This window comes from Zalophus californianus, chromosome 15 (assembly GCF_009762305.2).
Source record: "Zalophus californianus isolate mZalCal1 chromosome 15, mZalCal1.pri.v2, whole genome shotgun sequence".
Classification (NCBI taxonomy): Eukaryota; Metazoa; Chordata; class Mammalia; order Carnivora; family Otariidae; genus Zalophus; species Zalophus californianus.
In genome coordinates, this window is record NC_045609.1 from 31,575,701 (window position 1) to 31,856,665 (window position 280,965).

At 53.2% G+C, this 280,965-nt stretch overlaps 4 protein-coding genes and 1 pseudogene across 21 annotated transcripts; 2 read left to right on the forward strand and 3 right to left on the reverse strand.

The window, feature by feature from the left end:
- The first annotated feature begins 57,821 nt into the window (after window positions 1–57,821).
- PALD1 (phosphatase domain containing paladin 1) lies at window positions 57,822–161,531 on the forward strand. 6 transcript variants are annotated; one of them, XM_027592567.2, is made up of 23 exons: window positions 57,822–58,366; window positions 59,628–59,757; window positions 60,507–60,646; window positions 67,767–67,980; window positions 70,796–70,898; window positions 72,118–72,297; window positions 73,642–73,806; window positions 74,673–74,833; window positions 75,056–75,131; window positions 75,907–76,058; window positions 76,410–76,509; window positions 76,703–76,807; window positions 79,142–79,237; window positions 79,667–79,795; window positions 80,292–80,408; window positions 80,500–80,655; window positions 80,981–81,163; window positions 82,241–82,381; window positions 82,597–82,668; window positions 84,654–84,794; window positions 96,893–97,048; window positions 159,237–159,409; window positions 159,906–161,531. In XM_027592567.2, the coding sequence occupies exons 4-23, from the start codon at window positions 67,796–67,798 to the stop codon at window positions 159,931–159,933; spliced, it is 2,619 nt and encodes an 872-aa protein (XP_027448368.1). In that variant the 5' UTR covers window positions 57,822–58,366; window positions 59,628–59,757; window positions 60,507–60,646; window positions 67,767–67,795; the 3' UTR covers window positions 159,934–161,531. The 6 variants fall into 6 exon arrangements, 5 of the variants coding, with proteins under 5 accessions (XP_027448368.1, XP_027448393.1, XP_027448376.1 ...); XR_003519759.1 differs by lacking the exons at window positions 96,893–97,048; window positions 159,237–159,409; window positions 159,906–161,531 and adding exons at window positions 86,297–86,547; window positions 87,927–91,045; XM_027592592.2 differs by lacking the exons at window positions 159,237–159,409; window positions 159,906–161,531 and adding an exon at window positions 115,856–116,266.
- Window positions 61,487–64,250, reverse strand: LOC113921684 (annotated as a pseudogene).
- On the reverse strand, window positions 126,314–131,371 carry PRF1 (perforin 1). The gene is made up of 3 exons (XM_027592618.2): window positions 131,239–131,371; window positions 129,278–129,853; window positions 126,314–128,406 (listed from the first exon to the last, which is right to left on the reverse strand). The coding sequence occupies exons 2-3, from the start codon at window positions 129,814–129,816 to the stop codon at window positions 127,278–127,280; spliced, it is 1,668 nt and encodes a 555-aa protein (XP_027448419.1). The 5' UTR covers window positions 129,817–129,853; window positions 131,239–131,371; the 3' UTR covers window positions 126,314–127,277.
- Window positions 161,532–162,004: 473 nt separating the features above from the next.
- On the forward strand, window positions 162,005–235,764 carry ADAMTS14 (ADAM metallopeptidase with thrombospondin type 1 motif 14). 2 transcript variants are annotated; one of them, XM_027596864.2, is made up of 22 exons: window positions 162,005–162,141; window positions 163,796–164,238; window positions 184,499–184,655; window positions 190,719–190,909; window positions 204,974–205,057; window positions 205,793–205,949; window positions 206,581–206,686; window positions 208,379–208,522; window positions 209,030–209,162; window positions 210,413–210,526; window positions 212,589–212,737; window positions 214,622–214,797; window positions 217,216–217,349; window positions 217,723–217,846; window positions 219,086–219,166; window positions 224,437–224,600; window positions 225,997–226,165; window positions 226,616–226,748; window positions 228,437–228,644; window positions 231,455–231,584; window positions 231,707–231,817; window positions 233,987–235,764. In XM_027596864.2, the coding sequence occupies exons 1-22, from the start codon at window positions 162,060–162,062 to the stop codon at window positions 234,478–234,480; spliced, it is 3,684 nt and encodes a 1,227-aa protein (XP_027452665.1). In that variant the 5' UTR covers window positions 162,005–162,059; the 3' UTR covers window positions 234,481–235,764. The 2 variants fall into 2 exon arrangements, with proteins under 2 accessions (XP_027452665.1, XP_027452666.1); XM_027596865.2 differs by having other exon boundaries at window positions 205,793–205,940.
- Window positions 235,765–256,308: 20,544 nt separating this feature from the next.
- On the reverse strand, window positions 256,309–270,501 carry TBATA (thymus, brain and testes associated). Of its 12 annotated transcripts, none has more exons than XM_027596372.1 (12): window positions 270,376–270,501; window positions 269,795–269,845; window positions 268,607–268,759; window positions 267,067–267,302; window positions 264,919–265,074; window positions 263,962–264,041; window positions 262,270–262,446; window positions 260,543–260,927; window positions 260,094–260,175; window positions 259,140–259,284; window positions 257,528–257,580; window positions 256,309–256,533 (listed from the first exon to the last, which is right to left on the reverse strand). In XM_027596372.1, the coding sequence occupies exons 3-12, from the start codon at window positions 268,651–268,653 to the stop codon at window positions 256,317–256,319; spliced, it is 1,578 nt and encodes a 525-aa protein (XP_027452173.1). In that variant the 5' UTR covers window positions 268,654–268,759; window positions 269,795–269,845; window positions 270,376–270,501; the 3' UTR covers window positions 256,309–256,316. The 12 variants fall into 12 exon arrangements, with proteins under 12 accessions (XP_027452173.1, XP_035580168.1, XP_027452172.1 ...); XM_035724275.1 differs by having other exon boundaries at window positions 268,607–268,877; XM_027596371.1 differs by having other exon boundaries at window positions 262,270–262,443; window positions 268,607–268,693; window positions 270,376–270,495.
- Window positions 270,502–280,965: the final 10,464 nt, after the last annotated feature.

Sequence of the window (280,965 nt, forward strand, 5' to 3'; positions counted from 1 at the left end):
GCTCCAAATAGATGTCTGGCTCAACAGGACCAGATAGGGAGCAGGGGTGGGCCCTGGAGGCTCGCCCCACACTGGCCTGCGAGGCCCCCACCCAGTCCGGCCAGGTGCAGCCTTCCAGGACACCGCCCCGATGGACTCCAGGAGCACTCCTGGCCGTATCCGGCAAGGCCTGTCCGGAGGGCTAGCTCTGGGGAACGACTGGGCACTGGGAGTTGCTGGCTCAAGGAAGATGAGCTCCAGAGGAAGGCCCACAGGGACCCGCTTCAGAGAGGGATGGAAGGGCTCTCCTGGAGAAGACAAAGGGCAGGAGCGACCAGGGCGAAGGACGGACTTCTCCATCAGAAAAGGGAGGTGTTTGGCAGAAGCTGGAGCCTGGGGCATAGCTAACGGGGGGACCCCGGCCTCACGTCAGTGAAGCACCTGTGGTGGCATCAGAAGCTTCCCTTCACAGGCACCCATCCACCCCCCCAGGGATTTCAGGAGAAAAGGGTCTCCTGTGGTGTCCGTGCCCGGCAGGAAAGCTGGGTTTCAGCTCAGCGCTCTCTCCTTTCCCTTTCTCAGAGCCCTGCACGGAATTGGCCCTTGTCTGGCTTCCCTGCGTGGTGCAGTCAGGTCAGAGCTGGAATTACCTTTAAAGAAATAGAAATCCCTGCCCCTTCTCAGGCCCCAACTGTTTTGCCTCGACCCAGAAGGGCTCCTCCATCCCGTTTCCTTTCTTGCTTTACCAGGCACGTGAGCTGCTGGTTGGCATTTACTGAAATGCTGTGTGCCCTGCCCGCCTCAGCAACTTCCACAGGGTGCTCCAGCTCCACAGGACCACAGACTCAGCCCAGAGCAGGTGGAGACAGTGGAAGGAGGCCCAACAGGCTCAGTCAGGAGCTCTGACTTGGTGGGGGTGGGGGGGAAGGTGGGGGTGGAGAAGGCCCACACCCAGGCCACACCCAGCAGGAAGGGGCCTCGCCTAGGAGAGACCTGGGCTGCAGTCGGCCAGGACACCTGGACAATCTGCTCAGCCGGCAGATGGTTAGTTCCTTAAAGTGGGGACTGCCTTGTTCATCGTGTTTTCCCCACAGTACACATTTGAGTTTGGACCCAAAAAATTTTCGCTAAGTGAATAAATCAGTGAATGGCACTGTGTCTGGACTTGCTGGGAGATAAGTATCACCTTGGGTGTTTGTTAAACTATTGATTCCTGAGTCCCAATCCAGACCTCTAGACTTAGAATTTGGAGAGAGGGCTTGGTTATCCACATATTTAACAAGCACCCCGTGGTCCTTACCAGACAACTTTGAGAACCTGGGAGGGGCTGGGGTTCTAGTCACAGTTTGGAACCCACTGCTCTGCATTCAGTTTCCTCATCGGAGGTCCCTCCTTCCATACAGAATAAATGAAGTGAATGGTAAAGTGCTTCGCAAGCTCTAAAACCTGGGGTATATGTAAAGCTTTCTGCGCATGAATATTGTGGGTGCTCCATAGTTGTCATTCAGCTTCCCCAGCCTGGGGGCTTGCTGGTTCGGGATGGTCAGCCCCAGCCCTCTGCAGCAGACCCTTCCCCAGAGGCAGAGGGCACCCTCACCCAGGTTATGAGTATATAAATAAAAAACTGACAGGTTGCGGTTAGTGCAGTGCGAGCCCTGACAAGGACATGGGAACCAAGAATGGCAACACGGGGGAGGGGCATATAGCTAGACAGAGGCACAGGAGTCAGTCTCCCCCAAACCCGATCTGCCCAAGTCCCACGTGACCTAGAATCCCGGTGGTCCCCGTGGAAACAGGGACATTCAGCACAGAACAGTCTTACCCACCAGGATGGGGAGAGGAACAACAAAGATATATCTACTTCTCCTAGTGGACCAGAATCTTCTTGAAATTAAGGATAAAATTTTATTCATCCTGTGTCCCTTGCACTATGGCACCTAGAAGGTGCTTAATCGATGTTTTAGCTAACATGAATGGTTATGACAATAGCTAACATTTCATGAGTCCTTCATGCAGTTGGCACTCTGCTAATCATTGCAGTGATTTTATCATCACGCCCACTTCAGAGATGAGAAAACAGAGGCTCAGAAGAAACAAGGTGATTTGCTCAAGGCCACAGATTTACAGGTGGGAACAGCCAGTATGTGATGGGCAGGTGTGCTTGTGACCCAAGGCGGTGCTTTGAGCCCTGTTGCTTCCCCACAGATGAAAGGGTGAACGTGTGCCTTGTACTAAGACTTAGAAACTCTCAAAGTCTTGCCTCTCCCAGGGTCTGGGAGCTGCAGACAGAGCTCATTTCTGATGTGTATTGGTCCAGAACCAAGTAGGGGCCTGGAAGTGCTCTCCGACCAGCAAGAGCGACCGTCAAAGCCCATCCATCACTGACCTTTCTGCAGCTCCGGCACCTAGAAGAAATCGAATCTCTGTCACCTCTGCAGGACAAAGGCTCATTGTCCTCCTGCTCTTTTTTTGAGGGTAGTTGTTCGCCCAGGATCTGTTTCCTGCAAGAAGGACCATAAGTTTCCTCTTCCCAGGTGGGGAATGACACCTTCTCGCTTCCCCTGCCCCAGACGGACTGACCAACAGATTACCTGACCTGGGAGATAACCTTTCAAGGCCATCCCCGCTGGCTGGAGGGTGGGGAGCAAAGTCCCTCAAAGTTCTTGAATGCTTCCCATCAGACCGTCCCAGACCCTCCCTTGACATGAGCAGCGGCATGTGGCCTGGTTAAATGCTGGAGCCATGAGGCCAGGCTGCCAGGAGGTAGGGTCAGGGTCCTTCTCTGTCACTACCTGGGCACATTACACCAGCCACCTAACCATCTTGAAACTTCTGCTTCCTCAGCCGTAAAATGAAGGTAAAGGATAGTATCTCTGTGACAGGAATGTCGTAAGTAGGAAGTATGTGTAAAGCGCACAGTGCACATAGCATCTGGCCAGTTGTGTATTCACTCATTGAACAGACCTGCCTTTCTAATGCATCTACAGCAGGTTAACAGCAAGAGCTAGATTCTCTGGGGGCAAGGCAGGAAGGCAGCTCAGTTTGGCACATATTTAATGAGCATCTCCTATATGCCAGTGTAACCTAGGCGGTCTTCACTTTTCCAGCGCGCCTCTGTGCTCCTTCTTCTGCGGGCATGTTTCCATTGTATCCGCCCCCCCCCGACCCGCCCCGGGAACTCCTACTCAACTATCGAGACACAGCTTAAAAGACCTATCACTAGCTCCCCAACAATTTGGAAGTACAGCATGATAGGGCCACTGTCCAAACCGTCTTCAGTGGCCACCACTGGACTGTGAGCTCCCAAGAAGCAGGGATGGCTCCTGATTCATTTTTCCTGAAGCCCCAGGAGTTCATAACTGCTGGTTATAACTGACTGGTTCATAACTGGTTCTTACTGACTATTGCTTCAATTTAGATGAATGAATCCAGTCCTAGAAATGGTAGAGGGGCGCCTGGGTGGCTCAGTCAGTGAAACAGCCACCTTTGGCTCAGGTCATGATCCCAGGGTCCTGGGATCGAGTCCCACATCAGGCTCCCTGCTCAGCGGGGAGTCTGCTTCTCTCTCCCCCTGGCTTGTGCTCTCTCATGCTCTCTCTCAAATGAATAAATAACATCATTAAAAAAAAAAAAGAAATGGCAGAGGTGGCTCTAAGCACAGGCTTCTGGCTTCTGCCTTCAGTATTTGTCCACCCTTTCTGTTACCAGACCCTGCTGATCTTGGAGGCCAACACCCAGAGCTGAGAGGTACCACCTAGGCACCTCTGCCAGGCCCATGTGGCTCCCTGTGATCTGGAGAGAGAGAGACCCAGCCCTCCCCGCTACAAAGCCCTTGTACTCCAAATGTCCTCCAGCCCCATGGAAACACCTGCACTTCCCCCAAAGTTCAAAGCCATTCTTCCTCTGTCCGGGACAATTTGGCCCCCTCTGCATTCACACAAGACACTCCTATTTATTCCTGTGTCCAGCTGGAGAGAGTTCCAAGCCCTCTGCTGAGCACTCTGAAGAATGCAGAGCAAGGCTGGCGGCAGGCTCGCTGGTGGAAACCTCCTAAGGGCTTGACGACCTGAACCCTCAACAAAGAGTGACTTGGTCTCTCTCCCCGTGTAGACTCTGAACCAAGCCGCTCTTTGTTGAGGGTTCAGGTCGTCAAGCCCTCAGGAGGTTTCCACCAGCGAGCCTGCCGCCAGCCTTGCTCTGCATTCTTCAGAGTGCTCAGCAGAGGGCTTGGAACTCGGTAAGTGGAGGTTGCAAACCATGCCTGCAGCCATGCTGGGCTTATAGCAGTGTTTTGTCTACCCCCAACAATGTTTTGAAAGGTTTTTATTTAAATCATCAACACTAAAAATGCTTTAGATTTTGAATAAAGTAGTTTTGCATTTTTTAAAAGTAATCTCTAACCCCAACGTGGGGCTCAAACTCATGACCCTGAGATCAGGAGTCACATGCTCTACCTACTGAGCCAGCCAAGCGCCCCCGAATAAAATGGTTTTATAAAGGTCTTGGCCCTCGTTTCAACATGGCAAATGTTCCCTAAAGCTGAATGGTAGCTGCTTTCTTTCTGGCAGGCTCTGTCATCTACAGTGCGCCACGGTCCCCGCCACTCCTTCACTTACTGTGCCCATTTGCCTGGCCCCCTGAGATAAGTGAGTTTGAGACGCATGCTGTATGTTGGATGAGAGAAAGACACTCTGGAATCAGTTAGGAAACAGACTCAGGAGTGTTCTACTCCACGGGGACCAACCCACAGATTGTGGATACCTGGCCCAGGCTGGATGAGCTATAAATAATCTATTATTTAATAAGTGTTTACCACAAGGTGTTTGCATTATCTAATTTACCCCTCTTATCCCTAGAAAGCAGACTGGAGATTTACTCGCATTTTACAGGTGAAGAAACTGTGGCTCAGAGCTTGCTCAAGGTGGAACCCCTAGCAAGTGGTCCAGCTGTGATGGACCCTAAGTTATTCTGACTTTTTAAAGTGAGACTGGGTACTACCATGTCCCAATCCAGTCGTTTATTCCCGCCCTTGCGCAGAGAAGCCCTTCTCCACTTACCCCACCTCAGTCGGCCTTCTGCACTCTATCACATCACCATGTTTGTTTCTTCCATGGTCAGAAATTAACTTGTGCTTGGTACTGCTCAGATTTTGTCTCTTCCCTCCCCCAGCACCGGGCTTTAAGCCAGATTTCCTGTCTGTTCAGTTCACCACCGAACCTCCAGGGTTTAGCACAGATCGGGACACAGACAAGTGCTCAGTACGTATTTATTGAATAAATACATCTAACCCAGTCCCTGGACTGGGGGACAGAGAGGTAAAAAGACAAGGACAGGGAGATCCAGTGGCCACCAAAAGGACGTAAGCCCCACAGGGTCACCAGCCTCCTCTGCTTTCAAGTTCTTCTACTTCACTGTCCTGAGCACATGGCGGGGGGGGGGGGGACACAGTAGATGCTCAATAAATGCTTAGTACACCTGTCTTAGCCTGCTGATGTCTTAACATCAGTAAGAGAGTGCCTCCTTAGTGCTCCTGGCCCCGTCGGACCATGATTCATGTTAGGGAGCCATCCGTGCCACCCTCTTGCCTCCATTCGCGCTCCACATCCTTGCAGGAGCTGTGTGACCTGAGCAGGGCTGGCATCACCCTTGGAGAGGGGGACTAGCCTGAGATGGTATAGCCGGTAGGGGCCAGGCCTGTCTGACTCGGAATCTGATGCTCCGTCCAGCCCAGGCTCTTCTTCCCAACCCCTCCTGAGTAGAGCCCAGGCTCGACTCGTGCTTCCCACAGGGTCAGGAGGTGAAGGCTCAGCCTGCCCTGGGAAACAAACAAAGAGACCACCAAGAGAATCCCTCTCCTCCCACTGGGAAGCTTCTCAGGGATTCCCACAGCCCCGCCAGCCACCTCCTGCTTCCCTCCTCCCCATTTCCTTCCCCTGAGACTCGCTGGTGCTGAAGGTGAGCTGGAGTTAGATGACACAAGCGAGGCTGGGGGTGGAGAGCCTCTGTGTGCGCGTCTGTGCGCGTGCGTGCGTGTGTGCGCGAGCGTGTGGGGGGAGCAGGGAAAAGAATCAGAACTAAGGGCAAACCTTCTAAGGGAGAATAAGGAGAGCTTAGGGAGTGTCACCCCTGTGCCAGGTACTGGCTCTGCTGAGAGATTTACGGGCACTATGACTTGCTGTCCCCCAAAACTGCTTGACCACAGTAATCCCCTGGGAGGACTTATTAAAGGGAGCCCCCCCAAAGTCAGGGTGCACTTTTCGTGCCCTTTGAAATGTTAACCATGTCAAAAGTCCCAAGGACAGAAACCACCCTTTGACAGTGCAATTATATACATTCCTTTTGTACTGATTTAGTTTGTGAATTCTTTTTTTAAAGATTTTATTTATTTATTTGACAGAGAGAGAGAGACAGCAAGAGCAGGAACACAAGCAGGGGGAGTGGGAGAGGGAGAAGCAGGCTTCCTGCTGAGCAAGGAGCCCGATGTGGGGCCCCAATCCCAGGACCCTGGGATCACGACCTGAGCTGAAGGCAGACGCTTAACCGACTGAGCCACCCAGGCGCCCCTAGTTTGTGAATTTTTAATAAGACATTTTTATTTACTTTTTTTTGGTTCCAGTCGACCTTTGCTGTCTTCCAAAAAACATTAAGTGAAAATTTCATTATTTGAAATTCAGAACAACCCGAGCGCCCATTCGTGGGTGACTGGACACACAAACTATAGTGTATCTGTACATTGGAATGCTGCTTGAAAATTAACTGTTGATACACGCAGCGAGGGTGAACCTCAAAATAATGATGCTGAGTTAAAGAAGCCAGACAAAAGATAGGATATACTATATGGTTCTATTTCTATCAAATTTTAGAAAATGCAAACTAATGATTGCAGATAAGCAGTGCAGAATGTGGCTAAGTGGTTGTCTGGGAGGAGAGGGGAGAGGGAGATATTACAAAAGGGAACAAGGAGAGTTTTGGGGGTGATAAGTACATTTATTGTCTTGATTGTAACAATGGCTGTATAGTATGTCAAGGCTTACCGAAACACACACTTTAGGTATTTGCAGCTGATGTGTGTCAGTTATACCTTACTAAAGCTGTAACAATGGGGGCACCTGGCTGGCTCAGTTGGAAGACTGTGGGATTCTTTTTTTTTTTTAATTAAAAAAATTTTTTTTTCAAAAGATGTTATTTATTTATTTGATAGAGAGAGAGCACAAGCAGGGGGAGTGGCAGGCAGAGGCAGAGGGAGAAGCAGGCTCCCCGCTGAGCAGGGAGCCTGACGCACGACTTGATCCCAGGACCCTGGGATCATGACCTGAGCAGAAGGCAGTTGCTTAACCAAATGAGCCACCCAGGTGCCCGAGTGTGGGATTCTTGATCTCAGGTAGTAAGTTCAAGCCCCACGCTGGGTATAGTGATTACTTAAATAAGATCTTTAAAAAAAAAAAAAAGAAAAGAAATTTGTCACAATGAGTGTAACTATAATAAACCTTCAAAATACAAAAATTATTATTCAAAATCCATAAAACTAAATAAGCATAAAGAAATTTAGAGGGGAACCTGGGTGGCTCAGATGGTTAAGCGTCTGACTCTTGATTTCAGCTCAGGTCATGATCTCAGGGTCATGAGATTGAGCCCCACATTGGGCTCCCAGCTCAGCAGGGAGTCTGTTTGAGATTCTCTCCCTCTCCCTCTACCCCTCCCTGCTCTCTCTCTAAAATAAATAAGTCAATCTTTATTATTTATTTATTTATTTATTTATTTTTACATATTTTATTTATTTATTTGACAGCGAGAGACACAGTGAGAGAGGGAACACAAGCAGAGGGAGTGGGAGAGGGAGAAGCAGGCTTCCCGCCGAGCAGGGAGCCCGATGCGGGACTCGATCCCAGAACCCTGGGATCATGCCCTGAGCTGAAGGCAGACGCTTAACGACTGAGCCACCCAGGTGCCCCAGTAAGTCAATCTTAAAAAAAAAAAAGAAATTTAGATAATTAAGCTTCAGTGTTCTTTGTAAATTTGTAGCTTTTATAGTTCTGAAATAGAAGTCCACTTAATAGACTATACTTCTGCTAAAGCTTCAAAGTGCACTAAAATTTGGAATACCAAAGCCTCCTAAGTCTGTAGACTCACTGAAGGAGTCTTACTAAGTACGATGGAAAACAGCATCATCTCTTTCTCTTTTTTCCTCTCTCTTCTGTCTTTCCACAAACCCACAAGGTAGGTGCTTCTGTCAGCTTCGTTCTATAGCTGAGGGGTTCAAGGCTCAGAGGGGCTGGGTGAATTGCCCCAGGTCACATAGGCAGTTAAGAGCAGTGCTAGAATCCGGGCCCCAGGCAGTCTGATGCAAAGCCTGCACTTGGGGTAACTCAGGCAGGGTGGGGGGACTTGTATTTCCAAACTCCACCAAACCCTGTGCCCTGTTAGCTACTGACTACAAGGCTGGCAGGATCCCAGGCTGATGCATACCCCACTCACATCAAAGGGCCCCAGGCTTCAAAGGCAGGTTAAAGGGAGATGCACATAGCTGGCTGGGTATGCAGGAAAGGCCCAGGAGGGCTAATATGATTAACCAGAGACCCAGTGGGGCAGGAAGAGTCTTCATGGAGCAGATAATTCAATGGAAGGAACTTGAAAACATTCTCACCGCCCCCCGCCCCCCAGCATCTTTCATTCTATTGCTACTAACAGACGCTGTAGACACGTGGGAATTAGGGGTGAGGTGGGGGCCGTTCCATAGATGGAAAAACACGTTGGAAACCAGTTGTTACCAATTTTATGCCAGGCATAGTGCTGAGTGCTTTGGACACAGGCCTCATGCACAATTCCCTTCACATTGTATTCTATAGGTATAATTATTCCCATTTTACTGATGAGAAAGCTGAGGCTTGGATTGCTTAAATACTTGCCCGAGGTCACATTGATACTAAGCTGCTGAGCTGGAATTGGAGCCTAGGTCCGTTTTGACTCTAACCCTCGTTCAACATCCTATCATTTGGAAGCGGACAATCAGCGAAGACCCCCGGGTGTTCTTCTGGTCTTTTCTTCACTCTGGTGTGAGTGTGGCAGGCACAGGAGGTGGTGGCCCTGGGCCTGGTTGCACACTTACCACATTTGCATCTTTGGGGGGCAGGGACTGGGTAATCCAGTGCTGAGATCAGGTCCCCAGGATTTGAGATATTATAGATCTACAAGACCCCCCACACCCCCACTTTATCCTGCGGCTCCCATATCCAACCCCCACACCCCAATCACTCCCTTGACAGCTGACACTCAGAGCCAGGGGACCAGGTTTATGAGGTGTGGGAAAGGCTACCCTGGCTTCCCTCCAAGGAGACCCTGGCCCAGTTCCTACTCCTGGCTCACAGCACCCCTGCCCTTGCCTCTCCCACCTCATCCCTCCGCTCCCCTTTTCTGTCCTTCCTGTGGGCTGCACCCCCAAAACGCTGTCCTTTCCCCACTGGTAAGATTTAAGATCACGCAACCCTTTATCTGCCTGTAACTGCCTCAGGTCCTGAGCTGCTCTAGCAGAGCTGGAGGGACTGGTAATAGAAACTGACAGGCCCTGCCCCGCTGGGGCATCCAGCCAAGAAAACCCTCCTCCAGGCCCAGGTCAGGGAAGCCAAGAGGGGGAGATGGTATTGGTTTAAATTAGTACCAATTAGACTTGCAGTATGTTGGGGGGAGGTGAAGGGAGTTGGGACACCTGGGATCTCCTCTCAGCTCAGTCCACACCAGCATGTGACCTTGGCCAGGGCACATGGCCCCAGGGCGCCTGTTTCCGCATTTGGCATGATTCCAGGGCCCTTACATCATGCCCCCTATGACCCACCTCCTCTTGGACTAGGAGCTTCCAGGGGGCAGAAGTCTCCTTTTGACCCCTGCACTCAGTGCCCTGTGTACAGTAGGTGCTAATAAATGAGGCGCAAAAGGGGCAGAGAGCCTGCGTTCCCCAGGAAGTTTGGTAGCTGTCACAGGGAGGTGGCCGAGGTGGAGGAAAGGAGCGTCGGCTGGCCCAGGAGTCCGACCTGTGCCCTTCAGCGTGTATGCCTGCCTCTGGTTCGCGTCCTTGTTTGTGGAGAAGGGTTGGAAAGGGATGTGAGCGGGCGGTGCCCAGTCCTCCTTGCGCACCCAGCACTGCGCTGGCCCAGCCCAGGCGCTCTGAGACTGCAGACCCGGCCGGACGGCAGCTGAGCGGCTGCAGAGCGTGAGGGGACAGGAAGCCCGAGGCGGTGGTGAGTGTCCCGGGGCCGGGAGGGCGGGGGCGCCCCCTCCCCAAGCCGTCCACCCCCCCCCCCCCCCCCCCCCCGGGCCTGAACGCACTGCGGAGTCGCCCCAGTCCTGTCTTCTGCGCCCGCGACTTGGCGCCGCCCCACGGGCATCTCCCCAGCCCTGCGGGTCTCGCCGCCACGGGGTCCTGGACGTGAGCCCCGCCAAACGGGGGCACTCCGAGGTGAGCCCCCGCCTGGGCAGCAGGGTGGTCAGGGCTCTGGGGGCGGCTGGATGCGTCCCTCTCCCACCTGCTCCATCCCCACTCTGGGCCTCTGTCCAATAGCCTAATTCTCCTGTCACTCCCTGGAGGGGTGGCATGTGCCTGCTCTGTAAACCGGGAGCCCGAGGATAAAGTCGTAATTCAGGGCCATCTGCAGAGCCTCCAGGAGGTGCCAGGCTAGCTCTGGGACGGGGCTGTGACAGGAGGGGCGGGTCACACACACACACACCACTACCCCCCCCTTTGTCCTTCTCAGTGTTTCCTGCCCCCAGGAGTTGCTGCTGGTCCTGGGCTCACTGAGAGCAGGGCTGTCCCCACACCCTCCAGCCCCCGGGGAGCCCAGGCTACACCAGCAGCTGCTGCAGTGTACCACGGTGCAACGCGCACCCGAGCCAGACCATGGGAAACGCTGCGCACACTTGTCTCCTTTGGTGCTCACAGCTCTACGGAGTGGGCACTGAGAGGTCCTGTCATGTGCTTGAGGTCATGGCAACCACAGGTGGAATTACCCTGAAGCTAATGAAGTGTAAGTTTCAGACCTTTCCAAGGCCCCCCACCCTATTTTGTATGTGTACTTTTGTATTTTCTTTTAACGACTCCCTCCCCCAACAGTGTGAGAGTCTCAGGCCCCACAACAAGTGATCTCTCTTGGGTACCTCCTCTCTCTGCAGTCCTCTGCCACACTGTCCAGGGGTGTGTGTGTGTGTGTGTGTGTGTGTGTGTGCGCGCGCAGGCCTGGCAGGGAGGGAAGGGCACCCAGACCTGGTCAAGGAGCTCCCATGACCACACCATGATTCTTGGCTTCCCAGGGCTCCAAACAGCCTGCTCCCTCCCCCATCACCCACCCCCTTTGTCTGCTGTGGAAAGAGCCAGCTTGAGTGGAGCCCTCCTGTGACCTGGGACCTCTCTGTGGGGCTCAGTTACGCTCATCAGTGGAAGGGGTGGTCATTGACTGCAGAAACCAGGGGGAAAGGGGATGGAGCAGAAGAGGCTCTGGAAAGCTGCTGGGTCCTACAGCCCGTCCAAAGTTCCTCTATTTGCCTCCCTGCCCCTAATCCCATCAGCACACACCACCACGGTGCCCTGACACCCCATCTTTACAGCTATGCACCCAAGTTCTCTTCCCGCTGCTGCATCTTCTCCTCACAGCCAGGTTGGTGGTGGGTTCTGCTTCCCCACAATCCCTGCCTTCACCCCCGAGAGCGCCTCCTGCTGTCCCAACCCACCGTGCTTGGGTTCTGGGACACTGCTGCCAAATTGGTTCTAGCCCTGCCTGACCTCACACCAGCCTTTGACACAGTTGAAACACTTCCCTGTCCCTTGGGTTTCGTGCCACGCAGCTTCCCTTCCACCTCCCTGGCTGTTCCTGCTCAGTCCCTATCCTCTGCCTCTTCTTCCTTCGCTTGCCTCCACCCCACCTCTGCTCCGCTCAGATGGCTCTCCTGACTGCCCACTACTCGCTTCTCCTGGAGGCTTTGAACCCCACCTGATACCCATGGTGCCCTGCCTTTCTCTACCCCAGACCACTCCTCGGAGCCCGGGACCCTTGATCCACCACCCACCTGGGCATCTCCCCTGGGCTCCCTTGGGACATCTTGAGCCCCCCCCCACCCCCAGCCCATCTAGGACTGAGCTCTGTCTGTGTTCCTTGCTCACTGTTCCCATTACACTCAAGCCCCTCCCTCGACCCAGTTACTCAACCCTGATTCCCTCAACACTCCAACATCCAATCCAATACCAGCCCGGTTGATTTTGCTTCCCAAATCATTCTCTAGAACCTGTCTGTTCCTCTCCATCTCCTCTGTCACCACCCTGGTACCAGCCACCACCATCTCTCGCCTGGACAACTGCAGTGGCCTTCTTGCTGGTCTTCCTCCGCCGCCCCCCATAAGCCACTCCTCTTGGGAGCTGCTATCATAGATGGGACTATAGTGCTTCCCTCATGAAGAGCCTTCAGAGCCTCCTACCACCTTTAGGATCAAATACAAGCTCCTGAAGCCCGCCTCCACCCCCCACCCCTCCGCAGGCCTTGGCACTCTCTGGCTACACGAGCCTTCTCTCAGTTCCTGGGCTTTGATGAGCTTCTTCCCACCTCAGGGTCTTTGTCCTTGCTGTACCGTCTGCCTGGAATGCCCTTTCTCCCACTCTGCCTGGCAGACACCTCTTCAGCCTTCAAGTCTTTGCTTAAATATGACTTCCCTAGGGAGGCCTCTCCCCACCACCTTGTCCAAAGATGACCTCCCCCCACACACACTCCTTCCAAATACCCCATATGTTTCCTTCAGAGGACTTATTGTCAGCTCTAGTTTCGTCTTTACCCGTGGGGGCTACTGGTTTATGTCAGCCTCCACCACCAGACTGTAAGCACCTCCAGGGCTGTTCACTCTACTGTCTGTGTTGTTCTGCATCTCTACGTTTGTTACAGGGCTAAGCACACAGTGGGCACCCAGGAGCTACCTGTTCTGGGGGAGAGGAGAGGCGAGGCTGTCCTGTTGCCATGTGGCCAGCAGGTGGCCTCCCAGGACAGAATTTCATGGGTCCTCCCATTCCAGACTGCTCCCCTGGTCTCCGGGCCCCTAGCTGCTGGAAATCCAAAAGGCAGGTATGGGAGCCAGCCTGCCCTCTGCACTTCTTTGAGACTTGTGGTTCCTCGTTGTGTGTGTGTGTGTGTGTGTGTGTGTGTGTGTGTTTAAGATTTATTTATTTGAGAGAGAGAGGGTGGGGGGAGAGGGGCAGAGGGGAGAGAGAGAGAATGTCAAGCCGACTCCCCGCTGAGTGAGGAGCCCTACATCAGCGCATCTCACGACCCTGAGATCGTGACCTGCACTGAAATCAAGAGCGGGGTGCCCAACTGACTGAGCCACCCATGCACCCAACCCCCTTTTTCTTTAAGTATTGGTTAAAGAGTATTGGTCAAAATATCATGGTTATTTTGGCCCACATCTCCTGCAGAGGTCTGGTGGCAGCTTAAGCCAGAGACTGGATCTAACCCAGTTTCCCCCTTGGTGACAGTGCAGAGCTCCGGAACCAATGACTAATGGGAAACAAGGTGACTCGGTCCTGTGGAAAGGCCGTCCTCCTGGTGGTCAGTGTGAAGGCTTTGGAGCCCAGTTGCCTGGGAAGCTCTGTTGCTTACTTGTTGTGAGATTTGGGGCAAGTCAGTTAACCAATCCATGGCTGCTTTTCTGTAAAGATGAGACTAGCCCTTGCCTCATAGGGTCATTGTGAGACCAGACTGAGGAAATACGTGGAAAGTATTTAGAATGGTGCCTGGTGTGGAGTGAATGCTCCGTGAAGGACAGCTCAGTGGAACAATTCTTTACCCCTTGCCGGAACCCCCAATCGCAGGTGCCGGAGAGATTGCCCACAGTGGCACCGGGCAGCCTCGCACGTGCACACAGGGATGAGCACAGGAACAGCACACGGTGCTCCCAGCCGCAGCTCAGGCGGGCCAAGGTGCCTCCTGTGCCAGGACGGGGGAGTCCAGCAGATGCCCTGTCACCTTCCTGGCACTGTGCTCAGTGCCACTGGCTTGACAGGACAGGTTGCCATGGCAGCCGGGGATGGGGCCGGGGGGGGGGGGCAGTGGCTGGCCTTGGCCGAGCTCTCTGGCTTTTTAGAAGGGACTGGCTTCCTGCCAAAGCCCAGGCCCTCCTGCTGCCCAGCTGCCCAGCTGGCTTGGGTAGCCATGGCCACACCCGGAGCGCACTCCAGCTTCCCTGCCCTGGGAACTGGGACGCTGAGCCAGCCCCGGGCACATGCCCCTTTTGCCCATTCCTCACACTCTACTAGAAAGGTCTGGCGTGGGCCTTTCTCCTCTGTTCCATGGTGAACCCCTCAGGAGTTCGGGTTGCGCCCAGCACATAGTGGCCTGTCTGGCATGTTTGTGGGATGGATGAAAACACAAAAAAATGAATTCCCTCTCACCACCTAGAAGAGAGTAACATTGCGAGACATAATCTGACCTGCTCTAGAGATGGCCTTTTCATCCCACAAAGACTTATTAAGTGGCTACTACTGTATACCAACCTTTGCTCTGGGTGGAGTCCAGATATGAACCCAGATGGACATGTCTCTGCTCTCATGGAGCTGACGGCCTTGGAGGTGGGGGAGACATAAACATCCGATGGTAATCCCCGTGCCGGGGATTATCCAGGGCTTGGCAACACTGAGGGAACGAGCGGTGGCTTCAGGTGGGGCAGCAGGGAAGACCACTCCAAGGAGGCCACACTTGAGCAAAGGTCTAAGCAGAAGGAAGGAAGGCCTGGAGGAAGAGCATTCTAGGAAGAGGGACCAGCCAGTGCAAAGGCCCTGAGGAGGTCCCACGGTTGGCCCGTTGGAAGAACTCAAGCAAGTTAGGCTGGAACTCGGTGGGTGAAGGGGCTGAGGAAGACAACACAGCCCCAAGCTGCTGGGCTTTCACATCAGGATGTGTGCGTCCCTGTAACCCCTACCTGGAGCAACACGTGGAACATGCTCAGCACCCCAGAAGGTTCCTTCCGGCCCCCCTACCCTAGTCAGTGTCGCCCCTCACCCAGAGGTGGCCACTCTCTGACCTCGACCGTCACAGGCTAATGTGGTCTGTCCTAGGACTTTAGTTTGGTGGAGGACATTTTCTGCCACCGTCTCATCTCTACCTGGCTTCTCTCACTCCTGGTGTCTGTGGGACTCGCCCAGGATATTGTACGGGTAGTTCATTCATTTTAGTTGCTGGGGGTATTCCATTATGAGAGGATACCACGATTTGTTTATCTCCTCTCCTCTCCGTGGGTGTTTGAGTTGCTCCCAGGATTTTCTCAGCTGGGGTTGGGCGTGGTGGTCTGCTGGCCTTCACTGGCCTGACAGGGACCCCTTGCTCCAGGGCTGCTACCAGGGAGAAGGGAGGGGAGAGGGGGCTTTGGGACTTTAGGGTCACCCCCTCCCCCGGGGGCCGTGCGGGGTCTTTGCCTCCCGCACCCTAGTCTTCCTTCCTCAGAGCTGGACCTTGAGACCTTGGGGAGGCACTGGGTGTGGGTGTGGCTGACTATTGTCTCCATTCCATGGGTTGTCCTTCTTAAAAAGTTGTGGTAAAATACACATGATCTAACATTGATCATTTTAACCACTTTTAAGTATACGGTACAGCGGCAGCAAATGCATCTTCATTGTGCAATCATCACGACCATCCATCTCCGGATTTCTCATTATCCCCCAGTGGAACTCTCTACCCATTAAACACTGACGCCGCGCAGAGGCTTTTGGAACAGCGGTTTTCCGAGGGGAGGCGGGAGGTGGCCTTCCCTGAGTGATCCGGGGGGAAGCCGAGAGGAAGTGAGAGAGGGTGGAACAAAGGGATTTGTGGGGCACCCAGGGCCCCTGAGGGGAACACTCAGCATGCTCAGCTTCAAGACCCTGCTGGGGTTTTCCTGACTCCCGCACTGGGCTCTTCATTTCCTTCCTGCCCGCATCCTAGCTGCTTCCTCTCTCCCCCTACAGGCATGGAGGGCGTTTTAACCCCTTCACCGCCTCGTGCCCGCAGCACTTCAGCCCTGCACCCGCACAGGCTGGGAGGTGGCTGGTGGCCCCACAAGGAGATTTGTCTAGAGGTTTCTAAATGTCAGATGCCAGCTAGGTGTGAGGTCAGAGCCAGGAGACCAGCTTCCTGGGGGGTAGGAGGCGTGCTGAGTGGTGAGAGAAAGAAGGGCTTCATTCTCTTCTTAACCCCCTTGGGAAGGAGCCTCCTGGGGGAGTCTGGAGGTACAATATAATTAAGGTTTCTCCTGGTTCTGGAGGTTCCCACCAGCTTTGAAAGCCCTGGGGGTGTTAACAGCTGAAGACATCTGGGGCTGGGGGTATGAGATGGGTATTTCTCAAATATTTGAAAGAAAGAGGTACTTAGTGAAATGTGATCTGGTGCTCCCATAGGGTGGGGGGAACATGACCCGCTGAGGACCGAGGGGAGTGTCTGGGAGGTGGGTGTCAGATTCATGTTAGGAAAAAGACGAAAGACGTCCTCATGCCAGTCACAGTTGGTCAGGGAAGGCTCCCTAGGGAGCTCACTCCCTGTCCCTGGGAGGATTACAGTCAGGTAGCAGTTTACTGGCTGGACACAGGGCTCTGGAGTCAGAGAGGGCTGGGGGCCATTGGGTGAGTTCCTCAACCTCTCTGTGCCTCTGTTTCTTCATAAAATAAGAATAGTAATGGGATATACTTTTCAAAAAGTGAGGAATGAGGTTGTGGATATGAAGTTTAACACAGTGCGGAGCACTTAGAAAGCACCCTGTGAAGGACGGGGTATTTGTGGGGAGCACTCTTGGGTGAGGTGCGGGGGTTCCATTAAATCCTCGCCAGGGATCCTTCAGCCCTGATGTTCCATGGAAGGGGAACCACGGGGGTTATTCTGACAGAGTTCAGAGTTGTCTGAGTTTGTCACCTGCCACCAGATGTCCCCCTACCCACCACAGATGGGATGTGAGGCGAGTACCTCGTGGTTCTGTGTAAGACAAGAGTTATTGATTCCATTTGACAGATGAGGCCAGAGAAGTCCCTTGACTTGCCCAGTGTGGACGTGGTGAGGCAGGAGCTGGGTTAGGGCCTTGGGTCTCCGGAAGTCCGGTCAGGGCCCTGAACACCTGACCTGTCTGGGCAGGGCCCCTTGGTTTTCCACTGAGCTAGAGGGGTTGCCTGACTGTCTTGCTGGGAATAAGGCTGGGTGAGGGGCACCAGGCACGGTTTTGAAGGAAGCTTCCTTCAGGTCTCAAGTGTGGAGTTCTCTGTCTTTGTCCCAGGAGGAGCCCCTGCCCAGGGCCTCTTGTGGACCCCCTGTAGTGGACAGAGCCCAGCAGGGTTTGGCCTCAGGAGAGCCATCCTCAGATGAGTGACGTCACCATCTGAGCCTCATTGCTTTGGGAGTGGGAGTGGTGGCTATGTCCCAATGTGGCTGAGAATAATCGACATGGTACATTCGAGAAATCCCTTCGTAACCCAAAAAAACCCATGGACCTTGGCCCCAAGCTTGGCATATGGTAACTACTCCCTGTTTTCTTCCTTGTTTTCGCTGCCGAAACCGCCTCTCACCGAGGAAGCCGCTGCCCTGCAGTGGTTGCTGGGGGTGGGGGGGGGGGGCTGGCCAGTTACTCATGAATTCAGGAAACTGCTCGTACATGCCATGGCCCGGGCTGGCATACAGACATGAACGCGGCACGTTCCCCGCCCTCCAGGAGCCCACTGCCTGGTGCTGGAAGGGACAGGCGAGCCACGACCCATGGGTCCCGCTGCGGGTGGCAGCCTTGCGAAGGGGTGCTCTGAGCTCCCTTCCAGAGAACTGGCTGCCCCCGGCGGCCCCACGCTTCAGGGTCCACTGCTGCCTTCACACGCAGGCCACCATCCGCCCGGGGCTGCTCCCGGACCATGGCCGAGCCCAGCTGAGGCACTAGCTGGGCCACGCTTGCCAGAAGCAGAAGCAGGACTGCTTTACTGGGTAGCCTTTGCTTTGGCCGCCCCCTTGGCCTGGCCGCGATGTATTCGGGCCTGTGCCAGGTCTTGGGCTCTTCCTTCCCACCCTCCTTCCTGCAGCACCGCCCCCCCCCCAACAGGTGTCAGGCCTGCAGGGCACTCTGAATGCTCTCCCTTCTACTCCTGCCTCTCTACCCAGTCTTTCACCTGCGTTCCCCCAGCAAGCCTCTGGCAGGGCTAACTTTGCCTCGCGGTCTGCTTTCCAGGGGGTCATTACTGACATCCAGTATAACGTGGCACCTTCACGCTGGGTGGCAGGCCAGAAGGGACCTCAGATGTCTCTCTCGGATTGCTGGAGCGTGGGGGCTGCCAAGTGTTATGGATGGAGAAGGGTGAGCTCTGAAGTCAGGCTGCCTGGTGAGAATCCCTGCTCTGCCCCTTACCAGCTCTGTGCCCTGGGCAGGTTAGTTCCCCTCCCCAAGCCTCAGTTTCCTCGTCTGCTAAAGGAGATCAGGATGATTCCTGCCTCATCGGGATGGAGGCAGCCTTCTGTGATTTAACGCACAGGGACTGTGACACAGAGGGAACGCTCGGTGTCTGTCCTTCCCTGTAGGAGGGAAGGCGGTGCAGAGGAGGGAGCAAGATGCCATCTCTGAGTCTGCTGCATCTAGCTCCAGAAAGCACTCCGGGTTTGGTGGAGGGGCTGCATGTACTTCTCTGAGCCTTGGCCAGCACATGTTTTTTTTTTTTAAGATTTTATTTATCTATTTGAGAGAGAGAACAAGAGCATGAGCACAGGCAGAGGGAGGAGCAGGCTCCCCACTGAGCAGGGAGCCCCATGTGGGACTCGATCCCAGGACCCTGGTGCCCTGGCCGGCACACTCTTAAGAGGAGTTGGCACCACCCGGCGCCCTATCAGCTGCAGGTGAGAGTGTGGCATTGGTGCTGATCGGAGGGGGAGGCCAGAATCTTAGCACAAGGGCAGGTGGCTGAGAGTTGGAATGGCCGGTTGCAGCTGGAAGAACGCTTCAAAATTATTGGCCCAGTGGTTCCCCAAACACCAGACGCGACTACAGCCTTAGAACCAGCCAGGGGGTTCTCCCAGGCTCCGGCCCTGGAGATCCTAGCTTAGGAGGACTGGAGTGGAGCCTAGGGGTCTGAGGCTGAACCTTTCTCGCTGGCAATTCAAATGGGCACACAGGCAGGCCGGGGAACAACTCTCCAGTCCTGGCCTGAGATTTACCCCTGACTGCCAGGACAGTGAATGCCTGTCTCAGATGGCCTGCGGGGGGTGCCTGGACAGGCCTCCCAAGCCAGCCGAGCTTCAGGGGCCTCCGGTTTCTGAGAATATGCATGGTGTGCCATTATGCTTCCGAGTTTGTTTTGGAGAGGAACAGCCTCTAATGAGCTGGCCTGTTTCCCTGTGGCTTTGAACTGCCCAGGCCCACTGCCGGGCACCTCCAAGACCGCAAAGGGAGAGTGGGGTGGTGTCTGTCCTTTCTGAGAGGCCTAGTTCTAGGCCATCAAAGACAAAGAAGGAGACTGGGTCAGGTAGTGAGTTGCTGGTCTCTGGGAACAGTCAAGTGGAGGCAGGGACCACTACCTTTGGCGATTTCATACAGGGAATCCTTCCATGTCCGGCAGGGAGCACTGACTCGCCCCTCAGCCTTTGTTCCTGTAAACTGCCTTTATTACATCCATTGCATCCTGATGCAGGTGGGGGTAAAATGGTGTGATGTCGAGGGGTTGCCTTAAAATCCTCCAGCAAGAAAAGCAAAAGAGAAAAAGACATAACAGGAGATGGAGCGGGGTTGGCAAAACTGTGATAGTTGTGCTATCTGGATGATGGGCACATAGAATCGAGTGTACTCGTCTCTGTTTTGGTGTGAATATACAATGTTCAAAATAAAAACTAAAAATGGCTCAGTTATCAGAACGTGTCCCAGATGCATGGGGTAAAAAATTCTACTGTACAAAAGGATAATGAGTGGAAGGCCAGTCGGTTGCCCTTCCTCAGGCCCCATTTCCCCTGCGAGGGCTGAGCCCCCTTCCCAGCATCTTCCGTAGCCTGTAGACCATGAGCATGGGCATACAAATCTATGAGCTCACTTTTAAAAGTTATTTTAAAATAGATAACATATCCATGTGGAACAAAATTCAAATGCACGGGAAGGTGTACAGCAAAAAGCATCCCTCCTGTCCGAGGCCCCAGCCACCTGAGTTCCTGGAGGCAACTAAAGTTACTGGTTTCTTACCTGTTGTTCAGAGACAGTCAGTGCGTGCGTGTGTGCGTGCGTGTGTGTGCGTGTGCGCAGCTTCTCGAGTGTTAGAATATTAGAGAGTCTGTCCTATACTTTCTTCCCCTGGTTCCCTCCCATTACCTCCTCTCCCTCCTTCGCCTCCAACTTCTGCAGAGTTGAGTGAATGATGTTCCTGAACCCACAGCACCTTCTCATCATTGATGTGTGTGAGGCTTTTCTCTTGTGTTCTCTTTATTTTCCCTTCATCTTATTCCTTTTTCTCATAAGCACCCATGGGAGTGTGTTTGACAAAAGTTTTCACATAATGTACATATCCTCACCCTGGTATTGTTCTGTGTGTAAGTACTGTTGCTTTCCATCTATGGCATTATGTGGCCAATCGAGCTCTGTTTCTTAGTGTATCCCAGAATACTGCATTTTTACGCTCGCTCCCCATTTCTGTGTGTACACCTGGACTGTTGAGTGTAACTCGCCCAGGATTCCATGGTTGGAATCCATGTGACTTACGCATTCCTCTGGAGACGGGCCCTGATGCTGACTCCAGCCCCGCATCGTCACGGACGACCCTGCCCTGACCGTCCGTGTCCATGTCCATGTGTGGATGTTCTCCCAGCTCTAGACATCCTTTCCCGTCAGCCCACATACATCTGCCTCGTGTTTTAAGACCTTGGCGTGGTATTTCCTGTTTCTGGATGCTGCAGTTTAGCTAGCCATCAGCTCTCTGTCCACAGACATTTTGCTTGATCCCAATCTTTCACCATGGCGAAGCGTGAGCACCCTTGCCAGTTGTCAATCTGTGCATGTGTACGAATGTAGGGGAAACTCCTGGAGGTGCAGCTGCTGAAGCAGAGTCTGTACAGTTGTCATTTGGACAGATGTTGTTGGAAAGTGTGACAGTGCCCCTTTCCTGCCGCACCCCCCCCCCAAAAAAAAAGCTGTCTTCTAGCCCTAAGGTTCTTTGAGGCTCAGACAGGGTGAGTGACTGGGCTGGGATGACACAGCTAGTGAGTGTTAATACTGAGACTAGAGCCCAGGAGGCTGAGCCTGGGCTAGTGATCTTTTCAAGGCATTTGGCTGGCTCCTGTGTGTCCCGGGCTGCTTGGAGCCTGGGACCTTCCCTGTAAATCTAGCGGGCTCAGTCTCTCCTGGAAAGGATCTGGTAAGCAAGCATTGCCCACTGGTCTGCTGAGGGGTCAGCCCAGGAGCTTGCCACTCGGAGGTCCTGGGAAGATGCTGTGTCAGGCCTCTGTAGCTCCCTTCACCCCCGCCCTGCACCCACCTCCCCTACAGCATCTTCATTAACGGCTCTGTCAGAGTGAGGCATCCTTGGGAGCCTGAGTGATGTTGCTTGGAGACAACTGGGCAACAGATCTGGGTTATGTAAAGGAGAGAGAGGGAGGGAGGGAAGGGGTGACAGCCTGTTTATTCAGGAGTGGATGATCTCCCTGCCACAGGGTTTGGCAGACCCCCTCTCAAGCTCCCCCCACCTCCTGCCTCATTATTCCCAGTGTCCAGGGCCTGGGATTCTGCAGTGAGACCCAGCAGAAGGCCACTGGGAGCTCCCTCTTGATAGCAGTGGGGCAGGGGATTCGCTGAGTGTTCTAGGGAGGCACTAAGCAAGTGCTGGCTAAGGAAGGCGGAGGAGGGAGGACAGGGAGGCAGAGGAACAGGGCCTTGGAGGGAACCTTCTGATGATGTTAGTAGCCACAACAACTGGTATGTATTGAGCTTCCTCTCCGACAACTCATTTTTAAGAGCTTTAAAAAGCCCTGTCCAGGTAGATGTGACTATTTCCATTTTATAAATGTGGAAACAGAGGCTCAGAGGGGCTCAGAGGTCACACAGCTAAGAAGTGGCAGAAACTGAATTTAAACTCAGGTGTGTCTGATGCCGAAACTGGAACGAATCTCTGTACATGGCTAGAGTTGGCAGGGCCCTGGCAGGGCACCCACTGCATCCTGACCTGGAAGGTCATGCTGAGTGCCCCCATCCCTGCTCCCCCAGCACCCGGGTCCCACCGCCCCTCTGCCGGAAACACCGCGCTGGGAAATGATCAATTTCCTTCTCTGCCTCTCCCACTGGTTGGTGAGCACCCAGGGCAGGGTGGGATCTTGCTTATCTCTGAGCCCGGGGTCAGGCATACTGTAGGTACTTAGAGAACACGGTCACACGGAGCTCAGATGCCTGAGACAGGGTCCCCGCTGTCACTCTGATGGCCCTGCAGAGCCCGAGGGACAGTGTCCTCCTCTGGGGTGTCCCTGCCCCAGCTGGACCGACCTGGGCCCTTCAGCATTTCGCTGGGGCTGGTTTCAGATCTGCACCCTCTTGCTGTCTTGCCGGGATCCAGCTCTCAGGTTCCTGGGCAGGCGTGGACTGATCAGCTGGGAGCCCTTCAAAGCACAGGGTAGAGTGGTGAAGGCCTCTGGGTGTGGGAGCAGGGGGTATCTGGCCCTGTGTGGTCTGGGACGCCCCACTAGAAGGAAGTTAACTCTTCAGCGCCCTAGCTTTTAGAGAGAGGACAGCTCAAACTGAGCTAGGCTGAATGCTGGTGAGTGGGGTGGGAGTAGGGAGGTGGGGGTGGATACATGCATGAGTCCTGGGCTTGTGCTGTAACAAAAATATCAGCCCCACAAAAGCAGGACCTTGTTTGCCTCATTCCCTGCTCAGAGCCTACAACAGGGCTTAGCATAGAGAAGGAGCTCTGGAAATGTTTGTTGACTGACTGACTGACCGCCTGACTGAAGGAATCAATGAAGGAAATATTTGTGGAATGAAAGAGCCAGGATTTCTTCTCCCTTTTCTCTCTTCTTCTGATGGAGCACTCTCTCTGTCGTTCCTGAGGAATGTCCTGGAGACAGAATGACCCCCCTCTCATATATCCTGGGCATTCTTCCGTTAGGCACTGAGTGGTACTGGGGGGAGGGAGGGGAGGTCCCTCTGCCCTTGCGGATAGCATTTTCACACTGTAGATTATAGGTAAAATCAGTTTTGTGTACTGCAATTGGCAAAAACAGAACGGACGGGATAGACTAGAAAGGATCAGAATGCATCACACACAGAAGGCTAAGCATTTTGTTGTGGCACACACATTTTCATGGCTCTGGGTAGCTGGTGGTCCCGATATAAAACGTATTTCTCACTTCGAGTCTCAGTCACAAAAGTTGGAATCCCGTGTGTGAATTTCAGTCATGGGAGATGTTATTCTTGAACCTAGACCCGAAAGGGTACAAGCAATAAAATTAGTGATCCTGCTGATAAGTATGATGCCAATTATTGAACATGTGTTCCATGCCAGGTAGGGGTGCTCAGGTCTAGGGCCCTTGCACAGAGGTGAGGGGGAAAGAATCCAGAGCAGACAGAGACCCTGTTAGCAGGGAAGACTGCCTGGAGGAGGTAGAACGTGACCTCAGCCTTGAAGAACCCCTCTGCCCTGGCAGGTTCAGGGCTGGGTCAGAGTGCAAGCTCGGGTGGCACTAATAGGAACACTAGAAAGAGGTGCCATCATTGAGCTCTGGCTGAGTGCCAGGCACCCCTTCACTCCTCCAGACACTCCTGGGAGGCAGGAACCACTCACATCATTTTACAAATGAGGAAAATGAGACTCGAAAAAGGTGGGGGCTTTTAGGGTGGGAACGTTACGGAGGCCAGATCCCAGGCAAGTCTGCCCTGCTCAGAGCCCGTGTCTGTATAAGGCCTGGGCCATACGTGGGAGGGGCTTGAACAGAAGAGGGGTGCTGGGTCCTGGAGATGGGGCAGTGGGCCTGGAAGGCCAGACAGGTACAGCAGGACCCCAGATAGCCAGGGCAGGTGGGAATTGGTCTGGGCTGGGACTCAGACAGCCGCTGTGATCACCCGAGGCTCAGAGGCTACCTGGCTCAGGGGAAAGACTGCAGACTCCAAGACACCCACGCAGCCTGGTGGGCCCACGTAGGTCCCAGGTCTCGACCAAAGCAGTGCCCCGGGGAGCAAGGCTAGGTCGGCTCCCTGCCCTGACTCTGTCCTTGCCTAGGACCCAGCCTCCTGCAGCCTGTGGTGGGCTTGGCAGGGAGCAAGAAGCAGAGAAGAGCAGGAGGGCCTGTTTCTCATCTTTCGTCAAGTCTCATCTTTGCTGGTTTGAACTCAGCTCCTCTGCCTTCCGGCGAGTCATTTGTGCCTGTCAAGGAAATAAATTCTTGGCTCGAGTGTTCCCATGAGGGAACTGGGGTTCCCACAGCTTATGTTTCTGGGCAAGGACTGGACGTGGGAGTTCTCTTCCAAGAGTACCAGCACCTGGCTTGCTTGGGCAGAGGGAGCTGTGGAGGCCACAGAAAATTCTGGAAGTGTGAGTAGTGGGGTTATTGGCTCTTCTGTGTAGCTTTGGGCTGCGATAGGTTGGTTTGTGTGTGCTACACATATTCACATATACACACATGCTCACTTCTATGTCCACCCTCACGCCCATTGGACACTTGGGCACACATGCCTACCCTTATTCACATCTCTTCAAACATGAGCTCACACATGAGAAACACAAGCCCCTATGTACGCACACACAAGTGCACACATTTGTACAGGGCCATCCGTGGGGCCCTGGCATTCTTTAGATGATGAAGTGATGTCTTGGGTGCCTGCATGTATGTGTCGAATGTGGGGTGGTCATAGTGCTGGTGGGGGTGCCGTAAGAGCGGGTGTAGGTCCTGAGCCTTCTAGTTTTTGAAGTCCTGTTCTGGGACCATTGATCCTTTCCCAGGGACTTTCGGGCTTCTGCTCTGAGCCTCCAGATTTCTCAGGAAGCTTCTGGGACAGTTTGGGCTGAAAGAGTTGGCACAAGGGATTCTTCTCTCCTGCTTCGGGCCAGGGAGAGAGCAGAGTGTCTTCTCTTGGTCATACTTAGGGCCGCTCTGTGTCCCTTCCTTCTTCTCTCCCTCAGTATTCAGCTCTCTCTCCCTCCCAGGCCCAGGGTGGGGCACATCTGGTCCCAAGGCTTTCTTGTGGCTGGGGGGAACCCCCAGCCCCAAGACCAGCAGGGACTTGGCAGAACTTCAGGAGCTGGGGGTGGGTTGGTGAGGCTGGGCACTGTGGTCTAGATGGAGTGTCTGGTGTGACCCTGCAACACCTTGAGGCCTCCAGTCCTTTACTTCTGGGGTCTACCAGCTGAGCCTTGGGGCTGTGTGTTGGAGCTAGAAGGGCTGCGATTACTGGCTTTCCTGGGGACACCTCTACCCTGGGCTTTTCTGCTTGATTCAACAAGAACACCTACTGTGTGCATGGTGACTACAAATGCGCCGGGGACCAAAAGACAGGTTCAGAGTCAGAATTTTGTCTTCCAGGAGCTCAGTCTAGAGGAATAGACACAGACACAGCCCCCGGCATCTGCTGGACAGTGAGGGAGGGGGAGCAGCATGTATGCACGCGTGTGTATTTGTGTGCATGTGCATGCATGTGTGTGCGCACGCTCATGCTAGCACGGGGGCATGCACGCTTACTTTAGCCCCTGGCCTCAAGGGGGGCAGTACCCAGGAATGTAGCACCCTCAGGGGCATCAGTGGGGCATCTGGCGGGGGATGGGGTGAATTACGGGGTTGTGGCAAGAGGAGGAAGGAAGGGAATGGCGCCCAAGGATGGAGCCTACCGTGGGTAGCGTTCTAGCCCCAGGCATTAGGCATCCCAGCTCTCTGGCTTCTCAGCACCTCCTTGAAGGCGGACAGGCCAGCTTATGGACGAGGAACTTGGGGATCAGAGAGCTTACGTCGCGTTTCCCACACCACACAGCCCGTAGACTGCGAGCCAATCTGAGCCTTGCTTTGCCGGACTCTGAAGGCGGTCAGGAGTACTTCCCCAGCGGCTCCTGGACTTCCTCTGCCCTTCTGGCCCATCTTGGGTGGGGCAGAGGCAGGCCTGGAGCAGAAGGCAAGTCTTCCCTGGGCCTCAGTTTCCCCACCCACTAAAGTAGGGGTAATAACAGTACTTATTTCATAAACTCATCTAGGTGAATGAAGCATTTGAAACCTAGGTGCTGGAGACCTGATAAGAGAACCACAAACGACAACCATTCCTTTTGTCCTCATTTATTCCCAGGGCTGACGGCGGTGGGGGGCTGGGTTGGGGGGAGTGGGGTGGGGTGGGGGGGCATGCGTGCCCTTCTTCCAGCCCGTCGACCTATGGCCAGCGCTGCCTCCTTCCTGGGGAGATCCGGCTCCCCCACCTCCCGCTCCAGCCCTGAGTGGGGGCGAGACAGGTAGTGACAGGTGAGGAAGAAGGATTTCCCGAGTGTGGGGAGAGGGAGGAAGTGACTCGCTAACCACAACAAAGCCGGGCCCAGGGAGAGGAAGCGGCTGCGAGAGAGCGAAGGCACGTGGGCGCCGGCGGAGGCGTGCGAGCCACGGACCCGCGTGGGCTGCCGGGGCGTGGGGACCGGGAGCCGGGCACCCAAGGGGCGGGGATTGTGCGTGTCACCGCCGGCACTCAGGGGATGGGGGCAGAGGGTCCCCTCCCCTTCCGAAGTTTCTGCCTCGCGCTTCCCTTTAAGCCTCAGGGCTGAGGGGCGTCCAGGGCTTGGGAGGAGCCCACGACTGAGCGGACAGTCGGCTCTGTGCCCGTGGACACTGGAGTGGCTGAGGCCCAGACAGGACAATCGCCCAGCTCAGGTTGCACAGCACACTGAGGCGTTTATTCGGGCTCCGACGCTCCTCAGGGTCCCGCCGAGGCACGGCCGGGCTTTTGAAAAGCAGAGACGAGCGAAGGAAGCCCTGGCCCGCGGATCTCCCGGGAAGCCGGAGTCTGGGAGGGGGTGTGGCGCCGAGAGCATTTGCTTCTTTCTCCAGCCAGGCTGGATGGAGGGTTTGGGCATCTTCCAGAAGGAGCCGAACTAATGACAAGGGAAGAGGAACTGGCTTCTCAGGCAGTCTCCCCCGCCCGAAACTTTTCCTCCCAGCGGAGGGTGGACGGGCAGAGGGAGGAAGCGGGGACGGAGAAGGTGGGGCCAGGCTTTCCCTCTCCGCCCCGGAGCCGCGGCTCTGGGATGCCAATCCGGACGGGGCTGGGGTGAGTGTGTCTTTAAATCCGAGCCCCCCGCCCCTCACCGGCTGGGGCGGGGGCTCAGGCTGGCCGGGGGCGGGCGCGGTGATTGGCGGCCCGGCCGGGTCCGCCCCTCGGCGTGGGGGGCGCGGGGCGCCGAGCTGCGCGCTGGGGTTGGGGCGCGCATCTTCCACCACCGGCGAGCGCGGGCTGCGCTTCTCCTGGCCTCGACTGGTTGCGCCTGGCCTGCCCGCCTCCGGAGTCGCCTCTGCCCACGGATGGGCTGGGGAAGTGGGGAGGAGCTAGCCGGAGCCCGCGCGGGGCGCGCCCAGCCGCTGCCTGACTCGGCGCTCGCAGTCCGGGCGCAGCGCGCCAGCCGCAGGAGCGTGGGTGCCCCCCGGAGCCGCGGGCTGGCAGGTATCGACGCGTCCGGACCCGGGGCTGGCGATGGGAGGGCAGCTCCGGAGTCCCCTGGGCACCCCCTTGCCCGGGGCGGCTCAGACCACCCACTCCCCATCCCCGGCTGTGCACGCCTCCTGGGCTCCGGGAGAGGAGAGGTTCTGGGCTCCCATCCAAACCCACACGGTATTGGTGCCTGGGAGAGAAGCGGGACCTCAATAAAGAGTGGGCGGTTATTGAGTCGTTTGCTGGGCGCTGGGCTATCTCCTCCCCCAAGGCTTCCCTCGCACTGGGGTAAACGTGGGCTGGCGGCACCTCCGCTCTTCGGGGCTAGGCCTGGGGCAGGGCCCCCAGAGCCAGGCGCACTGCGCATTTGGGAGGAGGGAAGCCCTCTCATGATCCACACATGGGGTCCCGGGGCTCATCTTTAACGGGCTTGAGGCCCATGGGACTGGTGGGAGTTATGAGGTCCCAGTGGACTCAAGCTTTGATTCTGAGCCCCTCTGGCCCTCTTCCTTTGCAGACTTGGGTCTCCCGGGATAGTCCCTTTTCATTTTCAGAGTTTTTTCCTGAAGAGTCAGTGATTTGTCAGAAAGCAGAGTGGGGTGTGGGAGAGCCGCTGCACCTGCCTCTAAAGTGTCCAGGATGTTTGGAACCTGTTCTTATCTCCTGGGGAGTCAGAGATGGAAGAAAGTGCCCTGGCTTCAGGAAGCTTCTGGGATTTTTTTACTCTCCCAACCAAAGGTCTAGGCACCAACTCCTTGGCTTCTGTGCAGAGCAGCTGGACCCAGTGACTGAGCACCTCTTAAATGTCAGGCCCCAGGCTCTGCTGGGGAGGATGGGACTGTGGGAGGACTCGGGGGTGCTGTCCTCAGGTGGCTCAGCCCTATGGGGAATGCAAGACAAACATACAGAAAGTTGGCTGATACAGGCTTTCCATACCAGTCCTGGACTAATAATAGTGGAAATGCCAAGAGGCTCCACGTGATTAATTGCTAAATGAGTGATGTAGGCTGCCATTGCCGGGGGGGGGGGGGGGGGGGGGGCTGGAATCCCATTCTCAGGGAATCATATGCATACGTTTAAATCTATTTAAAATGTTCCAGCTCCATACCCCTCCCTTTCCTGTTACCCTGCTCCTAGTGAGGACCTCTCCACCACCATGGGCCAGGAGCAGCAGGAGGACTCAGGAGATTCTCTTGCTTGTATGCGCCCCCAGCCCCACTCTCGGTTGTTTTCCTGCTGGTAGATTTCTGAAGAAGCCCATTTGGTTTTTGGAGTCAGGCCAAGCACGGGACTCCCCCAGCTTCCTCGGGGCCTCTGAGGTTTGAGGTCTAGATCCAACCTTATGGGAGGTTCAGGGGCCAGCAGGGACGAAGTCCTCATTTCATTTCTGAAGAGCCTCTATTGCGGGGGCTAGGGATGAGGTTGGAAGGCTGGAGACCCTGAGCCAGGGTTTCCTGTGAGCACAGACAGGCGGGCGCTGTCTCCTTTGCCAGCCACCAGGTATTGAAGGTGGGGTGATGGAGGTTGGGGGGAGAGTAGGGCAGGGCTGGCTTGATGTGGGTGGTCCCGGGGCAGCACTGACCTCACTCTGAGGCTCTGCCCCCTCCCCCACCGTCCCTGGCAGGTTTCTGCTTTTCCGGAACACTTTGTGGAGGCGGCGTTGTGCTCAAGGCCTTGGGCGCTGTTCTGGGAGAGGGTGTTGCTGAGCTCACCCCCTGGCCCATGGCTGACATTGTGAGCACTTGTGTGAATACACCCACCCGCCTCCAAGCAGTTGGCACACACAGGGTCACCCGGGCACAGGTGGGGGTACTGGTGTGCACAGGGATGTGTGCATGCTTGGGTCTGCAGCTGTGTGGGCAGAGACAGAGAGGAACTGGATGCAGATGTGAATGAAGACAGACACGGGAAGGTGACAGACAGAGGTGGGCAGGCAACCCAGGGTACAGATGTGTGAAGGGGCAGACCGCGTGGACACATAAATGTGGACCACACGTGGGCCACAGACTCTGCATAAGCAGATTACGCCTTCACGGGGACTCGAGCCTCCCCACACAAGAGGCAGATGTGTAAAGGGCAGGCATATGGATGACGAGCATGGATGTGAGCTGACATTCACAGACAGGAGGTGTGGAGTCACAAGGAAGTAGCTCGAGTACCAGGCAGATGTGGAGTTGGCTGTGGGCCTGCTGAGTCGCCTCACAGGAAGGCCAGGACATGGACAGAGGTGGGTTCCAAGATGGAGTCTGAGGTGTGCACTACTCAGTTATCCCTGTGACTCTGCGTGGCAGCAGGAAGTTGTCCCATTTAGGGTGGTGGTGGTGTAGGTGATCTGTGGTATGGCTTTGTTCCTAGGTCCCCACTGGGATTTGAAGCTCCCAAAAGGCTTAGTATTCTCTCTTTTACTCTGAGACTCATTTGACCTCCCTACTCCCTAAGTTACAGGGCTGGGTGCATGCCGTAAGCACCAGCAGGGGCTCCTTGAACCTTTAAGTCTCATCTTCCTTGGGCTTCCAGAAGTTTCCTGAAGTGAGGCTGTGTGGCCTGGGCAGGGAAGGAACCTGGCTGGAGACTCTCCTTTTGAGCCCAAGCCTGAGGGTCTCTGGCAGGGAAGGGACCATTCTTTTTTTTTTTTTTTTAAGTTTATTTTTTTTAATGGTAATCTCTACACCCAGCGTGGGGCTTGAACTCATGACCCTGAGATCAAGAGTCACAGGCTGTACCGACTGAGCCAGCCAGGTGCCTCAGGAAGAGCCAGGGGCCTCAGGAAGAGACCATTCTTAGGGAAGAGAAAAGGCAGACATGCGGGGGGTGGGTGGGGGTCTTTGATGAGACTGTTGCCCTCAGGTGCCCCCTCCCCTAAACCCTGGGCTTGGCCAGGGAAGGGGACCCCCAGCTTCTGGCTGTCATCACTTTGGTTCTGCCCAACCTGGAGATTGGGAGCCAGCCCAGAGTCTAGACACAGTTTGACACTAACCCACTGCATGACCCTGGGCAACTTACTTAACGTCTGAATTGATTTACCTTTAGTGTAAAACTCCTCATCTTTAAAATGGGGCCAGTCCCCCCCCCCAGCCCCTGAGGGTGTTTTGAGGGTTAAATGGGAGAAAATCAGCGGAAGGCATGTGGCCCAGGGTAGGGTACAGAGTGAGTACTCTTGGTGCGGCTTTGATGACGAGCCTTCCGCTGTGGCCAGGACCCCCGAGAGCTGCAGCCAGGGGCCTGGCCAGGCAAGCGGGGCGGGCAGGCACCTCTCACTGGAAAGCTGGGAGGACTTTGTCCTCAACCCTTGCCCACCAGCCACTCCATAATCCCGTGGGATCTCCACATGCAGGGTCAGGAAATGGCAGGCAGGGCGTATGGAGGCTTGGGCCTGCTGCCTGCCAGGACTCTGGGAGGGGAGCCAGTGGTTTGCTAAGAATAGCCCCAGATCATGGCTCTGCATCCCAGCGGGCAGCCGGGTGCCTCCCTGGTATGGGCCAAGGTGCTTGCCGGCCCTTTGACGTTTCTTAAAGCCAGCACTCAGCACAGGAGTGAGCCTGCAAGCAGCCTCAGTCTGGGAGGAGGCTCTGCTGCTCCTCTTGGGTCTTTGGCTGGGACCTGGGGAAAGAGAAGGCCTGGGAAGCACTGGCCATTCAAATCTCTGAGTTCCTCTTTTACGTAGAGCTTGTCAACTGCTCCCTGACCATCTTCCTACCCGCCAGTGGATCTGTAGTGGCTAAGAACACCGGTTCTGGAACCATACCACTAGGGTCTGAATTTCGGGTCCTATTCTCGTTAGCTGTGCGCCCCTGGGCAGCTCACTTCCCCTCTCTGTGCCTGATTTCCTTGTGTAGCAGGGTGAATGATAGTAAATCCCTTAGAGGGATGTCTCAATGATGAAAGGAGGTGGTGCCTGGAGAGCCCCTGGGGTCACCTGCGGCTCTTAGTAAGTACTCAGTAAACATCAGGTGCTTCTGTGATTACCATGGTGACTGCCTTCTCCACAGAGGGAGAGGTGCCTCATGGTCCAAAGGCACCACTATGCATGCCTCTCGATTGGGGTTCCTGGCCCTCGGTTCAGTATGAGGTGCAGGGGACCAAAGGTGAGTGAGACCGAGTCCCTGCTGGGTGACAGAGGCACGTGCATACATTGTACCATACCCGACTGGCACCTTCCCGGTGCCTGCGCTAGCTGTGATGGGAGTTGGAGGGAGGGAATGGCCTGCCTGGGGTAGGGTGATGCATCAGGTGGGCCTTGAAGGATGGACAAGAGTTTCCAAAGGTGAGGGAAGGCTTCCCAAGCAGAAAGAGCAGCCCGTGCAGAGGGGTGACAGCTTGCTGTGTTTAGGAACACGAGCAGATCCATGCACTTGGGGACGGGACCCACACTTAGCATCTTGCCCTGTCAGGAAAGCCCTTGCATGCTGGGACCTTCTGTCCTTCCCACTCTGGGCTCGGAGGCAGCCCTGGTTTCCCTCGGGACACAAGCTGGAGGGCCACCACAATTCTGCACCTCTCACTTCCCTTTTAGGAGTCACATTTGCTGTCTCCTCATTCTCCAGAGACCCTCCTGCCTCTTAGAAATGCCTGCCAGCCCTCCCTAGGGGCCCTTGTTTTTGAGAAGGGGCTCCAGACTGCTCCTGCCCCAGGAACATGCCTATTTTTGCTCTTAGTTAAGACACCCATGGGTTAATAGGTCCCCCATCTTGGGAATGAACCGAAGCCTTTGAAAGCTCCTTAGCTTTTCCTAAGGAGTGAACGTCTAATGGTGGAATTCTGGGACCTTGGGGAAGTGTTTTTATATATTTCCTATAACTGACGTGTGGACTGGCTTTAGCTCCGAAGGGTGTCCCTTCTTGGCCGGGGTACTCTGATGAGAGAGACACGGGGCATCTGGGGTAACCTACATGCCCAAGGCAGGCAGCAGGGAGCATCTGGGAACTGGGCGTGTCACGCTGACCCTGTGGGCTCCCAGGGAGCTAGGGCTTTTGGAAATTCCAGGAGGGAGGGTGTGGTGCTGGGAGCGCTGTGGGTCCACTGCTCGGCCTCCCGCCCTCTCCCATGAGAAACGGCCCCACTGCCAAGAGACTGGGTTGGCCCCATGCAGGAGGAGAGAGGTGGGTGCCCTCAGATGACCTTGGCCTTGCCAACCTCTGTTGCCTGCTGAGCCACAGGGCCTCCCTGCCTGCAGGCTGTGCGGCCTCTGTCCAGACCTTCCCCAGAGTGTAGGACAGGGATGCTTGGATGTTTTGAAGATTGTTGGATGTTTAGAAAGCGCAGAGGGGAGTTTCCCTCCTCTTTTCTTTTCCTTTTCCTTTTCCTTTTCCGGGAACTGTAGACCCCATGACGAAGTTAACCCTCTCCTGCTGGTCACAGAGTGACTGTTGGACATGTCCCCTTTGACTGCTGCCCTGTAGTTACTGAGTCCTTCCTCCTGGGGTCCCTGAAGTGGGTGCTGACCTCTTAATTTTCCAGGGCAGCCCTCCATCAGAGCCCCAGGGCCCTGGTTGGCAGGGCCGTGAAGACCTCCTCCAGGCTGGATCTGATGGCGGGCCCCTTCCCGTCTGCATCCTGGCCCAGCAGTTCTTCAGCTTCAGTTTGACCACCTGCTTGGTGGATGCACGCTCCCTGCCCCCGTGGCAGCCCTGCCTTTGGATCGAGTCTCATGGGCTTTGGAGGTCTCCTGCAGGGGCCGCTCTGCTGGCTCACTCCAAGGCCTGTTGGGAAGCTCTGGTTTCCAGATGCTTCAGAGAGAAGGCCCCCCCCCCCCGCCGGAGATCGGGTGCCCCAGGTGCAGAGCCCTTGAGGGAGGTGAAGTGCAGGTCTTTCTACTAGGCCCTGAGCCGGGCCTGAGGTGGATAAGCCCTGGACTGGCATTTCACTGCTGCCTTGGAGCCCAATTTCCCATCTGCAAAATGGGCATAATTTTTTCCCTCCCTCCCTCCCTAAAAAAAAAATCTTTTTTTTTTTTGTTGAGGTGATATTCACTTGACATAAAATTAATTATTTTCAAGTATACATTTCAGTGGCCTGTACATCCACAATATCGTTTGACCACTGCCTCTGTCAAGTTCCAAAACATTCATCACCCCAAAGGAAAACCCGAACCCACTGGGCAAATTCCTGTTCCCACCTCTGCCTTACTTTAAAAAAAGTTTTTTTAAAAGATTTTATTTATTTATTTGAGAGAAAGAGAGCATTTGGGGAGGGGCAGAGAGAGAGGGAGAAGCAGACTCCCCACAGAGCAGGGAGCCTGATGTGGACTCGATCCCAGAAGGCAGCCGAAGGCGGATGCTTAGGCGACTGAGCCACCAGGTGCCCCTAAAAAATTTTATGGAGGTATATGTACCATAAAATTCGTGCATTCTAAGTGCACAGCTGTGAGTGCTGGTAACTGCCAGGGACCACCTCCCTCAAGTCTGAGAGCACTTCACCATCTGGAAGGTTCCTCGAGCTCCGGTGTAGCCAGTCACCACTCCCACCCCTGGCATCTGGCCCACTTAGGTCCTTTCTGTCCCTCTGGGTTTGTTTTTCTTAGATTGTCACATAAATGGACTCACATCATAGGTAGTCTCCTGTCTGGCTTCTCTGCTCCACGTGGCATTGAGATGTGCCCACGTTGCTGGACGTTTCCCCGTGCCTTCCTTTTTGACTGCGGAGTAGTATTCCAGGGTGTGGGGGGACTGCTTCTCAGGTTCCCAGGGGATGCCTGCCCAATGCCGTCAATTAAAAAAAGAATATAAGGTAATTATCTTTATGAAAGAATCAAGTAGTAGCTTCCTACAGAGAGAGTAAGTGGAACCCCCCCATGCCCCAATTCCTGTCTCTGCCAGAGATAACGCCGTCCGCAGTTTGCTGAGTATCCCTTGGTTGTTCTGTGCCTCCGTGTGAATTTGTGTAGTTTTGATTTGGGGATGTAAGTCACACTGGGGCCGTGGCCCTAGGGCTGCTTTCTCACTTATTAGCCGTTGGTCTTGGGGAGGGTCCCAGCACTGCCTTTGGAGCTCTGTGTCCCTTCCCTGGGATCGGCGGGCCCAGAGATGGGGGCCTGGGCTACACGGGCAGGTGTCCCTCTCCCCCTGGCTCCGAGCTGGGGCCCGGCCAGGGTTTGGGGAGACAGAATGAAGGCTTCCTGGAGATGGGCCATTCAGATCAGGTTTCTGGAGGAGGGAGGCATTGGAACACAAGAGATCAGACTGTCCTCGGGGTGGGTGAGGGTAGCTGGGCATCTGGGTGGACGGGCATTCCTGCCTCTGTCACTACCGCCTCCCACTGGCAGCTGGCTGCAGGGGCTTCCTCTTCCGGGCTCCATGACTTGTTGCGGGAAGGGATAGGCCTAAGGAGAGAGTGATTTGTTGGATGACCAAAGGCGGACCCTGGAGGCCTCCCTTCCTGTTGCAGTCAAATTGCACCTTGTCGAGACAACAGAAACCCTGCCTTGGGTATGCGGGTGGAGGGTGGGGATGTCTGTGGCCTCCTGGGGAAGAGGGGCCTCCTGGGCTCAGGTTTGCATGGGCCTGGCTCTACCTGACCCCACCCGATGGGGTCATGGAGGCTCTGCGTCTGTATTGTCATGCTTTTTTCCTTGACCATTGCCATGCATGTCTAAATGATTCACATTGTGTGCATACTTACTAACATCGGTTGTTTTCATTGTTTTCAAGTTTTTCCTAGTTTAATAATTCAAAACAGTATCTTGCTGTTGTTGTATGAAGTGAGCTCTGTGAGATGGGGATCCTGAGTTGTGTTCCAGGATGGGCTTGTCTTGTGGACTGGGTTTCATGTCAGCCTCCTTCTCTGAGCCCTTGGGGCTGGTTTAGGGAGAGGGAGAGGGGCGTGAGCCTGGGAGGGAAGCTAACAATAGGTGGGCTTTCTGATTTCCCTGTGATTTCTCCAGTTTAGTGCTGCTCAGACCTGGGTAACATGTGGACCCTTCCCCTTTTAAAAATAGCTTAAATGCCTGCCTTCAGCTCAGGTCATGATCTCAGGGTCTTGGGATCCAGTCCTGCAACTGTCTCCCCACTCAGCAGGGAATTTCTCCCTTTCCCTCCACCCCTCCCCACCGTTTGTGCTCTCTTGCTTTCTCTCTCTCAAATAAATAAATAAAATCTTTAAAAAAATAAATACAAAATAAAAATAGCATTTTTGGGGCGCCCGGGTGGCTCAGTTGGTTAAACGTCTGCTTTTGGCTCAGGTCATGATCTCAGGGTCCTGGGATCGGGCCCCACGTCGGGCTCCCTGCTCAGCGGGGAGTCTGCTTCTCCCTTTCCCTCTGCCCCCCCAGCTCATGTGCTCTCTCTCTCTCTCACTCTCTCAAATAAATAAAATCTTTTAAAAAAATAGCATTTTGAGATAGAATTTATATGCCATACAATTCACCAATTTAAAGTATACAATTCAATAACTTTTAGTATATTTAGAGCCCTGCCTGTGTCACCAATATCTGATTACAACATTTTTATCAACCCCCGAAAAGATATTCTGTATCTATTAGTTGTCACTCCCCACCGCCAGCCCACTGTTCTACTTTCTGTGTCTCTAAAGTCGCTTATTCGGGACATTTTGCATGGAGTCATGGAGCGCGCGCGCGTGTGTGTGTGTGTGTGTGTGTTTTATGGACTCCCTTTTAAAGTTTTTACTATTTATTTATTTAAAGATTTTATCTATCCATTTGAGAGAGAGCGAGCATGAATTGGGGGGAGGGGCAGAGAGAGGGAGAAGCAGACTCCCTGCTGAGCAGAGAGACCAATGCCGGGTGCCCCTTGTGGACTCTCTTTTAAAAGAAGAAAATAGGGGGTGCCTTGGTGGCTTAGTCGGTTAAGCATCTGCCTTCAGCTCAGATCATGATCCCAGGGTCCTGGGATGGAGCCCTGCATTGGCTCTCTGCCCAGTGGGGAGCCTGCTTCTCACTTTCTCTCTCTCTCTCTCAAATAAATAAATAAAATCTTTAAAAAAAAGAGAGAGAAAAACCTCACTCCATTGGTTTAAGGTTTCTTATTAGAATAATAACTTAAACGTGCACAAATATAAAACTAGATGTAAATGCCTTACATTTACATAGTTTCTCCATAACCATGAAATAAACATGAAATACCAATAAAACCAGAAAGCCAACCCATTGCAAATGAACAATGTTAATGTATTGGAAGGATGTAAGCAGCACCTAAATTGCCAGTGTTGGATTGATAGTAGAAAGCTGGGTCTCTTCTGTTTCCCCTGCCTCTGTCACCTGAACTTGCTGTACAGAGTGGCATTAATGATGTTGGCTGGTTGGCTGGTTTGGGGGTAATTCTGATCATTCACATTAGAGCCCAGACTGCCAGTGAGTAATCCCCAAATGTCTGTCTCAGTAGTGCACCACTTGATATCTGGGAAGCTGGCTTGTTTGATTGACGATGAGGGTGGAATAGTGGTGTTATTGAAATCTGTATATATTGGCTCTTAAACCCACTTCCTGTGGGAATCAGGCATTTGGCATAAACAGAGGTGGATTTTGCTCAGTTCACACAGATGCTGTCAACACGAACATGGTCCCCACTCCTAAGAGGCAGGCCTTTGAACTGGGCATGTCCAGGCTGCCATGGGCTATGTATGGGGTGGCTCACTTCTCCAGCTCACCCCCTCCTCTGCTTGAACCACCACCTTTGTTTGTACCATGTGCAATGATGTGATTTGGCCTTCACAGAAAAGGACCTTGATTGTAAACACAGGGGCAGACTTCAGCCCCAAATTGCACGGCAGTGCTTGCTTATGAATAAGGTTATTCGGATGACCCAGGGGATGCGCTCATTACTTTTTTTTTTCTCCAAATTGAGGTGAAATTCACATGACACAAGATTAACTGTTTGAAAGTGCGCAGTTAGTTCAGTGTATTTAGTACATTTACAATGTTGTACAACCAACCGTCACTTCTGTGTAATTCCAAAACATTTCTTAAAATTTTATTTTATTGTGGCAAGAGCACTTAGCATGGGATTGCCTTCTTAAGAAAATTTTAAGTGTGCAATAATGATGACTATAGAGACAATGTTGTTCAGCAGATCTCTAGAATGTATTCATATTGTTTCACTGAAACTGCATGCCCGTTGATTACTAACCCCCATTTCCCCTCCCTCTGGCCCCTGGCAGCCACGGTTCCACTCTGTGAGTGCATGAATTTGACTACTTTAGATACCTCATATAAATGGAATCTACAGTATTTGTCTTTCTGGGACTGGCTTATTTTACTTAGCATAACGTTCTCAAGGCTCATCTATGTTGTGGCATATCGCAGAATTTCCTTCTTTCTTAAGACTGAGCACTATTCTATTGTACGGCTAGACCACATTTTCTTTATCCATTCATCCGTCAGTGGGCATTTCGGCTATTTTCGCCTCTTGGCTGTTGTGATTAGTGCCACAGCGAACACGAGTGTGCTAATAGTAATATCTCTTTGGGATCCTGATTTTAATTCTTTTGGGTGAATATCCACAGAAGCGTGATTGCTGGATCCCGTGGTAATTCTATTTTAAATTTTTTGAGGAACTTTGGTACTATTTCCCAGAGTGGCTGCACCATTTTACATTCCTGCCCACAGCATGCAAGGGTTCTCGTTTCTCTACATCCTTGCTAACACCTGTCTTTTTTTTTTTTTTTTAAATAGTAGCCCTCCTGATAGGCATGAGGTGATATCGCATCACGGTTTTGATTTGTATTTCCTTGATCAGTGTTGTTGAACATCCAAAACATATTCATCGCCCCAAAAGGAAACCCCATATCTCTTAAGCAGTCACTTGGGATCCACGCCAGCCCTGCCCCTCTTCCCAGCTCCTGGTAACCACTAAGCTGTGTGCTGTCTCTGTGGATTTACCTATTGGATTGTATAAGATGTGCCTTTTTGTGTCTGGCTTGGAATCCTGTTATCAAGGTTCGAGTGTGTTGTAGCATGTAGCATGCTTCATTTTTTTTTTTTAATAGCTGAATAATAAGACCATTGTATGGAGAGACCACATTGTGTTTATCCATGTATCAGTTCAGGGACATTTGGAGTGTTTCCACCTTTTGGCTATTGTGAATGGTGCTGCTATGAACGTGGGTGTACAAGCATTTGTTTGGATACCTAGTTCTCTTGGGTATCTACCTTAGGAATGGCATTTCTGGGTCAGATGGTAACCTTGCCTTTAACTTTTTGGGTTTGAAATTTTGCAGTTAGAGAGTGGTGATGGTTGCACAGCATTGGGAATGTCCCGAAATACTGCCGAATTGTACTTTAAAAGGGTGAATTTTATGGTATGTGAATTAAATCCCAATAAAAAAGAGAGCGAGAGAGCACTCATGGATCCCAGAGCAGCCATCCGTGGAGACTGGATTGAGCCATGTTGCCAGCGCTGGAAAAAGCCACCATCCTGCATTGCCTCGTGGGGTCCTGCAGACTTCCTGAGTGGTGGGGGCGCTGAGCCTCCACCCCATGGTCCTTGTTTGGGGTGGTGGGTGGGAGCCATAGGAACCAAATGGGCCAGCTTCCTGCCTGTCCACCTCCTTAGCTCATTCTGTGTCTCTCTGGCTTCTAAACGACAAGGTGTTCACTGTAGAACGCAGTTCCCTCAGTTTCCCCAGCTGTGAGCAGCCAGCCTTGGCTGTGGCCCAGACTCTGGGCAGTGAAGCCTGTAGATGCGCCATGCTGACCTCTCCTCTGTCCCGTTTGTCCTTCTTCACGGGTCTCCAGGTCCCTCCCCAGTCTGTCTCATCTCAGTTGTTTGGGCCAAACACCTGAGTCATCCATGCTTCCTCTGGTTCTCTCACGCTTCCGGAACCACATGTGAGCAGGCCCCGTGGGCCTCACTCACCCTCACAGCAGATCTGGGGTGAACCCTTTTCCCCTCACCTTCCCCACACCGCTTGGCCCAGCCCCCAGCAGCACTGGCACTCCCGTGGGATACCCCACACAGGTCTGTGGGCTTCCACCTTCGTTCCCCACCCCGTTCCCCAACACAGGGTGACCGCGTTAGAACGTGAACGTCAGATCAAGGCAGTTCTCTGCCCCAGGGCCCCAGCAGCGCCCCACTAACTCACAATGAGAGCCAGTGTCCTTACCGTAGTCTCCAGGACACCCCGTCTAATGCCCACCCCCTTGCTCACACTGAGCCATCCACACCGCCTCAGGGCACCTTCAGCACGCTGGGACCACCTCGCCTCAGGGCCTTTGCATGGGCTGTCACCTTGATCTGGGATGCTTTTCTTCAGAGAGCCACATAGCTTGCTGTGTTACTTCCTTCAGATCTTTACTCAAATGCCTCCCTTAGGTACTCTGTCTAAAATGTCATGCCTCACCTCCATATCACTCTCACCTCCCCATACCCTATATGTTTTACTAATTTATAGGGTGTATTTCTGTGCCTCCAGCCAGCATGTATGAGGTGGGATTTTTGTCCTGTGTTGTTAGCTCCTAGAACAATTCCTGCCACATAGTAGGTGCCCCAGGAACATTCGTAGAATGAAGAGGGAATGAATTGGCCCATTTAATAGATGAGGAAGCTGAGTCTCAGGTTGACCTGAACCTAGTCTCTTGACTCCCCGCCCAGTTCACTGCTCTTATCCTGAGCCATGATTTCTACCTCCTTCTTCCTCTGTCCCTGTTTCCAGGGAACACCATGCTCCACCGTGTGGGTTTGAGCCTTCAAAGCTCCCCTTAGGGAGTTCGCCTGGTCAGTACGGTGATTATGGAAGGGACAGGTGTACCTCCTGGCATTTGTGCAGAAATGATGGTAACAGGCTAGCCCCGTTTGTTCAGTGCTCTGTGCAAGGCACTGAGCTTAGCAGATTAGATGAATTTATTTCTCACTTAAATCTCACAGCAAACTGTCATTGACCCCACTTTACAGACAAGGAAGTTCAAAGATTTCATATGGGGCAGAAAGGACAAAGATCAACAACTTCTTGAACCAGTGAAGATGTGAGGAAACTGGCCCTCTTAAGCAATGCCAGTTGCTGGGCAAAATGCTATTGCCTTTTGGAAAAGTAAGATGGCAGAACCTATTATAGTTTTAAATGTACATGCTTTTTTATCTCAGCAGTGTGAATTTCGGTAGCCTGCTCTAAAGACGTAAACGATCAGCAAGCATGGAAGGCTGTGTGCACGGGGATTTTGTGGAAGTGCGTTGGAGACCAGTCTGTCTCCTTTCAGTTCTGTGTTCTTCTCCACCCCAGGGCATTTGCCCTCTGCCTGGCATGCTTTCTCACCTAGCCAAAGCCTTCCCTGTCTTCAGATATCAGCATAGAACTTCTGTGACCATGGTCCTTTCCCTATCGCCCTCATTTTCTGTCTGAGCTTCTCAGCCCCTTGGAGCCCACATCCCAATGTGTACAATGTGTCATTATTGTATTTCTTTGTTGACTCCCTTGTCACTCCGTCCCTCTCTCCTTCTCTTTGGTTTTTCTTGTTGGACTGTCTGTTCCATGAAGGGGCAGGTGTGTGCCCCTCTGGTTGATGTGGTTGATACTTAGTAGCTGTTAGTTGGATGAGTAGTACCTCAATGAAATGGCTTGCCACCAGTAAACAGACAGGGTTGGGAGTCTGTGTATAAATGGGAGGGGTGTTTGTGTTGTCTAGTTAAGGGAAAAAGCCTTGTTAGAGAGGGAAGTTTTTAGGAGGTGGGCTCAGGTATCTCTCATTCTCTCTCTCTCAAATAAATAAATAAAATCTTAAAAAAAAAAAGGGCGCCTGGGTAGCTCAGTTGGTTAAGCGACTGCCTTCGGCTCAGGTCATGATCCTGGAGTCCCGGGATCGAGTCCCGCATCGGGCTCCCTGCTCAGCGGGGAGTCTGCTTCTCCCTCTGACCCTCTTCCCTCTCGTGCTCTCTATCTCTCATTCTCTCTCTCTCAAATAAATAAACAAAATCTTAAAAAAAAAAAAGAGGTGGGCTCAGAGGAGGATGGGAAGGGCGTAAGCCTTTTCATTATACACCTTCATCTGATTTGGACAGTAGGTACACATACTTATGTAATAAAAAATCTGGCGAACAACAGCAACAGTAAATCAAAAAAGGGAAAAAAATGGACCCAGTTAGAGGGAGCATCAAGATTTGAACCCTGGTCCTTCTGCCTCGCAGCCCACGTTCTTCCCACCACCCAACCCTTCCCACGTGCAGACTCCCAGCAGACCCTCGCTGCCATCCTCAGAGGAAGACAGAGTAGGAGTTCTTAGCTGTTTGTGTTTTATTCCGTAAATCAAGGTCTCATTTACAGACAGTAAAGCAGGGCACAGTTTGATGGATGGTTGCAGAGGTATCACCTGACTGACCCCTACCCAGACCAAGATAGAGAAAATTTTCAGTGCCCCGGAAGGTTCCCTGGGGCCTCCTCCCGGTCAGTTACCTGACCCCCACTCTCAAGTGTCCATGCTTTGGAGTGCCTTCCCAAGGGGTTAGTTTTGCTTGCTCTTGAACTTTATGTAAATGGAAGCGTAGAATAGGAGCTGTTTTTAGCTGGATTCTTCTGGCTTCTTTCTCTCAGCATCAGTAGTAAGAGTCATCTGTGAGGCTGCAGGCCTCAGCGGGTTATCCCTTTTCATTGCTCTGTAGTCTTCCACTATAGAAGCGTACCACCATGTGTCCGTTTTTCCATACAGATGGACTTTCGGTTTGTTTCCAGCTTTTGGTGATCGTGAGAAAAGCTGCTGAACACTCCTGCTTGTCTTGTGGTGGACACACATACTTACTTCTGTAGGATGTAGAAGGCTCATTTTACCAAGAAGGAAGCTAAGGAGTCTTCAGAAGACCAGAAGGGGAAGTGACCTGCCCAAGGTCACACCGTGACTCATGGTGGAGCTCAGCCAATCTACCCCACCCCCAGGCCCTCTCACCCCTGTTCCTACCCACCTCCCACCTCTGAGATGCAGCCTGCTTCTCAGCCTAGCCCTGTGGGTAGGGTTGTCAGGCTGAGGCTAGGGGGTTTCCGGAGGGCTGTATTTCCAGGTCTCCTTACACTGGGCAGGCCCACTGAGCAGTTCTCGCTCACACACCTCCTTCCCCATCCCTGGCCCTGGACATGGTGGGCAGGCCACAGTTTGCTCTCCTTGTGGTAGGTGCTGGGATTGATGAGGAACTGCTGTTATTTTTTGGATGTTGGTGCCTGGGCTGGCCAGGCACAGGCTGGGATTGGCGTGTGAGGGCTGATCTGGTGTCTTTGGCCTGGTAGCGTGTGGGGGGGGGTGCGGGGGGGGGTGCACGTGTACACGTGCAGGCATGAGGTGTGAGTGGGGCCCTGCATCTCTCACACTCACTGTGCTCCTGGTAGGTGCAGGAGCATGGGGCTGCCTGGCTCAGATCCCATCTTGCACTAGAAGAAGCCTGGCAGAGTGGCTCGGTCTGAGTTGGTGCCCCGCCTGGCTCAAGGGCTGCCTCCTCCCAGCCCAGTTGGGCCCAGGAGGTAATGTGTGTGCCCCTTTCCTCAACACCCCCCGCCCAGGTCTCTGAGGGCGCCGGCTCCCCGGGAGGTGGTGCCTTCAGCAATTTCCATGCCTGCCCACCTCTTGACTCTGAACTGTCCAGAGGCAGGGATAGAAATTAATGTGGGCATCTAAAAACCTTTTTTTTTTTGAACGAGCCTTTTCTTTTAATTGAGATAAAATATACATACCATAAAAGGTACCCATTTTACCACTTTTAATTGTACAGGTCCGTAGCATTATGTACGTTCACACTGTGGTGTAGCTGTCACCACCATGTCCAGAGCTTTTTCCTCTTCTGAAACTGAAATTTTGTGCCCCTTAAACACTAACTCCCCATCACCCTCCCTCCCCCGACGCCTGGCAGCCATCCTTCTACTTCCTGTCTCTGTGAATTTGACTGCTCTAGGTCCCTCATGTAAGTGCACTCATACAGTATTTGTCCTTTCATGTCTGGCTTATTTAAACATTTAGCCTAATAGCTTCAGGGTTCATCTATGTTGTAGCATGTGTCAGAATTTCATTCCTTTTTTGAAGCTATAATTGTTCTCTTGAGCTTATTTTATTTATTTATTTGAGTGAGAGAGAGCAGGAGCCGCGGGGGAGGGGCCGAGGCAGAGGGAGAAGCCGGCTTCCTGCTGAGCAGGGAGCCCGATGCAGGGCTCGATCCCAGGACCCTGGGATCATGACCTGAGCTGAAGGCAGACAGTGACCCAACTGAGCCACCCAGGTGCCCCTGAGCTTATTTTAAAGGTACCTCAGATCTTCAGGATTGAGCAAGAGTGTTAGCTTGATGGTGGGTGTGGGAATAAATAACATTTATTCACATTTACGAGGGGCCAGCCCTTTCCCTGTGTTGTCTCATGTAATCCTCACCACATCCTTATGAAGTAGGTTCCAATATTATCCTCATTTTACTGATAAGGGGATTCGGCTCAGAGAAGCTCAGTGACTTGGCCAAGGTCACATAGCAAGTCATCGGTCGGTCAGCCAGGATTGGCTGCCAGGTCGGCCTGACCACACAGTCCATGCTCCACGGTCCCACGCCCATTGCAGTGCCCAGGCCAGGCTCAGAATCCTTTCCTTAAATCCTTGTCCGTCATCTCTCTGCAGCTCAGCGTGGAGCTGATCGGTGCCAGCAGGTGCCGAGGAGATAGCAGCAGCGGCCCCTCCTCCTTGGCCGGGTCCCTGTTCCCGGGCCCCAGCTTCTGTCGAAAGCCCCTTTATGAAGCAGCCTTCCTGGCCTTGGCAGCGGCTGGCAGGGATGTGGTTCTCAGTGCCCCCAGCCCAAGGCTGGCAGGGGCCGCTGGGTCCAGGGTAGCCGACGGCAGGATGTCACTCTTGGCAGAACTTTCCCTGCACAAACAGCTACCAGGAGCTGGATCAAGGGGATAGATAAACAGGAAGAGGGAGAAACTTCAAAATATTTTTCTTCCCCTGCTGTGCCCTGGTGTTTTCTCCCTGCCCTTCCCATGGTCACTGGAGGTTTGAGGTGGTGGATCTCTTCCCTGGCTGGAAGCCGCCCAGAGGCCTGGAGAGCCGCAGCAGGAGCGTTTTAGGTTTTAGGGTTTCAGGTTTTGTTTTGCCTGATGGGCCGGGATCAGCGTGGGTGTTAGGGAGCCTGACTTTGAATCCTGGCTCTGCTGTTTCTTTGCCATGTGATCTAGGCCACTCCACTCAGCCTGTCCATGGCTCAGCACGGCCACGAGACGTAGCCCATGGGGGAGTTTGGAAGGATAACGTGGCAGCGAATGTTGGCTGAACCCTGGCTGTGGATGCTCAGGTGGGCGTGCCCAGGAACTCTCTCAGTTAATCCTCAGAGCGCCACGGGCCTTGTCTTCATCTGACAGGTGTTGAAGCTGAGAGAGGTGAAGTGTTTCTGTCAAGATCACACAGCCGGTGGTCGTGGTGCTAAGGCTGGAACACAGTCTGTGTCCTCAGCGCCCTGCTACGCCATGGTCTGGCGTCTGATACATAGCTTGGCATGCACTATTATTGGTACTATGAATTTCTTTCCCTCTCCTTTGCAGAGAAACCCAGTGTAGTTGGGGATGCTGGGTGGTGGTGGTGGTGGTGGCGGTGAGGTCTGCCGAGCTTTGGGCCCCAGTGGTGCCAAGAGTAGTAGCTAGCCCTTGCCAAGATGGTTTCTCCATGTGTTGCCTCTTCCATGCAGTCCTCTTAGGTTGACACAGGGCACCATCATGCAACTCTACTATTGCCCCAGGGTGCGCAATAGTCACCCCACAGAGCAACATCCTGACTCTCTGGCACAGTCCGCAAGGCAACTGAGCTTCAGCCCAACCCCACCCTGTCCTGTATTCTGGCCTCACAAGTACCTCTGTACAGTGCCAAGCATTTCTTTCTCTGTGCTGTTTCCTCCATGTGGGATGCTTTTCTTGTCTGTCAAATGTTGCTCCTCTGTTAAGGCCCAGCTCAGTGGTCTCCTCTTCCAGGAAGCCTTCCCTGAGTTCCTGAGCCTGAATTAACATCTCCCTCCTCTGTGCAGCTCAGTGTAGAGAGAAAGGTCCTGGAGTTCCTGTCTTGTGGTCAGCCTCTCTGAGCCTCATTTTCCTTCTCTGTGGATTGGGGATCCCAGGAATGGGGGAGAGGAGAGAGCCTGGATTCTCTCCCCCCTGGCTTGTGTGGAGTTGGCTAGAGCCCAGGGGAGAATGGCCCTCTCAGGGTTAACTCCCTGCCATGTCAGGGACGGAAACAAGGGCGACAGAGTGTGAAATGAAGTCACTTCCCTGCCGGGGGGTCTGCCATGTGCCTGGCCTTCTGCAGTAAATCCTGTTTCCTCCTTGGCCTCCGTGTACCCACCCACTCCTGGCTCCCATGACCCCGAAGGTCCCCAGCAGGTGGGGCTCACGGTGGAATGTTGGCCTGTCATTCATCCGGCGAGGTCACTTCCTGTCTGGATCAGCCACCCACCTTTCCTGCCTTGGTCTTCCACGTGGAGGTTTCATGGGGATGATGGGTGTGAGTTCCAGGGGAGGCTACCTGAGGTCAAGTCCAGTGTCCAGCCAGCACTGTATTCTGGGGGTGTGGATGGCCAGGGGGGCTATACAGGTGCCCCCAGGGCTGTCATTCAGCCCCCTGGGCCCCCATTTCTTCTGTGGAACCTGGGGGAGGCTGTGGATCACATATGCTCTGGGCACTGACTGGGTCAGGCCTGGACATCGATGACCTCATTTAACCCTTTCTCCACCACAGGGAAACTGAGGCTCAGGAGGTAGCCTAGGCCTCTGGTTGGGGGGCAGGGCTGGGGTCTACCCAGGTCTTTCTGATTCCGAGATCCTAATGATTTCTATGGGAAGGTGTTTAGCTTTCTGTCAGTGGCAACTCAGGAACACCTAGTCCTCTGAGCTTTTCCGGTGGGGTCAGGGGCTCTTTGGGCTGTAAGGTTGATGATACAGAACCAGGGTTGTTGCTGTCAGTGGCCATACTGTGTAGTTCTGTGGTTTTTCTCTCTTTTTTCTATCAATAGTTTATGTTCATCATAGAAACGTTAGAGAGGGGTGCCTGGGTGGCGCCTTCGGTTAAGTGTCTGACTCTTGGTCTCAGGTCATGATCTCAGGGTCCTGGGATTGAGCCCCGTGGCAGATTCCCTGCAGAGAGTGGAGAGTCTGCTTGACACACTCTCTCTCTCTCTCTGTCCCTACACCCCCGCCGAGGGTGCGCCCCACTCTCTCTCTAAGAAATAAATCTTAAAAAAAAACAACAGAGAAAACAAAGATACGCAGGAAGATTAGAAAAACCATCTGTGACCCCACTTTCCAGTGATAACCATATCTCACCACGCATGTTTTGAGATTTATCCTTCCAGAAGTTTTTCCTGTGTGTATGTATGTGTGGGCGCACCTGTGTATACTGTGTCTTTTTCTGGTAACTAAACACACAATAGATATTTTCCTATGTGAGTAAATAAACTGTTACTTCTTGCTTTTGAAACTTTTAAGTTAGAGTTTAACCCATGGTCAGAAAAGTAGGCACATCACAAGTACCCACCCTGATGATTATACAAAATGAGCACAGCCTGGGGCGCCTGGGTGGCTCAGTTGGTTAAGCGACTGCCTTCCGCTCAGGTCATGATCCCGGAGTCCCGGGATCGAGTCCCGCATCGGGCTCCCTGCTCGGCAGGGAGTCTGCCTCTCCCTCTGACCCTCTCCCCCTCTCATGTGCTCTCTCTCTCTCTCTCATTCTCTCTCTTTCAAATAGATAAATAAAAACAAAACAAAACGAGCACAGCCTTCACAGCCTCCCCCAGGCCAAGGAACAGAAGCCCCCCAGCACCCCGGATCCCTGCACCTCATCATCATCCCCTCCTTCCTGCTCCAAATGGCACGTCTTGTCCGACTTCCAACACCACAGATTAGTTTGGCCTGTGTTTGAGTTTTAGACGAACAGAATCAGACAGTGTGTTGGCTTCTTTCCCTCCACATTCTGTTAAGTGATGGTCATCTGACACTGTGTCCATTTTAATGACTACACGATGACATACGCGATACAGCAGACTTTGACCACGATTGATGTGAAAGATGTTTTCAGGCTTTGACTAAACTAAGCAAGGCTATGACAAACATTTTTGTGGCCATATCTCTGATTATTTCTTTGGAAGCAGCTGATAGGGAAATTGCCGGATCAAAGGGTTGTGTGTTGTTAAGGTATTTTAGAATGAGTGCCAGATTGGCCTCTAGGGAGTAGCGCAAGGTGCATCCTGCCAGGTGTTTCGGAGGGAGCCCGTCCCTGGCACCCACCTGGACGCTGGGTGTTTTCATGCTGTTGTATCTGATACCATGAGAGGCAAGATGGGGCATTTCATGCTTTCAAGTTTTTTTTTTTTTTTAAATTTTATTTATTTGTTAGAGAGAGAGCACAAGAGAGAGAAGGAGAGGCAGAGGGAGAAGCAGACTCTGCACTGAGCGGGGAGCCCGCTCAATCCCAGGACCCGGGGATCATGACCTGAGCTGAAGGCAGATGCTTCACCGACTGAGCCACCCAGGTGCCCCTCATGCTTTCAAGTTTTTATTTATTTATTTTTAATTTTTTTTAAAGATTTTTTAAATTTATTTTTTAACAGAGAGAGAGAGAGACAGCGAGAGAGAGAACACAAGCAGGGGGAGTGGGAGAGGGAGAAGCAGGCCTCCCGCAGAGCAGGGAGCCCGATGCGGGGCTCGATCCCAGGACCCTGGGCTCATGACCTGAGCCGAAGGCAGACGCTTAACGACTGAGCCACCCACGCGCCCTCAAGTTTTTAAATTACAAGTGAGGTCGAACGTCTTTTTCTCACATTTATTGTCCATTTGTATTTCTTGGCTGGGTTTTTGGGGTTTTTTTGGGTCTATTATACTCTCAAGACATACTTGTTTTGCTGCTTGAAAAGAGCCATATCGAATATGATAAATGATAAAAAATATGTCAAAAATATCTTTATCCAGTTTATCATTTGCCTTTAAGCTTTGTGGTTTTTCTGTGTTGGTTAAAAGCTGACCATTTTTGTAAAAGATTTTTCTTTTTAAGGAATCTGTAAACCCAAATGGGGCTTGGACTCACAACCCTGAGGTCAAGGCTCCACCGACTTAGCCAGCTGGGCGGCCCAAAGCTGACCGTTTTTTATGTAGTTTGATCTACTGATGTTTAACTGTATGTCTTCCTAGCATTGTATAGCAAGTTCTTTTCTGCCCCCAAATTCTCTTCTTTCACTTATGTGGTTTCCTTTCTACTATGTCAGTGGTCATCCTTCTGCACTTCCTTCAGGGGCATGATGTTAGGGGAGGGGTAGTTTGGAGGGTGAGAGTGTGCCCTTGGAAGGTTACCCAGACTCTCTGAACCTCGGGGTCTGTACCTGCAAGATGGGACTGATGCTAGTACATGTTAACCAAAGGGTTTATGGGAGTTAAATCATAGCTATTTGCAAACTTTTTAGCTTCAGGCCTCCTTCCTTTACACTATTAAAAATTGAAGACTCCAAAGAACTTCTGTTTATGTGGGTTATATACGTAAACTGATATTTACCGTATTAGCAATTAAAACTGAATATATTTAAAAAATACATGTGTAAATTTATTGAAAAATAATAGCAAACCCATTATGTGTTAACATAGATAAGTTTTTTTTTTCCTGAAAACTGAACTATGTTTTCCAAAACAAAATACAATGGGAAGAGTGGCATTGTATTGCAAATACAGTGTGTTTGCAAATCACTTTAAAGATTAAAAAAAAAATTTTAAAGTAATCTCTACACTCAACGTGGGGCTCAAACTCATGACCCTGAGATCAAGAATCGCATGCTCTACGGACTGAGCCAGCCAGGAGCCCCTGCAGATCACTTTCATGTCTGGTTTAATAACAGACCCTTGGATTCTCATATCTGCTCCTGCATTCAACTGTTTGTGATACGTTGTTTTGATTGAAGTATATGAAACAAAATCCAGCTTCAAACAGATAAGTGGTTGGAAAAGGGAAGAATATTTTATTAGCCTCTGGATATTTTCTCTTGAGACTACATAACAATTCAACATGTTACAGTTTCTTAAAGGTCATTTGAAATGTAGAGTCTGCAATCATATTAATGAATTTTTCATAATTCGTTTCATTAAGAGCCATCAGACTCTCTTGCACCCTGAAAGGATCTTTGACACAGGTGTGGTTTTGTAACATCACATATCAGCCATTGGGAAAATATTGGTTCACGGAGTTATACGGATCTTCTAAATGTGGACACATTTAATTTCAGCAACATCCAGAAATTACGTATGTTAACATCATCACCCGTGTCATTGCAAAGTCTTTGTGTTTGGGGAAGCTGTCAGACTCACGATGTCTGATGCAAATTTTCCAAAATTCAATTGTTTCCCTTAAAACTCAAACTTGATCATTGGCAACCGTGATCCTTGAAAGGACAGGCTCACCTTGTTCACTTTTGAGATAATCTCTGCCAGATACCCAATTCTGAATAACCGGTGTTTGGCTGGCTGTCGGCTGTCCTTTCTGTGAACAGAGAGGCTAGTTCAGCTGACAGCTCAGACAGGCTCACAGGTGCCTTTCCCCCAGACATCTGTCGTACCCCGGACCAGCCCCGGTACACGCTGTCATCACACAGAATAGTAAACAGACGTGTACTCAAGGGCTGAGCTTCAGTGAAATTAGTTTTGCTGCTTGATTAAATACTTTTGTTTGTTTGTTTGTTTAAAGATTTTATGTATTTATTTGACAGAGACAAAGCGAGAGAGGGACCACGAGCAGGGGCAGTGGGAGAGGGAGAAGCAGGCTTCCCGCTGAGCAGGGAGCCTGATGTGGGCCTCGATCCCAGGATCTTGGGATCATGACCTGAGCCAAAGGCAGAGGCCTAACGACTGAGCCACCCAGGAGCCCCAAGACTTTTTTTTTAAGATTTTATTTTTAAGTAATCTCTACACCCAACATGGGGCTCAAACCCATAACACTTAGATCAAGAGTTGCATGCTCCATTGATTGAGCCAGCCAGGTGCCCCTCCTCAAAGACCTTCTGAAGTGACACTGGCATATTTTGTCACTGTGAGTGACGGGCAGCCTGGTTGGGGGCCCGTGCCATGCCTCCTGCTGAGTCTCACCTCCTGCTGAGTTTCACCCGTAACTTTTGCTCCATCAATGCCCTCACTCATGGTGAGAAGGCGATGATACTTGGTACTGTCCTGAGACTAGTCTTGACCTTGAAGACACCTGGAAGGCGTTGGGGACCCCAGCTCTGCGGAGCATATGGTGGGAGCTGTGGATCAGGTGGTAGGGGAATGGCTTCTGCACAGGGCCTGGGCCTCCCCTGGGCTCTGGGATGTCTTGCCCACTGCCACAATTATTCTCTCCCCCCTAACGAACCTGAAAGCGCACCCTGGGGTGGGAGGTGGAGGTGTAAGCCACTTGGGGGTTAGTTCATCATTTGTGATTTCAAATCCTGCTCAATCTGCTAATGTGTTCAGTCCTTAGGAGTGAATGAGGAGTCCAGGGGACTTTTGAGGTGCCCCTTTCTTCTTGTTCCTCTGGGAGGCAAGGGGAGAGAGAGAGAGAGGCTAAAGGGGAGAGACCCAGGGGTCTCAGCCAGGCAAGTCTCCTGCAGGGGTGGGGTCTGTTTCTCAGACGGGGGCCCTCAGAGTCACCCTCCCCCATGCCGGGCTTGAAGGGCTCTCCACAGCCTCTGGCCTTCATGTCCCTTCCTCATTAACCTTCTCTGCCATGTGGGACCCAGGGGTCAGCGTCCTTCCCCGGGCCCCATTTTCTTATGCTGGTTCAAACAGGGCTGCGTTTACAGAGCGCCTGCTGTGCCCTGGGCCCTGGGCTAAAGTGCTGTCTCATGTGTGCTCACAGCATGGACACCCACAGAGCTGGTCTTTTTTCGTTGTTCTTTAGACATCTGTCCAGTTTTGTTCATTCAAGGGGCTACTTTGTGCCAAGCACCGGGGTATGGTCGAAGGCCAGCCCCGGCCCCGGCCTGGTGGGCTTCATGGAGGCAATGGCCATGTGGGATGTGGCCTGGGGGACATGAAGGAGGCTCCCTGGTTGAGGGGATGGGGGTCTGCTAGGCAGAGGGAGCACGCGGGGCAGGAAGCTGTGGAGTGAATGAGCGTGAGGCCGTGTGTGGCTCTCAACCTCCTCTGCCGCTCAGCAGAACACACTGGCTTCTGTATCATCATCGCTAGAGGGAAAGCTGACTGCGTTGGACCCATGGAGAGCTGGCCCAGGCTTGTCCTTCATGGGTTATAGTAGGGATTTCCGAAGGCACGGTTCCTGCCTTACAGAGATTCTAGAACACCCCAACCTAATCCCCTGGCCTAGTAAGATGCACCTCCGCTTTATTATTATTTTTGTTATTGTGGCTAATTATTTGCAAAGGCCTGTTGAGATGTCTGTGCCTGGGACTGTAAGAGTTTCTTTGGCTAGAGTTGAGAGAACAAGGGTGGGGGCTGGGGAGCGGGAGGCTAGAAGGGGAGGCTGGGTCTGCTTGGCAGAAGTCATGGATCGCTCTGTAGTTCCTCCTTGAGTCTAAACTGAAGTCTTTTATGCTGATCTGTCTCCTCTGCTTGGCGTGCTTCATTCTGTGGGGCAGGAGAGCTCTTCCTCCCGGCCCTGCATGGACGTGCTAAGGGAGGCAGATGGGCCGGGACCTGCAGAGGCGAGGGTCAGAGACCCCCCGGTCCTCGCCCTGCTGTCCAGCTGCCTCTGGGCAGTTGTCTGGCCTGCTCTGGACCTCAGTGTCCTCTTCTGTAAAATGAGAGGAACAGACTGGGGACTCGAAGGTGCATCTGACTCCGACCACGAGATACGTGTTGGTGCACAAGGTGGATTTACACTGTGTGTGTGTGTGTGTGTGTGTGTGTGTGTGTGTGTGTGTGTGTGTGTGTGTGTGTGTGTGTGTGTGTGTGTGTGTGTGTGTGTGTGTGTGGAGCCACAAGGCCCCTGCCCTGGGTGCAGACCTGAGGGTTTTACCCTCCCCTCCCCCGCCCCCAGCTGTCCCCTGCCCCACAGTAGGGGACCCCTCAGTGGTGACTTCCCTCATGTTTGTTCTGCAGCTGAGGCAGATGTTTCCGGCAGCTGGCCACTCAGCCTCCTGCCCTATTTTTAGCTCCATTGTTACCCTCCCCAGGCATCTGGCTGCCTGGGGTGCACATGACAGGCTGTGGCCCTGGAAGGGGGTCCTCTTCTCGGGGTCCAGCTTGTTCTCTGCCTTCCACCGGGTCCCTGGTTTACGCTTCCCGTCGTCTCTTGGGAAAGTGAGGGTAGCGTCAGGGGAAGTGGGGGAGGGTGGGAGGCTGATGCGGTAGAACGAGCCCCGGCTGTGGAGCCAGAGGCCTGGTTCTGTTGTTCTGTCACGTAGTGAACTCTCTGAAGCCTCAGTGTTTCCATCTGCTGACTGGCACAGTGGCCGGTGCGTCTGCCTTTCTCAGAGGATTGTTCTGAAGCGGAAATGAGGTAGTGAACGTGAAATTTATTTAGGAAAAAGACATTTGGGACCTACAGCTATGGTGGGCTTGGCTCTGGGGGGGCCCTGGAGGAGCACTGGATCCAGAGCAGGGAGACGGAGCATGTGCTTACCAAACACCAGGCCAGGGAGCTCAGCCTGGGGTCGTGTGGGGCCCAGGCTGCCCGCTGGAAGGTTTGCAGGAAGAGGGGGCATTTCCACCGGGCGTTGGTGGAGGGCATGAGGGGGTGAGGGAATGGATGGTGTTCCTGGCTCTGGGACCAGGGATGACAGATGCACAGGGGCAGGGAACCGCTGGATGTGTCCTGGGAGGTCTGAGCAGGAAGAGGCTTTGAGCATCTCTGGCCAGTAGCTCTGGAGCTTTCCTCCCTGGGAGCAGCCCCGTGGTGGGGCTGGGGGCAGGAGGCTCTGCATCTCCCTTCCTGAGCTGGCCGCCGGCAGAGTAGCCCTGCTTCTGGCTGTATCACACACTGGGCTGTGTTGCACGCTGGACTTTCATCAAGGATTGAAAGGGCTCAGCTGCTAAAATGTTTGAAAGCCTCCCATCCTGTCCAGCCCCCTCACTTTCCAGATGGCAATGAAGTATGGTCCAGAGAGGGCTGTGCTGAACTTGAGACCTCTCAGAAAGCCCAAGCTGGAGAGGAACGTCTCCTGGGGCTTTTGCTGCTCTGTACCGTAGGGCATCTGGGACCAGGATTTGCCTGGAAGGTTGGGGATGTGGAGGGCAATAGGGGGTGCTGAGGGTGGGAAGGGGGTTATCTTGACTACCAGGCAAGACTGAAAGCCACAGAAGTGGAGGGCTGGGGACAGGCCCCAGCACTGGGTCATGGATTTGCACAGCCTCTTGAAAGGATGCCTCAGGCCCTTATGACATTACTGGAGGTCAGAAGTGGGGGTCCAGCCTAAGGTCTCACTGGCCCTTTGGGGCCCAGTCCCTGGAAGTGGCCAGGTGAGTATCAGCAGGCCCAGAGCTCTGGGTGGGGTCTCAGGAAACTCTAGATTTCTGCTGACACTGAAATGCCCAGATGGCCAACTTCTTGGAGCTGGGCAGGTGAGCATGTCCACGTCCTCTTAACTCTGTTCTCCCGGGGGTCTTCCCCACTGGCAGTTTTGGCTCCCCTTTCCCCCAATCCCAGGTGCATGGAACCTGGAGATGGACGGTGCCTCATACTCTTTCAGGAGAATGACTGCCCTCCCGGAGCCGACTGGGCCCTCCTTGGGCAGTTTTACATCCCCTCCTCTCGCTCCTCCGTGAAAAATCCAACAGGCAGGGCACCTCCCATTCAGATAACACCTTTTTGTTTTCCAGAACAGCCCAGGAGGGCCAAAGAGAGACTCCAGATGGGGACACACCTGTAGTTAGTCTCTCTCTGCCTTTTTGGAGCAATGGAGGCCAAGCCTCTCTCTATAGGATGGAACAAACATTTAGCTGCTTGGAACTTTCTAAATCTCCGCGGCTGACTTGGGGAGAGCTGCTGCACCACACCATCTAGCAATCTTTGGTGCTCTAGTGGTGTCCTGTGTGCATCTCCTCAGCCACCCTGTGGGCCCTGGTGGCTAGAGACGTGTCATCTGTACTCTGTGAACCCCCACACCCCAGCACGGGCTGGGCTCACAGGATCCTGGTGTCGCTCTGCCTGACTCTTACGAGCAGGGAAACTTGACATTCTCCTGCGAGAGGGGAAAGAAGCAAGTTCTGTCTTGTTGCCATGTGGTGTGCGGTCACTGAGGGTCAAACCTAAAAATAATGGAGTGCATTAGTCAGGATTAGATTTGGCTGTGAATAATAGGACAAGCCAAATAACAATGGTTTATACAAGATGGAAGTTGATTTCTATGTCCTGTCCAAATCCAGAGCTTTGCAGCCCACGCCTGGGGTGGTGGTTCCACTCCTCGGATTCCTTGGGGGAACTTGACCTCTCCCGTTCCGAGGGTGTGGCTTCACGCGCTCGTGGTTCAAGATGGCTGTGAAACTTCAGTCGTCACATCTGTGTTCCAGACAGCAGGATGGAGGAAGGGAGGAAAGGGGGGGCTCATAGGGAAGATTCTGGAACTTGCCACGTGACACTGCCCCTTATGTCCCATTAGCTGGGACTGGTCACTGGTACCCGAGGGGACGTAGGGAGGGGGCTCCTGCCCCTCATCTGGTTTGTTTACTACACATGGCAGGGAGGGAGGGGGTGGAGGCATGGTGGGCATTTTGGCCAAACCCGAGGACGGCCCCAGGCCGAGAAGTGGGGCCAGCACTTCCGGGACTGTGGAGTCTCCCCCAGGGAGATTCTCCCCCCCCCGGGGGAGGTCAGTCTTGACTTGGGACCAGAAAGCCCCATGCCCCAGGGCCAGCAAGAGGGAGCAGAGAAGCTCTCAGGGGGTTAGGAGGCAGCCCAGTGGCATCAGTCAGAACAAGGGAGGTGCACCAGCCTCTCCTGAGGGGGTCAGAGTCTGCCCGGCAAGTGTGGCCTGTGTCTGGGCTGCTGGGGCCACAGGGAGAAGACACGCTCCCCCCACCAGAGGGTGGCAGGGGGGCCAGGGGACTCACAGACTTGGGGGCTCGCAGAGGGGCTGCAGATGCTGTGACAGAGGTGGAGAGGATGCCGCGAATGCAGGGCCGCCCCAGGGAGTCCTTGCCCTCCCCCTCGAGGCCAGGGAGGGCCCCAGGACTGCCTCCCTGCCGCGGCGCCCTGGGCTTGCACACCACTTCAGGAGAACCCCGACATCTGCACTTGTATTCGAAACCCCTTGATTTTTAAGTACTGGCAGCTAATTAGAGTGGAAAATAAACCTGCAGGGGATCAAGCAACCTCTTTGGCCTGCGGACTACGAACCTCCTCCCTCTAGATGAGATGCTTCCTGCGTCTTCAAGGGGGAGAGCCTGGGGGAATGGGTGGAAGACTTGCTTCTTGTGAGGCAGCTTAACTTTTTAAACTTTCATTTAAAAAATGTCTTCATCCCCAGTTTTGTATTTGGAAAACTTTCAAGCCTCCAGAAGAGTTGAGAGGAGCGTACAGTTAGGGTCTGTCCTCGTTGGTGGCTGATGTTCGCTCCATTTGCTTGTGCTGTCTGTCTGTCCCTGTCTCTCAACCACCTAAAACTGACAGACATCAAGGTGCTTCATCTCTAGACGCTTCATCTTGGGTCTCCCAGGAGCACAGTATGCACAATATCATCACACCCAAGGCGTTAACTTATTTATCCAACATGCAAAATCCATATTCAAAATTTCCCACTTGTCTCCAGAATGTTCATTATAATCTTTCCTCCTTCCTTAATCCAGGCTCCCGGAGAGACAGAGCTTTCTGTCGGGCAGAGCTGACCTACAGGGGATTTCAGAGGTGGTGGTGGGGCTCCCCAGGCTTGGAGGCAGGCAGCTAGGGGTGCTGGAAAGGACCCTTTTCCTTCCTGAGGGTCCCAAATTCCAGGAGCCTCAGGGGCCATGCTGGGGCAGGCGGTGACAAGGGCCAAGGTGTTGGCTGGCCACAGAGCTGGCAGGAGCTGCTTCTCTGTCCTCCGCCTGTTAGGGGAGCCGGGAGGGAGGCTAGCCCCCACCCTGTGGCGTCTCCCAGCTCGGGCGCTCCATCTACAGTGGGACCTGCTGCCCCTTGCTGGCCCCCACTTGCCACAGCTCCTCAGTGGGCTGCCCAGACCCTCTGCCCACTCTGTCCACTCCTGGCTCCAAGCCCACCCCAGTGTCATCTCAGGGGGTGACAGGGATGACTTCTCCCTGGCCAGAACCTGGACCCTCAGAGGCTCCCTGCTGCTTGCAGGCTGAAGCCCAAAACTCCAGGCCCGTCCCGCAGTGACAGTTCACCTGCTGCATACGTGGTAATATTTCCAGACATTCCTCCACTTTCTGGTTTTAGCTTTTAGACCTTCGTGTTTTCAGTTTAGAAAAAAAGTGAAAACGTTTTGGAAACACGCAGTTTAGCAGATGAAGTTCTCCTGCGATCTCAGACCCTTGGTGGCTTTATTTTATATTCTGATCTCATAGTTTTCAAAAGAAGGAGGCTGAGGGATGGAGGTGGCGGAGGGATAGGTTTGGGTGACCCTCAGAGATGTGAGACGATGGGCCATGCGGCAGAAGCCACGTGACTCTGCCTCTACTGAGCTGTGGAGCCTGGGGAAATTCCTGTCGTTGGCCCTGCTTAGCTGCGTCCTCTGCTGTAAAGTTGGGGGGGCGGTCATAAGCCCTGTCTCACCTCCTTTTGAGGTTGTTGACATTAGCAAGGACAAAAACCCTGCAAAGACATGAAAAATCCCACCAGGCTGTATGAGTGGAGTGATTATCGTGGGCACGTGGATGGCAATGGGCGGCGGGACTCGGGCGGGGGACAAAGACACAGAGCTGGAGGAGCACAGTGGGGGGGGGCGAGGGGGCGCCCTAGGTGAGGGGCTGTGACAAATAACTAGGCTTTAAAACAACGTTCCCAAAGTAATCCTGTTCATCAGTGGAAATCGAGAAGCGATGGATAAGCAAAAGTAAAGTAAGTCAGTCACTCAGTGCCCCCACTCAGGAGTAAGTAAACATCCTTCCTGTCTTTTGTGCCTCCTTGTTGTGGGGTGCCGCCCTTGTTCCCATCACCGAGGAGCCAGGCGGGGTGGGGAGATAACGAGATGAAGCTGATTTGTTCCGTCATTATGTGTACAGCCCCTCCCCTGAGCCAGGCAGCTGACGGAGCCAGGAAGGACACAGGATGGCCCCTGCCAGGAAGAGCGTGCCATGGAAGGGAATGGAGTGTTCCATCTTGCGATGATCACAATGGGCTGTGGGTATTGGGGGGGGGGGTGTGTGGGTGTGTCGTCAGGGAGGGCTTCCTGGAGGCACTGGGCTTTAACCTGGAGGGGGTGGGTGGAATGTGGGAGGGCGGGGGTAGGGTGGGGGAGGAGGGCAGTTCAGGGGAGAGGAGTATTGGGTGGGAGTGACTTCCCCCTCACCGTCTTGTGAAGGACTGAGACCTGCTCCTCGGTGTCATTGCCCGCTCCTCTCGGAGGCCTAGAAGCTGCAGGTGCCTGAGGCTGGTCATATGCTCCTCTCATAAATATTTCCTGAGCATCTGCCAGCCGCTGTCCTGGTGCTAGGGCCGCTGTGTGGGCCAGGCAGGCACTGCCGGAGAGGGACGGGGGGTGGAGGCGGTGGGGAGACTGAGGTGACACGTATAACGCTGTCAGTGAGGCAACTGAGAAATAAAAGGCCTCGTGGATGGACAGGGACTGTGGTGTGGGGTGCTGTGGGCAGGGCGTCATCAGAGGCTCAGAGAGGCCTCCCTGAGCGGGGACATTTGAGCCAAGACCACAGGAGGGGGCAGCCGTGTGAACAAGTTGCAGAAGGTTCCAGGCAGAGGGGTGGTAGGTGCGCAGCCTTTTTGAGGAGGTGTGGGCCTGGGGCGCTGGAAGAAGAAGGGCCCTGGGGCCTGTGGCTGGAGCGTGGAGGCAAAGGAGGACACGGGGTGAGTGAGGGCGGAGGGGCGGGGCCTCCTCAGCAGGGGACAGGCCTGGATGTTGCAGTGTGACCTGATTCTGGGTTTTAAAGGATCCTCTGGGTGCCGCGTGGGGGATGGATTGTGGGGGGAACGAGGGGAAGAGGAGCGGGGGGATCTGGCCCGGGTGGTGGCAGAGGTGGGACGGAGCAGGAGGGGGCAGACCCGTTCTTCTGTGGGGAGAGTTCCAGAGTGGGCAGAGGACTTGCCCAAAGCCACACAGAGCAGGGCTCTCCAGGTTCACGGTGACAGCCAAGAGCGGATGGAAACCTCCCTAGCGGCCTACCGGACCGAGTGAAATGGGGACTTAGAACTGTGTGTTAACCCCGCTCTGCCCTGTTGCTTGCTCAGGATGGAAGCCAGCCGACCGCTGAGACAACTATTCCTCTTGACACTTCCATCTAATAGGCCTTGTCTGGGCGAGGCCCCCAGCCCCGTCAGGGAGGTTCACATCCAGTGGTGGCAGGGAGGGGACGTGGGAAGGAGGAGAGAGAAATGCATGAGGACGGGACGGGGGTGGGGGGGTGGGGGGGGTGGGGGGGTGATGAGTCGGAGCCCCTGCTGTGCATCAGGCTGGCCAGCTGTTGCTTTCTAGGCACTCACCGATTTCAGCCTCATACAGCCCAACTCAGGAGGCACAGGGACCCCCCTCCTAAACTGACACCCGGGGAAGGTAGCCACACACCCAGAGTCACTAAGGAGTGGTGAAGACATGAATCCTCCAGGCTTGGGCCCCAGAGCCCACGCTTCCTGGAATCGGAGGCTCTGTGTCCCCAACTAGGTGCCAGGCCATTAGAGAGTCACTTGCAGCTTCCGCGAGTCCCCACTTCTCTGTCTGATAAGTGAGAATGCTGGCACGGGCTTCCCGGGGAGTCCCTGTGCCTCCCGGGGAGTCCCTGTGCCTGGAACAGGGTCATTAAGTTCTTACCAGCAGCAGGTGTGGGGCTCTACCCTGACGGCCCCCCGCTGCCCGAGGGGTGCCCGCTGGACCGAGGAGCATGGAGACTCAGTAGCACTGTCCCGGAGAAATGTCCCGTGGGCCACCTGTGGCATTTTAGTCACATTAAGAATGTGAAAAGAAATAGATGAATGTAAATTTAATAACGTTGTTTAACCCAATATATCCACATAGAATCATTTTGACATGTATCAACATAAGAGATTGTTAATGGGATATTTTACTTTTTTTGGTACTAACTCCTTGAAATCTGTGTGCGTTTTAAACCTCTAGCACATCCCGGTGACATTGCTGGATCGTTAGAAATGGTAAAGCCGTCTTCTAGAGTGGCCGTATGATCTTACACTTCAGTGACCACATCTGAGACCCACTTTGCTGCACATCCTCACCAGAGCTTACTAGTGTTAGTCTTTTTTTTTTTTTTTTTTTTTAAGATTTTGTATTTATTTGCGAGAGAGAGAATGAGAGACAGAGAGCATGAGAGGGAGGAGGGTCAGAGGGAGAAGCAGACTCCCTGCTGAGCAGGGAGCCTGATGTGGGACTCGATCCCGGGACTCCAGGATCATGACCTGAGCCGAAGGCAGTCGCTTAACCAACTGAGCCACCCAGGCGCCCTGGTGTTAGTCTTTTAACATTTGTTAGTCTAGTGTGTTTCCCTGATGATGAATGCTGCCAGGTGTATATTTATATACTTATTTGGCATTTGCATATACCTTCAAATCTTTTGCTCATTTTTATTTTATTTATTTATTTATTTACTTACTTACTTTTAAAGATTTCATTTGCTTATTTGACAGAGAGAGACATAGCGAGAGAGGGAGCACAAGCAGTGGAAGTGGGAGAGGGAGAGGGGGGAGCCCGATGTAGGGCTTGATCCCAGGACCCTGGGATCATGAACTGAGCTGAAGGCAGATGCTTAACGACTGAGCCACCCAGGCGCCCCTTTTGCTCATTTTAAAAAAAGGGTTTTATTTTTAAGTAACCTTTACCCCCACCATGGGGCTCGAACCTACAACCCCGAGATTAAGAGTCGTACACTCCACTGGCCAAGCCAGCTAGGTGCCCCATCTTTTACTCATTTTTCATTGGATTTCTTGTTAATGTGGTACCAAGTTGTAAGAGTTGACACCTCTTTTTTTTTTTTTTTTTTAGGGTCAGGATTAAATGAGATACTATATGTCAAGTGCTTTGCCCCCGGAGACCCACCCATTGGCCTTCCTGGCATCCCGTCTCTGCAGTGAGGGCCACTGGCTCTCTCAGGCAGGGTGACCACGCACCCTGATTTGGCTAGCGTAATTACACACTCGTGCAATATCTGCTCCACACCATCTCCCTGTGCTCACAACAGAATCTTCCCCTTTGCTCAGGCTAGAGGGGGCGGGGCCCAGCCAGGGAGCCTCGGCGTGGGAGGCGGGAGCTCCGGGTTTCAATTCTGCCCCTGTGACTTGGAACACATTGTGTTCCCTCTCTGGGCCTCCGTTTCCTCATCTGTGGAAAGAGAGGGTTGGACTTGCTGGCCTCCAGGGGCGTAGCCCGCTCGGAAGCTGCTTTTGGGGGCCTGTGGTGACAGCTGGTTGTGGTGGTTCCTGGAGTCACATGCCCTGAGGTGGGACTTGGGATTTTGCAGGAGGGTCTGGGGTCCATCCCGGTGGGCAGGGAGGGAGGAGAAAGGAATGGGGCTGGGGTCAGTAGCTGATGTGCAGCTTTCCACTTCAGTCCCAAGAGCCAAACTCTGCTTTGGAAAAGCCCGCAGGGTTTGCCAAGCGTGGAGGTCACGGCTGCTGCTTCGGGACAGGGACAAAGAAGGTGGGGACTTGTGAGCTTTGGATTACAGATGCGGAAACTGAGACCGTAACGGGGATGATTCAGTTCTTCAGAAACAGACTTAGACGCACGAGGTGTTTTGGGCTGAGGCCTGAGGAGTCTGCTCTTGAACCTCCTCGGCTTGAATGCTGCCCTTGACCAGAAGCTCATCACTCTGTAGCCTGAGCATTTGTGCTGTAGCATCAGGCAGTCAGTTGATGAGCTGGAGCTCATGTTGAATTGTTCCTGGGGAAACAAGGTCACTTCCCTGCCACGGATTCCACAGGGCGGTTTCTTTTCTTTCAGGAATGACTGCGTGTGGAGGCAGGAGGACGCGTGTCCGTGTGGGGGGACTTCCTCAGACGTCATGATAGCTGTAGTCCAGATGATTCTGTGGCTCCTTAGCTGGTCGCTGAGGGCTTTTGTGGGTGAAATGGGGCCTGGAGTCCTCGATCCCTCTGTGGGAAACCGTGCACCTCTCTCCCTCTCTGGGAGGCTGTGTCTGGGGTGCTCTGGCAGAGAATGGAGTGGCTGAGTGGGGATCCAAGAGGGAGGGAGGGTGTGGGGCGTGCTCTGGTTCTCAGGGTCAGCTGTGAGGAGGCAGGAAGGCAAACTGATGAGGAACAGTTGTCAACCACTGCTGTCAGCCATCCCCCTCTGAAAATGGACATAGTGAGACCAGGACCTTATGGGTTTGTTGGGTGCCTACTGCTTTGTAGGGGCTTTGAAGTGTTAACAGGCAGACACAAAGGAGAAGGTGAAGGAGGACCTACGCTTGGTGGAGAATGTTCTTCCTTCAAATTAGCGTTTTCTTTTTCTTTCTTTCTTTTTTTTTTTTTTTTGTGCCAAGAGCCCCTCTTGCAATCTGGCAGAAACTCATGGACCCCCTTTCCAGAATGTTTTCAAGTGCACAGACTATGCAGGCTTACAGAGGAAGCAAGTTGTATTCAGAGAGGTATCAAAACACTAAAAAACAAGTTGGTGATGTAGTAATACATGTCGTCAGTTACTGTTTTGTGAACAAGATAACCTGTGCGGTAAACAAAGGCTAACTTTTTTTTATATACAATTATATATATTTTTTCATACATGCCTAGATTATTTACAGAAACATAGTTATATTAGCTTGCATATTATATGCTAATAGACAGATGCACATATAAAGTTAACTTTATTCACTTTAAGAACCAAGAAATATTTTATTTAACAGAAGTACATAGAGAAGAAAAGGATATAGCTAAGAGCTGTTTCCTTTTAAATTTAAGACAAAATTGATACTATTTTAATTATTAAAATAATCTAGCCTGAAAAATTACATTTGTAATTGAAATAATTTACCACCATTATTGAAATTAAGAAAATACATTAGGGAGAGTCTTTACTCTTCAGTGATTGCTTTAGAACCACGAAAAGGCATCACAGAGGAGGAACAGAGATGGGCTCCATAGTCCAAAAGAAATAAATTGTTGAGCCTATCAGTCTGATACTTCTTCCTAAAATAACTGCATTCTTTTGAAGTAACTGAGTTCAATAAAAAAGCTGCAAATAGGAGGTAGCCTCCCATACAGAACATTTTGGTAGACTTACAGGAGATTTATGAATATCTCTCCACAACTAAGTAGGCAATAAATCAGAAAGACACTTGATATAAACATAAAAAAATAAAACTGAAACGTCAGAAGGCACATTCTAAAAAATATAATCCAGTGAATAAAAGAGAATGGAGGTTCACCAATAAAGTAAAATTCTCAAGAAACTGTTGAGACTTAGAAAATTATTTTAAAAATTAAACATTTAAATTTTATGCAAAAACAAAAATACTTTCTTATAAGGGCTTTTTATCACTTAGCTCTAAAAAAAGTTTTAAAAATTCACAACAGAAATAAGAGGAAATAAAATTTTCTCCCAACTAGAATATTCTATGAAGCACCTCATTTTTTCTCCTTAAGTTTTCCTTAAGCTAAAAAAACAAAAAACAAAACAAAAAACAACAGATGACATTAGTGTGATACAGAGTTAACTCTAGATTCATTGCTATTTTCTTTATCCTGCTTTTCTTCTTCATGTGGTGATTCTAGTTATTTCTGCTATTTTCTTCCTCACTGGGATCACTGTCCAATCCATCTTCAACCCCGGCAGATTTCTTGTTATGCAAAGAACCTTCACAGGCTTTGTCTGTGGGAACAGCTCCTTTCTGTTGGGGTAAGACAGTAAAAAATGCTTCTTGCCTTTTTCTGGTTTCCAGATATTCCAGAATAATCTCAAACACATGATTAATTGCCAAAACCTTTCTACTATTCATCTTCACAAAATTTCTAAGGGGGAGCTGTGCACGATCAATTCCATGATCTGATGCTTGTTTATATGTGAGTCCCTTGTGATGGGACTCACCTAACCCTCCAATCACATAGGCCTTTGATTCATCTAATTATTTCAGTACATTAGGTAAGTCTGATGTTGGATAAATCAGGTCTTCTTTCTTTATGAATTCACTAAAAAACCTCTGGTTTGATGCGGACATCCTTCCAGTTGACCCATCCTTTGTCATTTTCATCCGTGTTCTTTTTCAACTGACCTACATGGCTTGTCAAGTAAAACTGCACGGGATGCCGTGCTCGTCGATTTTCTGCGTAACATTGCTGAATCTGCTTATGAAGTTTCTTTTTTTTTTTTTTTTTGCTTATGAAGTTTCTTAATGTCCTTTAATACCATCAAGCTGTCAAAACTGCAGTCGATAAGGCGGAGTGTACTGTGAACAACATCTCTTCGGATACATTTTCTGTCATTTCCATCTGAGTTGATTCCAGTTGACATTGTCGCTCTAATTGTTTTCTCTTGCGTTTATCCTTCCGCTTTTGTTTGCGGAGTTCTCGTTGTTCTTTCCATTGTTTCTGTTTAATTAGCTTCTTCATCTGTCCTTTAGATATTGGTTCAAACCCTTCACCTAATCTTGGCTTCTGGCTCTTCTCTTGATCTTCACTTAAGCTTTGCTTTCTTTCAACATTAGAAGACTCAATAAATGCTGGCAACATTTCAGAGGTCATTATTTGATGCCTCTGAAAATACTGAAAGGCGAACTCTTCATACACTAGGGACCGGATCCCGACCCCCAAACAAATGTTGACCGTAGGCCAAGGCTAACTTTTATTTTGTAAAGACACATCCATGACAAGGCTCTTGTCGCTCAGCTTGGATGGGGACGTTCAGCTGGAGTGTGCCTTTGATGGGCGCACGTCCGCATGGCAGACACCCAAGCGATTGTGATTGTCCTTTTGGTCTCTGGTGTTGAGAACCCCAGTTTGCAGATGGCACGGCAGCATCTTTATAGCTCGCTTGGCACAGTGAGGCTAGTCTTCATTCTGGAATCCTTGGGATTCGCCTGCTCATAAGGTCACTTGTGAGAACCTGGGGGCTCAGACCGCCAGGCGCACAGTTGCCCAAAGTTGGCCAGTCACAGCACCCCAGCGCCTGTGGGCAGGGCCCCGGGTCCCTGTGGCTTTAAAGGAGGGATGAGTGCAAGCCGTGTTTCCAGACAACAGCACGGCGGCAGTGGGGTGTAAACCGCCCGTAAGGCTCCATGGCGACCACGTCCCAGTCTCGGCGGCACAGTGGGGATGACAGCCTTCACTCATGATCTGACAAAGTTCTGGACTAGCATAGTTGTTTACAAACCATCCAGGCTCTACGGACCACGTCTTTCAGTCTGCCTACATTCCACCCTGCCCTCCCCATTCTCCCCCCAAGCAGAGGTTTGAGCACTAGGGACCCCACTAACACCCCGCCCCCCGCACCTTGCTGACCGCCTTCCCTGGTAGTGGGCAGTTGGGGCGTGACCTCCAATCTTAGGAGCCAGATCTGTTTGAATCTGGAAGAGGCTTTTGGACCACGCCATCCCTACTGCGTGATTTTAGGGCTGGGGACATGGGGAAGTTGCTCGGGGCCCTGCAGCACAGGGCCAGCAGGAGGAGGCCCCTGGGCTGGTGAGGCTCACTCCAGGCAGAGTGGAGAGAGGTTTCAGGAGGAGTTTTACAGAGTGGGAGGCCTGGAGATCTCGGGGCTTCACCCTCCTCTAGACAGTTCGGAAGCCAGTCAGCTTTCAAAGGATATTGTCCCTCCCCCAGCCCTCTGGCCTGCAGCTGTGCACATGTGTATGATGTCCCGGCTGCCCTGACAGGGCACCAGCTGGGGCCTGTTGTCGCCCGTGGAGCCCGTGAGACATGGGGCTGGCTGGAGCTGGAGCTGTGGGGGTGTCGGCTGCAGCTCAGCCCAAAGCGGGCAGGTCCTGGCCTGGCTAGGCAGCTGTGGGCAGCTGCTGCCTCCTGTAGGCCCTTCCCATTTCCTGTCCCTCATGCCCTCATTTGGGACAGTTACCCGTGCCCCTGTTCCTGGAGGAGACTGTTCCTATCCATGCCTCCTTGGCCCAGGCTGCTGGGAGGGGTCCGGGGAGCTTTGGTGAGCTGGGTTGGGGGCCTGCCAAAGCAGGGGAAGTGGAGAGAAGTTTCTGGCTCCGCTGTTGGCAGGCTGGGGCCCACTTTGGAGCCCCTCATGCTCTCTGAGCAGCCCGTGTTTCTGTTTAGGAACAGAGGCTCATTCCATCCACGTTTGACAGAGACAAAGAGAGAGGGAAAGTGGGAGAGAGGGATGGAGGGAGGGAGAAATTGGACAGTGTGCAGTGGGGCTCTTATAAACACAAGTGTGCATGTTGACAGAGCTGTCACATGGCTACTGGGAGTTGTCAGGGGTGACAAGGCAGGGCTGGAGGGAGAGAGGGAGCCCTTTCCAGACCGCAGAGGGACAGGGACAGGTGGTGGTTTGGGAAGGTTTGAGGAGGGGTGGATGAGTCCAGTCATTCTGTCTAGGCGGCTCTGGGGATGGGGAGCCCGAGTACTCAGGGCCTGGGGGAGAGAAGGCTCAGTGAGCTCAGCCTTCACACTGACCCGCTGACCCGCTGCCTCTGCCACCCTCTTCCCCGGGTGCCACTGCTGCTTTCCAGAGGGCGGGGTGGCTGGAGCAGATTGTTCCCACCATGTGGAGCAGTTCACCCCGGGCTGAGGGCGGCTGAGGGAGTTGTTGTGTCTAGGGACAGCTCCTCACACCCTCCAGCAACTCCTCACCCGTCTCTGGCCATTTCCCCAGACATTCTCTTATTTGTTAATTTGTATAACTTTATTACCCAGTGTTCAGAGGAGGAAAAGCAAAAGGAGAAGACACAAATGAACTCTCATCTCATCACTTGGTGATAACTCACATTAGCATCTTGATATGTATCTCCCAGGCTTTTCTCCTGATACACTTTCATGAACTAAAATGGGACTGTAGCCTGTTCTTGCCTTGCAACCTGCCCCTCTATCCCTGTGTCCTCCATGTCTTTCCAGATCCATCAGTATGATATTTTCAATGGCTATTTAACCTTTGACCTTAGAGATGCCCCTACTTTATTCAGCAGAGCCCCTGTTGTTGGCTGGAGGTGGTTCCCCGCGTTTTGCCGTTGTAAACAACACTTCCGGCAGCAACACATCCCAGAAGCCTGGTTTTTGCGAACATCCCTAAGTATTTCTCTGGGAGAGAGCCCCACCAGGGGAATTGCTGAGTCCACCAGGGCACCCAGCCTGCCTCGTGGGGGGCGGAATCTTTGGCTGTTGATGGGGACATTGATGATTGGTGATGTCAAGTTCAGGGGCCTGGTGCTTTCACTGAACCCTTGGATGTCCCCAGCCTCATTTCGTGATATTCATGGCTAGAGTGACCTCCTGTATCCTGTTTCCATCCACATTCTCTCTCTCTCTCTTTTTAAAGATATATTTATTTTAGCACGCATGTGTGCGAGAGAGAGAGCACGCAGTGAACAGGGGCAGAGGCAGAGGGAGAAGAGAGAGAATCTCAAGGAGACTCCCTGCTGAGCACGGAGCCTGATGCTGAGCTTGATCTCATGACCCTGAGATCATGACCTGTGCCGAAATCGAGTGGGATGCTTTTTTTTTTTTAAGATTTTATTTATTTATTTGAGAGAGAGAATGAGATAGAGCATGAGAGGGGGGAGGGTCAGAGAGAGAAGCAGACTCCCCGCTGAGCAGGGAGCCGGATGCGGGACTCGATCCTGGGACTCCACGATCATGACCTGAGCCGGAGGCAGTCGCTTAACCAACTGAGCCACCCAGATGTGCCCCCCAAAGCTTGACTTCCTTCTGCACCTGCTCCAGGTCTTCCCACTTCTGTCCGTCTGGGGGGGGGGGCCCTGCCTCTATGTGGCCTGACCCAGTCACTTAGAGCCCGAGGTCCTGACCTGGTGTGGAGGGCTAACCCCTTCCTAACAGTCATATTTTTGCCAGAGGAGTGTAACCGTAAGGGTTCAGGGGCTGTGTCTTTATGTCTCTTCATGTCCGTAACCCCCCAAAGCAGAAGCCAAGGGACAGGCGCAGGGTAGGCATTCAGGGAGCATTGGGAGGCGGCACACCTGCCCTCTGTCTCCCGCTGCAGGCTGAGCTGGCGCTTTCTGGGCCTCAGACTTGGCATCTGGGCGATGGGGGTGGAGGGGGAGCTGGGCTAGGTCCCTTCCTGCTGTGGATTTTCCCACCCCTTCCCCCCACTACATGCCTTCTCATCCCGCAGGTTTGGGGTCCTGAGGCTGCCAGCGGACTATGGGTACTACGGCCAGCACAGCCCAGCAGGCGGTTTCGGCGGGCGCCCCCTTCGAGGGCCTCCAGGGGGGCGGCACGATGGACAGTCAGCACTCACTCAGTGTCCACTCCTTCCAGACCACAGGCTTGCACAACAGTAAGGCCAAGTCCATCATCCCCAACAAAGTGGCCCCCGTCGTGATCACGTGAGTGGCGGGGTGGGTGCGTGCGTGTGTGCATGTGTGTGCGTGTGACCGTGTCCCTGGAAGACATGGTTGGGGCAGCTTCCCGGAGGAGTGGTGGCATAAAGCACTGAGTCTACAACCCGCTTTCATAGATGAAGATACTGAGGCCCAGAGAGGTTAAGCAGTTTGTCTGGAGTAACACAGCAAGCAAGTGCCTGAGTGGGTCTCTGTTGTGGGTCTCTTAGCTCATGTCCATAGGGCCGGAAGCATGGAGAAGGAGAAGTGGCTGGTGGGGGGAGACCCTTTTGAAAATCATTTTTGGCCAAACATTTTCAAACAGAGTTTATATACTAAGATGCATAAAATTTAGATTTATTTTTCACAACTAGTAATTATGGTTCGAAACTGAGGTTAATACCAGGTCGTAAAAGAGCTGGGGGCTGAAAAAGCTGGAAGCTTTTGGTCACCTCTCTTAATTAGGTCCTTGAGGGACTTTCCTGGAGGAGGCTGAGGGTGGGTTCTGGCACCATATTTTGAGACACATGGATACACTACATGCGTCCAGAAGAAGAGGGTCCGGAAGGGGGCTCTGCAACCCTGTCTGCCCTGTGGGGTCAGTGAAGGAGTGGGTGCTGGGAGCCAGAGGCCAGGAAGACAAGAGAGGCATTGGCTCTGTCTCCTGGTGAATCGGGAAGCCTCGGCTCACGTCGAATCTGCCTCTGGGCCCCTCCAGCACGCAGGAAATAGGACACAGTGAGCTAAGAATGGACTGTGTGCCACACATAGAAGTTTGGCAGAGACCTAGCAGATGGGACTTGCTGTGTCAGGAGACCTGAGGGGTGGGAATGATAAATCGGCCTGCTGGCTTTGGGGCCTGACAGGAAAATTAGAATCCTCATCCATTACTGTGCTCCTGATAAGGGGAAGAGAAGAGACTTGATATTGTCTCTCTACCAGAGATGACACATCTAGGTTTGGCCCTTGAGGGCAGTGTCGGAGACACACATCCTGGGCTTTGCTCTGTCTGTGACCTCAGGCAAATCCTTTCCCCTCTCTGGGTCTTGTTTTTCTTTCTTTCTTTTTTAAGATTTTATTTCTTTATTTGACAGAGAGAGACACAGCGAGAGAGGGAACACAAGCAGGGGGAGTGGGAGAGGGAGAAGCAGGCTTCCCGCTGAGCAGGGAGCCCGATGCGGGGCTCGATCCCAGGCCCCTGGGATCATGACCTGAGCTGAAGGCAGACGCTTAATGACTGAGCCACCCAGGCGCCCCCTGGGTCTTCTTTTTCTTATCAGATTACACGGTGATGATGTGCAGAATACTTAACCAAGTGGTGTGGCTCAGAACAGTCATGAGCCTGCTGTAAAGATCTGCCTCCTGGAGCGAGCGTGAGCGCGGCGACCCTGGGGCTGTAGCATGTTTGTGGGGAAGGGACCTTAGAGATCACCCAACACAGGGCTTGGCAAACTGTATCCTGTGGACCGAATCCCACCTAGCATCTGCTTTTGTAAATAAAGTTTTATTGGAACACCGCCACTCCTATTCCTTTGTATGCTGTCTGTGGACGCTTAACACTTCATTTGCAGAGTTGTGGTTGCAAGAGAAACTGTATGGCTCTCAAAGCCAAAATTATTTACTGTCCAGTTCTTGATATAAAAGGTTTGCTGACTCCTGATTGAATACGTTTTAGATCAGATGTGAAGACTGGATCTAAATACCAAGCTTCCTGCGGTAGATGGATTTGTCCACCATGTGGTGAGATAGAGACTGAGCTGGGAGCAGGAGCCCAAGTCTCTCAGCTCCTCGCTTCAGGCTCCCCTGCCTCACTCCTTCCACTGCCCTGCCTTTCCTGGACGCAGTTCTTTTGTAAAGAGGAGTGGACACCAGGGTGCAAGTGTCTTATTCACTGTTACAATCAGCATGGAAGCTTCTTGTGTCTTGAGCAGACAGACAGGCCCATCCTGGTTTAGCATCTGCAGAAATCTGTTTTTATACCTGTGGGTTTTGTTTGAAATGGCCCCGTGTGGAGGTAGCACTGTGACTAGTAAAAATAATTATATTAATAAACACGGTGCCCAAGGCCCTTGGCTGAGCGCTTCCATTCAGCTGTGCCTTGAAATCTCACAGCGGCCCTAGGAAGTGAGAATTACTGGAAAGGGAACCACAGAGAGAGTGAGTCACTCCAAAGCCCCAAAGTTGCTGTGTGGTGAAGTTGGGCTCATGCCCAGGTCATGCAAACCCAAAGCCTCTGTCCTGAGCCCCCTCACTGTGCCATGGTGTTGTTCTCAGAGACAATCTGATGGAAGGGTCCCCTGGGACCCAGGTAACCCTCGAATAGGAGGCCTTAAACAGGACCGAAGCTTCTCTCTACACAAGAGTCTGGGAGGTGCACCAAGCTGGAATGGCCGCCCTGTGATCCGCCAGGCCCCTCCTCTCTTGTTTCCCCCACCATCATCAGCTTCTGCTTCTTGCCATCACTTCTGGATGCTAGCCAGGGAGAAGGAGAGAAAGTAGAAGGCACCCACCTTCCCTTTAAGGGAATGGCCCAGAAGTTGTACACCTGTCACTTCTCCTCATATCCCATTGGCCAAAACTTAATCACGTGACCACCCTAGCTGCAAGGGAGCCTGGGAAATAACAGTCCTCCGGCAGATGGCCCAGTCGCGATTCCAGGGTTCTGTTGCTGAGGGAGGAGGGGAGGGTGGATATTGGGGAGAGCAGGCTGTCTCTGCCGTAGACGGGTAGCCGCGTGGGCGCAGGTGGGGTGGTCCTGTTGTGGAGTCTGGTGAGGGTGGAGGCTACCTTGATCATGAAAGTTTCCATTCTGCCCTGACAGGTACAACTGTAAGGAGGAGTTCCAGATCCATGAGGAGCTGCTCAAGGCCCATTACACGCTGGGCCGGCTCTCAGATGCCACCCCCGAGCACTACCTGGTGCAGGTGAGGGCAGCCCGGCCCCTCCTTCCCCCTTCGCCCCCCCCCCCCCCGCCCCCCTTCTGGTCCTCCTCCTTCACAGGGTTCCTCCCTCCTGCTTTCCCCACTGACCCCTTTTCGGAGTCACGTCCTCACCTCACCCTCTGGGCTCCTCCCCCACTTCCTGTCTCCCCCTGGTTTCCTGGGCCACGCCCCCTGCCCCGCGGAGCCCCCTGGTGGGCTCTTCTGGCACGTCCCTGCTGGCCCCAGTCTGCCCACACCCCGCCCTCGGGGCAGCCCGGAGAACAGAGTCAGGGCCCCAGCTGGGGGATCTCTCTCCCGTTCTCTACGCTCCAGAACTTCTCTGGCTTAGCTCTTTTCCCCTCACCTATCCCCTAGAAAGCCAGGTCCACACGCCCAGATGACTTTCATTTTTCTTGTTCACTGCAGTAGTCCCCGGCCCTGAACAGTGCTCCAGCACCATGTAGGTGCTCAGTAAATAGTTGGCGAAGGGATAATCATGCTGATGAAACTGTGTTTGTTGAAAGAGTAGCTGGGATTTTTCTGGTGTCTGGAAGAACTGGTTCCATTTCGAATCTGTCAGGCAATGTGTGGGTCCTGTTGGAGGGGCATGGCCAGATGATGTCCGAGCTCCTTTGTGCCCAGGAATGAACTCCCCTGGCGCCTCGTGTTCTCACCCTTTTACTCTGTCCCTCATTGCATCCATCACCCCAGCCGGGGAAGGGAGAGCCCCATCCGTCCTCAGAGCTTCAGGACCTCAGGAGGGGACTAGTGCAGGTTTCCTCTGGCTGATTCCTGGGGCCCCAGCTGTGACTCCTTGCTTGGGCCCCTGCTCCAAGCCCTTCCTCTGGCTGCGGGAGACATTTGACTTCTTCCTGGAGAGCTTCGGGCCCCACCCTAGAGCCAGCCTCAGTTTCCTGCCCCTGGAGTGCCTCTCCCTACTTTCTTTCCTCAAGGCCTGCCCCCAGTGCTGCCTCCTCCATGAAGCCTTCTCGGATTTCCCATCAGGAGGAGTTGTTTTTCCCTTTCCCATGCTAAATGACACTCTTCTTGGGATCACAGATGATCACATTTTTTTTTTTTTCCAAAAGCCTGCAGACAACTTGAAGACCATGTCCCCTGCCCCACCTCTTGCTCCCCATCCTCTGGTGCCTGGGACAGAGCTCCACTGATAGAAGATATCCCCGAGCATCTGAGTAACCCCTTGTGGCTCTTCCCCTGCCAGGGACGCTACTTCCTGGTGCGGGATGTTGCTGAGAAGATGGATGTACTGGGCACTGTGCGGAGCTGTGGGGCCCCCAACTTCCGGCAAGTGCGGGGTGGCCTCACCGTGTTTGGCATGGGACAGCCCAGCCTCTCTGGTTTCAGGCAGGTCCTCCAGAAACTCCAGAAAGATGGACACAGGGTAAGCAGGGCTGCTTCCGGGCAGGGTCTCGCAGCCCCCCAAATCTGGCAAAGGGGCTCCTCCTGGGAGTGGCCTGGCCACATGATGGGGAGGGTGCCTGGGGACCCAGACCAGGCTCTGCAGGCCTTAAATGCCACAATGATCATTGTGGTCGGCATGGTTGGGAAATTCTGGGTCAATTTTTATTTCCCTGTCGTGTGTGGACATGGGGGCCCAGGTCAGAAGCCCCTTATACAGCCCACTTTGAGAACCTTGGAGAAGTGAGAAGGGGGACAGGGTGACAAGAGGGTCCAGGTCATAGCAAGAAAGGCACAGCATGATGACCACAGCAGACACAGGTCCTTGTGTCAGCCCTATGAAGGCAGGGCAGTTCCTCCCATTGCACAGAGGAGGAAACCGAGGCCCAGAGAGGATGAGTGACACAGCTTTGGAGTGGTGTCCTAAGACCCAAACTAGGCATCTGAACTCTAAATCCCTGTTTTTGTTTTTTTTTTTTAAAGATTTTATTTATTCATTTGAGAGAGAGAGAGCACAAATGAGGAGTGGGAGAAGCAGACTCCCCACTTAGCTGGGAGCCCGACGTGGGGCTTGATCCCAGGACCTGGAGATCATGACCTGAGCTGAAGGCACATGCTTTATCATCTGAACCACCCAGGCGCCCCTAAATGCCTGTTTTTAATGACTCCTCTTTTTTGCCTGATGCTGAGGCGGGGTTTTGAGTGTCTGCAGGACAGAGGCTGAGGGTCCCATCTGATTGCAGCCTGCATCTGGTTTGACCTGGGGTTTAGCTGGAGAGTCCCTGAGTGAACCAGAGTGGGGTGGGTGTTAGTTCTGGGCGGATCCTCTCTTCCCAGCCTGACTTCAAGTTCCACGGGGAGGGGTCTGCCCACATCTTTCTGTGTGGTGCTCAGTGAATGCATGATTGCATGGTGGTGGCAGGCATTCATTTCTTCCCCCGGTGTTTATCAAGCACTTGATTTATCTGGCATTCCGTGCTTGCAATAATGGAGATGTGAAAATGACTCGGACATGGTTCGCCCTGTAAGGAACCTGTCGTCCACGAAGGGAGATGTAGTCACTGATCATGTTAGGATGAAGCAGGAATCAACACCATGAGCATCAGACAAAGGGCTGTTGGCCCCGAGAAGAGGGAGAGTCAGGAGCAGGTGGTATTTGGACCGAGCTTTGCTTATTGGGTAGGATTCATGTTGCAGGGACAGGGTGGGGGTGACAGGCGCTCAAAGAGCAGGGACCGGTCTGTGCAAAGGCACAGAGGTGAGGCAGAAGGTCGGGTCTCCGTGCTGGGTAGTGGGCACAGTTTCTTCCTCCTTTGGCTCCTGGCAGGAGTGCATCATCTTCTGTGTGAGGGAGGAGCCCGTGCTGTTTCTGCGTGCTGAGGAGGACTTCGTGCCCTACACACCTCGAGATAAGCAGAATCTTCATGAGAACCTCCAGGGCCTGGGACCTGGGATCCAGGCAGAGAGCTTAGAGCTGGCCATCCGGAAAGAGGTGAGGGTCACTGGCGTAAGTGGAGGCCCCCCCTCCCTGGCAAGCCGTGGGTGGCTGAGTTGGGACCCTAGCCCCCAGCCCAACTTTGCTCTCACCGGCCTGTACTCACCCACTCTTCTGCCCTGCTTGAGCGAGTAGCTGGATGTAAGGCCAGCTCACGGGAAGCTAGGGGAAGACCTTCCTGTTCCTGGCTCTGTTTGCTTCTGCCCCTTTCCCACCCTGCGCAGCTCCTCCGCACTCAGCATCCTTATTTAGCAGGTGCCTAGCGGAGTAAAAGGAGCGTTAGACTAGAAGCCCCGACACCGAGGGTCAGCCCTCTGTGAGCTGTGAGGCCCGGGTGAGGCACTTCTCTCGATGGGCCTCTGTCTGTCTCTGAGGTGCCTCTGTTCCCCTCCGCCGCCCGGGGGCCTGTCAAGGTTTCTGAGGCTGTTGACACACCATGGAGATGTGTGTGTGGAGGGTGCCGTCGCGGTGCCCCCAGAGACTCCCACGGGCAGGAGCCTGGTTGTCTCCCATCTCCCTTTGGGGCCTCGTCTCCTCTCGCACCCAGCTGACTGAGCTTCCCCCTGTCCCTGAGTCTGATGGCTTAGCTGACCCCTGCTGCCCACAGTGCAGGGTGCTTCCTCCCTGGCCCCAGTGTGGGCTGTGTCATCTTGTGCATAGGTGGCCGCCTCGGGCCGCTGGCCACCTCCATCCCATCAGGACTCCCAGGGCACAGAGCACCCCTGGCCAGATGGTTCCCCCCTGGAGGAAGAGCAGCCTGTCCGTGGCCTCTTTGTGGTCTCCTCCCTCTAGAGCTCGGCCAGGAAGGCCAGGAGGGGCCTACGGGTCAGTCATGGTCCTCTGGCCCCCACTCGTCCATGCAGATCCATGACTTTGCCCAGCTGAGCGAGAACACGTACCACGTCTACCACAACATCGAGGACCTGCTGGGGGAGCCCCACGCTGTGGCCATCCGGGGCGAGGACGATGTGCACGTGACCGAGGAGGTGTACAAGCGGCCCCTCTTCCTGCAGCCTGCCTACAGGTACCAAGCGCCAGTCCGACCCGGCGACAGCAGATGACTTGGGCCGTGTGGATGCCAGTGTGCTGGGCAGGGGTGCTCTCTGGCCCTGCTCCCCAGCTGTGTGTTTCACCGTCTGCAGGTTGGGCTGAGCTCCCCACACCCATCTTTCCCACAGGAATGCAGGGGTGGGGGATGCCCGGGCTGCGTGGCCTGCCTGATGGGTCTCTCTGCCTCACCTGGCAGGTACCACCGCCTGCCCCTGCCAGAGCAAGGGGCCCCGCTGGAAGCCCAGTTTGATGTCTTTGTGAGTGTCCTCCGGGTAAGTCAGGGCAGGAGGTGGTGGGTCGTGGTGGGAGCACAGAGTAGGGACAGGAGCCTGGAGAGCGGGTCTGGGTGTAGTAGGCCCTGTCTCCAGGGTGATGCTCAGGGCGAGTGTGGCCTCTGGCTTTCCTCAGAGGAAGGTTTCCTTCTGTGTTGTGTAAGAGGTGGAGTGTGTGTGTGTGTGTGTGTGTGTGTGTGTGTGTGTGTGTGTGTGTGTGTGTGTGTGTGTGTGTTGGCGGGTGTATATTTGTACGTTCTCTAATGACAGAGCCCAGCATTGACTGTCTGACGGCCTGGACTCTGGGCAGGCTCAGCTGCTAATTTGCTGTGTGATCTTGGACAAATCACCTGACCTCTCTAGACATCAAGTTTACTGGGGCTAAAAATTTCTTATCCGTAGCCTCTTGAGCTGCTGTTTCCTGAGGACTGGTGGTGTTTCTTTCTCAGCCCCTGTGGGAGGCCACCTTATTTAATTTGCATCTCACGGCGCTGTCAAATACAGGCCTGTCCCCTCAGAGCGGTCTCACTCCCAGGACCAGCTGGTTGGGCTCCCCCAGGGCCTGGGAAGGAGGCAGGGCCGTGCTCCTTGGGGCAGATGGAGCACATTTGGCTTTGAAGTTTGGCAAAAGCGGCTGAGCCACCTGTCTAGGCGCCCCCCCTTGCCAAAGACTGCGGGGTGCAGATGGGCCGATGTCATGACCCCCCTCCCCCGACTTGGTCCCGGCCGAGGGTTTCCAGGGCACGCTGTTGTTGACGGTCACGGTCTTTCCCAGGAAACCCCCAGCCTCCTGCAGCTCCGAGATGCCCACGGGCCTCCCCCTGCTCTCCTCTTCAGCTGCCAGACAGGCGTGGGCAGGACCAATCTGGGAATGACCCTGGGTACCCTCATCTTGTTTCACCACAGCGGGGCTGCCTCAAGGCCGGAGTGAGTGTCCCAAGGAACCGCAGGGATGAGGAGAGGAGAGGGTAGGGCTGCCAGAGTGCTGGGGACGTGTCAGGAGCCCAGGGCTAGAGCTGGAGGTGGAGCATGTGGGGTTCATTTCCTGGGTTGCCACAGATTTGCTGAGTAATGCGGAAAAAAGCCACTTGACCCTTCTGGGCCTCAGTTTTCCCACGGGGAAAATACCCATTGCTTCCCCCAACCTGAATGGGAAGGAAGACTTGGAGACTGTAGTCCAGTGCCCCTCAGCGGCCATGTGAATGGAAATGTCAACAGGGGGGTGGTGGTAGAGGCCTTTGGGCGTATTGCTTATGCTACTGACCCCTTCCTTGTCAGGGCTGTCCCCCTGCATACCAAGCCACTGCCCCTGGAGCAGCTCCAGCTGATCCAGAGTTTTCTCCACATGGTGCCTCAGGGGAGGAAGATGGTGGACGAGGTGAGCCAGGGGGCTGGGGGCAGGGGCCGTGGAGGGGCATGCACTCCTCCGCTGGTGGGGTCTCTTCCTCCCCTGCACTGCCCCCTTTTTGACAAACCATCCTTTCCCTTTCTCTTCCCTTCCGCCTCCGCCATCTTTGCTTGGCCTTGTGGCCCTCTTTCCCTCCCTTCCCTGCCCTGGTCGCGGGCACCAGGTGGACAGAGCCATCACCGCCTGTGCCGAGCTGCATGACCTGAAGGAGGTCATCTTGGAGCACCAGAGGAAGCTGGAAGGCCCCCGGCCGGAGAGCCCAGCCCAGGTGAGGCCTGCAGAGGGTCTGCTTTCTGAGTCCTGCGACCTCGTTTTATTAAAACCTCTTGACTGGCTTCTTTCTGACTGACTTTTCCTGGTTGCTGCTTCTCCCAGAGAACAGAGGCGTTCAGAGGAAGGGGAGCTAGAGGAGCTGGGCCTGCAGGAAAGATGGACAAGGAAGAGGGAAAGTTTACTTTCCCTGGCCAGGTCCCCTTGCTACAGAATAAACAGGATGGAGGAAGGGGCTGCTGGCCGGGGTGCCGGGGGCCTCTGGATCCAGAGCCTTCCCAGACTGCTCCTGGTTCCCCTCCGCGAGTCAGTCCCTTGCTGTTTCCTTGGGTAGGCCAGGGTCTGGTCCAGCCTGCTGCTTCTGGAAGAGTGATGGGCTCTGGGCTGTCTCAGCAGCCCTGTCCCTCAGCTCTGGGGAGAGGCCTTGTCTTGAGAGTGTGCACAGTGCATGGAAGGAATATAAGGCCTGCAGAGACTTTTTCTCCTGCGACACTTTATTTTCTATTTATTTATTTATTTATTTTAAGATTTTATTTATTTATCTGACAGAAAGAGACACAGCGAGAGAGGGAACACAAGCAGGGGGAGTGGGAGAGGGAGAAGCAGGCTCCCGGCTGAGCAGGGAGCCCGATGCGGGGCTCGATCCCAGGACCCTGGGACCATGACCTGAGCCGAAGGCAGACGCTTAACGACTGAGCCACCCAGGCGCCCCTCTTCTTCGACACTTTAAAAAAACATCTTTTGAAAGCAAGAGTATAGTATGGAAAATTGAGAAATTGGAGAAGGCAGAAAGTCAGCCATCATGCCAGCACAGCCGCTGGGAGCATTTGGGGCCAGCTTCCTTCCTCCCACGTGCTTCGTCTGTGATGTTCTTGTGTCGGGCGCCCCAGGGCACGTTTGCAGCCTGCATACAGCCCTTCCCCTCAGCATCCCTGTGCCAGCCTTGCTTTCCGCATCGCCGTTCTTGCCGGCTGTGTGACTTCAGCCATCGTTGGCCTCTTAGGTTAAGAGCGTGGCCTCTGCCCTGACCACGTGGGGTCCAGGCCTGGCTCTGCCACCTACAGGTGTGTGGACGGTGGGCCACCTGCTTCACTGCTCCGTGCCTCAGTTTCCCCGCTTGTAAAAAGGGAGCCACGAATAATAACCAACCCATAGAGTTGTGAGGATCGGCTGAGATAAGAGCCATGAAGCTCTTAGAAGGGAGTCTGCGTGGAGCAGATGTCCCTGGGATGTCACCTGTCATGGTTTACTAACCACGTCCCTCTGGTTGGACAGTTGAGTTGCTTCCAGTTCCTTATCAATGTAAATTCTTTTGCATCAAGATAACTTCATGAAAATGAAGTTGTTGTGTATTTAGGATTTTTTCCTCAGTCTAGATTAGAGATTGGCAAACCGTGACCCATGGGCCAAACCTAACCCACCACCTTGTTTTCGTGAGTAAGTTTTATCGGAACATGGTCTTGCCCATTCAGTCCAGCACCATCCGGCTCTCTCACGCTGCAGTGGCCGAGTTGGACAGGTACAGCAGAGACCCCGGAATATTTACTGCCTTTTATAGAAATAGACGTTTGCTGACCTCTGGCCTAGATTCCCAAAGATGGGGTTCAGTGTAATCAAAGGGTATGACCTTTCTTTCGGGCCTCTCTGAATCTCACTTGCCCTCCAGAAGGTGGTACTGACCCAGCAGGTGAACCCTGAGATCCGAAGGTGGAGAGAGGGAGCTTGGGATTCTCTCTGACAGCTCCTTACCCCCAGAGCATGCTGGGCTGGGGTTAGGGCATTTGTTTGGGGATCCAGCTCTCCCTGCCATCAGCGTCATGATTGAGCAAGTCAGTTCATTTCTCAGAACCTTGGTAAAGTAAGGGTAAAAATCATGGCCCCCTTGGAGCACTGTTATGATGGTCTTTTTGTTTTCTTGTGGGGTGGGTCACAGTTCTTAAGGGAGGGCCTCTGGCTTAGAGAAGGGTGTTTATGTACTTGCTTCCTCAACACGACTGTGCACGGCCCTGCATGTGTACGGCTTGGTGCAAAGAGGGGAGGTCCCAGCTTGTCTCTGGGCACAGGCCTGGAGGGCGAGGTGGTCCCTGGGTTGATAGCAGTGGCTCTGGGGTAGTCACCAACTGCTTCCCCTGGGCCACAGATTAATTGCAGCAATTCAGAGAGTGGTTAGACGCTCAGAAGAATATCCAGCCTGGCAGAAGTTACAAAGGGAGGGGATAGATGGTGTTCTGGGGATTTCTGAGGCTTAACTCCTGCCCTTCTGGGGATGAGGACAGGGTGGCCCCGAGCCCTGTCTTCACCACCCACCCCCTTCTGGGTCACCTCCTCTCAGGGAAGCTGCAGCCAGCACGGTGTCCGGCAGAGGGCGCTGCAGAGCCTGGAGCGATACTTCTACCTGATCCTGTTTAACTACTATCTCCACGAACAGGTGTGGCTGGGGGATGAGTGGACCCACAACCCCTCCTCCTGGAGTCCCTCCAGCCCTGTCTCCCACGGTGACTGGCAGGTGGAACTGGGGAGGAGAGGGGGCGGCGTGCGTGTTTGTTCCAGAGGAAGGTGGGTGTGGGGGACGTGGAGAGACCCCGATAGAGTGGTGGTCCTAGAGCAGGTCAGGCAGAGAGAGGGCCTACCTCTCTCTCTCTCCCCCCTGGGCCCCAGTCTCTGTACCCTTAGCTGGGGCATTGGGGCCTGGCAGGATCTTGCTTCGGACCTCCTGGTCCTGTCTCCTCACCCCCCTCCTCCCTGCCCTGGACCATGATGGATGTCTCTTGGGGCTCCCCCACCACAGGGCCAGCTGGGAGAGTTTGGGATGGCCTTGTGCCCCTGAACTCCCATCTCTCTCTGCCTCGGGCTGCAGTATCCGCTGGCCTTTGCCCTCAGTTTCAGCCGCTGGCTCTGTGCCCATCCTGAGCTGTACCGCCTGCCTGTGACTCTGAGCTCAGCGGGGCCTGTGGCCCCCGGGGACCTCGTCACTAAGGGCTCTCTGGTGAGTGTGGCCGGCTGGCTGGGGAAGTGGGAATGGGTGTGGGCTGGCCCCGGGGCTGGTGGGCCCTTGATTCCTGAGGGCTTGGGTTAGACATTGCCGCCCTTCCCAGAAGACAAAGGGACGATGGCCTTTGGGGCGGCAGACTCTTCCTGTGAGTGACATGGGGTTGATCTCCGGTCTCAAGAAGTGTTTGCAGCTTTGGCCACTGCTGTCATTCCCTCTCCTCGTTCTCAAACCCACGTGCTCCAGGCGAGGAGGCAGGAGGCCTGGTTCTGATGTCTGCCACCAGCCTCTCCCTGTTGAGCCTCAGGTTCCTCATCTGGAGGGTGGGCACTATCGCCTTTCTCCTTGCCAGGGCGGTGATGAAGTGCCAAGTGTGCAGAAGTGCTTGGTAAACTGTAAAGAGCTGGTCCCTGCCCTGCCCTGCCCCACCTTGGGCTGGGCTCTGAATCTCAGTCAGCTGCTGTGGGTCCCAGGCTTGCTGCTCTCCCCGCAGGGGGCGGACGACCTCATCTCTCCAGACGCACTCAGCACCGTCAGAGAGATGGATGTGGCCAACTTTCGACGGGTGCCCCGCATGCCCATCTATGGCACAGCCCAGCCCAGCGCCAAGGTGACCACCCCAGGGGCCCTATGTCCACTTGTGGGCTGAGTGGGGTTATGGTTGAGCCCTTTCACTGATGGCCCTCCTGTCCCCCCCCCAGGCCCTGGAGAGTATCCTGGCCTACCTAACTGATGCCAAGAGGAAGCTACGGCATGTCGTGTGGGTCAACCTGAGGGAGGAGGCCGTGCTGGAGTGTGATGGGCATACCCACAGCCTGCGGTGGCCTGGGCCCCCCATGGCCTCCGACCAGCTTGAGGTGAGGCCCTCCTGCCTTCCGCACACCCCTACCTTGGAGGCCTTCTGGGAAATTGGCTTGGGAGGGTCTTCAGAAGGTCCCATGCTCCTCTTGTAAGATGGAGAAACTGAGGCCCCGAGAGGAGCAGACTCAGGGGTGGCTGATTCAGGACTCCCACGGTGGCCATCTCCCTGGATCTGGGTCTGGCTCTGATCCCTGAGGCTCAGGAAGGGGCAGGGGTGCCCCCAAAAGCCAGGACTGGTCCTGGCCATGGAAGACTCTGGCCCTCGGGGCTGGCCTGGAGGCTGCCTCAGTGGCCTGAGCCCTCTGCCCCACCCTCCTCTAGAACCTGGAGTCTCAGCTGAAGGCCCACCTGAGTATGCCTCTCCCAGGCACGGGGGCTGCACCGACCCGCAGGTTCCAGACATGCCTCACCATGCAGGAGGTCTTCACCCAACACCGTGGGGCCTACCCCGGCCTCACTTACCACCGCGTCCCCCTGCCAGACTTCTGCGCCCCCTGCGAGCAGGTGAGGGGGCTGTGTAGGCCTGGCCTCTAGGCAGCCAGGGGAGGCCCTCTCCCATCCCCGCTCTGGCCTGGGCCTTGGCTGTGGGTGCAACTCCCCCGAGGGACTGGGAGCATGTTCCACGAGCCTTCACATATGACCAAGTGGTTTATTCGCTCGGCGCCTGTGTGCTTATTACGTGTCGTAGGTGTGTGTGTGGGAGCACACCCATGGTGTTTGTGGTGAATGTGCGTCTGTGAGGGAGACGTGTCTGGAGTGTGTGTGGGTATCACTGTGGAGTGTGTACATGCATGTGATGGGTGTGTGGGTCTGGCATCTGTGATGTACGTCTTGTCTTTACCAGGGTGTACGTGGCAGGCGTGTCTGGAGAACTGTGGGGTGTGGAATGTGTATGGGGGTTTGTGGGTGCTTGTGTGTGGCCAAGGCTGTTTGTGTGTTCTTTGTAGGTTTGTGTCTTTGTAAGTCTGTGTAGTTTGTGTGTCTTAAGGTCCATGGACACGTCCGTGGTGCGTGTGCCCAGCTCTAACTGCATGCGGGTCGCTGCGTGCCTGTGTGATGCATCGGTTGTTTGGGTGACGTGTCTATGCGGGGTGTGGTTCTGGGCCTGGGGTTTGTTGGGGGCCCCTGATGGGCAGCCTGTGAGAGGCAGCGACGGGAGCTTGTAGTTCCTGCCTCTGTGGGTCTGGTTGCCGGTTGTTTGTCGCCCCCTGGTGGACCCGTGCTGCAGTGATCTGTTGGGGTCGGACCCCTGCCCTCACGCTGGGACCTGGGTTGGGTCCCTCTCAGGCAAGCAGCCAGGCCAGGGGTCCCTGCGCAGCCCCCGGGGAACACAGCACGTGGGAGTGGCATACGCATGTTTCGAACCCTGCCTGGCGGAGGGTGTGTGTGTGTGTGTGTGTACGCGCACCTGGGGGAAGCGGGGGAAGGTAGCAGGGGCGTGGCTGTTTACAAGCATGTCGTCTTGTGCCGGCTGCCCCAGGACCGCTGCTTTGGGGTTGCCATTTGGAGGGGCGGGCCACGTCGGGAGTCTGCAGCCTGGAGCCCCGGCCGCCTGACTCAGACCCTGGTCTCCCCACCCAGGATTTTGACCGACTGCTCGAGGCTCTGCAGGGTGCCCTCGCCAAGGGCCCGGGCACTGGCTTCGTGTTCAGCTGCCTCAGTGGCCAGGGCCGGACCACGACCGCCATGGTGGTGGCCGTGCTGGCCTTCTGGCACATCCAGGTATGTGTGGCCAGGGCAGGGTGGTACTCGGCCCCGGGGACCCTGGCTGTGGCAGGAGCGTGTGGGACAGGGATGGTGCATGGTGTGGAGCATCTCGCATCAGTCCTGGGCAGAGGGCCTGGGGGCCGGCAGAGCCCCGGCAAGGGCTTCCTCACGGGGGGGGGGGCGCGGCCTGGGTGGACGTGCTCCCTGCCCCAGCAGCTGTCCTCCCCCAGGGCTTCCCCGAGGTGGGCGAGGAGGAGCTTGTGAGTGTGCCTGATGCCAAGTTCACCAAGGGCGAGTTTGAGGTGAGCGCACCCCACGGGGCCCCCCGGGGACACCTGGTGAGGGGAGAGGGCGAGTCTTGCTGGCAGGTCTGGGGGATCTTCAGAGCTCTTCTTAATTATATCACCTTCTGGCACCTCCTCATCTCAGTGCTCCCCTGCTCCCATTTCGCAGATGAGCAAACCAAAGCACAGGTCAGCTTGGCTCTGGGCCCTGACAGATGGCTGTTGGAGAAGAGGGGGCTAGACTGACCCCCGTCAGCCTGGCCCTGCTGCTGGGCTGCTCTGTGCCTTGGGGGAGCCCCTGGCCACATCTTGTCTGGGTGACACTGATGCCTGCTTCACCAGCTGGAGCTGGTGACCTTGCTGCTGGGCCATGGCCTGCCCCACCCCACCCCTATTTCAGTCCAGGGCACTGGGTGGATGGCCACTCACATTTCCGATTTAGTCACCCCTGTATTGTGCCCCTGCTACATGTCATCAGCCCAGACACCCTGTAAGTAGGCAGCAAAGTCCCTGTCTTACAGGGGGTGGGGAACGTGGCGCTCAGAGCTGGCGTGTGGCTCCCTGGTGTCGGCGCTGTGGTCGGCTCCTGCCTCGTCGACTGGCCTCATCACATTCCCCGCACCCCCCGCTGTCCCCGCTGTCTTGTCACCCTGGCCTCTGCGTGCTCCCTCAGCTTCTCGGCCTTTGCATGTGCTCTTCCCTCTCCTGAAACTCCTCTCTTCCTTCTTGCTGATTCGCTGATTCTTAGATTTTTATTTTTTTCATTGCGGTAAAATGTACCTACCATGTAATTTGCCATTTCAACCGTGTTTAAACGTACGGTTCTGTGGCAGTGAGTACATTCACTTTGTCGTGCAACCAGTACCACCATCCGTCTCCAGAACTTTCTCTTCATCGCAAACTGACCATATCCATAAAAACAGTAACTCCCCATTCCTCCCTCCCCAGCTGCTAGTGACTCCTGTTCTCCTTTCTGCCTCTATGGATTTGACTGTTCCATATACCTCATACAAGTAGAATCACCCAGTATTTGTCCTTTTGTGTCTGGTCTATTTCATTTAACATGATGTCCTCAAGATTCATCCATGTTGAGGGTCTATTAGCTTTCACTCCTTTTTCAGGCTGAGTATTATCCTATTGTACATATGGACCACATTTTGTTTATCCACTCATCTGTCGGTGGACACTTGGGTTATTGTCACCCTTTGGTGATTGTGAGTCATGCTGCTATGAACTACAGGAGTACAAATACCTGTTCAGATATCTGCTTGCACTTTCAGAAGTGGAATTGCTGGGTCATGTGGCAACCTGTTTAGTTTTTAAACAACGGCCATATCGTTGTCTGTGGCAACATATCCACCAGCAAAGAAAGCACAAGAGGTTTAGTTTCTCCACGTTTTTGCCAACACTTGTTGTTTTCTGTTCTGATAGTTTGCCATCCTGGGGGATGTGAGGTGGCATCTTATTGTGGTTTTGAGTCCCCTTTCCCTGATGATGAGTGATGCTGAGCATCTTTCCATGTGCTCGTTGGCCACCTGCATGTCTTCTATGAGGAAATGTCTGTTCAAGTTCTTTGCCCATTTTTGATTTGGTTTGCTTTGTTGTTGCGTGATGGGAATTTTTCAATATATTCTGGATATCAGTCCCTTAGCAGATTTGCGATTTGCAAATATTTCCTTTCATTCTGTTGGTTGCCTTTTCACGCTGTTGATGGTGTCCTTTCTTTTATCGCCTGTGCTTCTGATGTCCTATCCAAGAAGTCATTGCCACATGCAAGGTCATGATGTTTTCCTCTCTATTTTCTTCCCAGAGTTTTATGGTTTTAGCTCTGTGTTTCTGTCTTTGATCTGTTTTGAGTTACATTTGCAAGTGAATATCTGATTTTCCCAGCACCACTTGTTGAGATGGGCCTTGAGGTTGTCCTTCGTGTGGGGTGAGCCTGTTGCTGGGGCTGGCGGGCCCACCTACCCCCCTTGGTTTTCTCTGTGTTCCCCTGGCCCCAGGTGGTGATGAAGGTGGTGCAGCTGCTACCCGACGGGCACCGCGTGAAGAAGGAGGTAGATGCGGCCCTGGACACAGTCAGTGAGACCATGACGCCCATGCACTACCACCTGCGGGAGATCATCATCTGCACCTACCGCCAGGTGGGCCTCGCCCTGACCCAGGTGTCCCTCCCCCAGTGCACAGAGACGTTGTGGCTGACTGGATGTGACGTGGCTAGGGCTGCCGTGGGGCCCTCATCGGTTCTGTTACTTCCTCATCTTCTGGATGTGACCTGTGAAATGGAAACACGCTCAGCCCCAACTCACCCTGGCTTGATTCGGGGGTGCTTGACGAGGTGTGTGTGCCGGTGATGTTCAGAGTATTTGACAGCTGTTGGCAGCCCTGGGACCAGTCAAGGATGTGGCAGTCAGAACCAATGCCCTGTCCTGACCCCTGTGGTGTCAGATGTTAACCCTTCAGGTTCTGGGTCGTGGGAGGTGCCGAGGATCCCGGGCAGGAGTCAGGTTGGTAGATGGGGCCACTCCAGGGGCTTGGCAGGTGGCCATTTAATGACCAGCAGGGCAGCCGTTCAGTGTTTTAATGGCTGATGCCGCATGACTGCCCACTCAGGACCTATGTATGTCTGTGCTGCCCGCGGGCTGGGGCTGGCCCCCAGATTGACCTCCTCAGTTAAAAATTGTGTTTGGATGACTCATGAAATGATAAAAATGAAATGGTTTCCATAAAGGTACAAATTTTATGTAAAAATCCAGAATTTCAGCCTATTTAGAAAAAAAAATGGGCCTTTCCATTAGCTGTCTGTGGGGCTCTGTCCTACACAGCTCTTCTGGCCCAGTCAGATGACTGGACATTATCTTCTGATTACCACGTTCACCCACCCCCATTCCAGAGGCCAGGCTGCTGCTGACCTCAGCAGTGGGAGGGTAGGGATCCCTGAACCCCATCCCAGGGCTCCTTGCTGGCGGATTGGTGGGGTGGGGTGGGGGTGGAGCAGAAGCAAGATAGAGAGTCATTCCCCAGTGTGGCCACTAGGTGGTCTTAGTGAGCTGGGCCTGGGCCAGACTCTTCCAAGAGGCTGAAGAGCAGAAGGCCTTCACTCTCTAATCCAGTCCTTTTCACCCTGGCGGCGGCATACTAGTTTCACACGGGAGCTTTGAAACATTCCCATGCCTGAGTTCCATCCATAGAGAGTCTAATTTACTAGGTCTGTTTGGGGAGGGGGCCAGCATGTGAGTGTTTTTTTGTACAGTTCCCTGGGTGATTGCAATGCATAGTCAAGGTTGAGGACCACGTCGTCTAAGCGGGAGTCCCCAGCTGCAGTGAGTTTCAAGATCACCTGGAGAACCCGTCGCTGGGCTCCAGTTCTGAGTTTCTGATTCCGTAGGTCTGGAAAGCTCTTAGGTGATACTGATGCTCCTGGTGGGGTGGGGGGCACACTGGGGGATCTGCTGCAGTCGAGTCTCACCCTCTTGCTGTCTTCTTAATAACAGCTTTATGGAGATAGAATTCACATACCATACGATCCAGTTATTTAAAGTGTGCAATTCAATGGTTTTTAGTACTTTCACAGAGCTGTGTGGCCATCACCACAACCAGATACAGAACATTTTCATCACCCCATTTCGCCCTTCCCCAACCCTAGGCAACCGTGAATCTACTTTCTGCCTCTATGGATTTGCCTATTCTGGACATTTCATAAAAATGGAATCATACAGATGTGGTCCTTGTGACCAGCGTCTTTCACTCAGCATGATGTTTTCAAGTTTCATCCGTGTTCTAGCATGGATCATTACTTTGTTCCTTTTTGTGACCAATATTCTATTGTATGGATACATCACATTCTGTTTTTGGTGTCATGCCTCATCTAAGGTCATGAGAATTTACCTCGAAGAGGTAAGTAGATTTCTTCTAAGATTTTATAGTTGTAGCTCTTACATTTAGTCTTTGATGCATCTTAATTTTTATATATGGTGTGAGGTAGAGATCCAGCTTCATTCTCTTGCTTGGAGATATCCAGTTGTCCCAGCACATGTGTTGAAAAAACAATTCTTTCCCCATTGAATTGTTTTGACATCTCTAAAAAAAGCCAATGACTGTAAATGTGAGGGCTTATTTCTGAGATTTCAGTCCTGTTCCATTGATTGCCTGTTCTATGCCAGTACCATACTGCCTTAATTACCATAGTATTGTAGTGAATTTTGAAATTAGGAAATGAGTTCTCCAAGTATGACTTCTTTTTCAGAACTTATTTTGGCTATTCTGGGTCCCTTGTATTTCCATATGAATTTTAGGATTAGCTTGTTAATTTCTGAAAGAAAAAAAAGCCAACTGAGATTTTGATAGGAATTTTGATGCAGATCAATTTGGGAAGTATTGCTATCATAACAATAGTTACTCTTTTGATGCATAACGTGAGATGTCTTTCCACTTATGTAGGACTTCTTTGTTTTTTTACAAGATATTTTATGGTTTCTAGAGTGTGAGTTTTACACTTTTTATATTCAATTTATTCATAAGTAGCTTATTGCTTTTGTGTTATTGTAAATGGAGTTAATTTCTCAATTTCATTTTTTAGTTTGTTAATTGTTACTATGTAGAGAGACAATTGATATTTGATCTTCTATCTTGCAAACTTGCTAAACTAATTCATTAGTTTTGATACTTTCTTTAGTGAATTTCTTAGAATCTTCTGTTTACAAGATCATGTCGTATGCAGATAGAGATAGTTTTGCTTCTTCCTTTCTAATTTGGATGTCTTTTATTTAATTTTTTCCTTAATTGCCCTGGCTAGATCCTCCAGTAGAATGTTAAGTAAAAGTAGCTAGCACAGACACCCTCTCTTGTTCCTGATCTTAGGGGGAAAGCTTTCAGCCTTTCACATTAAATCTGATGTTAACTGTAGCTTTTTCATAGACACTCTTTGTCAGCTTGAGAAAGTTCCCTTCTGTTCTTAGTTTACTGAGTGTTTTTTTTTTTCATGAGGTGATGTTGAATATTGTTAAATGCTTTTTCCATGTCTGTTGAGATGATTATCTTGTTTTTTGCTCTTTATTCTATTGATACGGTATGATATTTTAATTGAAGGTATTAAACCAACCTTGTATTCTGGGATAAATCCTGCTCGGTCATGGTGTGTCTTTTATGTTGCTAGATTTGGTTTGTTGAGGATTTTTGCCTCAGATTCATGAGAGATCTTGGTCTCTTATGTCTTTGTTCGGTTTGGCGTTAGGATCCTGCTGGCCTCACAGAATGTGACTGTCTCACTTTTGCAGATGAGACCGGAACCTCAAGAAGGGAGAGGCCATCATATGTGCATTAGTCAGCTGGGGCCGCCACAACAAAATACCACAACCGCATGGCTTAAACAACAGAAATTTGTTTTTTCACATTGTGGAGGCTGGAAAGTCCAAGATGAAGGCTCTTACCAATTTGTTTCCACTGAGCACTCTCATCCTGCTTGCATATGGCTGCCTTCTCACCTTGTCTTCCCACGAAGAGCTCTCGGGTTCCTCCAGACTCAGATGAGCCTGGAGTCTGTGATGAGGGTCTGGGTGACCAGGGTGGGCTGGGAGAAGGAAGATGGAGGGGTTCCTGAGGGGAGGTTAGGAGTTGCTAGAGGCCAGTGCTGGAGGCCAGGGGACCAAGACCCCATACGTCCCGACTCAGAAACAGCATGGGGGGTACCCCCCCCCCCAACCCAAGGCTCACTGTGCATTTTCACATCTACGGTCTGGCTCAGTCCTTACTCTGTATCTGTGCCTGAGGAAGGGCAGGCTGTACCATCACATCCATGTTTGCATTTGAGGAAGGGAGGCACTGGGCTTGCCCAAGAACCTACAGCTGGTGGTTGGCAGGAGGAGAGCGAGACCCCAGACCCGGATTCCCAGGTCGGGCCCTCTCCGCCCTGCCATCCCGCCGCCCAAGTTGGAGGAGGCAGTTTCACCTTCCTCCCACCTCAAGCCCTGCTGCTGGGGGCAGTGGGGGAATCAGAACTAGAAGCCACGACCCGTGCCCTTGTGTCCCCAGCCTGAGAAGGCTAGAGGACAAGAGCACATTGCAGACTCAGGTCATAAGCACAGAGCAGGGATGGGACTAAAACTGTCCGCACATTTTCCACAGAGACAGGCCTTCCCTGGTCTGACAGCCTTGACTCCCTCTCTGCCTGGGCCTGTGCTAGGCTGCCTGGCCTCTGCAGGTTGCAGCCCAGCGATGTGTCCTCCACTCTCCAGAGGGTCAGTGAGCCTGGGCTGGGACCTGACCAACGCTATGTGTGTGAGGGGGCCAGAAGGCTAGGGCATTTTAAAAAAACCGCCTCAAAAGGAAAAAAGAAAGAGCTCTTTGAACTAAGCTACTCTGTGAGGTTGTGATAGAGGTGACAAAGCTGGGCCCCAGGCTGAGGAGGATCCAGGATGACCACCAGCCCGCGGTGGGAACACCATCTGGTGAATTAGTTGTTTCCTGCTGGGCCTGGAAAGGGAAAAATATCTGTGACAGAAACCAAGGTCAGTTCTCCTGGAGGAAGTCCTGCTAGAATCATTAATGCCAGGGGCCTCTTCCTTAGCCTTGGCTGGTGACGTTAATTCTTAGTGTTCTGTGTTTAAAATAGTCTAATGTGTCTCCCGTCTGTCCCTTCAGAAAGAGTTTGAAGAAGAACTGAGATAAAAGTAGCCACACAGAGAGAAATAAGATGTCCTTTGGTCTCGAATTGAGATTTCGTCTGTAAATCTCTAACTTTGAGCAGTGCTTTTTGTTTTCTAAGAACTTACTCTTTTGTCTCCTTTGGTCCTCAGAGTAGCTGGTAAGGAGGTGACGGCAGGTTTTACTAGACCATTTTACTGAGGAAGACAGTGAGGCCTAATGACACCGTGACCAGCTTGAGGCAGGACCAGAACCTATCTCCCAACTCCTCGGCCTGTGTTCCTTTCCTCCCCGATGGCCATGACACTTGGGGCAGTTTTGTTGTGGGGGGAAGAAGGAAGGGTCCGGTGAGGAAGCCACCAGGGCCTATTGAACGCGCTGCCCTGGGTTGGTGCAGAGTTGCCAAAAGGTCAGAGGTTCAGCTTGGTGCCCGCAAAGACAAAGGGTATTCGGAAAAATACAGAGTGAGACAGCTCTGGCTCTGAGCCCCAGGTGGGGTCCTTCTCAGTCTCTCCCCGACTCTGGCTTGGCCAGAGTTGTTCCCTGGAGACCTCATTCCAGTAGGTAATGTGTTTCCAGGGCCTGGGCTGTGCAACTAGCGCGGCCCTGGAACTGAGCTATCACATAAAATATGATGGAAGGAAAGGGTTGCTTCCCAAGGCTCTTTCACACCCAGCCCAAAATACAGCCAGTGGGTGGACGAGCGGCTGCTCGAAGTGCGTGTGGGTGTGTGCGCGCATGTGCATGCGTGTTGTGAGCATGGGTGTGTAGGGCACATGTTCTCCGAGCTGAGACCTCTCCTGCTTTCCCGTCCTTCCCATGGTGTGGCTGAGCCGGAACAATCTCCACCCTCCAGGGGGACTTCCTGCTTTATCCTACAGCAAACATGCCCTGAGCACCTGCTGTGAGCCAGGCTTGTTCCTACGTGTGCACCATCAGGCTTGGAGCTTTCAGGGGGTCGGGAGGGGTCTCAATCTCAGCCCGTAAGGAGACCCTGCCTCTGTGCTCACTGCTGCCATTGTTAGCCTTGTGGTTGTCACCAGGGGCACCTCTCTCTGCTGCTCATCTCTCTTCTGCTGGGCCAGGGCTTGTCTCTGACCCCCTGGCCCCCAGACTCTGCCTGGCACAAGTAGGGCTCCACAGATGTCTGTCTAGTGAGCAGACGAATGGGCGGAAGGTTGAATAGGTCACCGTGTGATTAAATAGGAAAACTGACTCCTACCCTTGTACCTTTTTGTTCTTTGTCCACATTGTTGGTCCACCAGGAGAGGGCGCTCTTCTCCAGCCACCCAAAAATGCCCTGAGTCTAGGTTGGAAGCCCAGAGTTCTAGCCTGGGCTCTGCTAGGAACTCCCTGCACTCCCCTGGGTGAATTGCTTTGGCCTGCCTGGGCCTCTCCTTTCCCATCTGTCACCTGGGGTCACCGTTGCTTTTCTACCTGCCTGGAAGGGTGGGGCGGTGAGCATAGCCTGGGTACAAGATGAAGTGGGGGTGGGGTATATAGGGTGCGGTGGGCAGGGAGGTTGGGACACCTGGCCAACTCACTAGCTTATGTGCAGAGCTGTGGGATCCTGAGGGCCATTTCTTGGCACCGCATCCCAGAGCCTGACCTAGGGGTAAATGACGTTTGTGGAATGAATGGCACACCGAGAAGCCCGTGGTGTCAGGTTTAGTCCCTTCCAGCTTTGGAAGTACTGAATGAAATGTGTTCTTTGGGGGCGCTTGGGTGGCTCAGTTGGTTAAGCATCTGCCTTCGGCTCAGGTCATGATCCCAGGGTCCTGGGATCGAGTCCCTACATCGGGCTCCCTGCTCCGCGGGAAGCCTGCTTCTCCCTCTCCCACTCCCCCTGCTCGTGCTCTCTCTCGCTCTCATCCTCTCTCTCAAATAAATGAATAAAATCTTAAAAAAAAAATGTTTTCTTTGGAAAACTGGTTGCTTATCTATGGGCCAAGGGCCATTTTCTCTCTTCTGGGGACTAGGTAGAAAAAGCTTCCTTGTGCTCGAGGCCCCAGGGGAGTTTGCAGGGACTCATAGAAAGCCCCTGGAAGCGGCCGACACTGCTTGGGGCCAGTGTCTGACAAGGAGTGGGTGGCACTGAGCTTTGAGAAGGATGGTGGGGTCGGCGCTCTGGGACCTCGCCCCTTAGAGACTAGCTGTCTTTGAGGGCTGTCAGCTGCCTGCCCAGCCGGATGGTAGAGGCCACCAGGCCTTCCATGCTCCTTCCTATTGAGTGGGTCAGGGAAAGGGCAGCAGGCAGACTCCAGTAATGGGGGTGTCATCTGGCTTGGATTGACTCAGGCCCTGAGCCTGGCCTCGCTTGTTGTTGTTCCTTTTTTTTTTTTTTTTTAAGATTTTATTCATTTATTTGCGAGAGAGAGAATGAGAGTACAAGCAAGGGGAGTGGCAGGCAGAGGGAGAAGCAGGCTCCCCGCTAAGCAAGGAGCCCGAAGCGGGACTCGATCCCAGGACCCTGAGATCATGACCTGAGCCAAAGGCAGACGCTCAACCATCTAAGCCACCCAGGCGCCCCTCGCTTGTTCTTCTTGTTTCTCTCCTTGGGCTCTGTTTTCCCATGGCCTGGGTTGCATCCAGCTCTCCATGTGACCCCGGTAGGTCAGTGCACCTCTTTGACCTCGGTCTCCGCTTCTGGAAAGCAGAAGGGTTGATCTCGGTAACCCAGGGCAGTCTGTGATGCAGAGCTTAATAAAAATGGGAGATAGAAGAAGTATTCGTTGATCCCCGATTCGGCAGACATTTCTCGTAGGATTCCTGAGTGCCAGGCACTGTGCTAGTTCTGGAGACGCCTCATGAACAGCACAGGGAAGTTCCTGCCCTCATGGAACCCACGCTCCGGGGAGGGAGACACACAAGGAACAAGACACAAGTCAAAGTCACATTGTATCAGGTCATGATACGTCTGTGGGGCTGGGGGGTTGCAGTTTTACATGGGGTCTGGGTCAGGAAGGGGCTTGATGAAAAGGTAGCGTTTGAACACAGACCTGAGGGGGTGAGTGGGGGAGCCATGCCAACACCCAGACAGAGGGGTACGGCAAGTGCAAAGGCCTTGAGGTGGGGGCTTCCTGGTATGTTTGAGGGGCAGGAAAGGAGGTCAGAGGTTACAGGGGCAGGTGGGATGGGGCCTGCTCTGGGATTGCACAGATGATTACACAGACGTTGGCCTCTACTCTTGAGTGCCAGTGGGGGCCTGTGCAGCGGGTTGAGCAGAGGTGCCCACTTAAGGTTCTAGCAGGCTCACTCTGGGGCTGTGTTGGGACTAGGCCGCAGGAGTGGGGGGGGGGGGGCCAGGGAGGCCAGTCAGCCGCTGTCACTGAGGTGAGGCGGCTTGGCCTGAGGTGGTAAGAGGCGAGCAGCAGCTGGGAGGTTGCTCTGACTGGTTGGATGTGGGGCTGAGAAAAGGCGAAGTTAGGGAGGAAGGCCAGGTTTTGGCCTGAGCGGCAGGAAGGATAGACATTAAGATGTGCAGACATGTGGACGGGCAGGTTTTGGGAGAGCTCAGAAGTTCGCGTGGGACGTGTTTTGTGAGTTGGAGAAGCTGGATCGATACCTACCTGGAGCCCTCAAGCATGGCAGAGTGCTTGGAGTCTCCATTCAGCATGGAATTTGGATCCCCGGGGGTGGAGGCGTGCATGTGGGGTCCCCAGTATCCCATCTGGACTCTAGATTCCAGAGGGCATTGGAAGCATGAGACTGGCTGAGAGGGCCTGGGGAGTCAGTGCTCATCCATCAGCTGGGTGCCTACTGCATGCCTAGTCTGTGTCCTGACACTGACATTCAGGGTGGTGGGGAGCAGGGAAGATGTAAACCTCGTTCTAATCTGGTGCTTGCCCCCAGGCTTGTTTCCCAGACTGATCATTCCTTGGGGAGGAGAGGAGGCCGAGAAGAGGCTGGAGGCTGTAGCACTCAGAGCAGGCTTCAGGAGAGCAGGGGCTCGGCCTGGGCCTGGAGAGATGAGTGGAACAGGGCCAGGCCTGGTGGAGGGGAAGGGCTTTCCAGGTAGGAGGAAGGCGGGGTGGGGGGTGGGGGGTGGTGTCAAGGTATAGAGGCAAACGTGAGGGAGGGTGTGGTTGAGCTTGACGATGGCGAAAGGACCCAGGGTGGTCAGACAGCTGGGCGTTTGGAATTTGTGTCCCAGCTGGGAACTCTGACATTGGGCAGTTACTTGGTCTTGCCCAGCCTCATCTGCAAAATGCGTGTCCCTCTAGGAGACATTTTAGGATCTAACACTCCACTCTGGATGTGACATGCTCAGCCTGGCATGTGGTGTGTGGTAGACCCTGGACATACCTGGGGAGGGGCATCAGCCCTGCCTCGGTGGGTCTCTTCCACGTGGCCCAGCAAAGGGCGGAGCTTCAAGAGGGCCACCGCTGGCGACGCCGGGCCCACGTGGGTGCCGGCTGACCGCTGGCCTGAGAGAGCTGAAGTGCCCAGCGCCCTGGCCACCTTTCTTAGCCCCTTCTATTTTAGGGCTCAGTCCCAATGGATGAGGAAGCCTTGTCCAGCTTCACCACAGCTAATGACAGCCTGGCCTGCCAGGCCATTTAAAAACAGCTCCACTATTTTTATCAACAGGAGGAGGCTGGCCTATCCTCCTCTCCAGACAGTGCCCACATAGGCTGATTTTAAGGAAACCAGGGCCTTGATAGGAAGATGGGTCATTGTCTCAAGTCACAGACTATGATCATGCAAGATGTGCCCACGGAACCTTCTGGGGGGGTGTCAGGTGTCACCTTTACTTGCGGTCCGAATTTAGGGATAATTCTACCCTACGTTGCCAGTAGGGCTCAGAAGGAATCACCCAACCTCTCCACCCTGAATATTGCTCGGACGCAGTCCTCTCTGGTGTCTCTGGGAGCAGCAGGCCCCTGTCCCCATGGGAGCGGGGGCTTGGAGAAGACAGGGCTGAGGTGGCTGTACTGTAGGGCCAGCCCCAGAGCCGTGGGCTTTTCATGCCCAAAGGATGTTTCCTGAGCACTCTCTAATTGAAAGTAATTTAAAATGGTTCTTGTCTGGTGGAACTGTGAGTGATTTTCTCTCCTTCAATAAGCTCCAGGGATGGAGACGGGGAAGGCAGTGGGAGGGATGGGGTGGGGAGTGCCCTGTGCCGGGCAGCATGGAATGATCCTCCTCAGGGGGAGCGGAGTGGTGGTGGTGGTGTATTGGCCATACTTTGTCTCTAGGTAAAATTGTTTTTTTTTTTTTTTGGTCTACTGCCTAATTTCTAAACAAAACTGCATTTTTTTTTTTTTTTTTTTTGAGCACCTGGTTGGTTGATCCTTAAAACAAGAGGCACCCTGCTCTCCCTTGCTCCAGTCAGCTCCTGCAGCAGCTGGGGCCATTTCCACCCTCACCTCCACCAGAAGCCGTCGGTGGCCCCTTTGTCTGTAGGATCAGGGCCTGGCTGACCTTCCATACCCTCTTCTGGGCCCCGGTCGTCCCCCATTGCCTCCTCCTCTGCGCCCCCTCCCCTGTCATCTACCTTGGATACACCTCACCCTCCGGCCCCTTTCCTCCCCTTCTCAGGGTACCTTTCTGCCCCCCCAACCCACCTCAGATACCGCCGCCTCTTTGACGCCCTGCGTGGTCCGGCCGCCCCCCTCCCTGTCTTGATCCCCTGGTGTGGCTGCTCTGCCGCCGTCCGCTGCCGCCGCCCCAGCCCACGAGGGTCGCTGCAGGCGGAGCCTGTGCACGCGTCACCCCCGTGTTGTAGCTTTGTCTTCTGTGCCACGACTTGCTGTGGCCCTTCATGGTTTACGGGCGCTTCCTCGCACCTTAGGTATCTGAGCAGTCCTACCTCCAGAAACCTGGGAGCCAAGAGTTTCAATGGCAGCACCGAGCCTAGAGCCGTGTCTCGCAGGGAGTCAGGGCAGTGGCTGTGGGCCCCTCGCCCGTCCAAGGCCCCACCCCTGCCCACCTCCCGCCCCTGCCCCATCCCCAGTGCCCCTGAACTCCTTCCTACTGAGCGCTCACTCGCCCCTGGGAAGGCTGTTAGCTGAGGCAGCAGTGAGGGGAGGGGGAACCACAGGCCCTGCAGATGGTCCCACTCCGGCTCCTGGTTCTTGGGGCTGTGGGTCATGTCGTGTCAGGGGCGGGGTCCCGCCCTGGAGCCTTCCAGAGGAGACCCACTGGGCTGAGGTGTGCCGAGCAGGAAGGCTTTCAGCTGCGGCCCAGCTGTGGGGAGGCCGCCCTTCCTGTTTCCCCGGGGGCCTGGGGCTGGCTGTGCCCTCCGAGGATGTTCCTGGTGCCTGAGGGGACAGCCCCTGGGCTCTGTCTTCCTCCTGGTGCACAGAGAGCTGCTGTGGGTCCGGATGGACGCCTGGAGGGGGGTGAGGTGTGGCGTTCCCTCTCCCAGGCTTCCCCTCCAGGGCGGGCTGCACGTCCGTGGTGGGTCACAGGAGCAACTCAGGCATGACGGCAAGGACACGGCGCCACAGGGAAGCTGACTCTGTGTGCCTTGGGGTGCCCACCGATGCCCACGCTGAGAAGGCCTCAAGAAGACCCCATTTAAGTCCCCTTCCTCCTGAGCATTAGCCTCCTGTGAGTCTTCCGTTCAGAGGTCACTCCTGCCCCTGCACCTTCAATGACTCCGCTGAGCTAAAGCCACGGGGCTCCACCCTGGCTGCAGAGTCCCCGGGGAGCTTCTCAGGATCGCGTAGGCCTGTGTCTCACAGGCTCTGCTCTGATGGGTCTGGGCTGGGGCTCCGGCGTCCGCCTGCCGGGGTGGGAAGCTGGACTAGAGTGGAGCGTGGGCTTCCACAGTTGCCTGCCAGCCCAGTTCCCCTTCTTGTCCCTTCACACCCTCGATCCAGTCAGGCCAGTGCCTTCTGGGTCCCGCCTGCTGGTCCCCGTCCACACCTCTGTGCTGCCCCATGGGCTGCTTGCTCTCTCCACCCCAGCCCTGCCGGCCCACACGGCCCAGCCACATCCCACGCTCTCTGGGAAACCTATCTCCGGTCACGTGGTGTGGCAGTTCCTTCTCCCCCCAGCACGTGGCCTGGTGCCGTTCTTGGAAGGTGCTCAGGATGGCTTGTTGAAAGCACTGATGCCCCCCGACCCAACACACGCACCACCTCTTTCTCTCCTCAGCCTTTGTCTCTCTCATTGCCCCCCAGCCCTGGTGGCCTTTCTAGGATCTGTTCCAGCCTTGGGGAGGGTGGGGCCGGGGCCGGAGGGCTGGATTCACCCCCTTCTGCCCCTGATCCGGAGCTATTTGAGAAGTGGGCAAGGAGGTCCGTTAAGGACCAGTCGGGGTCAGAGGCCAAGATGGGGGTCCCCCTCCCAGGCAGAGACGCACTCACCTGCCTGGGAGCCACTGGAGGCCGCAGAGCCCAGGCCACGGGGGCCGAGGGGAGGCCGTGCTGCGTCCACCGTCAGAGCCCCGATGGCCTCACCTTGCCATCCATTGGCCTCCCGTGGAACCTGAGCCGGGGCCATGCCGTGGGCCTCGCTGTGCAAAGCCCTCCCGTCCCGGCCCCAATGCTGTGTGTCTGTGTGTCTGTGTGTCTGTGTGTGTGGTGTGTCCGTGCCTGGGGGTGGGGGGCGAGGCCCCACTGGACTCTCACCCTCTGCCGTCATCCTCCAGGCAAAAGCGGCCAAATCAGAGCTGGAGGCTGGGAGGTTGCGGCTGCGGAGCCTGCAGTACCTGGAGCGCTACGTGTACCTGGTGCTTTTCAACGCTTACCTCCACCTGGAGAAGGCTGACTCCTGGCACAGGCCCTTCAGCTCGTGGATGCGGCAGGTGAGAGGCCGCCCCGCGCAGCCCCCGCGGCCCCAGCAGCAGGCTCCCCCATGGGCAGAGCTGTCATTTGGCTCTATGGGAAGCTTCCACGATCAGGATTGTGTCTCGTTCAGCGTTGGGTGTCTGGCCTGGTGTCTGCACGTGGCCGGCCGTTGGGCAAAGTCGGAGGCATGAATCAGTGAGAACTGTTCCCCAAGGAACAGCACAGGGCAGTGTGCTAGGCACGGCCCTGCTCTGGGCATGCCCAGGGCTGAGGTGACCTGGGTGCTTCGTGCCCATTCTTGTGTTTCCTCCTCCCCTGTGCCCCGCGAGGGGCAGGATGGCTTGGTGGCCTGGCCCCTGCCACCTTCCAGCCATGACCTTGGACAGGTGGGCCCTTCCTTCTGGCTGTCCTCAGCATGAAGGCAGAGATCGTCTTGATGCCGTCTCTGCCACCTGAGAACGTCGTGGTGGGGATGCCACGAGATACATCTGGTGCCATGTGCTAGGCCCTGTGTGAGGTCTGCCTTGCGTGATGACTGGTACTCTCCCGTTGTACAGAGGAGACCGAGCACAGCCCGGGAAGTACTTGCTCAGGGTCAGCCGCGGAGCCGGTTGGCTGGCTCCAGCGCCCACCATGTCTGGCCCTAGGCGCCGCCCTCTCATTCCGCCTCCACTGTCCCTCTCTCTGCTTGGCCTCCCAGTTCCTCTGGTTCTTCCTCCGGCTTGTCTGGTTTTAGGGGCAAGCTGTTGCCTCGGCACCTCTAGGTCAGGAGAGAGACCTTCTTCCCCTCTTGGCAAAGTGGCCTATAATTATCCCCGCTCCAGGAGACAGGCCTCTCCTGGCCTTGCCAGCCTGCCCTGACAGTTCTCATCTGGATGGAGGTGGGACCTAGCACCCATGGGGCAGGTGGGCGGGAGAGTGCTCGGTGACCCCAGCGCTGGGCTCAGGTAGGTGTGCGGGTGGGGTCAGAGCTGCCAGGGAATAGAGGCAGCGGGCCACTGCACAGCCTAGTGGCTGCTGGGGGCTTGTGCTGAAGACAGCCTTAAGGGTGGTCCTTTCGAGGATGAGCGTTGAGTCAGGGGACCCAAGTCCACATTGGGGCCATCCTCTTGAGCAGGCCTGGACTTGGCTTGCTCTTTGGACCCCTGGGTGGGATGGAGGTCGTGGGGGACCTAGGACACTTCTGCTTGGGTTCCGCTTGGAGAGGACATTGGGGGAACCAGGGGCTGGGCAGGAGATTGAACCAGCTGAAACTAGGTGGTGCGTGTTGGGGGTTGTCTAGGAAGGAGAGAGCTCTTCCAGTTAGGAGTGTGGGCTCCCGCCTCAGGGTCCCTCACTCCCTCCTGGGGATGCATGGAGGGTGGGGGTGAAGGTTGCCTCGGGACCTCTGGTCTGAGTGGAGCCTACATCCTCCCCATCTCCTAGGACGGCGGAGAGAGAGGGGGGCTGGTCACTGAATGGGTCGTGTCTCCCAGGCCCTGGGCCACAGGGTTGTATGGAGAATGTCCAGGGAGGCCCCCGCCTGCCCACCTGAGGGGAGGCCTGTGGTAGACCTGCCTGGTCTACGGCCGGAACACACAGCCACGGGGTTGCTTGCTGGCTCCCACACCCACACCGCTTTCTCTAGCGCCCCATGGGGGCCCCGGCTGTAATGCCCAGAGCCACTGGGCCCATGACCCCTAGTGTCTCAGCGGGAACAGCAGGGCCGCGCGGGCAGAGGGCACTTGGCTTCCTGCGCCGCTCTCCTCTTCCTTACTTATCTGCTGGGTGCTTTCCGTGTTTCTGGAGCCCTCCAGCATCGTCCTGGAAGGTAGAGACAGTTGTCCCCGTGATGAGGAAGCTGAAGCTCGTGGTAGTGAAAACACAAACTTGCTCAGGTTGCTGAGCTGGTGGAAGGCAGTGCTGGGCCCCAGGCTCAGCTGTGTGATCTAGAGCCCGTCGAGGGGAGGAGGGCGTGGTGATGTGGAGGGGGTGGTTGGACCTGGATGACAGCCTCTCTCCCTGGGACTACGGCCCCCAGTTCTGCTGTCTCCCCCAGGTGGCATCGAAGGCCGGAGTCTATGAGATCCTCAACCAGCTGGGCTTCCCCGAGCTCGAGAGCGGGCAGGACCAGCCCTTCTCCAGGCTGCGCTGCCGGTGGCAGGAGCAGAGCCGCAGGCCCGAGCCCTCCACCGCTGGGGACTTCCTGTAGGATGGGCTCCCCCCCACCCCTGCCCGCCCCCTCCCCGCCCGCCCCCCTCCTACGGGGCTCCATGCAGGCTGAGGATGCTCCAGGTGCTCTTCACGGGGAGTGGTCCCGAGGAACCCAGGCCCCAGGAGAGACTGGGGCGGGGTTGGGACCCTGTTTTAAAAAGAGGTTTTTATAGGACAAGTAGTGCACAGTTACACTTGTGAACAACAGGCGTGTGTGCTTTGCAGACCGCGGACAGCTTCCAGGGAGCTCGGTCCCCAAGTAGCCGAGCAAAGCTACTCACTGCGGCCACGCGCACCCTCCTCGGCCACCTCACAGCGGTCCTGACAGCCTGGGGTGCGGAGCCGGTTTCCCGCTTGCTTTCTCTTGCTGCCCTCCCTGCTTGGCCTCTCCCCTAGTGCTGCCTGAGCACTGCCCTGGGGAGTGGACAGGGCTCTGGTGGATTTGTCACCTCAACGGCAGCTTCACCCAGTTTCCTTGCCTCTCGTGCCCCATCTCCAACCTGGAGACCCCGAGAAGCACGACAGCAGGGCCTGCTGGACCTGGCAGAGGCTCTGCCTCTCCTTCCTTCCCCTCCCCCTCCCCTGGGGCTGGCGGGACTGTGGAGGTCCCTGAGGAGCTAGAAGGGAGGAGTCCCTCTCGGGAGGAAGGAACTTCTAGAAGATGGATGCAGCCCTATGGAAGAGGTCTGCCCCGTTTCCCAGGGAGCCAGGGCAGGCAGTGCTGAGGAAGCCCAGGCTCCCAGCAGCGGGTCCTACCACACTTTCCCTGCCTTGGCTGCCCAGGTGGCCCCAGGTCCCCCTCTGCTGCAGCAGGAGTCCTGAGGACTGCTGGGGGGTGGGCTGAGTGAACAGTGGAGCATGTGAGTGGGCTAAGGGGGGTTCCAGGCCATCCTGGCTGAGGACCCCTGAGCTTCCCTCCAGAGGGAGCAGAGGGGCCAAGGGTTGGGGAGCGGGAGGCCTCAGGAGCAGCTCTGTCCCCACCGTGGGAAGGCTGCTGGAAGGGCCGGCCCTGTGAAGGTGAGTTGTGCAGCTCTTCCTCTGGGGACCACTGTCCGCCGAAGCCCCGGGGGCTGACCGGTGTGGTGGCTGCCCCCCTGGGCCTGGCTCATGGCGGCCTGGGAGCCCTCCCTGGTTGGACGCATGCACTTCTGCAGAAAACCAGTGGACACGTCTCTGGTCTCAGGAGGAGAGGCTAGACTTGTTCACATCTACCTAGTAGTGGAAAATATTTGGCCGTCTTGGCTGAAATCTTCTGCAAAACTGCTGTATGTCTGTTCACTACCTTTTCGGATTTGTTTTTGTTTTTATTTTTGCATGAATTAAAAAGTTTTCATTTCTTTGCAGACAAGGTCTAGATGAGGGGTCACAGATCAGGCTGAACTGGGAGGGATCCTCTGTGTTCTCACGGTTGGCCCTGACTTTCAGCTGTGCTGGGACCATGGGCTGGTCACTTTGCCTCTCTGCCTCAGTTTCCCCATTTGTAAAATGGGAGAATAATACTTGCCTACCTACCTCACAGGGGTGTTGTGAGGACTCATTTGTGACTTTATTTTGTACAGAGCTTTTGAGCATTAAAAATGGCTAAATGTGAAGTGTGCCTGCCTGCTGATGTCTGTAGTATGTTCTAGAACTGATGTGAGCTGTGGTCCTGGCTCCTTCAGAGTAGTGGTGGGTGGGCAAGGTGAGTTGAAAGCACTGATTCTTAGAGAAGGTAGGTTTTTCCAGACATTCCTCTCCTTCCTTCACATCCTGCATGCATGACCATCTCACTTTGGATGCCTGGGGCTGTCATGCTGATCCCCTCCTTGAAGAAAGCCACACAATAGGCTAATTCATGCTTTAGTGTGAAGGACTGTTGTGTTCAGGGACATGGAGCAAAATGGAATTTCAGGGGTTATGACGGAGGACAGACTTCAGCCTCTACTTCTTTCTCTCACTCCCGCAGGCTTCGCTTGGCCCCTTCCGGCCCCCAAATACTTGGACACAATGGCATAGAGTGGTTGGCGTGTCAAGAGGCAGTGAGGAGAGTGAGGCAGAGGGCATAGACCCCAGGCTCCTCCCCATGCTCTCCCAGCGTTAGGGGAATGAGCCCCTCTGGGTTGTATTTCTGAGGTCAGCTTGAACCCAGAACCCCGTGGGCTAGGGGTGGTGGTCTTCTCAGCCTGGGAGGGAAGGCCTCCTGGGGTTATTTCCCAGCACGGCAGAGTCCAAGGATGCTCCCTGTGGCTTCTGAACGTGAATGTAGAGACATGCATAGTGGTGTGTGTGTGTGTGCACGCGCGCATGCGTGGGCAGTTCTCGGCCTGGGGGTATGCAGGAGAGGATGGTGTGTTCACGGGTGTGTCCCCTCAGGCTCCCTGGGCCTGTCCCGCCTGTGGGAGGGCATCTGGCAGTTGCATGGACGGTGCTGGCTCCCAGGTCAGCAGCTCCTCTGGTGCAGGGCATCTGAAGACTCTGTTCGCTGAGTGAAGACATGCGAAACCTTCGAACAGCCCCTAATGCATTGTAAGCATGAGGTCAGTTTTAGCCAACTTCGCAAAGTCTCTCCGCCAGCCCTTTTGGGGTGCTCAGGAGTAGTCCCCTCACTTATTCCATGTCTGGTCACCGCTGTGGGGGCATCCCTGCGCCTTCCAGAACTTCAGACATCATGGAGGCTCTCCCGCACTCAAGTGCCCGGGCTGGGAGGTGTCATTTGGGTTAGGACCTGGGGTCTGCGTTTACTTGCAGTCGAGGAGCCCGACGAGGTCACTTGGTTGAGCTGCCACCCTATTTTCCCACTGCCCGCTGGGGGCCTGTCACCTAGGCCAGTGGCCTCGATATGCCTGGCTCCCACTCCCGTACCCTGCGTTCTTTCCCAAAGGCTTCTGGTTCTTCTGGGGGTCCTGCCACGCCAGTTTGCCCCAGTGCCCAAGCCAGACGGGCCTTTGCTGGGACCCTGCCTGCCTTAAGGGTGTAAGCGTGGGTGCTAATGAGCACATGCGGGCTTCTGTATATAAGGGTGACTGTGGAAGGTGGAGATGCCTGTATGTGGGCTGTGGGCAGTGATTCAGCAGTCACACACAGGGCTGTGACAGGGACAGCCCACCTTCCAGAGCCCGTGGTATTTCGGGGAAGAGAATGAACAAGTCATTCGCACTGGGTATGGTGAGAACTGGGATGCCGCGGGCTGCCCGTAGACAGGAGCAGTGAGGTTGAATACCAGGTCCAGAGTTCAGACTGGGGCCCTAGCTTCCATTGCTCCCTTCTTCTTCTTTTTTTTTTTTAATTTTTTATTGTTATGTTAATCACCATACATTACATCATTAGTTTTTGATGTAGTGTTCCATGATTCATTGTTTGTGCATAACACCCAGTGCTCCACACAGTACGTGCCCTCTTTAATACCCATCACCGGGCTAACCCATCCCCCCACCCCCCTCCCCTCTAGAACCCTCAGTTTGTTTTTCAGAGTCCATTGTCTCTCATGGTTCGTCTCCCCCTCCAACTTACTCCCCTTCATTCTTCCCCTCCTGCTATCTTCTTCTTTTTCTTTTTTCTTAACATATGTTGCATTATTTGTTTCAGAAGTACAGATCTGTGATTCATCAGTCTTGCACAATTCACAGCGCTCACCATAGCACATACCCTCCCCAATGTCTATCACCCAGCCACCCCATCCCTCCCACCCCCCACCACTCAGCAACCCTCAGTTTGTTTCCTGAGATTAAGAAGTCCTCATATCAGTGAGGTCATAGGATACATGTCTTTCTCTGATTGACTTATTTCACTCAGCGTAACACCCTCCAGTTCCATCCACGTCGTTGCAAATGGCAAGATCTCATTCCTTTTGATGGCTGCATAATACTCCGTTGTGTATATATACCACATCTTCTTTATCCATTCATCTGTCGATGGGCATCTTGGCTCTTTCCACAGTTTGGCTATTGTGGACATTGCTGCTATAAACATAGGGGTGCACGTACCCCTTCGGATCCCTACATTTGTATCTTAGGGGTCAATACCCAGTAGTGCAATTGCTGGATCGTAGGGTAGCTCTATTTTCAACTGTTTGAGGAACCTCCAGACTGTTTTCCCCTAGGGGTTGCACCAGCTTGCATTCCCACCAACAGTGTGGGAGGGTTCCCCTTTCTCCGCATCCCCGCCAACATCTGTCGTTTCCTGACTTGTTAATTTTAGCCATTCTGACTGGTGTGAGGTGGTGTCTCATTGAGGTTTTGATTTGGATTTCCCTGATGCCGAGCGATGTTGAGCACTTTTTCATGTGTCTGTTGGCCATTTGGATGTCTTCTTTGGAAAAATGTCTGTTCAGGTCTTCTGCCCATTTCTTGATTGGATTATTTGTTCTTTGGGTGTTGAGTTTGATAAGTTCTTTATAGATTTTGGATACTAGCCCTTTATCTGATATGTCATTTGCAAATATTTTCTCCCATTCTGTCGGCTGTCTTTTGGTTTTGTGGACTGTTTCTTTTGCTGTGCAAAAGCTTTTTATCTTGATGAAATCCCAATAGTTCATTTTCCCCTTGCTTCCCTTGCCTTTGGCGATGTTTCTAGGAAGAAGTTGCTGCGGCTGAGGTCGAAGAGGTTGCTGCCTGTGTTCTCCTTTAGGATTTGGATGGACTCCTGTCTCACGTTTAGGTCTTTCAACCATTTGGAGTCTATTTTTGTGTGTGCTGCAAGGAAATGGTCCAGTTTCATTCTTCTGCATGTGGCTGTCCAATTTTCCCAACACCATTTGTTGAAGAGACTGTCTTTTTTCCATTGGACATTCTTTCCTGCTTTGTCAAAGATGAGTTGACCCTAAAGTTGAGGTTCCCTTTCTGGGCTCTCGATTCTGTTCCATTGATCTATGTTTCTGTTTTTGTGCCAGTTACCATACTGTCTTGATGATGACAGCTTTGTAATAGAGCTGGAAGTCCGGAATTGTGATGCCGCCAGCTTTGCTTTGCTTTTTCAACGTTCCTCTGGCTATTCGGGGTCTCTTCTGGTTCCATACAAATTTTAGGATTCTTTGTTCCATTTCTTTGAAAAAAGTGGATGGTATTTTGATGGGGATTGCATTGAATGTGTAGATTGCTCTAGGTAGCATTGACATCTTCACAATGTTTGTTCTTCCAATCCATGAGCATGGAACGTTTTTCCATTTCTTTGTGTCTTCTTCAATTTCTTTCATGAGTATTTTATAGTTTTCTGAGTGCAGATCCTTTGCCTCTTTGGTTAAATTTATTCCTAGGTATCTTATGGTTTTGGGTGCAATTGTAAATGGGATCGACTCCTTGATTTGTCTCTCTTCTGTCTTGTTGTTGGTGTATAGGAATGCCACTGATTTCTGTGCATTGATTTTATATCCTGCTACTTTACTGAATTCCTGTATGAGTTCTAGCAGTTTTGGGGTGGAGTCTTTTGGGTTTTCCACATACAGTATCATATCATCTGCAAAGAGTGAGAGTTTGACTTCTTCCTTGCTGATTTGGATGCCTTTGATTTCCTTTTGTTGTCTGATTGCTGTGGCTTGGACTTCTAATACTATGTTGAATAGCAGTGGTGAGAGTGGACATCCCTGCCGCGTTCTTGACCTTAGGGGAAAAGCTCTCAGCTTTTCCCCATTGAGAACGATATTCGCTGTAGGTTTTTCATAGACGGCTTTTATGATATTGAGGTATGTACCCTCTATCCCTATACTCTGAAGAGTTTTGATCAAGAAAGGATGCTGTACTTTGTCAAATGCTTTCTCTGCATCTACTGAGAGGATCATATGATTCTTGTTCTTTCTTTTGTTAATGTATTGTATCACGTTGATTGATTTGCGAATGTTGAACCAACCTTGCAGCCCAGGGACAAATCCCACTTGGTCATGGTGAATAATCCTTTTAATGTACTGTTGGATCCTGTTGGCTAGTATTTTGGTGAGAATTTTTGCATCCATGTTCATCAAGGATATTGGTCTGTAATTCTCCTTTTTGATGGGGTCTTTGTCTGGTTTGGGGATCAAGGTAATGGTGGCCTCCTAAAATGAGTTTGGAAGTTTTCCTTCCATTTCTATTTTTTTTGGAACAGTTTCAGGAGAATAGGTATTAATTCTTCTTTAAATGTCTGATAGAATTCCCCTGGGAAGCCATCTGGCCCTGGGCTTTTGTTTGTTGGGAGATTTTTGATGACTGCTTCAATTTCCTTAGTGGTTATAGGTCTGTTCAGGTTTTCTATTTCTTCCTGGTTCAATTTTGGTAGTTGATACATCTCTAGGAATGCACCCATTTCTTCCAGGTTATCTAATTTGCTGGCATAGAGTTGCTCATAATATGTTCTTATAATTGTTCTTATTTCTTTGGTGTTGGTTGTGATCTCTCCTCTTTCATTCATGATTTTGTGGATTTGGGTCATTTCTCTTTTCTTTTTGATAAGTCTGGTCAGGCGTTTATCCATCTTGTTAATTCTTTCAAAGAACCAGCTCCTAGTTTCGTTGACCTGTTCTACTGTTCTTTTGGTTTCTATTTCATTGATTTCTGCTCTGATCTTTATGATTTCTCTTCTCCTGCTGGGTTTAGGGTTTATTTGCTGTTCTTTCTCCAGCTCCTTTAGGTGTAGGGTTAGGTTGTGTATTTGAGACCTTTCTTGTTTCTTGAGAAAGGCTTGTATTGCTATATACTTTCCTCTCAGGACTGCCTTTGCTGTATCCCAAAGATTTTGAACAGTTGTGTTTTCATTTTCATTGGTTTCCATGAATTTGTTTAATTCTTCTTTAATTTCCTGGTTGACCCATTCATTCTTTAGTAGGATGCTCTTTAGCCTCCATGTATTTGAGTTCTTTCCGACTTTCCTCTTGTGATTGAGTTCTAGTTTCAAAGCACTGTGGTCTGAAAATATGCAGGGAATGATCCCAATCTTTTGGTACCGGCTGAGACCTGATTTGTGACCTAGGATGTGATCAATTCTGGAGAATATTCCATGGGCACTAGAGAAGAATGTGTATTCCGTTGCTTTGGGATGGAATGTTCTGAATATGTCTGTGAAGTCCATTTGGTCCAGTGTGTCATTTAAAGCCTTTATTTCCTTGTTGATCTTTTGCTTAGATGATCTGTCCATTTCAGTGAGGGGGGTGTTAAAGTCCCCCACTATTATTGTATTGTTGTCTATGTGTTTCTTCGCTTTTGTTATTAATTGCCTTATATAATTGGCTGCTCCCATGTTAGGGGCATAAATATTTACAATTGTTAGCTCTTCTTGTTGGATAGACCCTTTAAGTAGGATATAGTGTCCTTCTTCATCTCTTATTACAGTCTTTGTTTTAAAATCTAATTTGTCTGATATAAGGATTGTGACCCCAGCTTTCTTTTGGTGTCCATTAGCATGGTTAATCGTTTTCCACCCCCTCACTTTCAATCTGGGGGTGTCTTTGGGTCTAAAATGAGTCTCTTGCAGACAGCCTATTGATGGGTCTTGTTTTTTAATCCAATCTGATAGCCTGTGTCTTTTGATTGGGGCATTTCGCCCATTTACATTCAGGGTAACTATTGAAAGGTATGAATTTAGTGCCATTGTATTGCCTGTAAGGTGACTGTTACTGTATATTGTCTGTGTTCCTTTCTGATCTATGCTGCTTTTAGGCTGTCTCTTTGCTTAGAGGACCCCTTTCAATATTTCTTGTAGGGCTGGTTTTGTGTTTGCAAATTCCTTTAGTTTTTGTTTGTCCTGGAAGCTTTTTATCTCTCCTTCTATTTTCCATGACGGCCAGCTGGATATAGTATTCTTGGCTGCATATTTTTCTCGTTTAGTGCTCTCAAGATATCATGCCAGTCCTTTCTGGCCTGCCAGGTCTCTGTGGATAGGTCTGTTGCCAGTCTAATATTTCTACCATTGTAGGTTACAGATCTCTTCTCCCGAGCTGCTTTCAGGATTTTCTCTTTGTCTCTGAGACTCGTAAGTTTTACTATTAGATGTCAGGGTGTTGACCTATTTTTATTGATTTTGAGAGGGGTTCTCTGTGCCTCCTGGATTTTGATGCCTGTTTCCTTCCCCACATTAGGGAAGTTCTCTGCTATAATTTGCTCCAATATACCTTCTGCCCCTCTCTCTCTTTCTTCTTGTTCTGGGATCCCAATTATTCTAATGTTGTTTCGTCTTATCGTATCGCTTATCTCTCGAATTCTGCCCTCGTGATACTGTAGTTCTTTATCTCTCTTTTTCTCAGCTTCTTTATTTTCCATCATTTGGTCTTCTATATTGCTGATTCTCTCTTCTGCCTCATTTATCCTAGCAGTTAGTGCCCCCATTTTTGATTGCACCTCATTAATAGCCTTTTTGATTTCCACTTGGTTAGATTTTAGTTCTTTTATTTCTCCAGAAAGGGTTTCTCTAATAACTTCCACGCTTTTTTCAAGTCCAGCTAGTATCTTTAAAGTCATGATTCTGAACTTTAGGTCCGACATCGTACTAATGTCAGTATTGAGTAGGTCCCTGGCTGACGGTACTACCTCTTGTTCTTTTTGGTGAGGTGATTTTTTTCGTCTTGTCATTTTGTCCAGAGGAGAATAGATGAATGAGAGAACAAAATGCTAACAGGTTAACAACGTCCCCAGCAAATATACTCTATACAAATCAGAAAGGACCTGAAACCAGGGGAAAAGAAAGGAAAAGAAAGAAAAACGAAAGAAAAAAAAAGATAAAAACAAAAACAGAACAATACGAAAAAAAACAGAATATGATCAAACATGATCAGGCTAGTGCATAGATCAGTGCCACACACTAGATTTTGGGCGTATTTTGGTCTGTTAGAAAAAAGTGCCTCCTAAAATTTTAAAGGAAGAAGGACTTATATATGTACAAAATAAGGGTTGATACAATGAAGGGATGGAAGATGACTGTAAAGATGAAAATTATAAAAGATTTTATAAAAGGAATTGATAAGATAAGAAGTTGTTTGAAAAAAGAAAGAAGATTTAAAAAAAAAGAAAAAAAGGGAGAGAATGTGATCAGGCAGGAGACTAGAACAAAGCCATACACTAGTGATTTAGGGTATATTTTGATCTGTTAGAAGAAACTGTATCTCAAAATTTTAAAGAGAGAACAACTTATATATATATGCCAAAAATAAGTGTAACTACTATGAAGGGATAAAATATGACTCTAAAAATGAAAAATAAAAAATGTTTTTTTTAAAAAAAGGGATTGATAAGATGTTGGTTGAAAAAGGGAAAAAGAAAAATAAAAAAAAAACAGTTAAAAAAATTAACTTTGAAAAACTAATGAATCATGGTAAAAAAGCCATGAATTCTATGTGCAGTATTCCCCTAGCGCTGGAGTTCTCCCGTTCTCCTTGATAGGTAGACTTGGTCTTGGCTTGCTGGCTGTTCGTGCTGATCTTCTGGGGGAGGGGCCTGTTGCCGTGGTTCCAAAATGTCTTTGCGGGAGGCGGAATTGCCCCGCCCTTGTCGGTCCGGGCTAAGCAAGCTGGTCGGGTTTGCTCTCAGGAGCTTTTGTTCCCTGCAAGCTCTCGGTACAGCTTTGGAGGACCAGGGTGAAAATGGTGGCCTCCCAATCTCCGCCCAGAGGAGCCGAGAACTCGGGGCCCCGCTCCTCAGTGCGGCCCCCAGAGAAAAGCAGTCAATCACTCCCGTCTCCCCGGTCTCCGGCCGCACTCCGTGCTCACCTGGCCTGTGACCGAGCGTTTCTATCTCTGGCACCCGACCCAGTGTGGAGTCTCCAAACGCAGCAGATCCCTGCGGTGCGCTCCCGCGCCGCTCCTCCCCGGGGGAGGAAGGGGAGTCTCCCCGGCTCTGCTGCTTGTTGGGTCCCTGCTGGAGGAGCAGTGGCCCGACTGGGCCGTGGATCACAGTTTATGGCCACCCCGAGCTGAGAGCCTGTGCCTCGGCTCCGTCTCTGCAGCCGGCTTCCCCGCTCCGATGCCTGGGAGCTCTGCCGCACTCAGGCACCCCCGGTCTTTCTGTGACCCCGAGGATCCTGAGACCACACTGTCCCACGAGGGTTCCACCCCCAGCTTAGCCACTGGAGCGACGTCCCTCCGCGGAGCCGACTTCTAAAAGTTCCTATTTTGTGCTCCGCGGCTCCATCACTTGCCAGAAGAGGCTGATGGAGGCCCCCTACCCCGCCGTCTATCCTCCGGAATATCGCCTCGGATTCACTTCTCCGCACGTCCTACCTTCCAGTAAGTGGTCGCTTCTCTGTTCAGAGAGTTGTTGCTACTCTCCTCTTCGATCTCCTCTTGAGTTCATAGGTGTTCAGAATGGTTTGATCCCTATTCAGCTGAATTCCTGAGCCCAGACGAAATCCAGGTCTCCTACTCCTCCGCCATCTTGCTCCGCCCCCCCTCCATTGCTCCCTTCTGATGGAGCTTCTAGAACAAGGAAACACTGAGGGTATGGACCCTGGGGGCATGGAGCCCAGGGACATGTAGGCCTGGAGTCAGACCTCCTCACCCTTGGACCCCCAGGGCTCAAATGTTCTGAGTTCTTCTTGACCCCGCTTACCCTCCCAGCCTTGACCAGACTCCAGGAACTGGTCATATTCTGTGGAAGGGGGACCCCCAGAGGGCCTTTGTCATCTCTGCTTGTCCCAAGAACCAGTTTAGGATAAGCTGGAGCAATGGAGAGCCCACCCAGATGTTGCCTGACAGATCTTCCCACCGTGTCCTGTCTGGGGACCCCCAGCTTCTCCTGTAGAATCAGCACTGTTAGATCTTTACCTCGGCTTCTCCTTACAAAAGGCTGTTTATCTTTTATTCCCATAAGTAAGGCATGATCAGCAGCTCGTTATGAAAATTCAACCAGTATTGTCACTCCCCCCAGCTCCTACCCCCACTCCCACCCTCTGGCTAGAGAAGGCCCCCATGTCACTAGAGAAGCCCATGACGGCTGGGCCTTTCTCCTGGCAGTGCTGTCCCTGGCTGTGGCATTCCCTGCCCATTTGTCTGGCCACAGCTGAGACACACACCCCTCTCTGCTCCGGCGGCAAGAATGGTTTCAGCATGTGTCCCCTGGCCGTTGAGATCGTGGGTGACTCACCTTGTCTGAGTCTCCAGTTCCTCAACTGTAAAGGAGATTAAAATACTTATTTTGTAGAGAAAGATCAAAGTTAAGGTCGGGTGCCCAGTGCTGTGCCCTACTTTCGGCAGGAATTCCCGCAGGAATCGTCTTTGTTCTGATAAGCTTGTTATTCTAAGACCCGGAGCAAAGGAGTCCAGCGGAGGTGTCACCAAAGTAGTGACAGGGACCCACCGGAGGCTCCCTGAAAGTCAGGGAAGCTTGAGCCAGTAGGCGAGTAATGGCAGGGAGTTGGAGGCCAGAGTGTCCAGGAGGCAGAGCTCATCCACGTCTCTTCCCTCCTAGAGGAGCCAGTATGAGGGACGAAGGCACTCCTCAGTGTCTCACACAGCTGTTTTCTTAGGAAAGCCATGCTGACTTCTCTAACACCCAGAGCAGGTGCAGGGCAGCGCGGCATTGGGGGTGGTGGGTAGCAGGCCAGGGAGAGGCCTTGGGAAGGGCTGACTTGGTGGTGTCCCAGAGGAAGCCAGCAGCGGCGGAGCCCTGGGGAGCTGACTGGAGGGCGATTAAGTTTGTTGCAGTTGGATTAGGGCAGACAACCCTGCTTCCAGAAAATTTCCCTGCCTCTGGGTGGCCCAGGAGACAGCTGCGTTGGGTCAGGAAGCTTCAGGGGCCACTAGAGCTGGGCACTTCCTGCCCATTGCAGTGTCTCTCCCAACTGGCAGCTTACCGTGGGTCTTCCCCACCATGCTCGGCCCCAGAGCTCCTCAAGCCACACGGCCATGGGGGGCCCTTCCTTCCCTCTCTCTCTTTCCCCAACTATCAGCCTGCATCATGGTCTGAAGGCCCTCCCTGCCTTCTGCCGCCTCCCCCTTCCTCCTTCACGGTGGGTTCCCCAAATAAATCTCTCATACATCTAATCCCATCTTGGTGTCCGTCACTCTGAGGACCTGGATGACACCCCCTCACTCTTGTCTTGGCCTCTCTGAGCAGCTACTTTGTCCTGCTTCCTGGGGAAGGTCCACCTTCTCTGGCACTGCTCGGGGGAAAATGACCCCCTGTCTCCAGCTCCACCTGTTCTTCATTGCCCTGCCCTCCGTCTCAAGGGAGGGGCCGCTGGTCCTGTGGACTGTGGACCGCGGCCAGGACACCGTTGTTCACGCTTACCTGTGGATAGAGGGGTGGAAAAGACGGGGGGACAAAAGGAGTTGATACCCCCAGATGTGCATATGGCGGTGAGAACCTCTGATTGTTTTCTAAATAAAGGGAATCCCCACTTGCAAGGTCTTTGAACCGCACCTCCAGAGTGTGTGCTCTAGAAACGTCCCCCTTGCAGTCCTGAAGAGCAGTTCATGCCTGAGTGTGCTCTTCTCTCTAGCCAGCACTGCCTGTTACATTTTTAAAAAGTTCTTGCCATTTTGTGGCTCAAAATAGATCTCATACTTGGTTAATTTTGTATTTCTTTGAAATTGATAGTAAGGTTGAACTTTATTTCATGTTTATCGGCCATTTGTATTTTCTCTTTTATGAACTGTCTGTGTGTTCTTTGTTGACTTTCTTCTTGTCTTTTCCGTCTCGATTTGTAAAGATGGTAACGCTTGCTTTCCCACGTACGTTGCATTATTTTTAGCTGTAAAATGTCATCAGACACACACGTTCCCTTAGAGCCTGTCCTCTCCACCCTTCTATGCCCTCAGTCCACACTGTAGCCAAGCGGTTCTCAGATCAATAGCCTGTGCTTATTTTATTATGTTCTGTATGAGAGTGCTTACTTTGTCAGGGGCTGTATTTGGCTTTGTTTATTGTCCTCATCCCATTCAACAGCCCAACAATACCACGGGGCAGTATTATGGCCCCATTTTATAGATAGGGACACTGAGGCCTGGAGAGTGACTCCAAGCCCTTGCTCATTTCATTGCTGGAGCCAGCAATACTGGGATCCTCTTTGACATTTCCAAGGTTCAGAATCCTTCTGGAAGAGTGCCCTAGCTCTCTCTGCTTGGGTGGTGGTGGGGTTGAGGGGGACGGAATGATTTCTTTGAAAACCCTCCCTCAAGGTCTTGTGGTTCTCGGACTCGATGCTGTTCAAAACCCTACGTGCTTTCAAGAGGTTCCCCTCAACACCCACAAGAAATGCTTGTTTCCCATGAGTCATAGTGACATATTTTCTAAGACCTGGGCCTTTCAAATTTGACTTCATACCTCCTCTTAGTGGATTCTTTCCTTTTCCTACCGTCTCCTCACGTCACCCATGCACAAAGCCTATGGGACAGCGTGTCTACGCACTCCCAAAGTAACTGTCATTCTTGTCATTCTTTCTTTGAACTAGGTGAGGCCGTCTTCTGGGCTGAATTAAACACCAACGGTTTATAACAATACCCACTTCCCCCTTCTCACTCTGACATTTGAGGTCACCAGTCTTTTTACCTTTTTCCAATCTGATGAGGAAAAAAAATGTAGTCTTATTTTTATCTTAATATGACTTTTCCAATTACTACTGAGATGGAACATCTTTTCGTATGTTTATTGACCCTTTGGATTTATTCTCTTATGGGTTTATTTTTCTACCAGGTTGTCTTTCTTAAATTAATAGGCATAAATGTTTAATACAATCTGTTTAATTCTTAGGTAGCTAGATGTAGAGCCAATTCTTTCATCCAGTCTATCTGGTCTTATAACTATTTTATTTATTTATTTATTTAAAAAATATTTTATTTATTCATTTGAGAGAGAGCATGAGAGAGCACAAGCCAGGGGGAGGGAGAAGCAGACTCCCCGCTGAGCGGGGAGCCTGATGTGGGGCTCGATCCCGGGACCCTGAGATCATGACCTGGGCCGAAGGCAGGCACCCCTGGGCATAAACTTTCATTTCTTTTGCTAGATACCTAGGAGGAGAGTGACTTACACGTGAGGTGTATGTTGAACTGTTTAAGAAATTGCCAAGCTCTTTTCCAAACAGTGTGCGGGTTCCAGTGCCTCTACATCTTTACCAACACTTGGTATTGGCAGTCTCTTTAACTTTAGCCGTTCTGATAAGTATGTAGTGGATCTGTTCCAAACCCCACCCCCAGTCACATTTTATATGTTTCAGATTTCCATTTCATTCTTTTTTGGGTTGAATAAGCCTCAATCTCTTTGAAGATCTTCTTATTTGAGGGCCGACTCAGTTAGCCCTGTTTCCTTGGACGTTAGTTCTTTAGTGAGTGGGGGGCTTGTCTTTTGTGTTGTTGGTTTTCGTCCGTGGTTGGTGAGTTTGGGTTGTGCACTCATCTTTGTCTTGAGATTTCAGACTATCCTGTTTGTAAGGTCTGTGCCTACTCGGTGCAGCCTGAGCTGGCAGCTCCGGGGGAGGGATGGGACATGCTGATGCCCGTGTGGGCCAGTGGCTGACCTTCCGGCAGGGGTGCCCCCTTGTGCCAGGTGTATATCGGCCCCAGGGTGCTGCCCGAAGTGCCCCACTCCCTGCTGCTACTGAGGGAACCCTCTCCTGCTACCTTGACTTGACCCAGGCTCCTTAGGGGGCCCAGGGAGAGTCAGACTCTCCAGCTGCCTCTGCTGGAATGCTCCAAGCCATGCCACAATGGGGGCCCAGGCTTCCTCCTCCTCCCTGGGTTGGCATCTCTGAGCCAAAGCTTCCTGAAAACGGGTTCCGCCTCTCACAGAGGGCGTTTACCTACACGGCTTGTGGGCTGCCAAGCCCCCTGCCTGGCCCATCCCACTGGTCTTCTGTCTCTCAGGGACTCATCACAGTTTCCGACCTCTTTTTCAGAACTGGCATAGAATTTTAAAGCTATACACTTTTTATGATATTTGAGGGACTTTGGGTTGGAAAAGGGAAATCAGAGCATATCTTTAATCTTAATTTTTAAGATTTTTAAAGTTTATTTGAGAGAGAGCGAGTACAAGCAGGGGGAGGGGCAGAGGGAGAAGTAGAATCCCCGCTGAGCAGGGAGCCCGATGCGGGGCTCGATCCCGGGACCCTGGGATCATGACCTGAGCCGAAGGCGGATGCTCAACCGACTGAGCCACCCAGGTGCCCCTAATCTTAATTTTTACATACAAATAGTTTACACTGTGTGCTGGGCCCTGCGACAGTTAGGGTCCCGGCAGAGAATGAACGGCAGCCTTAGCTTGGATTGTGATGGGAACCGAATGTGAGGACCATTTGCAGAGGCGGGGGCCGGGTGAATGGGACCAGCTAGGACTGGTGGGGCGCCCCGGACCTAGTACAGGGGCGAGTGGTAACCGCCCATGGACCCGAAGGAGCAAGGGACAGCGTAGCCCTCCCTGAGCCCACTACACGTATCTTCAGGGGGTGTTGGGGACCATCTGCCAGGAACTGAGTTGTTGGAACAGCCATGACCCGAGCAACATCACGGAGCACAGGGCTGGTGGAGGTAGGGGAGAGGCCCGACCTCTCTCTCCTCTCATCCGCTGATCTGTCAGTGCCTCCCTTTGACTGGAGTAGGTCCCAGCACCATGGTCTAGGGGACCGGGGTCCAGAGATGGGGAGTGGGGGGAGAGAGGAGCAGAGAATAACCAGCACAGCCCTCTTCCAGGCCCTGCATGGACACCGTCCCTCCAGTAGCTCCAGGACAGCTCAAGGAGGACACCAGGCAACTTGGGTCTAGTGACTCTGTGCAAGTGCTATTGTGTGTGCCCTTGTCTCTGTCCCCCGCTAACACGTGAACTGCTTAAGGGAAGGGCCGTGTGAGATTGGGCTCCTGTCTCCTTCCAGACCCCGGGGTCTGGAAGGGCTCGGCACATGGGAGGTGACCAGCAGCGTCTGATGCTTCAGGACTTCGCAGGGCGATTGGTGTTTGTGAGGCCAGGTAGAAGGGGACGGTCACCGATGGGGAGCCTGTGGTGGCTTCCGCACCTCAGATCAGGGCGCTGTGCATATTCTTTCACCAAAGCCTCGCAGGTCAGGTTGAGGCAGGGGGTTCCGTTTTTAATTTGCAGACTAAGAGAGGTTTCACCATTTGCCCAAGGCTCCACGCGCATCCCCGAGGGAGCTGGGACTGACGTCATCAAGCTGCCCTCAGAGTGCCTGCTGGTAACAGTTGACTGCTGCTTCCTCCACAGACTGGAGGCTACCTGGGGCTGGGGACTGTGGCTGATGCATTTCCAATTATCCAAGACCTAGCAAGTTGCAGGTGTAGTAACTCTTCTTTTTGAAAGAAAGAATGAATGAAACTTCGGCGAATATTTTCTGACTATTGGAACTCACTACTGGAAATCCCTTCACTACTGGAATATGGTCTCTGAGGGAGCTTGTACTTCACAACGGACCTCTTCACGTAGCAGATGGGGGATCTGAGGCTGGAGGGCCATGCCTTAGCCAAGGTCGTGCAGGGAGCCAAGGCACAGCCAGCATGCTGACTCCCTGCCCAGGGTTCTTTCTTTTCCCTTCTTTTTTTTTTTTTTTAATTTTATTTATTTATTTGAGAGAGAGAATGAGAGAGAGAGAGAGCACATGAGAGGGGGGAGGGTCAGAGGGAGAAGCAGACTCCCCGCTGAGCAGGGAGCCCGATGCGGGACTCGATCCCGGGACTCCAGGATCATGACCTGAGCTGAAGGCAGTCGCTCAACCAACTGAGCCACCCAGGCGCCCCTTTCTTTTCCCTTCTTTTCCAGATCCACTGGAGCATCTAAATTGATACCAATCACTAACCCACAGCCTGAAGCCCCAAAGAAACCGCATTTCCTAAGAACCTCCTTGAGTCTGTGGGTGCCTAACCAGGCACGTGCTGATGGAACTTTCCTCCTTTCTCCTTCACTGAGAGTTTCAGGGCTTCCGAGGTTTGAGGTTGCATGTAAAAGTGTGTTTATACACTTTTCTCAGGAGAGGGTCCAGAGTTTACATCAGGCTCTCAAAGCAAACACAAAAACTGTGACCCCCCCCAAAGTGTAGGGGGCCTCCCTTTTGTGTTCTCTCCACTGGTTCCCCAACATTTTCAGTGCGGTGACAAGAGAACTTTCAAAAGAATATTAGGATGCAAAATTTTGCAAAGTAAGCCCATTAAAAAGAAATTCACCACTGTCACAACACTATCATATCATAAAAGGACATTTTAACCTCCCAAACCAAGGACAAATTCTTGGGGTGGGGCACAGTGACAGGTCCTCTAGTAGATAAAGGGGCGGCTGTAACACGCTGTCTCTGTTCTTATTTTGCTCCTTTGTCCTTGACGGAAAATGTCAGTGTGGACCTGCCTTTGGAAGCCTTGCTCTGCACCTTCCATGCAGAGAAGCATCTGCTTAGGGCTTGTGTCCTAGAAGCTGCAGACGGTTCTGAAAAGCACCTGCCGGAGCTGGCTGAACACGGGCTCTGCTGAGTTCCTGGGGGGTGTTTCCTGCATGGCGGGTGCCAGTGGTGCTTTCCTGGGCTTTCCAGATGGGCACGAAAACACAGGTGTGTTTATGACTTTCACAGAGGGAGGTTCTGACCTTGTCCCTGGGGCTCAATTTCCTCTCAAGGGTTTTGAGGGAGAATCTGAAGAATGCAGGCTCCAAGTGGCTAAAGAAACCTGCTGCCCCTAACCTTCTTGGAAGGGCAACCCTGGTGGGGGAGGGGGGCAGGAAAGTGCGGGGAGAGGAGGTGCTGGCCATACGTGATGAGCCCCCCTTCTGGTTGCCTGGGTCCCTCCCTCCCTCCTGCGCGAGGCTGCTGCAGTCTAGACAGGCCCTTGTCCCTCCTGCCTTGGATTCCCGGTCAGGCCAGCGTCAGCACACTGGCTGGCGGTCTCCCCCGCTGGGCCCCTTCTCTCCTTGGCTGAGGACAAGCAGGGGGACCTGGCTTTACACAGAGATTTTTCTAGGGAAGCTTTGCTGAGGAGGAAAGTTGCCCCCCCACCCCGCCCCAGGAATGGGTTTCTGGGAGGGGAGGTGAGAGCCGTGGGCTGCGGACGGGGGCCCTTATGTCCCCATAAGTGGGCAGAGTCTCCATGAGTGAGTCCTGAGCCAATGGGCACTGTTGGGCACCGAATATGTGCCTGATACATTGCCCCAGCCTCTCTTTCTGCATCTCTAAAATGGAGTGCATGATGCTCCCCTGCCCCAGAGACCCTCTTTGAGGTCCCCACCTGTCTGTGGGATCAGCAGCAGGACAGGCCCTCACCCATGAGCAGGGCCCCTTTCCGATGCTGCTGTACGTGGCTTGTTTGTAGCTGCTTCCAGGTGAGGTCCTTTCCAGCCGAAGCACACGTGTGATTTAGCTGTTAGTCTGGCCAGGTGATGCATGAGCGGCTGGGTACTTGCCGGAGAAGGCAGTTGCTCAAGGTCACTTAGCAAGTAAAGGCAGAGCCCACTACACACAACTGGTCCAGGAGGGCTTGGGGAATGCTCCTTGCTCCCGATGGCAAGCATAAAGGCCCTTTTGCCCAGTCTTGCTATACGACGAAGACAATAAATGTTTTTTAGAAATAGGTGGGGGACATAATTAGGGAAGGAAGAAACGACCAGATGGTCTATATCACTGAAGCTTTTCAAGGAAAGCCCTAGTATCATTTTTAGATATGCTACGGATGCTAGCCAAGAATAAGCTCCCGTGTGCCTGGGCTGGGTCCCTGTAGCACCTGCTTCTCCAGTAGGTACCAGATCGGAGTCACAAGGTGTTACTCAGAGTTTATAAGCCAATTTGCACGGTTTGCTTAATAAGCACATTTGCACAGTTTAAATGGTTTCCAAAGGACTTGAAAGCACTTTGGGTTCTTCACAAAGTTCTAGAATTCCCTGCCATCTCATTTGACATGTGAATTGGTTCTGCAAACCGTATTTTTGTTTTGTTTTTGAAATCACGAACAGATGTTTTTGTTTAGACTGCTGGCTCCAGTTAAACACAGGCTTTTCTACTTCTCTGCCCAGCTTTGCTCTTTCAGGGGTGGGAAGGGAGGTTCTGGCCAGGCTGGAGTCCCGTCCCCAGGGCCCTCCCCTGAGCTGCCTCCAGCGACTGGCTGCTTCCTTTCCAGTCCCCTGTGGGGGATCGGGCGGCCATCCGGAAGGAAGGGAGTGAGCTTCCCGGGCCAGTCTGCAAGGCCTCGAACCAGCGCTTGTCCTATCCTGCCTGCGGGGTCCTTGCCTACCGGCGGAGGAGGTCAAAGTGACAGAGAGAAGGAGGGTCCGCATGCCTAACACCGGGCCCCACCCAGAGAGATGCTCAGCAAATGCGTGCTCCCTGCTATTCCTTTAAGCTTCCTGGAATTCCCAATCCAGCCTTCCCTACCCTCTTCTGGTCCAGAGGGTATGGCTCAGGGAGTGCCCCTAGTTCTGGCGCCTGGAGAGCGCTCTGTAGCCTGTAGGAATCATTTACAAATGCCAAGGAGAGCAGAGGGGGTGGCCAGGGTCTTAGAGAACCTTGCAGTGCAGGATGGACCAGGGCAGAGGGAATGGGGAGCCAGAGGGAAAGCCAGAACCGATGGGAGCAAAGGAGAGATTTAGGGGGGTGGGCACCGCCTCAGGTCCGCGGCAGCCGAGGGGCTGATGCCCAGGGAAGGCAGACTGGGAGGGTAGGCCTGGGCGCAGGTACAGGACATGTACTCTGGACCACTGGCAGCACCGTCCCTGGTTCAAACCTCACCCTTCCCAGCATCGTGGACAAGTTACCACACCTTCCTTAGCTTCAGTTTCCTTATCTGTGAAGTGGGGCTCTTAGGAAAACAAAATAATATGATGCATATTTACACAGGGCCTGCCGCATAGCGGGCACTTGAGACATGGTACATAAAGGTAAAAACAGAAACCCCTAGAGTCCCATCCGCACCTTGGCATCTTACTAGGCGTTTGTACCTCTGTGCACCTATGCCTGAGGCCAGGGGCACCTTGGCTGGCTCTGGTGGGTCCCTTTCTCCAAATATATCAGCTCCACACGCCACCGTGGGGCAGTGGGGAGCCTGCTTCTCCCAGAAGGTAAGGATGGAGGACCTCACGGCGTTTCCGCTAGCCCAGCTCAGGTGCAGCATTCTGTGCCTGCCTTCTCAGGAGCTGGGCTCCATGCTCGCTGTCTCAGCCACCCCCCTGCTCATAGTCCTTTGGGGGCAGAGATGCACGTCAACATGGATTCACTCACCAGTGTTTATTGAGTACCTGCTATATGCCAGGCGCGTGCGAGGGGCTGTGGAACCAGTTATGATAATACAGAGCGACTTAGCATACTAGGCAAGAGAATCTCGCCACCCAGGAATAGGTGCCCACTCATTCAGCTTTCTCCCCCTGCCCCTGCCTGGTGGGCCCCGTGCTCTGTAGGGGATGGCAGAGTGGTGGGCAAGGCTGGGCCCTTGACCCCCAGGAAGGCTTGGAGTTGCCATGGTCCTGCCATGAGTGTGAGGATGGTTTCCCTGTGGCTGGACGGCTGAGCTGGATCTGGGTTCAAGTCCTGATTTGAACACAGGAAGGTGAGGGCAGAGAGTGACGAAGAAGCTAGTGGCAGGCTGTGGAAACAATTTGGTGGTTTCTTAAAAGGTTAAACCTAGAACAACCACGTGACCCAGCAATCCCACCGCTCGGTATATATCCAAAGAAGTGAAAACAGGGACTCAAACAGGTACTTGTACCCCAGTGTTCATAGCAGTATTGTTCACAATGGTTCAAAAAGTGGAAACAACCCAAGTGTCCGTGGACTGACGACTGGATAAACAAAATGATACATACATAGGAGGGAATATCATTCAGCTATAAAAGGAACAAAGTCCTGACACGTGCTGTAATGTGGATGGATCCTGGAAACACCGTGCTTAGCAAGAGAAGCCAGGCACAGAAGACAACTGTAGGATCCTGTTTGTACGAGGCACCTAGAACAGGCAAATTTGTAGAGACAGAAAGTAGAATAGGGGTTACGAGGCTGGGGGGAGGACGGAGAGGGAGTTACTGTTCACTGGGTACAGAGTTTTTGTTGGAGATGCTGGAAAATTTCCAAGCGTAGAGAGGGGTGAGGCTTACACAACATTGGGAATGTATTTAAAGCCACTGAACTATGTGCACTTACAAATGGTTAAAGTGATAAACATGCTAGGTATATTTTATGACATTTCTAAAAAGCGAGCGGTGGCATAGAGAGATTCCTCCCCCCTGCGAGCACCCCCCTAAAGTGGATCCCCTTCAGCTGCTCTGAGGCATGGAGATGGTTCTGAAGACTAGGAAGGGGAGTGCGAACTGGGCTCTCAACATCTGGGGAGTCCGACGGTGGCACGAGCGGAGAAGGTTCGGAATGAAGTGGGGGAAGGCCCTCCGCTTTCTGGGAGACGTCATTTCTAAAGTGGGGCTAAGTCTACCCCGCTCCTAGGCTGCTGGGCAGATTAAATGCATCAGCACAGGTCTGCTCCTTCGAACGCTACAGTCAGTGTTCCAGAAATGCTGTCTATTAGCGTTTCCTCTGTGGTGGTGGTGAGGGGGAAAGAATGGAAGGGAAGAGGCAAGGAAGGGCAGCAAGTCTCTCAATTCCTCCGGCTTGGAGAAATGCTTTACAGAATGAAATCACCCCAAGTGCCGCATTCCCGTGGGAGAGGGGCAGGAGCGGACGGCACCATGTCCCCACTGCATCGCGGCCTTGGCTGGCGGCAGTAGGACCTTGGGCAAAGGTCCCCGGTCCCAGAGGGGCCTATTCCTGTGAATACGGACAAAAGCGGGGGTGGGGGGGGGATGGTCAGCTTCATTCCAGGATGGTTGAGTCTCACAGGGAGTTTGGGTTTCCCCAGGAGAAAAGCCAGTGTCCTGCCAACGAGCTGACATCACTGCCCTTTTAAGAGGAAGCTGGGAACCAGCTGTTGTGCAGATGCATGGTGAGCCCAGATGTGCTGTGGGAGCCCCGCGGCACACAGATTCCAAGACAGCCCGCAAAACAACAGCAGCTGTTGGGGGTCTGGCAGGCTGGGTTGTGTGTCTGGGCCTTTGGAAAGAGGAAGGCAAGCGGGGCCGGGCTTCTTCCAAGCATGGGGGAGGTGGTGCTCAGGGGGTGCTCCCCGGGGACACTGCGGGTGTTGGGTCCATCCGGCCATGCCCACTGAGGGCCAAGGCCTAGCCGCTCCCAGCGGGAAAGCGGTGCAGAAATCAGGGTTCTAGCCCCTGTTTTATAGCTGGGAACCACGAGATCTGCAGGGGAGGGGGGTTGCGTGATTGCAGTGTACTAGAGAGAACTAATTGAGGTTGAGACTCAGTCTTGGATCAAAACCAAGGTTCATATGATATGTCTCTGGCTAGTCTGGGTGATTGTGTGGCCGGGATCATTTCATTTGTGGCCTGGCTTGGATGTCAGTCCTTGGCTGCTCTTGAGGGTCCTGTCTGTGATGGAGGTTGATCTCTTTCTGTGCGTGACACTAACCCTAACCACCTGGTGAGAATCTCAGCTGAGCCAGATGCACTCTCCCCCCCCCCCATCCTGCACTGTATGATGCCAGGCAGATGCTCAGTCTGGCCCTGCCTGTGTGTGTGGCCGCTCGGGCTACGGAAGCCTTAGCTGGAAAAGGCCTCATCAGGCAGCAGGGTGGGGGGCGTGGAGAGGGATCCCGTGAGCAGGTTAGGGGGGTGGGCCTGCCCTTCCGGGGTCACGATTTGCCCAGGTCAAGGGGGCACCTGCTGTGCCCGGAGAAAGAGCTACCCGCAGCTGGAACTGACTCAGTCGTGCCTGGGGCCATTGCAGGTGAGAGGTGGGTAAGAGTGAAGAGCCATCCATCCGGTCCCTGAGAGACTCTCGTTTCCATTGTCATTGACAGAGAGGCGGCGGCTGGCCCAGCCCCTGCACCGGGCCATGCGTGTTCCCTCTGTGGCAGCCTCCCGGAGGGAGGCGTGAGTGGCAGCCGGTGGTTGTCAGGTTGTCAGTCAGCCCGCAGACGGGACCAGAGATGTAGATAACACAGGGCGCCTGATCCGCTGGTAGGGCTGCATGCTCTGAGAAGACAGGTTTCTGTGTCCCCTGACAGCTCGTGGTTAGAGCCCATCACAGGCAGAACAGCTACCTCCTGAGGTAATGAGCCCCCTCCCTGTGGGAGAGTTCAAACACAGGGTGGAGGAGTCTTGGGTGTGTTCCATTCATTCATTTATGCATTTCCCATCTAATCGCCCATCCAGTAGTTTTCAAGCAGCAGACTTGGGCCAGGGGCTGGACTATTGGTTCCACGCTGACTAAGATAGAAGTGGCCCTTGGCCTGACAGTGGGCTGTGACTTTGACCTGGAAACCAGGGAAGGCTTCCTGGAGGAAACTGTCTTGGAAGCTGAAGCCTGAAGGCTGAGGAGGACTTAGGGTGGTGGAGATAATTTGCAGAAAGGGGAGGCAGCGTGTGGGAAGGGCAAGAGCGAACGTGGCCAGCGAGGAGCCGGTACGCTCGGTGAGGCAGGGTTTGGTGGGGGTCTGAGAGAGCTGAGAGCGAGGTCAGCACAGGGGGTCGCCTTAGGGGGTCTGAGCTTTGTCCCGCGAGCTACAAGGAACCAGTGAAGAGTTCTTAAGCAAGGCAATGACATAGTCAGATGTGTGTCTTAGCTGGTTTCTCCAGAAGCAAACCTTGAGCCAGGGGTTCACAAGCAGGTTGTTTCTGTGGGGGGCGGGGGGGGGCGGGTAATTCCAGAAAATACCCGTAGAGGAATGAGGGATTGAGACTGGGAAGGAGGCCAGCCAAGAGAGCATGTGTGCTCGAGCAAGTCGCCCCTGTGGGCACGGGAGCTTCACCCTGCTGGGGAACCCTGGGCATCAGGGTAGAACCTGTCCGTCAGAGTTATCCCCCGCGACGGGCAAGGAGCTGGAGTGCTGATGTGCCACCCACCTCCCATCGGCCATTGGGCGAAGGCTGTCTGGGATGGGTGGGGCGTGGACACTGTGCCCTGGCTCTTCTAGCTTCCCCGTGGGGCAGGCAGAGCAGGCCTAGCTCAGGCCCTCGGGCAGAGATGCGGGGGCCGGCTCGGAGTGGGCCGAGGGACGGTAGGCTGGAGGGACACTGAGAAGCAGACAGGAGCCCCGGGATGCGTGAGGAGCCCACAGGAAGACATGTCCGGGAGATGTTGCTGTCCCGGGGAAGGCTGTGGTTATGAGCAGAAGGGCACAAATGTCGGGATGTGGAAATGCCCGGGGTTGGGTGGGGGAATCAGGAACACTGACTGTGGAGAGGATGCACACCTCCCAAAGCTGCAAGGGCGCCTGTGCCTCCCAGAGGGCTCTCCCCAGCCCCACACTGCCTGTTCTCCAGCAGGTCCCCCTCTACCCCCTCCAGGGCAGCGGGGCCGCACCCCAGAGATCACTCAATGGGTTTGAAGGGAGATGAAGGTGCTGTGAGGGAACTGCTTTAAAAAAAACCCCAAACTGGGCTGTGCCAGTTGGCACCTTGGTGCCAACCCCAGGTCTGAGGAGAGATCACTTGGACCTAGGACGGGGGATGAAGAAAAAGCCATGCAGCCGAGACCCCCCGCCCCCCCCAGCCTGAATGCCACCCTGCCCCCGGACCTTCCTCCAAGTCCACATCTGTCTCCCGGTCAGACAGGCCGCCAGAGGGCAGGTGGGCTGCACGGCTAGTTTGCGGGTCTCGGTTTACAGAAGGTGCTCTGGAACCATCTGCTCAAGGATGGCACCTGTGAGTGGTCCCAGCCGTCCTGTGCTCTGGGCGCTTGGGAAGGGGGCGAGGGGGAGTGCTGGGGACACGCGAACAGCTTCTAAGGACAGATGGGGGTGGAAGGATGGTTGGGAAAGGGGACGGGAGTGTTGAAGTAGTGAAGGAGAAGATGGGACGGTGTCATCAAGCCAGGGTTTTTATTTGCCAGAAAGAGAAGCCAAGTCTGGATAAACTCAGTAGAAAAAGAATGTAGCTCTAACCAATGACCGATGGGAGGTGCTATACTGCAGCCCAACTCCCTCCACGCGGAGCTGGGATAACCCTGAGGTACGTGTTCTTCGTTGGCTCTGGGGGCCCACGGTGGTGACTTGCTGAATGGTGGGTCACCGTCCCTTCCCTGGCTCACTTGTCCTCTCCCCTGCTGGGCTTTCTGGGATTGCTTCTCCCATAAATCACCTATCCTCGAAACTTGGGCTCACCTCTGCTCCTGAAGGGACCCCATACCTGGGGCAGGTGCCTCCTGCGGACAGACCCCATCACATGTCCTTTCCTAGTGGCAGGGCAGGACGGGGAAGCCAAGGAGTGGGGCACTTCCAGCTGCTGGGCGGGGGGGGGTCTCTGCTTTCCACCAGGACTCATAGGTGGTGTGTCATCGGGGCCCCTATCGGCTCGTTGGGGCTGTTATAACAAAATACCACAGACCAGGTGGCTTACACACGGGAGAAATACATTCCTCTCAGCTCTGGAGTCTGGAAGTCCCAGGTCAAGGTTGGTGGATTCAGTGGGCCTGTTTTCTGTTTGTAGAGAGCAGCTTCCCATGGGTGCTCCAACGGTGGAAGGGGCCTGGAATCTCTCTGGGGCCTCTTTTACGACCGCACTAATCCTGCTCACGTGCCCTCCCACAGCACCCCCCTCCTGAGGCAGTCACCTTGGGGGCTACTATTTCAGCCTGTGACTTTGGAGGGGACACAAACATTCAGGCCATGGAGAAGCCAGTGGCAAATTCAAATTGTAATAATTTCAGGGAGGGTTGTTTCTAAAAGGCCTGTGTACAGAGGGGGGTTATAGAGAAACACATGGGATAGTGCAGTAACTCAGGATTAGTATAGCGGAGCTGCTACCATCCCCGGGTCTGAAGGGGTGACAGAGGGGGGCAGTCGCCCAGAGACAGGCAGAAGCCCCCTGGGAAGAGCAGTGACCCAGCTGGACACGGACACCTCGCTGAGAGACCGGAGGGGAGCAAAAGCTCTAGTCTCTGAAATTCCCACCAACCTCCCCAAGCCCCCGATCTCTTGCCCGCTAGAGATGGGTGCGGACAGATCAGCCTCCCGGGCCAGAGCAGGGTGGGGCCGGTGAGGACAGAACCTGAGGAGGGCCGATGGAAGCCATCTGGCCCAGCACGGAACTCCCCGAGCAAACGAGGGGCCTCAGGCTGACAGTCTTCCAGTCTGTGTGGGTTGGACGGGGAAATGTCACACCGGATCTCGAATTGGGGCTGAGGGCGAGCTGCCCCTCAACACGGTCGGCCCATTCCTCCTCCCTGCCCACCCCACACCTTTTCGCCCAAGGGCCCTTTTTTCTAGAGCCTTGTTGATCTCTCCCAAGACTGGGGCTCGGAGCGCCGTGCGCAGGACTCGGAGCCCTGGCTATGCCGGTAACTTTTGCAACCACAGCTACATCCTCCGGGTCCCAGCTACCCTAGATGGAACACCAGGAGGGGTAACGAGATGACCTTTCAGTACCCTTTATGGAACACTGACCTTCTAGAAAGGCTTGTGGCCCCCTTCTACTAAACAGTCCTGAGAAGGGAGAAAAATGAAGAGTAATCCTTCCGGGGAAACCAAGGCCCAGGGAACAAAGCGATTGCTGGAGGTCACTGATCCCATGGGCACTGAAACAAGGCTCCCCTCTTTGGTCAGAGCAGTCCCCTGAGCCAGGCCTGCTTTCCCAGAGGGCTACGGCCCACACCCATGTTTATTTTCAATTAGCACAGCAGCCTGCATGACCTTTCAAGATTTCTCTTGTGCTCTTGTTTGTGCGCATGGCTGTGAAGGGAAAGGTGTAAGATCATTGGCTTCAACCAGCCGTTTAGAGCCAGCCAGTCTCTCCTGCCCCCCGCCCCCCTTGGGGATTTGGGGTCAGTGTAACATGACTGCTGGGCTTTTGAGAGTATGGGTCCACACAAACCTCAGAGGCCTTAATTTGCAGGGAGTTTCGGAGAGAGTCAGGAAGCCAGGCCAGCAACCCGGGGCCCCTCTGACGGCAGCCCCTCCCGGCCCAATCCTGCTGGTTCTAGCAGGCTGCCCGAATCCCGCCACCCGGCGCCGTGGGCCTGTGTCCAAGCGTGTGAAACAAAGACCATTTCATTTGAGGGCAGACCCCGAGGCTCTGGGGTTCCCTACATGCCAAGGCCAGGAAGCCTCAGTCACCCCCTAGTTGGAGCCGCTGCCTTCTCCCCTCCAACTGTGGGGGACGGGGGAGAGCTCTTCAGCCCGTCACATGGGTTCTGGTGAAATGACAGCTTTCAAGCTGATGGCTCTGGATCGATTTTGGCCTGCACACACGTTCTCTGTGATTTGTACATAGCTTTATTTTTACAAAGGGAACTGCATTGCCAACAATTAGAGAAGTTAATTTGGGGTTTCTGGCTACTTTCAGAAATCCCCAGCCCTGCCAAGCCCTCCTGCCTGGGAATGCCTGGCGGGGCCAGAGCTGCTTAAATCAGCTCACCATAGTCCTTACCATTCCCTGTGGCCACCGGGCTAAGGGCTGAATGTCTGTTGCCTTTCTCCCCGGGTTTGTGCTGCTGGGTCTTGAATCAGGAGTTTTGAGGGAAGTGCAATATTTCGGGTGCCCATGTTTCTAGCGGAAGTGGAAAGCCAGTTGCTGGCCTGCTCCGGGGTGAGCCCCCCATCCTGCCGGGTAGGGTTGCTGATGTAGACGTCCGTCTCTCGGGCCACGTTTGGTCCCGGCTCTCTCCTCTGCCACAGGGATGGCCATGACGGCGGCCATCACAGCCCAGGTATCAGTCCTGCGTCAGGCTGTGCACACACGAGGCCGGTCCAGACGGTCCCGGATTTGGCTGAGGGGCACAGCTGGCTGGGCGAAGAAGAGAGAGCAAGCAGAGCAGCCGGGACGGGCAGGGTTAGGCCCAATGGGATGAAGAATTCCCCATGCTGGCAAGGGCTGCAAGGGAAGGTCTTCAGTGATAGCAAGCAGTCTGGGAGGAAGGGCCTCCTGGCCTTCTGCCCAGCTCCCGACCCAGGCTGTGGCACGGGTAGCAGGCGCTAGAGGGCGTGGCCTAGCCCCAGCTCATTCCAGGGCTCCAGAATATCAGAGAGCTAAGGCAGTTGGGACAGGAGACTTCAGGGCTGGCCTGGAAATTCAGCCACTTCATTGAAAAAAAAAAAAAAAAAGCCTCAGTTTTCCATCTGTCTACTGGGGATATGAAGAGAGGCCCTGGCTCCCTCCATGAGAACCCCATTCGGTGCAGGCAGAGGTCCCCTGGTCCTCTCAAGGCCTACTGCGCTCACCACACTGGCCCACTCCGGTTTCCAGGAGGCGCCCCCAGAAGACCGTGGGGGGCATACTGTAGGCAGGTTGCCCCCTCCAGGTGAGGCAAGCACTTGGCGTGGTAGAAGAATCTCAGGTGACCGTGGTTCAGGTTGCACTTCACCTCATGGGAGCCCGACTGAGCTTTCTGGTCACAGGTGCCGAGGAGGTCGTCGTCCCAGCCATTGTCTTTGTCCCAGACCTGCACCCGCAGGGGGCCCCCTGTGGACAGAAGCACGTCCCCGAAGTCCAGCTGCGTCGCCCACTTCGGGTGGTTATTGTTCCACACCGTGTTGGTTCTCAGCTCCTGGCCTCCAAAGAAGACTTTCAGATAGGCATCTGTAGCAGTAAAGTGGTCTCCCCACAGGCCTGTCGCCTGGAAGTTCATCACCTTCAAGTGGGCCAGGCCCCTCTGCCGGGGACAGCAGAACTGGTTGGTGGCCGCCGAGCTGGGGCACACACACTGGCATGGGTTGTGGGGGCTCTTCTGCTGCCCCGGGGGGCAGGGCCTGCTGCAGTCCTTCCACCGGGCCCTGTCCATCACGTACTTACTCACGGCCCGCCTCAGCGACTCCCGCCGTGGGTCCCAGCTCTCCACGAGCATGTGCAGAGGCTCCAGGGTGTAGTCCACCAGGCCGGGTCTGGCCAGCAGTGAGTTCATCCAGGCTGAGAACTGCTCCGGCCCGGCCTGGTTCCCAAAGAGCAGGTCGCCCACGGAGTTGTGGTGGCCCCCGACTATTTGGGAAAAGCGTTCCTGGTAGGACTGGTGGAAGGAGGTGTCCATCTTGTGCTGCTTCTTCTTCTCCTCACAGGCCTTGAGTTCTGATGAAGAGCTGGCGCGGCCACTGATGCTGACCTGGGCCTCGACGGCCAGGCAGTCCTCCACCTCGTTGGCTGTGAGCCCGTTCAGGGCCAACTCACAGGTGCGCAGGGCAGTGAGGGCCGAGACCCGGCCGCCCAGCTCCAGGGACCGGATGAAGTGGGTGCCGTAGTGGGAGATGAGCCTGATGTAGTCAGCCTCTGTGGAGGTGTTGAAGTTGGGGGGCAGGTCGCTGAGGGCCTTCTGGAAGTTGGGGTGGAGTGGGGGAGAGTGTACCAAGTGAAAACTGGAAGGGGAGAGAAACATCAGATGGGCCAGTAGTGGTTAGTTTTCCCCATTCAGCCGTCCCTCAGTGTTGCCCAAGGTCACAAGTGATAGAAAGACAACTTGAACCCGGGTGGCCTGACTCTAAGCCCAAGCTCTGAACCACTGAGCTGTCAGGGAAACCCAAGGTTGCTCCCTGGTGACCTAGATATGCTGAATTTCTGCTTTTCCTTTGCAAAGTAAAGTTTTTTCTTTCCTTTTTATTTTCTAGTTAGAAAACTGATGGTGACCCTCTAGCTTTGGAACCCGGTCCTGTGGCCCTGTCTGTCTGTCCCCTAGATCGGGCTCCTGACAGCTCTGGCCACTAGGCAGGAGGTGCCCCCTGTCTCACTGTGGGGGAAATCAGGGTGGGTGACTGGGGTGCTCCACGGAGACCAGGCATTTCTGGGGTTGTGGGACCCCGGTCCTTGAAGGGAGGGGTGTGATTGCTGCTGTCTAGCCCTATAGTCCTAATTCCCAGCACAGAGCCTGATACATGACAGGCATGATCGTGGTCGAGTGGGTGAATGAGGCCCAGTGATGGGAAGTCTCCTGCCCACAGGACAGAGGGGACTGGGCACTCCGTAGATCCGAATGGCACCATGTTGGGGATCTCAGCACAGCCTTGCTCGCCTCTCCTCCACCTGTTCTCTCCTGGGGCTCTTCCTGTTCAGGGGGCCCCGGGGAGGAGGCCCTGAGGGCACCGCAACACCCAGTGTGCGGGAACCAGGGTTGTGTATCCTCCTGGTGGACACAGCCTCCCAGTCGCCACCCTGCCATCCCAGGGCTCCCGGACCACGCCCAGTTTCCCAGCCCTTTCCCTGAGCTCCTCCACCCCCACCTGCAGCGCTCACCTGTAGAAGCGACACTCCACCAAGTCAGTGCTGAAGCTGTACTGGTCCTGGTGGGTCTTCTGGGCAGCAAAGTTGGCCACGCTGGAGTGCGAGCCGGCCACGGTCACCTGCACATTGGCGCTGGGTTTGGGAGACACATCCAGCCCCAGCCGCCAGTCATTGCGGATGTTGCTGGCCGCCTCCCTGGCCACGCCCTCGATGGAGTTGGCCTTGGCCCTGACCACTTGGCGCTGGCAGCCTGAGCCCTGGGAGCGCCAGTCGGTCAGTGCCAGGGGCAGGCGCTGGAGGGCATCCTCCTGCAGGGCGTTCTGGCAGAGGGTGCAGGTGCCATCGGGCCGCAGGAAGCTCTCCGTGTCCACGGGGAAGGAGCCCGAGCGCCTGAGGCTGGTCACGTCCACGCCCTCCCCGGCCAGTGCCGCGCCGGGCACAAACACTTGGTTGCGCCGGCACTCATTGCGGGTGGCTGTGTGGCAGGGGGCTGGGGTGGGCGTGGGCAGCAGCAGCAGGAGGAGGCACTGGAGGAACAGGCGGGCACCCATGGAGCTGCGGAGACGGGGGCCAGCGGGGCTCCGGAAGCTGTGGGCAGAGGTATGGAGGATGAACCATCATGGCATATGGAACGGAGAGGGAATGGGATACCTCGTAAGTCACTGAACGTCAGAGCTGCAATGACCTTTACAAACCTGGCCCATCCCCCACCTGTACAAATGGGCCCAAGGATGAGAAGGGACTTGCCTGAGGTCACACAGCCAGGAGGAGCCCCTGGCTAGGATTTCATTATTTAAGGCCTAATGGGGATCCAGACTGATGGCTTTGTCCCCAGGATCACAGCCGCTGCTGGTGGGGAAGGGGCTCTGCACACAGAAGAGGGGGCAGAGCGCAGATGGAGCGAGTTTGGGGAGGGATCTGGGACTCTAGAGAAGCCTGGATTCTGGGGGAGTATCATTTTGGGCCCCAGAACAAGCCATGCTTTTCCCACCCCACTTCTCTCGTTCTCTGTCTGTCTGCCCGTCTCCCATGAAGCCCTTAACAGAACTGGGAAAGAAAGAATGCATTGCCCTTATTGTCCCACCTTCCCGTTGGGGCCTGCTCTCTGAGCCTCATGGGAGAACAGCAGCCCGAATTCCAGCCTGGAGGCTGAGCACGTGCCTCTGCCCTTGCCTCCCGTGTGGGGAGGGCTTCACGCTCCCTCTCCAGATCTCTGGATGCCCACGCCTCCTCTGGCATTCTCTGCCATGCTGTGCAGAATTCCAGCAGCGCCGCGAGCTACCTGTGGCCTATTGTTGGGCAACCATTGGCTCGAAACTTCTTCCCAATTTTGAGGTGGCTCTGGAGCCTCACAGGGACCTGTTTATAATCTGGAGTCTCCACACTCTCCCCCTACCTAAACTGGACTCCTCGGAGGGCTGTCCCTTCCAGCGCCTGCCAGGGACCGCAGCTTCTCTGAGACCCGGGGCGGCGGCGGCGGGGGGGGCGGGGGTGCTGTGGAGAGCAGGAACACCTGCATTCTAGCCAGGGCCTTCTGCGCCTCACCCGAAGGAGTGACTGGGTGGTGGGATTCCAGGTGACATGCAGGCCCCAGGGGAAGTAAATAGGAGAAGGCCCTGTGGTCATCCCACTTGGGAGGCCAGCACAGTTTATGACCTTAATGCACAGAGCTCCATCTCTATCCTGGTCTCCATCATCTGATCTTCCAGGGAGCCTGTTTCCAGCTTTCTTAAAGGCTTTCCCTGTCAGCGTCTGAAGCGGCCTTACAGACGATGCCCTATAGCGTTTCCACTTTCTCTGTGAGGACGCTGAGGCCCGGAGCAGGCATGAGGCCACCCAGCAAGTCAGTGACAGAACACAGTCTCATGGGTCACAGCAACAGGCTCGTCTCCGGATGGAGCAGCCCCACTCCCGGGCCTCTCTGTCCCCACCCAAGGGCTCACAGCCTCCCCGACGCCCACCTTCCTCCCTACCTGGAGTCCTGGGCGGAGACGCTCTACGCAGACATTCTCTCCCCCCAGGAGATGCTCCTGAAATGGTGGTGTCAGCTCCCAGGCGGGCTCACCACACAGCTCATCACCCAGGCCGCCGTGCACATCACTTCTGCTTCCTGCCCCGCCCCTCCAGCTGTGGTCATGGGTCCCCTCCGCTCTCCCCCTCCCACCGGCACCCATCCTGTCTTCACCTCCCCATCCGGCCCTTCTGACAGCCCTCCAGGAAGCAAAGCTGTGAGGGCCAGAATCTCATCCCACAAGCAGAGCTGCCTGGGACACGGAGGCCCTGGGCTGATAGGTGAGGGTTTGTGTGGAGCACACACAGGGGCCTGGGGATTTTGAGGTTCAACTCTGGGGTTGACGAGTGGGCCAGCAAGGGCAGTCCCCCTGCTTCTATCTACAGCATCATGTGTGTGAGGCCTAGGAGGTGGCATAGCATAGGAGCTCACCATGAGGCTTAGAGCCCGCCGCCTGGGCTTGGGCTAGCTCAGTTAGGCTCTAGCTGTGTGACCTGGCAAGCTTCTCTAGCCTCTCTGGGCCTGAGTTCCCTCAGCTAAAAAGGGGGAGAATAATAGTGTAGACCCTACGTGTTGTGAAGAACGTGAGGGTTACTACGTGTGATGTGCTTAGAACAGTGTCTGGTTCTCGGGTGACCATTCCCCCCTCCCCAGGCAGCGGGGAGAAATTAACCTCCTGGCCCACTTCCTATGCACACCTGCTTCCCAGCCAGCCCCGGCTCTAGACCCCAAACAACGTACCCCAGGACACAGTTACCTGTTCCCCCTTTTGTGAGGAGAACCAGGGGCCACACTGGTTCCCCAGCCCCTCCCCAGCCCTGGCCTGAGGTTGCAGCCACAGAATGGGTGGGTGAACAAATGGGGAAAGAGATGTGGGTGGGGCCAGAGGCCGGGGGTCTTCATCCTTTGTCTTACCTGAGGTCAGGGTGGGGTGAGGTTTCCATGGGTTGAGTGACTCACAGGGCAACTTCTGGGGGCCAAAATCACACTGGTTTGAGGTGAAGACAGCTGGGTAAGTGGGGGGGCTGTTTCAACAGTTCACACTCCAACCGGTGTATATGACGGGAACAAATAGCCACAGGCCCCAGACCACGTGTGACACCATGGGGTAGCTCATCCCTTGAGTCTTTGTGCCCCCATGAGGGCCTTGCTCTTACGGGAACAGGGGCTTACGCTGCCTTCTGGGAACCTGGATGCCATCTCGTCCCCCAGGTTCCACCCCCCTCCAGAAATTGTGGCCTCCTGACCCCCTTCTGTCTGTGCCTAGTTTTGTCACACAGACGTAAACAGGAGTTGGGTTGTTGTTTGCATGGCAGCGTGAAAACATTTCTTAAGATCTTTGAAACTTTTCAGAGACTGCTGCCAGGTAAGTACTCTGGAGCGGCATTCAGAGAAATTAGTGTTGTTTTTACAAAGGTAGAAGGTAACCCGACTAAAATAGGTCGACACATCTCAACATCAGCTTTTCAGAATGAAATTCAATTTAAACAGGGAGGAAAGGGCCCTACATATCGAATAGTGTTGATACCACCGCGTGAATAAAATTACATCTCTGCGTTTAAGCAGTGGATAGGGGCATGCCATGTTTCTTTCAGGAACATAAAACATATTTAGAACCTAGTGTGATTCCAAACATATCTGTTGAATGTCCCTGTTACTGCTGATGTCATCTTTCAAAATAAAAATCACCTGTAAATAACTAAAAAAAGAAAAGAGAAAAAAAGAGGTCAGCCTTCCGAGGCTGTGAGTTTAGTTCTATAGGAAGAGACAGGTGAGGAAGAAGGAACAGGCTGTAGACTCAGCTTTGTTGGAGACTTGCTAAGTTTGAACCCCTTCCCAGGTTAGTTTGCTCATCCATAACATCAACCGGAGGACTTGGGGACTTCTCACAATCCTTGGATTCTTGATGAAATGTGCACTTGGCACTTTCCGAGTGCCATGTGAAGTCGCTACTGTCCAAGGGACCCTGGTGGGGGCGGTCCGTTAAAGAGCGAGGATGACATCGGGTCTAGGACGACCTTTCTTGGCCTCTGCGCCTGATGACAGCTGTCCTCCCCGGCTGACATTTAGTGCTTCACAAGAGATTTAATGCACACTTTTTTTTTGTCTGAGACGTAAGTTTTCACACAGTGTGTTCAATTGCCAGACACCCTCCATATGGTTTATGATTAGTCACTTTGTTGAAATAGAACTCACATACAATCACGCGTTTAAAGTGTACAATTCAGGGGCACCTGAGTGGTTCAGTCGGTTAAGTGTCTGCCTTTGGCTCAGGTCATGATCCCTGGGTCCTGGGTCCGAGCCCTGCATCGGGCTCCCTGCTCAGTGGGGAGTCTACTTCTTCCTCTGCCCCTCCCCCTGGCTTGTGCTCTCTCTCTCTCTCTCAAAAAAGAAAAAAATAAAGTGTACGATTCAGTGGTTTTTAGTATATTCACAGAGTTGCGCACCCACCACCACGATCAATTTTCAAACATGTTCATCACTCTGAAAAAAAAGAAACCCTGTATCCTTTAGTGGTCACTGCTCTTTTCATTAGACACTGGTCTACTTTCTGTCTCTATGGACGGAGGACAGAAAGTGTAGGACATTTCGTATTAATGGGCTCATGGAAGATGTGACATTTGTGTCTGGCTTATTTCACATAACATCATATTTTCAAGGTTCATCCAAGTTGTACCATGTATCAGTCCTTCATTCTTTTTTATGGCTGAATAATAGTCCCTGGTATGGAGTTACCACATTGTATTTACTCATTAATTGTGGCCACTTGGGTTGTTTCCACTTTGGGGCTGTTATGAATAATGCTGCTATGAACATTTGCATACAAGTTTTTGTGTGGACCTGGGTTTTCCTTTCTCTTGGATATGTACCTAATCATGGAATTGCTGGGTCATAGGGTAACTCTACATTTAACTTTTCGGGAGCTGTTTTCCTATGTGGCGGCACCATTTTACTTTCCCACCAGCATTGTGGGACGGTTCTACCTTCTCCACATCGTTGTTATTATTGGACTTTTTAATTACAACCATTCTCATAGATGTGAAGTGGTATCGCAGGGTGGTTTTGATTTGGATCTCCCCAATGGCTGATGATGGTGAGCTTCTTTTCATTTGCTTATAGGTCATTTGTATATGTTCTTTGGAGAAATGTCTATCCAAGTCCTTTGCCAATTTTTGAATTGCATTGTCTTTTTGTTGTTGATGTACAATAGTTCTTTATATATTTTGGATCCAAGACCCTTTTCAGATACATGATTTGCAAACATTTTATCCTGTTCTGGGTTATCTTTCCACTCTCTTAAGAGTGTCCTTTGAAGCACAAAACTTTTTTTTAACTTTACTGTAGTCCAAAGTGTCCGTTTGTCCTTTTGTTGCTTATATTTTTAATGTCATACCTGAGAGGTCGTTGCCTAACCCAAGGTCATGAAGATTTACTCCTATACTTTCTTCTAAGAGTCTCATAGTCCTCCCTCTCGCATTTAGGCGTGATTCACCTAAACACAAACACCTTTGTGTTTGAAAAGGGGTCCAACTTCATTCTTTTGTGTGTGGATACGGTTTTGATGTCTCTTTTCCTAAGGCTACTAAACATTTACCCTTGACAGAAAGGTTCCATGGATACTCTACACAGAATGCATGAGGAACCTGTTGATTCTGATTGCATCTACTTACATAAACTCTACTTACTTTAGGCACTACACACACGAACTATCGTCAGAGAGGTCCTTCAACAAAACGGGGGTGTAGATTGCAATTATTGTGCCTATTTTGAAAAAACCAAATGCAGTCACAGTGGCATTCCCTTCATCCTGTGATTATTCTTGGTTCCCTCTTCCTCTGGGGTTCTTCATGGAAAGACCCGGGGAGTCTTTCCTCTTTTTCCATTCTGTGGAACACTGGCACCCAATTTTTGTACTCAGCCCATATCTTCAGCAGTGATGGTTCTATTCGGATTTTCTGGCTTTTTTCCTGGTATCAGTTTTGGCAAGTTACATTTTTCTAGGAAAATTTCCAATCTGTCTGAAATTTCACTGTTGTGGCCATGAAGTTATTTATAGTAGTCTCTCTCTCTCTCTCTCTTGCTCTTAGAAAAAATATATTTCTGAATCTTTTTAGCGATGTTTTCTTTTTGATCACAGGTTTTTATCATTGTCTCTTTTTTTTAGATGAGTCTTGCTAACGATTTTTCTATCTTTTATCATTTTTTTCAAAGAACCTGCTCCTGGCTTTATTGATCCTCTCTATCGAATCATTATTTCCTATTGGATCAATTTCATTCTTACCTTTTAATTTCCTTCCTTTTTCCCATATTCTTTGAGCTCCTTCTATTGTTCTTTTACTAACTTTTTAAAAAAGATTTTATTTATTTATTTTAGAGAGAGAGAAAGCCTGAGCAGGGGAAGGGGCAGAGGGAGAGAGAATCTGAAGCAGACTCCGTGCTGAGCACAGAGCCCCACACAGGGCTCGATCCCACAACCGTGATATCATGACCTGAACCGAAACCAAGAACCACCCAGGCACCCCTTACAAACTTCTTAAGTCCTTAGCTCGTTAATTTTCATTTTTCTTCCTTTTTAATGTAAACACATAAGGCTCTACATTGCCCTAAAAATCTTTTAAACTGCTTCTCTATAGTTTTGGTAGGAAGTCTTTCTTCGTTCCTGCCTGGTTTCTTAACATTTTCCAAAAGTCCTGATTTTTCTTTAACCTGTGAGTTATTTCAAAGTATGCTTTTTACATTTTCAAGAAAATGGGGTTTTAAATACTATCCCTTGGCTAGTGATTTCTAATGTAGTCACACTGTAGCAGGACATGTCTGGATGAAAGCCATTCTTCGATGCTGGTTGAAATTTTCTCGGTGGTTAACTAAATGTTGTGGTAAATGTTCCTGTGTACGTGAGAAGAATATCTGTTGGTTGATTTTTTGATGCAGGGTACTGTGTTCAAAGCTACGGTCTCTCGATATTTTAATTACTAAGAAAATCATGTTAAACTCTCGCTCTGTGAAGACAGATTGTTCAAGACCTACAGATTTTCTCCTGCAACGAGAGTTCTGTCAACTTTGGCTTTATATGTTTGAGACGATTTTATTAAACAAGTTTAGTATTGCTTTGTCTTCCTGGTGAATTAAATTCTTTAAACCGCCCCAAATGATGCTTCTCCCCCCAAATATAAATTTAGTCAGGGGCGCCTGGGTGGCTCAGTTGGTTAAGCAACTGCCTTTGGCTCAGGTCATGATCCTGGAGTGCCGGGATCGAGTCCCACATCGGGCTCCCTGCTCGGCAGGGAGTCTGCTTCTCCCTCTGACCCTCTTCCCTCTCGTGCTCTCTATCTCCCATTCTCTCTCTCTCAAATAAATAAATAAAATCTTAAAAAAAATAAATTTAGTCAGATATTAATAGAGCTATTCCAATTTTCTTTTTTAATTTAATTATTTTTACGTGTGGTAAAATACACATAACATGAAGTTTACCATCTTCACCATTGTTCAGTGTGCCAACCTTCTTCCGATTAGCCCTCACAGGGAGATCTTTCATCTTACCTTTAAATTCCCTTTGTTTTTATGTTTCAGGTGGGTCTCGTTAACCACAAGTCATTGGATTTTGTGATGTCACCCAATCTGGGTAGTTGGCAGTATAACCCTGAACTAGGTTCATTTATATTTATTGTTCTGTGAGAGTTTATTTCTACCGTGACGTGTTTGATCAATGTCCTGCTTTCCATGCTTTCTCCCCTCTTTTCCTGCCTTTTTCTTCTAAGATTTTATGTATTTATTTGAGAGAGAGCACGCACAAGCAGGGGGGAGCGGCAGATGGAGAGGGAGAAGGAGGCTTCCGGTGGAGCAGGGAGCCCGATGAGGGGCTCGATCCCAGGACCCCGAGATCATGACCTGAGCCGAAGGCAGACGCTTCACCCAGCGAGCCACCCAGGAGCCCGTTCTCCTGCCTTCTTTTAGATTGATGGAACTTTTAAAAAGTCACATTCTTTTCTCTGTGCCGGTTGACTCTTAGAGCCTTTCTGATTCTTTAGTGGTTGCCCCTAAAAAGGCTAACATGCATTCTTAGCAAGGTCGAAAGTTTCTCGTTGTAAACTTTCTCGTGTAAAATCACCCTTTCTCATTCTCTGGGGTATTGCCATCCGGGACTTTTGTTCAGTCTTCCTCTTCCTCTTCCTGTACTAACTTAGTCATTGGTGCTATTACAGGATACTGTCAACGTTTGTTTATACTTATTCACACATTTGTCAATTTCTTTGCTCCTTAGTCTTTCATCTCTGAGCTTCCACAGATTGTTGTTTTTGTTGTTTTTTTCCTTAAAGTACTATGCACCGGAAGTGTCTCTGGCAGCACCTGCTCTCAGTTTCTGTTTGCCTGAAACGTCTTTATTTCACCCTTGGTTTTGGATCATCATTTTAGCAAGTTGACACTTTGAAGTCCCTGATGGTTGACACCTCTTGGCACTTTGAGGTCATTTCGCTGTTCTCGGCTTTCATCATGGCTGTTGCTTACCTATTATTCTGTGTAGAGTATTCATCTATTGGGGGGAGCAGGGACTGTTTCTAAGATCTTTTCATTTTTGATTTTTTGAAAGCTTACTACAAAGTATGTATCTAGATATGACTTTCTTCTTAATTTATCCTCTTTGGGGTTTGGTCTTCCTGAATCTGAGGATTCGCATCTTTCCGCATTCTGGAAAGCATCTTGGCCATCATCCCTTGACATATCCTATCTCCTCGGCTCTCTCTAGTTTTGCCTTGTGGGGTGCTCGGCAGAGATGCAACAAGGCCCCTCACCCTCTCCTCCTTGTCTGTCATGCTCTTTTTCTTGTTTCCTCCTTTTCGTGTGTCTGTCCTGTGTGCTCGTTGGTGTTTCTCCCCTTCTTTGTTCCAGTTCCCTAATGCTTGCTTTCTCTGTGTCTAGTCTGCAATTTAATCCATCCATTGAGGTTTTTTTTTAAAAGAAGTTTTTAATACATTCTTTTGTTTTAGTTACTTTTTTTTTAAGATTTTATTTATTTGACAGAGAGAGACACAGAGAGAGAGGGAACACAAGCAGGGGGAGTGGGAGAGGGAGAAGAAGCAGGCTTCCTGCTGAGCAGGGAGCCCGATGCGGGGCTCGATCCCAGGACCCTGAGATCACGACGCGAGCCGAAGGCAGATGCTCAATGACTGAGCCACCCGGGTGCCCCCATCCATTGAGTTTTTTAGATTAGCTCATACATTTACCAAGATGCAAACATCCAAACAATGTAAAAACATATTTAGTGAATAACCTCACTCCTGCGCCATTCCAACCTACCTCAATGGGTGCCACTTTTTTTCTTTTTCTTTTTTTGTTTCTTTGGTGTCTTCTTGGAGTTATCCCCCTGTACAAATATGAGTAAATAAAGTAAATACTAGTAAAAATGCTTTCTTATTTTCGTCCTTCCTTACATAAAAGGAAGCATGTTACACATCTTGCTTTGTGCTTTTATTTTGTTTTAAAATAGTATACCTTGGAGATCTTTCCTTTTCAATATTAGGGAGTTTCCTCATTCTCTTATTTTTTTAAATGGTTGCACAGTATTATTACATAGATGAAACATAATTTATTTGACCAGCCTCCTACTGATGGCCCTTTGAGTTATTTACAGTCTTTTGCTCTTAACAATGTTGCAGTTGAATAACCCATACTTAACTCATTTGCTGGATCAGAACATTATGAGTTTTCAATTTTGTTGTGTATAACACATATAAAAGTACATACACACAGGGGCACTTGAGTGGCTCTTTCAGTTAAGCTTCTGACTCTTGATCTCAGCTCAGACCTTGATCTCAGGGTCATGAGTTCAAGCCCCATGTTGGGCTCCATGCTGGGTGTGGAGCCTACATAAAATAAACACACACACACACACACACACACACACAATTACATATCTATACATACTTTACACATATACATATATAGTGTATATATACACGCATATAGAAGTTTGTCTCTATATATACACGCGCACAACAAACACTCTCCACAGGGTTGGCATTCGGTTTTCACTCTACCAACAATGCATGAGTGAGTTGATTTTCCCTCCATCTTACCTACAGAATGTGTGGTCCTCTAGATTTTTCTTCAGTTAATTTTTACTTTCAGTGACCTATTTTTTATTTATAAGATCTCTGTTTCACTCAGTTCCAAATTTGTGATTATGTTTTCATTCTGTTCTGAATTCTGTGATTATGCATTGTGATTATATTCTTTAAAAAGTTTTAAAACGGGGCGCCTAGGTGGCTCAGTCATTAAGTGTCTGCCTTCGGCTCGGGTCATGATGGGATCGAGCCTCACATCGGGCTCCCTGCTCCGCGGGAAGCCTGCTTCTCCCTCTGCCACTCCCCCTGCTTGTGTTCCCTCTCTCACTGTGTCTCTCTCTGTCAAATAAATAGATAAAATCTTTAAAAAAATAAAATAAAAAGTTTTAAAGCATTCAGACATACTTATTTAAAATTTCACATCTAGGCATGCCAATATCTGAAGACTTTGTGCATCTGATTCTTTATCTTGTTCTATCAATGGAATCTGCCCTCTTGGTGGCTTGTTATCCCGGGTGTTTTGCCTGTAGTTTAGACTGTGTTCTCATGCTTGGCCTCCCTTTATCTGTGGGCATCCTGCAAAGCCTGGGCTAAGAATATTCTTTTGCACTTGCTTTTGTGAGACACCTCCCAGCTTTACCCACCCACCTATTTATGTTCATTTGTTGGCTTGGCATAGTTTGCCCTATACCAGTAATGTAAATTTGAACCACAGATGTAGGGAAGGTAAGTCTGTGGTTATTAGGTTTTAGGAGAGACTGTCGTTTTACTCAGAATTGAGACTGACACAAACAAGTGTCTTCCTTGATTCCTTTTCCTAGTAAATAGATCCTTTCTCTAGTCTACACTTTCGTTGACATTATTAGCCCATGGAGAATTTATTTAAGCTTTATGTGGGATGATCTCAGCTTCCATTCCCCTCCTCCTCCCCCAAGACATTATTGCCTTTTACTTTTGTGATCATTATGACTTGGGATCTGGTTTCCCTGGATTGGCATGTGCCTCAGGGCATCCACGGCTGGTTGGCCTGCTTTTCTCTTTAGTTCTTACTTCTTCAGTTTTTGACTCCTTGGGATATTTCTTACTTATTTTCACCAATTTCATCTATGCTTTCGGATACATGTCATCGTATTTAACTCAGCCTTTCTAGGTGTTTTTTGCAGCAAGGTAGATTTTAAGAATAATTATTCTACAATATTTGATCTCGCAAATATTATTTATTCAATAAATATTTCATTCAATAGTATTGAATGAAATAAATGTTTATTGATTGCCTAATATGTGCGAGACTAATCTATTCTATTCTATTTCATTCCAAAAGATGCAAAAGACTGATAAGTATAGCAATCACCAGTTAATTCACACACCATTAAATGAAAGGGAAATTTTTTCCTGTTTTAACAAAGAAGTCTAAACCCATGGTGGTTGATGGCTATGACCCAGGTTTGTGGTGGTTACATACTGACAACATTTTTTTAAAAAGATTTATTTATTTATTTGAGAGAGAGAGAGAGTGAAAGAGCATGCCTGAACAATCTTATTTTATTTTATTATTTTTATTTAGAGAGGGGAAGGGCAGAGGGAGGGAATCTCAAGCATACTCCTCACTGAGCATGGAGCCCCATGCTGGACTCGATCTCACAACCATGAGATCATGACTTAAGCAGAAATTAAGAGTTGGTCGCTTAACCAACTGTGCCACCCAGGCGCCCCGACAACATTTTTATGTGAGATTGACCCAACTTAAGTGGCACTAAGAGGGCATCATACCATTGGTTTGCAGTTTATCCCGTCACATTAATCTCTATTGATTAATAAAATAAGACTCCAGGGGCGCCTGGGTGGCTCAGTCGTTAAACGTCTGCCTTCGGCTCAGGTCATGATCCCAGGGTCCTGGGATTTAGCCCCTCGTCGGGCTCCCTGCTTGGCGGGAGGCCTGCTTCTCCCTCTCCCACTCCCCCTGCTTGTGTTCCTGCTCTTGCTGTCTCTCTTTCTGTCAAATAAATAAATAAAATCTTTTAAAAAAATAAAAAAATAAGACTCCAGATTGCTAATGTACATATCATGGAAATGAGTTGTAGAAGTTGAATCTCTTGCAAATAATGAGGTTGCTATAAGGAGAGCCTACTGTGGAAATCACCCAGAATGCCTGTACTTGTAGAAACCATAAAGACATCAGGCTCCTCATTCTCGCCTTCTGTCTGTTCTGTATTTCTCTTTCAGATGACATAGCCTTCATCTCCTTTTCTTTCTCTGCTCCATTCTCCACTTTCACCAGGCTGCCTTCTTGGCTCACCCATCTGCTTCAGTGGTCCCATCATGGCTGTTGAAAAAATGGCAGCCCAGCCTTCCCAACTGGCTCCCATGGCTTACCCTCTTGATTTTATATGGCACAGACTTTCTAGCTTACAAAGACATTCCCATACATTATTTTTGTCTATGCCTAACAATGTTGTGACATAAGCAGAACGTTGTTATCCCTAATTGTTTTTTAAATGAGAAAAAACAAAAGAAAGAAACAAGAAGAGGTACTTGCCCAACATTACACAGCCAACAAGTGGCAGAGCAGGGACCAAACCCTGGTTTTCTGGCTCAAGGCCAGTGATTTCTCAGGAGTCCAGCTCACATACAGCTGCCTAGTAAATCCACATCCAAGTGAAATTCCAATGTCTGGAAAAACTGGATTTCTAACTCATCAGTGAGCTTTCAATTTTCTGATATTTCTATTAAAGAACAGTCGATCTGGGGTTTCTCTGTGAGAGTGGTGGCCTCAGATTATAGAGCTCAGAAAGTTGGTGTGGCTTTTCTGAATGTTCTCAGCACTGTGCCTAGCCATGTCTGGGAGTTTTGCGATGAGTTATTAGTGGCCAAGGGTTTGTGAAAACATAAACATCTCACTGAGCTCAAACCTGAATGGAAAAAAGAAAAAAAGAACTTCTGAGTAAGAGTCTGACTAATGACTCTTTGGAAGAAATTGAGCAAGTGTCTGAGACTTTTCCATCTGCCTTTCAGCTAGAAAAGTTTCTTCCTAAAACCTCACAGCCCTGTGCATTTAAGCAGCACAACGTACTGTGCACATTCATCTACTGTAGCTCATCGATTAAGTCTTTGCTGAACACCTACCGTGTGCTGCTAGGAACTGATGATTACAGAGAGAGTTACAAAGGCATATAAGCCAGGACTCCATCCTTAATGGAGACTACAATCCAGAGAGTTATAGCACCATGATCAAACTTATAGTCTTGGGAACCAGACCGCCTGGTCAAAATACCTGCTTTATTACAACCAACAATCAACCTTGGCATAAGCATCTAATCTCTTTCAACCTCATTGTCCATAAATGTAAAATAAGACCAATAATTATATCTACCCAGTTACACCTATAATCAGGGTTTTGCTATGGGGATTAAGAGGTAATATATGTAAAGGGCTTGGCATAGGACAAAAAATCTAAATAAAATTTAGGGCATTGGCATAAAATCTTAAAGGAGGTTTAGGATGTGTGGCTCAGAAATGAGGAGCTACAGTGGTCCAGAGTGGTGGTTGGGTTCAGTTAACTTACTCATATAATCAGAATAAGATGCTCTTGAAGGATTGGCAGGTGAACAGAGATTGTGCAGAAGTTTTTCAGGGAAAGGAATAGCAGGAGCAGAGGCATGGAGGCAAGAAAGGAGAGTGTTTAGGGGGTAGGACTAATATGTATGGTACAAGGCAGTAGGCATTAATAATTATAACTTTTATAAATATTCTATGTCTAATACTATCTGCCAGGAACCTTGGGGAATGCTTTACAATCATGATGTAAATTAATCCTCCCAAGAGCACATGCCATCTCCCCGTGAAATGTTGAAACTCATTAGCCAAATATCTCTTCTAGGACAAAGCCCTACACTGAGGGGAAATGGCTAGAAGAAACAAAAGGACAGTGCAGAGCCAAGTAGGGAGAAGATCCAGATAAAATAGGGGACCCTGGTTCCTGTGAACAGAATGCACAACACGTGCGCGCGCACACACACACACACACACACACACACACAGTAGGGGAGGGTAACAGAGGAAACAGTTCTCAAACTCCTCTGAAGCCAGTTTCAAAGACATTTTTCAGTACAACTGGAGATGGAGCCCTAGAGTCATGAATCTTGGCCAAGAAATCCTCTCCCATTCTCCCCACTTAGGAGTACGGGGAAGCCTATCTCACTTAAACATGGGCAACAGAATAGGATTGCAGAGAAGGAACCCAGCTCCATTCAGAGTTCTTATAAGAAAAGAGACTAATGAGCATAATAATAGGCCATCAGACCATGAAGACCCCTAGAAAGACTTGCCCACAAAACAAATGAAAATTTTAATTTAATATTTCAAAATGAGTTAAAAGAATTTTTTTTTTAAATGATGGAAACTATGGAATTGAAGCTTAACTCAGGATCATAAAAATTAATAAATGAGATGATTGGTCAAAAGGACGACTTGAAAAGAGCTCACATAGAGTTAAGAAAGACAATTTTTCTTTTCTAAAAAGAAAAACCATGTCAGAAATGAAAAAAAAAAACTGGAGTGCATACAAGAGTGAACAGATAACACAAATAATATGATTAGAGAAAAGGATGAAAAGGAGGAAAGTTAAAAAGGAATAAAAATAAACTGGGGAGTGAAAAAGAAAAGATATGTGAGAAAGAGATAGATGTGGAAGACAGAGAAGATCCAACCTCTGTGTGAAAGAGAACCTAAAGAAGAAAACTCAAGCAGTGGGACAGAGTAAATACACAATCACAGTGAAAGACTTTATCCTCCCTCTCTCTATAACTGACTAAGTAAGTAGACAACAATAAAATCGGTATTGAGATAGAAGATTTGAACAGCATGATTGATAAACTTGGCTCTGTTGATGTGTATAGAGCACTGCATCCATGTGCTAAAGAAATACATCTTCTTTTCCAGTGCACATTAAATATTTCTCTAAATTGGCCATATAATGGGCCATAAAATAAGTCTAGAAAATTAAGTCAATTTCAAAAGGTTGAAATTTTACAGACAGTATTCTATGACTCAATGGATTAAGTTAGAATCAATTCTATTAACAAAAAACAAAAGAAAATCCCCAAATGTTTGGGAATTAAATTCTTTCAAAATAACCCTAAGTCAAGGAATAAATTGAAAAATACTTTCAACTGGATGATAATAAAAACAGGACATACCAAAATATGTGGGATGTGACGAACATCATGCTTAGAAGAAAATTTATAGTCGTAAATGTACACATCAAAAAAAGAGAGAAGGATTTACTATCAATAATCAAAAAACCACTTCCAGGTGTTAAAAAGGACAACAGATTAAATCCAAACAGTGTGGGAAGGAAATAATGAGGAGAAGAAATTAATGAAACAGAAAGCAAATATACAATAAAGAAAACTAATAGCCATAGCTTGGTTTTTTAAATGATATAAAATTTATGAACCCTTAGCAAGGCTGATATAGACAAAGAGAGGGAAGAGGCACAAATTGACAGTATCAGCAATGAAAAAGCATTATCAGTACAGAGCCTGCATACATTAAAAAGATCATAAGAAGTTATCATGAATAATTTTATACCAATAAATTTGACAATTTAGATAAAATCAATATATTTCCTTAAACCAATAGCTTACCAAAATTTACATGGAATGAAATGTCTGAATAATCCCAAACCTAGAAAAAAAATGTTTTTCCTTTTTTTGTTGTTGTATAAAATATTGTCTTTATATAGAAATCAACTGATTTATTCAGGGTCATTGTCTCCAATGTTATGCCTTCGTGAGAGATTTTTAAGACTAATTTGGATTATAAGTCAATTTAATTTTATATACCAGCTGTAAAACTTTTTATTTTTTTTAATTAAGATATTCATACCATAAAACCCATTCTTTTAAAGTGTAAAATTTAGTAGTCTTAAGTACATGCAAATGTTGTGCAACCATCACCACTATCTAGTGTTAGAACATTTTCATTACCCCGAAAAGAAACCTCATATCCATTAGTAGTCACTCCCCATTCTCTCCTCCAGTCCCTGGCAACAACTAATCCACTTTTCCTCTCTATGGATTTGCCTGTTCCGGAAATTTCATGCAAATGGAATCATATGACAAGTATATGTGTTCTTGTGTGTCTGGGTACATTCAATTAGCATAAGGCTTTCAAAGTTTGTCCATGTTGTAGCACTTATTGGTACTTTATTCTTTTTATGTCTAAATAATATTCCATTGTATAGTTATACCACATTTTGTTTATTTAATTATTAGTTGATGGATTGTTTCCACTTTTTGACTATTATAAACAATGGAGCTATCAGCACTCATGTACAAGTTTTTGTGTGAATCTACATTTTCATTTCTCTTGGGTGTGGAATTCCTGGGTCATATGGTAACTCTAGGTTTAACTTTTTGAGGAACTGCCAAACCATTTTCCAAAGTAGCTGCACCATTTTACATACCCACCAACAGTGTATGAAGGTTCTAATTTCTCTACAACCTAGTTAACATTTGTAGTCATTTGTCATTTTTATTATACCATCCTAGTGCATGTGAAATGTCATCTCATTGTGGTTTTGATTTGCATTTTCCTAAAGACTAATGATGTTGAACATCTTTTCATGTGTTTATTGGTCATTGTGTATACTTGCTTTGGAGAAATGTCTATTCAAATACTTGGCCTATTTAAAAAGTAAGTTATTTTTCTTATTGTTGAGTTGTAAAAGTTGTTTATATATTCTGGATAGTAGACCCTTTTCAGGTATATGAAAAGCACTTGATACAATTTAATACCCATTCATGATAAAAAACTCTTAATAAAATCTAAAAATAGATGAGAACTACTGTTAACATCATACTTAATGGTGACATAGCAAAAGCTTTTCCTTGAAAAATGGGAAAAAGACAAGTGTGCTTCCTTTCACCAATTTTATTCAACATTATATTGAAGGTTGTAGTTAGTACAATAAGCAAGAAAAGGAAATAAAGGCATATGATTGGAAAGAAAGAAATGAAATCACCACTTTATGAAGATGGTGGATTGAGTACATAGAAAATTGAAAAGAATCGAATCATGAACTATTGAATTAACAGTAAATTAGCAATGTCCCTGGATTCCAAGTCAGTGTGCCAGCCATGATTATAAAATAAATTTTAAAGAATGATTCCGTTTAAGGGTTCTAGAGGGAAGGGGGGTGGGGGGATGGGTTAGCCTGGTGATGGGTATTAAAGAGGGCACATTCTGCGTGGAGCACTGGGTTTTATGCACAAACAATGAATCATGGAACACTACATCAAAAACTAATGATGTATGGTGATTAACATAACAATAAAAATAAAAAAAGAATGATTCCGTTTATCATAACATCGTAATACTTCAAATTCCTAGGAAAAAGTTTAATGAAGAATGTCTGCTATACAAAAATCTCCAAAACAGTACTGAGGTAAATAATGTAATCGAGGGATATACCATGTTCATGAATTAGAAGAGTTAGGTTGTAGCATAGTCATTTCTCCCCAATTTGATCTATAGATATAAGGCAATTCTACAAAATCCTGTTTTAATATGGAAATTTATAGGCCAATTCTAAAATCTATATGGAAATACAAAAGGCCAAGGATAGTCAAGGATATATAAAAGAAGAACAAAGCTGGGATGCAGAACTTTTACCACCAAATATAAAGTCTTATTGTAAAGCTATAGTAATTGAGTCAGTATGGTGCTGGCATACATATAGAAAAATAGGCCAATGGACAGAATAGGGTCCAGAGACAGACACATATATATGATCACCAAATTTCCAAGAAATGTGTCACTGAAATGCAATGAAAGAATGTTCTTTTTAATAAATGATATATGAGGGGCTCTCAAGTGGCTCAGTCATTAAGTGTCTGGCTTCGGCTCAGGTCATGGTCCCAGGGTCCTGGGATTGAGCCCCGCATTGGGCTCCCTGCTCCACGGGAAGCCTGCTTCTCCCTCTCCCACTCCCCCTGCTTGTGTTCCTGCTCTCGCTGTGTCTCTCTCTGTCAAATAAATAAAAATAAATAAAAATTTTAAAAAATGATATGTGAAATTTGAATACCCATATAGGAAAAACATACATGTTGAACCTTACTCTACCTCATGTAAAAATAAATTCTAGATGGATATAGATTCAAATGAAAAAAATAGTAAAGCCTCTAAAAGATAATGTAAGAGGTTATCTTTAAGACTTTGGTGAGGTAAAGATTTTTTAAGCAGGATTTAAAAAGGGCCTACTAGAGGAAGAATGGATAAATTAGACTTTATGAAAATGAAGAATTTCTGTTCATGAAAAGATATGAAGAGAATAAAGAGGATAAGCCACAGAGTAGGAGAAATCCTTTTTTTTTCTCTTTAAATTAGGCTCCAAGCCCAGCATGGAACCCAACATGGGGCTTGAACTCACAACCCTGAGATCAAGACCTGAGCTGAAATCAAGAGTCAGACACTTAAATGACTGAACCACCCAGGCGCCCCAGAGGAAATCACTTTTTAATAGACATGTCCAACAAAGGATTAAAATCCAGACTATAAATAAGCTTCTACAAATCCATAAGAAAAAGACAGACAACCCATGGTTAAACCATGGGTTTTAAAGATTTTTAAAGATTAACATACATATATCCTATGGTCTGGCAATCCCGATCCTGTGTCCATACCCCCCAGAAATGATTGCTATATCCAACCAAAACTGCGTACAAGAATGGTCATAGCAATGTTATTTATAACAGCCCAAATGGAAACCATTCAAATGTCTACTTACAACAGGATGGGTGAATGAACGGTAGTATCTTCATGCTGTACACAGCAACAAAATATAGCCAACAACCAATACAGGAAACAATGATGGATGAATCTTGCATGTAAAATGTTGAGTGAAGGAAACCAGACACAACAGAATATAAACTGTACGATTCCATGTATATGAAGTTCAAAATAGGGAAAACTAATCTTTGGTGGCAGAGGTCAGAATGGTGATCATTTTGTGAAGGGTTAGGGATGGGGAGACTACATGGAGGGGCATCTGGGGAGCTCACGATGCTTTATTGCTTGTTCTGGGAAGTACTTACATGAGTTAGGGGTGTAAATTTCTTATATTTCTTGAGCACGTGCTCTTTGTGCACTTTTCAGTATATATATTACCCTTCAAACAGAAATTTACTTTCTTTAAAGGGATCTTATATTTTAGAGATACATACTAAACTATTTATAATTTGCCTCCATATAATCCAGCGAGGATGGAGTGTGTGTGTGTGTGTGTGTGTGTGTGTGTGTGTGTGTGTGTGTGTGTGTGTAGGGCTGTGCGGAGTGTATAAATGAAGGAGATTAGCTACAAGTTAATTATTAAAGATGGTTTATGGGTACATGAAGGTTTATTATACTCTTTGCTTTTGTATATATTTGAAAATTTTCATCCCCAAAGTTAAAAGATAAAAGCAAAAAGCCCCAAACACCAGGGTTTGGCAAGGGAGATGATGGAGATGTAATCTGCATATCCATCTACCTTGGAGAGGAGGGGAAGTCACTGGAAGTGCCATTTACAGAAGGACCCAGAATCCTACTGGAGAACGTGTCTCAAGGATGGGAATTAAGTCCCTGGCACAGGGCCTGGAGAGTTATGTACAGAAGGGGTTGAAAATTAATCCTGTCCTGTAAGATGGTCAGCAAATTGCCCAGGAGTCAGAAAACTCAGAGGACGAGACCTTCAGCTGCTAGGAGTCAGTGTTGTTTTAATTCTACCGTCAAGCCTCTCTTCTGACTGCTTTGGCCCCAGAGTCAGCTCACCAATCCCTGTGGCTTCCGTTGCCACCCAGAGGCTGATGATTCTCAGATCTCTCGTCGCCCAGGAATGCCAGGCATGGGTGCTCACAGCATGCCGGGGGTGGGCCCCCTTGGTTGTTCCAGAAACTTCAAACTCACCTTGTTCCAAATGAGCTCTTCCCTCTCCCTCTTGATCTTTTCTTCTCCATTTCAGGGGATGTTTCCCACCCACCCGCAATCACCAAGGCAAGAACCAGGGGGTCATCTTTATGTGCTCCCCCCTCTCCTCCTAGCCTCTCCCCCGACTACTGCGAACTGTCTAGTATATTCACCCAGCTTCTTCTCAGAGAGTCTGCCCCTTCCTGAACCTGTGGGCAGTATCCTGGGCCAACCCCCAACCCCCATCTCTCCCATGGCCTGTCACACAGCCCCTCTCCAACCACCGTCCAGGCCTCCCTATCACCTAAGAGATAAATGTCCAATTTGGGAAGGGCGCCAGTTAGGAGCTATACATCTAGACGGTACCGAACCGTGGGGGCAAGGGAGCTGGCGGGGGGGGGGGGAGGTGCACACTGTAGCTATTGGGGGATGAAAGGTCAAATGAAAAACGACTGTTTTGAGCATCTACCGGGGGCAGACACTGCACTAAGCACTTAATCTGCCCCCGCCAGCCACCCAGCAGGCCTCCCCCCTGTGCTTGACAACCCGTAGAACTGATACGCCACCAAGTTTGTGGTCCTGGCACAGCTTCGGGGCCTTGGAGTTGGCTGCCTTGGAGTGGGGCCAGTCACGGCCACAGTCACATTGACCCCTGGCACCTGGGCCATGTCTAGCCAGACCTGCCAATCACTGTGGATACTAGCAGCCAAATCCTGGGCCACTTCTTCACGACAGCTGCATGTGGCCCTGGCCAGGTAATGCTGGCCGCTGGGGAGCGCCAGGGCAGGTGCTGAAGGGCACCCTGCTGCAGGGCGTTGTGGCAGAGGACGCAGGGGCCATCAGGCTGCTGGAAGCGCCATGTGTCCCCCAGGAAGGAGCCCAAGCACTGGTGGCTGGTCACATCCTTGCTGACCCCCACCAGCCAGGAGGCAGGTAGGAGGGGAGCCCCAAGAGGAGAAGCACAGAGCTGCAGAGATTGGGGGTGGCGGGGGGAGCGGAGCCTGCGAAGGGAGTGGAAGACAGATCTCTATAGCTTCTCGCCTCCTTCCTCCTCTCAACCTCTCCACTGCTGACTTGGCCACACCCGACCCTCTTTTTAGCACCTCCACCTCCTGCGCGGGGAGGTCTCCTAGGCGATGGTGCAGCTAGGGTGGGGTGCACGGCAGGAGCTGGGGATGGCTCCACTGAGGGCTCTCAGGGACGCACACCCATCCCAGTGTGCCCAGGACAGGGACTGTCAATGCCCAAACCGGAGAAGCCGGGCAAACCAGGACGAGCTGGTGACCCCAGCCATGCACCCCGCCCGCGCTTAACCCGACCTGTGAGCAGGGGGACAGAGGCCCTCGAGATGTTGCAGAGCCAGCTGGCTCTGGCCGCACTGGGGCCCCTGCCTCGGTGGGACCTTGGGCGCTCTGCTGGACGGGTTCCAGTTCCGGGCCCGTGGAACCGTGGCCCAGAGGCTTTTTCCACATCTGTAAACAGGAGTGTTGGTCCCCACCTGCCCGGCCGATTATATGGAGTCATCGTGAACATGAGAGAGCCCGGTGGGGACCTCCATCAGACGGCTGTGTGCATTGTGGTCATCTTCCCGCTCCGGTGAGGGACCCCAGAGGGACCGCAGAGAGCTGAGTCCAACTGGTGGTCGCCGGGTCCCTCCCCCGTTCCGGCACTATGTACTCGCTCTATTCCAGGCCTTTCTGACAGAAGCACGTGTGTGAGCCACTTAATCGTGGTCAGCACCCCGTCACCTGCTCTCATTTGGAGCAGAGAGTCCACAAATCCCCCAGATCTAGGTGTCTTCATTTAGGGTAATAATACTAAGTGGGGTCAGAGTAACAGCCGACACTGGCTGAGTCCTTATTACGTGCCGGGCGCTCTGCTAAGTACTCTGCATTTAGCAGTCCTCACCACAGTCCTATAAACCAGCTCTGTGAGTTTCCTATTTTACAGATAGGGAAACTGAGGCTCGAGGGGGTTAAGAAATGTTCCGAAAGTCACAAGCATTTTGGACTTTCCTGGAGCCCTTCTGGGGTGTGCATTTGCAGGACAAACCTGCGACAGTGGGTGGAATCCCCTTGGCCAGGCATTGACCACCCAAGGTGGAGGGTGCCGGGCTGCCGAGGTGGGAGAGAAGGGGTGGAAGGAAGTGGGGTTAGTGGATCGGGCAGCCCCAGTTGGCGGTGGGTGTCTTGGGAGAGACAGTGTACCTGGGAGAGTTGGTGTACCTGGGTTGGAATACAGAGCTTATGTTCTCTTGCTGTGGGACCTTGGCCAGTCCGCCTCCACTAAAGGCATTTAGTTTTCCCACCAGAACAATCTCTGGGAAACAAGAGGTCATCATTCATGGTGCAGCTGCTTCATGATAGCTTAGCACTTGCTATGGACTGGTGGATTAATCTTTAGAAGATCTCTCATGAGGAGGTACCTTTATTCTTTCAATTTTACGTAGAAGGAAAGCGAGGCACTTGAGAGGTGGGGTGGCTTGCTCCGGGCTTGAACCTAGCCCAGTCTGACGCCAGGGCCCAAGGCTTTAACCTCTGGGCTAAATTTGTGGAGCCCTCATGTTCCTGCCAGCTGGATGAGATCGGGATTCCCCTGGGGCCTTCCCTTTTGCTAGGATCGGGAAAGTCAGGTGGATCAAGCAGGGAAGGAAGTCCCATGGGTGGGGGTTCTTTGCAGGTGGACACAAACAGGTCACCTAAGTCACAGGCTGGGCTCCTGGAGCCCCCTTATCAGTTCGATGCCTGTTCTGCAGCCTCCCTCCCTCTCTTGGACCCCAGGTACCTACCTGGTTCCCCCAGCAGCCTTCCCCTGGGTGTCTCAGACCCTGCTTCTTGATGCTCTAGTCCGAGTCAGGGCTCAGCCAAGGGAAAAAACGATGTAGCTCCCCACTGCCCTTGCACTTAAGGAGACAGGTGGCCTCTTTCTGCTCGGCTCACAGACGTGCATCATTTCCACCGTATTTGTTGGGACATGATTGTAAGGAGACTCTGTCTCCTGAATAGCTTTTGTTCTGGACCACATTTTTGAGGACTTTTGCATAGCAGATGGCCCTGACATGTAATGATCTTGTCTCTTTCCAGGGCAGGGCCATTTGCTAGCAGCTCCCTTATAAGACGGGCATTTCCTAAACTCAGGGTTCCTCAACTGCAACACCAACCCACTAAGGGCCCAGCATCCACCAGGCCCCACCTCCAACTTGGCCCCATGGGACTCGGCGTGAGGGAAGGAGAAGCTCACTCAGCCCACCATGCCATGAACAACAATGTCCTTGGTCTCTGACCCAGGCGTTTGGTGTCTTCCTCCGGGAAAGAGGGTGAGCTCACAAGGAGGGTAACATCTCAGACCTTCACAGCTCTTTATAGTTCCGGTGATGAGGGTGGGTGCTGCAGAGACATGGCTTTCTGGAAGAGGGAAGAGCAAGAGCCCCATGGGGGCCATGATGAGGGATAGAAGACCCCATGGATGCTGTCAACCAGGTGGTGGCGGAGGGTTGAGGAGTAAGGGTCCCTCATTGTCCTTCCCGTCACTGAGGCTGTGGGGCTGGAGGTCGGAGGGAAGCAAGTGGCCTGAGCGTCACCTTGGCTGTCGCTCATGCTCCTGTAGCGAGGAGGAGGAAGGGCCAAGGAGTCCCCAGAGCTGACAGCTGACAGCTCTGGGCGGATCCAGTCTGAGCCCAGGCTGCCGTGGCTCGACACCCAAGCCCACGATGGGCAGCAGCTACTGACATGTCTGCAGGTGACCGATAAGCCCATGTAGCCTTGGAGCTAATCTGTGGCTTGTGTTTGGCTATCTGGGCCATTTGCCTTTTGATAGAGGTGCCCCTTCCAAAAGCCACTCCCCAGGGACTGATGGAGGGCCCAGCCTTCTGCCTCCCCCTGGTGCTCCCGGCTCAGTGGTGAGCCGTGAGGTCACTGGGTGTGGCTGCCTCCAGGGAGGGCTCCATCTCTCAGCTGCTCTGCTCTCTGGGCCACGGGACTGGAGACATATGTGGACCTATACGGAACATTCGGTGGAGGTCAGTGGCGGCGGGGTGGGAGGAAGCTTCCTCTTGGCCAGCTGGGTGGACCCGGGAGAGCACACAGCTTGTAACATGCAATCTACGGCCCTTTTTTTAGCCCGCTCCGGATTTGGGTCTTCACCCTGTGCTTTAAATGCCCTGTGCACTTTGCTCTCTCCGTGACCTGGTCTTCCCACAGCCCTTGGCACCCCTTCCGCCCAAGGCTCGGCTCCACTGGCCCGAAGTAGCTCTTTGCTGGCTGTGAGGGGTTTCTGACCCGGTTCCCACCCCACAAACCTCCCAACTTCTCAGCACTGACTTGGCTAATTGATCTGGAGGCCTTGCCAAAAAGCACATCCTGGAGGCCTGTGGAGCATAAATGTGGGGGCAGGTGTAGGGCCCGCTGGCCTCAGCTGCCTGGAGTTATAAAAAGAACAGAAGTGCCTGTGGCGGGTGGGTGACTAATGGTGACCGGAAGGGTGTCATCATCAGCTGTTGGGGGAGATGATGTGTTTCAAGCCTCCCTTGGTTCCCAAGGCCTGAGACTCTCTGGAGGCCTCTGTCCTTTTTCACCTCACAGCCTTCACAGCGAGGGGTTCAAACCGTTAGAAGAATGACTTAGCCCTCTGGAGAGTGCTGCTCACCCAGCGTGGAGGTCTGAGGGAAGGGACCTCGATGCTAGTCAATACAGCACACTTTTATTGAGCACCTACTGTGTGCCAAGCCTCAGTGAGACGGCACCTGAGCCCTGCCCTTAAGAAAATTGATAAGAGGGGCCTCTATGGGGCTCAATCGGTTAAGCTACTGCCTTTGGCTCAGGTCATGATCCCGGGGTCCTGGAATCGAGCCCCACATCGGGCTCCCTGCTCAAGGGGAGCCTGCTTCTCCCTCTCCCTGCTGCTCCCCCTGCTTGTGCTCTCTCTCTCTCTCTGCCAAATATATAAATAAAATCTTTTTAAAAAATTGATAAGAAATGCTTCACTGAGAAGTATGTGTCATAATGGGTTCAGGGAGGAGGTGGTTGCTGACAAAGGATCTAAAGGAAGAGTCATAGCTTGCCAGGAGGAGGTGGGGGGAAGGCACTCCTGGCTCAGGAAAGAGCCTGTGTGCAAAGCCCTGGGGGCTGAGTCATGGGGGGCGCTCAGAGGCCCCCCGAGAGGTGATCTCATCTGTGCGCTCACAGCGCAGGGCCGGAAGGCACTGCCCAGAACTCCCCAGCCCGTTAAGCAGAGTCTTGACCAGAACCCCAGCCTTCCAACTTCCCAGCTGAGGTTTTTCCTCTCGCTGGGCAAATGCATACACAACATCATACACAATGTCACCTTCACCGCTGGACTCACAAGCAGGCATACATCCAGATCACCTGAACCGAGGTCAAAGTTTGTCCACGGAGAGCAGAGCTGGAGGAGCGGACGTTTCCTGGGTTTCTTGGGGCCTGGACGCTGCTTTCCAGAGCGCCCAGTACACAGTCGGCGCTCAATAAAGACCTCTCCCTCTTTTGGAGGACACAGAGGACAACTGTCAACTCATGACGATTTTGAAGCCAGGGCTTGTGAAAGCTCTGTGCCGAGGGAAGGCAGGAATTCCACAGGCAAAGTGTGGGTGCCTGTGTGTCTCCTCCACCTCGTCCCCGTTTGAAAGAGGGCAGGTCATCCTGGAAATGAGCAAATGTAGCCTCACCTCCAACCCGTCTGCTCTTTGAGTGGCAGACAGTGAGGCCTTTCAGGACTCAGGGCGTTCAGTTTTAAGAGCTAAGAAGGAAGCAAAATGCCAATAGTATTTTGCCTCCTCTGCCCCGGCTCTTAACGCACTTCCAGATATATGGCTGGTATTGTGTGTGTCCATCCCTGATGTGAGATAGGGATTTCTGTTCTCATTTTCCAGATTTAAAAACCAGCTCCAAGAGGGGCCATAGCGCAGAGCCACCTATTGGAGCAAAGGTGGCTTTGGGTGAAGAGAGAAAAGGTGCTACCTCCGTGGTGTCATTCCAGAGGCTCAGTTTCATCATTAGAATGCTACCCTGCGATGCACTGCATGACGCTGAAAATACAGACATACAAGGGTATTCTGTCTTTCTGAAATACGTCAGATAGATATTCAGATAGATATCTTTATATTGACATATAATTTAATAACTATATAATAATATACAAATAAACTTTTATATTAAATATATAATAAATTAGGCATTTTAGACATTGTGATATAATTACAAATTTTATAGTATATAATATATAATGTATAAATTGTATGTTATTTAAAAATTTTTTTAATTTAAATTCAATTAATTAATATATAGTGTATTATTAGTTTCAGAGATAGAGTTCAGTGATTCATCAGTTGTATATAGTACCCAGTGCTCAGTACGACCCGTGTCCTCTTTAATGCCCCAGTTACCCCATCCCGCCACCCACCTCCGCTCCAGCAACCCTCAGATTGTTCATAAATTGTACATTAAAATATAGATTATATAATATGAAATATAAAGATAAATGTATTAAAATGTACATATTTGACATATTTTGGAAAAGACAAAATACTATTAGAAGCACCCCTCATACTGTATCCTAATGCTTTCAGCCCCTGGGGTCTAATCACCCCAGTATACAACCACGGTTGACTCATGCCTCTGTGTGAGTGAGGAATCTGATAGCAGGTTTTCCATCTCACTAACTTTCTCAAGCCTAACGCTGCTCCTGGCCCCTCAAAGAAGCTTCCAGGGGCCGCTGAGAGCCTTCTGGATGGGCCAGACCCTTTCACAGGGCTTTTCAGCTCCTGAGAGGTAGGATCCTGCCCCATCTTCCCCACCAGCCCTTGGGCACCTCCTCTGGCTGTGCAAATGCGGGTTTGGCCTCCTTTCTCCATGCCCTCCCGGCATCTCCCGGGAACACCCTCAGTGGATGATGAGCTCAGAGGGGCGTGCCATAGTCCCCTCTGGATCTCTGGTGTAGGGCACAAACCTGGGAAAGGGGGCGTGCCAAGGGTTTCTTAGATGCTGATCGCAAGTTGGAAGATGGAGCAAGGAGAATCTGTGTCCTGGGGGCACAGGGGCACCCCGACTGGTTACAGCCAGCAGAGGGAGACACAACCCCCTCCCAGCATTTTGCCGAGTTGGTCCATTTTGGAAGGTTGGGATCATCAACTATTCACTCCCCTCCCTGCTTCCCGATAGAAATCCGATTTCATTCAGGTCCTGAGCAGCCACGTGCTTCCGAGGAGGGCCTCAGCTGGGCACACTGCTGTAGGTCGGCCTCTGGAAGCTTCTACCTGGCCCTTCAAACGGGACACCAGAAAATGCGGAATTCTGTGGGAGAAATGTCCTCCTTTCTTCAACCCAAAAAATGGAGAGGAAGAAAAAAGACGGGGGAAATTGTTTAGATGAGGGGTCATCAAACCTTTTCTGTAAAGGCCAAGTAATAAATATTTTAGTCTTGGCGGCTCATCCTGGCTCTGTAGAAAACAACTCCACTCTGCCTTGCAGCATGAAATGAAGCTGAGAAAGCATAAACAAGTGAAGGTGGTGGGGTGTGTGTACACAAACAGGCTGTGGGCTGGGTTTGGCCCCATGTGTCTGCCCACCCATGGTTTAGATTAAAGGAGTCTTCTGAGACACATCAGCCAAATACATTGTGTGGACTTTGTTTGGACACCGATTTGAACAAACCAAGTCTTCAAAACAAAACTAAAGAAAACAAAGATTTCTGTGACCGAGAAATGTAAACGATGAGCGGATATAAGATGATTTTAAGAAATTGTGATAATTTTGTTGGATGTGACAAAGAAATGTCTTTTTGTTGTTAATGTTGTTTTGGAGAGAGAGAGGAGAAAGGATAAAAGGAGAGAGTCTTTTATCTATTAGCTACTGATACGAAATGGGAGATGATGCCTGAGATTTGCTTTACAGTAACCCAGGATGTATGGAGGGAAGGGGTAACAGTGAAACAAGACCCATCTTGGGCTAACAATGATCGAAGCTGGGTTGTGGGTAAATGTAGTGGGCGTTGGGGGGTGGGTGGGTGGTGGCTTCATACTACTCTGTCTTCTTTTGTGTGTGTTTGAAAATTTGCATAATAAAATTTTTAAAATGAGGGCACAAGAAAGAACTCCCTTTTCCATTGCCTCTGGTCACCATTGCATTTGGTGAACATATGCATTAGGCCGGCGCTAATGCAGCCATTTTGTGACTAAGATGGGACAAGCCTGAGGATAAGACTAACCACAAACATGGCAGAGTAGAAAGAGGAAGGAAATGCGGTGCTGGATAATTCTGTTGGGCTGCCAAATTAACCAGGCAGGCACAGGCATGTTTCAGTATTCCATATTATGTGGAGTAATACGTTAAGCCATATTTATTTATTTGGTTACATGTAACCCAACTGATCTAGAGAAAGGACCAGAATGGAGGCCTGGCCCATCTTTGCTGCAGGATGCCACCATGACATCAAAGAGGACACCAGGATTCAAAGAAAGGCGTGTGTGCAATGAGTCCTTGCCAAATATTTCTGAGACCTTCTATCACAACCTAGGGGCTCCGGGAAATAGGAGAGGGTCTCTGCTTTCTGCCTGCTTCTCTTGAGCCCCAAGGGGTCAATGCCAAGGGCTGCACTGGACTTCGGTTTGCAATTATAAACCTACAGTTTCCGGAAAGGAAATGGTAGAAACAGATTTCCTGAAGGACAGCTGGCCTTTCTGGCATCCCTCCTTACAAGGACAAGGAGACCTCCTCTCCCTGAACCCCTCAACATGCAGTAACCACAACCATACAGTGTCTACACACAGGGCACAAACAGCATTGTTTCTAACTGATCTCATGGTTCAGCCGGTCTCGGGGGTGTCAGCTGTTCCGTAATGTATGACAAATCACTGTGGTTAACTTAACCCATCCGGGTCTCCTAGATACAGTCACTAAACACTTGCCAAGAAATGTGCAAAGGGAATGTGGGGGGTAAGCGGAGGAGAGGGGAGGGGAGGAGAAGGGAGGGGAGGGGGGCGGAGGAGGCTGATGTGGAGAAGGACCACAAGGCATGGTCTCTGGTTGCTCTGGATGCATCTGGATCTCTGTCCAGACCCAGACTTCAGATACAGCTTGAGGCCAGGCTTTAGAGACTGAGGATAGGCGGTGAGGGTGGCAGCCTTTAATGAGGAGCAGGTCACAGATCCTCTGAGTTTGTTCTCGTCCTAATTTGGCCCTCATTTGCAAGGCTTTGCTTAGAACAGTGATTCTTATATTTGAGCATGCACTAGAATCCCCGGGAAGGCTGGATAAAGCACGGGTTGCTGGGCCCCACCCCTGGAGATTCTGGTTGAACAGGTCTGGGGTGGGGCCTGAGAATTCAAACTGATAACAAACACCTAAATGATGCTGATTCTGCTGGCCTGCGGGACCCTGATTGGGGAACTACTGACCTGGAACTTCTTAGTTGGACTGTGGTTCTCAGATACCAGGAGGAAGAACTCCAAACCTTTCTTCTTCCCTTAGCAGTGAGGTTAGAACCAATGATGAGTAGCCAAAGGGACGAAGTCCTGGGTGGGAGGGACCAAAAGGGTGAAGCCCTAGGATCACCTGACCAGGAGCCAGGAGTCTTGGGGTGTCATCCTGCCCCTGAACAAGTCCACTGTGTGGCCTCGGAGAAGTCACCTCTGCTTTCTGGGCCTCAGTTTACCCTGTGTAGAAAACGAGCAGATAATACTCTTCTGTGCGCGTTCTAGTTTTCACAACAGAAAGGTTTTTAAAACGAAAAAAGGAAGACACTGACTCACATGACCTCTCAGGGGATGAGGACGGGAGAATCTCATGGGGGCACCACGGTGTACTCTGAAGCCTGTGGGCTTTGGCTTGGACCCAGGTCTTCCACGGAACCCGTCATGAGCCCCTTTCCTTTTGGAATCCCCATAGCACTCACTGGTGACTCTGCTCCTTTATCAGACTTGCTTCTCTTTCCCGGTTTTCAGGCTCTCTCATGCACCTGTTGTGTCTTCCAATTGGCTGTTGACTGCGCAGTGCCGACTGTTTGCATCTTCCCTCCTCTGCCAGGGCCTCGGACAGAAGGAGCGTGGGATAAATGTTGGAGGGCCGTCGGCAAGAGAAACACCCAAGCCATACTCCACTGTGCGAATGTCCCAAGGTGAGAGACGGGGAACCCAGAACTTGCCTTCCTAGGAGAGTCTCCAGCTGATGCCTGTAGATTTTTTTACTTTGGCCCTGTTCACCTCCAGAAGAGGGGCCTGCCCCCCGCCATTTCCTCTACCTTCTGCCCAGGCTCTGAGTTATGCTCCCCTGTCCCCTCTTCCTAACAAAGACTTCCTCAGTAGAAAAGAGCTTGGACATAACAATACCTGCCAACAAAAGCAACCGTTGTAGCCCCAGGGAAGGGGGTGGGGGTAAGAATCGGGTTGAAGTTTTGCTCTCTGCTTGCCAGGACTGGCTCTGGGGAAGGCCCCAGCCCATTGCTCATGAGTCAGGCTGCTGGGGTCCCAGCGGCAATCAGTCCCTCTTGACTTCCCAAGTTTAAGGCAGGAAGAATGGGGTGGGGCTCAGGGAGGGGGCTAGGCAAGCTTTTGGGATGGCAAGGGAGAAAACCAGCGATCACATGCCGTGACTTTTCGTTTCTGTCTTCACAGGGCCCCCACTCTGCAGTGGGAAAACTGAGATCCCAAGAAGGGAGGTCATTTTATCCTGAGCTCATTTAGTGGATTTGTGGAGGGCCAGATGGAGACAGTTCCAGCCCGGTTATCTCAGAGCCTCGCCTCCAAGTTCCCACCGACACAAGCTCTCACACACACACATACACATCCCTCACATTCTTGCTCCATCTGCCCTCACACACAAAACCACAGTCTGGCTCTTGACTTCACAGATCTTAAAGGACCAGAAAGAGGAGAAAAAGGAACTCTATTTTTCCTGAACTTAATATAGATCAGTTTGGTGGTTCCATTTTCAAATAACTGGATGGTCTTGGTGTTGCTTGGAATAGAATATGCTCTGTGTTTCCACAGGACCTCAGAGTTTGTCTGTGAGTCCTGTGAGCCTCATGGTTTCCCCTTTTGACAGATGAGGACCTGCAGCCCAAAAAGAAAGATGACTTGCCCTTGGTCATACAGATTGTACTTGGCAAAGTTCAGCCTAGAGTAGTCTACTGATCCCTAATCTTTTCTCTTTTTCCGGCTCAGCACTAGACTCTGGATTCAGATTCCAGCTCTGCTGCAAATGAGCTGTGTGACCTGGGACACGGCTTCAGCTCTCTGAAACTGCTTTCATAAATGCACTGCCCCTCCAAAAGCCTCCTCACTCCAGAAGTACTGCCTCTCAGGAGGTCCTGGGCCAGGGCCTGGGGCCATGGGGATGAGGAATCCAGCTCTCTACCCACAGGGCAGGAACATATTCAGAGCCCAGCAAGGGTGCAGACGGGGAGGCCTCATGTCATGGGTGGGGGTAGGGGAAGAGTGCAGGAAGCCAAGGCCTCTCTCAGGGGATCCAGAGATTCCCAAGAGAAGTCTGGTTAGGGAATTTCCACCCACAAGTTGGTCTCCTTTTAAGAAGGCCCCACAACAAAATGTCTGGCCTCAAAAGCAGAAAGATTAGGGGTCTTTATACACTTTATACAAAGATTCTTTATTCCACAGTTCCTTAAAAAAAAAAAAAAAGCACACACAAAAAACTCCTTTCTCCAGTTCCCACCTCTGGCTTGCTTGAAATACAGTTCATTTGCAAATTGTTAAGAACACATTTATACAGTCAAGCAGGAGCTGGGCTATTTGCCCTGACTACTGAACTGGTCTCAGCAACACTGCAAAACCAGCAATCCACTCTCATCTCTGACTCTTGGGTTTTTCCCACCTTGGGCTGTGGAGGGGTTACTGGTGCCAGAGGTGGAGGATATTTTATTTATTGAACACCTACTATGGGCTCTAGTTAGGAGGCGCAGTGCTGGGATGTCAGTCAGGGCCCTCTGGGCATAAAGCCAGGACACTCTCCTCACTTTGCTCAGTCCCGCACTTGACTAGGACATGGGCCGCTCACTGCAATTGGGGGCAGAGAGAACTGTAGTCTGCGAAATGGGTAGATCCAAGGGGCCAAAGGTTAGTGGAGGGCGTCAAGACCATTAGGAGAGAAAGAAGGAGACACACTCTCTCGGGGAGGAGAGGTGCTCACCGTCTCCCCACCCAAACGGAGTTGGACATCCCTTGGACATCCCTTCGGCCCAGTGGCTCTGGAGAGGGGGGCCCTGCGGCCAAGTAAGGGGAACCGAGGGCACAAGGAAAGCAGCTACGGCTACGGACCGTCACTCTGGGGGAGCCCGGGCCGCTGGCTCCGCGTGGCACTTCCGATCCGGCTGAGCCGCTGCGCTCCCCGGCCCCGCGCTCCGCCCCGGCCGCGCGGCGCCCACCGTCCGACCCGCGCCCGGCCCCGCCCCGCCAGCGTGCACCCCCCCCCCCCCCCACCAAGGCCCGGCCCGCCCCGCCGCCCCCTTGGCCGGCTCCCGCCGCGTCCCGGAGCGTCACAGCGCGGGCGGACCGACCGGCTCGCGGCAGTTGGCACCGGGGGCGCTGGCGCGTCGGCCGCTCCGCTCTCCCGCCGGCAGCCTCGGGCGCGCGGAGCCAGCGGTCCAGGCGGTGGCGCGGGCGGGGGGCCGGGAGCTGGCGGGCCGGCGGCGGCGGCGGAGCAGGCGGAGGCCGGCCGGCCCGCGCTCGGCAGTCCTGGGCGCGCTCCAACCTCGCCGGCAGCCCGGAGCTGGGGGCTCGGGCGCCCTCCGGCCCGCGTCCGCGCGCGGCCACATGGCTCGGCTCCGCGCGCTGCTGTCCTGCCTGCTGCCCCTGCACTGTGCGCTCTGCGCCGCCGCGGGCAGCCGGACCCCAGGTGCGTGCAGGCCGGGCGCGCGGGGGCGCGAGGGGTCCCGGGGGCCTGAGAGTCTGGCTGGCCCCAGGGGGCCCGAGGAGCCGGGCGGCATTGGAGCGAGTGGGAGGCGGTGCGCGCCCTGGGCTTGAACTTCTTTCTTCCCCTGTGTCCACAGCGCTGACCCGCGATTGCTACTCCTTTCTGGCACAAGAGGTGGAGAGACCCTGGAAGACGTTTGGGGAGTTTTGGGAATATGGAGTCTCTTCTTAGGGGGCTGTATATTGGTCTTTGTCTCTGTATTTCGCGCTCTCTCGTTTTCATTCTCCCTCTCGCTCTCTTACGCACACGCACACACACATTATTGGTCTGTCTCTGTCCTGTGTGCCTTTCACTTTTAGTAACTTCTCCGTCTCCAACTTGTGTGCATGTGTCTGTCTCATCCTCACAGAATCAGGCTGGCAGGTGGTTGCCCCACACCCCAGGGAGCACCTGGCACTTACACTCCGGCTGGAAACACACGCCCAGCCCTCTCCTCCGGCATTCTCGGGCTCTGTGCAGACACCGTCCCTCTCACACACAGACCAGGCACCCCGCACCCTCACCTGCTGTGGCTCTGAGCATGGGGAGGGCGCTCTGGTCATTTCCAGGCAGACTGCCTGCTTGTCTGTGAGCTCTGTTCATGTACTGAAGCGGGCTCTCTCTAGCAGAAATCTTGGGGGTCTTAATGGGTAAAACCAGAGGAGGGTCAGTACTCCCCCACTGGAACTGCCTTGGGCATGGGGGGTTTTCAGGAGACCTCATTTTCTAGGCTTCATCGGTAGCGTGAAGGGGCCCAGGGAGGCAAGAGATAGAGCCATGCGGAAATGAAAATCCCTCCAAACTCCAGTCCCTGAATCACCAAGCCTGGAAGCCAGCGAGCTGTCATTCCTGCTGGGCCTGGCTGGGCTCGGGGAGAGCTGTGCGAGGACCTGGCTGCTGGCATGCAGCCTGGAGCATGGGGCCATGACCTCACACTTGATTCAGTCCGGGTGGGCAGGTCACCCCGTGCGTCTCCTTTTATTTTTGAAGATCTATATTTACCGGGCTTGGTGCTGGGCCATGTAGAAATCGCTGCAGCCTCTGTTTACTTTAAAAGGTTTTCTTTCTAAACTTGGAAAAATATAGAACCTGTATTCCCTCCCTCCCCCATCCGGCTCCTCCTTTCTCCTTGACAGTGCCCCGGATCCCCTGGGTTTCTAGGTGTGTTTGTTTTGCCGGCCGTGTTCCGAGAGCTTGGCAAGAAGGAGGGTCTTACCCCAGGCTGGTGACTTCAGCCATCCCTCTCTTTGCTCTGGGGGCTTTCGGGGAATCTCAGCCTATTCCTCGGCAGCGCCCAAAGTTGGAAGACTCGTTGCTAGAGTGGCAGAGAGGACTCTGGCATCATTGTTTTCTTCTGTTAAGTTTAACAGGGCCTCAGGGACTACAGGGAGCAAGTTATGTCCATAGAGTTCTTGAACGCCGTTCATCCAAGGGCAGAGATCCTGAGGCTCAGGAAGCCCTGGATGAACTTGGGCTAAGGGGTCCCTCCAAGGCGACGCTCAGGGTTGCAGAGCCCCTCCCTGCCCCTGTGGGATTGCCGGTCTCCCCTTACCTTTGCACAGACTATGTTGATGTAACCCCTTGTTTATTCCAGCAGAACTGCGTCTCTCTGGAAAGCTCCGTGACTATGGTGTGACAGTGCCATGCAGCACGGATTTTCGGGGACGCTTCCTCTCCCACGTGCTCTCTGGGCCGGCAGCAGCCTCTGCAGGGAGTGCAGGAGCGGAGGGGGCGCCCGCACCACAGTCACACTCGGGTCACCTCCGGGTGGCCCGCAGCCTCCTGCGCCCAGAAGGAGCCACCCTGCAGCCTGGCCGGGTGGGGCGCCCCTCCCTCTACTTCAATGTCACAGTTTTTGGGGAGGAACTACATTTGCGCCTGCGGCCCAACCGACGGCTGGTGGTGCCTGGAGCCTCGGTGGAGTGGCAGGAGGATTTTCGGGAGCTGTTCCGACAGCCCCTGCAGCGGGAGTGTGTCTACACCGGGGACGTCACGGGCATGCCAGGGGCAGCTGTCGCCATCAGCAACTGCGACGGATTGGTAAGGGACAAGCCTTTCATCAAGCCGATTTTTGCCCCCCCCCCCCCCCCCGCCGCCCCCGCCCAGCTCCTGGGCCAGTCTGACATCGTTTTCTCCTTGGCTCCCCCGTGTTTGGGACTCCTGTGGGCCCAGTGTATGGTTTGGGCCAAGTCACGGGTTCCCTGCCTCCAGAGAGCTCTGCACGCCCCACTGGCCACCAGGTTCCCACTCTAGCGGGTGTGCAGGGCCTGGTGGGGATGGTGCCTTGTTCGCTCCCTCACCATCCGTGGACACACTGGGACTCCAGCTTGCCTAGCCCAGACACGTGTGGGGGTAAGGAAGGCGGGCTCTGCTGGGATTGAATCCTGGCTGTGCCACTCACTGGCTTTGAAGCTCAGAGAAGTGACTCACCTTCTCTGTGCTGCTTTCCCTTATGTGTGAAGTGAGGATTTATTCATAATGCACATATTTACTGTGCTCATCCCCTGTGCCCCACACTGTTCGGGCTCCAGAGATTATGGGAGGGCCAGGGGCGCACATGGTCCTTTGCCCTCACAGAGCTGACGTGGTAGTGATGATGATGGGACCTACCTTACCGGGTAGCATGGTCAATGGTTGGCACCTGCCTGGCATGGGGTCAAGGCTCTGGTGGTGGAAGCAGCTGTTAGGATTGTTACTGTTATGTCCTTCCTAATCCCCCGCTGTGTTTGGTCCTAAAGTCAGCCCGCTCTTTCCCAGTGCCCTGCTCTGGGAGCTCACTTTCTCAGGACCTGTTCCCTCCCTCCAAGCTTGGAACGCCCTGCTCGTTGGCTCCCTGTGGTGAACCAGAAAGCCACGGGTGGCCCCTGTCTGAGGCTTGACTCGTGCTGGGGTTCAACTCTATCCCCCGTGGGTCAGGTCTTCGTGAGCCTGTGTGGCAGGCCCAGGGACCTGGTAGGCATTCCTTCTGTGACCTCTGCGTTGTCACGTAGGAGCTGATGTGTCCCAGGAAAGGACTCCCTTGCTCTGCCCTTTCATTTGAAGTGAGGGATGAGTCAGATCTGGGGGGATGGGAAAGGGGGTCTTTCTTCCCTAGCAGGGCTGGGAGCATTCCTCACTGTCTTTCCATCCTTGTGAGGTGTCTTCCTGCTGAATGTCACATGACCTTTGTCGGGGCCGGTGCTTCTTGATCTTTTTTCATTATCACCCCCCCCGCCAAAGAGTCTTGCTAGCCATTTTTTTTCTCTAACTGCCCTCCTCCTTGAAATTTTAATACCACAGGTATACTGCACATCTGTTTATAAATTGCATGTGTGTCTGTGCTTGATATATATATATATGTGTACATATATATATATATGTGAAAAGAATACATTTTTTGCCTTCCAAAGAACGAGTTTTTGTCCACATTGGAGGTGGTGGCGCCCCCCTTGAGAGGCACGGTCTAGGCAGTGGTTGGTTTTCAAGGCGGAGCATGTGCTGGAATTACCTGGCACGCAAAGGTTCTGTGAGGCCGACTTTGAGAAGCCCGGGTTGTGAGGACGGCTGCAGAAGGCTGAGGCCTTGTCCTGACGCCCGGGTGAGCCTTAGCTGCCCCCCCCCCTGGACCAGCAGGTGTGTGCAGCAGAAGCCTGATGGCTGGGGCTGTGCTGTGGCCACAGTTTGGCTTGGAAATCCCAAGGGATGCTTGGAGTCGCCTGGGGACGCAGTGTCGGTGCAGAGGGAGAAATGGAAAGTGCTGCAGCAGACCGGTGGCTTGACTGAATTGCATGGTGAACTCCTACAGCCCTCAGCCGCAGAGGCTGCCTGCCATTCCAGGACTGGGCTGTGTCTCCCACTTCTTTGGCTACCTCCGTGAAAGTACCCTGAGGCCCTGACACAGGTGTCAGTGGATGATCAATACCATCGCTAAGTAACTGTCCACGGTCTTTGCTTGCCACCAGGCCACCGCTTTTGCCTTTGGCTCTCTCCCGAGCCAGTCCCTGGCCACAGTCCAGTGCAGAGGCCTCCCCAGGCCAGAGGTTTCAACATTTCCAGCCCGTTCCAGAAAGCTGCCCTGTGTCCCCCGAGAGCAAGGGGCTCTTCGCAGGGACCCAGCTGAGCCACCTTTGGACTCAAAGGCCCCAGTGCAGCATCTCTGATAAGATTTAGCTCTATATCTGTATGTGGTCTTTGGATCTTAAGCCCGTCTTCCTTGGCATCTCATGTCCCGAAGTCATTCCTTCCCAAAAAAAACTATGTATTGACCACTGGCGACGGGCAAGTCCTCAGGGAGATGTAAGAAAATGAAAGGGACATGTAGAATAGTAGCAGCAGGGAGTCCTTCCGGCCACCCAGGCCCAGCCCGCCCTGGGTCGCACACGTTCGTTAACTTCGCTCATCGTGTAGATGAGGCAACGGAGCCGCGGCGGGGAGAGCTGAAGCTAATGCAGACAGCTTCTGTTCGCACAGGACCGAATAGTTGGTAAAACCCTTCAGTCACATGTGGTGTGTATGCAGATGTTGTCCTTACCCTGCTTTGCAAAGAGTTCCGTCCCTGCCCTCAAGGAGCTTGGGTGCCAAGCAGGAGAAACCCCTCTGGTGGTTTCAGCATTCACTTGTTGGTTTTCCGTGGCCCGGTGGGGATGGTACTCAGTCGTTGGGAGTGGTTGTTGTCTTTGGTGCCAGAGAAGGTGACATACGAACGGGGCTTTGAAGGATGAGTAGAAGTTTGCTGGGGCCAGAGGGCGGGGAGGGCATTCTGGGCAGAGGAAAGGGCTAGTGAGAGCGCATCACAGTGCTAGATGGAACTGGGGAGGGGATCCCAGGAGACACACTGGGAAGGTGGGCCTTGGCCTGACCTTGAGGGAAGGGCAGCATAGGAGAGGGGGCCCAGAGTGGGGATGGGGCAGCCTAGTATCTGGGAGATGGAGGTACAGGGCTGTGTAACCCTGAGCAGCCCACCTTCCTTCTCTGGGCTCCACTTGCCTCTTGGGTAGATCTCCGAGGCTGGAATGGAAGGGCTCAGAGCCCCTGCCAACGCTGGCATTCATGCTTTGTGACGCGGGGCAGGCCTCGCCGAAGGGCTTTGAAACCAGACCTCTAAATCGATAGTCAACGCCTCCCTCCCTGACCGGTCCTAGGATCTGCTCTGTGTGGGACGGGGCTGCACTGCAGGGACAGGGGGAAAGACACCAGCCCTGAGCTGAGCCCTCGTGACCAAGCAAACCTCCCAAGTGTGAGAAGGTCTTGAACAGAGACTCCTTTGTGTGGACAGAATGCAACCACTTGGATCTTAGCTGCTCTGGGGTGAAGCGCCATGTCTAAACTGGTGGCCTGACCCTCATTTCCAACTGGACCCTGCGGTGGGGGGGTAGCAGGCATCACTGCCTTCCCGTCTGCTGTCGTCCCACGGAGTCACTCAGCCATGGGGCCCTGGGACGGACCCTGCGAGGGTTCCGTGCGCTGTGCTTAACTCCTGCTAAGGGTCAGGAACGGGGACTTCCCCTCACTTCCCACCTGCTCTTCTGGAGGGCCTGGTGTGGCACAGCGGTGGGGAGGGGGCTCAGAAAGGACCTAGGAAGGAGGAAGCCAGGACCTCTGGCCTGGATGAGTCTGTAGGGTAATGGGGACCCAGACATAAAGGCAGACAAATGACAATCTTGTGTGAGGCAGCAGCAGAAGGACCAATTTTGGGTTAGGGCATATAGGAAGGCTCCCCGGAGGAGGTGGCATTGGCTCAAGCCTGGTCAAACATCGTAAACATGAGAGAAAGTGCTGGGCCTCTGGCCAGGCAGAGAGAATGACTGACCCAGGGCAGGCTTGAGAATGTTTGGGGGAAGGGAAGAAGGGCTGTGGGGAGGCCACGTTCTACCTGCAGAGTGTTTCCTCTGGGGCTGGGGGCAGCTGTCAGACCCTAGGGTCCCCAACTGGGAATGTACCCAGGCAGCGGCAGCAGCCTGATGGACCACTGTCCAGGGCCTTCCTCGGGGAGCCCGGCCAATCAGTGTAGTAGTTGTCCCGACACTCCTGTGACCCCCAGCCTCTCAGGGCCGGTAGGCAGGGAAGGCCTGGGTCACCTCAGGACCCCTCCAGCGGGGGGCCAAGTGCAGAACAGACCCCCTGTTAGTGATTATGGCTCTGGATTCCTGAGAGGAACATGGAGACCTGGGGTCGGGGCCAGTTCTTTGTGGGCCCAGGAGGGATTGTGGGGTACAGGAATGGGATCAGCAGAGTGGGGACCCCACATACCATCTAGAACCCAGATTAAAAGGCTCCTCCCCGCCCCCCCCCCCCCCCCCCGACTGCCATCTCTGCCTCTCTGGGTCCTGGGCCTCCCTGCCCGGGCATGGGGGCAATGGGGACTTGGCTGTGCTGTGTGTCCCCCCCCTTTGCCTTCGGCGATGCTGTGAGTCACAGGCCTGGTGTGGAAGCAAGGCACGTGTAAGCTTTGTCACCATCTGGTTCTGTTTTCCACCCTCTGCAGAACATGCATATTTAACGGGTTACAGAGTAGACCCCTGGCAGGCCGTGGGAGGAGGGGCAGGGGGGCTGAGTCCCAGCCCTACTTCTTTTTTTTTTTTTTTTAAAGATTTTATTTATTTATTTGAGAGAGAGAGAATGAGAGATAGAGAGCACGAGAGGGAAGAGGGTCAGAGGGAGGAGCAGACTCCCTGCTGAGCAGGGAGCCCGATGTGGGACTCGATCCCGGGACTCCAGGATCATGACCTGAGCCGAAGGCAGTCGCTTAACCAACTGAGCCACCCAGGCGCCCCCAGCCCTGCTTCTTATCCGCTGCCTGATGTACCAATCCCAGCAGCTCTCTGGACCTCAGTCCTTTGTCTGTAGAATGGGATCACAGTGGGGAGAAGGGGCGGGGGGGATGGATGGTGACGAGGGCCGGGGTGTCGTTATGGGGTGATGATGACATGTTTTAAATGGATGGTGGTGGTGATTGTACAGCTCTGTGCGTCTACTAAAATACCATTAAACTCTACCCTTTAAATGGATGAATTGTATGGTATATGAGTTACATTTCGATAAAGCTCTTATAAAATGTGGCTGGCCAGCAGAAAGGCCTGAGAGAGGTGTTTGTTAGGAATGATGAGGAGACAGTCTAGGGTGGTGGAAAGTGTGGGGTCTCTTTGCTCGGGTCCAGACTAGCTGCGTGACCTTGAGTGAGTTTCTAAATCCCTCTGTGCTTAGATTCCTCATCTTTAAGGGGAGGGGGCGTGGAGGAGCAACCACCTGTAGGATTGTTCAGAGGATTAAATAAGATAACAAAAAAAGTGCAATCGCTGGTATATGGCAGGGTCTTAAAAAGGGAGTTTATTTCAGTGGTTCTTATGGTAATGTTTATTATTTCTCTATAGTAATTGCTACAGCAATCATTATTACTACGAATAGTGGAAAAACAGTGCAGATATGGTTAGAGCCTGTTGTATTGCAAGAGTATGTAGATTAGTGGTGCTCTCTGGGGCGGGGCTGAGGCCATCTCTGGTCCCCGGGCAGGCCAAGCCCCGCCTTCCCCCCTGCTTTGGCAATCTTCTCTGTACGATCAGCCGATTGGCACTTGCTCAACGCGTGGAAGTGTGAGCATCATGACCCATCTGAGATAACCCCACATGCCCTCCCGGAAAGGACTACCGAGAGGCTCAGGGGAGCCCTCTGTTAACAATTCGTGGGCCCCTGCCCAGAGCCCGGCCCTTGTCCAGCTCCTGCGGGTGCAGGGATGAAACTCAACCCTGTCTCCCTCTCCAGAAGCCCACAGCTGGAAAGGAAGGCAGATGTGCGCAGTGGGCGGAGTGGAACAAGGCAGACTGCACTGAACTTCAGTGTTTTGTGGGGATGCAGGGAAGCAGAATGCCCTCGGTGGGTGGCCTGGAGGTGAATATTGCGAAGGAGCGGTGCTCAGGGACAGGGAAGGCTTCCGAGGGAGAGGACATTTGGGCCACATTTTAAAGCCACAATAAGAGTTCTCAAAGCCAAGAGATAGAAACTGTAGGCAGTCTGCAGGGAAGGAAATCCTGTGTCTTCCCAGGATTCAGGAGAGGGTATATCATCCCAGCCCGCCGTGGGAGAGGGGGAGCAGTGAAAATGTCGTTTGGAAAATCTCTGCCTCCCTGTGGAGCTTAGACTTGCCCCTCTGGCCATAGGGAGCCATAGGAGGTTTGTAAGCTGGAGTTACATTCCTATTGGTGTAAGATGCTGATATCCGTGCCACAGATTAGCCTGTGGCTCACTGGTGGTCCCGTCAGCACCTGTTCTTGCCACGGGGACTGCTCCTTGCTGGCGGGTGGGGGGAGGGGGTAGGCTGACCCGGCGGCTCTGTGGGAAGCCCCCGGCTCTGCCCTGCTGTCCACCTCTGCCCTGGGGATGTGGAGTGTGAGACCTAGAGTTCCAGACGTACCCTCCTCCGGCCACCCAGCTGGCTTGTCTCTGTACGTCGTGGTCTGGGGGCCGCCTGCCCTCACACAGGTGTGCTGACAACCCTGGGAGGGACAGAGGCGTTCCGGCCTCACCTCCTTGCTCCTGCTGCGTCCCCAGCCTGGAGAGTGGCTTCTGCTCTGCAGACCCCCACCCCAGCCGAGCTGATGCGTTTGCACCTTGCTCCGCAGCCCCCCACCTTGGCTCAGGCTGTTCACACCTCCCACAGTGCTTTCCCTTTCCCTCGGCTTGATACATCCCCCCATCTCAGCCACCTGGTTCCCAGAAACCGAGGACTGGCTTACATCTTTTCATTTGTCTAAGTGCGGAGCATAGGCTGGGGCTCGTGCAGCACAGGAGGCCGAGACTTGAGGTGCCTCCAGGAGCGGGGAGTCACAGGAGGAGGGAAAGGGCCCGGTAGAGTAGGGGAGGTGGGACTGTGCCCTGTTTAAAGGGGGTGCCGGCCTGGCTTTGCAAGGTCTTTGAGTATTTGAAGGAGAAATTAGCAGTGACGATTTTTAAGTGTTCTATTTGGTTATGACGGTGTGTGGGCCCAGCACAGTAGGACAATTAGCTCGAGGCCTCGGATCGCCAGCAGGGCAGTTTGTGAGGGGATCTGCAACCAGATCACCTGGGTTGATACCCCAGCCTCGGCTTTTACGTGCTGTGTGGCCTTGGACAATTACTGGGCCTCTCGGTGCCTCGGTTTCCTCATCTGTGAAGTGGGGATCAGAGTAGAGGTCACTTCACAGACTTGTCCTGCGTGCAAGGGGCTCATTAGCACAGTACCTGCGTTGCTTCAGCGGTTGCTATGGAATGGTGTGAGCTTATGGGTTGAAACTGCTGGGTCTGAGGGGCTGGGTGGTGGGAAAGAAGAGGAAGTCAAGAGCATCTCATTAATCTGCTTGACAACCTCCCCCCCACCCCCACCAGAGAGGTCCCTGGGCTTTCAGCTGGGCAGCCAGAGTCCATCCCCGTCTTGACCCCACCAGGCCTGTTAGTTTTTCTCAGGCTGCACCCTGCTCCCCGCCCGGTTTGCATTCTCATCAGAACAGTCCCACTGGGTTCGCAAAGGGTGGGGTCTGAGCTTAGTCACCTGTGCGTCCTTCGGACCCTAGCACAGGGCCTGCCTCGGGGTGGGGTTTCGGTGGCTGCTGGGTGAGCTGACCCGGTGAGGGAAGGTGGAGGATTTGCTTCCAAGGTGGCATAAAGCTTATGTTTGCATCTCCTCGGCCCTGGCAGACGTGCCGGTCCGCGGTGGCACGCTGTCCCCCGAGTCTGCGTCCCCAGCGTATGGTCCTCGCAGCCGCGCCCCGGGGGCCTGAGTGGGTGTGTGAGCTGAGGCCTGTCTGCCTGCCTGCTCTCTGCAGCCCCCTCCTCTTTTGTTTCCAGAGCTCATGCCCCGTCCGAAGGTCCCACCTGCTTTACCATGCCTGCTCTTCTGGGGAAAGCCCTGGGTCTGCTCTTTAGAATTGATGTTTGTGGAGTGAAAACAGGAAATTGTCTCTTTGGAGGGAGAGAGAACGCCTCACCAGGCTGACTGCGGGTCTCCAGCTGGGAAGTGGCCCTTCCTGGGTGCGGGCCGTGAGGGCCTGGGGGCCGCGGGGGCAGAGGCAGTGCTTAGCATGCGGGTGCCTGGACCTCAGCCACATCCCAGGAGGCGGGCAGCCCGGGTGTTGCTGGGGTGAGATACCACGTGGGGAAACCGAAGGGCTGGACCAGTTACCCACGGCTGTGTGACAAACTGGCCTAAAACGGACCTGCTTACTGTGACCACATGTTCTTCCTCACCACTGTAGGTTGGCCGGGCACTTCCTCTGCTGGTTGCTCCTGGGCTCCCCTGTGGCTGCACGCAGCTGCAGGGTGGGCTGGCCTGGCAGGCCCGAGCGGGCCTCATTCCCACATCCGGCGTCAGCGCTGGTCAGGCAGCCCCGCTCTCTGTGTCCAGGGGGCAGGACAGGCCTCTGGCACGGCTGTGTCAGGGGACGCTCCAGGAGAGTGCGGGCAGAAGCGGCAGGACCTCTTCAGGCCTAGTCTGGCAAGTTGCCTGACGTTGCTTCGGTGCATTCTGTGGGTCAAAGGGAGCCACCAGGCCAGACTAGATTTTCCGAGAGCAGGGGACGGCAGAGTCTCACTGCAAAGAGGCGTGTGGACAGGGCCAGGAGGACTGCAGCCAGCTTTGCAGGCGTTGTCCCACACTGACTCTGGGCAAGTCACTTGACCCCTCTGAACCTCAGCTTCCACATCTGTAGAGTGGGTGTCCTACCTTGTAGTTTTATTCATTAGAAATCCAGCATGTTGCCATAGTTTTATTCATTAGAAATCCAGCATGCTGCCATCCAGCACGGCAGCCACAGAGGTGCGGAGGCCCGCGTGAGCAATAAATAGCTTTATCATGATCATTGATCTCTTGGAATAAATATGGAAACTGAGGCAGGATCCACAGGTATGTTTCCAGACCTCTGGTCACCTTGTTCCGGTGCTCTTCTTTCTTCCCAGAAGGTCCTGTCCCATCAGGGCCTCTCTCTGTCTGAGCGGACGTGCAGGGTCTGGGTCCCGGGTAGTTTTCTGGTCCTCAAGGTGGTCTGGTCTTGCAGAGTTTCACCTCCCTAGTCTCCCCACGGCTGGGCCGTGCTGTCTGCCCAGGATTAATAACTTACTTATGATATGGAATAAAAGCCAGACATCACCTCACTGCTGCTCCTTCTGAGCAGAGCCAGTGAGGGCTGGTGTGGGGGCTGGTTTTATTTTCCTTCCCCGGCATCCTCAGGCTGGCTGGAGGGAGGGCAGTCTCTGGGCTGCTGAGTGTGGTGGGGGCCGCAGTTGCCTTCCCTCTGTCTCCCATACTCAGAGGGGCAGAGGCCCGGGGGCAGGGGCTTTTGGAGGGGGGACCCAGGGCATTTGTGCCGTGGGATGTTTCCAAGCCATCTGCCGGGCCTGGCACTCCATTTTCAGCAGGTAGGCCTTGCCCTGCCTTCAGAGCCTGGGAAACAACAACAATGACTTGGACGACAGTAACAGTAATCTTTGCAGGCTGCCTCAGCTCTGGCAGCCGAGTTTCCTATGAGCACAAATAATCCTTGTGTTATGAAAACCTCCAGCGATGAGTTCAGCTCAGCGTCATTTGCCCAGATGACCCTGATTTTGGCCTGAGTACAGACAGCTGTGTCCGGAGGAGGCTTTCAGGGCCTCTTGGTCCCCTCTTAGTTTTCCAGACGAGGAAAGCTGAGGCTCAGGGAGGGGAAAAGACTCACCCAGGGTCACAGAGCAACTGTCAGGACCCCTGACTCCCCGTCCAGTGCTCCCCTACGATCCCACTCAGCCTCTCCCGAGTCAGTGGACAAGGACCGAGTAAATGTCGACAGTGACTCAGGTTGTAAGCCCTGTGCCGGCCGGAGGTGCAGCAGCCATTGGCAACGGCTTCAGAGCCTAAATGCTGAAGCAGTTGGTCTGGTGGTTGCCCGCTGGGACACGTCCTGGCAAGTCCTCGGGCCTGGGTCCCACTGCGAGGGCAGGATGCTCAATTTCTGCATGTCCTTGTTTCCCCGAAAACTGGGAAGCCAACTAAGAAAACACGGTGTCAGCTGCCCGGTTAGCAGGATCTGAAGGTGGAACAGAACCTTCTGGTGTCCCTCGGCCCTAAGTCAGCATTGCCACTGGTTTATCCATTTTCAAAATTCGGGAGGGCAGTGGGTTGCTGTTTCACAACACAGTACTTGTCAGAGGGTTATCAGACACCCTGCAGTCTCCTTTCCTTCTGCTTTCCCTAACACGGCTGAGGGGCCGGTAGAACAGGCCCCTTTTCAGAGAAGCGTTTGAATGTGGGAGCGTTTGTCTGGCCACAGTTGGTCTGAATGCAAACCCTGTTCCCAATGGATTGCCTGAAACCTATTGTCAGCCTTTGCTTTTAAGCCAACCAAATATTTATACCTCTGATCTGTCCAGAAAATGCCCTTACCCCCCAGCCTCCCCGCCCCACAGCAGAGGTTCATTTCCGCCCCTGGAGGCTGGCAGGAGCCCACAGTCTGAATGAGCTCCTCCAGCCCAAAGAGGCCTTGTGTTCTGTAGCCCGACAAGCCGCCGGCCTGGGTGCGTTGAGTGCTTGGTGCTTTGTCACCTCATAATTCATCGTCCCTAGGTGGGGAGACTCTGGGTAAAACATGCTGCCCCCTCAGCCGTGGCCACATTGTATGGGGGAGCGGATCTCTCATGAAGGGCCATAATGCCCAAGGGAGTTCATTAAGGAGGCTTGGGCCCAAGGATGCTTATTGAAGGGGGTTTTGTTCCAAACCCCCTTTGGCCCCCTGGTGTGGCTCAGTACTCGTGCACCTGAAGCTCACATTTCAAAGAGGAATAGATAGGAATATCCCCTGGGTGGGAACAGAGCATGGCCACAAGCCGCTGGGGGCACGGAGGAGGGAGCCATGATGGGGTGACATCTGAGTTGGGCTGGAGGGGCGTTCCTGGCAGAGCTCACGGCAGCCACAGAGGTGCGGAGGCCCGCGTGGACACGTGCGGTTCCAGGTGTGGAACAGGGCCCATGCGGCTGCAGTCGGGGTGGGGGGTGGACTTTTAGTGTAAATAATTCCAAAAGGGAAACAAACAGGGCTTGACAGGAAAAACAAGTCGGGGGGCAGTCCAGACAGCACCGCTGTCTGGGGTGACGGTTGTGGCCTCTCTAACCGATCTCCCTGCCTCCATCCATGCCCCTGTCGTCCACCACCACGGGCGGCCAGGGCAGTCTTGTTCATTCCCAGCCCTTCCGCGATGCTCCCGTGGGGGGGAGCCGAGCAGGCTTAGGGCTGTGGTCCCGCCTCCCTGTCCTTCTGGGACCTCCTCTGCCCCTTCCCTCAGTGCTCCCCTGATTGCCCTCCTTCGGGGCCGTCCTCCCCAGATGCTGTCCCCTCATCTCCCTCAAGCTGTTGCTCAAATGTCACCTTCTGAGTAACCTCTTCCCTGACTCCGTTCTTTAAAATTTCAGATCCCGCTTCTCTCCTCTGCCTACGTTTTCCTCACGGCTCCTTCCATTTGGTAGTCCATGGTTTTACTTGTTGATTGCCTGTCTCACTGCTCCGTAGCGTGCTGGCTCGAGGTGAGGGGGGGTTGGGGGCCATGTCCCCAGCACCTAGAACGGGGCCTGCTCAGTACGTAGCCCGTGGATGAGTGCATGACTAGAGGAACCGTAGCAGACAGAGGTTTAGGAGAAGCGCAATTGCAGAGGTGTAGGGACTTGGGTACCTGCTGAGTGGCCCAAGCCGCTGGGATGTGAGTGAGCATTTGTGTTGCTAGTTAATTGACAGGGTTTAGCCCAGACAGGGTTTGGTGACGTGTCAGAGTTCTGAGAAATCTGGAAAACATGCTCATTCATGGTGCCAAGCCCAGGTCATGAGTAAGGACAGCAACCTGCCCCAGCTAATCTGGATTCCTCTCCACTGAGGGCAGTGATGCCCGGAGCGCATGTGTGGTCGGGGACCACTCGTGGCTGGAGCTGGGCCCTGCACGGGAAACCCAGTGACTCCTTCTACCCCCCATGCTTATCCGCCTTGCATAGGGAACCTTCCCTGCCACCACCACATCCCTCATTTATCACTCGCTGCGGACCTGCTGTATGTCAGACTCGGTGGTAAACATTTTACATGCATGACCTTATGTGGGGGAAGCATGGCTTAAAACCAAGTCGGCACCCCTCTGGGCCAGGGTGATTTCAGATGGACCAGAGGGGAGGTCTGGCTGGGACAAGTGACCTGCGGTGGGCGGGGGGCGGGGGGCGGCTGGCCCTCAGTTCTGGGCGGGACTGGCTCACCTCTTCCTGGAGCCGCCCCATGGTCAGCTGCCTTTCTTCTGAGCTGTGGGGCTCCGACTGCAGGGCCGCGGTGCAGGGAGCCCCTCCTCAGCTCAGGGCCTGGCAGCCACACTGCCTCCTGGCATTTGAAAGCTGCTTCCTGTCTCCTTGTCCCGAAGCTACTGCTACCGCCAAGACTCAGGGCCAAGCAGGGGGCCAAGTAGTGCTCCCAGCCCGAGCTTGGCGGGCCATGGTGGTGATAGAGGGGGACACTTCAGAGCCACGTGGCTCCTGGGCACAGGGAATGGAAAGTGGGGGTGGCTGCTAGCCTGGCAAGCTCTGCCCTGAACTCTGGCTGGGCTCCAGGGTGGGGGTTTGCTGCAGAAGGGGAGTCTCTGAGCACCTGCAGGTGTGAGGCCCTGCCCTGCCCCTGGGCTGGGACCTCTACTGCTGGGGGGCGGGGTCATGAAAAGTGAGCACCCTTCCTTTAAAAATATTTACCAAGCTTTTGAAGACCTAAGCAACTGCTCTCCACGGTGCCGGAGGACAGAATCAATCATCCCCATCATCGTCATCGTAGAGGCACTGCCACTATTTGTTCTCACCCTCCGCACCGTGGACTCCCCAGCTTGGGTGGCTGTGACATCACTGACTTGCCACCGGCCACCCAGCAGATCACAGCCCCTCCCTGACTCACCCAGCTCAGGGCAATGTTGGTGAACTATTCTTCACTCCCAGTGGAGTCACCCCTGGAGGGAGGGAGGTGGTTAGGTTCTCAGACGGTGCCTAAGGCACAAATAGATGTGGTGTGGACCGTCCTTGGTCAGGCCCAGCCCAGGCACAGGGTGTGCAGAAATGCGGCCTGCCCACACCGCCTGCCCAGCACCCTCCCCCCTCGTTCAGGGCCCTTTCTCATTGTCCTCTCCTTCCTTGTCTGTCTTGCCCATTTCCTGCATTACGACAAACAGATTCTGGTCGAACGACCACAGCTGATACTACTCTGTGGAACTCTGATGACCCTTCAACATTCCATTGTCGGGAAACTTCCGGAGTCTAGATCAGTGGTTCCCAGCCCCGGCAGCACAGGAGAATCACCTGGGCGGCTCAGAGAACCTCCTGATGCCCGATTTGAGATTTGATCCGTTGGTCTGGGGCGTGGGCTCGGCACCAGTAATTCTGCAAATGTCTCTGGTGATCTAAATGGGCATCTAGCGTTGACACCCACTGCTGTGGCCTCCTGGAAAAGTCTACTGTGTGTTTGATGGAAAAGTTGGGGTCAGGTCGGGGGTGCCCGGAGAGCCAGGCCAGAGAAGGACAGAACGGAAGAGCCTGCCGCCCTGCCGTGGGCCGCGCCCCGGGAAGGGCCTTTGTGCGTCATGACTTCAGTCCATCCTGCCAGTAACCCTTTGGTTTCACATGGGGACTCTGAGGCTTGGGGAGGGCCTGGCTCCCAGGTGCAGCCTCTACACCACTTGCTGGGAAGTTGGGGGCCAGAAAAGGAGGGCTTCATGGGGTTGGCTTCCTTTTTTTAAACTTTGTTTAAAAATGCCTCTTAAAATAATGATGCCTCGCTCATTGCAGTAGGCGGGCATTCTGTGCAGAATCGACTTTCCTTTTCAGATGGGCAATCGTAGAAAAGTCAGAAAACACCTCAAAGTTTAAAGAGAAGGAAGTTGCCGCAGTTTCGCCCCCCAGAGCTCCCTAGCAGCTGGGTGCGTTCCCACCAACCTTTGGTGTGTCCTTTGTCGTCTTTAAAAATTACCCCTGACCCGGCGCAGCCTCTTCTTCTTGACAAGGACTTTCTCCCTTAAGGATGCTCAACCCATGGTATCTTTTCCCTCAGGGATTTCCTCCCGTGTACGGGCAGGGATCTGAGCGAGGCAAAGCCAGGTCTCGGTGGCACCGGGAGTTAGAGGCTCACCACCCTGTGGTTCTAGGATGCTGCTCCCAGCACTTGAAAGCCATAGGCTCCCTTCCTGAGCCACGGGGACTCCCAGGCACACTGTGAATGAGGGTGATGGTAATCCTGGCAGCAAATGGGAACACTGGCACTGCCCTCGCTGTGAGCCTAAGACCATTCTAGCCGCTGTGTACGTTCCTCAGAGCAGGCCCAAGGATCGGCGCCGGTATAATCCGGAGACACAGGGGTGTCGGAGTCACTTGTCCAGGACGACACAGTGCGAGAGTGACAGCACCTGGGGATGCTGGCTCGTGGCATTTACCCACCATACCTACCATGTCGCTTCTCCCCCGAGAGGGATTCCTGCTGCAGATGCACTGGGAAGCCTATCACCCAGCACCTCCCAGGGTGTGGGGCCTGCAGAGGTCATGGCCCTGGGAAGGGGGGCGGGCAGCGGTTGTCCCAGATAACTGCCTCCAGCTGGTGGAGGCGGTGGGCTTCCTGGGGCTTCTTCCGAGACTCCGGCCTGTTCTGGGAGTTCTCCTTCGGCCCGTGTGGGGCGGGCAGGGCAGGGCACGCCAGCTGAGGACGATCCGGGCAGCTCTCTGCAGCCTCTGGGGCTCCTTCCTCCCGCCTGTCCCCGGAGCGGCTGCTCGGGAAGAATCGGCTTTCAGACTTGCCTTGGCGGGGGCCCAGGCCTTGGCGGCGCAGCTTGCCGCCGAGCTCCCGCGGCCTGGGGCTTCCACAGCGGGTTTGAATTACAGGGAATTGCAGCGTCCGCGGGCCTTGGTCCCAGCCGTGCTGACTCATGCTTCCGTGGTCACGGGCGCCCCGCGCGGCTCGTGCACGATGCTGTCTCCGTGCCTACGTGTCTGCTGTCGGCCGGCATGCGTGCGGGCACCGTTGCGTTGTGTGGCCTCGCTCTGCGCGCCTGGCCCTGTTTGCACGCATGTGGGTCATCTCTCATTTCCGTACGTGTGTGTCATGCTTTTTTTTTTTAACAGCTTTATTGAGATACAGTTCACGTAGCATGCAGTTCACCTAATTTAAAGTGTGCAGTGCGGTGAATTTTTGTGATATGCATAGAGTTGGGTAATTATCACCACATTCAATTTGAGGATATTTTCACTATCTCAGAAGGAAGCCCTGTGCCCTTTTGTGGTCACCGCCGCGCCCCGCCCCCCCAACCCATTGCCCCAGCCCTTGGCCACTACTCATCTTTCTGTGTCTATAGACTTCTCTATTCTGGATATTTCCTATGGATGGGATTGTATACTATATGGTCTTTTGTGACTGGCTTCTTTCACTTGGCAGGATGTTTTCGAGATTCATCTGTGTTTTAGCCTACATCAGTTCTTCGTTCTGTTTTTTTTTATTCATCTATTCATCTGTTGGTGGGCATTTGGGTGGTTTCTCCTTCTCGGTCACCAGGAGTAGGGCTGCAGTGAGCATCCGTGTGCAAGTTTTTGTGTGGACATTCGTCATCGTTTCCCTGGGGCGTGTACCAAGGAGTGGAATTGTGGGGTCCTATGGTCACCGTTTAGTATTTTGTGGAGCTGCTAGACTGTTGTCCAGAGTGACTGCATCACTTTACCTTCCCTCTGGCCATGTCCAGTGTGGAGGGGAGCAGAGACTCTGGCAGTAGCCTGCCAGGGCTGGGGTGGTGGTAGTTTCCCAGAAGGGCGATCCCTGAGGGCATGAGCGTGCCAGCAAGAATGATCGAAGAGAGGGTGAGCAGGGTGATGCTGGAAGGAGGGGCACTAATTACAGGAGCTGACTTCTGGAGGGGGAGAGGGAGGCGAGCGGGAGGTGAGGATGGGCACAGCCAGGGGAGTTCATAGGATGGTGGCAGGGCAGGGGAGAGCCCGCCTGAAGGTGCCTGTTTTCTCCTTGAAAACAAGAGAGGAGGAGGTGGGGACAGTGTTAGGAGTCTCAGCCATCGGGAGAGCTGGGATGCAGACGTAACAGGGAGATGCAGCGGAATCCCCAGCCGGCATCGTGCTCACATGAGAGTTGGGGCCACTGATTCCAAGTGAGACCGGCTCTGCATTGGTATGCAGACCTGGAGAGGGTGACCGGGTGGGTTGGACCAGGGCGGAAGCTTTCCTGGGACAGTGGAAAGGAGGGAAAGGCAGGGACAGAGCTGTGGGTGTTCACAGAATTCTTATGCATCTAGACTGAGAAGCCCAAGGTGGCAGGAAGGGAGGTGAGGACTTGGCGGGGGCGGGTGGTGGTGATGGGGGTTATAGACAGTGATGAAGCAGTGAGGGCACGCACTGGCGGTCTTCATGATGCTTGGTAACAGCTGGAGCCAGAGTGCAGCAGTTCGGGGAGCAGGACGGTGGTGGGAGGGAAGCAGACACCTGCAGTGGGGGTCCCTGAGTTCCGACCAGAGACGCCGTCTAGGCCGAGGCCAGAAGCAGGTTGCTGGGCTGGGGGCGGCCCTGAGGGAAGCCATTTCAGGTTCTCTTGCCACTCCCAGTTGTGTACCTCACCCCAGCCTCCCCTTGCTCGGCTTTCTTTCATTTCCTACCATGGAACGGTTTTCAGCTGGATTTGCTGGAAGCCTAGAACCCGAGTCGGCACAGGTGGCAGTAAAACCTTGGTAATGGGATTTCAATGTGCTCTCCTTGGGAGGTGGTGGGATGGTTGGTTGGGTCAGAGGCCTGCTCTACTTCTTTCTTCTCTGGGGAGGCCCCGCATAGGCTCATCTTGGAGGGAGAAGAAGGAGGGGACCTGGCTTACCCTTCACCTGGCTTCACTGGAGCTGCCATCTTGAAATAGGTCCTCCTGGGCATTCTGCAAAGGTTAGTGAATCTGAGGGCGTAGCAAGGGGCCTCCGGATTACGCTTTGCTAGAAGGAGGGTGTGCGGCTGTCCTCTCAGCACTCAGCCCCCCACCTGTGCCTGGACCCCAGGCTCTGTCCCGGCTCACTGTCTCTGCACTTGACCTCACACAGACAGAGTGCTTTCCTGTCTCAGCCCAGACTTCGGCACCCCCACGGACACATATTTCAGTCTTTGGGGGTCTCTTCCTGGAGAAGTGTTGGCTTATTCTACCCTTGCCTCACAGTTTATGTGCAAGTCCTTGCAATTTCAGAATAAACACGTTTAAATATACACATGTACCCATACATACTAATTCTAAAATAACGTGGCTTCAGTTATCTCCTAAGATATGTGGGACCTCATCCTGATGGTAGACAGCTACCAGTGATCTGCCGAACTTGCTCAATTATGACGTACAACGGGCGCCTGGGTGGCTCAGATGGTTAAGCGTCTGCCTTCGGCTCAGGTCATGATCCCAGGGTCCTGGGATCGAGTCCCACATCGGGCTCCCTGCTCCTCCCTCTGCTTCTCTCTCTCTCTCTCTCTCCCTCTGTCTCTCATGAATAAATAAATAAAATCTTTAAAAAAAAATTATGACGTACAACAGGAGACAAGGATAAGCCAGTGCCTACCTCCCCCATCACCACATGGCCCCGTCTCCTTCAGGCGCCCCGGACTTACCCTCTGGACCTGGGGGCTTCCCCTGCAGGGAAGCTGGGCTGAAAAATCTGGGACCCCGCCCCCCAGTATGGCCTGGAGGCCTCTGGATAAAGACACAGCAGAAGGCACTACCTTTGCAACTGACATGATGTCACCGGCCATATTGGAGATGTCATACAGGTCCCCCTCGGCCACTCATCTCCCAGGAAAGGCCCCTCAGTAGCAGCCATAGGAAAGGGGTCTGGAGCCAGGCTGCTGGTAGCCAGGCCTGCGCTTTGGAGAGCGTCCGTTTGGAGAAATGGCCCGAGGGCCTGCATAGTATGTGGCTCAACTGGATATAACCAGCTGTTTGCTGTTGTTTGTGTTGCACGAAGAACCTTTCTGGTATCTATTTCCACTGAGTTACTGTTTCCACGAGAAGAAGGTCTGAGGGAAAACAGATAGGGCCAACATTTATTTTCTAGCAACTTACATTCCGCCTTTTCTGGACGTCTTGTACAGAAATTTGATTTGGATTTGAGTTCTTTAAAATTAGCCACCACTTTTCAGAAATATAAACATCTCATAAATTGAGAGACGGGAGTAATTTGGCAGGGAGGCAGAGAGCCAGAACGTTCCCGTTGCCAGTCTGTCTGCCCCAAGCAGTGCCCGGTTTCCTGGCCGGGGCAGAGCTGGAGAGAGTCCGCCAACCCTCTCACGGTGCGGATGGGGAATCCGAGGGCCATGGGGGAGGGACCTGCCCAGTCTACCTCTGATCTGGTGACTGACCTTGCCCCACCCATGCCCTCTCCAGGAGGAGGGCCTCAGAGGCTGAGGGGATGCCCCAGCCTGGATAAGAACTGCCTATCAAGGCCAGACACAATGCCCAAAATGGACCAGGAACATTGCTGGCAAGTTCTGTCCTTGACCCCTGGGGGGGTCAAGGTGGAATCCACAGTCACAGAGAGGTTTGAAACTTATTTCCCAGGTTGTATATTACAGGGCTTGGGTGTTTGCCCTCTCCAGTTAACCGGGAGAGGGAAATAGAGGTTCACTAACTCTTCCCTGGGGAGAGGCCTGTGCTGTCACTTACTTGCTGGGTGACTGTTTCTTAACCATTCGGAGCCTGTTTCCTTATCTGTGAAATGGGTCTAGTGTTTGCATCTGTCTTATAAAGCTGTTGTAAAGATGAAATAATATATGTAAATATAAGTGGCAGATAGCATTGTTACTGTCAGTGATAAGAGGACTGTTCACAAAGAATAGAGTTGTAGGGAAGTGTGTTTCAGCTCACTAAAACCTGACCAGTGTCCCTGCACAGAATAGGTTAGATCTTGAAGGAGGGAGCTCTATGTTGCTAGAGGCATCCAATCAAAAGTGAAGCCTTCGCCTGAGTAGGGAGGTCGTTGAGGGATTGAAGCTTCAGACTGGGGCAGGCATGGCGATCTTGAAAGGTCCGTGATTGTGGACAGGAGGGGTGAACCGGACAGCAGGGCCTTGCAGCCCAGCCGGATGCTGTGCAGATCATTCCAGAGCCTGCATCCCTCGTGTGAGTCTCTGAGATCTGGTGGCCACATGGGGCAGGCAATGCCAGAATTTGAGGAGTTGCAGTAGCTTTGGCAGGAAGAGGATTGGTAGTGGCCGACTCATGTGCTCAGTAGGTCTTAGAGGACCTTGTCTCAGAACAGGCTGCGGTGGGGAAATTGGTGGCATTTGGTTGCGTGAAGTCACGGCTGCTTTAAAAGGAGGGGGCTCCTATTCAAGTGGAGAAGGTCTGATAGTTTGATAAGAATGGTTCCCTCACGCGTTGCCCGGTGTTCACAGCTGCATTCCCAGTTTCTGGAGTGGTGCTGGTATACAGTAGGCACTCAATAGGTACTTGTTGAATGAGTGAAGGAAGTCAACAAATATATATTCCTTTAGGACTGCCTACTGTTTTCCAGGCACTGTGGTGGGTGGTCTGGTCTGACTGCTTTCTAGGCCTGGCGCTGGGGTGGGGTGGGGGGGGGGTAGGGTGTGAGCTTGCGCAGCTCAACACATCGAGTTGTGTGTCTTGTTGGCCCCTGTGATTATTGCCTTCACTGGGGGCTAATAACACACTTGCCGACCTTGGCCTAGGTTATATTTTTAATGTTTTTATTTCCAAAGCCAACACCTGATTATTTTTACAGACATATTTTGATGCAGGCGAAAAATTAGAATAAAAACAGAGCACGCATTCCGGTGCCCTACTCGGGCTCTTTCGTTGTCGGCGAACGTTAGCTGCTGTCCCGGGTGTAGGCACACACATGCTTTAAATCTGAAATAATTTAAATGCCTCAGTGGGCATTTCCCCCCTTGTCTGCCCTGTAGGTAAAGGCAGATCTTCAGGACGGTGCTTTGGGGTTGGAATTCTGTGCTCTGGGAGGGGGGAAGGGGGGTGTATTTGTGGCAAAGCCTTTCCAGCCTCCCCCTCCCCCCTCGAAGTCCTGGAACCCTTTGTTTAAATGAAATGTTAGGTGGAACCCCATGAGGGCACAGCACAGGAAAAGTGGATCTGCTTTGCTTGAAATGGGCACCCCCCCGCCCCCCCCCCCCCCGCCGCTCGGCATCCTCCCACCCGTTCCCACCTCCCCACCCCCGAAGAAGGGTCTGCACACGGGTGGTCATACACATTTGCGTTCACAAATGCTCGCCTGTTCTGTGCTGTGTATTCACGCTTCTTCTCTCCCCCCTTTGCTCCTTCGGCTTGCCGTGGGCCTGGTTCAGGCGGGCCTCATCCGCACGGACAGCAGCGACTACTTCATAGAGCCCCTGGAATGGGGGCAGCAGAAGCAGGAGGCCCACGGGAGGACGCATGTGCTGTACCGTCGGGAGGCCGTCCGGCAGGAGGGGGCCCAGCCCGGCGGGGACCTTCACAATGAAGGTAGGCACTGGGCAGGTCCCTGAGCTCCGCCTCTGCCTGGACCTGGGGTGTTTTTAGGTCACTTCTGACCTTGACCTCTAGAGCCCTGGCCTCAGTCTTCTCATCTGTAAAGTGGGGCTGGAGCACGTATACCAGCAGAGAAACCCCAGTGGGGTTTAGGGGCTACTACAGCTGGCTGGAGTCAGGGGGCCAGGTGAGCGACTCGAGCCCCCTGAACGGTGGCCCCAGGGACTCCAGAGGTCTCTGCGAGGCTCTCCGTTGCTTCGGAAGGTGATTTCCCTGCCTAGCGGAAGGTGCAATGGCTGCAGTTAGCTCTTCCCCCCTGAAAATCAACTCAGCCCTTGGGAGCCACAGGAAGGAAGGTCTTAGGGCACTCGTAGAGGGGACTGCCAGGTATCTGGGCATTGGGGTCAGCTTTGTGTCCAACAGACCATTTTTAAATCCTACGTCCAACACTGTCGGCTAACCTAACCAAGTTACTTAACATCTCTGAAGCTCATTTTCTAATCTGTAAAGTGGGGGTGATTGTGGCTCTCTCAGGTTGCGTGTATTCCCAATTGTGTGTATAAAAATCCCAGCGTGGAGCTTGGCACGTAGCAGGTGTTTGATAAATGACTGCTCTTACTCCGGTATTGTTATTAGGGTAGCCACTGCCAGGTTAGGGCGAGAGCCCCTGAGAGCAGCCTGGCGGTCTGCACGGCAGCCCGCACGTACTCAGGACCCGTGCTTGTGTGACTGAAGCGGGGGATGCAGCGTGTACTGGTCCCAGGCCCATGGCCAGATGCACTGTCCAACTTAGCGTTGTCATGAAGCCCCTTTGGCCAAGAGGACATGAGGAGGCCTTGGGTGGAATCTGGCCGTGATCGGACCACAGCCTCCTGCCGTGGCCCTGGGGGGTGGGGCAGAGCGGGAAGGAATGCTGGAAACCAGTTGTCCCCACATACAGTGCCTCCTTTGAAGCTCCAGCTGCTCTCCCAGTGTGGCTCACAGGAGAGGCCGAGCTGGGTGGTGGAGGGCTCTGCAGGCCTGGAGTCGGGGGTGGGGGGGCTGGGATAGATTTCAGGGGCAGCCTGGGACAGCACCATGCCCTCTACTGTGGCTGGGAAGAAAGACAAGTCTCACTGGGCTCCATTTTATTTGAGGGCAGTTCTGAACAAAAGACCATAATCTCCCCTTTTGGGGAGACCCACGGCCGTGGGCCTGGAACCAGCCACATTGCTTGCCATCACAGTCAGTGGCTGGGAAGCCCAGACCACTGAGCTCAACAGCGTTGGCCCTCAGGCCCAGGAAGGCTGGTGGGGCTCCCCGTCATCAGGGGAGTCCTGGGCCTGTGGGTGATGCCATGCCCTGGGCCCACCTGTGTCCCTCCTTAGACAAGCGGCAGTGGAAGGCTCTCTTGGAAACCTGTGACACTGTTATTTTAAGACCACTGGTGGGTCTGAGCCCAGCGGGTATATTAGCATTTCTGCGTGTGCCTGTCTTCATTTATCATTCTCGATTAAGTTGAAAGGTTTCACCTCACGTCTGTGGGTTTACCTCTTAGCACCCAGGGAAATGCCTCAGAGGCCGAGGCCAGGCGGTCAGAGCCTGCTTAGCTGCCAATAAATGGGCTTTTGAGAAATCTGCCTCAGCCTGAGCACCTTCCTCCATCTCTGTCTGCCCCCATGCCCCGTGCTGCCCAATTGTCAGCCCAGCTCAGGGGTCCCCTCTCCTGGATCCCTAAGCCCTCTGGATTTCTCCTGGGACCGTCTTCTTGTCCCAGTTAGGCTGGGGGGGCTTCCTGGAGGACAGATACCACGTCTTCACGATCTTTGTTCCTTCACATGAGTTCCGCTACCCCACAGGGGATGGCTTTCCTCAAGGAAGGCGAGGAGGCCTCAGAAGACCCATCAGATTGATTTTCTAGCTGAGCTGTGGCCTGTGGAGGGGCTTCAGCCCCCAGGGCTCCATGGTAGAAGTATCTGACATGCACCGATGAATTTGGAGGTGGAGGGGACTCTTCCTGGCACGCAGGGTATGGTCTTTGACGACTGCTTCCTGAAGAGGGCATGCGTGTCCCCAAAGACTCACCCACTCATGCGTAACACACACACATGCACACTCACACACCTCCCACACTCACCCACTCATACATAACACACTACACTTCGGAGTCTGGAGGTAGAAATTCCCCTGGCTGGACCTCCAGGTGTGGCTGGCCCCCTCCCAGCCCCTCAGGGACTGCCCTGTGGACCCTGCTTGGCCTCAGGGGCTGTGGCCTGGACACTGCCACGCTCTGAATGCTGCCCTCTCCCTCCTCACCCCACGGCCCCGCTCTCTATAACCCCTTCCCACCGCCCTGTGGCCAGAGTTCCAGCTCTCTGGCTGGGGGCCAGGGCTGTCGGACGTGAGGGCAGCTTGTCCCTTCAGGCGCAGCCAGCCAGGCTGGGCTCTGGGCTGCTGCTTATTTTAACTTGAGATAAAATCCACCATTTTAATGATTTCCAAGTATACAGTTCAGTGGGTTTTTACTGTGTTTACAATGTTGTGCAACCATCACCACTATCTGATTCCAGAACATTTCTGTCGCTCCCACAAAGAGCCCTGTACCCATGAATTAATGACCTCTCCTCTTTCCCCCCTCCCCAGCCCCCGGGCAGCCACTCATCTACGTTCTCTCTCTGTGCCTGTTCTGGACGTCTCGTGTAAAGGGAATCACGCAACATGTGGCCTTTTGTGACCGGCTTCTGTCGCTTAGCCTGTGAGGTCCATCCGTGCGTAGCACGTGTCAGTCCCTCATTCCTGTGCACGGCAGGGTGATATTCCAGTTGCATGAACAGACCACGTTTTGTTTATCTCTTCATCTGTTGATGGACATTTGGGTTGTTTCCATTTTCTGGTTATGATGTTAACGCCGCTATGAACGTTCGTGTATGAGGTTTTGTGTGGACGTATGTTTTCAATTCTTTTGGGTATAGGACTCGGAGTGGAATTGCTCGGTCCTGTGGTAACACCGTATTTAACTTTTTGGGTGACTGTCAAACTGGTTTTCAAAGCAGCTGCACCATTTCACATTTTCATGGGGCTTCTTGGGTGGGCTCCTGGAAAAGCTCCCAGGGGCCTGCTGCCCCCACCCTCCCCGCTCGGTAGGTTACCTATGTCTGGCCCAAAGGATGAGAGATGCAAGAGGGTGTGGGGGGCACCTCTCCAGGGCCTGTGGTGGTGATATCAGCAGGTCCTCCCCACGGCCCCTCGTTCTTTTTGCCGAGAGGAAAACCTGGGTGGGCCCTGAGAGGGCATGATCATGGGAGAGTGGGAGCCCTGGGTTTGCATTTCTGGGCTTTGGCCATTAACCTGCTGTGTGACCTGGGATGAGTCAGGTAACCTCTCTGAGCCTCCCTTTGACATACCTGGCTGGGAGAACTGTAAGGGGTCAAACTGCACATTTCACTTGCTGTTGGTAAACCTTCGGGTCCTGCTCATGTGTTGGGAGTGACTGTCATTTAGTCTCCTTGCTCCATGGAGAGACTGCTTGCCCCCTCTCCTCCCCTCCTGGGGCTTCTCCCTCCTCTCTCCCAGGCATTTGTCTCTGGGCTGCTGTACTCACCACTGGGCTCGGGCGCCAGGTCGAGTGAGGGTGACAGCGGCCTGAGCCCCGCTCACCAGCCTGTGCGTCACTCGGAGGGCTGGCCACACGTTTCTGCTTTCCCCAGTGCGCCAAGGGGCACACGTTTTTCCAACCCTTTAGTCTAGTGCTTTCCTTCCTTGGTGCTTGCGGGCCACTAACCGGAGGGATGATAAAAAGAGACAGTAGCAGAGTCCCATGGTTCCCTGCTGCCCTGTCCTCAGATTTCAGTTCCTGAAGTATCCATGTCGATAGAGCCGAGAGACAGAACTTGGGTCTCTGCTGAGGTACCCGTGGAATCCTCCATGACGGTCACCCACACTGTGGCTGGTGTCACGCCCCACTTGCTCACAGTGGATTTTGCCGATGCACTTCCCTCTGTTCCCCGTGCTCCAGCAGCTTGTCTCCTGTTTCCTGTCTGGCCCAGCTTAGATGTCCCATCCTCCAGAAGCTTCTGTCAACCCCCCAGTCCTGGTTTGGGTCTCCGTTGTGGCAGCCTTCCCTAGTCAGTCTTCCTGTAGGCCTTGAGGTTATCATACTGTTAACCTTCTGGTTCCTTCTCTGTCACCTGGGGCAGGCTGTGGGCTGAAGGGCCGGGGGCCTTCATCCCACACCCACTGTCCACTCCCCTAGTCAGTTTGTGCCCCTCCTGTAGCCACACCCCTTGATACATGCTGGGCACGCTTTGGTGGCATTTTTCTATCCTTAGCTCTTGTCCTGCTCTTTGGGAGATTCCCACATAACTGGATATTCTTAGAAACCAACGGTACAAGTATCAGAACTTCAGGGTAGGATGGTGGGGAAATCATGAAATGTTAAGACTGGAAGCCTTCTCAAGAGACCCCCAGGCTTCTATCCTGCTTTCTTAGTGTCGGGGAGGAAAAATAATTTTCCCTTTACTCTTCCAGCTTCTTGGCTGAGGCACACTGTAATAAAAGATTAGCAAGAATAAAACAAACAAGTTTAACTACATGGGTACCTCCTGTGTACATGGAAGAGGCCCAGGGAAACTGCGTACCTCCCCCGAATGGTCCAAGCTACCACCTTAACATCTCCAGCTGAAGACAAAAGAAGACGTCGGTGGGTGGGGGGGAGTGAGTTATGGGAGGTTACCAAGAAAAGCACAGTAAACAAGGGGAAGGTTATGTGGATTTAAGTCATTTCCTTCTTTATTGATAAGAGTTTGCCGAGATTTAGAGTCATCCTTTTCCTGGTACAGACAGGGAGACACCCTTACAAATGGAGGTTTTCCTTCTACATGAGAAACGTCCCTTAGAAAAGGCTCACTCCTACACAATTTCTAGAGCTTTTTATGTCTGCCGTTTCTTAAAAATAGTCAGTCTAAAATAATCCTCGTGCCACAGAGACATATTTTGGGGTGGCAAATTTTGCTCCCCTTCATTCGTTTTTCCCACAGCGTCCTCAGGAACCCTTAACTCCACTGCCCCAACAAATGTTGCTCCAGTCTCTTGAGACTAGGGTGTAGATGACTGATAACTGCTTTGGGGGCTACGTTTCTCGGGAGCAGCACCAATGGTGATGTTTCCAAGCCTGCTCTCTTGATTTGGACAGACCTGGACGAGCTACTCTGGACCTCAGTTTGTTGACCTGTATATTGGGGACAGGAACCTGAGAGTTGTAAGGATTGGATTGGATTCGATTCGATTGGGGTTCAGCAAACTAAGGCCCACCACGTGCTTTTGGATTTTAAGTTTTATGGAGACAGACATACTTGTTGCTCATATATTGTCTATGGCCACTTGTATGCCAAACTGAATCGCTGAGACAGACACTGTATGACTCAAAAAGCTAAAACTACTATCTGGTCCTCTACAGAAAAAGTTTGACAAGTCCTAGATTACATCATACAAGTTCATGAATCCTAGTTAAATAAATATTTTTGCATTTTGCCAAAAAGGCAAAGCAGCGGTGGTGACATATTGGGTTGCTGGCGGTGATGGGGAGGGGATTTGGGGGGACATACTCCAGGGGTTCCTGCATAGCAGGACTGCAGTAACACCATGATTTTTTCCCTTTATTGAGAGGTTTCCACCCACTGCCACCTTTGATTTTTATAGCCAGCTCCTGGGTAAGAGATCAAGGATGGTTCATCTCCGAGTCACAGGAGGGGAGGGGGAGGCTGGCAGGGGTGAATGGGCTGGGCTAGGGCACATGGGGAGATAGCGCTGAGTGGGAACTGGGACCTAGGCTCGCGACTCCCGGCCAGATGCCCCTTCTCTGCTATTCATCGCCTCAAAGACTCCGCCATGGCCTGGTGCCCGGCAAAGGGCTTGTGCCTCCGAATTCAGTGGTGTGGAACGAACCCGCATGCTAAGTTGGCTTCCAGAGGCAGGAAAAGAGCCCACGTGATGGGGCAGAGGGGGGCTGGTGGGCAGCGTCCAAGCCACAGCCTCTCCTGTGGGTCTGACCTCTGTCTCTCTTCCCATCCTGGTTGGCAGCCTTTGGCCTGGGCGACCTCCCGAACCTGCTGGGCCTGGTGGGGGAGCAGCTGGGCGACGGGGAGCGGAAGCGGCGGCATGTGAAGGCGGGCAGCTACAGCATCGAGGTGCTGCTGGTGGTGGACGACTCGGTGGTGCGCTTCCATGGCAAGGAGCACGTGCAGAACTACGTCCTCACCCTCATGAACATCGTGAGTGGCCCTGCGTCCCGGGGCGTGGGGTGGGGGGCATGGGGCGCCACTGGTCTTAGAGCAGCCGATTTCTCTCGGGCCTGGTGTTTTCGGGTGGACGTACCGCTCACTCCTCAGCCCAGCTGTGAGGCGGGCCTGAGGTGGCCTGCCGTCCCCTCCAGGCCGAGGCTCATCTCTGCTGCCCACGCCTGTGCCGAGGTCCCCCAGGCCATCGATGCCAGCCCCTGGCAAGCTGGAAGCCCAGGGACAGGGGCTTCAGGGCTGGGACGCATTCAGAGTCTGAGGCAGGTGTGGCCTGGGGCCTCACATGCCTTGGAGTTGCAGGGACTTCCCTGAGAGCCCTCATCTGCAGAAAGTACCCGATCTCAGGCTGGGAAGACTGGCCAGCTAGTTGTCAACCTGCCAGGGATGGGGCGGGGTGAGTCCCAGGCCCCGAAGGTGGGCCTTTGGTGTTCACTGAGGACGGAAATGCTGTTATGCCGATTTAGATCATTGCCTTCCTCGATTAAGAGTTTCCAGAGCTTGAATCGTCCCCGCCTTCTGGTACAGCTAGGGAGACGCCCTTACAAATGGATAGTTCCCTTATACCTGTCCGTGTCTCCTACAAAAGGGTAGCTTCCACTGGGGTTTTCAGAGCTTCTCATAGGTCTGCAGTTTCTTAAGAATAACCAGCTTAAAATAATCAGTGGGGTGACAAAGCCTGCCTCCCTTCATTGTTCTTACGGCTCTATTATCTGTGTGCATATAAGTGCTTTTTTGTCTAAGCCCCTGAAGGTGAGGTCCTGAGATGGGGTATTTGTCTTATACTTTTTATTTTTATTTTTATTTTTTCCTTCTTATTATGTTATGTTAATCATCATACATTACATCATTAGTTTTTGATGCAGTGTTCCATGATTCATTGTTTGTGTATAACACCCAGTGCTCCATGCAGAGCGTGCCCTCTTTAATACCCATCACCAGGCTAACCCATCCCCCTGCCCCCTTCTCCCCTCTAGAACCCTCGGTTTGTTTCTCAGAGTCCATAGTCTCTCATGGTCTGTCTCCCTCTCCGATTCCCCCCCCTTCATTCTTCCTTTCCTGCTATCTTCTTTTTTTTTTTTAACATATATTATTTTTTGAGCCCCAAGGGCACACAGCACAGTGCCCGACCCCTGATAGGTGATTGGTAAATAAGGAACTGAGCAGCGTCTGTGGGAGAGGCAAGGAGCTGGCATCCACTGAGAGGGAACAAGAAGGCAGCAGATTTGCGTCCACAATGCAGGTGTAAAGAAAAGGGGGGCAAGAAATCAGAGCCAATTCCAAGGAGCCTCAGGGAGGGGAGGGCTGCCTGAAAGTTTGCCCCCTCACCACCTCTTTGTTTGGATAGTAATTCTTCTGTCCCTCAAGGAACCTGCGGTTTGGGACTCAAGGAGCAAAGGCTCCACCACGGAGGGAGGTTGACTATGAATATGGACATACCCAACTCCCAGAGCACCTGGCCACCTACCCAGACTCCGGACATACCCGACTCCCAGAGCACCTGGCCACCTACCCAGACTCCGGACATACCCGACTCCCAGAGCACCTGGCCACCTACCCAGACTCCGGACATACCCGACTCCCAGAGCACCTGGCCACCTACCCAGACTCCGGACATACCCGACTCCCAGAGCACCTGGCCACCTACCCAGACTCCGGACATACCCGACTCCCAGAGCACCTGGCCACCTACCCAGACTCCGGACATACCCGACTCCCAGAGCACCTGGCCACCTACCCAGACTCCGGACATACCCGACTCCCAGAGCACCTGGCCACCTACCCAGACTCCGGACATACCCGACTCCCAGAGCACCTGGCCACCTACCCAGACTCCGGACATACCCGACTCCCAGAGCACCTGGCCACCTACCCAGACTCCGGACATACCCGACTCCCAGAGCACCTGGCCACCTACCCAGACTCCGGACATACCCGACTCCCAGAGCACCTGGCCACCTACCCAGACTCCGGACATACCCGACTCCCAGAGCACCTGGCCACCTACCCAGACTCCGGACATACCCGACTCCCAGAGCACCTGGCCACCTACCCAGACTCCGGACATACCCGACTCCCAGAGCACCTGGCCACCTACCCAGACTCCGGACATACCCGACTCCCAGAGCACCTGGCCACCTACCCAGACTCCGGACATACCCGACTCCCAGAGCACCTGGCCACCTACCCAGACTCCGGACATACCCGACTCCCAGAGCACCTGGCCACCTACCCAGACTCTAGAGATTGCTAGCCTAACCTAAGGCCACATAAGCCGAGTACTCATCCCCTTAATGGGAGAGTAGGGTCAGCCCCTGGAGCCAGCAGGTGGAGAATGGGAGTGGTGGGGCAGGGCAGGGGGCAGGGGGCAGGGGAGGCCTTAGGAAGCCCTCAGGTGCTGGGAACCTGGGTCCTGGGTCCAGACTGGGGGCTGCAGAGCCCAGGAGTGTGACCCTGTGAGCCAGGCCCTGTTTAGTCCCAGAGTCCTTCAGTTTGCTAAAAGGTAATTTTCAGGAAAGGGTAAAATCATGACTCTCATACAGAAATAAAAACGGGAAGTGTTAAAGATTTTGCTTCACTCACCAATTAATGAGAGAACCAGGCAAATGTGGTAACCCTTTCAAAAGAGAACACCAAGAGTGGAAACATTTATAATCAAGAATTTTGAAATGAAGGTGAAAACAGAGAGCAGAATTGGCTGTCTCACAGGGTGGAGGACAAGACAGAATTTGTACATCCATGGACAATGTGCATTGCTGTCATATGCCGAGCTCTCGGTTGTGAAGTAGCTTCCGTGGAATCAGATTCAGATAAGGCCGAAAGCTACGCTGTGGACAAGGCGGTTTCCATCAAAGCACACATTATAATTATTCTTGGAGTTTGAGGCCTGGCCGGGGTCCCAGGTAGAGAGCCAGTCCCGTGGACTGCAGGGAGTCTGGTGGCCCATCTGACTTATGGGCTGCGTCCCTGTCCCTGGAGCTGGGAGGGTAGCAGCCTCGCTTAGGACACACACCTGAGTGCTGGCTGTGTGACCATCCTGAGCAACTAAGTGGTGGAGGTCTTTTGATGAATCGTATAAGGAGATATTGTTTTCTGTAGAGCAAAGGATACTTTTGGAACCATTTTCCAAAGGCTTGCCCAGACTGAGATGTGATTCGTTCAGAAGGGTCTTGTTCAGTCCCTGTGATCTGGAGCTGTATGGAGGGTGGTGGCGAGTGCGTGGGAAGTGCCACCAAGTTCCTGAGGTTCCCGATGTGGAGGCCTGTCACCTAGTAGTCCTCCTTCCCTGGCGTTCCTCCCCATGTCCCCTGAACTTTATTGAGGACGTTTACTGGAGAAAAGTTCAGGCTCTCATGACCTGGGACCCATGAGCCTTGGCCAGGAGCTCCTCTGCTTAGTCCTCACCAAAGACTGTGCCCTGAGGGCCTGCCTTGGAGACTGCTCTTTCCATAGGCTTGGTTCCACTTTCCTTCTCCTTAGAACCTACCAGAAAGTAGGTGGGGAGAGTAAATGTCTTCCAGAGGTTCCTGAAGGCTGCTTGAGGCTGCTGCTTCTGCTCACTGCTGGCTTGTCCTATGGATGTGGGAACAGAGGGGAAGTTGAGGCAGAGCTTCTCCATGCCGCCCCCCCCCCCCCCAGGGCCTGTTCCTCTGCGGGAAGGAGGCTCACCGTGCTGAGGAGCTGTTGTGTGCAGACCTACAGCTGTCTCAGGGGGTATGTGAGCGGTGGGGTCCTGACTTCCCAGGTGCAGGGGGCAGCTAACCAGAGAGTTCCGGCCCATGGAGGTGAGCAGATAGGTGACTGACCAACTCTCCTCCCAGGGGACCAGCAGCTCAGCCCATCCATTGTGTGGGAAATTTATTTGGCTGGGATGCTTGAAACGCTAATTTCCTGAGGGATTTCATGAAGCCGGTAAAAAGGAGGTCCCTGTGCTGTCCCCGTGGAGTGCCTGCCTGCCTGTGACCATTTCTGATCTTGATTTGCGGGACCAGGGCTGGCCTGGTAAGATCAGGAAGAGATCCGGTTCCTGGGATGTATGGTCCCATTGTGCTAACCCCGGAGAAGGGGCCGAAGCCATTAGTGAAACTCTCGGAACCATCTGATCAGGCCCTGCTCACGGGCAATTCTCAGGACATGCAGCCTCTCATTTTTCCTTTGCATCTCCCTGGGGATGTTGTTATACACTTTCATGCAGTTGAAGGTGGTGGCCCGGCTCCCTCGTCTCTCCTCCTAACATGCTGGTGGGCCCCTGATGGACTTTATTTGCCTGTGCCTCAGTTTACCCATCTGTACCAGGCCACTTACCTTAAAGCTTCTTCAAATCTCAGGACTGGGAAACCGTTTTGAGTGCTTTGAAACATAAGGGGAAGTTGTATTCAGCATGTAGTAGTGAGTGCCTGGTGTATGCTTAGTATGACAGACTCTTATTCTAGAAGCTTTGGTCTGGCTGCCAAAACAAGCCTCAGCCCATGGAATAATTTGGGGGCAGTGCTGAAGGAGCTTAGAGGAGGCAGCCATCCCTGTGGACTGGCGGGGTGCGGGGGGGAGAGGCTTTCTGGAGTGGTTTGGAGCTGAGCCAGCCTCGAGGTGGGGGGCCGGGGGTTTGGTGAGGTGGAGCGTGCAGGCCCGGCGAGCGTGCCACCATGCATGCAGGGTTGTGGACGCAGGAATGAGGGGCAGCCAGGCCTGCAGAGACCTTTCAAGAGCTGTGGTAGGAGGGTCCCCCAGGCAGTAGCTGGGCTCTGGCACGGAGAGGAGTGCCAAACAGCTCATGACAGGGGCACCAGGGTGGGAGAGGAAGGAGAAGATGGACCCCAGAGCCAGCCGAGGCTGTGACAGGCCAGCAGGAAGCCTCCGGAGACAGGGACTCTGAGCTTTCTCGAATATCACAGTATCATTCCAGTACCTACCACATGTCAGGCACGGGGCTGAGAACCTCGCAGACAGGCTCCGTGAATCCTCACTGTGGCCTATGCCAGTGGCATGCCTTTAACCGCTGTGGCTCTGAGAAGCCAAGTGACTTGGCTCAGACTAATAAGCGGCAGAGTTAGGATTCAAACCCAGATCTGACTGCTGCTGTGGTAGAACCTGGGGCAAGTAGCTCTGAGGAGGAGGAAGGAGGGTCACAGGCCCCCGGCCTGGGAGGTAGGGAGGATGCTGCCGCCTTATGGAAGGAGCCTCTCCCCAAAATGCTCCCCATATCCGGGTCAGGATTCTGAGGCTTCGCCCTGGGCTTTCTTCCTGCTCTTGTCTTGGCTCCTGGCTGTGGCTGGGCTTGCCAGCCAGGGCCACAGAGAGAAGCAGGCACTGTCAGGGGCCCTCTCCTTGCCTGTGGTGATGCACTGAATCTCTGTGGTGAGGACCCCCCTGGACAGGGGGATCCTCCGAGGGCCCAGAGCCAGAGCACAGGGAGGGTGAGGAGACAGAGAAGCCCTTTCGTCGGTCCTCACTGAGCCAGTCTACAGACAGACCCTTCTTGGCAGCCCACTCTTGTGGTGGTAGGCTCGCTGCCCACCTTGCTCTTCACCCCACGCGGCCAGGCTGATACCACAAAGGCATTGGATGTGGTTGCTGGGGAGACATTGCCTGGTGTCTCCGAGAGGGTCCTCCCCACTCTCATCTGCTTCGGGACCCCTTCCTGAGGCTTCTCAGATGCCCTGCTGGGAAAGCATGGTCCAGATGGCTGTCAGACCAGGGCCTTGGTGGCCTCAGCCTGGGAGGGTGGCATTCTCTTGGCACATAACTGTGTTAAATATTCATCATAAAGGCCGGTTTGGAACACCACAAAAAAACTGCCTTCGTGCTGAGAGAGTGTTGCTTTGCCAGCCCTTTTCCGTTTGGGGATATGTGAGCCTCCGGAACAGCTCATCCTCCCTGCTCGTTGGAAGGACGCAAATCTTCCCCCTCCCTCTCTTTTGAATCCTTTCTCTTTTCTTGTGTCTCTCCAAAAAGCATTCCACTGGTTTTTTAGGGCACTCAGAGGCCACCAAAACTAAAAGCAAACATCTTACTTTAAGGTAGTGGTGCTTAACGGGGGCAGTTTTGCCTCCCAGGGGACGCTTGGGAAGGTTTGGAGATATTTTTTGGTTATCCCAGCTGGAGGGGATGCTTCTGACATCCCCGAGGAGTCTGGGGTTGCTGCTCAACATCCTACATGCACAAGACGCCCCCAGCCTGAGTGGCCCTTGGGGCCAGGCGCCCAGCCCTAAGGTGTTAGCTCCACATGCTGGCATTTGCTTTTTCAGAGCAGGCCCCCTGGGCAAAGAGTGGTGCTTCACAAAAGCACGAATGCTGGGGTTCCTGGCAGTAGGGTCATAATAATAATGAGCATCCCTCACGGTGGCGGGGAGAGCCTTATGGTCGACAGAGCACTTTCATGTCTGGCATCTCAGTTGCCATATAAGCAGCAGGGATCCTGTGCTGCAGGCCGCAGAGAATTACTGATAAACAGCCCCACACAGTGCACACAGCACAGAGAGAGTGCTTGTTTCCACACACGTGCGTGTACAAGCACGCACATCTGGTCACCTGTGTGTATAACAACACAGATGTGTGTGTGTAGCTACATGCGCCAAATCAGGTGCGCACACGCAGAGGAGCCCACACATCATGCATGGACACATACTTACCATATTTCATCAAAGTTGAACCCATTGATTGTCAGATGCTCTATTATTTTGCGTAGTTGAGAAACAGAAAAAGTGGGACGCCTAGGTGGCTCGATTGGTTAAGCAGCTGACTCTTGGTTTCGGCTCAGGTCATGATCTTGGGGTCCTGGGATTGAGCCCTGTGTCGGGCTCCGTGCTTGGTGGGTAGTCTGCTTCAGGATTCTACCTCCCTCTGCCCCTCCCCCTGCTCACCTGCTCTCTCTCTCTCTCTCTCTAATAAATAATATAATAAATTATAATATAAATTTATATAAATATATATTTATATATATATAAATATATAAATATAAAATAAATAAATATAATAAATAAATCTTTAAAAAAAGTACTACCTATTAAATTCTGATAATGATGTTTCTTTATCACTTAGGATTTTTATTTATACAGTTTGGAAGAGCTCTTTTAACTTGAGACTTAGATATTTATCATATATTACTTGTGTACATACATAGACATGACAGTGTGGAAAAGTAAGGTATTCCCTTAACTTCTTCTGTGCAGAGTGTTCCTTGTCCAAGTCCCTTTCCGCACAGAGCCATCCAAGTGTGTACTTTTCTGCACAGCAGTGTCCCCTGTGCCATCCGGAGTATGGGCGATGCTGCAGGCATGCCCCACTCTTATCTTTGGGATTTCCTCCGAGCCGGAACCTGTTCTGCAAGCTTTGAAAAGTGGGTGCCTTCTTGATTTTACCGGAAGGTGGCAATGGAGGTTTTCAGACAACCAGGACTCACATTCCTTCCTCAGATAGCCCCAAAACGGTCCACTGCCAGCAATGGCAAGGGGTTGCGGTGTCCTGTGAAGCCCCAGGAATAACATGAGATTCTGGCTCGCCTGGGCGCTGAAACCCGCTGTGACTGCCCCCTGACCCGCTGCGATCGTAAACAGGGAAAGAAGAGTGTCTTAGACACATGCAGTGCTGTGCTTGTTGGACGCCTGGTCGGCAGAGTCGCTGCATCCCCTCTTGTTGGACGGTTCGGGACTGGGGGGAGAGAGAGCTGGTCCCGGGGCCTGGGGCTGAGAAAGGGCAGGACAGGTGATTGTGGCCAGGCCTCTCCTCCCAGCAGGGCTGCCCCCATTCCATTCACGATCAGAGCTGTAAGTGACCCGGGAAGGCACGTGGGCAGAGGCTGGACGTGAACTCCGACCACGGCTGCTGGCTCAGGCAGGCTCCGCCATCGCTGGGGGCCTGCTCTTCGGTACGATGAGGGTAACGTGCTCCTTGGAGCTCCTTGGACCTCCTGCGAGGAATGGCTGACTCTCAGAACCAGAGCGGAGAATGTCCAAGATGAGCCTCCTGTAGTGCCAGAAAGGAAGGAAGTGTTCAAACACCACCCGAACACCCCAGAACCAACAGCGAGGGTGTGTTAAAGGGACACGGGAATCAACTGCAAGAGCTCCTGGTGGCCGAAGCTGGGACAGTTTGAGCAACAGAATAAATAATGTAGCAATTAAATTATGACCCAGGGTATAAAATCCATATCCACGGGTCCGTACTGGTAAACAAACGACAGAATAAATAAACAGGTGGGAGGAGAAGAATTCCGAATAATTGAGGCAGGTACTCTGTCCTCAGGGAGGTGGATTTTAACTCCCACTCCTGCAGCGGGGGCTGTGCACGGTGACTTTGTCCCAGAGAGCATGGCCTGGGGGTGGACGCTGTCCCGGCAGGCAATGGCGGTCAGCCTCGCCAGGGATGGGTCCTGCCAGCGCCAGGTACCCTGACATGTGGGGAAGGTAGCACTTCAGCTCTGTGGCCTTCCTCCCCTAGGCCCGAGCCCCCCATCTAACCCTGAGACAAACATCAGATGTACCCACGTGGAAGACCAGTCTGCTGAATGCCTCACTGGAATTCCTCAAGACCGTTGGGGTCGTCAAAACCCAGGGAAGTCTGAGGAATGTTCAGAGAGGGGGAATGCTCTGGAGCAGTCCGAGGGGATGCGGTGGCAAAATGTAATGTGGGGGCCTGGATGTGGTCTTGGAGCAGAAACAAAGGACATTAGGGGAAAACTGGGGAGATCTGAAACAAACATGGGTTTTTGTTAATAATAATGTGTCCTGTTGTTTCAGTCCTTCTGACAAATGTACCGCGGTCATGGTAGGTGTTAATCATAGGGGAAGCAGGGCGTGGGGCCCTCAGAAACTCTCTGGACTCGGCCTGCAGCTTTTCTGGAAATCTGAATCTATTCTAAAATCAAAAGTATACAAATTAGAAAGAAAAGAAGAGATGGTACTTCCTTCCGGGCAGGTCGCTGGGAGGGTGCTGGGAGGTGGGCAGGAGCCGTGGCTGCATCAGCCCCTCCTTCGGTGTCAGTTCGTGTCCTCTCCTACTTGAGCAGGGGGTGGGCTTGGGACCTCAGGGTCGTGCTTGCCCAGCACGGCCCCTCCCTGTCTGGAACCTGCCTGCACCTGGCCGACCAGGCAGGTGGGCATGCTGCCTCAGAGCTCCTCGGGAGCCGTGCTCCCTTAGCCATCCAGAGTCTGACCCTCCCTTTGGACAGTAAAACAGATGCAGAGCTCCCACCCCAACAGACCCTCCTTTCCTTCTTCCTGCTCCCTGGGCTTGACTGCAAAGCCTCCCCCTCCCCCCGCCCCCTCCCAGGAGGCCTGCCCATGCAGGGTTATAGGAGAACAGGGAAGGGGCTCTTGCAGCTACCCCTCGCCTGGCTGTGTTGCTCTTTCCTGGATGTGGAAACACACTTTCTCCTCTCCCAGGCCAGAGGAAGCCCACTCTGGCCGGCCTGCCACAGGGGCTGGTTCTGGAAAGCAGCTGGGCATAGTGGCTTAGAGTCACAAAGATCTGAGTTTAAATCTGAGCCCTCCCACTTCCCAGCTGGGTGGCCCTGGGTGAGTGACTCAGCCTCTCTGAGCCCTGGCTTTCTCACCTGTGAAATGGGAACAATTCCTCTCTCCATAAGGTTGATGTGAGGTTGTATGCAAGCCCTCAGCGTGTGCCTGGCACATAGTAGGTGTTCGTGAACAGCAGCTCTTCCTCCAACCCTAGTGGTTTCTAGCTTCTGCTGCGTTATCATGTAATTTCTCCCTTCTGTTTTGTCTCCCCTTGGCCAGAGAGTCCTGACCTTTGCTTGTTTTTCTAGTACATACCCAATGGCCGTCCCAAGCCAATACGTGACATGGAACCCTAACCTGGGGATCTTGGCAGATGACATTGAACTTGGCTGAGGTGGGGAAGTGTGGAGACCAGACACAGTGTTCTTTTCTGCCCTGTGGGTGTGTCTGGCGGCTGTCACGCTGGGGCCCACACCCACGGGAAGCGATTCCTGCTCTCCCAAGAGCTGGGGCACTGAGCTGCCCTCTGGCGTTTGGAAGGCAGCCGTGAAGGGCAGAGGCCGACAGAGCCAGTTCTGGAGAGCACAGCCAGACCAGAGCTTGTCAGGGAGCCGCCTGTGGGTGTGTTCCAGAGGTCCTGGGCCTCTCAGGTAGTGGCGCCTCCTGGCTGTGGTTCTGCCACCGGCTCACGGTTGTGGCTGGGACCCGTGTGCCAGGCAGCTTCTGCGGTTCTGGGTGGACATGGCAGCCCTGTCCAGCCACCTCCTTGGCCTGCGCCAGTGGTCAGGACAGCTTCAGTGGAATCCAAGCCCTAAGGTCCTACTCAAGGGCCAGGGCTGATCGGGGGTGTGTGTAAGTGAGCATGCCAGGGCCCCAGAGATGGACCAGACCAGGGGATGTGGAATGGCAGGGCCAAACCCCCCCCTTTTTTTTTTAATGAGGGAATAAAGTTGTAAGATAGAATTACTTTATTTTTATCACCCTTATGTAGTATAAGAAAAGACTAGACTATTGCTCCCACCTCAGAACTATTCATCGGCTCTTGTGCCTTAGGCCACCTTTTGGGGATCACTTTCCATCTTCCTTTGCTGCAGACCCTTTGATGGGGTCTGTGTAACTGTCTCGGGTTCTGTTTCCTTGAAATGTCTTCTTTCCTTGATAATATCTGTTGAAAACCTACTCCTAACCAGATGGCCCTTCCTTGGCAAGTGGCCCCATCCTCTCTCGCCCGGAAGGTTTTCTTTGTGACTGACGTGAGCATGGGGAGAAGTCTCCCAGAGACCGTGTCTACCGTCTCGCCCCGGGAATGGAACAGCTATGTTCAATGGGACTTTCAGAGAGAGACTTGAGGCCAGTGGGGGAGGCAGACAAGAAGGTTGAATGGGGTTCATGGCACCCAGAACTTTCTAATGGGCTAGCACATGCATGCATTGGAGGAAGTGTGTGAGCAGGGGCTGGGAAGAAATTCCCCATCCTGGGTGGGGCTTGCCTCAGCTGCCCGGATTACCACCGGCCTCGGGGTTCTCTTCATGGCTCTAGGATTCCTGCTTTTCTCTCCCCTGCACGGAACCTCTGCCCATCTCCTCCAAAGGTCCCATGACCTTCTCGGGCGAGGCTCATTCTGGGTCCTCCAGCAAGCCCTCCCTGACCCTTCTGGCCCATGTATACCCCATCTCCTTTTCCCCCAACTCCTGGGGTCTGGATCCACCAGTCACCTGAAGCATTTGGTTGCTAGATTATTTCAGAGTGCTGTGCTGTGCTGAGCAAAGTCTCTCGGGATGGAGAAACCTTGTCTCTGTCCCTTTCTGCTTGCTCAGTATCGCATTTAGGCCAGTCACCCAGGAGTGGGAGGTGGCATCAGGAGGCCCCACTCAATCCCCACCAGTGTTGGATACTCGGGCTCTGATTCTACCTCCTATTCTGAGGGGCGGCAGCCTCCTCCCCAATCCCATGGTGAGGACCTCCCAGTGTCCTGGGCTGGAGATGCCAGCCATGGGAGCAGGAGTCACTGGAGGCTTTGATGGGTGGGTTTGGCCTGCTGAGTGTGGAGGCAGCAATAAAGGATATGGCCAGATTCTGGCAGCAATCTGCCTGGCCCATTTTGGAGAGAGACAGAGCAGGAAGACAATGGCCCTGAGAATTTCCAGATGCCCAGGGGCTCTGCACATGCCTCTACCCAAGCATTCCAGTGACTGCTCTCTTTTCCTGCCCCGGGGCAACCGGTGGGTTTATATGTGTCCATGTGGGGCACACATGTGGCTGTGTAGAGCATGCCTTGCTTATCACCCCATCTTTGGTCTGCGTGCTTACAGGGCACATCAGGGGGTCTGAGACACTGGCCGCACCCCATGTAGAAGGAAGGCCGTGTTCTGAGTGGAGGGGCTGAGATGTGAAGGTTATGTAAGAGTTATCCTGCAGCAGGTTGATGATTATTTCAGCAGAAGAGCAAAGAATTCTTAGGTTGGAATTCTGTTAGGGAGAAAATGCGTGTGTGGCCGATTGGCCCCACCCATGGAGCCCCCCCTCCACCACACGGTTCTCTTAGGATAAGTCAGGGGCACGAGGTTGAGAAGGACGTCATCTCCTTCCACATTTGGGCACTCTGCCCCCGTGATATGCGCTGGGGAGCGGAGGAGTGTGGAAGGAAGTGTGACCGCCCATTGGATTTCCCGTCATTCCCTGTGCTGGGGTGTTGGGGGGGCCTGCCGTTCCGCAGCAGGCACTGGTCTTTGGGCTCTGTTGGGTCCAGACATGGGTGCCAGGTTGGCCCCGGTGGAAGGAAGCCTGACACAGGGTGCTCTGAAGTCCGCGTGCTCCAGAGTTGAGGCAGCTTCCCATTCCGGGGGAGCGGGTGGAGGCTCTGTGGCGCACACGGCTTCGGCTGCCAGGCTCTGCGGCCATAGCCTGCTCTGTATTTGGCCGGCCTGGGAACAGTCCTCAGGTCACCTCCTGGCTTTCCCCTCCCTGTGGGACCCTCACATATAGGCTTGGCAGCTCTGTTCCTCTCCATTGGGTAGACAGCTGTCCCTTTGTGGGTTGTTGGCTGGTTACTCTGCTCATGGGCTGCAGGGCATGGAGAGATGGAAGCAGGGAGAACAGGGCCATGTATGAAATGCCCTTCCAGGTCCTGGGAAGACGTGTGGCCAGGAGTCAGAGGCTGGGATCCCCTTCTGCCTCTCTGTGTATGTGGCCCACTCATGGTTCCCAGATGTGGAGTTAGCATGAGATGTCCACATGCCAGCCTTATGACGGCCATTATGATCCACATTCTACAGGGACAGAAACAGAGGTCCTAAGGAGTTGCCTGCTGTGCCCTGAGCCACCCAGCATCCAGGGCAGAGGTGGGATTTGAACCCGGGACTCTGGCCCCAGTAGCTGCATTGCTTTACCAGTGCTGTGTGCTGACGCTGACTTGCTAATAAGCAAGTCACTCCTCTCTGCGGTTACATCCAACGAGGCGATTAGTTACATAAGTCATGGCCCATCACACACAGACATTGGAGATGATGCTTTTAAATATGCGGAATACTGTTTCACAAAACAAGCAACATATATAAACAGTATATTCAGTATGATTACTATTTTGTAAAATGAGCCCACGCACGTATGCACACACACAACAGACACACACACACACACACACACACACACACACACACGGCAAAAAGCATGGTAAGTGTGGTTATCCTATATCTGTCTGGCTGATGGTCGATTTTCTTCTACCTTTTTTGTACTTTTCAAAGTTTATAGGGTGAAATGTTTTATATTCAGAAAAAAAGTTAAAAAAGCTGGAATTGTTCAAGGGGCATCTTCAGGAGATGGACACTCAGGGGAGAGTGAGCCCCCTGTCCTTGGGGGTGGACAGACTGAGGCTTGTCCATCTGTCATGGACACTGTTCCTGGGTGTCCTGATTAGGGGAGTGGGGAGGACAGCATTCTTTGGTGGACCGGGCCTGGCATGGCCCCCGTGTCCCTGGACCTGTGGGAGAAGGGAGTTTCCCAATGCCATGCTCCTCAAACTTGACCATGGCTGAGAATCCCTGGAGTTTGTGGTCACATTGCAGACTGTGACTTGGGAGGTGGGCCCGAGACTCTGCATTTCTAAGACCCTTGTGTACTTTCCCTTGCATTTGCCCTGGAAAATTTTCCCGCGCACTGCAAAGCAGACGATTCCAGTGGCCATTGGAGAGGTACACACAGGGACGTGAAGATGAGCGACCTGGGCTGGGTGACATTTGTGGAAGGACTCTTTCCAGCTGTGGAAAGATGAGTTTTTGTCAGAGGGCTGAGGCTGAGGCCAGGGCCCCCTCACACTTGGCTCCGTGGAGAGAGTGCACAGGTGGAACCAGGAAGGCCAGGATTTTAATCCCAGCTCTGCAGCTCCTTAGCTGCGTGTCCTTGGGAAGGCCATTTTGCCTCTCTCTGCCTCAGTTTCTTCATCAGTACAGTAGGGATAAGAAAGCTGCCTGCTAAGGCCACAGTGAGGATGAATTGGGTTAACATGGCACGGGGCTCAGGATCTGCTCTGTGGTAGGCTCTTAACACGTGCTTGCTTCCCCTGAAATTGCGTGCTCCCTTCTCCTGGCAGGTGGATGAGATTTACCATGATGAGTCCCTGGGGGCCCATATAAACATCGCACTGGTCCGCTTGATCATGGTTGGCTACCGACAGGTAACCCCCCCTTGCCAATAGGCAGGGTTTGGAGGGAGAAGGGGTGTGGGGCCAATGCATTGCACTGGCTGTGGGGTGGAGAGCCATTGGTCAGGGTCTAGGAAGCATTTTGTTTCCAGAATCAGAACCCTGACACCATTAGAACTGAGGCTTCAGGGACAGAGGCATTTGGGGATATTACACAGGGACTGAGGGATTCCCTCCAAGCTCGTAAGCGGACAGTCCTACAGCCTTACAGCTGGAGTCCCTCTTCCTGAGGAACCGATGTGGAGATGGACTCGGAGTGGGGCAGTGACTGAGCCAAGTCCTGCTTTGCTTGGATGCTGGGGCCCTGGGCTCTGCAATCTTAGACCACCAGTCTCTTATTCTCCCCCAAACGGAGGTAGCAACAGAACTTTCCTCCAGGGGCTACTGTGAGGATAAAATGAGACCGTGAACGTAAAGCCTAGAAGAAGTGCTCAGCACAACACCTGCCTTGCAAGTCAGTTGAAGGAGGAAAGAGAATGTGTGTTGAGTTCTCAGCAGACAGGTGTCCTGGCACAGGGCCTGGTGTGTGAGCGCTCCCTAAAGTGGGAGGGCTGTGCACCAGCAGTTGGAGTCTGGGCTACTCGGGCACAGTCCGTGCAGTCCCATGGGCCTCAGTGTCCTCCGCCGGTGGGAGGGGAGCGATGGGCGCCCCCTGAGGTCTGGGGGCTCTGGCGATCGCCCCTCTATTGATGCTCTTGACCCCTGCAGTCTCTGAGCCTGATTGAGCGTGGGAACCCCTCTCGCAGCCTGGAGCAGGTGTGTCGCTGGGCGTACTCTCAGCAGCGCCAGGATCCCAGCCACGCAGAGCACCATGACCACGTGGTCTTCCTCACCCGGCAGGACTTCGGGCCCTCAGGTACGCCAGGTACTGTATTAGCTGTGGCCAGGTGTGTGCAGCTGCAGGGCAGAGGCTCAGGCTCGGGGCTGGGCTCTCTGGAGCCACCCCAAGGCGGTTTGAGAGACCAGGCTCCCTGTCAACAGAGAGAGTCCTGGGACTTTGGAGATAGGACCTGGCCGGACAGGTGGGCAAGCTTGAAATGGTTTCTTGGGGACCAGGGGAAGTGAATAGGCCCCCATTCTGGTCCCTGCGGTCTTGGCTGAGCCTGCCAGTGGCTGGAAATGGTGTGTGTTTGTTGACTGACCAACTGACTGGCTGGCTGGAGGGACATGGCGTGGAAGTCAGGTGTGCGCAGGCTTGGGGTATCTGGAAATCTTACTCTTTTGATCAGAGGAGGGGATGGCAGAGGCATGGAAGCTGCAGGCCCTGAGGGGAGCTGTAGAGCTTTAGGGTGTGGGAGCATTTGGCTCAGGTTGCTCTACTATTGGGAGGGGGGTGGACTTTGCAAAGATCCCCCTTCCTCCAGACACCCTCCAGTGACCCTCTGGTCACTACCACGTCAGCATGTCCCTACAGTGGCTGGCTGCGCACAGACCTCGCCGAGTCCTGCCTCCCCTTCCTGTGACCTCTGTCTGCCCTCTCTCCCTCCCCCCGGCAGGGTACGCACCTGTCACTGGCATGTGCCACCCCCTGAGAAGCTGTACCCTCAACCACGAGGACGGCTTCTCCTCAGCCTTTGTGGTGGCCCACGAGACTGGCCATGTGTAAGTGTGCATAAGCGGTGCCGGGAGGGCGGGCTGTGCTGGGAGCTCCAAGGAGTTCTGCGGGTGTGGGTGGCTTAATCCCAGATCAGGCTCCCACCCCTGCATCCTAGGAGATGCCAGAGGAGCTGCCCATGCACTGTGCCCAGCCATGATGGGGAGGGGGCCTTGGGGCCCAGAAGGCAATTCTGGGCCTGCCTTGGCTCCAGCCCCCACATCCCAGGGCCATGGAGAACCAGATGTGGCCCTGCCTTTGGGCAGGTCGATGCCGTGTCCCATCATAGGCAGTGGTCTGTTCTCTGGATGGCCTCTATCCCTCATCCCATCCACAACTTGAGGCCCTCCCGAGAGCCGTTCCAGCCTACACGGCTGCTGCAGCGCTGGCCTGAGCCCATCGTAAACAGGCGCTCGTAGGCTCAGGTCTCGGGCCAGGCTGGCGGCCGGCTTGCTTGGTCTCTGGACCTGGATTTTGTTTAGAGCATATCCATTCACTCATTCAACCAATATTTCTTGAGCACCCACTGTGCACCAGGCCCTGTGGTGGGAATGGACTGTAGTGGAGAATAGGCCAGAGAAGCTACATTCCTGGAGAAAGCAAATATGCCACTGTCATCCAGGTTGTCCTTCGGTAATGTGCACATGCTACTGTCATGACTGCCGGCCTCGTCCCCCCACTGGGCAGAACTGAGGGACACACTCCCGGCTCCTCCCCTGCAGGTGGAAGGACTTGGGAAGGAGGGGGGTGGGCCAGCCCAGAGGGGGTCTGGCACCTGCTGTCTGCTGCGCCCCTCTCCACACCAGCCCGATGAGCCCAGGAGGCCCCTGTGGACTCCATGCAAGCTCTGCCCCTTGCTGGGGCCCCAGCTCCCTCCTGACTGACACGTGGGGAACCTTAAGGGTCCCTTCCTGCCCCGGAAGCCCATGGTGCCTCATATTTTAGAGCCGGGAGTTTGTCCTCCTGTGTGTGGGAGGCGGGGGGGGGGGGGGGGGGCGGGGCTCCACTCTTCACGGAGCAGAGCCTCTCCCTGGGGAGAGACAAGGACAGCCTTAGAGGTCCATGTGTCTGTCTGGTGGTCAAGGCCAGATGCAGCCACCTGGGAGTATTTGAGAATTTAGAGCCTCTGGGCTTTGGCATTCAATACTAATGATACAAAACAGACTTTACAATTTAAACCATCGCTGTGGTAGGTGTGTACCACTCACAAAGCTCTGTGCTCAGTTCTGCGGGGTCTTGGGAAAGCTTAAAAGCTGGCATGCCGATACTCAGGAAATGAGGTTGAACTGAGCCAGATGAGTGAGAACTGGTCCTTGCACTTGCAGGCCTTGGGCCTGGTGCTGCGAGTCGTTAATGGTGGGACGGGTGACCCCTGCTGTACGAGGTCAGCCCTTGGGGGTCGTGACCAGGGAGGGTGTCCGGGTAGGAGTGGGGCTTGAGCGGGCCTTGGAACCCCTGAGGATGTGGGTGGGGTTTGAGGAGGGGGCAGGAGGGCAGAATGAGTCCAGCCCCATTGGGAAGCAGGGTGGGGCCTCAGCTTCCATCCAGAGGGGTGGTCCTCCCCCCTGCATGGTGGGGAAACTGAGGCCAGGAGGAACAGTCTGAAGCCTGGTCAGGGCATGCTCTCCTATTGCCTTCACAGGGACCGGCTCCCTAGCGTGACTCGGGGCTCCCTTCTGTACCCCACCCCCACCCTCTAGGCTCGGCATGGAGCATGATGGTCAGGGGAACGGCTGTGCGGACGAGACCAGCCTGGGCAGCGTCATGGCGCCCCTGGTGCAGGCTGCCTTCCACCGTTTCCACTGGTCCCGCTGCAGCAAAGTGGAGCTCAGCCGCTACCTCCCGTAGGTTGCCTCCACTTCCGGGCTGGGGACGGGGAGCATGCAGCCTGCCACTCCATCTCCCCTGCCCCCCAGCCATCTCTGTCCCAGGACCACCCTGCCCCCAACATGCGCTCCATTCCCAGCCTTGCTGCTCAGCTCCTGGGCCTCCAGGACGTTGAGGCCGAGGACAAGCTTTAGACCCAGGAGCTCAAGGCTAAGAATGGGGGCCGAGTGGATTCGGGTGGGGCAGGTGTGGGCAGAGAGACTGTCACTAACCTCAAGTGGCAGCTGGCCAGGGCCCCCAGTACGTCCTGCGTGGCAGGCTGCCTTTCCTTCCCTCAGTGCAGTGAGCCCTCCGATTGTTATGGAACGGGCCCTTCCTCCCTGGAAGGCACAGCGAGCGCCTAGCAGAGGGCAGCAAGGGCCGATTCCTACAGGCCGCCTTTGCTCCTTAAACCCCCGCCTCCAGGACAGGAGGGCGTGGGAATCCTGCCTCGGCCTGGCTCACCTCCTTGTCTCCACCGGCAGCTCCTATGACTGCCTCCTCGATGACCCCTTTGCGCCCGCCTGGCCCCGGCCCCCGGAGCTGCCGGGCGTTGACTACTCAATGGATGAGCAATGCCGCTTTGACTTCGGCTCCGGATACCACACCTGCTCTGCGGTGAGTTCCCACCGGCCTCTGCCTGCTGGGGTGCCAGGGCCTTGTCCTCCTGGGACCCCGGCTGGGCCTCCCAGCTGGCCAGGTGGCCTGGTGATGAGCCCGCGGGCTTGGTGCCACCTGCCGTGGGGGGATGCAGGGTGACCAGGGCCCGGCCCTGCTGCCTTCTGCTACATACCTGCCGCACCCAGTCCCACCTTTGGAGGCGGGTGTGTGCAGGGCTGGAGGACAGTCCCTCTGTCATATCAGGTGCTGGGCTCTGGCCTCCTGGAGGAATAGTTGTCTCCATCTACTCTTCGGGGATTTGACAGGATGTTTTGGGCTGATTTGTCACCCTAGTGAAAATCTCCTGTGTCCCCACATAATCTCTCTCCAGGGGGTCAATTGCATGCTCTCCCCTCCCCACCCCATGCCTAGGAGATAGATACAAGGGAGCATAGCCCTTCCTTACCCTGCAGGACAGGGCAGGAGAGAGCCTGGCGCTGGGGAGCCCCCAGGAGAGAACCAAACAGCTGCTGATCAGGGCCTTGGCAGAGGCTCACATCCCGCAGGACCAGGAGCCCCAGTGTATGGTCACCTTCCCACTGCTCAGGCCATATGGGGACACATGGTCTCTGAGCTAGGCGGGGAGAAACAGCCTGGGATGTGGAATTGCAGCGCCCAAGGGCTCTATCTGTAGTGCACTGGTCTGGCTGGCAGGGGGTCATAGGAGAGAATAATCTGGGCTCTCCTGGACAACATGAAACAGGAGGTCACCAACATCTGGCACAGCCTGGTGAGACCGGAGGCGGGTGGGAATCCTGGCCTCGTCTGGGTGTCTTGGGGTCTGGGCCAGACCGGCAGCCCTTTGAAGGCCCTGACATGCACTGGGCTCAAGGGGCTTGGCAGGCCCAAGCGTCCCCGGAGCCTCAAACTCTAGTCCCTGCCCAGTGGCATGGCGGCTTCTGCAGAGGCAGGGAGGGAGGCCTGGGGAGGCAACAAGGGGAGTGTGCAGGGGCAGGGAGGGAGGCCCGGGGAGGCAACAAGGGGAGTGTGGGCTGTGGCCTCCCCCTCTTGGTGCCCCGCCGGAGAGAGTAGGGGGTCCCTGGAGGCCATTAAAGTGGGGTCCAGTTTGAGGGCATGGACCTGCCTGCCGCCCTCCACGTGTTCTGGCCCCAGTGTCCACCACAGTCCTCCCCTCTCTCCGTCACTGCCCTTTGCCCCCTGGACAACTTGGAGCCTGTGTGCGTGACCGCTCTTCCCTGCCCGCGCAGTTCCAGACCTTTGAACCCTGTAAGCAGCTGTGGTGCAGCCACCCCGACAACCCGTACTTCTGCAAGACCAAGAAGGGGCCCCCCCTGGACGGGACTGAGTGTGCACCTGGCCAGGTACCTGGGGCCTGGGGCTGCGGCAGGACTGTGTGGGTCCCCGGGAGCCCCCGCCCCCCAGGCGTGTGTGTGCAGATGGCATGCATGGAGCCCCTCCATGAACTCATATGTTCACACCCTCCCTCCCACACCATAGTGCGCAGAGCTTGGCATTCTCTTCCAGCCCTTCCAGCAGGAAGGCTTACTCCCATTTTACAGATGAGAAGAATGAGGCCCAGGCAGGCAGGTGAAGGAATTTGGGAGTCAAAGAAGGGGGGAGGGAAGACTCCAGGTGTCCTGCTTCTCCTCCCTGGCCCGCCACGCTATTTTTCCCATGCACGTGTTGCCTCCCCTGCCCCAGACCCAGCCTTTCACGTATATGTGGGCGTGTGTTTGCCCCCTTGAGCGTGTGTGCGTGTCGGGGCTTCATTTGGCCCAGGGGCCTCGTGGCCGGGTCTGAGAGCCCTGACCTGGGGTCTGAAGCCCACCTCTGCTCTATTGCTGGTCCTGAGCCTGATCTCTGTGGTGCCTGTAGGCCACTTGTGGCACTTCTCTGGGTCCTGCTGACCCCTGATCAAGTGGCCTTTCCACTCCTCAGGTGGTTCTGAAGTCACGTGAGAGCAAGGGGCAGAAGCAGGGCATTGAGAGAGGCTCTAGGCTTACTCAGCATCAGCTGGGAGCCCAGCCACAGGACGCACCCTCCAACCTGCCCTCTGCCCTCTGCCCTCACCAGGCTCCACCCACCCAGCACGTGTGTGTGTGGGGGGGGGGAGGGGGGGGTCTGCCCCTTCACAGATGGCTGGGGCTTCCCGTGGCCTTGCACCGGCCCAGTGGGCTCTGCGCCTGGAGGGCTCTTATCCTGGGGACTCGGTATACCTGCTCCAGGTGTTTCCAGAGTTCCAGCAACTTCCGTCACCATTTCACGCGACAGTTAATCCATGACTCTCAATTCTGGCTGCATGTTGGAACCATCGGGGGAGCTTTCTGAGTCCCCACCCCCCAGGGCAGGGAGTGACTGAAGATGGGCATGAGAGATCTCTTTGGGGTGATGGAAACGTTCTAAAATTGGATGTGGTGACAGTTGCACAAGGCTGTAAATTGTGAAAACTCACTGACTTGTGCACTTGACCTGAGCGGTTTTTATGATACAGAAAGTATCTGCCACGTCTTTAAAAAATCCCGACCCTTAGAGATCCTGACTCAGTTGGTCTGGGGTGGAATGAAGGCATCTGGAGTTTTAAAAGTTCCCCAGGTGACTCCAAGGCTGAGAACCATGCAGCTTTCTCTTGAAAAAGACCCAGGGAGCTTTGCTGTCTTTCTCACATGTTGCCCGGCAGGAGAAGGGAAGCGAGTTACTTTGGTTCAACCCTCCTTTGTGCCTGGCCTCGAGCTAGGGTCTTTACAGGTGTTCTTGCTTTCAGTTCTTAGAACAGTTCCATTTAGCAGGTGAGCACACTGAGGCTCAGCAAGGGGAAGTTGTGCCAAAGTCACACACAGCTTGTAATGGCTGAGCAGGGATTCAAACCCAGGCCTCTTAGACTCGATTCAAATACTCTCTCCATTTGTGCATGGATAGACCTCCCTGTGGGACTGACTTGCCTCCCACAAACACACCTGCCCGTGGCCCCTGCAAGGGGATTTTGAGGTACAGAGTCAAGATCGCCTCTAGATAGCATGGAAAGATTGTGTCTTCTATCCCCGATCAGTTTTTTTTTTTCTCCAGGAGTGTTAAGCCAACTATCTGCAGTTATTATCATCATTGATAATACTGTCTGCCATTTTTGGAGGGCTGTGCGTGCCAGGCATGATCTCCTTCAAGGCTCCCAGCAGACCCGTGGGCAGGTGCTATTGCCCACACTGTTCACTGGAGGGATAGGCTCAGAAAGGGGAACCCTTTGCTGAAGGTCCACTCGGCTCATGGAAGGGGTGGGATTCTGTGCAACCCCGAGGCTCGTGCTCTTAATGCCCTTCCTTCTGGGCTCACCTGTGGTGCCCCCCAGCCACTTGCACCATGGGGCACTCTCCATAGCAGGCTGGTCAGCAGTGGCCCCAGGGTAACTTCATTCCGTCTGCTCCATCCCAGTGGTGCTTCAAAGGTCACTGCATCTGGAAGTCATTGGAGCAGACTTACGGCCAGGATGGAGGCTGGAGCTCCTGGACCAAGTTCGGGTCATGTTCACGGTCATGTGGGGGCGGGGTTCGATCCCGCAGCCGGAGCTGTGACAATCCCCCGTGAGTGCTCTTGGCTGAGGTGGGCAGGGCAGGGGACCCCCAGCCACCAGGCCTGAGGGGCTGGGAGACGAAGGCACGCGGGAAGGGGTGGGGGCAGGACACTAGAGAGAAGGTCCCCTGCAGGTGGTTTGTATTCTATTGGTGAGGACCCAGAATTGTTGGGGGGGGTGGGGCCGGGCCTGATGTCTCCCGTTGGGTGTGGCATCTGAGAATCGGTCTGAACTAGTGATTCTCAAACTCTCGTGTGTGGAAGATTCTGAGTGGGCCGAGGACTCTGATCCTCTGGCTAAGCTTTGAGAAGACGCTGATCTAAATGCTCAGTAGCCATGTTTGCTTTCTTGCCATATGAAGGAGAAATTCCGCTAATTTTCCTTCACTTACCTCTTTTTGTCATCAAATCCTGCCTTTCACTGCCCCACCCAAATTCCAGGAGTCTGGGGGAGCAGTCTGTGTCTCCCCCTTTTGCTCCCTCCGTGGGGATCCCTCCCATGGTTTTGGAACTTCGAGCGCCAGCTGGCTCTGGCCTCCCTGTCCCAGGCTGAAGCCACCCGGTCAGAACAGCCTCAGGCTAGATGGGGGCCGGCCAGGGGCGGCCGTGTGGGTCAGCGGGCTCCAGGAACCAGGGGTGCCCAGCCTCCGCAGAATAGCAGCGCCCTTGGATGCTGTGGCTTGGTAGTGGCCACCCCCCCTCGCATCCTCAGGAGGGATCCTTCGTCCTCTCCTGTTTACCTCCGGGGATGGGAGGCTCACTACCGCCTGTCGCAGCCTGATCCTGTGTCCACTGGCTGTGCTGACCTTTTATAAATATGAGCCCAAACGAACTGCCCTGTACCTGCCACCTGTTGGGGGTGTGAAAGCCCGGGTTGGAGAAAGGCCCAGTGAGGCCCACTCTGAGTAAACCACCTTCCAGTCTAGACGGGTGGTTATCCCCTTGATCAAAGCTGCCGTCTAGCAAACTCCTCTGTAATCGTAACTCTTTGTATTGTATGAGGCTTAAGTGACATAATATGGGTACTCTGAGCACTATGCCCAGCCCAGATTAAGCGCTAATAAACGGCAGCTGCTGTTGTGATAATTGGTACAGTGTATCGAGCACTCTCTCCTGCCAGGTGGGATGGGGGGCTGCTGAGCACTTCTGTGCACACACCCGTGTGATGCTCTGGCTCTGGGAGCACGGTACCAGGAACCTATGCTTGGATACTTTGCCTCCATGATCCTACCCAATCCCCTTCATGGAATGGAGAAGAGAATACCTTTTCTTATTTATTCTTCACAGACGCTGCAGGAGGTAGGTTAGAGAAGAGGGATCCCGGTCCCACCTTTAAAGAGGAAATCAAGGCTCAATAAGGCTGGGTGACTCAGCCGAGATTTACAAAGGCGGGATTTGGGGTTAGACCTAGCACAGCCTTGTCGTTCCAGATCCACGTCTCTCTTCACCACTCCTTAGTTTATTATGAGGTGAGGTGGAAGCGGACGCAAATCGGAATTGTGGAGGCACGTTTTGAGCGCCTACTGTATGCCAGGCCCTCTGCAATGGTTGAAAACATATACAAGGACGAATAAGACCGGATTCTCTTCCAGCCCAGTCGGAGGGCGTCAGTTAGCCCTGTCGCCGCCATCCACCCCCCTGCCCTGTTTCTCAGCTCTCCTCCTCCCCCCATAGTGGAACAGGTGGCATGTGCCCAAGGGGTGGAGTGAGAGGAATCTGGAAGGGCTCTGAGCACAGCAGCCCCCACTGGAGGGGGAGTCCCTCTCTAGCTTATAAGTTAGAAGAGCCTCTTTATGTTCCTCTCAAAGGCTGAGCTGCCATGGGTGGCCATGTGGGAAGCCTGGCCCTCCCCAGCCTTCCGGCAAAGTCACCCGGTCCCTCTGTGCCTGCCACAGCCCAGCCTACGGAGGCCGCCCGTGTTCAGGGCCCGAGTTCCAGTACCAGATATGTAACAGCGAGGAGTGCCCGGGGCCCTACGAGGACTTCCGGGCCCAGCAGTGTGCCAAGCGCAACTCCTACTACATCCACCGGAATGCCAAGCACAGCTGGCTCCCCTACGAGCCGGAAGACGGTGAGTGGCTCCCTCCCCCACCCCCCCGCCGCGTCCTTGCGCATCTGCTGGGTCCATGTCTTCCCAGGTGCCCCTCCCATGCCTGGGGCCGCCCGTGGAGGTAGAGGGACAGTTGGGGCACCAGAAGGGACATGCAGTGGCCAGGCTTGCCATACACCTCTGTGCGGGCCCTCGTCTTGTGTGCCTTGGGGCCAACGGACCTCATGAAAGCCGTGCCTGATTTGTGTATTTATGCTGACGGTTTTCTGGCGGGAAAACCCCCTCGAATCAGGGGCCCTTCACCCAGAGGTGCCGTTGAGGTGGGCAGCGGTGTTGGCTGTTGGCTTGGTGCCTCTCACCCGGGCCCGTACCTGTACGGGAAGGCGCTCTACAGGTGCAGGTGCCCTGGCTTTGCGTGCCCGCCATCCCCAGAGGCTCTGTCCTATCACATCCCATATTTTTAGGTTTTGCTGACGGTGCTACTGTTATAGCCGGTAATGAAGAGGATTTAAAAGGCAGGCGGATGAGAGCCTCTGGGATCCTGATACTGACTCCCTCCAGGCTGCTCTGGGACAGACACAGGCCCCAGGACTCATGCAGAGGAACTGAATTTTGGGACCAAGTGCCAGTGCCAGGACCTGTGTGCTTTGGAGCATTTCCACGGACGGCTCTCCTAGCAGCGGAGAGATGCCCGTGAAAGGCTGGGGTTGGAGGCGTCTTAGCACCTTCAGGCTGGAGGGGCCCCTTGCGGTCCTCTGTGTCCACTCCCCCGGCCAGCCTCTCTATGGTCCTCTGATGGACAGATGTTCAACCCCTACCCCGCAGCCCTCAGCCTCAGATGGCACCTACTAGAATGGCCTTTCCTCTCCTGAGCCCAGGGCCTCCTCTTTGGAGCCCTGGTTCCAAAGGATTAACTGCAAGACCCTTGGTTGTTCAGCTCGTATTTAGAATGGCAATCTTCAGGTTGGAAGGGACCTCAGGGGCCTGTCCATTGCCCAGCAGGGCACAGGCCTCTCTGGAACATGATGGCGGAGAGTGTTTTCCCTCTGCTTTGAGTGCCTCCCGCTCTAGGGAGTCCGCCACCACCTTGCCACTATCGGCTGGCTTCCATGGCTGTCCACAGAGCTGTCTGCCTGGGGCATACTGGTCAGTGTCCCTGACCCTTTGGGAGGGTTAGAGTCTCCTATTCCTCTCCCGCTGGCCCAGGTCCCGCCGGGAATCTGGCTCCTGTGCACGAAATCTGAAGTGGTATTAGATGCTATGGTTCTGGACTTGAGCTCTGAGTACTGGGGCAAGATGCATGCTGCGAGCCCAGGGACCAGGAGCAAGGAGCCAGATGGTCCCTTAAAAATTTGGCTGAGGAGGGTGGCTTGCTTTGAAAGCCTTGCAGGTCCACTCAGATCCAAGGAAGCCCCTTGGGCATTTGGACTTTGGGTTTTCCCAGGCCTTTTCGACAAATTCCAGAAAGTTATCTAGCCCCAACTTCCCTTTTCCTAAGAAACATAGCAAATGTTTATATGTTCTCTGGAACCTTCTTTTTAGCACATCAATGGCCCAGAGAGGGAAGAGAACAATCAGTTGTTAGAACTAGAAAGGATCTCCTGTCCTCTCTCACTGCAGCTTCATCTGGCAAACCCAAACCCAGATCACTGTTCTGCCTTATCTTCACACAGCCTCCTAATGTTTACAAACACGTGAAGATACACCATCATACATGTGACTGGGGAAGTGTATGGAGAGGTCAGTGTGGGAATCAAGCCAGACCGCCTGGCTTAGGATCCTGGCTCTTCTACTTAGTGTGTGGCTTGTGTGGCCTTGAGCAAATTTCTTAACTTTTCTGGTCCTTGGTCTCCTCCTCTGTAATGCTAGAACTTACTTCCTTGCGGTATTGAAAAATGTAATTGAGTTCATTCACAAAAAACATTTGAAATTTTACATCCAGAGTGTGTAGGGGCACCTGGCTGGCTCGGTCGGTAGAGCATGTGACTCCTGATCTCAGGATTGTGAGTTCAAGCCCCACATTGGGCGTGGAGCCTACTTAAAAAAAAAAAAAGAAAAAAAAAGAAAGAAAAAAAAAGAAAAAAACGTGTAGAGGTTTTGGAAGTATCTGGCACTTAGGAAGCATTCACTAAGTGTTGGCTTATTATTATTGTTATTACTGTTATTTTATCACTTGATTTTCTTTAACATCCTACGTGGCATTTTACTGGTCAGGGATAAGGAACTGAGGCTCAGAGAGGTCAGATAATTTGCCCAGGGTCACTCGGCTAATAAGTGACACAGCAGGGATATTAAGCCCCAGCTCCACCCCCAGAGCTCCCCTCAGCACCCGGAGCTGGTCCAGGAGCTTCCTGCTTGGGACAGGCGCTGCTCTCCTCCTGGGCCAGCCCATTTTCTCCGAGCACGGCTGGGAATTCAGCACGCTCTCTGTGTCCACAGATGCCCAGAAGTGTGAGCTGATCTGCCAGTCGGAGGACACAGGGGATGTGGTCTTCATGAACCAGGTGGTCCACGATGGGACACGCTGCAGCTACCGGGACCCATATAGTGTCTGTGCCCGTGGCGAGTGTGTGGTAGGTCCCCTGCTCTGGGCCCCCCACCTTCCGCCTTCCCCCGGGGAGACTGGAGGGCTGCACTGCCTGCCCCTCTTTCTGCTCCCTGGGGAGACCAGCGTCTCCTCGCCTGCCCCACCCGTGACACCCTTGGTCCTCAGCATAATCCCGGGTTGCTAGAAAGGGGTTTTTACCCAGCCCCGTTCAAGGGAAGAGGAGTGGCCAGGTTTAAGACCTGTCCATGTGACATGGAGAGTTTGTGTCCAGGAGTGCTTCTTGGTCTATGGTCACCTTGTGGGGTCTGGAGACCAGGGAGGGAGTCAGGGGCTGCCGGCCTGGGGATGGTAACGGGGGGCATGGGAGCCTTCTCCTGAACCCCTCCTTCTGGCCTCAGCCTGTCGGCTGTGACAAGGAGGTGGGCTCCATGAGAGCAGATGACAAGTGCGGGGTCTGCGGCGGCGACAACTCTCACTGCAGGACTGTGAAGGGGACACTGGGCAAGGCCTCCAAGCAGGCAGGTGAGCAGCCTGGGGCCAGGGAGATGACCAGGAGTGGCTGGGGTTCTGGCCTGGCCAGGGGTCCCTTGAGCCTGAGTCCCTCGGGCGAGCCCTCCTTCCTCTGCTGGGGCCACAGTGCGGGGTGGGGTGGGGGGCGGTGGGGGGAGGCACCTGGAGCCTGCCTCTACACCTTCCCAGGAGGCCCTTGGTGGTGGAGTCAGAAGCCACAGCTGGCCACCTCCCCTTCCAGTGTGTGCGGCCTGCGTTTGGGCCCAGAAGCCCAGAAGCATTTTCCTGCCGGCCCATGTGCTGTGATAGGAGCTCATCCATCTCTTTGGCCCAGGGACGGTTGTGGGGAGTGAGAACTCAGACGGGTCTGAAGAGGTAGCCCAGACTGGACTGGAATGTTTTTTCTCCTCCCTCTCTCCCTTTTTTGGTAAACTAGTGGTGCCTCCTGCTTTGAACTCCTGGTACCTTGAGTTCCTTGACTTCCCTCCCACCTTGAGTCTGGCCACACTTGGCTAATGAAAAGGGCCAGGTGTTAGTCCTCTACACTCTAGGATAAATTAGATCCGTTTCCCCTTTGGGAGTGTCAGAGTCTTGCCTCGCCTCTCCTTTTGGGGGCAAGGTTGGTGGCTTTGAGAGAGGTTTGTTTCCAGGTTTGGGACTGGGAGAGCCATGGGGCCCAGAGAAGCCATGCTGGATGTCCATCTAAATCCCTTAAAGTATGAGAAAAAAGGGGGAGAGGACATCAGGAGAGAAAAGGAGGCTCAAGAAAGTGGGGAATAAGGGCGCCTGGGTGGCTCAGTTGGTTAAGCGACTGCCTTCGGCTCAGGTCATGATCCTGGAGTCCCAGGATCGAGTCCCGCATCGGGCTCCCTGCTCAGCAGGGAGTCTGCTTCTCCCTCTGACCCTCTTCCCTCTCGTGTTCTCTATCTCTCATTCTCTCTCTGTCTCAAATAAATAAAAAAAAAAATCTTAAAAAAAAAAAGAAAGTGGGGAATAATAGTAACTAATGTGCATGCGTGCTTACCCGCCCCCCCCACCCCCCACCCTGCAGCCCTTAGACTTGATAGAGCATTTAAACAATAGCATCTCATTTGACCCTCTCAGCACCTTATGGACACGGGCCCGTTCCTGTTTTACAGATGAGGAAACAGGTTCTTGGGGATGTGCTAGGGGTGGGGGGCGTGGGTGATGGGGTCTGCTGGGCAGACGGGCCATCAGTTCAAGACGCTCACGGATCCTTCTCTGTGGCAGGAACTCTCAAACTGGTACAGATCCCAGCGGGTGCCAGGCATATCCAGATTGAGGAGCTGGAGAAGGTCCCCCACCGCATTGGTGAGTGCTGGGGAGCTGGGAGAGGGGCCGCCAGGCCCTCGGGCCTGCCCTCGGCTGTGGGAAAGCCAGGAAGGCAGAGGAGAGATTCTAATGCAGGGGAGATTTCACAAATTCGAACAATGGCAGGGAAACCTTAATTTTTTTTTTTTTTTTACTTATGTTGAATAGACAACCTGTTCCATGGTTCAAATTTCAGAAGGTGTGAGAGGGGATCCAGCAAAGATTTCCCTCCCATCTCTGTCCTGCAGGAGCTGTTTGTTTCCCCAGGGGCAGCCACTGTTGATTAATTGTGCACACCTCTAAGAGGAAAACGATTTTCATAGAATGCGTCAGCCACCTTTTGCTGTGTAACATACCATCCCAAAACTTTGTGGTTTTAAACAAGGGTTTGTATTAGCTTATGGTTCTGTGGGCCATCAGTTTGGGTTGGGCTCAGCTCTTGCTGCTTCTGTTCCTCTGCCTGGACTCACTCATTCAAAGGCAACATCTGGTGGGTCCGTTAGATGCCGGTTGGTACTGGTGGTCAGCTGGGGTGATGGGGGTGACGGGGCCATGTCCCCAGCTGGCTAGCCTGGGATTATTCACATGGTGTCTGTCACATGGTCCTCAGTGGGGGCAAGAGCAGGCAGGCCCCAGCGTGCAAGCACTTGCCAGCTCTCTGCTTGCGGACTCAGGGGGTAGAAACAGACAGTCTCTTGGTGGGAAGTATGATGGAGTCACCGTTCAAGGAGGTGTGCACACTGGAAGAGGAGGAATTTGTAGCCATTTTTGCAGTCTACCACATGGACCCTTAAATTATTCTTATTATAATGACACTTAAACACAATCACTAAATCACCCCTTATAATAGTTATACAACTATAAACCAAGAGAGATTAAAAATAAGGGCCCCGAAATAAATGGACAAAATTCAAATTGAGAACATTAATGTAACGGGAGAGATTTTTGTGTTCATTTGTTTGCTGTGTTCTGTTTTTGCTGAAACTAAGTTGGCAGTTAAAAAAATAAATGTGTCCAGGGGCCCCTGGGTGGCTCAGTCGGTTAAGCGTCTGCCTTCAGCTCAGGTCATGATCCCAGGGTCCTGGGATTGAGCCCACATCAGGCTCCCTGCTCAGCGGGGGGCCTGCTTCTCCCTCTGCTCCTCCCCCTGCCTGTGCTCTCCTGCTCTCTCTCTGTCAAATAAATAAATAAAATCTTAAAAAAAAAAAATGAATGTGTCCAGAACAGGCAAATCAAGGGAGACAGGAGGGCAGGTTCGTGGTGCTCAGGGGCTGGCCTGTGGGAGGGGGATGGGAGTGGCTGCAAATGGGGGTGATGAAGTGTCTTCAGGAATCGGATAGCGGTCCAATCATCACTGAAGTCCACACTTTAAAAGGCCGAGTGTGTGGTGTGTGAATTACATGTCAATTTAAACCACAGAAGCCTGGTTTGGAGCAGGGTCTCAATGAGCAAGCAGGGAAGGTTGCCGTCCTGACGCTGGGTAGTGGCTGGGGTCTCCCACACTGGTCTGTGTTCAGGCCCCTCACAGAGGGCATGTGTGCCATGATGTTGCTGGGCCTCAGCATATCCCAGAGGCCCCTCTTATCTGTTACATCCACCTGGTCACACTGCTTGTCACCAGCTCTTCCTAAACACGAACACAAAACATAACATCTCTGGGCAGGCTCTATATTACAGAAATGCTGATATTCATGTTTTTCGGTTATCATCAAAATAATAGAAAATATTTTAAAGTGTCCTGGGGAACTTGCCCTCCCCTGGGGAATACATCTACACTGACACAGTTGTGAGCGAGCCCTAACCTGCTCTGGAAGGCACCTGAGAGGGTGTAGTGCAAATAGGCAAGAGGCACAAGGAGCAGCTGAGCCCCACGGCGTCCCACGGGCCTTCTGTGTTCCCCGATTCACCCTCACAGTGAGCCAGTCTGGGCCGGGGTCTCCTGTCTGCCAGCCCCATGCCCTTGCCCCCCACACCGCTCTGCACGGGGAGTGTGAGTTTGGAGGGCTTGGCTTGGCCATCTCCCTGCCCACTTGCCTGTCTGGCTCCAGGGTATTTTGCCGGAACAGGGGCTGAGAGGGGAAGGGGGCAAGGAGAGGAGAGTCATTTACTCCAAGAAGAGGGTGGAGCTCGCAGACACGCCTCCGGCTCCACCCCCCCCACCATGATCCCATAATACTAGCCACCCCTTGGGCCTCCTCGGCCCGCCCCTTCTGCCCCTTCCCGGCCCCCCATGCCCTGCCTGCCCAAGTCTACTCCGTTCTCCGGAGGTGAGGAGGGCTCCATGGAGGCTGCCTGGGGGCTTCTGTAGGGGTCCGGACAGAAGCTCCCAGAACCCAGGGCAGGTTCAGCACAGGCACACTTGCCTGTGTGTTTACTGGGTGAGTTCCCTGGCAGGCTAGAGCTCCACAGGGTTGGGCAGGCAGGGGAGTGGAACTGAAACCTGACGTCAGCACACATCATGTGATTACGCACGTGTGAGGTCCACGGCGTGCCCGCAGTGAGAATGCGCAAGGTGTGTACACGTGAGTGAGTGTGGGTGCGCACGCGTGTGCCTGCCTGTCGGGGCACATGCTCTCTGGAGAAGTCCAGGACAGGTGGCAGTGCTGGCAGTGAAGGCCAAGGCCCTGCCCAAACTCATTAGACTCTCCTGGAACCTCGGGATGTGGATTCTTTGAAAGGAAATGAGGGGAAGAGAATCGTGCTGTTACTGTCTCCCCTGTGCTGGGCCTTGGGCTGGGACTTTTCATTCATTACGTCCGTCGGCCTCGTGAGGACCCGTGGAAGCTCCTCTCTAGCCATGGAAGGCCTAGATGGCTTCTTTCAGGAGGAGACTGTCTCATCTGCATCGGAAATGTGTTGTGTAGCGTAGCCACCCTCATGAATGATCTCAGCTGTATCTTCTGGATAATTCGCTGCAGCTTCTCCATCAGCACTTGATGCCTTTCCCTTGCACTTCTTTGTTATGGAGATGGCTTCTTAAACCTCAAGAACCAGCCTCTCCTAGCTTCCAACTTTTCTTCTCCGGCTTCCTCCCCTCTCTCAGCCTTCGAAGAATTGAAGAGCTTTGGCCTAAAGGAATGTCGAGGCTGGTTCGATCTTGCATTCAGACCACTTTCCCCATATCAGCAATAAGGCTTCTTTGCTTTCTGATCATTCCTGTGTTCACTGGAGTAGCACCTTCAGGTTCCTCCAAGAACTTTTCCTTTGCCTTCACAACTGGGCTGACTGTTTGGTACAACACGCCTGGCTTTTGGCCTGTCTCGGCTTTTGACATGCCTTCTGCACTTCGATGCATCACTTCTAGCTTTTGATTTAAAGTGAGAGACGGTGACTCTTCCTTTCCCTGGAACACTCGGTGGCCATTGAAGGGTTATTTGTTGACCTGATTTCAATGTTGTGGTGTCTCAGGGAATAAGCAGGCTTGACAGGGACAGAGACGGGGGACGGGCCCCTCAGTGGAGCAGTCAGGACATAGATGACATTGATCCATGGAGTTCACCGCGCTGTGTGGGCACAGGTCGTGGTGCCCCAAAACAATTCCAGTAGTAACATCAGATATCACTGAGCACAGATCAGCAGAACAAGTATCGTAATGAAAAGGTCTGAAATATTGCAAGAATTACCAAAATGGGACACAGAGACGTGAAGTGAGCAAACGCTGTTGGGAAAACGGCACCACTGATAGACCTGCTTGATGCACGGTTGCCACAGATGTTCAGTTTGTAGAAAATGCAGTATCTGTAAAGCACAATGAAGTGAAGCTCAGTCAGACGAGGGATGCCTGTAGTCACTCAGGATACAGAGTGGGTCAGCGGTCGGGCCAGGACTCACAGGCGAGCCTGGATGGTCAAGTCCCCACAGAGCCCAGCCCACTGCCCCTGGAATTAGGGGTGTACAGGCTGAAGGTGGGGCAGTGGCTGCCGAGAGGTTTTGGAAGCAGACGGGGTGGTGGGAAGATTTGTGGCTGGGCCTGGCCTGAGGAGCTGCCCAGTTCTGGCTCCAGGTCTGGCGATTCTGGGGGCTAAGAGACATTAGGCTACGAGAGATGGGGGCTATCTCTCCTCCTCCCACTTGGCAGGGAGGCTGGTCCTCCAGAGAGCTGGGCCACCAGCCCTCTGTGCGTCCGGGACAAGCCTTTGCCCCTCGGGGGCCTCCGACTCTCCATCCGGACTACTAGTAGCACCGGCCTCGGGATGTGTGTGAGGATTCCACTGAGGCAGGTAGCACTGTGACCAGTGCATGGTTAGTGGTCTGACCGTTGGCTCTCACGGTATCATAATTACGTGGAATGGTTTTTGTCCTCATCAGGTGGGGACACCCCCGGGCTCCGGAGCCTTTGCTCTCCTACTTGGCTGAGGGGCTTGGGTCCCAGGCTGCAGCCCTTCCCCACCCTGCTCCTTCCAGGGTGGCCGAGGCTGTGACCCAGGGGCCTTTGCCAGGGTGTCTACACCTGCATATCTCCCGCCCACCTGCCAGGCACCTTCAATAACGAGTTGTGAGTCACTCGCTGACTGGGACTTTAAGGGGTAGAAATTTATAGATGTTTTTAAAACTCTCACTCTGTGTCAGGCCCCAAGGACACCAAGATGGAGGAGATAGCCTGACAGGCTGTGGGGGAGACGGGACATCTACAGTGGCTGCAGTGCTAAATATCTGATGACAGTAACAGTGTCTACCATTTATTGAATGGCAGTTACATGTCCCGCACGCTGACTAGTGCTTTACATGTGCCAACTCCTTTAATTATCCCAGGAGCCCCGTGGTGGCTAGGTGGGGGTGGGGTACTGCAGTTATCCTCATGAGGCCCGCCGTCCTGTGAGCGAGGTATAATTAGGATTCCCATTTTACGGATGGTGAAACTGGGGCAGCACAGGGAAGCTAAGTAACTGTCCCAGATCAGTCTGACTCCAGAGCCTGTAGTCTTAGCCTTAGGGCTCTGCTAGACAAGTTTTAGGGAGGGCAAATTCCTGAGGCCTGGGCAATCAAAGAAGGCTTCCAGGAGGAGGGGGGAATTGTGCTGAGCCTTACATATGATTAAAGATTAGGCAGGAAGAAGGGAAGACAGGGTGGGAGGAATGGAGTGCACCGGGGTCCAGAGGCAGGGCTGCTGTGTGCAGTCAGTGTGGTGACTCATCTGACTGGGGAAGGAGTGACAGGTCATAGGGAGCCCCGAGGGGTTCACTAGGGAAGTCTCGATGCCCCAGAGGAGGTCTGGCTAGTGCTCCTGTGAAGGGGAATAGAAATTTGTGTGACCCTCTCCCCATGGCCAGCGGTGAAGAACCAGGTCACAGGCAGCTTCATCCTCAACCCCAAGGGCAAGGAAGCAATGAGCCGGACCTTTACTGCAATGGGCCTGGAGTGGGAGTACGTGGTGGAGGACGCCAAGGAAAGCCTCAAGACCAGTGGGCCCCTGCCTGAAGCCATTGCTGTCCTGGTGAGCCCCCACCCTGCACAGTGGCCCTTGTCCACTCCCTTGCTGCCCCAGCCCAGCCCCCCCGCTTGCTCACTGTCTTCACTGTTAAGCCAACACAAGCCTGGTGGAAGTCCTCCTGTTGCAGTGTCTTCCCCCGCCTGGGCCAGGCGAAGGTCAAGCTCTGTGCTTAAAGGCAGGCAGGATGGCAAGTGAGGAAGGAGAAAGAAATGGTTGTCTTACTGTAGGAGGGAGTCTCCTTAATGCAGTGTCAGAAATAGGGCCTAGGAATGAGCAGGAGGCATGGGGTTGGTTCCCCCTGTCATCCTGGCATCGTCTGGTGTCTGCTGGCATTCCGGCATTGCCAGCAAGTGACCTGGGGGTGCCTTCTCATGCTGCCAGCCTCCTGCGAGGGGGGATGGGGCCACTGTTATTGCTGGGGCCACCTCTGCCCACTACCCCTCTTCCTAGACCACAGACCGGGGCTTATAGAATAGGAACTGTTAATGCAGGAGATCAGACCAGGAGGGGCTTTGTCTGCAGGGCTCTTGACACTGGCTGGTGGCAGGGAGATTGTGGACAGGCTTTGTTCCTGGTGCTGCCCTCACTAGTCGGGGAGGTCCTAGAGGGCAGGGTCTGAAGCCTGTTGGTGTCAGCATCTTAATTCAATCTACATGTATTTGCCTTCACCCTAATTTGCTGACCCCTCCATACACCTATGGCCAATGATTTTCAGCAAGGGTACCAAGACCATTCAGTGGGCAAAGAATAATCTCTTCAACTAAAATGGTGCTGGGACAACTGGATTATCCACATGCAAAAGAATGAAGTTGAACCCCTACCTCACACCATATACAAAAAGGAGTTCAAAACTAGATCAAATACCCAAGCACAAGAGCTAAAACCATAGAACTCTTAGAGAAAATAGAGGGATCAATCCCATGACCTTGGATCTTAGTTGTGATACCAAAAGCATGAGCAACAAAAGAAAAATAGGTAAATTGGTCTTCATGGAAAACTGAGAACTTTTGTACATCAGAAGACACAATGACAGCAGTGAGAAGACAAGCTGAACAGGATGGGAGAAACCATTTGCCACCATATATCTGGTAAGAGTCGTTATAGACTGTCTTCTGGAGTATCAGGTAGTGTGGCTGCCCTGGTGAGGAGGACAGACCGACAGACATGGTTCCTGCCTCTATTAGAACTTAGGTCTGTGAGAGGGAAAATTATCCACGAGCACACAGCAGGTGTGTAGCCTGAGTCTGCTGCATGGCTGCTGGTATGAATGGTCTCCCCAGCCATGCTCGGAGCTGACCCCACATCCTTCCCTTTTGACTCCTCCTCCCTGGCCCCCACCCCATGCTGGCCTTGTCTCTCTGCCCTCCAGTCCTGTGCCACCTCTTCTGTCTCTCCTCAGGTGCTTCCCCCAGCTGAGGGTGGCCCCCGCAGCAGCCTGGCCTACAAGTACATCATCCATGAGGACCTGTTGCCCCTTATCGGGAGCAACAACGTGCTCCTGGAGGAGACAGACAGCTATGAGTGGGCACTCAAGAGCTGGGCCCCCTGCACCAAGACCTGCGGAGGAGGTACTGGCCCATCTAGCCGTCTGGCGGCCTTGTGCGGACAGCCCAAGCCTTGACAGGCGAAGAGCAGGAGTAGCTGGGGGCCAACATTGTCTCCGCTTGATGCGTCCCTAGCTTGTGCCCCACTTTCTCCTTAAAGATGTCTCGGGTGTGACGGTCTGTCTGGGCAGGGCCTTGGGGCTAGGGTTGGGAGTGCTGGAGCAGTAGTGGGGCCGGGCCTGTGCCCTGTGAAGGCTCCCCAGCTATGCCACGTCCCGTCGTCCCTCACCCAGGGGCACATGAGATGGGCAGATCAAGGCTTCTTCAGAAAGCAAGCAGGGCAGGAGGGTGCAGAGGCAGAGAGGGAGGTAGGATTGGCCCTCCAGGCTCTCCAGAGTTTGCCATCCCCGAGGCCCCAGCAGAGCAGTGGGGGCCTGGCAGGACCCAGCCCAAGTCAGCCTGCCCTCCCCACAGGGATTCAGTTTACCAAATATGGCTGTCGGCGCCGGCGCGACCACCACATGGTCCAGCGGCACCTGTGTGACCACAGCAAGAGACCCAAGCCCATCCGCCGGCGCTGCAACCAGCACCCATGTGCCCAGCCCGCGTGAGTGTCCTAGGGGAGGGACTGGGAGCCTGATCCCATTCCCGGGGGTGTCGCTGACCCTCCCTCAGCCAGGAGCTGCTGCTGGGCCTGCTTCCTCTGGCCCCTGCCCCTGGGACTCCCTGAGCAGAGCAGCCCACACGGCAGACTCTGCCCATGGCCGACGCGGCCCTCCTTGCCCATCTGTCCCCTGCGGGGCTTCTGGGTTAACTTGCACTCCCAGAAGAAGGACAATGCTTCCCTTGGTCTGCCCCTTCCAGCGTTCTTTAACAGGTGGGGAAACCGAGGCCCACTTTGGGGACATAGCTTTCCCTCAGTGTCCGAGGGGACCATGAGCTGGAGTGGATTTCAGTGCTTCTAGGCTCTGGGCCATAGGCCAGGATGCTGACACAAGCCGCCATTCACGGTCTGGCTGCTGATGGGGTTCCCTGGCCTGAGGAGACAGGCTCATTTGAGCACAAGGTTTTATTCTTGGGGTTATTTGGAAGGGGCTTTGTGGAGAGGAAGAGCTATGACCTGTCGGGGATTCGATGTCTGGTCTTGAGCGTGTTACAGAGATGGCCCCAGCCCCTCCTTGGCCCCCAGGCAGAGAGCCGAATCCTTTCTCCAGCCTCCTCAGGAATCCTCCGGGGTCTGAGCGGTCCACCTTGGCCTTGCTGACTCACAGGCTGGGGGAGCCTCAGGGCCGGAGTGGGAGCTGGTGACCAGCACAGAGCCCACCATGGCCTCCCCGTGCCCGGCCCAGGCCCTCAGCCCTCTGCACTTCCCTTTCACGCTGTATGCAGGCTGCTTTCCCCACCAACGTCTGTGGTCACAGAGCACGTGGCACTAACTCCACTGTGGTCCTGGGCAGGTCACCCCACCTGGCTTCTCTTCTGTAAAATGCCAAGTGAAGTTTGGGGCCTTTTTATTTTTGTCTTTTAAAGGAATGGGTTGGCCGCAAGAGCCCTCATTCACTAAAAGATGTCTCAGGAAACACAGGGGAGTGGGGGTTGGGGGCTGCCCCTCCCCCCCCCCCCCCCCCCCGCATTTGGTCTTTGTCTAACTCAGCCAGCCCTGTCCGCTTCTCGTGCTCTTGGGAGCTGCTCTGTGGCTAGAAGACATTGGAGACCACCAGCTTAGCGGATCAGCACCGAAACTCTGCAGGTGCTGATGGTGATGATAATCGTACCTGCATTTATTACACGCCTACTGCGTGCATGCAGTCTGCCACGTGCTTTAAGTATACGAGTCCTTTAATTGTCCCAGGAGGCCCAGGGGAGGGGCTTCGACTCTACAAGCCCGACTCTCCTCTGTTTTGTGTACTGCTGCAGCTCAGCACCTAGGACAGTACCTGCCCACGGGAGACACTCTGATATTTAGGAGGTGTTGAAAGAATCCCGATGTAAAGATGGGGTAATTGAGTTTAGGGGCGTTAATAGCTTGCCTGCGAACATGCAGGGTGCTAGATTTAAAGATGCGCTATACCCGTTTTTCAGATGAAGAAACAGGAGAGAGTAAGTGACCTCCCTAAGGCCCCATAGCCTGGCAGCTGCAAAGCCAGGCGGATGGTAGTCTTGGCTCCCAAGCATTCTGAAGCTCAAACCCACTCTCCAGCTCCTGCCCGCAGTGATTCGGGGTGGGAGCGACCCTGGGAGGAAGTGTCTCCCTCGTCCCACCTCCCCTCCACCTTTTGCTTTGTCTGTCTCCAGGTGGGTGACAGAGGAGTGGGGTACCTGCAGCCGGAGCTGCGGGAAGCTGGGGGTGCAGACCAGGGGGGTACAGTGTCTGCTGCCCCTCTCCAACGGTACCCACAAGGCCATGCCGGCCAAGGCCTGCCCTGGGGACAGGCCCGAGGCCCGGCGGCCCTGCCTCCGCGTGCCCTGTCCAGCTCAGTGGCGCATGGGAGCCTGGTCCCAGGTGAGTTGTTCTCAGAGGGTGGGAGGAGCTGGGCCGGTGGACACCTTCTCTGGGGAGTCCGGGAAGAGGTGGGTCTGGGTGAGCGGCTGCTAGAAGAGGTGGCACTCCCTGCAGGCAGAGAGTCTCTGCATTTCTCTCCCCATATCTGATCTGATCCCAACTGATTTTTCTCAAAACTAAGTCCAACAGCTGCCTCATCTGCCGGGCCATGTTTCTGGGCTAGGCCTTTCTATTCATTCACTATCTGCTTTGACCTAGAACTGGGTCAGAACTAGGAGGCCTGGGCTAATATCCTCGTGACACAGGTGAGCAAACGGAAGCACTTTCTTGCATTCAAGCAATATTTACTGAGTGCCAACTACGTGCCAGGCATACTGTACTAGGAATGCCTGGAATCCATCATCGACTAGACATGATTCTTGGCCTCGTGTAGCTTCCAGTCCAGCAAGAGAGACCGAAGAGATAAGTAAACCAGTAACAAAAGCATTTACAGATTGCAGTTGGAGCTGTGCAGAAGTAAATGGGGGTAATATATCTGGGGGGGGGCCTCCCTGAGGAGGTGACACTTGAGCTGAGACCTGATGGATGAGCCACAGGAAGATCCTGAGGCAGGAACAACCTTGCCATGTTCCAGAAACCAAAAGGACAGTGGGACTGGAGCTGAATGGAAGGGACGGGTGCTACAGGATGATGGGGAGGCAGGCGGGGGGTGGGGGTGGGCGGGGTCAGTGCTGTAGGGCTTTGTGAGGAGTTAGAATGTATTCTAAAAGCAGTGAGAAACTGTTGAAGGGTTTTCACGGGGGCATTCCAAGCTCTGATTCCAGGGGTAAAAGATCACCTGGCAGCTCTATAGAAAGTTCGCTGATGGGAGGCCAGGGTAGGAAAGGGGAGACCATAAGAAGGAGTTGTCAGTCCAAGTGCTCCTGGCTAAGCCCTCCAAGTGGCCACAGGGAAATTTTCTGCCTTGAGTTTTCTCTTAAAAATTCATTTGACACAAACCTTGGAGGGGTTATGCTAAGGGAAACCAGCCAGACGCAAAATGACAAATGCTGTGTGATTCTACTTACCCAGGGTAGTCACGTTCATAGAGACGCAGAATAGGAGGGTGGGTACCTAGGGCTGGGGGAGGGGGTGGGGGAGTTCATGTTTGGTGGGGACAGGGTCTCAGTATAGGAGGAAGAGTTCTGGACGTGGAGGTACAGATGGTCGTACCACAATGAGAATGTGCTTAATGCCACTGAACTGGACACCTAGAAATGGCTAAAATAGTAAGTGTTATGATATATATGTTTTACCATAATTTCTAAAACCTCATTTGGTCACAGGGATAAGCACAACAATGCTTATTGTAATTGCAGAATTTCAGGAAATACTCTAAATGCCCATCTGCAGGAGATTGGACCCAGAAAATCATGGTCTGTTCATATGATAAAATAGCACAGATGGAGAAAAATAAATAAGCTTGAACTGTACTTACCAAGAGAGATAGACCTCAGAAAAACAGGGGTGAGAAAAAGCGCAGCAGTATGAAGAAAAATCACTTCCAATGAGATATGGTGCCCTTAAAGTTTAAAAAGGCATGACATAGTATTTGAAAATGTGCCCAAATGCTGATTTATGAAAGCTGGTGGTGGTATTTGAACAGGCTCTCATGACCAACTTCCTCATACTTTTCCATATGCTGAAAATATTACATAACAAAGAGTATTTTTAAATAACCCCAAATCCCCACACAAGTTATGCAGATTTTAGTTTCTTCTCCATAACATATAGCTTTGTTCGTTTTAATATGAAACAGGAAGACGGCTGGTCTGCAGAGGACCCCTTCAAGAAAACTGACAGCAGGAGGACGGTGGGGGGGGGGGTGTGTGGAAGGTAGTTGCTCCCTTAGACTGACCACTCAAGGGCTGTTGTCATTCTTCATCCTGGGGGGGTGAGCCATCTTGTCCCATGGCTGTGTGTCCCTTTACGCTCATGTCTCCCTTGGGCCCCAGCAGAAGTGCACATCTGTAGGTTCTTCCTGGTCTCACTAGGAGAGGCTGGGGACAGTGCCGACCAAGCCCTGTGACCCGGTCATGCTGAGCAGCCTTGCTCTTCGGGACCCCCCGCCCACCAGCCCCCATCTCTCAGAGGAGGTGAGGCCCTGGGGAATGAGGTGCACAGCGGCCCTTGCCCTCTCGGGTAAGAAGACACTTTTGAGCCTGCCTCTGTTGGCTGAGTTTCAGTACGTGGAGTCACAGAGTCTTTGAATGTCAGAGCTAGAGGGGTCCATGGCGACCCTGTCACCCAGCTCGCTCAGCTTAGCGGGAGTCACAGTCCGGGTCCCTCCATCCCATTGCTAAGATATCATCGAGTGAGTGGACCGGCCCTAGGTCCCTCAGGCTGGTGGATTGCAACAAGGGGATTTGCCAGAAGGATGCACAAAATATTTAAGGACCCTGGGCACAGACCAGACATGGTGGACCCAGGCAGAAGTGCTGGAATGGGGTCTCTGGGGTCCCCTCCTGAGTCGGGGTGAACTGTTTAGGTGACAAAAAGGGTCAGGGAGTTCTGAGCTGAGGGCGGCGCTGTTCGGCACCTGATGCGGAACACTGACGTTGGCATTCTGTCCCGGTGAGGCTATTTGGAGCTGTCGTCACATGTCCCTCGGGTCAAGTAGAAACTCAGCGCCCTCTTCACCTTTCTGTCCTGGGCATTGGCTGGACTCTGGAGCTCACCGCCCTCTTCCTCTTGTTTCTCCACCTATCTCCCCCCCTCCCCCGCCCCACTGGCTATTGGGGCCTGGCCTGGCCCTGGCCTTCCCACCACAGTGCTCTGCCACCTGCGGAGGGGGCATCCAGCAGCGGCAGGTGGTGTGCCGGACCAATGCCAACAGCCTCGGGCAGTGTGAGGGGGACAAACCAGACACTGTTCAGGTCTGCAGCCTGCCCGCCTGTGCAGGTGAGCTGGATGGGAAGGGAGGCAGGCCCGGCTCCTCCGGCTGAGGCCTGAAACCCAGGCCGGCTTGCATCCTTGCCCCCCTAGAAATCCCAAACACTAGAGCTGCTTCTCCTCGCTCATAGGAAATCTCCAGAACTCTACAGTGAGCACTGACATTCAGGAACCTGTGACCCCAGAAGGACAGTGGGTGCCACAGTCTGGGCCCCTACATCCCATTAACAAGATATCATCAAGTAAGTGTATCTCGGGACCCCACCCCCTCCCCAGACCTTCCTGTGGTTGCAATGTCACGAGCACGGGCCGTGGGGTGGGGCAGCCCCAGCTTCCAGTCTATCCACGTGACCTTAGCCTCCTGGAGCCTCCGATTCCTCAGCTGTGAGCTGCGGGTGCTACCCATACTGGTCCACAGACCCTTATCTGCACTTCCAAAATGTTGAAAGCGGCAAGGGTTTCCCTAAATTTGGTGCAAACTCGTTTGGCAGCAGAATCTGGCCTGACCCAAGAGATCAGTATTCTTTTGCTATAGAAACGTTGCCATAGTTAGAAGGGGACATCTACTCCCCACTCGGGATATTCTGTAATATGAATATTACTTTTCTAACTTCAGAAGTTCTGAATTATGAATCATATCTGGTTTCAAGATTTTGGGATACGCAATTAAAGATCTGAGCTGTCTTCATAGGGCTGTTGAGAGAATTATGTGAGATAATCATGCACTCCTACCTAGCTGTCAGCTAACATCAAAAATAGCAGTAGTACTCTCTTTCTGCCTCATGATCGGGAGCTCATTAGTCCATCCTCCCATCTTTCCATCCATCCACCATCCACGTGTCCATCCATCCACCATCCATCTACCCATCGATCCATCCACCAATCCATCCATTAATATTGACTGAGCACCTGCTATGAACCTGGTCCTGTGTTCTATGCTTCCTTCCTAGATTTTTTTCTTTCTTTTAGTTCTTCACCTTCTCAAGGACCAGGGTCTGATAAGACAAGTAACAGAAGAATCATAGACCCTATTTTCTAGTGGAGGACCGACGGGCTATGTGACCCTGTGCAAATCCCTAAACCTCTCTGAGCTCAGTGGTCTCATCTGTAAAAAAAAAAAAGAGGTCTCACTAGATGTCCTCAGAGTATCTTTTGGCTCCCGCCTTGCTTCTGCTCCGCCCCTGTACCAGGCTGCTCAAGTGCCCCTCTGAGCAAAGGGTGGGCTCATGATTCTAGTCCTGGAATTCTGGCGCCATCTAGAGGCCACTGGCTTTCCATTTTTGCCCGCTCATCTCTCTCTGGTTCCCCCAAACCGCCCCGAACCCGCACCCCATCCCATCCCCCGCAGCCTCCCCTCCCTGCCCCAGGCAAAAATTAGTAGAAAGCAAAGCTCCTGCCTCACACTGTCTGGAGAGACCTACTTGGAACTATCACAGAAACACAGAAACATTTTTAGGTGATATTTGAACCAAAGCAAATGAAACTAGTATAGAGGGCACCCCTGTATGCCAGGGACTTTATAAATGGTATTTATCATCACAAGGTTATTATTCACTGGTAAACATCTAGCATTATCCCCATTTTATAGGAGAAAAAACTGAAGGTTGGAGAGTTTAAATGCCTTGCCCAAAGGCTCACCCTTTTCAAGTGGCAGAGACTCAGTTGGAAGCCAGATCTGCTTGCTTCCAGATTTATTGGTGGAGGTGTTCCAAATGAGTGTTGGCGGGTAGCAGGAGGTTTCATTTGCTCATCACAAGTGTGGGTTCCCCAGGCACCTGCCTGGCCCCGGCCCGAGGGCATCAGTTCCTTTGGGTTGATTGGGAGGGGGTGAGGGTTCCTTCCCACTTCCCCGAGAGCACGGTTCCCAAGCTTCGCTGCAGGTCAGAACCACCCAGTGCCCAGGCCACACTGACCAGGCAGTCTCCCTGGGTGTGGGGGCTGGGCAGCAGCTCTTTGTCAAGCTCTCCCCCACCCCGGGGCAATTCCACTTTGCAAGCAAGTCTGAGGGCTGGGGACATAGGGGCTGGGCTTCTCCAGTTTCTCCCGGCCTTGGAATCACCTTGAAGGTTTTGTTAAAACCCAGAGCTGGGCCCCACCCCCAGAATTTCTGATTCAGTAGGTTTGGATGGGGCCTGAGAATTGGCATTTCCAACAAGCTTCCAGGTGATGTTGATGCTTCGTGTGTGGGGATCCCACTTTGAGAACCACTGCTCTAGGGGGTTTTAGTTCCTCTTCCGTAAAATAAGCGTTCTTCCTCTGGCCACTCTCTCAGTCAGGCAGCCCTGGGGCAGCCTCTGGGAAAGAGCTTCAGAGCGAGTCCAGCGAGGGCAGGGGCTGGAGGGCCTGCAGTTGCTGGGCCGAGTGGGCGGGTGGGCACCCTCCCGGCATTGGTCCTTGTGCTGTGTGTGCAGCAGAGCCGTGTGTGGGGGACCGCTCCATCTTCTGTCGAACGGAGGTGCTCGATCGCTACTGTTCCATCCCCGGCTACCACCGGCTGTGCTGTGAGTCCTGTACCAAGAAGGCCCTGGGCCCCGCCTCCATCCCGGCTCTGGGCCTGGCCTCACCACCACCCTTCTCCACTCCTGGGAGCCCTCTGCCAGGACCGAAGGCCCCTCCAGATGCCGTGGAGCCCACTGTGGGGCCGACAGGATCAGATGACCATCAGCATGGCCGGTCCACCCCGCTCCCGAGCCCTCTGGGCACCAGCTCCCCGGTGACCCAGCACCGCTCTCCTCCCCAGAATCTGAGCCCTCGAGCATCCTGGGGCACTTCCCCCAGCGCCCCCCGGGGACTGCCTTGGGGCTGGACCAGGGCACCTGTGCCCGTCTCTGAGGCTAAAGGGCAGCTCAGGGAAGACCCGAAGCCCCCAGGCACCGGCCTCCCCACCGCCTCCTTGGTGACATGAGCCCCACTTTGCCTCTCCCGCCAGTCAAGTTTACACTGTGTGCCACCTCGGAGACTGCCGGCTCGGAGGACACACGGCGGGGCAGGGCAAACACTGACTTCCTTTTAAATTATTTGCCTTCTTGTTGTTCTGGTTTGGGGCTGTGGCACTTCACCCCGTGAGGTGGGTGTGCGAGGAAGAAAAAGATCAGGGAAAGCCCCTAACCAGAGATACCTCAGCTGGGAGCCAGGGCGACACAACCGAACCTCTCAGGGGCTCCTGTCTGTCTCCTGGCAGGACTGAGGGCCAGCCAGCCCCTCCTCCTGACGGCCACACGGTGGGGCCCCCCCACACTGGATCCTTCTAGCCGCCTGCCTTTGCCAGAATGTGTGGGGACCACTGAGGAGGCCCTGTTTGGCCCCTCTGCCTAGAGAGGCGAAGCGGGACAGGGAAGGCGAGGAGCACTCTCAGGGCAGTCCAAGAGGAAGGGGGCCTGGGGTGAGTGTGGTCACAAGGCTCTGGCTGCAGGGCTCCGGGGCGGGGGGCAAGTTCACCTCAGGCCCGGCTCTTCCTAGCAAGAACCACACAGTTCCTCCAGCCAAGGCCAAGAGGCAGAATCCAGCTCGCCTTTGCCGGTTGGAAGGCAGTGTTGGTGGCCACCTCTGCCCTTACCGATGGCATTTCCTGTTACTTCCGGTGCTTCCCAACCTCCCCCAGCCCACCCCAGAGAAGGGGGCTCCGGGCACTCTGGAATGTGTGTCCTCCTCATCCAGGGGTTCGACAGCTGGTGCTAGGCTGCTGGCTGAAGCAGGAATGTCAGCTTTGGCCATCGCTCTAGGGCATGAAGGGAGGCTGACCTGGAAGGTCACTTTGTAGGACACAGAAACGGAGTTCTCAGGTTGTGCCCCATCGGCCCTTGTTCTCTGCCAAAGACCGCTCCGGCTGGGGTCAGGGGTCTTCTCCCGCCTGGCTCGGGCTGGGCCAGAGGTTTGCGGTGCTAGGGCAAGGCGGTGTGGTCAGGTCCCCAGGCTGAGGACCCGAGACCACCCTCCCCCCGGCCCAGTACCCCCGGGGCAGGATGTGAGCCTTTGCCTCATGCTGGGGTGGGGAGGAGACATGACCCACAGTACTGTGGGGCCTCAGACGCCCTCCGTGTTACCTCTGAAGGCAGGTAACTTCTCTAGGCCCTCTGACTCTCAGGAAGCTGCCTGGGTTCCCAGGAATTCTCCCAAGGGTCCTTACTCTCAGTCACGCAGAGGGTCTCCTGGACTCAGCAGCAGGTGCTGGAGGGGCTTGCCAGTCTTCCTTCCCTGGGCGGGGGGGGGGGGGGGGGGGGGGGCGGGGCGGGGAGGGGGGTGGTTGGGGAGGGCTGTTCTGAGCCAGGCTAGAGGACTAGGAGCGGTGGGTCCCTGTCTGCAACCTCTGGTGAATAGAGGCCTCGGGGGGGGCTCCCCACGTGTCCTCTCCACCCACTGCTGCCCCCTCCCTGGGATGCTGGGGCACACACTGAACCATTCCTGTGAGACGCAGCCTGCCTGTGTTAGGGATATACATTCTTGTGCCTCTGAGATCCAGATCTTTACATTTGTATGTATTTATTAACATTGTCCTTGGTGTTTTGTTTTGGACCCCAAAATGTTGTGTTGTGTTTTCCTTGTTCTCTCTGTTTTAGAAGAAAAGGAGAGTGAAGCAACTTTCTCATGTGCTCTGCTGGGCAACATGATCAGCGGTCGGGGATGGACGGGGGGGGCCATGGCCATAGACCCCTCAGCCTCCCTGCCTTGGCCTCACTTATCCTGGGGTTCCTCTGAGCACCAGCTCAGTGTTGAGAGGCAAGAACAGTGCCACAGGCCTGGGGGTTCTACCGTTGAGTAGCTCTGTGGCCTTGGGGAGGTCACCATCCAGAATCTGATCCAAAGAGTAGACGTGCCTGGGAGGTGGTTTTTGGGGTGTGCTTAGGGAAGAATGTTCTAATTAGTGGAGCTGTTCAGACATGCAGAGGGTGGCTTCTATAGACGGGGGGTGAGCACTCTTTCCCCAGAAAAGTTCGGGCAGAACGAGAGTGCCAGACAGGAGGGGGAAGGAACGTGACACGCCTGGGTGAGCAGGGAGGGCTGACACAGAGCACGTAGAACTTAAAAACAGTCATCCATGCCTCATACTTTGCTCGTGTCACACATCGCTAATCCCCCACCCCTTTCTTTTTCTTTTTTTTTTTGGAGTGAGAGAGGTGGGGGGAGGGGCAGAGGGAGAGAGAGAATCTTAAACCGGCTCCACGGTCATTGTGGAACCTGAAGGAGGGCTCGATCTCATGACCCTGAGATCATGACCTGAGCCGAAATCAAGAGTCGGACACTTAACCGACTGAGCCATGCAGGCACCCCCACCACATGGTCTTTTGATGAATATACCCCAGGCCCTTCCCTGCCCAGGTGTGGGGCTCAGGACCAGGCACAGAGACCCCCCTCCAGGCCTCACATGCCTGTGTGGACACTCTAGCCCGCAAGTCCAAACTCCGTTTACATCCGTCTGCGAACAGCCTCCCCCTGGGAACCACCTGTACTAAACAATTACCACTGGTGCCTTGGGGTGCACTCACAGTGACCTGTCACTCCTTAGGGGGGGCCAGCCTAGGGAGATGTCAGCGCAGGCCTGACAGTTGCTCTCGTATGACTGTTTAGGCAGGGAGTTCTGTGGGCCAAGGCACCCAGCATGTGGCCTGCAAGGAGCGGGATCCCGGGGCCCAGGTGGGCATGTGCCCTTGGCCTGGGCGCCAGAGTGGGGCCCTGTAAGAGCCCCAGCACCCTGGCTTTGACAGAGGGCAGGGATCACACCTGGGCGTGGGTGCCGAGGCACCCCCTTCGTGTGCCATGGCAGACATTGCCAGCCGGTGGCTTCACTGAGCCTGGACTGCCGTAGGAATCCTTCCTATAGTTGCCATCACCAGGACGAGGAGCGGCGCTATTGGGCTGAATCGGTAATTTGAACACCGTCGGGAACCCGTATTCAGCCATCTCAGGCAGAAGTGCCATATCTCAAAGCAGGCCTGTGGTACTCGAGTCCGGGAAGAGGGACCCAGAAACCAGCCCGGAGGAACCTCCATCGACCTTTAGGGCCCCACAGGGTCTAGTGTGGGGTGAGGCCGCTCTAGAGAGCCTTTGGGCCCTAAGATTCTGGGGGACATGACCCCTCTGCTCATCTGAAAAATAGTGAAAGCATTTGCCCTGCCTACCTGTGAAAACACCAGAAACAGTCCGACCGGGAAATGCAAGGGACGATGGGGAGGGTGTCTCCCTTGGGACAGCATCGTCCCTGGTGTGTTCCTGCAGTGGAGCTTAGGGGACCCGCTCCACGTGGGGGACTAGATGAGCTGTTGGCTGTGCCACAGGAGTGGGCCAGAGTCAGAGTCCGGGTTCCTGGAAAAGCCCCCAGACTGCCACCTGAGGAGTCCTGCCCCTTCTCCAGTCTCCCTATGGCCCTTCCACCCATGTAGGGACTGTTGGCCAGGGCCTGGGCAGCCTAAGCCAAAATTTTTTTTGAAAGATTTTATTTATTTTAGAGGGGGGAGGAGCATAGGGAGAGGGAGAGAGAAACTCTAACAGACTCCGTGCTGAGTGCCTGGCTCGACAGGGGGCTCGATCTTGACCTTGAGATCACGACCTGAGCGGAAACCAAAAGTTGGATGCTTAACCGACTGAACCCCCCAGGGCACCCCTACAGAGTGGTACTTTTTTTTAGCTTATCCTAGGGGTAAGGTTGCAAGGCAAGCAGGCGAACTGAATTCCAAAGAGTGACAAGCCCCTGTCAGCAGAGACGGCGCATATTCTGTTCCACTTGAGGCAGAGCATGGGAGGAAGTGGCCAACAGAGGGGCGGATAAGAAAATACAAGTGAAATTTTAACAGATTTGTAAAGGGTAGTGTGACAGTTTGGAATCATTAGGCGCCCTGTGCACAACGGGGGGTCTATACCTCCTCATCAGCTCTTGTCCACAGGCCTTTGCTGGATGCACAGGAGAAAGATCTAGGGCTCCAGCCAAGTTGGAGAATGCAAATGAAAAAAAGCAATACACATTAAAATACCTCTCCACAGAAAACCGTAAGGAATCTGATGGGAGACTGTTTATGAATCCCAGGACTCAACGTTGGTAAGATGTCAGTTCTCCTCATAGTGATCTAAAATTTAATGGTATTTCAATCAAAATTTCAATAAACTGTCTTTTGTTTATTTTAGAATTTGACAAAGTCATTATAAAGTTTTTATGGAAATAAAGAGGATCTAGGATAGCCAAAACTATTCTGGAGAAGCACCGAGTGGTTGAACTTACACTCCCTGATTTCAGGCTTCTGGTGAAGCGGCAGTAATCAGGCCGGTGCAGTTTGGTGTAAGAGTCCACGTACAGAACAGTGAAACAGAACAGAGCATCCAGAAATACACCCACGCAACCGTGGTGCTGAGATAATTCAATTAGGGTAGGATAGTCTTTTCGATAAATGATCCCCGAAAATAGGAAGCTCCAGATGAACAAAAATAAACCTCAACTCTCGTATCCTATACAGAGACGGACTCAGTCCAAATGTTTGGCACTCCACTTGAAGGTATGAACTGAAACTATAACGCTTCTAGAAGGAAACACAGAAAAATACCTTTGTGACTTTGGGTGAGGCGGAGTTAACCGGGAAGGTACTCGTCACGAAAGAAAAGCTGGACACATTGGCCTAGGTCAGAACAACGAGCTTCTGTTCCTCAAAAGGCGGTGGCAAGAAAGACAAAAACGCGAGAGAAGTCTTTCCACCTATATATCTGAAATTGGACCTGCATCCAAAATACATAATGAGCTCTCCAACAAGCCAATAAAAAATAGGCAAAGGACTTGGACATTTTGCCAGAAGAGATGTACAATGACAAGCAAGCACATGAAGAGGGAGCCCCACATCACGAGTCGTTAGTGGAATGCAAGTTCGAACCACAGAGAGAGACTACCTCACACCTGTTGCAGCCATTAAAATTAAAACGGTGGATCACATCCAGTGTCAGGACGTCACTGGGCGACTGGAACTGATACCTGGGGGTGGGAGTGCAAGGTGGTATAGCCACTTTGGAAGACATTTTGACAGATTTTCATTAAGGTTAAACATACACTTATCCTCAACCCAGCAATGCTTCCCCTATGTATCCACATGAGGGAAATTAAAACATCTGCCCACAAAATGACCTGTGTGCAAATGTCCACAGCAACTTTATTTGAAATCGCCTCCAACTGGAAACAACCCGGATGTATCACGTATACCAAATAGTGAAGGGATAGATAAATTGTGCCATATCCATACAACGGAATTCTACTCAACAATAAAAAGGCATAAACCACTCATATGTACGTGCATGTGTCGACTTGGCTAGATCTAGAAAGCATTGTGCTTCGTGGAAAAAGCCAGGCCCAAAAGACTATGCGCGGGGTGATTCCATTCATATGATATTCTGATAAAACTGTAAGGACAGAAAACAGATCCCTAGTGACCAGGGCTGGGGGTGGGAGACAGGGTTGCCTGGGAGTGGGCACGAGGGAACTTTTTGGAGTGACGGAGATGCTCTCTCTCTCTCTCTTGATTCTGTTGGTGGTTGCACACATTTATCACACATTTTAAAGTGAATTTTCTTGTGTGCAAATCATGGCTCAGTCGGTTAAGCGTCTGACTCTTGGTTTTGGCTCAGGTCATGGAGTCTGAGATTCTTTCCCCCTCCCTCTCCCTCCTCCTCTGCTCCCCCCCCCCACCACCACTTGCATGTGCGCTCTCTCTTTCTCTCTCTCTCTCAAAATAAATAAAATCTTTAAAAAATGTTTAAATGACATAACCAAGGCAATGGGAGCCACTCTGTCCACCGTGGATCTCTGAGAACACGCTGCACTGTGTCCCTGGTGGGAAATGTCTCCCCTCCCGCACCTGGACAGGGATTCGTTTGATTCCCAGCACACCGTTTACTGCCTGGATGGATTGGGGAAAGTCATTTTACCTCTCTGAGACTTAGACCCTCTCATCTGTAAAATGGGCATAATTCTTACCTATTGGATTGCTGATCATTATGTAAGGTGCAGAGTGCTGTGTCTGGCACAGAAGTACTTTATAAGTAATAGTTATTCCTTATAATTTTTAACATATTTCACTCTGCCTACCAAAGATGTCGGCTGCCAGCAGGGAGGTTCTTTTCGTATTTCTATTTTTTCTCTCCCCGGCCCCCGCAAAGGTAGCAGCGGGGCCTCTGGGACTCCCTACTTCCCTGGCCCTGGTTGGCATGATGCAGGACGAAACCTGTAAGGACACCCGGAGGCGCTCCGACTGAACCTTCCTCTCCCGGGGGAAGGGCCTGTTCCTGCTGCCAGGCCTCCCCGGGAGGGGGTGACAGCCCAGGGCTGGCCGTGCCTCATCCTCCCCAGAGAGCCAGAGGCAGGGAAGCACCTGCTCGGGAAGCTCCGAGGCCCCGGACAAGGGCAAAGAGGCGGGAGGTGCCCATGCACAGCCCACCCGGGCCCACTCACCACCCTGCCTGCCTCCGCTCCCTCATTTGCAAAATGGGGGTAAGGGAGCTGTTCACAAGATTGACTTGGAGCAAAGGAAACCGCGTCTACGAATGCGCTTAGTGGGTGAGGGATTATTATTGTTCCTAAAACTATGCCCATGAAGAATAATGCCGAAGAGACCCTGCCAGGGGTTGGGGAGTCTAGCCTGGGGCTCGTTCAGTCCTGCCTCATGGGGCCCCGGCCAGAAGTCATTCCCGTGTCTTCTGGCATCTTTGGGGAGAAGACCCAGTGTTTCCTTAGGCCGCCTTCCTCCAGCCTCCGCTTCAGAGTGCTGGGTGCACTTGTGACTTTCTCTGGTTGCTGAAGAAGGCCTGTCTGCCCCCAGACCACACGCCCCTTCTGGGGGCCTCTTACTCTCAATAAGTGCAGTATTTGCAGGATAAACAGCAATGCACAGAGCTGGTGGGTTCTCTGCCTCCCTTCAAGGCCCCACAGGGCTCATGTCCCCCCTCACTAGACCCTCCCTGGGGGCCGGGCCCTGGAAACCCAGGGGCAGCTGGAAGCCAGGGGAGGCAGGCCACCCACCGGGGCTTGGGGCTGGTTTCAGTCCCGGAGGTGGGTAGCATCTTCCTTGGAGGAGCCCGTCACTGGCTGTATCAGTAAGAGGGCACTTGACGCCTTCAGTTCATACAAGATTAGCAGCAGGAGAATGTGCGGACAGGTGTGATCTCCTTGTACAAGTGGGGAAACTGAGGCCCGGAGAGAACAAATGATTATTCCTAACCTAAATCTGGTGGTGGCAGGGTCCAGGCCAGGATTCAGGGCTCCGTGTCCCAGTTCATAGATGTTTTTGTGACTCTGTGTAGTCGGGGGTGAGGGTCCATCCTGTCGCAGGGCCCGTGGGAGGGAGGGCCTCAGCCTGCCCCAGCCGGCAGAGAGAAGCCGGGCTGCAGGACGTGGCCCCCCGTGCTCTCCAAGAGAGGCCCCACTTCCCCAAGGCCTCAGCCTCCCTCCCAGCCTTGGTCCACCAGCCCCTCGCAAGGTCTACCTGATTTCCTTGTCAGTGTTGGCCCCCAGCACGCTCGCTCCCTACCCTCCACACCTGATTGTCTCTCCAGAAATGATTCTGCTTTGGCCCGCCTTTCCTTCCTGCTCGGGGTCTGTCCTCTGGCTGTTGCCAGGAGGGGCCCAGGCTCTGCCTGCCCCAGTCCCGCCCTCTGCAACGCCGTCCCCGCAGAGGGGCCGTGCTGTTGGCCAGGACAGTGTGGTCTTTGGAGCCACCACAGGGGCCAAATCCCAGCCCACAACCTATTTGCTGGAGCCCTCTCTCTGAGCCTCAGTCTCCCCCCAGTAGAGCTGAGAAGGGCTCTGAATGAGCTCGGGCTTTGCAGGACTGGGAACAGTTACTATTTCCCAGGCTTCTTCCTCCGAGAAGCCCTCGAGGCCCCTCCTGAGTGCCCAGGAGGCCAGCTTGGCCTGCGTGCCTTTCCCTCTCTCCCTGCCTTTGGAGCCTGAGCAGCCACATGGCGGGGCCTGCACTTTTCTTTCCGACCCAGCACTTGCCCCGTTCTAGTAAGTTCTGTTAAATGTGTTTCTTTCTATCCCAGAGTTCCTTGGGAAAGAAGATAGAAGGTATTATGGGCCAAAGTGGGGGCAGAAAGAGTACTCTTGCCCGAAGCCTGGTCTCATTGTTAACTATTCAAGCCCCCATCAGTCTGCCCCCATCACAGCTGCCTCAGCTGTCCCTCCTTTGTGCTCCTACAGTGCCCAGGGCACCCGTTCTGGGTGTGAGGCCTCAGTGTCCTGCGCTAACCCGAGAAGCCCTGAGAGCAGGGCCTGACAGCTCGGAGCCAGGCACTCAGCAAGCACACGGTAAACGCTGGTTGAATTGAGGGCAGATGCATGAAGCACAGAGTGGACGACTCTGGGAAAGTTCCCATCAGACCCTGGTGTGGACCAAAGGGCCCTGGGGCTCCCCCCCTTCCCTGAGGGGCGTCTTCCCCTCCTGCAGCTGCAGACCCTGGTGCATGGCGCTGGCCGACGCTGCCACGGCCACGTGCAAGGCAGTGGGTGACCTCCACGTCCAGCTGGGCTGTCATCTCAGCACCCCCGTGAAGGGCATCCACAGAGAACTGGAAATCCATCTCTGGGACAGCCCACAGGGGGACCTCTCTCATTTTCAGGCTCCTGCTCACTCACATGGAGCCATTATCCAGATCACTGGGGCCCCACACCCTGCCTTGGCCAAGCCCTTGCTGAGAGGAAGCTGGTAGAAATCCAGGAACCTCACCACCCATGTGGGGAGAGGCTTGAGGAAAACCCCATTCCTCTGGGGCCTTAAGACCTCCATCCCCAACCTCAGGCGCCAGGCTTGGAATCCCTCCTTCCGTTGCCTGGGTTTTGGTTTTCAGTTTCTCTGCCCAGAGGCTCATGGGGACACAACACATCTGGGCCAAGGTGGATGCACATTCATCACTGCCCTGCAGCCCCCAGCACAGTTGCGGGGGGACCTCGGGTGGTCCTCCCTGCAGGCCTGGGCTCATGCAGTTCCCTCGCCTTTTCCTTACTCTTCTTTCAGGACTGGGCCCAGATGTCGCCTCCCCTGGGAAGTGCAGGTGAGTTCGAGGCGCGCTCCTCCCTTCTGCACGCAGAGCTGTCTTTAGGGACCCTGCCTTCACATCCCTTACTGTCTCCTGACTAGCCCCTCTCCTGTGCTGGGGCTCCTCGAGGGCAGGGATCCGGTCTTCATTACGCGGTCATTCAATCAGCAAACATTTATCGAGTACCTACTGTGTGCACCGGGGCCACACAGAGGTGAAGACAGATGTGGTCCTTTCCTGCAAGGAGCTTATAGTTTGATGGGGAAGGCACATGACAAACACATCAGGAATGAAGTCGGGAAGGTCCTTACAGATTGTGGATGGGCTAGGAGGAAGAAAGGGGTCAGTTGTCCTTGGGTAGGATAGGAGGGGGTCTCTCGGAGGAGTGGTGACTGTGCTGAGAGCCAAGGATAAGAAGGAACAGCAGGCAAGTGCTGGAAGAGCATCACTGTGGGCAGGCGCTCTGCGGTGGGAACGGGACCATGGCTCCCCGACCCACTGGGAGACGCATGCGTCATTGGGGAGAGAAGCAGTGGAGGCCCTCACAAAGAAATGGGTTGATGGCAACAGCTGGGCCTGTGGCTGGGGCAGAGTGTGGGGCAAAAAAATGATATGGTTTGCATTTTAAAGTCGGCTTTGCAGAGAACAGGGAGGAAGACAGGAGCAAGGACGCTGCATCAGCCCAGAAATGGTGCTGGCCTGGGCCAGATCACCTGCAGCGGAGGTGGAGGGAAGCGAGAGTCAGATGTTGGAGATGGCTTGGCTGTGGGGTCAAGGGTAACCCCCCGGCTGCTGAACCCTTGGGTGGGTGAGGGGCCGTGTTGGAACATCAGGGTCAAGAGCTACCTGGCGGACATACTAGGTGTGAAATGCTGGGAGCCCTGGAGGAGAGACATTGGGAGGCAGCGGCTCAGGGCAGAGGGCAGGGCTGGACAGGTAGGTGTGTGGGTTCTCAGCTTATCAGGCAGGGCTGTCTTATTAGGAGGCTGGAAGGATGGCCGCCAGGGAGAGGGCCGTCGGGGGGTAGCAGATGACAGTCAGGAGCCCAGTGGGGCTCTGACAGTTAAAATTCAGGCACATAAGCCGGGTGTGTTTGCTCAGTGCTGGACACTGCTGGCCATGAATCAACAGCAAAGGCCCACTGGGCCTGGAAGCCCCTGACACAGGTGTTATGGGTTGAATTGTGTCCCCCCTCCCTTATAAAAAGAGGAAATTTGGATACAGAGACACACATACAGGGAGAGGCCATGTGAACGTGAAGGCGGAGATCAGATGAGGCATCTTTAAGCCAAGGAATGCCAGCGATTGCCATCAAACCACCAAAAGCTAGGGGAGCGCCTGGAAAAGACTCTCACACAGCCCTCAGCAGGAACCCACCCCACCGACACCTTGTTCTCAGACTTCTGGTCTCCAGAATGGGGAGACAATACATTTCTGTTGTTGAAGTCACCCCGTTTGTGGGACTTGGTTATGGCAGCCCTAGAAAAGTAACAAACTGGCCAAGAAATTGAGGGAAAAAAAAAAGTCACATGCCCGTTATCCAGAAAACTGACATTGAGCCCACTGTGTGACCTTGGGCAAATCACATGCCTTCTCTGGGCCTTTCCACCCATGACACACTGATGAATGGTTATGAAGGAGCCATGTGTTGAGTGGAGAAAAGCCATCAAGAAAGAAGGGGGCTGGGTAGATGGGGGAAGTCCAGGGAAAGAGGAAGGAGCTGGAAGGGAAAGCAGCAGATGCTGGTAGCCAGCGCAAGACTGGGCCCTACAAGGTCGGTGACATAGCAGGTGTGGAACTGCTCCAGGGGGGCTGTGGCCCCAGCTGTCCCGCAGCTCTGTCCCTGGCTGTGTTCAGGGCGGTGCAGGAGGAGGGACTTAGCTCCGGGGACGTGGCTGTCCCTCGGGGCCAGCGGGTACAGCCTCTACCACTTTGCTGCACCCACCTGCAGCAGGGACACGGCCTGGCTCACCTACTACCAGAGCCCGTGTCTCTGCAGTCCCTCCCAAGGGTCCGGGGCAGCTGCAGACAGGAGCGACTCCAGCAGGGTACCCTGCTCCAGGGCTGTGGACATCCAGCAGCTCCGCGGGTGGCCAGGGAAGCCTCTGGCTGAGTGGAGGCGACTGTGCCTACCCAGAAGGGGCTGGGGAGGGGAAGCAGGTGAAGTCCAGGATGGGGTCACACTGTGGGGACAGAGAAGGTGGAAGGAGGGCCTAGGTCAATAAGAGAGGCTCTCAGCCCTGCAAGGACTCTGAGTGGGCCGCCCTCTGGGTTGTCAAGGCCCCAGCCCAGCGGCAAATCCTGGGAAAAAGGAACCAGGGTGGGGGAGGGATTGTTTTGCCCGTCTCTGAGAGTTAGATGGAGGGGCCTCTTATGGAGAGGCCTTGGTACTGCCACTTGGGGAGACACTGATGCAAGGCAAGTGTCCCCCGGGACTAAGACTGCCAAAGGCTGTGAGCTGCTGTTCCAGAGCAAGGGATAGTCTCTAAGGGCTCCTGCAGAGCTGATGGGGAGATGGCCATGGGGAAAGGCGCGGGAGGGAGGGGGGCCCATGGTAGAATGCCAGGGGCTAACAGCACAACTCCTCTCTGGGACCCACACATCTCCTGCAAAATCTCTGGAGATCCCGAATGCACATTATGATTGGATTCCTCATTGCATTTTGTGTAGGAGCCAAATTCTGCATCTGGGTCAACGTGAGGGGCGGAGCAGAGCAGGGGGCAGAGGCAAAGGGGCCCGAGATTCTGTTAGCAGGAGCCCTAGAAATCTATAGACAATGGGAATTGGGAAGGTTCAAGGATGTCTGTCCTGGAGTGCCATGGCAGGGGGACGGAGGACCACAGAGCCACATGGGACTAAATGCTGGGTAGGAGCTCTGGACCGGGAGCCTGGGATGCTGTTTTCTATCACGTCTTTATACTGTCCTTGGGTCTGACGCTGGTAGTTTGCCAGTTTGCAAGGTGCTTTCCTTCAATAAGTTCTTCTGTTTTATCCTCCGACTTTATACGTGTGGACACTGATGGACTGAGAAGTAAAGGAACCTGCCCAAGGAAGGCATTCAGAGCTGAAATGGGAACCCAGGTGTGGGTCCAGCCCCAGAGCATCTGGGCCCTGTCCTTCGCAGGCCAAGGAGTGAAAGGACTTCGCTAAGTTCCCTGGACCAGAGAGACGCAGGTGATGGGCGTCCTGCACCGTGTGATCTGAGACTCCCAAAGGCTGTTCTGAGGAGTACCTGCTCCCTGCCTCACTTCAGGTGCCTCAGGGCTTGGGGAAAGGCAGAGGTGTGGCCGGGGATGAGGGTATAGGGAAGAGAAGGGGGGGGATTATGGCTGGGGTGGTGCCCAGGGACCCAGCTCCTACTGCCTAGGAAATCCCAGGACCTGCACCTCAAGTCTTTTTCTTTAAAGAAATTACATGCTCGTTATTGAAAACAAATCTAAAAACCTAGTGAGGAAAAAAAAAAATCCATTTTTTTACTTAGCAGTAACCACTGTTAACCATTTGGTTATCCTTCTAGACGTATGTAGATCTGTGCACATATGTGCGTGCATACCCACCTACAAACCCGGGTGTTAACCATGCATGCCATCAGAAACTTCCTTCCCTTCTGCAACAATAGAAGAAGGACATCTTGGGGCGCCTGGGTGGTTCATTCAGTTAAGCGTCTGCCTTCGGCTCAGGTCATGATCCTGGGGTCCTGAGATCGAGCCCCACATCGGGCTCCCTGCTCAGTGGAGAGTCTGCTTCTCCCTCCTTCTGCCTCTTCCCTGGCTTGTGTGCTCTCTCTCTCTCTCTTGCTCTCTCACTCACTCTTTCTCTCAAATAAATAAATAAAATCTTAAAAAAAAAAAAGAAGAAGGACATCTTTCCAACCTGAAATATGTCAAGGTGCATCTTCATTCTCAATGATATCTCATACCCAATCATATGGTTGGATAATCACTTATTTAGCCAAATTCTCTAGTACTGTAAATTGACGTTGTTTCTAAATTTTGGTATCATAAAAAAATGATGTAAGGTAAGTCTGTTTTGGCTTACCTGGTTTTTCTTAGGAGACATTTCCAGAAGTGCATCTGAGTGAAAAATGTACCAAAACCACGTTCTGAGGGCACTTGATGTATATTTCCCAATTAAGGCAATTGGGATAGGTTGTTCAGATTTTAGTCTCTCCAGTGGTGTAATAGAATGACAGCCCAAACATTCTAACTTTTGGTTTTCATCATCTTTTCTCAAACCTCTTAGAGAAGTCTTAAGTATCCAAATGGACGACATTACCAGAACTTTTTGAGTTTGCTGTCTGCTTGGCAAGAATCTGGCATTCATAATGATGCTCCCAGCAGCCTAGCACATTTGAGGGACCTTCCGCATCACCATCTCAGCTGATTATCTTGCTAAATGGTCAGGAGGTTGTAGGGGATGGAACACTGGTTTGGGAGGCAGAAGACCCAGGTTCTAGTCCAACTCTGCCTGTCTTTTGTGTCTGACCACCCAGGTCACCTGTCACCTGCAAGACAGAAAAACCATCTGTGACCTGATCCTTTCATGGGGCCATTGTGAAGATGGTATGGGAGAGTAGCCATGAGACCTATTTTTTTTTTTTTAAGAGTTTATTTATTTGTTTGACAGAGAGAGAGAGAGACAGAGAAGAGAGGGAACACCAGCAGGGGGAGTGGGAGAGGGAGAAGCAGGCTTCCCGCTGAGCAGGGAGCCCGATGCGGGGCTCGATCCCAGGACCCTGGGATCATGACCTGAGCCGAAGGCAGATGCTTAACTGACTGAGCCACCCAGGCGCCCCGCCATGAGACCCTTTTGTAAGTGTTAGCCTGTCCCTTGGTTAAAGAGTTGTCAAGAAAATAGGTATGGTAATAGTAATGTGGTTTTCATTCTAGAAATCTCTGGAAATGAGTGCTTGAGTGTAGGGGAAGATATTGCTAACATTTACTGAACATGTACTATGTGCCAGGTACTGTGTTATGCCCTTCCCCTAATATCTCACTAAATCCTTACAACAACCCTGTAAAGTTGGTGCTCTTATCTTGCCCATTTCACAGATGAAGAACTGAGGCTCAGAGAGGTTGACTCGCTTGCCTAAAGTCACCCAGCCAGCAAATAATAGAGGTAGTCTCCATGTAGGCAGCTGAGCAGAGCCCGTGTGGTCGACAAAACACATACATGGAGTCCTGTATGCAGGACCGCCTCTGTTATCCAGTAAGTGACAGTGTTCGCAAAAAGGGCTTGAGCGCAGATAATCCACTTCCTGATTAATGTAATGCTCTGGCTGGGAACAGCTCCGTGGAAGCAGAAGCCAAGAGAGTAATGAAGTAACTGTAGACGGTCACACGATGAGGGGCTGAGCCTGGCTCTGAAGCCACCAACGCTGTCCTTCCCCTCCAAGTAACTACAGACCTGGACCATAGTCAGGGCCTGAGAGTCCGAGCCCCTCGATAAAACTAGGCGGTCAATCAACACCTCGTGCAGTGACTGGAATTGGACCCCCTGGTGCTCTTTTTCCGTAATTTAGAATACAAGGAAATACACTCCATGCGGAACTTCCCTGATCCGTGACCGTGGGTCAAACCTTCTCCTCTCTAGGGCTCGGCATTGAACTTAAAGCTCACTAGGCAGTTGTTCCAGCCAAGAGCAGGCCGGACGGTCTCAAGTCCTCGAGGCCACCGCTGTGTGGATGCAGAGCGGAAGGGGATGCGGAGCTGAGGAGCTGAGGAGTGGAGTGGACGGAAGAAGCAGAACGGCCCATAATGGACAGCATGTGTGGCCAGAGCAGGGCTCTCAGACTCAGGACAAATCTTATAAATGAAAGGAGGGACTACGGTGAGTGGGGACTATGCTAGGCAGAACAGGGATCCAGTGTGCTCGTAGCTTCTGATGTTTCAAGAGACACCCCGAATCCTGATTTTTAAATTGTAGTAAGAAATAATACTCCAAAGATCAAACGCACTTACCGATGGTCTGGGTTTGGTCCTCTGGCCACCTGCTGTCTCTGGTCTGTTGCGCTGGCAAAGGTGGCCTGTGCTGGGCCTTTCCAGAGCCACCAGCACCTTTTCTTGAAGCCCTTGGCGTCCTCCACCACTGCCTGAGTGCAACACCTGCAGCTCTAGATCAGGTTACTTAAAAGGCCTGGGGCTCTGCAAAGAGACCCTGCCTTTGCCTTGGCTACACCAGTTTGGACAGGCGGCTGCTAGCAGCTCTAGAAAGAGGGTCCCGGGAGCCAGGGGGCCTGAGTTCTGGCTGTGTGACTGAGGGGAGCACATCTCTCTCTGGGCTTCCATTTTTTTTTTTTTAAGATCATTTATTTAGAGAGAGAGTGGGTGGGGGGAGGGAAAGGGAAGGGGGAGAAAATCTCAAGCAGACTCCCCACTGAGCACGGAGCCTGATGCGGGGCTCCGTCCCTGACCCCGAGGTCATGACCTGAGCCGAAATCAAGAGTCGACGCTCAACTGACCACTAAATAAATAAATAAAATCTTAAAAAAAATCAGTGGGGGAAACTGGGTGTGGAACTCTCTACTATTTTCACAAATTTTCTGTAAACCTAAAACAGTTCTAAAATTAAATTTATTTTTTAAAATTTACAGATGAAGAGCACAGAGACCCAACGGATTTGCTGGCTTCCCAGGACCCAGTCTTTTCCAACCCCTCTGTCCCCAGGTGGCTTGAAGAGGAATTAGGGAAAATATACACCAGTGACACTCAGCCCTCAAGCTAATGCTCAGAGGAGAAGATGCATACAGGGTCCCGGGAAACAAAAAGGAGAGTTGCACCCTTTTTGCAAATGGGAGGCTTGACTAGAAACGTTCCAGATCCAACGTAAGTGAAAGCAAAGCGACTGCTATGGTGCCAATGCTAGATTTCTACGGGAAAAAAAGAAGGGAGGAAGGAATTAGAGAAGAAAGGAACGAGACAGAGGAAGGATAGCATGCAAAAGAAAGACAAAGTATACATTCTGGAAGAAGACACCCCCAGGAACTGAAGAAAATATTAGGGAAGGAATGTTTTGCATTCTCAAGAAATTACAGATAACTCAAACTCTTTGAAACCAGAGAAGTTGAGACAAAGCAAAAAGATGAGTTGAAAAGGAGGTTGTGGGGACTAAGAAAGGGAACCAAGGACAAAAATAACACGGCGGAGTTCATGATTATAGTAGAGTAATATCAAGGGTGTAGTTGATGTGATAGTGAAATGGAAGACAGACGTGAGAAAAATCACAGAGCATGTGGAAGAAATTAACCCAGTGTGCAGTAGAGGTGAACGCTGAGACTGCCCTATCAGCGCACGAGGAGGATACACTAGCAAGAGCTGTTTGACCTTGGACAAAACACTGAACGTCTCTTCTGATTTGTCGTCCGTGAAATTGTGCTAATAACGGTAGCTACGACGTAAAGTTATGGGGGTTTGGGACCGAGAGGATGGGCTCTGCCCATGCAAGCTGCCAGGTTTAAATCCTGAATCTGATTCTTATTACTTGTATAACTTTGACCAAGTTACTTCTTTTTTCAGCTCCTTATCTGTAAAATTGTCATAACAGTCATTGTATCTACCTCGTAAGGTTCCAGTGTAGATTAAACACTGAAGAACTGAGGGATCCTTCTTGACATAACTTTATGAATATGTGATTATTTCAGTTTATAGGTACTTCATAGGTAAACATGCTGAATGATGAAAAATGAGAACCATTCCCATTAAATACTATTAAAATGCCCACTGCCATTATTATTATTATTTAAAGATTTATTTATCTATTTCAGAGAGAGAATGTGTGCACGCACATGCGTTTGGGGGAGGCGCAGAGGGAGAGGGGAGAGAGAATCTCAAGCAGACTCCCCACTGAGCATGAAGCCTGACGCCGGGCTTGATCTCACAACCCTGAGATCCTGAACGGAGCTGAAATCAAGAGTTGGACGCTTCAGCAACTGAGCCACCCAGGTGCCCCGTCATCATTGTTATTTAACATTATTCTCTGGAAGTATTAGCTAATGCAATTGGACAAGAAAAAAAGATATAAATATTGAAAGGGAGGTGTGGTCTGACTGAAACTTATAAAAGAGTTTTGACAGGTGTGAAATCAGGTAACCAGGGGACGGAGGAAAGACGATCTTGGCGGCTCTGGGGACAGAACTCAGGTTTGAGAAGCTAGGAAATGTAATGAGATCTCGGTTACTATAGCTGTCCAAGGTGAAGTTGGATACCATGTTTCCCATGGGCTGGGAAGGTCGCTACAGAACTTCTGAGGGGGTCCAACAATGGGGTTCTAAGGCATTGTTGGTGAGGATGCCAACTTTCCCTGCCTTTGCTGCAAATGGGTCTCCAGCCTATTCTCATCATTTACGGGGAGTGGGGCTGGCGGGGGGCTGGTGGTTGTTGAACCAAAAAACCGGGCAAGGAGAAGCTGACCCCCACATGTGTCCTTAAGCCAAGAATCCCAGGGGTGGCTCTCTCATCAAACTGCAATACGTTCTAGGCAATGTTTCTGAGGTGTGGCAAACATACTCTGGTGGTACAACAGTTTAACTTAGGTGGCACATGGAGGAACCATTCAATACACTTATATTTATCTTCTTGCATACGAGGAACTTTTATAAATAACATATCAAAAACATGATGCCATGGCTATTATTGCTTAGATAAAAACTATATTCAAGTAAAAAAATGAAAAAGGTACATTTAAGAAAACATTAGGAATAGGACAGATAGTGAACAGTTGTAACAAATTGGCAGTAAGAGAATGGCTCAAGCGTGGGAGCCAAGGGCTCTTGTCACTGACTCTGGAGTCTGACGAACCTGTGTTCTAATTCCCCAGGCTCCCTTTCATCACATGACATCAAAATAAATGACTTCTGTGCACTCGTGTTCTTAGCAGCACTATTCACAACCCGAATGTCCACTGATGGATGAACGGATCAACAACATGTGACATGGACATTCAATGGAATATTATTCAGCTTAAAAAAAGGAAGGGAATTCTGACACATGCTACAACATGGACGAACCTCGAGGACACTTTGCTCAGTGACATAAACCAGTCACAAAAAGGCCAAATACTGTATGACTCCACTTACACGAGGGACCTGGAATAGTCAAATCTATAGAGACAGGAAGTAGAAGGATGGTTGCCAGGGGCTGAGGGGAGGGGACAGGGAGTTCGTGTTGGATGGGTGTAGAGTTTCAGTTTTGCAAGATGAGGAGAGTTCTGTGGGTGGATGTGGTGATGGTTGCGTTATATGCATGTATTAGCCCTGAATTGTACTCTTGACAGTGGGTAAGATGGTAAGTTTTATGTTAAAAATGCATAAAAATCAACTACAAAAAGTAATTTTATGGACTCATATAATAGGGAAGGATGGGGGACAGTCAGGGGCTGCAGGTGTGACTGATGCTTTGTCCCCTTGGAATGATGATGACCAGTGACAGCATCCTTGCAAAAGCCAATATTCCCCTCCTCCCCCTCAAGTCCAAGAATTGGCCAAGTCCAAGTCTGTGATTGGCTCAGCTTGGGTCACATGCTTATCCTACGCCGGAACCAGTCACGGTGCCCAGGGATGGGGTGTTGTGGTTTGGATGGAGCTAGTTTCAGGCTTACCCTGGAAGGAGGGTGGGGACATCCTGGGCAGCCCCAAACAATGGCTACCACGGTGCCTAAGGAGACTGGATCCCAAGAAGGACCCAGAGCCATCGGGGAGAAGATTGGAAAGGAAACATCTGTCTTCGTGCTTCAGACAGAGAGGCAGAGGGTAGGGAGAAATTTCAAGGTCTGGAGCCGGGAGAAACTTAAGAGTGACCTAGAAGGGCGCCTGGGTGGCTCAGATGGTTAAGCGTCTGCCTTCGGCTCAGGTCATGATCCCGGGGTCCTGGGATCGAGTCCCACATCGGGCTCCCTGCTAGGTGGGGAGCCTGCTTCTCCCTCTGCCTCTGCCTCTCTCTCTCTCTCTCTCTCTGACTCTCATGAATAAGTAAATAAAACATTTAAAAAAAAAAGTGACCTAGAAGTGGCTATGGCGTCCTGACCCCATGATGGCCAAATGGGCGCCCCCCTACTGCAGCCAGGGGGTGCTGCTAAGCAAAGCATAGAGACTGCACAGGCCTTAGGGGCCACAGCCCAGGAACCAGTCTGGCCTCCAACCCACGTAGGATCTGAGAGCACAGGTGGCCTGGTGCAGGTGACGAGGAAGGCAGGCTGGATGCCACTCACATTTCCAAGAAGGCCATCGACAACTCTGACCCGTGCTTTGTGACACATCTGGAACCTTCAAGTTCCCCCAGCTGGCTGTCCCCCTGGAGTTTAGCAATAATTTCCTTAAAACCTGCAAAGAGGATGGGGGCCCGATGAGGGACTTTGAAGAGAGGCAGGGAGTGAGTGAGAGCAAATCCTGACAAGCTCCCTATCTGAGAGGTGGGGGAAGAGGAACCAGGAGACAGGGGAGGGCGGAATGAGTGGCTGGAAATGAGAGATGAGCAGGCTGGGGCTGGGGGCTGGCCTGTGGAGCACTGACTGAGAAGCCCCGCAGCCCTGGGTTTGATCCACTATTTATTGCCTGTGTGAACTCCGACATGTTACTTTTGCTCTAAGCCTCGGATTTCCCACCTGTATGATGTGGATAATGATGCCTGCCTTACATGCTTCAACTCAGTCCCTTTGCCTTTCTTCCTCCAGATAGACCGCAGGGCTGTGGAGAAAGATCTCTTTGCCATCCACCCTCAAAATAGATGAGTAAGAAGCCAGGCCCAGAACACCCTGTCTTTAAGTGCACTGACAATGGGTGCAAAGGCCAGGCAGTGACACAAGAGCATTTTGCAGGGGGTTGCAAAAGCAAAATCAATCTACTGATCTACAATCTACGGGCTAAGCAGCGCTTTGGAATAGGAAAATGACAAGAATCTGCAGTTGCAAATATTAACCGCTCAGCCATACTTCCTGACCAATTAAAGGGGAGGTAGAAGGATGACCGAAAGAGCTAGGTTTTTTTGGTTTTGTTTGTGTGTGTGTGTGTGTGTGTGTGCCAACAAGTATGATTCATTCTGGAAGCAGATATCTTCTAGGATTTTTTACTGTGTGGATTGTTAAAAATCATTCCTCATGGAGTAGGGAGAGACTGTCATACCTACAACTGCCGGGCGCAAGGACCCCATTCCATGAACACACCTCTACGTCAGCCCCTTGACGGGGTTGGACAGGCCAATGTGGGGCTGGAGAGCCTGGGAATGGGGGTTGGGAAGGGAAGCCGAACTGGTGTGTTGGAAAAAAAAATTAAATGTGAGAGAAAGTTCCTACAGATGCTACAACATGGATGAGCCCTGAGGACATCCTACCCAGTGAACTAAGCCAGTCGCAAAAGGACGAATACGTCGGGGCTCACTGATAAGGGGTGCCTGGAGCAGTTCTGTTCATAGGGACGGGCAGTAGGAAGGTGGTTGCCGGGAGCAGAGGCGGGGGGAATGCTGTTCGTGTTTAATGGGCACAGTTTCAGTTTTGCAAGATGAAGAGGGTTCTGTGGCCAGATGGTGGCGATGTTTGCACACCAATGTGAGTGTACTTCATTACCACTGAACTGCACACCTGAAACATGGTTAAAATGGTAAATTTTATGTTATGTGGATTTTACCATCATTAAAAAAAATGGGCAAGAAGGAGAATACAATGCATGTGGGCTTTCTGGGGGCAAACTGGGGACAGGGATGAGCACAGGGGAGGACAGAGCCAGCGAGATGACAAGGGGCATGCTGCCGCCAGGGGAACATCCTCAGTGGGAGGGGAACTTTAAAAACACAGGGCGATTTAACATTGACAGGATGCTGTTGGCTAGATTCACAGCAGATCCCCATCCAGCCCCTGATCTGGGCTGCAGCTGGCTGCACACACAGGTTTTGTGTGAATGGGGTCTTTGAGAAAACCCAGAGGGACCTAATCCATCTGAGCTGCTGTGAGGTGGACCCGTGTTGCCAGCACAGGAAGGAGCCCCGGTCCAGGGACCGGACTCGGTGGAAGTAGGAGCTCAGAGCCACAGGTGACCACAACACTGTGGATTCCCAATGCCTCCATGTCTCCCTGTCCCGGCTTTCCAGGCAATCTGCAGAAATCTCAAGGAACACTGGACTTCCCAGAGCATCAAAGGCCATCTGCTCTAGATGGTAAAGGGTATCGAAACCCCAGCTGGGTCCCATTTATGGAAGGTCTCTTTCCTCCTCGATCTTTCCAACCACCATTTGGCTAAGGCTTATGCGTTTCGGGTTGCAGCTGCCACCTTTGGTGAGGGTTGCTGTTTGGAAGGCAGTAGAACACAGTGGGGAGAAGCAGGAGTTCCCCAGCCAGACATGCTGGATTTGGGGCCTGCCCCTGCCACTTACTGTGTGGCTTTGGACAAGTTATTTCACTGTTTGAGCCTCGATTTATTCATCTGTAAAATGGGAGTGATGATATTCATGGTCTGCCTCACAGAGCTTTTGGGAGAATCGAATACGGTACCGCTAGGAACTCAACAGTTGGTGTCGATGGTTACTTTACGGAGGCCTGTGGGTTCTGACCTCTGCTCTAACCTACCCAGAGCCCTTTGTGTCTTCGCTCAGGAGGGACAGAGCCTCTTTCTCAGGCTGCCCTTCAGCTCTTGGGAACATAGAACCACTGGGTAAGCCCCGCGTGGAATGGGACAGTTCTGTGCAGCCCACCCCCGCTCCTGGGATACCTGAATCCCAAGCACACACCCACTACAGACAGTAGAGTGGAATTGTCCTCCTAAAGGGAAGGCAGCCTTTTAATGGGCTCTGTGTGATAGGAAAATCGGTGTTGCTGTTGAGGTGGTGGGGCTGAGAACAGCCTCAAACCTGGGGGCAGCTCCTGAGCAAGGCAGGCAAAGGGACTCGGACTCAGCATTCTGCCTTTGGCTTTGAAGTTCTCTCTTCTGCGTTCTGGCTTGAATGCATCCGAAGAACTTGTGCTCTCCCGACGTACTCTGGAGGTAGGGAAGACATCAGTCAGGAGAGGACGGGGGCGGGGGGGCAGGCCCCTAGCTGGGAGCTGCTCGGGAGACCTAGCGGAGCTCTTCTCCCCTCAAGGCCCCAGGCAGATGTGGGGCAAGCCCAGCTTTTGCTCCGGGCTCTGCTGGTGACCTGGGAAGAGCCGACTCCCTTCTCTGAGCTTCGCCTCCACCTCTTCTTTCTACACCCAGACAACAAATGCTTAGGGAATACCTACTCCATGCCAGACGCTCAGCCCCCTTAGGACCCCTTATAGTCCAGTGGGGGAGAATACTCAACATGGCGGGTAGCTGTGCTCTTCTCAGCCCCTGCCCCGGCCAAAGGCCCCAGGATGATGCAGCAGCCTCCTCCCTGGTCTCCCCCCATCCCCTCTGGCCCCCGACAGACAATCCGTTCTCTACTCAGCAGCCCCTGAGGCGTCCCCCCAGGCCCTGCTCGTAAGGCTCCAGTGCACCCCCACGCCCTCTGCATGGGACCACAGGCCGGCTCTGCCCACCTATCCTATCTCATTTCTTACGAGACCCCAGCCACCCTGGCCTGCGTGTGCTTTCACCCACACCCCGGGCAGGTGAGAGCCCTACTTCTGGGCTCTGCCTAGACCCACATCGGGCCGGATCCTGCCTGTTGTTCAGCTCAAGGAGCCTTCTCCACACCCTGCCAGTTCTTCTTACTGTCCCTCCTTTACCCTGCTTTCTTTTCCTTATGGCACCTAATCCCTTCGGATGTTTTCCTTTGTTGTCTGCACTCCCCGTCACGAGGAGGATGTAAGCTCATAGCAGCGGGAACTTGTCTGGACTCTTGCGCAGAGCCGAGCTCACAGCCGCTAAGAAGTCCGCATTGAATAAACGAGTGACTAGATGAAAGGGCAGAACGGGCAGCTTCATCTCCAGGGTGCTTGGATCCCCCGAGGCATACAGCCAGGGTGGGCCTTGGGGAGCCCCCAGGAGGATCTGCTGCGTGGACTCTTACCTGGTTTGTCGCCTTTGGGTAGGGGCGGTGGCTTCGTCTTCTTCGGGGATTGGCTATAACGAACACAAAGACCAGGCTGGGAAGGTGAGGTGGGGGCAGAGTAGCAGGGTGCGGGGGTGGGGGGCAGGGAGGGAACTGCTCCAGGGAGACGCATGAGCCACCCCTCCTGGAGATCCCCAAAGCATCGGCTCCCCTGTCAGGAACCACCCCAGCGGGACCCTGAGAGAACTGTGACTCCTGTGCCTGGCTGTGGCCACAAGGAACCAAGGCCCTCTGGCCCTCTGGAGTGGTAAGGGAGGCCTCCGCCCCAGCCCACGGCAGCGCACCCCAGCCCCCGCTTGGTTCCCGCTTCCTGGCAGAGAGGAAACCTTCCCCCTGTGAGTGGAGAAACCGGAGCTCCTGCTACCCTAATAGAGGACTTGAGCAAGCCTGTTTACACACCCAATGTAATTGTCCTCCCTACAACTCTGGGAGAGGGGTTTTGAGAGGTGCAACTGAGGCCCACGGATGGGCGGTGGCTTGCCCAGGCTCACAGTGAAGCCTACCTTCCTCCTGGGCCTCCCCTGGTCTCAGAGCAGAAAAGAGAACCCAGCTCAGGGCCAGAGCGAGAACCTAGGTCTTCAACAAACCTAAATGAGCACAAGCACCTGCCCCCTTCTCACCAAGCCGCAATCACCCCCAAACTTAACTAACATTCCCCAGAGTGAGCACATTCCTGCCTTCCCTTCCTGACGGCCCCCACCGTCTCACTGGCTCCTTCAAATCCTCCCTATCCTGCAGCGTTCCCCAAGCTCTATCAGAAAAAACTCGGGAGATTGTCAAAATGACGCATCCCCTGGCTTATCCCCAACCTGCTGTGTTGGAATCTCTAGGAACCTGCATTTTTCACAAGGTCTCTGGCAAATCCACATGCTGCTGGCCCGGGAAGTTAGACTGGCCCGAGCCTGAATCCCAACTCTGCTGCTGGTCAGCTGGGTGACTTTGGGCCACCATTCAACTGTTGCTGAGCCCGAGTTTTCTAATCTGTAAAATGGGGGTACCCCTGCCTCCGCGGGTGGTTGCATAGGCTGCAAATACATGAGCCTTCTGCTGAGGTCAGGCAGCACAGTAGTCACGCATTATTGCCAGTTTCGTTGCCGACACCTGGCCCTACTCACCTGCCTCGTGAGGACTTCCCTAACCTTCCCTTGCCCTGTGTCCTCCGGCTATGGGAGGCGCTTAACACCACCATTAAGGTACTTCCGCTGGCCTGCTGGCTTTCCTTCTCTTCTTGCCTTCCCAAAGACCGAGAGCTGGAGGGCTCATATGTGGCTTCTCCAGGGCTGCCTTGCTACCGCTGACACAGGTCACCCCTCGGGCATCCCCCAGAGCCAGCCGCTGAGGCCTGGGCTGGCAGAGGGGCCTTCAGGCAGCACGGGCGGGCCTGGGGGCGGGGTCCCCGGGGGAGGGGCTGCACCTCCTCCCCCTCCAGCACAGGCTCAGTGAGCCCAGGCTGTGGCCAGTGCCCGGATCCCTTTTCCAGACCAGCCTGGCCTCACCTGGGAGGACAGGTGGCTGGACGTGAGGGAACAGTTCTGGGAACAGAGGGGCAGGTGAGGGGTGTGGAGCCCACCTGTAGGATGGCTGTTGCCTCTCTTGAGATGGCTCTTGGACTTCCTGGAGCTGATCGAGAAGTTTTTCCACCGGGATAGAGTCTAGGGGCTGCGGAAGGAGCTGAGCCACCGCTGTCTGCAGGAGTCCCAGCGCCAGGTCTTTCTCTGTAAGCACAGCCGGGGGGCACGGTCCTCAGTGGCAAGACCCACCCTGTCCTGTCCCCACAAGGAACAGGCTGGAAGCAGGGCCTCTAGCTCTTCTGCCCAACCCTGGCCCAGGGCAACTCTCTCTAACCATTTGACGTTCTGCTTCTAGGTCCCCTTTGGGGGCCCCCCCTTCTGTCCTGGCCCCTATGTATGCAGAGCACCCAGCCCTTCCCCACCTGTCACCACACGATCACATGCACCACATGCCCGTGCCTTGTTCTTGGCCGCCTCTGGCCTACCCAGCAGCCATGGCTCCAGGCTGTCTCTGGGAAGCCCCCGGAGGACCTGCCTCCAGCCCCTGCCCTGCCTCTCCTCCTCTCCCTCCAGCTCCCGACAGCACTCCTTAACCCCCACTTAGATACAGCCCCCACCATCCCAGGGTGTGCACAGGTATCCGCTCATGCGTCCGCTCATGCATCTGCTCACGCGTCCCCCTGTATATGTTGTGTCTGGGTGTGCATGTTTCCCACAGTGCTGGGTGAGGGGGTCTGTCTGCTGAAGACGTCTCTGGACTTCTCCATCCCAGGTGCCAAGGGCAGTGGTCAGCCCAAAGTCCCCTCCGAGAAGCAGGGTGGTGGCAGTTCTGCCGAGGGGGAGGGAGGAGGGAGCAGAGGGGCCGCCCGGCTGGAACAGGATCGTTTGGGGCTCCAAAAATGAGTAGCAGCCTAGGCGGAAGGCCCTGGGTGGGAGCCGAGTGACATCCAGAGAACAAGGCCCTCAACAGCCTCCAGCCCGAGAAAGCCCCGGGGCATGGGCCGTGTCCTCACCCTTCGGGGGAGCATACAGGAGCCAGAACTGGATAACGCTCAAGGAGTCTGTCTGCAGGATCTGACAAAGGAGCTCCAGGATCTGCGGGCAGGACGACAGGCCCCGGGTCAGCGTGTCTGGATGGCATGTCCCAGCCCGCAGCACAGACCCCTGTCCTACAACGTCCTAAACCGGTCCCCACCATGGCTCCTGCCCGTGATTTGGCACTTTACAGAGCACTTTCTCTGCCACCAGTCCCAGGGGAAGAGTCTTAACCTCCTCACTGGACAGAGGAAGAATCAGAGGCCTTGAAGGAGGACACCCAGCAGGGAGACTGTGGCAGAACGAAGCTTCGGAGTCACATCTGTGGACCCCTCCTTCCTGAACCCCACGTGGGCTGATTGCACCCCAAAGTCCCTCACTGGGAAGGCAAAGTGAGAGCGGGCCGGTCAGCCGCTCAGAGACGCACCGAGTCCCAGATCCCTGGGTCCTTGGCGTGGGGATTTCAGGAACCCCACAGGCCTTCCCACCCTGGAGCTCCCAGGGTCTGGAGATGCTAGCATGGAGGTGGGGTGATCCCAGTGGGCGGGCTGAGGGTCAGGGCTGGCTGCTTCTGCAGACTGCCCAGCCTGGGGCTCCATCTCGCCGAGCAGCGTGCACGCTTCTTTCTCGGCCGCTTCCTTGGCCGCTTCCTCGGCCTCGGGCATCTCTGCCACTTCCGGGCCCTCTTCCACCTGTGTTCTCCAGGTAAGTGTCATCGGGGGGAGATCCAGCTCTGGGTCGGGTGGGATATGGGGGCTCCCTAGGCGGGGCTGCTGATGGCGGCTGTGGCTGCGGTCGGCTGGAGTTGGGACCTGCGGTAGGAAGTGGAGCCCCTGGAGTCCTAGGAAAGTGGGGTCCCCTCAGTGCTTGGCAGTTGGTCTTCCCAGGACCTGACAGGGCCTCTCAGTCCCCAGCAGGTCTGCCTCATCCTTGGCAGAGTGGGAACTGGGCCGAGACTCTTCCCAGGCCTCTGCCTGCTAGGGTGCCCCCTCAGCCCCAGATACCCACCTGTTGCAGTGACCCCCCACCCTGGGTCTACCCCTGGGCCCTTCTCCGTTCTCCGCGTCCAACTTACCTGCCCTGGGCCCCCTCCCCACAGGACCCGAGAACCTAATTCCAGGCAAGGTGAGGCCGCCCTATGGTGGAGAAAGTTACTGTTCTAGTCCTGGCTATGCTGCTCCCTCACTGGGGACCTGGGCCACAGAATGTCACCTGGCAGGGCCTTAGCCTCCCCGTCTGTGGAATGGGGGTTCCGGGCCCTGTCTGCTCTAGCCACTTCACTGGACTCTTGTAAGTCTCCAAAGGGACTGCAGGCTTGAAAGTGCTGGTCGCAGGGAGGGTGTCAAGATGCTGGCGCAGGGTCTAACCTTTCCTGGAGAACATGTATGCATTTGAAAAGGGACCGTGAGATAGAGCCTTAACCCACTGGCACCGGTCCCGGATTCATCTCAGGCCTTGATGGGGAAACTTGCACAGGAAAGAGGTGGGTCTGTGGGTCTGTGCGTCACCGTGGCAGAGACCAAACCCCTCCGAACGTGGGGAGACCCAGCTGGGGCTGGCCTGGCTGGCTGTCATTCCCCCACTGTAGCTCCCTTAGCCCTTCGCGACAACACGTTCCTGCTCCCAGCTTGGGTAGATCATGGAACTAAAGCCCCGAGGGGAGAAGGCCTTCAAAGAGAGGGAGAGCCTCCCACAGAAACCTGGAAGCAACAGGGGCTTGGATCCAGGGGCTTGACTCGCAGGCGGGGAGTTTCTGGGGCTGACAGTCTCAGGTACAAGTATCCCCTGGGAGAGGCCACACTGCCTTTTTTTTTTTTTTTTTTTTTTGAGAGAGACAGAGAGAGAGAGACAGAGAGAGAGAGGTGGGCGGTGGGGCAGAGGGAGAGGAAGAGAGGATCTTAAGCAGGGTCCACCTCAGCGTGGAGCCCGAAGCGGGGCTCCATCTCAGGACCTTGAGATCATGACCTGAGCCAAAATCAAGAGTTCGATGCTTAACTGATTGAGCCCCCAGGCGCCCCGAGAGGCCACACTTTAAAGCAGTTTGTAAGCACCCCAGTTGGGATTGCTGTGAGCCTGGGAACAGCAACCACCATGTTTGTAGCCCTCAGACCAGGCATCCGTTGGGCCGTAGTTCCCAGCGTTCCCGGGCCTCACCAGCAGCTCCTGATCCTGCAGGACAATGGTCTGGACTCCTCCATCTTTGCCAGAAGGATAAATCCAGGGGCTCTGGCGGGAGTGGCGGCGACCAATGGCTCGGGTGGAAGTGGGGATGAGCCTTCCGGTCTCGGCTGAGTACTTTGCCCCCTGCTGCCGCTGAGGCTCCTCTTTCTGCTGGGAGCAAAGTGGCCAGAGACTCCAGGCAGTGAGAGAGAGATTGAGAGAGAGACAGAGGTTCAAGGAAGAAGGCAGAGGGGAAGAGAAGGAAGCCCCGTCACACCTCCAGGGCATCACCTTGCCTCCTGGAATCCTAGCATCACAACATTGCAGGGAACTGGGAGGATGACCAGACCAGCCCCACCCTGCCCTCTGCTCCTCTCCCCAGCCAGGGGCCTCTCCATAGCCAAAATTCTTCCTCCTGAAACTTCTTGAATTCTGGAGCCCCCCTGAAGTCCTCATATTTCCTCCTAGGGAGACCCTCCTTCCCTCTCCACCCCTGTGCCCATCAGAGATTTGAAAGCAGTATCCCGGGCTGAAGGCCCCCATTGCCTACCTTAACTCCCAGCTCAGCTGCCCCCAAGTTTGTCCCCTAGAGGTTGGCATTCTTTCTTTGCCCTGGGAAACCCTCCTGAGCCAAGCTTGGGGGTATGAGGCCTGGGACCTCCTACCCCTGCAACCCCAGTTGAGACTGGTAGTATACTTCTGATTTTATTTATTTATTTATTTATTTATTTATTTATTTATTTATTTATATTTTTTGTTTTAGAGAGAGCAAGAGAGCCCATGTGCTTGAGTGGGGGAGGGGGCGGGCGCAGAGGAAAAGGGAGAGAAGCAGACTCCCTGCCGAACACAGAGCCCGACACCCAACGTGGGGCTCAATCTCAGGACCCTGAGGTCAAGTTGGGCGCTCAACTGGCTGAGCCACCCAGGTGCCCCTATACTTCTCCCCATTTTAAAGATAAGAAAACTGAGACCCAGAGAGCTTAGCTGAGTTGCTGTGAGCATTGCAGTGAGTTAGCCGCAAAGCAGGAATGAGAACTCTGTTGCCCAAGACAAGGGCAGAACCAGATTCTGTCCCAAGGGCCAGACCTGTCCTCAGTCCAATTCCAAATACCTCCAAGCTGCCTCCCAGTTGTCTTTACTGGATTACCAGCAAATGGCCCCCATGAGGTCACCCCATCCTGTCTGAAATCCTTCAGTGAGTCTCCACTCCTTATGAGATTCGACACTACAGTAAGTTCAGAAATTAAGAACAAGCTCCTCTTTTTGCCCACATTCAAAGTTGGCCCCTTCTCACCTTCCGCCCCCCCCAACATGGCTGCCCACTTATGCCCGTACTTCAGCCACGGTCTCTTACGATGTCCTGCATTTCCCAGCTTCTGAGTTTCTGTGCGGCAGGCCACACTAGGAATGCCTCCCCTGCCCACGTCCAGACACCCCCCCTCTGTTACGAACCCTCCTTGGATTTCCCCACCTAGCCAGCTTCTCTTCTCCTTGGAGCTCTTGCTGCAACCCTCCGCCTTCAGGTTGGTGTTCTGCAGCCCCCTCCTCGCCATGCCAACAGCCCCCCTACTCTTGTGGACATGGGCTCTACTGCCCGTGAGGTGGAACCCACCTGGGAGGGGTTTTGTTACAAAGGGCTGGACCCTTCGGATCTCTTCCCAGGCAGCTCCTTTGTTCTACACCCACCTCTTTGCTCTTCAGCTCATTCTCCTTGGTGAAGATGGCCACCTGGGAAGTCAGGTCCTTCAACTCCTTCTTCCAGGCCTCTGGGAAGACATTGCCAGCTGATACCTGGGGTCCTCCTCCCTGCCCTCCTGGTGGTACCCGGCATTGGGAGGGCTGTGGGGGGGGAGCAGGGAAGAGCCTGCTCACCTCCCCAATCTTCCACCTTACATCTTACAGGGAAAGGGGGAGGCGGTAACCTTGAGGGAAGGAGGAGGAATCCACCCTTGGGTGGGTGAGGGTGGTCACTACTGGAGGGGGCCGACTAGCCTGTGGCTTCACTGGGAGGTGCTAGAGATGCTTGGCTACCTGCGCCAAGATGTGTGCAGGTTAATCCAGCTTTGCCTCTCTGAGGCACCTGAGGCCAGCACTGAGACTCAGTTGCTGTGCTGTACCAGTCACTCAGATATTGACCTGCTCCTGGCGAAGTTGGGGACATGGCACGGCGGTGAGCCTCCCTAGCCTCCCTGCCCTGCACGGCTGTCCTGGATCCTCCCCGGGGCCTCTCCCGACCCCGACCCTGCCAGTGGGCTTCCCCTTGGCCCTCAGGGAAGGGCAAGGAGCAGGGCAGGGCAGTGGCCGCCGGAAAACTGCCGCTCCAGCTCCATCTCTGGCTGACTGCTCCGAATGGCCGGTGCCCGAGCATCCAAGCGACTCAACATTTCCAATATCGTCCCTGTCTGTGGCTGTAAGTCACGTGACTGTGGCCCAAATCTGCCTGTCATCTGATTATCAGTACTCCTCAAACACCTCAAATCGGAGTAGGGGCCACGTTTCTGAAGACCTGGGGGATGGGGAAGTATGCAGATGCTGCTGTCTGAGGAAACGAGGAAAAATCTAGGGTACCCCACAGGACCCCACTGACCTAAGAGCTCTTTCCTTCCCAGGAACCTGGGGAGGGGCTGCTGCCCAAGTACCCACCAGAAGAAAGCCGGGGTTCCCGATTGGACTGCGGGTCTCCGATGGGGACAGAGATGGTGGGCATCCCCATCAGACAGCGGGATAGAAGTGTGGCTTGAGGCAAGGGGGCCGGAGAGAACTCGTCTCTGACGACACACACGGGCTTCCCGGTGAGATCTGTGAAGGGCGAGCGGCCGTGGGGAGGAGGTGGGTGGACCCCAGGAACCCCGGGAGAGGGGGAAGAGGCTGGTGGGCAGGGAGAGCACTGAGCCCGCTTCTTCCATAACCGCAAGCCCATAGATCGCTGGAGCTGGGAGGCCCTTCGGCCACAGAGGCCTTACCCATGGGGACATTAGAGTGGACTGTGACAAGCTGTGCTCAGGGTCACGCAGCGAGTCAGGCGGAGGTGAGATAGGAACCCAGGCTTCCTGGGACCCTAGTCCTGGGGTCCTTCTGATTTTCTAGGACAGAGCAAGGAACTGCAGGTGTGAACACATAGAGGTAGGCAGCTTAAAGAGGAGGACATGCGGCTGGGTCATTAACCCACAGTCTGTGACCAGAGGGGCCTGGGCTCAAATCACAGGGAGTAAGATTTAGCTAGACCCCCTGGATAAAACTCCTTGCCATCTGTCGGCTGTGTAGGGCAGCCTGGAGGAGGTGGTGAGCAGCTTACACACGAGGACCCTTCTGGCTTACGGTCTGTGTGACCGTGTATTACCGTCCATCGTGAAGCTTCGAGGACCAGCCTGGTTAGGGTCTAGCATGGTGGCTCACTCCGTCCTTCCGGAAACACCCCTCTTTTGGTCGGGGGTCCCCTCATTCTCCTGGTCCCTCCTAACTTGCAGGCTGCTCCTTACTTCTGCTGCTCCTTCCTTTTCAGCTCCTTGCCCCCCTCGGCCTTGGGGTCCCTGGGCTCTCCTGCAGCTACACAGGCTCCTGGCTTGCCCATCCAGGCACGCCACTTCCAACGCTGTCCCTTCTCGAATGGCCACATCGGCATCTCTCGCCTGAACCCCGGGCCCGGATGCCTACTCTGCACTTCTACCCCCAAGCCTGAAAGGTATGTGGAGTCTGGCATCTCCCAGGTCCCCACCAAGTTCCCCACCCCTCCCGCACCCTGCGCTGGCCCTCGCTTCAGGCTTTTTTGCCTCACAGCCAAGGTGATTCTGGTTTTCTAGTCACTCAGGCCCAGCACCTGGGAATCAGCCTTGGCTGCTCTCTGCCTTTCCTACTCGTTTTTAACTACTCTGCAAATCCTGTTGGCTTCACCTCCGTGTATCTCCAGAACAGGGCCACTCTTCCACTGCTACCTTCTTGGTCCATGCTACCCTCCAGACAGTGGCCAATACATCACTCCTGTCACTTCTTTGCCTTCACCTTCCAATGGCTCCCGTCGACTCAGTGAGATGGCTCAATGGCAAGGGGGGTGACCTCCAAGGCCCACGTGATCAGGACCCCCACCACCTCTCTGGTGCATCTCCCTTCTACCCCTCCTTACTCTGCTCCAGCCACACTGGCTTCCTTGCTGATCCTCCAGCAGAGCCAGGATTCGTGCCTCAGGGCCTTTGCACTTGCTGTTCCCTCTGCCTGGGACATTCTTTCCCCCAATATCCACATGGTTCATGCCCTCTCTCCTTTAGTTCTTTGTTCAAATGCCATGCTTTTGATGAGGTCTACTCCCCTCTAGAGCCTTGGCACTTCCTACGTTCTGACACCTTACCTATTTCCTATCCTTTCCCACCAGAGTCAGCTCCATGAGGTCAGGGACTGTCTTACTCACTGTCACATTCCCAGCGCCTAAAATAGTGCCTGACTTCACACTCAATAGATACTTGATGGACAGATGGCTAAGTGGATGAATTGGCCTGAGTTCGAGAACAGAGTGCAGTTCTGGGGTAGAACATTCATCCCTTTCTCTGATTTGTAAAAAATGGGAGGATCGGCAATGAGGGGAATTGTCTACGGCTACACACTCTGCCTTGGAGCCTGCGCCGCAGGTCAAGTCTTTGCTTGACCAAGTGATGGCAAGTGGCCAAGCAGCTCTCTGACCCTGACCAAATCCTCAGCCTCCCTGGGTCTCAGCTTGGAAACAGGGGCTGGCTCCTCCCTTTCCAGTTTTCAAGACGGCCCCGCCACCTCCAGCCGGGCCCCTACCTACCCCAGGCCTACCTCGGATGTGGGTCACGTGTTGTGGGTGGGGGTGGTGTCGGGAGAAGAAGGAGTGGTGGCTGAGGCGGCCAAAGTGGTAGGCACCAGGGGTTTGAGGCTTGGGGGTCTTCGGTGCCGTTTGGATCAGCTGGAAATCCACGATCCCTGGGATCATCAGTTCTTTCTGTGGCCTGCCGTCCCCGTGGCTCCTTGGCCTGTGCTCTGACTTCTTTTCAGGCTTCAGCTCAGCCCTTGGACTGGAGGAGAAGGTCAAGGAGAAGCTAATGGAATCTCCTGGCAGTAATGCCCACCCGGCTCAGAGCTCGGTGCTTATCTGGAGTCTATTCCCGAGACACTCTGCAATCGGTTTCCGGGATTTCACTTCCACCCCCATGGCACCCAAAGCTGGGCCTCCCCGCCAGGGTCCTCTCCCAACTGGTACAATCCAGTCCCAGGGAGCCTTCTGTCTTCCTAAGATGCCTTAGCAGGGAGCTAGGATCTATTTGAGAGAACTCAGATGGAATCTCCCAAGACCTCAGTCTTCTCCCACAAACCCTCCCTCAAGCCAGAAAAAAGAAGCCATAGACCCACCTACTCATCCAAATACCTGGGTTGGAGCAAAGGTACCTTATATACACAGACAGACACAGCAAGGGCCTCTCCCCAAGCTGACTGTTGGCAACCCAGGAGAAGCCAGCTATAGGCGGTCCCCCTGGCCCCCGTGCCCCCCAGGCAGCCTTGGCCCAGACTCAGCGTCCAGAGGCCAAAGCTGGAGCACCGAGGCCAGACAGCGCCTTTTCCCGTGGGGGCCCCTCCCGGGAGACGCAGAGCTGATGGGGCTGCATTCGGAATAGCAGCGCTGCAGGGACGCGTCAAGCTCTCGCTCGGCTTCGCTGGAGATAAGCTTCTCGGGTTGTCTGTCCTGCACCCTGCACCCCTGCCCTCTGCTGAGGATGCCGGGCCCTGCCTCTGGAGGAGGAGCTCGAGGTCAGTCTAGCAAGGATCCAAAGGTGGGGTGATCTCCGCCTGGGGCCTGTGGGGACCACCTGCCTGCGTGCTGTCTGTACTCCCTTCTCCCGCTGGCCCTGGCTGAAGGGAGGCCCTCTGGAGAAGAGATGGGCTCTGGATATGCTAAGCAAGGTGCTCTGCCCCAGGACCCTCTGAGGATTTCGCTGACCAGGCCCCTGAGTTTTCTGTGCCGTCCTCGATTGGCCTCTAAGGGATCTGGGACTTAAAGAAATAAAGCAAACCTTCTCTGAAAGCTGCAGTTACCTGGCCTCCCCTACCCCAGCTGACGGAGGATGTCACCCCTTAAAAGCCCCAGGGATTCTAGCACTAGGCGCTTCTGCCCCCTGCCACCATGTCCTCTCCTTCCAGGCAGGGACCCAGTTTGTGACCTGTGCTAACTCCAGCCCGAGAACCCACCCGGGGCCTGGCTGAGGGCAGCAGAAGGTGAGGCCTCTCCGTCTGTTGGGTGCCCCTCCGCCATCTTCGTCCCCCACCCCGCCCTGCCCCCACCACCCCCTTGGTCAGCAGCGGGGACGCCCACGTGGGGTCTTACCTCATCAGTGGATGTTCAGCTAACTGGGTCTCCACCTCCGTAGCCATTGTAGGCTTTCTAACAGAATAAAGGCCGGTGCACCAAACACTAGTGTTGAAGATGGATAACAGGACCTCTCATACACTGGCGGTGGGAGTGTAAATGGAACAGACACTTGGGGGAGAAAAATTGGCAATGTCTTGTAAAATTGAACACTTGCATGCTGTAGCACTCAATGGTTCCTCTCCCCGACACACACCCAATGGATGCTCTCGCTGTCGTACCACTGGGGCTGTTTGTGAGAATGTTCAGACGAACATTGTTCAAATTAGCCAACATCTGGTGACATCCCAAATGTCCAGTGGCGGAAAGAACGGGTAAATGAGCTGTGTTACATGTGGGCAATTGAGCATCATATTGCAATGGAAATGAACCACAGCTACACGGAACCACGTGGACGAATCTTACAAATAGAACGTGCGGTCAAGGAAAGCAAGTCCCAGAAGACCACATAGCCCGAGATTCCTTTTTTAAAAGTTAAGCTCAAAGGAAAGCCAAATGATCATAAATGTGATAAAATAAGGGGGACAAATCAAAGAGAATGCTAAACACAAAATTCAGCTAGTGGTTACTTCTGAGAGAAGTCAGGGAGGGCGGATAGGATGGGAGAGGAGCAGGTAGGATGTGTTAGTGGTGGTATTCCAGTTCTTGGTTTGAGAGGCGCATTTGCTGGTGCTCGTTATAAAATGAAATAGACTAATTCAGTGATGTGGGTGAAAGATGATGGGTGTCAAAGTCAAGAATTGTGATTGGTCTAAATCTATGGACCTGAATATAACTGTAGGTACATAGATATGCCTATACACACACATACACATCTATAGATCCATGGATTTATCTGTCTCTATCTCTCCAAAGTGCAGGGGTTGCAGGTCCTAGGGATGGGGTTGGGACCGGGAGTCAGTGCATTCTGAAAATGAGCTCTCGGTCACAAAATCTGCAAAGGACCCCAGAGATCCACAGGGCCAGCCCCTCAAGCACTGTTTGAGATTGGGGAAGGGGAGACTTGAGGCCACACAGCCAGGACTCCAGGCATCCTGACTCCAAGTCTCGTGATCTCTTCTCTAAAGAGAAAAACAGTTGGCGGAACTTCCTTTGAAGGAAGCTTTGGACATCCTTGGTGACAGGGGCTGGGTCTGGAGCGCTCACATGCTGCTGCAGGCTTGAGGACAGGCCATTCGGAAGCCCCAACCCATCTGCCTACAGGAAAAAGTACTTGTTAGAACAAAGACGTTCAAATGCTTTTGACTGTGATCATACTAAGAAACTTCTTCGTAGGTCATGATTCACACACGGGCGTGCACGCACCTCTGTGTATGTGAAATGGAAGGAAGAACATCCTACAGCAATCCTTACCCTTGCCACAAATGATGCAGAGTGCTATTTTCATCCTACTTTTCGTTTTCATTTTGTAAATGTGAGATGTGACCCATCCAGTTGATTTTATAAGCCACGAATGGGCCACAACCCACAGCTGCGGTAGAGGTCAACGGGGACTGAGCCAGGCCGGTCTTTTCCAGAGCAGGACAGGTGGGCCCCACTGTGTCTGCCTCCATCCTCACTCCCCTCTCTGCCTGGCCCCCACGCAACGGGACACAAGGGGTCTGGACGCTCACACCAGTCCTGAGACAGAACTTCGCTTTCCCCATCTCGGCCTCCGGAGGCCCTCCCCCGGCCCCCTGTCTGGCTCTAGTGTCCATTTCCTCCCCGGGAGAGATCCATGGACTCACCGAGGCAAGTACCCGCTATAGTCTGTGTATGAGAAGTCCCTGCTGCCTGAGCAGAAAGGAGCAAGGGGACACAGCGATAGGCAGGCAGGCTCGCTGGTTCTGTGGGCAAGCCTTGCCGGCTTTGTGACCACATGAGCTGGTGGTTGCTAGGCGACCCTTTCCCCACAACTCCAGAACCACTCCCCAGCGCCCCTCTCCTCACCACTCCCCCCAGCTCCTCTGACCCCTCCAGGTTCTCTCCAAGGTCCTTCTCCACCTGGCACTCAGCATTTTCAGTGGGGGCCAAGGGAGACAATGGGAGTCTGGGGACAGTTTCGGCCAGCAAGCGGCAGGCAGAGAGAGGAAACCGGCCAGGCAAAGAAGGCTGGTGGAGCTGGGTCCCAGCTTTGTCAGCCCGACTGGGCCTGATGCCACCATAGAGGGCTCTGCCTCCACAAATCCCGTTCCTGGGGCTTGATTTGCAGACAGCTGTCTCTTAGCTGGAGAGAAAGGAGGCTGCCCAAGTGACCCAGAGCCTCCCTCCAGCCCTACTCTGGGCAGGATAGCTGGGTGGGAAGACCCTGGTTTTCAGCTGGGCAGGGGTCTCCATCTGATTCGGACACTTCCTAGATGTGCCACCTTGGGTAAGTCACCTTTGCTGCCAGAAACACGAAACAGTGGTAAGAGGGCTCGGTTTGAACACCAGTTCTGCTACTTCCGGGCCGTGTGGCCTCAGACAGATCACCTGATGTCTCTGACCTTCAGTTATCATATCTCGGAAATGGACATGTTACTTACACTTATTCTCATGGGATTGTTCGGAAGACGGAGCGACTTAATGCATGTTGAAGTGTTTAGAACAGTGCCAGGCACTAAGTGTGATCGCCTACCATTATTGTCTTCTCTGAGCCTGTACGACAGGGCAGCCTCCTCTACCCCTGGTGTCCTTCTGAAGGACAAATGAGCTCAGGGAAGCCAGGTACCTCTAAGGTTGATTGCTCTAAGTCTCAACTCGGATACCCGTAAAACGAAGTGAGGATATCCCTTAGTCCATGGAGTGTGATGAGATCAGGCACCGTGAGTGGTGCAAACTGGTTCTGTAAACTAAGGGAGAGTGCTTGATGCTGTGTGTTCTGCTAGGAAGGAAGAAAAAGAAGGAAAGCTAGAGGCAAACCCAACTCCTTCAAAAGTTCTGCCCATCCCAGCTGAGGGTGGGGATTCAAACGACGGTGGTGACCCATTGTGGGGTAGTGCCTGATCTTGGCCTTGCCCCAAATGCTTCTCCATCCGTACAGGTCAGAATGGTCTCCACCTAAGTGTAGCTTTTCCTGGGCCTGTCTCTGCGGGAATGAGGCGACCCATCCTTCTTCCATGCTTCTGGGAATTCTGGCTACTCTTATGATAAACAATACTCTGTTTGAAAGAAGAGAAAGCTTTCTTCCTTCCTGCCCAGTCCCTCCCTGTTGCTTCCAGCACACTTGGGGGGTTTCCCACCTGGGAGCTGATGCGGCTGAAGCTAAAGCCCATCTTCCCCTTCCGGCTGTACCTCTTATTCTTCCATTATATTCTTCAGAACCCAACACGGGGTCTGCATGCAGATTGCAGTGGTGGGGGTGAAGGGAGCCCCTTAAGGAATGCCTTCAACACTGGTTTGTAAGGTTGATAACATAATTGCTAAGCAAACCCTTCTGACATCTTCTTTATGGACTGTCCAAGGCAGGAGGGTCTGTCTGCCTGGAAGTGCTTTGAAGTTTGGTCCTCCTGCTCCGATGCCTCAGGTATGAGAGGAGGAACATAAAATGTCATGGAGCATTGGCTATGTGCCAGGCCCTGTGCTCATCCTTTTAGACATGTTATCTCAAATCCTGAGTTACAGGTGTTGCAATTATTTCTAAAATTTCTAAAATTTCCATTTTGTTCTTTATAGCTTCTATTTCTTTGCTAAAACTTTCTATTTTTTTCCCTCACTTATTTCAAATGTGTTTCTAATTGCTCATTGGAACTTTTTTTTTTATCATGGCTGCTATAAAATCTTCCTCAGATAATTCTAACATCATTGTCATTTTGGTATTGGCATCATTGTGTTTTTTGAGGACTTTCTCCAGAACATTGACATTTTCAAGTTTATAGCATAGGTTGTATCTTTGTATTGTCTCCAGGAACTATAGTGATCTGTTGTTTCCTTCCAGATATTGGACTGGATTTGTTCTCTCTCTCTCTCTCTCTCTCTCTTCCTCTATCAATCCTGCCAAGGGTTATTTATTTTTATCAGTTTTTTTCTCAAAGAACAAATGTTTAGGCTTTTGGTCTTCTCTACCTAATTTCTTCCACTCTCTTTGGGTCTAGTTCATGTTCTTTTTATAATTTCTTTTAAAGACTTTTTTTGAAAAAAGATTTTATTTATTTATTTGACAGAGAGAGACACAGCGAGAGAGGGAACACAAGCAGGGGGAGTGGGAGAGGGAGAAGCAGGCTTCCCGCGGAGCAGGGAGCCCGATGTGGGGCTCGATCCCAGGATCCCGGGACCATGACCTAAGCTGAAGGCAGACGCTTAATGACTGAGCCCCTTTATAATTTTTTGATAGGGATACTTAAGTCATTGACTTTCTGTTTCCTTCTTTGCAAATGTGTTCTACATTTAAGTCCATCATAGCTGCGTCCAGCACGTTTTTCAGTTTGTAGGAGATCAGTGCTGCCTTAATTTGGCTTTAATTTGCATTTCTTCAGTCAGTCAGATTGAGCATCTTTTCCTATGCTTAAGAGCTAGTTGAGTATATTTCTTGCTATTTCTGTTCATATCTTTTATCCACTTTTTCTGTTCGTTAGTCCTTCTTACATGAATATATGCATTTATATATTAGAGACGTTATCCCTTTGTAACATGAGTAAGAAAACATTTTTTTCTGGTTCATTATTTTTCTTTGACTCTGCGTATGCTATGAACACAGTTTTAGATCCCTCTCCTGCTCAACTGCTACTCTGCTGAGGGCTTGCTCACCTACTTTTGGAATTCACACAGGAGGGCTCATTTTGACCCATTCTGCTTTGTTGGGCTTTCATTTATCCCCACGTAAAGTCAAGAGAACAGAGGCCAGAAGCACAGGCTTTGGAGACCCTTGGGCCTGCCATTCCCTAGCTATGTGATCTCAGATAAGTTTTGACAATTTCTAGGCCTCTTCTAGAGTTTCCTCTTCTGTGAAGTAAGGATAATAATTCTGCCCCTATGGGCCTGTTTGATGCTTAAGTAAGATAATGCATATATAATCACCCAGCACAGTGCCTGGCCCATAGCAAAGGCTTGAGGCATGGTATTTTTCTTTATTATTACTATCGTTTACCCAAATCATGCAAACATTTCATGAGTAGCTGCTGTGTTATCCTAGTGCTGTCCCCCATCAGGGCAGGACGAGGTCCTGTGATCACACGCCTCTTGGCTCACCTGCTATGTCTTTTCTTCTTTGGACACGGAGTTCTGGATTGTGGCCAGTACCACTGGATACTTTGATGGCGGCTCTGAAAGTGGAGAGTCGCCAGGCTCTGGGGGTTCACCCGCCATGGCATTGCCATGCCTCTACTGTCCCAAAGTCCGTGTGACTAGCCTTCTGGTGGTCTTTTAGAGAAGAGGGAAGGAAAGAAAGGGCATGACTAAAGACCACACGTGGCTCCCCTGGGATGATCAGAGTTACCTGGTTACCCCTCAGCTGAGCAGAACTCACAGCTCTGGAACTGACAGGTAGAGACTGGTCTAAGCCAGCCTTCAGAAAGGTCACCCAACTGGAAGAGCAGGCCTCACGGAAGAGAGAAGAAGCCTGAGCTCTCTAGAAAGATCTAAAGGTCATGGAACCACACAAGCTTCCTACATACACCCTTGCTCAAGTTAAACACCTCTCAGACTCCCCTCACACTATCTTTGGACACCCCATAAATTCATATGATTGCGTGTATCTCTTCTGCAAACCTGTAAGCTCCAACAGGTTGGGAGGCCAAATCTGCCTCATACGTCAGCCAGCAGACGCTCTTGCTCTGCATGGTGGTTACATGGGTGTGTCTGTTCTGTGCTAATTCATGAGCTTCTGGGGCAATGCCTGGTGCCCAGTAAATAATCACTGAATGAATGAATGGATGAATCATAGAGTATAAGGTAGTTATCCAGGCCATTCACCCACTACATGCCTGAATCCTTACCTCAAAATTCCTACCAAGTATAAGCCAGTATTTGTCAACAAAACATCCCTAGTGGCAAGGAGCTCTCTACTGTTCAAAGCTGCCTATTGATTTTGTGTAGTCCTGTTGGCTAGAAAGTTCTTCTTAATATTGAGCTGAAATATATCTTCTTGAGGCTTCCAGTTAGTATTCTTGTTCTTCCCTTATGGGCTCATAAGTCAAGTCTAGGTCCTCTTTGCGATCACAACTCTTTAGACAGTTGAAGTTAATGGACACCTATCTCTTCTCTAGGCTAATTATAAAATCATTGATTAGACACATGTTGAGTACCTACAAAATGGAATAGAGTAGAGAACACAAAGATGAAAAGATATAATACCTGGTCCTCAAGAGGTTACAGGTCTTGTGGGGAGCCAGGGAAATGAAGACAGAATGTGGTATGTGCTGGGGACAGTGAAGACACAGGGGAGGGAGAGCCCAAGCCCACCTAGGAGTCTTGGGGAAGGCCCCACAGAAGAGTGGGTTATAGAATGTGTTCCAAGTAGATCAGAAGAGGAGAGCATGTGCAAAAGTCTGGGGATTCAAAAGCCCATGGAATGTTATAGGAACTCTAAGTTGTTCCACATGGCTAAGGAGACTAGAAGTCCCAGATTGGGTAAAACAGCCCAGTTTACACCTCTTGTCCCAGAAAACTGAATATGTTGTCCATCTCAAAAGCATCTCATATTGGATGATAAACTATATGGTCACTCTATGCCCAGGAAATAAGGTCTCAGTGTGAGGTAGAAATGGGGGACATGAAGGCAGAGAAAGGCCAAGGTTGATCATAAGGGGCCTTGTGGGCCAAGTTCAAGAAGAACATTCTGTTAACTGAACTTTGTATGGCATTTTCCCTTGGAGGTCATCTTCTCCAGATGAAATCTAATTCACAGATAGATCAGTACATCTGTTGAAAGATGATTATTGCTATGGGTTACCATTTGTGGAAGACTTAACCAGGTAAGGGCTTTCCACATAGCCTGGGGTTTGGCCCAGGCAACCTCTGCTGACCCTTGTTCGTGCATATCCTGTAACTGATTCTCTGCCAGTAGGCCTCGGTGTTGACTTGTTTTTATGGTTGTAAGGTTGTGTCCTGAGACAACATTGGGCAATCCCCTCAGGGCCTTCTGTTCCTAACTAGAAACTTTGTAAGGCTTCCCTGGAGGGGGATAGCTCAGGTGGGGGGTAGGCCTACTAGCTATAAACAACTTGCTTTAAATGAGGGAAATGATCTGTGTATTAGAGAGACACATAAGAATCTTCAAATGAAATGAGTTTAATTGGGTCCACAATAATGCAATAACCAGGGAGCCTTGAATGAGATATTTGAATGGGCAGCCAATGGAAAGAGTTTAAATATTTGCAATTCTTGAAAGACATGAGAAATGGATAGTAAGGGTGGGCCTTTGAACTATGTCTGGATGAGTGGTTTCCTTTGCAGTGGTTCCTGCAATATTCCTAGGTGGCAGGTCTAAAACTAAATGCAGTGGTCACCTCAAGGATTAGCTTCAGGATTAGCCCTGGTCCCCTGGGCTACTGGGGTCTCCCCCACTCCGGTCATTGCTCTGACACCCGGCTCAGAGGGGACATGAGGCTACTAGGAATGGCAGTTCACCCTGCGCCTCCCATTCCTCCTGTCAACCTACTGAAGGTTGGAGTGAGTTTGGGAATCTCAGTTTATGAATTTGCCAGGGCTGCTATAAGAAAGGACCATAAGCTGGGTGGTGTGAACAACAGAAATGTATTGTCTCACAGTTCTGGAGACTAGAAACCTGAGATCAAGCTGTCCGCAGGACTGATTCCTTCCAAGTGCCACGAGGAAGAATCTGTCCCATGCCTCTCCCCTACACTGGTGGTTTGCTGGCCATCCTTTGTGTTCTTTGGCTTGGAAAAGCATCATCTCAACCTCCGTCTTTTATCTTCTCGGGGCATTCTCCCTGTGTGCATGTCTGTGTGCAAATCTCCCCTCTTTGAAGGACCCCGGTTGTATTGGCTTGGGGCCCACCTTACTCCAGAATGACCTCATCTGTCCAGGCACCCAGCTCCTCAGCTGATGCCATTGTTCTTCCCTAGAACCAGCTATCTCCACTCTTCACCTGGATGAATGCAAAAGCCTTGTAACTAGTCTGCCCATTTGGACCTGCATCTAGCCATTCTCCTTAGTAACAAGGGGATTGTTTGAAGACCCAAATGTGATACAATCAGCCCCCTGATTAAAATGACTTCAATGGGGGCACCTGGGTGGCTCAGTTTGTCAAGCGACAGCCTTCGGCTCAGGTCATGATCCTGGCGTCCCGGGATCGAGTCCCGCATCGGGCTCCCTGCTCGGCGGGGAGTCTGCTTCTCCCTCTGACCCTCCCCCCCTCTCATGCTCATTCTATCTCATTCTCTCTCTCAAATAAATAAATAAAATCTTAAAAAAAATGACTTCAATGGCTGCTTGCTGATATTTGGATAAAGATCAAAATATTATGTCCTACGGGGCCCTGTGGTCTCAGACAGAAAGCTGAACATTTGCAGCCAGCCTCAGTTCCTTTTATTTAAAAAAAAAAATTGAATTGGCAATGCTCTTCTTTCTTCTTCCTTCCTTCCTTCCTTCCTTCCTTCCTTCCTTCCTTCCTTCCTTCCTTTCTTCTTTCAAAAGATTTTATTTTAGGGCGCCTGGGTGGCTCAGTTGGTTAGGCGACTGCCTTCGGCTCAGGTCATGATCCTGGAGTCCCGGGATTGAGTCCCACATCGGGCTCCCTGCTCAGCGGGGAGTCTGCTTCTCCCTCTGACCCTCCCCCCCTCTCATGCTCATTCTATCTCATTCTCTCTCTCAAATAAATAAATAAAATCTTAAAAAAAATGACTTCAATGGCTGCTTGCTGATATTTGGATAAAGATCAAAATATTATGTCCTACGGGGCCCTGTGGTCTCAGACAGAAAGCTGAACATTTGCAGCCAGCCTCAGTTCCTTTTATTTAAAAAAAAAAATTGAATTGGCAATGCTCTTCTTTCTTCTTCCTTCCTTCCTTCCTTCCTTCCTTCCTTCCTTCCTTCCTTCCTTTCTTCTTTCAAAAGATTTTATTTTAGGGCGCCTGGGTGGCTCAGTTGGTTAGGCAACTGCCTTCGGCTCAGGTCATGATCCTGGAGTCCCGGGATTGAGTCCCACATCGGGCTCCCTGCTCAGCGGGGAGTCTGCTTCTCCCTCTGACCCTCTTCCCTCTCGTGCTTTCTACCTCTCGTTCTCTCTCTCTCTCAAATAAATAAATAAAATCTTTAAAAAAAAAAGATTTTATTTTAAGTAATCTGTATACCCAACTTGGGGCTTCAACTAACAACCCCGCGATCAAGAGTCACATACTCCACCAACTGAGCTGGCCAAGCACCCAGCAATGCTCTGTGTTTTGATATGGGTGCTGAACACTGATGTTCACTCCCTGAAGATTCATCAAACAGTCTTTGATTTGTGGACTTACCTGTACATAGGGTATATTTCAATTAAGAGACAAAACTTCAAAACAATTGAATAAGTTGTCCAAAATTCTGGGAGTTCCTGGTTATATTTCTCTTTATGACCTTTTCAATCTCTTGGCAATCACCATACAACTACAGATTTTTTTTTCTCTCTCTTGGAGGTAAGGCGGGGGAGATGGAATGAACAAACACGGGCGATTCAGTAAGTTACATCATGGTCACAAGATGAATTATGGAAATTGCGACAAGAAAACAACATAGTCCTACAACATTTCCGAGCTCTTTTTGCCCAGAATTCACGCTGGCTTGCTGTTTCCTGTTGCTAAGAATAAAGAGCGATCTGTATGTTGCATTTGTCTCCCGGTGCCCAGAGGAGATCCGGAGTGTGTTTCCGTGTCAGCATCACACATCATTCCCATCTGGAGGGACCGTCTGCCCAACAGAGCTTGGGCAGGAGGCGGGCTGTGGGCAGCTTCTCTGTGTCTGCCCCAAGAAAAAGGGAGTTCAGAATAGCTTGGGCATCTGAAAAAAAGGAAAAGCTTTCCACACATGGCTGAAAGCATCATTGGTAGTCTCTGAATGTTGCGTCTCTGGGGCAGTGACAAGCCCTTTAAGTGGGCCCTGTCTCTTGGGGTGCTGAAACTATTTGCATTGTTTGACATAAAGCACTAAAGTAGTCCTGGCAAAGAGAAGAAAGTAATCGCTGATTCTAGCAGGCTTCTAGGACATCACAAAGTTAACATTGAGAGATTTTACCAAAAAGTTTGGATTTATAACTTTCCTTGAAAATTTGAAATGTTGGGCCTACTCTACCATTCTATTTGCAGTTACAGCACCCATGACACCCTGCCCCAAGCCCCACACTTTCTATTTCCCATACTCCGCTTTTTTTCCATAGTCCTTGGCACTTTCTAGACTACCATATAGTTTACTTACTGTGTTTATTTATCTGACTCCTTCCACTAGAGTGCAAGTTGTACTAGGGAAGGGATCTTTGTTTTGTTCAATGATCCATCCCCTGCCCGGGATAGTGCAACCTAGCATCGACTGAATGAATGAATGAATGCATGAATGAAATAATGAATGAGCCTGACGCAGGCACATCACCTGCTTGGGCCCCTGAAGGCATGTGCATCTGTGCATCTGCCCTGCACAACTATCCCTACTGACCTGCACCCCTTTCTGCATCTGCCACTGGGTCTTGGCACATAGAGTGCCCTCAACCAGAACACGCTGACTGCCCCTTTCTGTCTGGTTAACTCCTGTTCATCTTCTGCACTCAGCTCCAGCTGTCCTTGATCCCTCAGCCAGGTCAACTCCCCTGACTGTGGAGAATGACTGCCCTCAGCTTTTATAAAACCTACTAGAGAAAATGACTTTAACTCCATTTTTAAACACCAAGGTTTTCAGTTGCTTATGGAGATGGATGCTTTCTCCTCCTCCCCTGACCCCTGAGCTCAGGATACATCTAAAGCTCCTCTGAGTGAGTCAGCCTGGGAACTGGTTCTGCAGGGCCGGGCGAGGAATAACCATGGGCCAAGGTTCATAATTACCCCCTTGGTACTCTAATAAGTACAGAGGACTTATATTACCTGGGTCTCTTCATTGCATCCCAACTGTGTCCATGCTGGTGGGGGAGGAGAAGAGGGGCCTGGCCTCCCCGGGCATTCTGGCCACACTGCTCACCCTCAGTGCAGGACTGGGACAAACACCCTCTCCAACCAAATAACTGCATGATTGAGGGCCTTTTCTGGGAACCTGGGGACAGAGAAGTGGAGTTTCCTATAATGCAAGTGAGGCGTAGAAAGTTCTAGACTGATGGAGTTAGAGAGTTGCTTCCCCTCCCTATCCAATTTTGAGGTGAGAAAATTGAGACCCAGAGAGGGTAAATGGTTCACCCAAGGCCGCACAGCTAAAGCCGGCACAAGAACCCATAGATTTCACTACAGTTCCTGAGCCTGGGCTTCTGGAGCTGGAACGTCAAGAATTCTAGGTTTCATCTCCACTGTGGGACCAAGGCATAGAAACTGATGAGAATGGATAGAACTTAGCAGCTCTTACCTGGGTGTGTCCAAAATACAGATGTCTGGGCCCCACCCCTCATTCACTGGGTCTGCAGGAAAGCCCTGACATGCAGATTTTGAAAAGGTGCTTGGAGATCCAGACATGCAATGCTACCTGGGAAGGCTGGGCCTGGTCGATGCTCAAGTCCCTTCCAGCTTGACAGATACTCAGCTGTAGATACTAAAATGAGGCTCAGGCTCAAGTGCATTCCCTGTTATCAATCCACAGTAGCAGGTCTCAGTGGGACGGCTTGGTGCCCAAGGGGCATCCTGAAAATTGAAAACATTTTTGGTTGTCACATGATGCGGTTATTTCCCCTGGCATTTGGTGATCTTGCCCTGCAGACATGGTAAGGGTAGCCCCTCACAGTGAAGAATTGCCCGAGTCCTGCACAGCTTTTTAATAACATCTTGCCGGAACATTCATGTAGGTGAAAAACCAGATCACAGTCACATGAGCCAAAAATTTGACTTTCTTAAAAAAAAAAAAAAGATTATTTTAGAGGCGGGAGAGGTGGGGCAGAGAGAGCGAGAGAGAGAGAGAGGAGAGGGATGGGGCCGAGGGAGAGGGAGAGAAAGTCTAAAGCAGACTCCACGCTGAGCGTGGAGCCGACTACTTGGCGTTCGATCTCATGACACTAAGATCATGACCCTGAGATCATGACCTGAGCCAAAACCAAGAGTCGGATGCTTAACCGACTGTGCCACTCAGGCGCCCCCAATTTGACTTTCATACAAGAAGTGCATTTCTTTTTTTTTTTTTAAAGATTTTATTTATTTATTTGACAGAGAGAGACACAGTGAGGGAACACAAGCAGGGGGAGTGGGAGAGGGAGAAGCAGGCTTCCCGCCGAGCAGGGAGCCCGATGTGGGGCTCGATCCCAG

Bases quoted from the DNA above. Each gene is read 5' to 3' on its own strand.
- PALD1 (XM_027592567.2), top strand. From the start codon at position 67,796: ATGGGTACTACGGCCAGCACAGCCCAGCAGGCGGTTTCGGCGGGCGCC. The intron at 72,298-73,641 runs GTAAGCAGGGCT...GGCTCCTGGCAG, and splicing joins TCCAGAAAGATGGACACAGG to GAGTGCATCATCTTCTGTGT. The intron at 76,059-76,409 runs GTGAGTGTCCCA...CTTCCTTGTCAG, and splicing joins GGGGCTGCCTCAAGGCCGGA to GGCTGTCCCCCTGCATACCA.
- PRF1 (XM_027592618.2), bottom strand. From the start codon at position 129,816: ATGGGTGCCCGCCTGTTCCTCCAGTGCCTCCTCCTGCTGCTGCTGCCC. The intron at 128,407-129,277 runs GTGAGCGCTGCA...CTCCCCTTCCAG, and splicing joins GTGGAGTGTCGCTTCTACAG to TTTTCACTTGGTACACTCTC.
- ADAMTS14 (XM_027596864.2), top strand. From the start codon at position 162,060: ATGGCTCGGCTCCGCGCGCTGCTGTCCTGCCTGCTGCCCCTGCACTGT. The intron at 210,527-212,588 runs GTACCTGGGGCC...GCTCCATCCCAG, and splicing joins CTGAGTGTGCACCTGGCCAG to TGGTGCTTCAAAGGTCACTG. The intron at 212,738-214,621 runs GTGAGTGCTCTT...TGCCTGCCACAG, and splicing joins CGGAGCTGTGACAATCCCCC to CCCAGCCTACGGAGGCCGCC.
- TBATA (XM_027596370.1), bottom strand. From the start codon at position 269,841: ATGGGTTGGGGCTTCCGAATGGCCTGTCCTCAAGCCTGCAGCAGCAT. The intron at 267,303-268,606 runs GTAAGACCCCAC...CTTCTCCTCCAG, and splicing joins GCTGAACATCCACTGATGAG to TCCAAGGGCTGAGCTGAAGC. The intron at 260,176-260,542 runs GTGCGTCTCTGA...TCCTGCCCGCAG, and splicing joins ACCCAGGGATCTGGGACTCG to ATCCTGGAGCTCCTTTGTCA.